The sequence below is a fragment of the Amblyraja radiata genome, chromosome 20 (assembly GCF_010909765.2).
Source record: "Amblyraja radiata isolate CabotCenter1 chromosome 20, sAmbRad1.1.pri, whole genome shotgun sequence".
Classification (NCBI taxonomy): Eukaryota; Metazoa; Chordata; class Chondrichthyes; order Rajiformes; family Rajidae; genus Amblyraja; species Amblyraja radiata.
In genome coordinates this window covers 26,899,243-27,126,820 of record NC_045975.1, presented here as the reverse complement: position 1 = coordinate 27,126,820, position 227,578 = coordinate 26,899,243, and the positions used below count along the sequence as shown (strand labels likewise).

At 41.7% G+C, this 227,578-nt stretch overlaps 2 protein-coding genes across 2 annotated transcripts; both read left to right on the top strand.

Annotated features, from left to right (window-relative positions):
* Positions 1-103,919: 103,919 nt before the first annotated feature.
* On the top strand, positions 103,920-107,360 carry LOC116984407 (receptor-type tyrosine-protein phosphatase eta-like). Its single transcript, XM_033038561.1, has 3 exons — positions 103,920-104,288; positions 104,763-105,032; positions 107,011-107,360. Exons 1-3 carry the CDS (start codon positions 103,979-103,981, stop codon positions 107,358-107,360), a joined length of 930 nt encoding a protein of 309 aa, XP_032894452.1. The 5' UTR covers positions 103,920-103,978.
* A 2,533-nt stretch (positions 107,361-109,893) lies between these two features.
* On the top strand, positions 109,894-226,206 carry LOC116984406. The gene is made up of 76 exons (XM_033038560.1): positions 109,894-110,149; positions 111,274-111,622; positions 111,789-111,798; positions 111,963-112,275; positions 113,411-113,668; positions 114,143-114,497; positions 114,630-114,691; positions 115,536-115,793; positions 116,268-116,537; positions 117,661-117,918; positions 118,393-118,662; positions 119,787-120,135; positions 120,302-120,311; positions 120,476-120,788; positions 121,924-122,272; positions 122,439-122,448; positions 122,612-122,924; positions 124,056-124,404; positions 124,571-124,580; positions 124,742-125,054; positions 126,190-126,538; positions 126,983-127,191; positions 128,328-128,585; positions 129,060-129,428; positions 130,465-130,722; positions 131,197-131,466; positions 132,600-132,857; positions 133,332-133,601; positions 134,737-135,085; positions 136,821-137,131; positions 137,606-137,974; positions 139,011-139,268; positions 139,743-140,012; positions 141,148-141,405; positions 141,498-141,535; positions 141,837-142,149; positions 143,282-143,630; positions 143,796-143,805; positions 143,970-144,282; positions 145,415-145,763; positions 145,930-145,939; positions 146,104-146,515; positions 147,552-147,809; positions 148,284-148,553; positions 149,687-149,944; positions 150,037-150,091; positions 150,375-150,688; positions 153,765-154,040; positions 154,726-154,998; positions 156,881-157,147; positions 160,952-161,221; positions 161,762-162,034; positions 165,728-165,997; positions 166,532-166,804; positions 169,533-169,802; positions 170,333-170,605; positions 173,130-173,396; positions 176,673-176,948; positions 181,953-182,225; positions 184,766-185,038; positions 186,653-186,913; positions 188,160-188,453; positions 191,020-191,166; positions 194,507-194,708; positions 195,086-195,204; positions 196,242-196,329; positions 197,212-197,262; positions 198,077-198,088; positions 198,988-199,069; positions 199,992-200,082; positions 202,653-202,726; positions 203,964-204,098; positions 206,246-206,365; positions 213,149-213,309; positions 214,705-214,840; positions 221,996-226,206. The coding sequence occupies exons 1-76, from the start codon at positions 109,909-109,911 to the stop codon at positions 222,149-222,151; spliced, it is 17,328 nt and encodes a 5,775-aa protein (XP_032894451.1). The 5' UTR covers positions 109,894-109,908; the 3' UTR covers positions 222,152-226,206.
* The last annotated feature ends 1,372 nt before the right edge of the window (positions 226,207-227,578 follow it).

Here is a 227,578-nt window from a genome sequence, read left to right as displayed (position 1 = left end):
TCAATAAGATATCCTCTCATCCTTCTAAATTCCAGAGTGTACAAGCACAGCCGCTCCATTCTCTCAGCATATGACAGTCCCACTATCACGGGAATTAACCTTGTGAACCTACGCTGCACTCCCTCAGCTCAAGAGCCCAAGCTTAATATTATCCAGGTCTTCTGAAGTTTGGTACAGGATATTTCATGTTTGGGTGCTATGTGAGGAATCCCTACAGTGTTGGCCTGAACCAATATATTCTCCGTGCTATTTGTTCTTGTTTTCAGATATAAACACCCAAGGAAAAATGATTGAGGCAGAGTGATTAACCATTGAGGGCATATCAATTATATTTGCTTTATTTAAATTTAAATTTGGAAACAAATATTTTAGCCATTTTATCCTGCAAATTATCAAGAGAAAATTATTTAAGTTTTGGCTTTGATATGTAGATGATAAAATGTTCCGATGGAGACTGCTTTGAAAGACAAAGAGTTTCAAATCCATAATTGCAATGCATTCACTGAGGGCAATGAGTTTATAAATTTCCAGTGAAGCCTCAGACATTCTCACTGCCAACCTTATAATAGACTTTCATTTAATTTTTAAACGCAAAATCATTGATGGATAAAGCCATGTTTGGGAATGTAAATCAAGGCCATTTCTCAGTGCCTACCTACAACAAACTCTTTATTTTCTACCAACTCCTTGTACTGTTTCTTTTCATTCCCATCTCTTCTCAATGTTTTCAAGGGACTGCCTTGTCCCTCATTGTGTCTTTGAGAGCTGTTGGAGCAGCACTCACCCAGGACAGCAGAGAATATTTAGCAGATTCCTGATTTGAGTCTTGGAGACAATGGAAAGATTTTAGGTGTCAGAAGACGAGTTCACCTACTGCAGGATATCTAGTCTCTGATCTGCTGTTATAGCCATGGTATTTAAGTGGCTGGTCCAGCTGAGTTCTAGCTTCATTTTCTGAGGAATTGCAAATGGAACTTTGTGCAATCATTAACACATCTGACCTTACGATGGAAGAAAGGTCTTTGATGGAGCATCTGAAGATGAAGATTGCCCCGAGGAACTCCTCTGAAAAGATTCTGGGGCTGGAATGATTATCTTATTTAATTTTCAGCAAAACTTTAGACTTTCTCACTACCAATCCTACAATAAACTGATTTCATGTTTAAGCACAAAAATCATTGATTGACAGCCATGTTTGCGATATCACTTTGCAATTGGTACCTTGATTTCCTCATCAACAGAATACAATCAATACAAGTTGGCAACAACGCTTCTTCCTTGATAATTATTAGCACAGGGTTAGCACATAGCACACTAGCATTGTCATTAGCACCTGGCTCAAGGCTATGTGTTCAGTATCGTGCTCTACTCACTCGATAACCATGGCTGTGTGGCAGTTGATGCATGTGATGTATACTGAGTTCCAAGTCCACCTTGTTGTTTGGCCCATAGCACATATTTAGAAATGTTTGTGCTGGTTCATCCCAGTGATGACATGGCAATGCCATTCAGGGCCATTTAAGATTCGGATGCCACTTACCAGCACTCAATAATGGAAAATCTGCAAAAGTTAAGCCCATACTTTTACTGTTTCTCAGTACAGTAGCTGGTGAAAGGAACAAGTTCTGGACCACTGTGATGTCACTAGCCCACCACTACAAACAGCTGAATATACCTTGCATGGTTATTGGTGTCTGAAATATGTGAATGCACCTTTTTGCTGTAATAATGAGTTTCAATTGATATTTCCAATAACTGCAGAAATCTCTTTTTTTTTTCTTTTTTTTCTTTTTTTATTATTTATTTATTTATTAGAAGTAGACATATTATAAAATGTAGTTACATATCATAGTAAAAAAAAAAAACTTTTCATATACATCAGTCATACATTATTAAAATTTTCCATTATCAATTACTTCTGCTTCTAGTATTTTTATTTTTTATAGAAAGCGAGAAAAAGAGAGGGTAGAAAGTTACAAATAAAAAAGAAAGCAAAAAAACAAAAAAAAAACAAGAAACAACACAACAGAAAAACAAGGGAGGTGGAATGGGTTACCTGTAATACATCAATGGAGATAGGTTCCTAGGTTATAAAGTATAGAGTATAGTTTTTCATCTGTTCCTGAGTTCAAGTTTCAGCTGGGTCCTCGTGCTGTGCCAATCTATCCCTTCAGATAGTTAATGAATGGAGCCCAAATTTTATGGAAAAGATCTTGTTTGTCCATTAAGACAAGTCTAATTCTTTCTAAGTATAGGGTCTCCGACATTTCCGTAATCCACATTTTAATTGTGGGGGTTGTAGGGCCTTTCCAAAATTTGAATATTAATTTTTTTCCGGTTATTATACTGTAATTGAGGAAGTTTATTTGGTTTGTTGTGAGTGTTAAGCTTTGTTCTGATATTCCAAGTATTATTAATTTTGTGTCTGGGTCCAGTTTTGTATTAATAACTTCTGAAGTTATTTCAAAAATATCTGTCCAGAAATGTTTAAGTTTTATACAGTTTGCAAACGTATGTGTTAAATTAGCCTCTAAATGTAGACATTTATCACAAATAGGAGAGATTTGTGGGAAGATTCTATTTAGTTTTATTTTAGAGAAGTGTAGTCTATGTAAGACCTTGAATTGTATTAAAGTATGTCTGGCATTTAATGAACATTGATGTATTTGTTGTAAACTTTCGTCCCACATATCTTTCGTGATAGGATGACCTATTTCATTTTCCCATTTGTATCTATATGGTTCGGTCGGTGGTACCTCGTTATTTAGTAGGGTGTTATAAATATAAGCTATTAGTTTTTCAGTATTAGGATGCTTGTTCAGACATTCATCAAGAATTTCTGATTCCCTATTCCTGTAAACTTGTGTATTAGATTTAACATAATCTCTAATTTGTAGATATCTGAAGAAATTATTTGAGTGCAGTCCATAATTCAGTTGTAACTCTTGAAATGAAAGAAAAGTACCTTCCCCATAAAGATGTCCTATATTTTTGATTCCATGATTTTTCCATTGTGTGAAACCTTTGTCCATAAAGGATGATTTGAACAAAGGATTATTTACAATGGGAAGGCAGAGTGGTATATTATTCAATTTTAAATCTTTTTTTATTTGTTTCCAAATTCGTATTCCACTATGGATTATGGGGTTTTCTTTATAGGTTTTTTTGTGCAGTTTTGTGGGGGCAAATATGATCGGTCCAATTTCAAAAGGTAGACGGTCTTCCTTTTCCATCATTAGCCAATCTGGTTGTTGGTCCATTTCTTCCAGCCAAAAATTCATGTTTTTAATATGGACTGCCCAAAAATAAAATAAGAAATTTGGCAAAGCCAGACCTCCATTTATCTTTGATTTACATAAATGTTTTTTACTTATTCTATGATTCTTATAATCCCAGACAAAACTTGTAACAATGGAGTCGACTTTTTTGAAAAAAGTTTTTGGGATATATATCGGAATTAATTGAAGTAGGTACAGCAGTTGCGGTAAAAAAAATCATTTTTATAGCATTAATTCTCCCAAGCATTGAAATGGGGAGTGTTTTCCAGTATTGAATATTCTTATGTAGTTTATTCAGTAAGGGTGGGAAATTTAGTTTAAATAAAGAGGTATATGTCTTAGTTACATAGATTCCTAAGTATTTAAATTTATCTTTAACTATTTTAAAAGGGGATTGTTGTATTGTATGTAAATTGAATTTTGTTATTGGCATGATTTCGCTTTTATTCCAATTGATTCTATATCCCGAAAACTGACCAAATTGAGTTATTAGATTTAATAGGTTTGGAATACTAGTTTCTAATTTTGTGATATATATTAGTATATCATCTGCATATAAGGAGATTTTATTCCTTGTGTCTCTAGTATTGTATCCAAATATTCCTGGATGGTTTCTAACGCTTTCTGCTAGGGGTTCGATTGCAAGAGCAAATAATAGTGGGGATAGTGAGCATCCTTGTCTACAGCCTCTAGAGAGATTAAATTTAGTTGATAACATTTTGTTTGTTAATATTCTAGCTGTTGGGTTAGAATATAACAATTTAACCCATGTACAGTACTTCTCTCCTAGTTGAAATTTTTCCATCACCGAAAATAAATATGGCCATTCTACCTGGTCAAATGCTTTTTCAGCATCTAACGAGATAATTGCTAGCTCTGCGTTAGGGATTCTATTGGAGTATATAATATTAAATAATCTTCTCAGATTAAAAAATGAATACCGTTTGGGGATAAACCCTGTTTGGTCAGGATGTATTAATTTACTGATCACTAAGCTCAATCTATTAGATAGAATCTTAGTTAATATTTTCTGATCAGCATTTAAGAGGGCTATAGCTCTGTATGAACCTGGGTCTTCAAGATCCTTGTCCGTTTTTGGTATAAGTATGATTGTTGATTCATTTAGAGTTTCTGGGAGTTTATGTTGAGTATAGGCGTATTTGTACATTGTCTGTAGGCGTGGGGAAAGCAAATCATAATTTTTTTTATAAAATTCCGAATTTAGACCATCGGGTCCTGCCGACTCCGTTTTTTAAGGACTTTATTGATTCTTCAATGTCTTTTATCGTAATTTCAGCCCCTAGCAATTCTCTCTCTTTCTGATCTAGACCCGCAAACTTACAATTCTGTAAAAATGTTTCCATTCCCGTTGATTGTTCTGTTATTTTAGATGAATACAATTTTTGGTAGTATTGTAGAAATCTATCATTAATATCTTTAGGCAGTGTTAATGTTTCTCCCTTATCTGTTCTAATTTTGTATATTGTTTTTTCCCCGTCCAATTTGCGAAGTTGACGCGCTAATAGTTTTTGTGGTTTGTCACCAAATTCAAAATTTAATTGTTTTGTATGTTGATAAAGTTTTATAACTTGGTCTGAATAAATCTTGTTTAATTTATATTTCAATACTGCAATTTTATTGTGTTTTATCGTGGATGGTGCTGCTGCATTTTCTGTGTCTAATTGCTTTATTTCCATTTCCAGTTTCTGTTGTTTGGCCCTATTCTCTTTATTAAAAAATGATTGGGAAGAAATTAATGCTCCTCGTACAAATGCTTTAAATGTCTCCCAAAGAAGGGAGGCAGAGATTTCAGGGCTATCGTTAGCCTCAAAAAACATTTTAATCTGTTTTACTAGATATTCATTACATGACTTATCTTTTAAGATTTGGGGATTAAATCTCCATTGTGACTGTGTCTCTGCCATTCCGTTTACTTTGATCATAAATGTTAATGGGGCGTGGTCTGAGATTATGATGTTATGATATTGTGAGTTATAGGTGAATGGGATAAGTTTTGAATCTACTAAAAAATAGTCTATCCTTGAGTAAGTTTTATGTACTGGTGAGTAAAATGAATATTCTCGGTCCGATGGATTTTCAATTCTCCAAACGTCCTTAATATTTGTGGTATTAATGTATGAATTTAAAAATTCACTTGATCGAGATTTTAGTTTTCTTTGAGTTGATGATCTATCCAAACAAGCATCCAATGTACAATTTAAATCTCCACCGATTATTAAGTTTTGTTGTGTACCTTCCGGGATATTGTTAAGAATTCTCTTAAAAAACAGAGGGCTATCAAAATTTGGTCCATACACATTGAGGAGAGTCACCTTTTTTAAGTATAACTCCCCTATTATTATAATATATCTGCCTTCAATGTCTTCTATCGTTGATATATGTTTAAAGGGTATACCTTTACGAATTAATATTGCAACACCTCTTGATTTATGTTAGAATGAAGAATGGTACGCTTTAGCAATCCATTTTGCTTTCAGTCTATGTTATGCTTCCTTTTTAAGATGTGTCTCCTGGAGAAATATTATATCTGTTTTCAATGATTTTAAATGTGCTAACACTTTGCCTCTCTTGATAGGTTCATTAATTCCCTTAACATTCCAACTACAGAATTTAATTCCCTCACCCCCAATTTTTATATTCATGTCTTGCATCTTGTGATTAAGTGGTAGAGCAGATGATTCAGCACACTCACCCCTACCTTATACTTGAACTTCAGGTAGATGAATTTTAGGTCACGTCTGTTTTCCATCCGAACGTATCTCCTTAAATAAAATATGCAATTCCATTCCAAATACAAAATATAATGTGATATAAGATAAAAAAAGGTGATAGCTAATAGGGTTAGTAAAGTGTGGAAAGTAAAAAAGAAAAGCAACTACAACTACAATTAGTGCAGTTAGTGATAGCCACCCTAATGTGGCTGAGCATCTATGGACTTCCGTAGCTTTTGGTTTATAAAAATACTAGCTCCGTGCTTTCCTTGAAAGGAAAGTTTCCAATTCGATGCATACAATTTGTGGGGGGGAAAGAAATATTGATTATATTCCATTAATGGTATAATTAGTAGTCTCAAATTGAAATATTAGTTTTGTATAATATAAACATTTATCTAAGAATAATCAAAAACGAAAACATCAGAGAGAGGGCCATCAAACATTTCTCATTATAAAATACCTGAATCATACTTTACTTATATTTCATACTTTTAATTAATTCTTAAATAATCTAAATAATCTTGTTATCATTAGTTAGTGTTAGTTAATATTCTTGATTATTAATAGTTGTTAGAGGTTAGAGGTTAGTACTAGAATGTTAGTATTATATATCCGTTGCAGGAAATATACCCAGTTCTTATTGCGAATTTTAGGCAACTCTTAAATATAATAGTTTAAAGTTTAGAGTTCCATATCTTCTCTGCGAGATAGCAGTGTCCGAGTAGGTGTTAAGAGTTGAATATTTTTCAATCTTTGATCTTGTCTTCGACTTTCTTGGCAAATTCAAATGCTTCCGTGTGCTTGTTGAAGAAGTATTCCTTCTTCTCGTAACTGACTCTCAGTGTTGCGGGGTATAACAGTCCATATCTCAGATTCTTTATGTTCTTCAGTATTCTTCTTGTTTCTGTGAACAACGCTCTTTTCTTAGCAACTTCCACGGGGTAATCTCTGAATACGCTAATCTTGTCTCCTTCATATACAAGATTTCTGCTTTTGCCAATTTTCCTCATCATGTCATCCAATACATGGTCATATTGGACCTTTACTATCATTATTCTTGGTCGGTCGCCCACCTTTGGGCGACCCACTCTGTGCGCTCGGGCAAGTAATGGCGCCTGATCCAGGTTCAAAATTGTTTTCAGTACTTCTGCAGCAAATTCACGGGGGTCACGAGTCCCCTCTCTGCCTTCCTGGATGCCCACGATTCTTAAGTTCTGACGCCTCTGTCGTCCCTCCAAGTCTGTACATTTTTCAGTTATTTGATACAATAACTTTGATAGGCGTTGGTTCTCAGTGATGAGTTGTTTTGTAGTTGCGGTGCTTGTCTCAGCAAGTTCCTCAAGTTCTTTTACAATCTTGTAGTGTTGGTCTAATGTCAGGAGAATAGGTTCAAGTTTAGACTCAAATCTGGATTCCATCTTATTCAGTTTTCCATTTACTTCTTCGGCGTTTTGAGTCATATTTCTTTCAATTTCTAATTTCCAGTCCTCAAGGACTTCGTGTACAATCTCTGTGACCTCTTCTTTAATTTGTTCTTGCATTTCTTTTTTTAAAGATGCTAGCTCCTTTTTAACCTCTTGAAAGTTCTGTCTGAGATTTTTAAGTTCCTCCTTAAGGAATGTTTTTAATTCTTCTTTTAATTCTTGCATCTCAGTCTTATACTTCTTCTTTGAGATGTCTTCTCGGGATGCTGTTAAACCTGAGGCCGAGGCTCCAGTTGGGCCTACCTCTTTAGACTTGCCGTTTTTTGCCTTGTGGGGGGGAGTATGTTGAGTCGACATACTGCCGGTGTCGCGCGCCTGATGACGTCACGGGCTTAGTACAAAACAATCGGTCCCGGTTTCTGCAGGTAGGATCTGTCTTTTCCTCCCGTTTTTTCGTTTTTTTCACGGAGCTAGTTGGCGCGAGTCTCTCCTACTCCATAGCGCCACCGGAAGGAGCTTTTTCACAACTCTCTGTGTGAAAAAGTGTTTCCTCATCTACGTTCTAAATGGCTTACCCGTTATTCTTAAACTATGGCCCCTGGTTCTGGACTCCTCCAACATCGAGAACATGTTTCCTGCCTCTAGCGTGTCCAAACCTTTATGTTTCAATAAGATATCCTCTCATCCTTCTAAATTCCAGAGTGTACAAGCCCAGCCGCTCCATTCTCTCAGCATATGACAGTCCCGCTATCACGGGAATTAACCTTGTGAACCTACGCTGCACTCCCTCAGCTCAAGAACCCAAGCTTAATATTATCCAGGTCTTCTGAAGTTTGGTACAGGATATTTCATGTTTGGGTGCTATGTGAGGAATCCCTACAGTGTTGGCCTGAACCAATATATTCTCCGTGCTATTTGTTCTTGTTTTCAGATATAAACACCCAAGGAAAAATGATTGAGGCAGAGTGATTAACCATTGAGGGCATATCAATTATATTTGCTTTATTTAAATTTAAATTTGGAAACAAATATTTTAGCCATTTTATCCTGCAAATTATCAAGAGAAAATTATTTAAGTTTTGGCTTTGATATGTAGATGATAAAATGTTCCGATGGAGACTGCTTTGAAAGACAAAGAGTTTCAAATCCATAATTGCAATGCATTCACTGAGGGCAATGAGTTTATAAATTTCCAGTGAAGCCTCAGACATTCTCACTGCCAACCTTATAATAGACTTTCATTTAATTTTTAAACGCAAAATCATTGATGGATAAAGCCATGTTTGGGAATGTAAATCAAGGCCATTTCTCAGTGCCTACCTACAACAAACTCTTTATTTTCTACCAACTCCTTGTACTGTTTCTTTTCATTCCCATCTCTTCTCAATGTTTTCAAGGGACTGCCTTGTCCCTCATTGTGTCTTTGAGAGCTGTTGGAGCAGCACTCACCCAGGACAGCAGAGAATATTTAGCAGATTCCTGATTTGAGTCTTGGAGACAATGGAAAGATTTTAGGTGTCAGAAGACGAGTTCACCTACTGCAGGATATCTAGTCTCTGATCTGCTGTTATAGCCATGGTATTTAAGTGGCTGGTCCAGCTGAGTTCTAGCTTCATTTTCTGAGGAATTGCAAATGGAACTTTGTGCAATCATTAACACATCTGACCTTACGATGGAAGAAAGGTCTTTGATGGAGCATCTGAAGATGAAGATTGCCCCGAGGAACTCCTCTGAAAAGATTCTGGGGCTGGAATGATTATCTTATTTAATTTTCAGCAAAACTTTAGACTTTCTCACTACCAATCCTACAATAAACTTTCATGTTTAAGCACAAAAATCATTGATTGACTTAGCCATGTTTGCGATATCACTTTGCAATTGGTACCTTGATTTCCTCATCAACAGAATACAATCAATACAAGTTGGCAACAACGCTTCTTCCTTGATAATTATTAGCACAGGGTTAGCACATAGCACACTAGCATTGTCATTAGCACCTGGCTCAAGGCTATGTGTTCAGTATCGTGCTCTACTCACTCGATAACCATGGCTGTGTGGCAGTTGATGCATGTGATGTATACTGAGTTCCAAATCCACCTTGTTGTTTGGCCCATAGCACATATTTAGAAATGTTTGTGCTGGTTCATCCCAGTGATGACATGGCAATGCCATTTAGGGCCATTTAAGATTCGGATGCCACTTACCAGCACTCAATAATGGAAAATCTGCAAAAGTTAAGCCCATACTTTTACTGTTTCTCAGTACAGTAGCTGGTGAAAGAAACAAGTTCTGGACCACTGTGATGTCACTAGCCCACCACTACAAACAGCTGAATATACCTTGCATGGTTATTGGTGTCTGAAATATGTGAATGCACCTTTTTGCTGTAATAATGAGTTTCAATTGATATTTCCAATAACTGCAGAAATCTCTGACTACCATCCTTTCAATGTACTATGATTCATCAGAAGCTTGTTCATTGATTCTATTTTTATCTTTCTCATGCGTCACTATAGGAATGAAATATGCTAATATGTTAGGCATGTCATTGTGCAAGAAAATACAGTAATTACACAGATACAACTTAACCTTGTGGAACAGAAGAATGAAGGCATTCATAACTTGTACACCAAGCATTCTCTTCTCACCTTCTTCATCTCCATCTCATGGGATAGAGTAGTGGCCAATGTCGATTTGAGCCTCATGATCCCTCTGTCATCTCAGCTACACCTTCTCCCACCTAGCTTCCTTTGAGGACTCGATTCGATCTCACAGTTTCAATATACTTATTCAAATGATGTTGTCTTCTACATTAGTACTTCTGCAACTCTTTCCATACTCCTTAACCAGGGCTGAAAACCATATCTGATTCATTTTTCATACTTCTGCTCTCATTCCCTCTCTCCCCACTCAGAACAAAGATTGGGATCTTCTTGTTTTGACTTCAACCATCAACTTCCAAATTCAAGAGTCAAGAGTGTTTAATTATCATAGTATCAAAATGGCACAATGAGATTCTTTCTTGTAGCATCAAAACAGGTTTGTAAACACAGTACTCACTAAATAACATAACAAAGACAAGCAAAAACAACTTCAATAAATAAATAACCCCAATATTGCACAAAACAAAGCAAAAGCCCAAAATCCCTAGTGCAACCAAGACAGTTTGTAGTCGGTTTTTGTAATGTTCAATTGCCCGATGGCTGTTGGGAAGAATGTGTTCCTGAATTGGCAGATCATGGTTTTCAGATTCCTATACCTTCTTCCCAAAGGCAGGAGTGAAATGAAAGTGTGGCCAGAGTGGTGTGGGTCCTTGATGCAGCCTTTTGAGGCATCACCTGCTATAGATCCTTTCAATGGTGGGGAGGTCAGTACCCATGATGGACCACTGTTTGCAATCTCCTTTGTTCCTCTGCATTTTAGTCGCCAAACCAAGCTGTGATGCAACCAGTCAACATACTAACATACATCTGTAAAAGATTAAAAGAGTATTCATCGACACACTGAATCTCCTCAATCTTCAAAGTAAGTAGAGACATTGATGGGTTTTCTTTATGATTACATCAATGTGTGGTTTCCAGGACATCTCCAGAGATATGCACACATAGGAACTTGTTGTCTCTCTCCACTACTGAGCTGTCGATGAAAACAGGTTTGTGTATTCTCCACCTTCCTCTTCTAAAGTCAACAATCAGCTTCTTGTATTTGCTAAAGCTCAAACCTTCAAAGGTCTTTTATTGTCACGTGTACCAATTAAGGTGCAGTGATATTCAATCCACAGCAGATTCCTTACATTCCTCACTGTGATGGAAGGCAATAAAGTCTAATCTTCCCTCTTTATTCTCCCGCAGCCGGGGCAGTCGAACCGTCCGCAGTCGGGGCGATCGAAGCTCCCGCAGCCAGCGATCGAAGAGCCCGCGCCGGGGCGATCAAAGCCCCCGTGTCGGGGCAATCAAAGCTTCTGCGGCCCGGAGCTCCCGAAGTCGGTCTCTAACCAGGGACTGCAATCTCCACAATGTTAAAGTCCGCAGGCTCCCGTGGTTGGAGCTACGAGGTCGATCCCTGGCAAAGGGATCACCAGCTCCACGATGTTAAGTCCGCAGGCTCCCGGGGTTGGAGCTCCCGAAGTTGGTCTCCAGCTGACGCCGCTAACTCCTCAATGTTAGGCCGCAATGCGGACGGAGATATGGTACAGAAAGAAAATTGCATCTCCGTCGAGGTAAGAGATTAAAAAAAGTTTCCCAACAACCCCCCCAGCCCCCACATAAAACAAGCTAAAGAATGCTAAATTGAATTGAATTGAATTGAATCCTTTATTTGTCATTCAGACCTTTCGGTCTGAACGAAATGTCGTTGCCTGCAGCCATGCATGTAATAATAAACAACACACAATAAACACAAATTAACATCCATCCAACATAAATTTGGCAAAGCAGCCTTAGCTGTAAAGGGCATTTGAACAGGTATATGGATAAGAAAGGTTTAGAGGAATATGTGCCTGTTGCAGGCAGGTGGGACTGGTGTAAATGGGACATTTTAGTTGACATGGACAAGTGGGCTAAAGGGTTTGTTTCCATGCTCTATTATTCTCTCACTCTCTCTAACTATATGACTATATATATGGAAGTACAAACACATCTAATATGGTTTGGAAGGAGACAATGTAATGGTGAAATGTTGTTGTTGTGCCCTGGGCAAAGATATGCCGAAAGCATCCAGAAGTTCTTTGAAGCGCCAGAGTTGTTATTCTTCCACAAGGAAGAGTTGCCATTCTGAGACATTGTGTGAAGTACATTTAGGTATACATCATATCAAGCAAGTTACCATAACTTTTGTCCAGTGATCTGGAACTGATAAGTATTACAGGAAACATAAGTGTTGTGTTAAGGGCCTGTCCCACTTGGGAGACCTCCACCGCGACCTCTGGTGAGTTTGCCAGCGACCCATAGTTGCGGCAAGGTCGCCACAAGGTCGTAGGAGGTCTTCGTCACTCTCCTTCATGCTCGAGAGTGGTCTCCGCATAGTCGAGGCTTCAGCTAGGTCGCGCCGTATTTTTCAAGATGTTAAAAATTGACCGCGACTAAAAATAGGTCGCCGTGGGAAAAATCGATAATTTTTTTGTCGTAGGTCTAGTCGAAGTCGGTCGTAGTAGGTCGTGATGCTAGTCGTAGGTACTCGAAGGTGGTCGAAGGTAAAAGCTCCGGGGTGAAAAAAAGGTCAGTAGAAAAAAAAGGTAATGTAAACAGCAGCATGTGATCTCTGTCACTCCAGAGCATGTTCATTCATAACTGGAGAGTTTTTTGGAGAGGAGACTTTTTAGAGATGGCACCAAAAAGGCTGCAGCGCAGGGGGGAGGGCACAACCCTAAAAAAAACCTGCCATGCAGGTGTTGCCCACCCAGGAGGAGGAGTGGCAGGAGGTGATGCCACAGGAGGTGATAGTGCAGGAGGAGGTAGCCCTGCATGAGAGACCCCTGGAGGAGGAGACCAGGGTGGTAGTATATGTCCCCACCACCACCCCATCCTTCACTGCCTCATTTGAAGGTAGCAAAGCAGCCTTTTCTCCTGTGTCTGACACAGCATCAGAGGCAGATGCCCCATTGGTGGTGAGGGAGGGCTGGAGCAAGGTTATGCCCTACACTTTCACCAGGCAGCAGGAGGGGGACCTTGAGGAATGGTCCCAGCAGAATGCCATCCTGTACGATAAGGAAAATGCTGGGTACATGGACAGGGACAAGAATGGCATGCTTGCCATCCACTGCCCCACATGTGTGCTTAAAGTTCCATCTTTTGTCAAAGCCCAGCGCCACTCATCCAGTCATCTGGTGTACTGGGATAGTCCATCACATCATCTCCATTCACCCATTGAGACCTCTTCTTGTGCTTCCTCTTCACCCTTGCTCTTAAAAGGGTTAGTACAAACAGCAGTAGTTGTATTTTTACTAACTTCCTCCAAACTAGTTCCTTCCTTGCTTGCATGGTTTAGAATGATTTAAACAAAAGCTGGGAGGCCTTTTTTAGTGAGAAAAAAATGCAGACATGACATCATTTTATCAGGTGTGGTCCTCTGAGGTCTAAGGGGGTCGTGCTCATTCACGGACCAATTTGCCAGAGACCATCCTCGAGTAAAAAGTACATGGTCGAAGCCAGTCTTCAACATAATCGAAGGAGGTAGAAACATAGAAACATAGAAAATAGGTGCAGGAGGAGGCCATTTGGCCCTTCAAGCCAGCACCGCCATTCATTGTGATCATGGCTGATCGTCCCCAATCAATAACCCGTGCCTGCCTTCTCCCCATATCCCTTGATTCAACTAGCCCCTAGAGCTCTATCTAACTTTCTCTTAAATCCATCCAGTGACCTGGCCTCCACTGCCCTCTGTGGCAGGGAATTCCACAAATTCACTACTCTTTGGGTGAAAACTTTTTTTCTCACCTCAGTTTTAAATGGCTTCCCCTTTATTCTAAGACTGTGGCCCCTGGTTCTGGACTCGCCCAACATTGGGAACATTTTTCCTGCATCTAGCTTGTCCAGTCCTTTTATAATTTTATATGTTTCGATAAGATATCCCCTCATCCTTCTAAACTCCAGTGAATACAAGCCTAGTCTTTTCAATCTTTCCTCATATTACAGTCCCGCCATCCCAGTGATCAATCTCGTGAACCTACGTTGCACTGCCTCAATCACAAGGATGTCCTTCCTCAAATTAGGAGACCAAAACTGAACACAATACTCCAGATGTGGTCTCACCAGAGCCCTATACAACTGCAGAAGAACCTCTTTACTCCTATACTGAAATCCTCTTGTTATGAAGGCCAACATTCCATTAGCTTTCTTCACTGCCTGCTGTACCTGCACGCCAAATTTCAGTAACCGGTGTACAAGGACGCCCAGGTCTCGCTGCACCTCCCCCTTGGCTAACCCTAACCCCATTGAGATAATAATCTGTCCCCTTGTTTTTGCTGCCAAAGTGGATAACCTCACATTTATCTATATCATACTGCATCTGCCACGCATCTGCCCACTCACTCAACCTGTCCAGGTCACCCTGCAACCTCCTAACATCCTCTTCACAGTTCACACTGCCACCCAGCTTTGTGTCATCCGCAAACTTGCTAGTGTTGCTCCTAATTCCCTCTTCCAAATCATTAATATATAGTAAACAGTTGCGGCCCCAACACAGAGCCTTGCGGCAGTCCACTCGCCACTGCCTGCCATTCTGAAAAGGACCCGTTCACTCCTACTCTTTGCTTCCGGTCTGCCAACCAATTTTCTATCCATGTTAACACCCTACCCCCAATACCATGTGCTCTAATTTTAGTCACCAGTCTCCCGTGCGGGACCTTATCAAAGATCTTTCTGAAAGTCTAGACACACTACATCCACTGGCTCCCCTTCATTCATTTTACTTGTCACATCCTCAAAAGGTCTTATTCATAGTCGAGGGAGGTCGGGAAGTCTTCAACATAGTCGTAGGAGATCGTACACATAGTTGGGGAAAGTCGTAGGAGGTCGTAGGTCACTTTTTTTTTAGTCGCTTAAGGTCGCCAGAGGTCGCAGTGGAGGTCTCCCAAGTGGGACAGGCCCTTTACTGATGGACATGTCTATCAGATGTTACTTAAATTGTCGAAACCAGAGCTTGAGGCTAATATGCAATCCAAACAAACTGATCACAAAGAACACAATAACACACTTCGAAATGAATTGACGTAAAATGACATTAGCAGTTTGCACTGGTAATGTTCCAGTGCAAACTGACCTGTGTCATTCAAAACAAACCGTCATGTAAAGATGAAAAAGTGAATACCATTTTGAAATAGATGATCCTGTGTTTGTTGCAGACATCTAATGAGGAGGTTTGTTATCAGGACGCATCCTTCATTGTGTGGTACCTCTGGGAGATAGTTGCATGATGACGTCATCTAGATCACATCGGACTTGATCCGTCAGTCATCAAGTTAACCAAATGAGGATATGCCTGAACCAGCTGCTATTGAAACTGATGGAGTGAATCTTCTTCTTCTTGTGTATGGTGTGCACAGCCTAAAGTTTAAAGACAACTTATTCGATTCGATCTTATTTGATTGTGCACGCCGGGTTGATTGCATTCGTCGAAACAGAGCGGACCACGTGAAGGTTGCAATCTTCCACCCCATGGAGTGAATGAAAACACATTTCAAAGTAAGATGTACCAACCTCAGTGATGTCCCCGTTGTATTAAGCTATGACATGCATGTGTGGAAACTGCTAGACAGATCGAATTTGTAAAAATGATAATGTTACTTGTAAAGATTTGTTGATGGATTGGTGATTGTTCTTTCTGAAGGTATCTTATCAACATATACTTGCACTCATGATGGGGGCAAGAGATGGGATCATCCTTGTTGGGAACTGCTATACTGTGAGTGTTATTTTCACTCAATGTTTACATGAACAGAATGGTGCCATTAAATAGACTGGTATCCGAGACAAACATAATGCTGGACCTGCCACAAGGAAGTGAAACTGCACCAATGTGTTACTTAGATCATTGCAAAAAGGGCCTGGTGCAGACTTATTCTTGAAAACATTTTAACTTTGGAATAGTACTTATCATATAAGGGAATAAATATGCTCTCTTATAGACCCTTACAACTGAGAGAACCCTTACTACTGAGAGAATGCTTGCAGAATTTTTGTGACATGGAAAATGGCAGATTTAATTGAAATTTGAATGAGCATTCGTGTTCATGGTTCAGCAGCTGAATAATGACATATATGAAAACTTGAGTTGGAAGATGCTAATTCTCACACTTACCACTACAACTTCTTTGTAATTCTCTATGAAATGGAGGGAGTCATTTTTAATGCAACGACATAACCTGCATGCTTAATGAGGATCATTTTCCCTGCATTGTGACCAACTGAAAGAACTGTGTAATTTCCCCATGTCTTCAGCCGACTGGTCTAACCAGTTTGCTGCCTTGCGCTTTGCTGAAACAATAACTTTTGCTTTCCTGGTACATGGAAATGTTACCAAGGTGAATACCCGAATCATAGTGTTGCAGAGCACAGAAACAGGCCCTTCAGCCGACCACATACACACTGACCATTGCACCCAACTGTACTCATCCGATTTAGGACTTTTATGCTTTGGCGATTCAAGCGCTTCAATAGATAGTTTTTAAATATGGTGAGAGAATTTCCCTCACCACTTCCTGAGACATTCCAGATTCCATACACTCTCTGTGTGAAACAATTCCTGTAAAAGGTCCTCTAAACTTCTGACCTCTTACCCAAGAAAATGCCTCACAAAAGTAATTGATTGGTGCTAGTTATTATGCTCTGTTCATGAACAATGTTTTAAAATGTTTTCAAGAAACTGCAATATTATGAAAAATTAGTATTTAAACAATCTCAAGGGGCTTTGCATTTATTTTGAAAGTGCAGTGAAGAGTCAAGAGAGTTTAATAGTCATATGTACCGGCAACGATATATCAAATTCTTACTTTCTGCAGCTTTCCAAGCCCGTAAATACAATAAGACAACCAATAAATATAAATAATCAAACCTAAAAAATTACCAGGAATACTCGGTAATTAGACCATCATAATGCTAAGTATGTATTCAACTAATACAAAGTCTATATTACGTCATAGATACAAAGGTAGGATTCTGCAGTGTTCAAGAGCCTGAGGGTTCCTGGAAAGAAGGTGTTTTTTTAACTTAGAAATTATGGTTCTCAAGCTCCTTACCTTCTTTCCAATGGTGGGTGCAAGATGAGAGCGTGGTCTGAGTGGTGCGTGTCTTTGATAATATTAACTGCCTATTTGAAGCAGTGCCTTCTGCAGAACCTTTTGATGGTGGTGAGGCCAAACATATGAAGGACATGGCAATATTTGCCATTTTCTGTAGATTCCTTCATCATTATGCGTGTTGCAACCAGTCAATGTGCGCTCTACCACACATCTGTAGAGGTCTGATCGTGTATTTGGCAATATACCGAATATCCTCAATATTCTAAGGAGGTAGAGGTGTTGATGAACTTTCTTTGTGATTGCATCATTGTGCTGGGCCCAGGCCAAATCCTCAGAGATATGCATGCCCAGGAACTTAATGTTTTTTACCCTCTCCACCGGTATCTCGCCAATGAAGACAGGTTCATGGATCCTTGGCTTTCCCTTCCTTGGTCTTGCTTACACTGAGAGCAAGATAGTTGTTTTGGCACCATTCAGTCAGTTTATCATTCTCCCTCCTGTACTCTGACTCATCGTTACCTGCTATTTGTCCAACCCTGGTGGTAACATTGGCAAATTTTAAGATGACGTTGGAACTATGGCTGGATACACCATCATGACCATAGCAAGAGAATAGAGCAGGGGACAAAGCACACGGCCTTAAGGTGCTCTTGTATTGATAGTATTTAAAGAGGAAATGTTGCCAATTCATACTGATTGTTGGCCTCAAATGAGAAAATTGAGGATCAAATTGCACGTTCAAGTAGAGACCCAGTTCCCTGAGTTTGATGATGTTTAGTTGGGATGATGGTGTTGAATGCCGAGTTGTAGTTGATGAACAACAGCCTGACTTATGTGTTCTTATTGTCCAAGTGGTCCAGTACAGAGTTGAGATCCAGCGAGATAGTATCCCCTCTTGATCGATTGTGGTAGTAGACAAATTGTAATGAGTCCAGGTCCTTATGAAACCAGGAATTGATATGTGTCATGACCAACCTCTCAAAGTACTTCATCACTGCGGACGTCCGTGCCACTGGTCAGTAGTCATTGAGGCATGTCGACTAACACTTCTTAGGCACTGCAATTATGGATGTCTTTTTAAAGCAATTATCATTCATCCATGGACAGTTTAAACTGTTTTATAACACTAACATTATTTAAAACATAATTTCCTTTTTAAACATCTCTAGTTCTTAAACATTTTTTAACATGCCTAGTCCTTAAGTTATTGCCGTTTCCTTCGTGTTATTTTCCAAACATATGAATTATAAGCAGGAGAAGGCGACTTAAACATTTTAGCCTGTCCCACTGTTTTTTTAATTTTTTTTTATTTTTTTTAATTTTTTTTTAATTAGAAGTACAATAAGTTACAGTAATACACACCACATATATCTTATTACATTTGTTGTACCCCTTCATTTTTTGAGCTTTAAGAAAGATAGAAATAAAAGAAGTAAGGAAAGTGAGAAAGAGTCGTGATAGTGCAGGAAAGTGTTGGGAAAAGAAAGCCCATTAGAAAGAGAGTTAGAGAAGAAAGTTAAGAAATAGACCCTAGAAAAGAAAGAAAGAGAAACAATCGCTCTATTATAAAAAAACTCTGCAAAAAAGGATATACCAACCATATTTTTCACACCCCCCGTTACCAGATCCTGGCACCATTTATTTTTTAAGCTTCCTGTCCCACTATTTAATGAGGTCCCAGATTGTGACTGCAAATCCATAATCCATAATCACACCTACCCTGATAACCATTCACCCCCTTGTTTATCAAGAATTGATCTATCTTACGACAAACCAGAAAACATTTCTGCTTCATCTCTTTTTGCGCAACTATGTGTTATTAAACTTGTTCTAGATCCTCCTACATGTCCACTCCATCAATTCCCCATAAATATTTCCTTATGGAAAAATCTTCACTGGTTTTCTCCTGCAAGCTCTGCACTGAAAGGCTTCCAGGTTGATTGGTTTCTACTCTTCCCAGAATCACTTTCTTCATATAAGCGCCCTACCCCAGGTTATTAATCATCTCCATGCCTTTGACATCTCTTGAGGAATTCCTATATCAATTGTTTTGATCTGTGATGAGGCAATTTTTTATTACTTCCTTGTATTGCTCTTTACCCATGTCCCTGATTCATTTTCATCCCTACTTCCTTCTATACAAATCCATGAGAGAAAGTTCTCCTAAAATCTGAACTATCTCCTAACCATTTTCTGTGATATATTTGCAACCACTTACCCGCTCAACCAGACTCTAATCTCCACTGATGCTCCAGTCTTCATTGTACACTATCATTCTCATTCTTGTTCTATCAAGGCTCTATCCCGTTTGTTTTAGGCTAAGGGATACTGACTTGAATGGGTATCATGCTAAGCCATTCACAGGTCTGAATGTACTTGCAGCCTTTGCAAGTACATGAGAACTTAAGAAATAGGAGCAATAGTAGATCAAGCAGCCCCTTGAGCCTGCTTCACCCCTAACTAAAACCATGGGCGATATAACGTGTGTCTTTGCTTCAGTATCTTTTCTGTTTCACATAATTCTCTGTCTGCATGAGACTTGGAGAAATTCATTGTCTCATGCTTCCTTGCTCCTTGAATTCCAAAGATTCAAAACCCTCTGTGAGGGTTCCCCTCGGTCATTTTTAAATGGGCAACGCCATATTCTGAAACTAATCCCTTGATCATGATTTCACACAACAGCAAACATCCACTCGGAATATAAAAGTCCCTCAAAATTTTGTATTTTATCCTTTTATTCTTCTAAAAATTCAATGAATATAGGCTTAAGCTGTTCAATGTTTCTTTGACAGCCATTCATCTAATACTCTTATTTCTCACTTTTCAGCGATCATCCTGAAAATGAAAAGATAAGTTCCAGGTTTTACTCTCCATCAGAAAATATCCTGTTAAACCCTTGACCCTTAGCTCCATCAGGTGAAAGATGCTCACTTTTATGACATTAAGACTGAGCCATTTGTTCAGCTGCCTCTACAGCTACTCTCCTTACCTTAGCCGACCAATCCAAATTTTAGAGATTCTCAAGATTTTGCTCTGAACTTGCAGGTTTCTCAAGTTTCTCTCCTCATCACTCTATGCACTCTTTTAGTGGACCATCCACCCATTTCCTTATCACACGACCTCTCCATCTTTCCAAATCATTGCTCCAACCAACTTTTCCTTCCTTTTCAAAAGTCCTCATAAACATTATAGTCTCCCATATCCAAGCCCATTTGTGTAAACTATTATCAGTTGACTATTCTGTCATGATACCAAAGTAGCCAGCACAGAAGGATGCCACTACAGTAATTGCTGCAGGATGCCTAAAGCTGGGATCTATATTTTCCCAATTATTTGATAATCAGAAAGGACATGTAATCAGATAAAAGAGGTGGAGTAATCTGCTTTGCTCCATGTCCAAGTTTGCATGTCCGCCCACACCATCTTCCTCCGTTGGCCAACTAGAGTAGGGAATCAGCTGAAGTAATGTTGCATCCCGAGTCTCTATATTGAAGACAATACATGACTACAATCGAGCCATTTACAGTCTATAGATACATGATAAGGGAATAACATTTAGTGCAAGGTAAAGCCAGCAAAATCCGATCAAGGATAGCCTGAGGGCACCAACAGGGTAGATAATATTCAGGACTGCTCTCTGGTTGTGGTAGGATGATTCAGTGTTGTCTGCCAACTAACCTCTCCTGCCTGGTGTCTGAAGAAGGGTAGCGATCCAAAACATTACCTATCCATTCACTCCACTCCATGCTGCCTGACCCGCTGAATTCCCCTGGCACTTTGTGTTTTGTTCAAGGTTCCAGCATCTGCAGTTCCTTGTGTCTTCATCAGTTTCCACGTCTTCACTGACATTTCCTCAGTTTGTGCCAACAGGTAGTGAATCCTGCCTAGCTCCTCAGATTTCAATACAGGACCTCCCCATTTTACAAACACCCAACTCATGTAAAGCCTGTATACTGAAACAAATGTTTAGGTGACCAGCAGGATGGATTTGCTGACTGCAGTGGGTCTGCAGGCATCTTTTGCTCTGTCAAAACACAGTTCATGGCTACATTTCTGGCTTGCAAACTATTTGCTTTGCAAACAGTTCACAAGAACGAAACTTTACTGTAACTTGGGGAGGACCTGTATGGCTAATTTCAATTATGTTTGATACGTGTTTCACTGAACCGTGGGGGCGCTGAGAGTCGGCTGCCCTGCCAGCAGCGTGTTCATTATTTCGGCGTTTTTTGTGTGTCTAATGTTAGTTTGGGTGTCTTTTGATGTGTCTTGTGTGGGGGGTGGTGGGGGTGGGGGGAATAAAAGGGGGGAACCGCTTTTGGTCGCCTCCTCGATGGAGAGGCGACTTTTTCCATGTTGCCTCCCTCGCGGCCTAACAGCATGGATTGGAGCGGTCTTTCCCGGAGTCGGGCCCGGAGCATCGGCAGCAGGTGCAGCGTGGACTTTCCATTGCGGAGCGGGGCGAACCCTTGTCGGGGATCGCCAGAGAGGAGTGCTCCGACCGCTGGCCCGATGATGTTGACATGGGGGGGGGGGGCTGCGGTCTGCAGAGCTTCTAGCCGCGGACGTGGCGTGGACTTACCATCCGGAGCCTGGGATCCCTCGCCGGGGATCGCGGGAGAAGAGCTCCGACCGCCGGTCTGCGGCCTATAAAATCCTGAAGCCACGGTCGCCGGTAGGAAAGTGCCGAGTCGGGACCTCCAAGTGTGTTTGCCCGTCCCAACGTCGGAGGTTTGAACATCCCGACAAGAGGGGCTGTACATCCGGCCGTCCGTAGTGGTGACTAAGAGGGGTTATGGTCCCGACCACTGGTGAACAAAGGAGGAGGACTGGCTGAACTTTGTTGCCTTCCACCACAGAGAATTGTGGTGGAAGGCAACAATTGGGTGTATTGTGTGTTCTTTTTAGGTGTATCACTGCTGGCAAATTCATTTCACTGCACCTTCGGGTGCATGTGATGAATAAAATTGACTTTGACTTTGAACAACCACATAACCTTTTTTGAGTTATCCCAGTGCCAAAAGTTAATGGGTAATGGACGGAGTTGAGAGAATGCATGCTGACTCATTCCTCACTGTGGGCATCAATGTCAACTAAACCAGCATGAGCTATTTGACATCTGTGGCAACCTCCATTGTTTTTACAGACCAACCTACAGCATCCTATCATCAGGAGTACTCCAGGAACCTCACCAAAATTAGCTGCTCATTCTTTCGGAATTCTCAAGAGAGTAAATTTCATACAAGCTTCAGGAACCTGATGGTGCTTGGGTCTTCGTAAGTGTAAACTCATCATCCCAATTCCAATCCTCAGTGGGGTCTTCCCCATTTATTTTCCTACATCCTTCAAATGTAAGTGTTTCTGGCAAGGCTGGCATTCATTGCTCCTTCACTAATAGATCATATGTAGGTGTGGTGGCTCTTGTGAACAGCTCTTTACGTGCTGAAGGCTCTCCCGTAACGTACCAGGGCCCCATCACCGACCTCTACCTCCGTTACATTGACGACTGCTTTGGGGCCACCTCCTGCACCTACACACAACTGACTGACTTCATCCACTTCACCACCAACTTCCATCCGGCACTCCAATACACCTGGACGATTTCCGACACTTCCCTACCATTCCTTGACCTCACCATCTCCATCGCAGAGGACAGACTCCTGACCGACATACATTACAAACCCACTGACTCACATGGCTATCTGGACTACACGTCTTCCCACCCTGCCCCCTGTAAAGACTCCATCCCCTACTCCCAATTCCTCCGCCTACGCCGCATCTTTTCCCAAGATGAGACATTCCATACCAGGGCATCGGAAATGTCCTCGTTCTTCAGGGAACGGGGATTCCCCTCCGCCACCATAGATGAGGCTCACACCAGGGTCTCATCCATACCCCGTAACACTGCTCTCTCTCCCCATCCCCGCACTCGCAACAAGGGCAGAGTCCCTCTGGTCCTCACCTTTCACCCCACCAGCCGGCAAATACAACACATAATCCTCCGCCATTTCCGCCACCTCCAACGTGACCCCACCACTCGCCACATCTTCCCATCTCCCCCCATGTCTGCCTTCCGCAAAGACCGCTCCCTCCGCAACTCCCTCGTCAATTCTTCCCTTCCCTCCCGCACCACCCCCTCCCCGGGCACTTTCCGTTGCAACCGCAAGAAATGCAACACCTGTCCCTTCACCTCCCCCCTCGACTCCATTCAAGGACCCAAGCAGTCGTTCCAGGTGCGACAAAGGTTCACCTGTATCTCCTCCAACCTCATCTACTGCATCCGCTGCTCTAGATGTCAGCTGATTTACATCGGGGAGACCAAGCGTAGGTTGGGCGATCATTTCGCCGAACACCTCCGCTCAGTCCGCAATAACCTACCTGAACTCCCGGTGGCTCAGCACTTCAACTCCCCCTCCCATTCCCAATCCGACCTCTCTGTCCTGGGTCTCCTCCATTGCCAGAGTGAGCAACAGCGGAAATTGGAGGAACAGCACCTCATATTCCGTCTGGGGACCTTGCGTCCGTATGGCATTAACATTGAATTCTCCCAATTTTGCTAGCCCTTGCTGTCTCCTCCCCTTCCTTAACCCTCTAGCTGTCTCCTCCCACCCTCCCCTCCGCCCGCCCTCGGGCTCCTCCTCCTCCTCCCCTTTTCCTTCTTTCTCCCCCCCCCACCCCCCATCAGTCTGAAGAAGGGTTTCGGCCCGAAACGTCGCCTATTTCCTTCGCTCCATAGATGCTGCTGCACCCGCTGAGTTTCCCCAGCAATTTTGTGTATCTCCCGTAACCTTGTTCACTTGGGACTTCCAGAAATTCACACAGGATGATAATAGAGAAAGATCTGTCGAAGGCAGGTTGACATTCAACCTGGGGAACTTGGAAATAGTGTTTCCTGCTTCTGCTGCAATGATGGAGCTTGTCTTTTATATAAATGCCGCCATAGAAGAGTGGATGAGGTACTGCAACTTATTCCTTAATGCTATGGTATGCCTGTAATAGAGAAGATCATGTTTAATCAGGGAGATACTGATTGAAGAAGTATGTGAAGAGATTTAAAAGCTTCGGATCTGATAATGAATGGTTCATTACTCTCCTGCGCCCAGCTGTGTACATATGGTTAATCAAGTCAAACTATAGAGTTGAGAATGATATAACCTTTTAATTGGTAACATATTTTTGGCCTTATTGGACTTCTGATGTTCTGTGACCAAGCCATCTTTTGCATATAATCAGGCTATTTGTCTTTTTAACAATTTGGATAGCAGATGGGACTTCTTGTAGTGGTTGTATTCAGCTCCTTGGCAGTACTTATTGCTGATCATCAAGCAGACTGGTACTGAGCTCCTTTGATCTTCTTGCAGTTGCATCCATTTGTGAGAGCAAAATATTTTCTACCAACCTCCTGATTTGTGCCACATAGAGGTTTTACTGAGTGAGAGCACCAGAATACATAGTCCTGTTTTAATACTCAGGATATTTACAGTGCTTATCTGCCATTACTTTCTCGTGCCCCCATTTAGCCCTCATGATTTCTTCCTTAACCTCCTCAATTCCCTATAGCTCTCCATGGATACACTTGATCCAAACTGCCTGCACTTTACCCATGTCTTCTTTATATTTCCCGACCAGAGATTCAATGTCTATCATCATCCAGGGTTCTTTACTCCTACCTGCCTTACCCTTCATTCTGTAAGGAACATGTATACCTTGAACTTACATTATTATACTTTTAAAGGCATCCCACTTTTCAGACGGCCTTTTGCCCACAAATAAACTTTGCCTCCAATGAACCTTTGCAGGTTCCTGTCTCATACCAACAATGTTGGCCTTGCCCAAATTTAGAACTTTAATTTGTGGACCATCCCTATCCTTACCCACACTATTTTACATCTAATAGAACCGCTGGCCTGAAAAAGCTCACGTACTGACTCCCTCCCTTAACCAGGTTTCTAAAATGGCCGTAACGTCTCAGTCGCACAAACCTATCCACACCTGAGTTCATCCACCTTATCTGTCAGGCCCCTTGCATTGAAATAAATGCAATTTAATACAATTGTCTTTCCTTGCTTCTTACCATGCTTCACCTGTCCTGTCTCCTGAATGTACTGTGATTGATGTCAACGTCGACTTCCAGCCTCTCGCCTACCTCGTTACTGCATTAGATCTCGTCCCCCTACTAATCTAGTTTAAACCAATTACAGTGAGTAGTACCTGCCAACCTGCCCACTAGAATATTGATCCCCTTTCAGTTCAAGTGCAACCCATCCATCTTCGCAAGATCACCTCTGCCCCAGAAGAGATCCCAGAAGTCCAAAAATTCAAGTCTAGTCAAGTCAAGAGACTTTATTGTCTTGTGTCCCAGATAGGACAATGAAATTCTTGCTTGCTGCAGCACAACAGAATATTGTAGGCATAAATACATAACAGACCAGTGTGTCCATATACCATAGAATATATATATACACACATAAATAAACAGATAAAGTGCAATAGGCTGTTATAGTTCAGAGTTTGTTTGAAGTTGTGTTTAATAGTCTGATGGCTGTGCAGAAGAAGCTGTTCCTGAACCTGGATGTTGCAGATTTCAGGCTCCTGTACCTTCTACCTGGTGGCAGCAGAGAGATGACTGTGTGGCCAGGATGGTGTGGGTCCTTGATGATGTTGGCAGCCTTTTTGAGGCAGCGACTGCGATAGATCCCCTAGATGGCAGGGAGCTCAGAGCTGATGATGGACTGGGCAGTGTTTACTACTTTTTATAGCCTTTTCCATTCCTGGATGCTCAAGTTACCGAACCAAGCCACGATGCAACCGGTCAGCGTGCTCTCTACTGTGCACCTATAGAAGTTCGAGAGAATCCTCCTTAACATACCGACTCTTCGTAATCTTCACAGGAAGTAGAGGCGCTGATGTGCTTTCTTTATAATTGCATCAGTGTTCTGGGACCAGGAGAGATCTTCGGAAACATGCACGCCCAGGAATTTGAAGTTTTTGACCCTTTTCACCATTAAATTATATAAACGGGGCTGTGGGTCCCCATCCTACCCTTCGAAAGTCCACAATCAGTTCCTTGGTTTTGCTGGTGTTGAGGGCCAGGTTATTGTGCTGGCACCGTTTAGTCAATTGGTCAATCTCACTTCTATACTGTGACTCATCCCCATCAATGATACGTCCCACAACAGTGGTGTCGTCGGCGAACTTGATGATGGAGCTCGCACTATGTCCGGCTACGCAGTTATGAGTATAGAGTGAGTACAGCAGGGGGCTAAGCAAGCAGCCTTGAGGTGCTCCCGTGATGATTGTTATCGAGGATGACACATTTCCACCAATACGGACAGACTGTGGTCTGAGAATGAGGAAGTCTAGGATCCAATTGCAGAGGGATGCGCAGAGACCCAGATCTGAGAACTTGGTAACCAGCTTGGAGGGGATGATGGTATTAAATGCCGAGCTGTAGTCAATGAATAACAGCCTGACATATGAGTTTTTGTTGTCCAAGTGGTCCAGAGTGGAGTGGAGAGCCAGTGAGATCGCATCCACCGTTGATCTGTTGTGGTGGTAAGCGAACTGCAGTGGGTCCAGGTTTGTATTGAGGTATGAGTTGAATTGCGCCATGATCAGCCTCTCAAGGCACTTCATCACCACAGACGATAGTGCCACTGGTCGATAGTCATTGAGGCACAACACCTTACTCTTCTTGGGCACCGGTATTTTTGATGCCCTTTTAAAGCAGGTGGGAACCTCAGACCTCAGAAGTGAGAGGTTGAAAATGTCCGTAAAAACTCCAGCCAGTTGGTCCGCACAGGTTTTTAAACAACGACCGGGTATACCATCAGGTCCAGGCGCTTTTTGAGGGTTCACCCCTCCTGAAGGATCTTCTGACGTTGGCCTCTGTGACTGTGACTGAAATACCGTCACGGCGAATGGGGGCTCAGGAAGGCACATCAGTGTTCTCCCTATCAAAGTGTGCGTAAAATGCTTTGAGCTCATCAGGGAGTGATGCTTCGCTGACATTTTAGCTGTCTCCTGATTTTGCCTTGCAGGAGGTGATTGCATACAAGCCCCGCCATAGTTGCCAAACATCCGTCTCATCCTCCAGCTTGGAGCAGATGTCCCTTTTGGCCTTTTTGATAGCCTTACCAAGGTCGTATCTTGTAGACTTCTGATCTCCAGACCTGAATGCCCGGGATCTGGTCTTCAGAAGAATGCAGATTTCATGGTTCATCCAAGGCTTCTGGTTAGAAAACACTCAGAAGATTTTTGTTGGGATGCAGTCCTCCACACATTTCTTTATGAAGAATGTAGCAACTGTGGCGTATTCATTCAGGTCCGTTGCCGAGTCCCTGATCCCTGCTCCAACCACACAGTCACACGTTTATCTATCCTATTCTCTGATTCTTACCCATGTGAGCGCATGGCACTGCGAGTAATTTGGAGATTACTAATCTTTTCCTACCTATCTCATTTGTGCCAATGTGCACAATGACTTCTGTCTGCTCATCCTCCTCCTTGACGATGTTCTCCTGGCGATTCATGCACTCTCCCTTTCTCTTTCACGGTGTCACTCATCTATTTTCTGCCTTTGTTCAAATTTGAAACTGAGTCGTAGTCTCACAGAACAGAAACAGGCCCTGCAGTCCAACTCAACAACACCTCATCATGGTCTTATGATCATGAGAACAAAAAGAAGTATTAGGAGTAGGCCACTCATTATTTTAAGTCTGCCCTGCCATTAAATATGATCTTAGCTGAAGTGCCCCAGGCCCCATTTCCTCTGCTGTGCCATCAGTTCCTTGTTTTTCAAATAACTACTGTCTGAGTAGTTAAATCTGGATAAAGCAAATTATAAAGGCATAGTGATATTTGGCTTTGATAGATTGGAAAATTCAATTAGAGAATATGGAAGTAGACCAACACTACCTGATTCTTAAAGAATTAGTATATGGTTCTCAACTAATTTGTATCCCTTTCAAGCAGAAACACACAACAGGAAACTGTTGTCCAACTATAGCCATCAGAATAATTTTGTTACTGTAAGATCAAAGCAAAAGGCTGTTAAGATTGCCAAAAAACCCCAATATGCCTGAGGATTGGGAAAAAATTCATGACTCCAAGGCTAAGGAAAATAAAAATACAATAAAGTAGTAAGCTGGCAGGAAACGTCGAAAGAGCTTGCAAGAGCTTCTGTTAATATATAAAAAGGAAAAGTTTGCCAACATTTAATGTGGGTCCCTTTCAGACAGAGACTTCAGACAGAAAGGGAGTAGAAGAAATTAAAAGCATTTTTTTCTTTGTCTTCATGGAAGTAGACAAAGAAAATCTTGCAGAAATAGTGGAGGATTACAAGTCTAGAGTAAAGATGGAATTCAAAGAAACTAGTATTATTCAAAATGTGATATTTGAGAAAGTAATGGGACTGAAAGGTGATAAATCCCTTTGACCTAATGATTCCATATTCCACTTTTTTCATCTTCCAAAATTTTACTTATGCCATATAGATTCCTATTGAATGGAAGGCAATAAATGTAACCTCTACAAATACAGGTTGGCAAGAGAACTAGGAACTGTAAAATAATTAGCCTGATATCAGTGTTTAGAAAATACAGAATGTGACATGCAGTGGATAAAGGAGAACTGAAGATGTACTATATTTAGATTCTGAAAAGCAATGAATAAGATGGCACATGTAAAGTTATTGAGTAGGAGCTTACGTACTGGTGAGGTGGAAAGGATTAGTTGGTGAATAGAAAACAAAAATCAGTAGTAAACTAGTCTTTATCTAGTTGGCAAGATGCACTTGGTAGGAACACTTGGTAGGAAGTGTCGGTTCCGACACTTCCCTACCATTTCTTGACCTCACTATCTCCATCGCAGGTGATAGACTTCTGACTGACATCCACTATAAACCCACTGACTCCCATGGCTATCTTGATTACTCTTTTTCCCACCCTACTTCCTGTAAGGACTCCATCCCCAACTCCCAATTCCTCCGTCGACACCGCATCTGCTCCCAGGATGAGGTGTTTCACACCAGGGCATCGGAAATGTCCTCATTCTTCAGGGAACGGGGGTTCCCCACCCCCACTATAGATGAGGCTCTCACCAGGGTCTCTTCCATACCCCGTAACACTGCACTCCCCATCCTCCCACTCGTAACAAGGGCAGAGTCCCCCTAGTCCTCACCTTTCACCCCACTAGCCGTCACATACAACAAATAGTCCTCCGTCATTTTCGCCACCTCCAACGTGACCCCACCACATCTTCCCATCACCCCCCCTGTCTGCTTTCCGCAAAGACCGCTCCCTCCGTAACTCCGTGGTCAATTCTTCCCTTCCCACCCGCACCACCCCCTCCCCGGGCACTTTCCCTTGCAACCGCAAGAGATGCTACACTTGTCGCTTCACCTCCCCCCTCGACTCCATTCAAGGACCCAAGCAGTCGTTCCAGGTGTGACAGAGGTTCACCTGCATCTCCTCCAACTTCATCTATTGCATCCGCTGCTCTAAATGTCAGCTTATCTACATCTGTGAGACCAAGCGTAGGCTTGGCGATCGTTTCGCCGAACACCTCCGCTCGGTCCGCCTTAACCAACCTGATCTCCCGGTGGCTAAGCACTTCAACTCCCCCTCCCATTCCGAATCCGACCTCTCTGTCCTGGGCCTCCTCCATTGCCAGAGTGAGCACCACCGGAAATTGGAGGAGCAGCACCTCATATTACGCTTGGGCAGTCTGCACCCTAGCGGCATAAACATTGAATTCTCCAATTTCCGGTAACCCTTGCTGTCTCCTCCCCCTCTCAGCTCTCCCTCAGCCCTCGGGCTCCTCCTCTTCCTTTTTCCTTTCTTCTCCCCACCCTTCTTCCCATCATGATATAATGTATCAGTCTGAAGAAGGGTTTTGGCCCGAAACATTGCCTATTTCCTTCGCTCCATAGATGCTGCTGCACCCGCTGAGTTTCTCCAGCATTTTTGTCTAACATAGAAAGGTACAGCATAGGAACAGGCCCTTCGGCCCACAATGTCTGTGCCAAACAAGTTAATCTCCTCTGCCTGCACATCATCTATATCCCTCAATACCCTGCTTATCCATATGTCTATTTAAAGGCCTCGTAAACACCACTATCATTTCTGCTTCCATCACCACTCCTGGCAGTACGTTCTAGGCACCCACCATTCTCTGCGCCCCTCATTCTGAGATGCTCCACACATTAAAACTTTCCCCTCTGACGTTAAAGCTGTACCCTCTAGTTTTTGACAAAGTCTCTTGTTTCTAAGTAAACAACCCCATCTTATATTCCTTAACAGTGCTATTATCTTCCAGCCCTGACATTATTCTTGTAAACGTTCAGTGTGCCCTTGTCAATCTAATCACATCTTTCCTCTTTTATGTTTTAAAGGTATAAAGTATCCAAATGATAGTCTAACCAATGCTATATGCAGTTGCAGCAAAACTTTCCTCCTCTTACGAACCATGTGGTTTTTTAACCACCTTGTTTACCTGTCCTGCTACCTATAAGAAACTGTGGATGTACACATGCATATCTGTTTAATCCTTCACACCACTCAACAACTTCCTGCTTTGTGTGTGTTCCCATCCTTTCTTTACACTTCTTCAAATACTTTACTTCACATTCCCAGGCACCAAATTACATTTTCTACCTTAGTTTAGTTTAGAGATACAGCGTGGAAACAGGCTCTTCGGCCCACCGAGTCCATACAGACCCGTGATCCCCGCACATTAACACTATCCTACACACACTAGGGACAATTTACACATACACCAAGCCAATTAACCTACATACCTGTACGTCTTTGGAGTGTGGGAGGAAGCCGAAGATCTTGGAGAAAACCCATGTGATCACGGGGAGAACGTACAAACTCCCTACAGGCAGCACCCATAGTCGGGATCGAACCCCGGTATCTGGCGCTGGAAGCTCTGTAAGGCAGCAACTCTATCGCTGCCTTACAGACTCTACCTACTTTTTTGCTCAAATTACCTGATCACTGTACCATTGAGGAGCAGGCATTGCTGGATTCCCTCAGGGGAAAAGAAAACTGGGAAAAACAGAAAACATTTAAAATATGTTTGTTATTTAAATTTATGCAGAATTCACAGCAAGCTGAAAATACGTTATTAACAATGATTCATCCATCACAGCTTTGACATTTTTCTTAACACACACCAAATTCAATCCATAAATCTGTTCATGTTTCACAAAAGAAATAATCCTTTGTTTCAAGGTGTGGAGGTTCTTTAATCAATGAGATCGTCAAAGACAATCCGGGAGCATAAAAGGAGTTTATCAGAACTAAAGGTTAGCCAATTAATCAGATCATTGCCAAGCATTAATATGGGACAAATTTATCAGTTTCAGTTTAAGATTGTAGTTTATCACAATTAATTAAGCAGCCATTGCCAGATTAGGTTTGAGACCAAATGTCCAAACAGTTATTAGAAGATTTTTCCCAATTTGGATCATTTTCTCTTGAATGCCAGAGGTTGAAGGGAGACCTGATAGAAGTACTGTGTATACAATTATGAGAGGCTTAGATAGGATAGACAGACAGACAGAACCTTTTTCACAGGAAGGAAATGTCAGAGATTAAAGGGCTATAGCTGTAAGGTGAGAGGGGCAAAGTTAAATGGAGACGAGTGGGGCAAGTTTTTCACACAGGGAGTGATGAGTGCCTGGAACATGGCGCCACGGGTGGTGGATGCAGATACAATATTCTTCTTTCGAGTCCATCTTGTTACAAATGATGACCTCGCTGTCATCGTCCGTCCTGAAAAGGACGCAAGCTTCCGGCGACAATCAGTGGAAGCCATCACTTGTTGCAAGAGATGATGGTGGTAGCAGAATTAACTCAGGATACTTCACAATTCTGTTCATTTCTTTGTTCTATGATTGAATTGTTGATGAGAAATTAAAGAAACATGTAATTTCAGATGCTCATTTTTAATGCTTACTAAACTAGACTAAGTGGGACCCGTTGGGTACCAGTCACCACAGGGCGTGTGAGCTGGGGGTGGGGGTGGGGTGGGAGGTGAGGTATGTATGTGGGCATGAGGGGTTTGAGAGGGGGGGAGGAGGGATGTGGGGGGGAGTGGTATCGCCGGCCGCTGGTCGCTTCGCTGGATGTTAATTTGTGTTTATTGTGTGTTGTTATTATTACATGTATGGCTGCAGGCAACGACATTTCGTTCAGACCGAAAGGTCTGAATGACAAATAAAGGATTCAATTCAAAATTGCTGGCCGCTTCGCTGGTCGTTATCCTCTGCCGGGATCAGAGTCACTGCTTTCCGTTTGGCGACATCGGTGCCATCTCCGACTCCATGCCGAGCTGGGCTGGGCCGGGTCGGGCTAGGTCGGGCCGTTTCCCGTCCCTCCGTCCGAAAACTATGTCCGGTTGGAGACCTCCAACCGGCCATCCAGAGCCTCCCACAGCTGCAGTAAAGACGCGATGGCACAGGAAAGGGCGGACCGTCCCATGGAGTGGCAGTAGAAGGGACCAATCCACGTGGTGCTGAATGGCAGGAGAGGCAACGGATCTGCGCACAAGCACGGTTTTTAAGATTTTTAAACCTCGATAACTCTTACCAGCTTCCAACAATCAGAAAGAAATGTGGTACAATCACAACATAGGAGAACAGCGAGTAAGCTGGCCAAAAATCGTAGCACTATCGCGTACCATTGAGAGAGAGAGAGAGAGAGAGAGAGAGAGAAGAGAGAGAGAGAGAGAAGAGAGAGCGAGAGAGGAGAGAGATAGAGAGAGAGAGATAGACTAGATAAGAAGATGGATAGCTCTCTCTCTCGCTTCTCGCTACTCTGAGCATCTCTCTCTCACTACTCTCTCTCGTCTCTCTCTCTCTCTCTCTTCGTTCTCCTCTCCTCTCGTTCTCTCTCTCTCTCTCTCCCTGTTGCTCTGCCTCTCTCTTGCTCTTTCTCTCTCCTTCTCTCTCTCCTCTCTGCTCTCTCTCTTCTACTCCTCTTCTTTCTGAGTTTGTTTTTTTCACATCATGATATAATGTAAAGGTCATTTGCTAGTTAATTATTAAGAGCACATTTAGAGTACTAATTCTCAGTTTTAATTTTCTACCATGGGTAGAATATTGATGCACATGTATCTCAATGACAGCAGACGCTGAAGATCCATTATTTATTTATGAAGCCACAGAACCAGTAGCGGAAGCAATGGATCCTTGGTCCAAAGCGTCTATCTAAGAAGAGGAGAATCCTTATGTGAGCAGACAAAACTCAGCATTGTTTACTTATTACAGAGAACTATCATTTAACACTTTAGTTTTTATTTCTTAAAATTATGGTGATTCAATCTACTTTTTAGTTCAGGACTTTTATGATGTAGTCGGTTAGACGCCATAGATTGAAAATCACTGTTGAACAGCATATTCCCCAACCTTCTCAGCCCTACTCTGTTACTGAAGAAGGGTTCCAAAACGCCGTCTGTACATTTCCCACCACAGATGCATGACCCACAGAGTTCCTCCGGCCTGTTGATTTTTTCCCACTGTCAACACTATGCTAAAACTATTCATAATTTTGAATTGGCCTACCATAAGAGTCCTTATACTTTTTAAAGAGAAAACCCCAACTAAAGGTTGCCACATAACTAAAATTCCTTATCTTTGAAACAATACTTCACAAAGGTGATTGGCCAGTTGAGCTTGTTTTGTTTTGAGAGGAAGGAATGTATATGAAGAATGTTGTCTAACATGAAAAATAAGGCCTATTGTGTGCACCCACCTTTGAGTTACTAGCTTTCCTGAGGTTGTTGAAAAGTTTAAGCTAATTTAATTCAATGATGCATACAACAAGATCTTTCAAATAAAACATTGGGGTTCAGTTCAATGTGAATTTCCATATATTTTGCTATTTCAATTCCTAAAGAACTTCTGCGATCTTCTGTCATGGAATGCAATAACTTTTGTTAAAATTAATCTAAATTGAAATAACTACTTAAGAAAAACACATATTCACTCAAAATAATAGGAATACTATTTTTTACCATTGTCTACTAGGTTATTGCCATTATTCCAATGACCAATGCATCCCACAAGAAACGGGATTGGCCGGCATTCAATATGGGCAGTCTAAAATCCACGTGTGGCACCGAGTTTATAAATGAATGAAAATTGAAACTTTTCATGGTTGATATTTATAGTCGACATGAAGATTTATTGCTGAAACCTTAAAATTTATTTTTCTAAGGAGGTCTTCAGTTCTATTTTTGGATTTTATTTAAAATTCAAGCCCCAAGGATAATTTGATTCACCATTAGAACAACCTCTATAACCATATTCTCGTATTCTTCAGAGTCCTTTATGTGTCATCTCCCATCCAACCCCAACTACCCTTTTAATTCTCAGCAATTTCACATTGGAGCCTACACATTCAAGTTTTTAACCTAGTTCAAGGAAGAATCTATCAAAGAGGCAAAATGTAACTGTGATGGCTCAGTAACATTGTGAGCCAGGCTGCAGCCTTTCACTCCAACCTCCAATCGAGCAGCATGATGGAAGTCCTCTCACTTGAAGTCCCCATATCCCTTGATTCTGATGGCCCTAAGAGCTATATTTTGTTGTTGTGTCCTTGGGCAAGGCACTTCACCCACCTTTGCCTGTGTGTGAATGTGTGTGAATGTGTGTGAGTGATTGGTGGTGGTCGGAGGGGCTGTAGGCGCAGATTGGCAGCCACGCTTCCGTCAGTCTGCCCCAGGGCAGCTGTGGCTACAGAAGTAGCTCACCACCACCGAGTGTGACTGAGGAGTGAATGAATAATGCGATGTAAAGCGCCTTGAGTATTGGAAAGGCGCTATATAAATCCCATCCATTATTATTATTATTATATCTAATTCTCTCTTGAATATACCCAGTGAATTGGCCTCCACTGCCTTCTGAGTCAGAAAATTCCACAGATTCACAACTGTTTTTGTTTTTTTATTATGAGGTATTGTGAGTACATTGATGATAAAAAAAATGAATTTAATCTATTTTAGAATAAGCCTGTAACGTAACAAAATGTGGAAAAAGTTGTCTGAATACTTTCTGAATGCACTGTAATTCCCTGTTTTCTCTCTCCCTCCTTTCTTAAAAAGTGGAGTTACATTAGCTACCCTCTGCAGGAACTGATCCAGAGTCCATGGAAACTACAGAGTTGATGTAAATCAACGGAAAATAGCAAATGGGCTAAATGTAGAATTAGCGTAAATGGGCAGTCGATGGTTGGCGCAGATAAGGTGTGCTGAATAGCTTACTTATAAAATCCTATGGCATGGAAGCAAGCCTTTTGGTACACTACATCCACACTTACCAGTGTGCATCCATCTTTATTAATCCTAGCACATGCCCAGACCATTCAACACACCTCTTCAGTGCTGTCAGCGACTCAACTTCAGTGTTATATGTCTTGATGTCTTATTCAGAGGCTTGAGCACCAAATCTAGGCAGGCCCTCGAGCGCTGGCTTACTGGTGTGCTGCAATGTTCAAGGTGCAACCTCCAACTTAAAATGTTACTTTGATCTATCGTTACTGCAATTTCTGATCAAACATTCTTTCCCACCTGGGTCCCAGATCACTGTCCAACATCACAAAAATGCATGGCAGAAAAAAATGTTGGAGAAACTCAGCGGGTGAGGCAGCATCTATGGAGCAAAGGAAATAGGCAATGTTTCGGTTCACGACCCTTCTTCAGACTGATGTGAGGGTGAGGGCGGGATGAAGAAAGGAAGAGGCGGAGACAGTGGGCTGAGGTAGAGCTGGGAAGGGGAGGAGAAAGCCGGGACTACCTGAAATTGGAGAAGTCAATGTTCATACCGCTGGGGTGTAAACTGCCCAAGCGAAATACGAGGTGCTGCTCCTCCAATTTACGGTGGGCCTCACTCTGGCCATGTAGGAGGCTCAGGACAGAAAGGTCGGATTCGGAATGGGAGGGGGAGGGGGAGTTGAAGTGCTGAGCCACCGGGAGATCAGGTTGGTTATTGCGAACTGAGCAGAGGTGTTGGGCGAAGCGATCGCCAAGCCTACTCTTGGTCTCACCGATGTAGAGCAGTTGACACCTAGAGCAGCGGATGCAATAGATGAGGTTGGAGGAGGTGCAGGTGAACCTCTGTCGCACCTGGAAAGACCGCTTGGGTCCTTGAATTGAGTCAAGGGGGGAGGTAAAGCGTCAAGTGTAGTATTTCCTTCGGTTGCAAGGGAAAGCGCCAGGAGAGGGGGTGGTTTAGGTGGGAAGGGACAAATTGATCAGGGAGTGACGGAGGGAGCGGTCTCTGCGGAAAGACGATGGGGGAGGAGGTAGGAAGATGTGGTCAGTGGTGTGATCCTGTTGGAGGTGGTGAAAATGTTGGAGGATTATTTGTTGTATGTGACGGCTGGTAGGGTGGAAGGTGAGGACAAGGGGGACTCTGCCCTTGTTACGAGTGGGGGGATGAGGAGTGAGAGCAGAGTTACGGGGTATAGAAGAGACCCTGGTGGGAGCCTCATCTATAGTAGAAGAGGGGAACCCCCATTCCCTGAAGAATGAGGACTTCTCTGGCACAGAAGGCAGTGGAGGCCAATTCACTGGATGTTTTCAAGAGAGTTAGATTTAGCTCTTAGGGCTAAAGGAATCAAGGGATATGGGGGGGAAAGCTGGAACAGGGTATTTGGATGATCAGCCATGATCATACTGAATGGCGGTGCTGGCTCGATGGGCCGAACGGCATCCTCCTGCACCTATTTTCTATGTTAGGCTTTTTTGGGTGAAGTTTCAGGTCAATGAAAAGCTTGGCTGTTTTGGCCAGTGCGTGGAGTTGGAGCAGGTCAGCTCTGCCCGCCCTGCCTCTCTGACTGACGTCTACGAGCGCGGCCCCACCTTCTCTTTGGACTAAACTTTCTTCCTTCTTCTGCCGCTGAGTGCAGGTCGGTGCTCAGACGCAACTCGGAGTGTGTTTATATGCCCTTCGTTTGAGTGATTATTTGAAACAAAATACGTTTGTTCTTTACCCCCTCCCGCTCAGAAAATAAGTTGACAAAAGTCGCCGCCGCCGCCGCGAATGAAGTTTCACGGAAGGCGAAAGGTGGATTGAAAGTTAGTTTTGTTTCCTGGATGAGATGGCATTGAGTCGGTGGAAGACTTCGGTGTTGCTGCTGAGCAGCGTCTTGCTTCAGGTGAGGATACGGTGAATTGAGAGCTGATTACTGACGGTAGAGAGCGGGGGGAGGAGGAGGAGGGGGTGGGTGGGGATGAGAGCTGGCCGACCTGCGGGGGACTGACTGCCCTGTGCACCTGTCGAGCTGTGGCTGACTCTCCTGCTCCAAGAAGCTGCGCTGCCGCTATGGACAGAGATAGCCCGGCTGAAGTATTTTCTGATCCAGTGTTGAGTCCTTCCTGGGCCCTAACGCTGAGGGATTGTTAAGTTCTTTCGGAATTATCTTGACGTTCATGTGTTACATAATTACAATTATGATTTAACCGAGTACACCCATGATTGCAAATTTCAAATTTACGAGTGGAACTAACCCAGTGATCCTACGTATCCGTGTTTGACCTGTTCCAGCAAAACATTAAAAATGAATAGATACATATGGAAGTTAACATCTACCAGGATTTAGCAGAATGTTTTTTTTACATTTTAGAAATGTAGTGTTTGCTTATGTAACATGTTTAAAATGAAAATATCTTTTGAAAACGTGATGTTTTCCACTGTTATTTCCACCATTCAGAAATAACATTGAACTAAGTCTATGGATGTTCGTCTCCCATATCTTGGCGTGAATTCCAGTCTAATTTTGAGGATCAGGTGTATTTGAGGGTAATTTTGAGGACAATGGACTGCAGATGTAGAATCTGAAGCAAGAAGTGAGCTGCTGGATGAACTCAGTGGGTTAAGCAACATCTGTGGAGGCAAAGGGATAATTAACATTTTCGGGTGAGTCCCTACATTATGACCCGGAATGTTGACTACCCCTATGCCACTCTTGATTGAAAGATGCAGTATGGAAACAGGCCCTTCGGCTCTCCAACCGAAGGCCGCGTGCCGACCAACAACCACCTGTTAACACAAGTTCTATGTTATTCCACTTTCGCATCCACTCCCTACACACCAGGGACAATTTACAGAGGTGAATTAACCTACAAATCTGTCTGTCTTTGGGATGTGGGAGGAAACCGAAGTAGCCAGAGGAAACCCACGCGTGTAAAACGTGTAAACTCCACACAGACAGCACCCGAGGTACGGATCGAACTTGGATGTCTGATGATGTGAGGCAGCAGCCCTACCAGCCGTGCCACTCCAAAACTGCTTAACCCGCTGAGTTCCTCCAGCAATCTTTTTTTGCTTTGAGGAATCTGCTGCTCCATTCTTCAGTAATATTGCTCCATCTGGCTTCTATTCCAGTCAACAAGCAGTGGGTAAAGTATCCGATTTACATTTTGTAACTTTCGGTAACTGTCATCCAACATCTATCTGTTCTGATGTCTGACGACACCATTGAGGGTCTAATAAAATATTCTGCTTGAAAGCATTTAATTTAGTCACTGATTTAATTAATGGAATTTTTTTTTTAAATTCCAGAAAAAAGTATGATATTGCCTTTATTCTATATCTTTATTCCTTATTAGACATTGCATTTCTTAAAATCTAATGGCTGTTCTCAATGTGAATGCATTCCAAAAGTAATTGAAATGTGGTCGTGATAGACTAACACCTTATCAGTTTCATGGGTAATGGTCCATAACACCATTATGATTAACTGCTTCTGAGCAGGGCTGCGAACCTCTCCATCCACCTTTGATTATTGTTGGATAAATGGACTAGAAATGATAACGTTTTACTTCCTTTTATAAGAATTAATCCAAACCAGACACAGACTGAAATAATGTCACATTGAATCAAAGCCCTGGATGGCAGTGAGGGAAATTCTACATTATCTATATTTAATTGACAATTTTGTTTTGTAAAATGAATTTCCTGTTATAGTTTTTTTTTAAATTGTAGTTTCGCATGACTGCAAAGTCTGGCCTAGTTTTTGCAGTGTTAGGCACTTCGTGGTTGTCTGGAGGGCCACTCTTCCCAATTAAAATTAACTTGCTGTCACAATCTAAAAATTTGCAAACAAGATATGAATTTCACAACTGGAAATATTAAGATTATTAGTTAAACCATGCCATTTATGTGCATTCCAGTTCAGTGGCACAAAAAGGCCAGAGGTTAGTCTGGTAATATGCAATATTCATATTGTATAGAGAGAGGCGGCACAGTGACGCAGCAGTGGAGTTGCTGCCTTACAGCGCTGGAGACCCGGGTTCGATCCTGACCACAGGTGCTGTCTGCACAGAGTTTGTACATTCACCCTCCGGTTTTCTCCCACACTCCAAAGATGTACAGTTTTGTAGGTTAATTGGTTTCTGTGAATAAAATTGTAAACATTTCCCATCGTGTGTAGGATGGTGCTAGTGTGTACAGGGTGATCGATGGTTGGCGTAAACTCAGTGGGCTGAAGGGCGTGTTTCCACGCTCTACCTCTAAAGTCTAAAGGGTGTAAAAGTGACTGGCTAAATTAACAGTAGAAAAGTTGCTATTCACTATTCATATCACAGTAGCCTATTCTGATTCCTTTTTATTTCTTGGGTTTCACTACTCATTCTGATGCCTTTTTTCCTGGTGTGAATTTAAGGTGTCATACTATCTTAATCCTAGAATCTGAAAGTTAAAGACCACTTTACGACTTGGTCTGCACAACAAAATTCTGTGACAAAATAAAAGAAGACATTGATAAACTTTCAGAATGGACTTGTATTGTATTTCATTTATTACATCAAGTATTTTGCTTGGAAGAACAACATACAAAGAAAAGATGTACAGTGGGATCTTAGGGTCCAAGACCAAAGCTCCCTGAAAATGATAACACAGTAGTTGGAGTGGTAAAGAAGACGTAAGATTGGGATAATGAGTGTAAGAGTCAGGAGGTCATGTTGTACCTTTACAGGACTTTGGTTAGGCCGCATTTGGAGTATCATATGCAGTTCTAGTCACCAGTTGCAGGAAGGAAGTGGAGGTTTGGGAGAGGGTGCAGAAGAGGTTTACCAGAATGTTTCCTGGATTAGATGGTATTAATATAAAACGAGGTTGAAGAAAATTGGTGTGTCAGAGGCTGAGGGGAGCCCTGATGGAAGGATATAACATTATGAGAGGCATAGATAGAGTAGAAAGTCAGAACCTGCTATGGTGGAAATGTCCAATGCTCGAGGACATTGCTTAAGTGTGAAAGAGACAATGTTTAAAGGAGTTGGGCAGGCAAGTATTTGTGGGTGCCTGGAATGTGCTGCCAAGGGTGGCGGTGGGGCAGAGATGATAGTGGCATTTAAGAGGTTTTTAGAGGCAGATGGATGTGGAGGGATATAGATCATCTGCAGGCAGAGGTTGACCTTTCATGCTCATCTCAAAGGCCTGTTCCTGACAGGCACTATTCTATGTTCTAACTAAGTGGTAGAAACGGTGTCTAGATTGGCAGAGAAGCAATGAAATCCAGAGGTGCATGTGCACCACGAAAAGTAGCAATGCAGTTTTATGAAGTAATTTTTAAAAAGGAAACCAAATCAGAGTTGTTTATTTCTGAGGAGATGGAACTGAAATGCAAGGCTGTTCTGTTAGACGTTGATTGGTTTAAAGAACTGTCTGCATTTCTGGTCTCATTTTGAAATATATGTAGGTGGGCTGATGAAGGTGCCAAAAATAATTGTACCGGAACTGAAAGGATATACTTGCAAGAAAAGGTTGAACAGTGGGACTCGTTCCTGTAGAAATGAGGCAGCAGAGAGATAATGTTAAAGGCCATTAAGACTGACAATTCTTGAACAACTGATAAGAAGACAATGTGAAGAAAATGTCCGCTTTTGTCCAAGTCGTAAATCGTAAGATTCATAAATGTAACTTATCCTTTGAGGGATCTTGTAATTGGTGGTAGGGAAGTAAAATATGTGACCATGAGGAATAGATAAGGTAAGTAGAAATAATTAGTGGGAAACTAGATAAATTCATAAGAGAGGAAGGATTAGAAGGGTTTCATGGAGAGGGTTAGGAAGATGTTAAAGTGGAGCGTAAACACCAGCACAAATGAGTTGGGCCAAATGGCCCGTGAATATGCCATGCTTAATCATTATGACCTAATTTAATGCATTATTATTCTTATACTTTTTAAACTCCTATATTGGCCAGTAATAGAGGTTTGGGTTAGCTTCTTTGGCATTACACAGTATTAATAAATTAGACGCCTTCATGATTTTCAAGTTTATTGAATTGTACTTGCAGGAGTTAATGGATATTCAACATGCTGAATTTTTGTTTAGCACGTTCTCCGGTCTCTCCATGTTCTAGAAGATAGTTAGGCAGCCTACCTGCGACAGCCATACATTAAATACCAACAAGTAAGTCTGGCCATGATCTAAGGCAAATTTTGTTCTATTTCTTTTGTCCTTTGCTGCCCTTAGAACTATTTGGGAAACATAAAGGAACACCTCTAAACAATACAATTATCACCTCAGAATCTTGCATTTAATAATATAATTTGGGTGCTGCTATTCTGTTCTTACTTGGGGGGGGGGGGGGGGGTGGTTTTGTCACAAAGTTTTGTCTGCTCACATAAGGATTCTCCTCTTCTTAGATAGACGCTTTGGACCAAGGATCCATTGCTTCCGCTACTGGTTCTGTGGTAACTTGAAGTATATCCTTTCAGTTCCGGTACCACTTTAACATTTAGCTTGATATTCTTTAATCACCACGTCTTATCAACTAGTTCTTATTTTATCTGACCTTGCTCTATCTGTTCAAGAGGAGAGTCTGATAATTATTTGACAACTTTCACAACTTTGGGATATCTCAACATGCTTTAAATCAAAGAAGTGGTACAGTTTTCAGATTGGGGAGTTCTGTCGAAATACCCCAGGCAAATTGCTGCAATATATTTTATAGATGGTACATATTGAAGTAATGGTGCGCTGATGGCAGAGGGTGTACAAGCTTATTGTGAAAGATTAGGTGCCAGTCCAACTTTAGAAAGGCTTTGTGGAGATGTGCCCCTGTCCCACTTAGGAAACCTGAACGGAAACCTCTGGAGACTTGCGCCTTACCCAAGGTTTCCGTGCGGTTCCCGGAGGTTTTTGGGTGGGGCGCGAAGTCTCCAGAGGTTTCCATTCAGGTTTCCTAAGTGGGACAGGGGCATAAGGATTCTTGGTCCAGGATTCCCAACCTCTGATTTGCTGTTGTAATCAAGGTTTTTGTGTGGGTTATCTGGTTGAGTTTCCTGCCAATAGCTTATTGACCCTCCCCAGACAGGAATATATGGATGTTAATTATATTTGGTTTGACTCTTCTTTCTGCAGAATGACACAGCCTGGCTCTAGTGTACAAAAAAACATTGTTAGCGTCTGTGTGTTACAAGTCGTGTTGCATGTAAGCACAAATTATTTCATAATCTGAGCAATTGTAAATGAAACTGAGCTGCATGCATTCCCATTCCTGACTTCACAATGGCAGAACATCATGGATAAAGGAGCTGTGTATGATTGGGCAGAGGGACACTTGTAGCAAAATGTTGGGAGAGTGAAGTTGTGAGCTGGGTCAGAAGGTTGGAAGTACAACACCTCAGTTTTATTTTCAAGTGGGAGTGATTTTGAAGGTTTGTCTTCCAGATATGGGAACACATTTGCAGAGAATATGGATGTTGGTTTTATAAAATAAGTAAATAACATTCATTAAGGATGTAATAATATATGCTTTAAGGGTGGCTCTCAAAAACCTAGTTTAAACTGCAAACTTAAGGTAGAGATGATGATTTCAACAACCCAATGGATTATTAAAAGATTGAGTTGGTGAACACAAATAGTAGGAGGTTGATTTTATGAGAAATATTCAGCTGTTTTTAATGTTTCTTTGTGTGTTATGTGTGGGGGGGGGGGGGGTAAGGGGGAAACCGTTTCGGCCGCCTCCTCCATGGAGAGGCGACTTTTTCCAGGTCGCCTCCCCCGTGGCCTAACAGCAAGGATCGGCGCGGACTTTCCCGGAGACGCGCCCGGGGCTTCAGCGGCGGGCGCAGCGTGGACTCTCGGCGTGGAGCGGGTGAGCCCTCGCTGGAGGGGAGCGCTCCGTTACGCTGGCCCGCGGCAGCCGGCAGCCTGAAGCCGCAGTCTGCAGAACTCCAGCTGGTGCGGCGTCTACAGCCCGGGATCCCTCGTGGAGGACCCGGGTGGAAGAAGAAGCTTTCACTGCCGGCCCGCGGCCGTCTTCTACCGCGGGTGCGGCATGGACTTACCATCTCCCCTGGAGGGGAGCTTCGACCGCCGGCCCTGCAGACTGCGGTGCTTCCGGCTGCGGCACGGCAGGTACTTTAAAACTTTGACCGCCGGCCTGCGGCCTACACCAACCTGAAGCCGCGGTCTCTGGTTGGGAAGAGCCGATCCTGGACTCACCTTGACTTTGACTTTGTCCCTTACCATCTGGATGCCCGCAGCAAAGGCTGTGGAGGGTGGAGGTCCCGACCACGGGGGGAAATGGAGGAGGACTGGCCAAGCTCTGTGCCTTCCACCACAGTGATGAATGCTGTGGTGGATGTTTGTGTACAATTTTTATTGTGGTTGTGTTCTTTATTACTGTACCGCTGCTGGCAACCCAAATACCACCGACCTTGGTTGTGTGGCAATTAAATTATAAATTATTTTTAAAAAATGATGTGAATCTACTTACAACACTGAGCCTGCTCAAAGTTATTTATTGCTGTTATTGATTGACCAGAATGTACTATTCATGACAAATGTGGATTGTTGTAATACTGTCCACTTTTACTTAGTCTGGCCAATCTATTTGACACGTTTCATGTTGTATGTTGTCCCAGCAAACCCACAGCTCTATAAAAATAGAACATGAAGGCAAAAGGAACTGTTGATGTTGAAATCTTGTACAAAACACAAAGTGCTGGAGGAACAGAATTTCTACTATAACATTTAAAATACATTTGGACAGGTACATAGATAGGAAGGTTCGGAGGAGTATTTGCAGATGGGACTAGTGTAGAGAGGGTATATTGGTCAGCATGGGCAAGTTAGTCCGGAAGGCCTATTTCCGTCTTGTATGACTTTATTATGACTCAGCTGGTGAGGCCATATCTGTGGAGGGAATGGACAGTCAATGTTTGGGCTGGGTCACTTTCTCAGACTCAGTATTTTGCTAAAAGAAGCATATTGGAAGCATTCAACAATTCAGGCAGCACCCGTGGAAGGAGCAAACATTTTTGATAATTTTTCTTTCCATAGAATCCTTCCAATCATTTCTATAGTTGTCTGATGCTTGCTGTCTATTTTGAATTTCGCAAACTGTTTTACAATGTGTCTGAACCCATGCGATAATGAAGTGGGAAAAGTTGTTTCACTGGCAGTTACCAGGTCCAGCCACCCTCACATGTCTGACGGATGCTTAAGCAGTCAAATGTAAGAAATGGCAGAAAGATCTTATTAAATGAGGAAGTCCCGATTTTTCTCGTGAATTTGTTGCAAGAATGGCGCGTTCTGTGTTGCCTAGATTTACTGACTTGATGTCTCCCTTCACAAATTGTCATTATAAATATATATATTTCTTGTCAAATTTTGATAACTCCTCCATAGTTGGTATCATTTATTTAAATCACAGAAGCTGCCACGGCCTTTGTGGGCCTGTTTATCTGGTTTTAGGACGGATTGTGCCACCTGTAACTGATCCTTTTGGAATAGAAAATGCAGCTGAGGTAACATGCCAGGCCAGTGTTAAAGGAACAAATATCATCACCAAGTTGTGGGGTAACTCCACGAGGTTAGGCAGCATCTCTGGTGAACATGGATTGGTAATATTACGTAGAAACAAAGAACTGCAGATGCTGGTTTATACCAAAGATAGACACAAAGTGCTGGCGTACCTGAGCGGGTTAGGCAGCGTCTCTGGAGGAAGAGGATGTGACGTTTCAGGTCAGGAGCCTTTCTCAGACTGAAAGTAGGGGGTGTTGAATTGTCTAATTTTAAGTTACTTCAAAGTACACTCTCCTCCCCTTCCCCGCTTGCCCCCTTCCTCCACACTAATGGTTTCACCAGTTCCACAGTCTCCACATTGTTTCGCTCTTGAGATTACACCTTCCCTGGCCTGCAATGGGCCAACCAAGACACTGCCATGCCTGAGGTCACTGGTGGCCAGCCCTGCTAGCAACTGGTTCTTGTCTCGCCTCCAGCTCTTCAACGTCCCCACCCCCTGCTGTCAGTCTGAACAAGGGTCCCGACCAGAAATGTCACCCATCTTTTTTTTCCCCAGAGATGCCACCTGACACACTGAGTTACTCCAGCACTTTGTGTCCATCTTTGGTAATATTTTGGGTTGAGATGCTTCTTCAGAAACAAAGCTTTGGTGTTTGGTTTTCTAACACTGGACCTGGCCCCGTGAGGTGACAATTGCCCAGGATACTGCTAATGATTTACGTCTGGCTAACAAAATCGAGAAAGAGATACAATGCAACAGGGTATTTTGTTAATCACAGAAGTACATCATTGAACACAAGTTTTGTGAGCAGCTTGCCAATGGTTGCGAGTTTGGCTCTGAGAGTACCCGTGTACTCAGAATAAACCTTTTGCCAACTTGAATCTATGCTGCCTGGAACAATGTGAGTAGATATGTCCAATTGGAGAGAGTGTATCAGCAGTTGCCATCAGGGCAACAGTAGTTCTGAAACTGATTTTGTAATAACTCGGTTGAATGAATGTTAAATATAGTAACCGATGACAGCATGTGCAGATATGTAGCTAATTTAAGAGTTTGTAAATCCAGTAATTTAAAAAAAAACTTCAACAATCTAAGTAGAGCTGGATAAAGAAAATAAGCTTTTAATACCAGCTAACAAAATAAAAACAGGTTATGCTGGAAATATTAATCGGTCTTTCAGTGGCTGAACTTTACATACTCTGGTTATAGTAAAAACTTTAAATTTATCATGTTCCCCATCTGCAACTCAATTTAAACCTTCAAATGCCTGAAAGGCTGGATTTGAAATGGCCTATTTACAAAACAACACGAGCCAAAGTATCTAGAAATAAATGGCAGATAAAACAAATGTGAATGGTTTAATAGTTTCATATATCTGTGAATCACAAATGAATGAATATGTATTGAATGATTTTTCTGTTTTCATCACAACTATCTGGCAGATGGTTTTGGTGGGGTATCTTATGTACTGTTACTCAGTAGTGGAAAATTGATTGATGGTATTAATAGATTGTTTAGGTTGTCACCTTTTATAAATATCATATGAACCACATGGGATTAGAGACGGTGAAAAGAGGAAGTGTGGAATACATTCAGCTGCGACCATTCTGGGTGTAAAACAAATGTCTACAAACAGCAAGGTCGGTTCTAATCACTACAAAAATATTTTAAGAAAAGGATGGATGGAACCCATTACCTCTATCTATTACTTTTAGCATATTTCAGCTTTTTCTCTCCTATCCCTTTCTCTCTCTCTCTCCATCCCTTTCTCTCTCTCTCTCTCCATCCCTTTCTCTCTCTCTCCTCCCCTTTCTCTCTCTCTCTCTCCTCCCCTTTCTCTCTCTCTCTCCATCCCTTTCTCTCTCTCTCCATCCCTTTCTCTCTCTCTCCTCCCCTTTCTCCCTCTCCTCCCCTTTCTCTCCCTCTCTCCTCCCCTTTCTCTCTCTCTCCTCCCCTTTCTCCCTCTCCTCCCCTTTCTCCCTCTCCTCCCCTTTCTCCCTCTCCTCCCCTTTCTCCCTCTCCTCCCCTTTCTCTCTCTTCTCCCCTTTCTCTCTCTTCTCCCCTTTCTCTCTCTTCTCCCCTTTCTCTCTCTTCTCCTTCTCCCCTTCTCTCTCTTCTCCCCTTTCTCTCTCTTCTCTCCTCCCATTTCTCTCTCTCTCCTCCCCTTTCTTGCTCTCTCCCCCCTCTCTCCCCCCCTCTCTCCCCCCTCTCTCTCTCCCCCCTATCTCACCCCCCCCTCTCTCCCCCCCCCCCCCTCCCCCCCCCCCCCCCCCCCCCCCCCCCCCCCCCCCCCCAATGAAGGTGAAGTCATTGCAATTGGATAATGTACTGATGACAAAATGGAATATAAAAGGATTTGGGGGGGGGGGGGGGGGGGGAAGAAACTATCTTTTCAATATTGCCACGTTAAGGGCAACACCTGCCAAGAATGTTGAATAGGAATAGAAAGGAATAGCAGATGCTGGTTTACATCAAAGCCAGACACAAAGCTAGAGTAACTCAGGAGGACAGGCAGCATCTCTGGATAGAAGGAAAGGGTAATGTTTTGGGTTGAGACCCTTCTTCAGTAGTCACAGAAACTACCCACCAGTTCAGGCAATAGCAATTAATAGGGAAAAATTAAGTGAATATCACATGTCATTTTAATTCTCCAAAACCTCCCACTCTGTCTTTGAACAATGTTTCAGTGAAGCACTTGGAGCATCTCACTTTCCAACTGGGAATGTTGCAGCCTTTGGCACTTCATGTTCAAATGAATAATTTTGTGTCATTTGTCTTTCTAGTTTGTTTCAGAAACATCCAGTCTTGGTTTATTTTTATTATGTGTACCGAGATACAGTGCAAACCCTTATTTAGTATACTATTCAGGAAGATTCATACCACGCATGAGTACGACATGTAGTGTAAAAGAGAAAGTAAAGTGCAGAGTACACAGCTGTAGAGAAAGTACAGATTTTAAAAAAGGACCACTAAGAAATATATTGGAAGATCAAGAGTGTGTCCTTGGCATACGAGAGATTTGTTCAAAAGTCTGATAGCAGAGGCAAATAAACTTTTCTTTAGTCTGGTGGTACATGGTTTAGCACCTTCTGCCTGATGGGATAGAGGAGAAGAGAGGATGTTTGGGGTGTCAGTGGTCCTGGATGGACATGTGATGGACTGGGCTGTGTCCACAACTCTCTGCAGTTCCTTGCAGTCTTAAGCAGAGCAATTGCCACACCTAGCTGTGATGCAACCTAATGGGATGCCTTCTCTGCTCCACCTGTAGAAATCAGCGAGTCATTGGGGATATGCCACAGATCCTTCATATTTTAAGGAATTGTTGTACTTTCGTTCCCATACAATCGATGTGATTGGAGCAGTGTCTCCCCCCCCCCCCCCCCCCCCCCCCCCCCACACACACACACACACTTCCTGAGCTCGATGACCAGCTCCTTCATTTCACTGATGTCAGGGAGAGGCTGACGTCATGACACCATGCACCTCGGCTCTCTATCTCCTTTCTGTACTCCATCTAGTTATTGTTTGAGATTGGCCCACTACAGTGATGTAATCTGCAAGTTCATAAATGAAGTTAGAGCAGAATTTAGCCATGCGGTGGTGAGTGTGAAGGAGGTATAGTAAGGGGCCGAGGATACAGCCTGGCTGCGCACCGATGTTGAGGATTATTGTGGAGGATGTTTTGTTGCCTTTCCTCACTTTGCAGTCAATGGGTCAGGAAGTCAAGGATCCAGTTGTAAAGCCGGGTGCTAAGTCCTCGGTCAAAGATGATGTTGAAATATACCAAATTCTCACAGGCTAACAGAGTATATAGAAAGTCAGAGCCATACAGCACAGATACAGTCCCTTCAGCACAACTCAACTATGCTGACTGGGACGTCCCATCTAACTTTGTCCCATTTGCTCGCATTTGGCCCAGATCCCTCTCAACATTCCATGTACCTGACCAAGTGTCTTTTAAAAGTTGTTATTGTAACTGCCTAAATGCCTCACATGGCAGCTCATTTCTGAGTGGAAAAAGTTGCTTCTCTGGTTCATCTGAAATCTTTCCCCTCTCACCTTAAATTGATGTCCTCTGGTTCTTGATTCCCCCTACCGTGGGTAAAATACCCTCAGCAATCACCCTCTCTAGTCCCCTCATGATTTTATACACCTCTATAAGATCTCCTCTTACCCTCCTGCACTCTACGTAATAAAGTCTGAGCTTGCCAAACTCTCCCTATAACTCAGATCCTCAAGTCCTGGCAACATCTTCGCAAATCTTCTCTGTGCTCTTTCCAACTTAATGACATCCTTCCTATCCTATAGCAGGGTGACCAAAACTGAACACAATTCTCCACCTCACCAATGTTTTGTTAAAATATAATATAACGCCCCGACTACTGTACTAAATACCCTGACTGATGAAGACCAATATACCAAAAGCCTTCTTTACTATTCTATCTGCCTGTGACGCTTCTTTCAGGAAATTGTGTACCTGTACACCTATATTCCTCATTTCTACAACACTCGCCCAGGCCCTACCATTGGTACCTGGTTCGGCTTCTGAAAATGCAACACCTCATACCTATCTGTATTTAACTCCATGCACCATTCTGTAGCCCACTTACCCAGCTGATCAAGATCCTGCTGTAATTTTTGTTAACCATCTTCACTGATATAAACCACAAGCAGCAATGGGCCCCAGCACCAATCCCTGAGACACAACTCCGTTCTCAGGCCTCCAGTCCAAAAAACAATGTTCCACCACCACCCTCTGTTTCTTTCCATGAAGTCAACTCTGTATCGAGGCAGCTAGCTCTCGCTGGATGCCATGCAATCTCATCTTCCAGTGCAGCCTACCATGCAGAACCTTATTAAAGGTAAATGTGGGAAAGGTGTTTCTCCGAATTGAAGGTTTAGACTCGGAGTCAGAGTTTCACAATAAGGATTCAGGCAGTCTGGGTAGAAATAGAAGTAACCAAGCATGTTCTTGAATTCTTATCCCAATGCAGACCAGATTCAAGAGAGACAGTGACCATAACAAGCCTCTTCTCAAACTTCTTTATTATAACATTGCATCTCACCTCCAACAAGATGCTGTTAGAGATAGTACACCATAGTTAGTGGCAGTGTATACCTTATTTTACTTTTGTCAGTCAACCTCAAAGAGGATTTCTATTTACAGCATTGTCATTTCTTTGACTTCCTCAATCAGCCATTCAGTAACCTCTGAGCCCTCTGCAGGTATAAAATATGATTGAAGTGGCCTGAATGAATTTCATGTGGGTTTCCTTCATGCTAGCAGACAAATCTTTTCATCTCATAGGCTGGATTTGAGCCCACATGTCGCAGTTAAATCTTACATACTGAAAGTAAACCATTTACTAATTCTTTGGGATGTTGATGTCCGTCTGATAGCCCCGGTAGAAATTCAATGGATGTATGGCCTGGTGTCTAGTGTTATGTCTTAAGACAGAGAAAGAAAGGCTTTTACTTATCATCTCTTTCACAGCTTTGCGATGTATCAATGCTCTTTACAGACAACATGGTGTTTTTGAAATGTGGTCACTCATGTAAGACAACCAAGTCTTGCAAGGCAACCTTGCGCACACGGCATTTTTTTAATGACTAATAATTATTTTCCGTGATGTTCTTCTTCTTCTTATCGAGTCCACACACAAGATTAGAAGTTGTTCAGCCAGAGGTGAACACACTTCTCAGCATCTGCATACAATGGTGTCTGTCTTGTGCTTCTTGTGCGTGGTGGTGGAAAGATTGGTGAAAACAGGGTCGCGTCGTGAACGCTCATTCCTTGACCCCTTCAGCGATGTTGATTAAGAGTTAAATATTGATTTGGACCCCAGGGATAATTCCCCTGCTCCTTGACAGAATGGCATGTGATATTTTAACACCATCTAAGAGAGTGGACAGAGCCTCAACCTAACCTTCCATCTGAAAGATTGATCGGATGTAATAATGTAATATAACTGGACATGGACAAAGAGCTTTATTAGTGCCTTAGTTGGCCAAAATAATGGTGATCTGAGCTGATGAAATTGTAAGAATGTTTATAAAATTGTGTGATATTCATAAGGGGAGCAAGGGTCTCCTGCAGCATTTAACAGTTGTATTATATTCAAGATGTGTCATAGATTAGTATCTCTCTTTAGTTTCATGAGCAGTGCAATAACTTAACTATTGTTATCCTTGGCTGTTTTTCCCTTAACCTCCTTTCCCCATTTCTTTCAATCATTTCATCCTGTTTTAGCCTCCACCATTTGTATCCTGTTAATGATTAATAACCCATTTTCTATCACTTCCTTTTATTTATTCCTGCTTTGCATCTACTTCATGCTTCTAACTCCGCTTCATTCTGTGTCTATTCTGAGAAAATATTTCCTTAAATCACCACGAAAAGCATTTTAACATTTTGGCTGCCTAGATTTTGGCTCTATATTAATCTAAATTAATGATTGATTTGCTTAATCATTTCTCACTTTCATCTCTGATTCCCTTCCTCTTGTTTAAAAACTCTTGTCCCTCAGGACTAAGCAAAACTTTCCCCTTCAAACTACTGTCAACACCCCTCAAATACAACCCGAATCAACTCCTCGGTGCTGCAGAGCTACTGGTTCATCTCTAACATCTGCTCCCTGCAACCCCACCCCCAACACCCCAAAGTGCCACCCAATGCACTATCATGCTCATCTTACTCCAATTTCCAATTCAATTGGGTATTCATCCTTCTCCCAGCTTAGCAAATTTCCAAGTGCACTCTGTGGAACTGTGATTGTATATTATACTTCATCCCCCACTGCATTTCGTTGTCTCTGTACTGTACACTGACAATGACAATTAAAGTTGAATCTGAATCTTTCTGCAGCTTTTGACACTCTCTAGCCAATCCTCTCTAAACAGTTCCCCCTGTCAACCTTATTGAACTGGTTGTTCATGTCTGGTTTGTTATTCATCTCTGCAATTGTATGCTGCATGCTGTAATAGTTTCATTTCCTTTTGCTACATTGTTACAGAGTAACCTTTCTGACTTCTACCTAAATGCTGCACCTTGGTTATAGAAACCACATCATTACATTCATACGCTGACAATGTCTTGCTCTGCCACCACTTCCTCTCTTTACTCCACTGTCTTTCATTTGTTGCTTGCTTCTATAAATGCAAATTATGGATTCGCATTAAAGCCTTCTGACGTTAAGATTTAGAATTCGGTTTTTTTTGGTCCTTGATGTATTCACTCACTTCATGCTGAAGCAGACTACTTGCAATTATGGTTTAATGTATAATCCAGAGATAAAAATCTTTCTGGTCCATCTAATTCCACCCACTGCTGACCCCAACTCTTTCTCAGCACATTTGCTGAAGCTTTCCCTCATGCCTTTTACCCTTGAGCTTGACTTGCAATGCTCTTCTGACCAACTTCACTGTCCAAAATTCTGCTGCCATGTTCTGTCTTAGAAAAAAAGATTTATTCACTCACCATGCCTATGTTTACTGGCCCATATTGAGTGCTGGCATTTAAAATTGCTCTGAGGGGCAGAATTCGCAAGGTCTTGTGTAAAAGAATCTCGAACAAAATACAAAGTGCTGGAAGAACTCAGGCAGTTCTCGCGTACAGTTTTGGTCTCCTAATCTGAGGGAGTGCAGAGAAGGTTCACCAGACTGATTCCTGGGATGTCAGTACTTTCATGTGAAGAAAGACTGGATAGACTTGGCTTGTACTCGCTAGAATTTAGAAGATTAAGGGGGGATCTTATAGAAACTTACAAAATTCTTAAGGGGTTGGACAGGTTAGATGCAGGAAGATTGTTCCCGAAGTTGGGGAAGTCCAGAAACACGGGGTCACAGTTTAAGGATAAAGGGGAAATCTTTTAGGACTGAGATGAGAAAAACATTTTTTACACAGAGAGTGGTGAATCTCTGGAATTCTCTGCCACAGAATGCAGTTGAGGCCAGTTCATTGGCTATATTTAAGAGGGAGTTAGATGTGGCCCTTGTGCCTAAAGGGATCACGTGGTATGGAGAGAAAGCAGGTGCAGGATACTGAGTTGGATGATCAGCCATGATCATATTGAATGACGGTGCAGGCTCGAAGGGCCGAATGGCCTATTCCTGCACCTATTTTCTCTGTTTCTATGTATTGAGATTCTCTCCATGGTGTAGTATCGATGGCACTGGGAGCTCCTGATATGGCTATTTTTCATCTGAGAGTTTAAACAATTGACTTCATCTTGTCCGCATGATACAGGAGTCTATAATTAAATATCTGCAAGCATCCAATAACTCAAATATTTCTTGTCCATAAGCAAGGCTAGCCAATCCCTCTTCTCTCCTCTCCCAGCAGGGAAAAGGTAAAGATGTGTGAAAATGCCCACCAACAGATTCAGGGAAAGTTTCTTCCCAGCTGTTATCAGGCAACTGAATCATCCTACCACACCAGAGAGCAGTGCTGAACTACCTCTGCAATGACCCTTGGACTATCCTTGATCAAACTTTGCAGGTTTTAACTTGCACTAAACATTATTCCCTTATCATGTATCTATTCACTGTAAATGCTTCGAATGTAATCATGAATTGTCTTTCTGCTGACAGGTTAGCACGCAACAAAGGCTTTTCACTGTACCTCGGTACACGTGACAATAAACTAAACTAACAGCCCATCTTGTAAGCCAAAACAATACCAGATTCCAGCAGCATGGTTCGAGTCGGGCCAGGACCTTGGTCCCAAAACTCTTCTGAAAGTTTTCACAACCTGTGAAGGCCAACATCCTGTTTTGCAAGATGTCAAACAAAGGTGATTTAAATGTGGCCAAATGCCTTGGAAAAAAGTCTGGCAAATATAACTGAAAGAAAATCTTTTTAAAAGAAGCTAGAAAAAAGTTTCTAACAACTGAATGGGAATCTACCTTTTCCCCACAGCCCTAGAATTGCACTTAAATCAGTACCCTTGGTGGGATCTCATATATTGGTCTCTGCAGCTGGACTTCAGGGAGAGTGTAGCTTCAGAGAGCACTAAAACATTCAGCAATCATTATCGTTCAGAAAGTTTGGAATATCTGCATTTGATTATGGATGCAACCCCAAGATCTCAGAAATTCAAACCCACTGGAATAATGCAGATCACATTGGACGTAGTCGCCTTTGTAGCTTATTTCCTGGAGATATTTAGAAGCAGTTGAAAAAACAAAGAAATGTATATTTATTTTAAAAATTGGATTAAGCTAAAGTAATTAACACTATTAATTAAAGTAAAATAACCAAAACCACTTGGATTCCAGAAATTCGCACAGACTATCGCCTGGCATCAAGCCAGAATTTCCATTTATTTTCCAACAAGAGATACTAATTCATAATCAAGATCTGTTATAAAGGCATAGAGTCATACAGCATGAAAACTGGCCTTTCAGCCGACCAATATGCACTATCTACACTAGTCCCACCTGCTTGCATTTGACCCATATCCATCTAAACATACCCTATCTACGTACCTGTCCACATGTTTCTTCAATATCGTGAGAATGTTTTTGTTATTACTTGCCTTTTTATATTATACCTTATTCAATAAATATATCCACCAGGAGAATTTGTCAGTGATAGCAGCCTCGTCAACGGTCTGTCTGTCTTTTTGTCTTTTTTGTTTTAAAAAGTATGTGTTAATGTTCTCTGGTTTGTTTTGTGTGGGGGCGGGGGAAACATTTTTTTTTCAATCTCTTGCCTTGCTGGAGATGCGATTGTTTTGCTGATCATATCTCTGGTCGCTCTGCGGCCTAACATCATGGAGCTGGCGGCCTTGCTCGAGTCTGACTTTGATTCCCACCGTGGGGCCGTGGACTAACAATCAGAGCCTGCGATCCCTTGCCTGTGATCGACGCTCCAACCACGGCCTGCGGATTCCAACATCGAGAAGCTCACAGTCTTGGATAGACTGATTTTGGGAAGCTCCAAAGTCGCAAATGGTTCAACCAGCCCCGACCCGGGGTCCGATTGCCCGGCGCGGGGAGCTGAGATCTCCCCGATGCGGGAGCTTGATCGTCCCGAAGCAGAGGGCCCGACCGCCAGCTACGGAACCCAAGATCGTCCTGTCAATGGAAGGCTCAAGGCCCCCGACCGCGGGAGAACAATAAAAGGGAAGAGATTGAACTTTTCTTTTCGCCTTCCATCACAGTGAGGAATGTGGAGGAGTCGCTGTAGTGGATGTTTACGTTACAATGTATTCTGCGTGTTTTGTTGCTTTTTATTGGTATGACCATGGCAAATCAAATTCCTTGTATGTTGCAAAACATACTTGGCTAATAAAGTATGATTATGATGATCAAAAGTTTGTTTTCATTACTAGCGCAGATCAACCTCCGGTCAAGCAAGTTTAGCTACAGACCCCACCCTTCGTTGACAGAAGTTTATAATCCTTGTTGTTAGCTCTCTACCTCATAACTTTGTGAACAAACCATCACATTCTAATCACATGGCTTCTGGTGAGGGCGAGAGCTCGACAAATAAATTATTTAAAGAAATATTGCTTCATTTTCATCTGTTTTAGGCCATGAGCTATTTAGTTCCTGATTTCTCAGAAATTAGCCTTGGGGGCATTGAGGACTGATTAAGATTTTCCTATAAAAGTAGTGGCCTGTGACCATGTAAGCCCAACAACGCTATGTACAGGACATGATGTGTCGGAATCAGAACAGAAAGCTTACACCCTCGAGCAAAGCTTGGGGAACTAAGCGATCATAGTTCATAAAATGAAAAGCAAGACCTCCCCAATGGAGTTTTTACGTTGTGTGACTCACAACAGTAAAGAGACGTTGCAGGATTTCACGTGTAAACTCAATTAACATTTAAAAGCTCTTACATTTGAAGCAAGGCCGACCAGTTTGCAGAGGCTTCTGCGGGCATTTAAGAACAGATTTAATCAGCTCTTGTGCACATCGATCTGACCCACTGCCCAGCCCCATGCAACCCTGTCTCGCAGCAACGAGCCACCAACAGTCCAGTGGTCCTTTGAGAACTGAGGGGGCAGTGAAGCATGACCAGGTCTCCAGACAAGGACCTACCCCCAGCATTTGTCACTTGTAATGTCCCTTTTTACTGTTTTTGAGTGTCCCTCATGGTCAGTGACATTCAGCAAATGCTGAACTTGATTTAATATGAAAATTAAACTAAAAGTTAATGCATGAAAAAAACATAGTAGTTATTTAAATTAAACATAGTGTTAATTAAATTAAAACATATCTAGTTTAGAGATTCATCGCAGAAACAGGTCTTTCTGCCCACCGAGTTCACGCCAACCAGTGATTCCCGTAAATAACACTATCCTACACATTAGGGACAATGTGTAATCATCACCAAAGCCGGTTAACCTACAAACCTGTAGATCTTTGGATTGTTGGAGGAAACCATAGCACACGGGGAAAATCCACGCGGTCACGGGGAGAAACCCGTATAGACAGCACCCATGGTCAGGATCAAACCCGGGTCTGCCACTGTGAGGCATCAGCTCTACCACTACACCTCCGCTTACTTTTCAATTAAGGTCAGTGGCCTCTTTCAACTAAATGTAAAACAGCAGAGCGGCCAGTTATGGTCAGTCAGGGGCGGAAATCCCCCTGACTATCCTCAGTCCCCCCCCCCCCCCATGTTTTGAGAGGTGGGGGACATCCCCCCCCAAGTTTTTGTAATCCAGGATTTTAAAACCCGGTAAAATCTCCGCTTTCCGCGAGACAGTGGGGGTGGGACTGCTGATCGAGGGCGCCGATTGGACGAGAGAGACGTCGGTCAGCAGGCAATGGGGGCGGGACATGATGATTCAGCAAGATCATTGTATGGGGGGGGGGGTGGGACTGAGGATAGAGTGCGGTTATTGGAGGAGGGAGACGTGCCAAAACACTGTCGGCACAGACCTGCGCCTCATCCGCAGCCAGGATCGATCCCGGCTCTCCGGCGCTGTCCCGTCCCCACGGGTGGCTAGAGACGTCGGGAGTCAGGCGGGAGCGGTGCCCCCAGGCCCGCAGACAAGCAGCGCAAAACCCAGCTCAACTCTGCCTGTCCCGCCAGGTTAACCTACAGCCCTGCCTGGACTTGCAGGAAATATGGCCAGCGCGGTGAAGCAGCGCTGATGTCCCATCAGTCCAGGCAGGGCTGTAGGTTAACCCGGCAAGACAGGTAGAGGTGAGCTGCATTTAGCGCTAGATTGAGTCTCCGAAGCCTCGCGCGAGTGTGAGTGTGCGCATGCGTGAGCAGCTGCCAAAAAATTGTGTCCCCCTTGTCCCCCTCCATATTTTGATAGCGATTTCCGTGCCTGTGAAGTCTTGTCACTCCTCAGCACATTAAGTTATGGAATGACGTTGGAATTGAAGCTGATGGGGATGTAAGTCTATTTGACATCCAGTCTGCAACAAAAATCTCGAATGCATTGACAAACACAGTGCGTTTGGCTGGCAGCTCACTCTGGAAGCTCCAGTTAGCCCGCACCGAGGTCTCGCCTAGTGTTGTCAACATGCAGTGGGTATATAAACAGAACTCAACCAAGGAGAAATTAGAAATGTTCACATAGCAACAGAAAATAATAGCAGGCAATAAATAATATGGGGATGAGGGAGTGGAGGTGATAGGTCCTTTTATGAATCGATACGATAGAAATTTATTTATGCCAGGAAATAAATTGATCACGAATGCCAGGATGCTGCTGACAGAATGCCTCTGTAACAGACTGGGAGCACAACTTGGGATCCACCACCTGAGATCAACAGGAAACTTTCAATAAATGTCGCTAATTAACTCAAACTTTGAAAGAAAAAGCTGTGGCAGATGTATCAGAATGCTGAAATAACAGAAATTCAACACGTATTCTGAAAATTACATAATCCTATCTATAGTCATGATGCCAATCTTAATGAAATTTGCCCTTTGGTAAACATTGAGTTCAACGAGGCAAATTATGTCAATACTGAGAATTTTAAACGGTGCGTGCAAGATAGTGCACCTCATGCTTACCACGTAAAGGGTTCAACAGGAAATGGCTTCCACACTATTCTCCAATCCTTATCAATCAACCTTTATTGTCATCTTGCAAGCAACAGTTGTACAGTGCAAAATGAAAACACGTTTCCCAGGGAATACTGGAGCATCGCACATGAAATTTAAAACATTTCACACATAATAACACTAAAAACAATCCAGTCCCTGATGGAGCAGTATAAATAGTTAAAAGTTAGTTAGTCAGGCTCGGTACAAAATGAAGCCTCTCTACGTAACCCCATTAATTTTAAAGTTATCAGCATTATTTAATACATAGTGAATTTTCAGGTACTCACAATTTGCTCCAATACTGAGCTCAAAATCACCTATCGACACATCATTTCAGCTATAATTTTGCAGCTATTCTTGTTCTTTGAGAAAAGTACTAGAAAAAATAAATACCACCCACCTACCACCAAGCCTTTCTTCATCTTTACTTTTCCTCGAAGTAGATTATTAAATGCAGAAACCAAAGAGCTGAAAGGCCAGTTTTCATGCTGTATGACTCTATGCCTTTATAACAGATCTTGATTATGAATTAGTATCTCTTGTTGGAAAATAAATGGTCGTAAGACCATTCTACAACACTCCCAAACTTGACCATCTCCATCACGCTGTCATATCCGTCACATGAGTATTTTATGCTCATAATTTGTAAAATAATACAACAATGAGCATAATTATGAATTGTAATTGATAATCTGCCTATTCATCCGAAGTTAATATTGTATTAGAGGAAGTTGGTGAAAAGTTATGTGACGGTTACCATTCTTGCTGAAAATCACCACTTTTTTCGTCAGTAAACAGTTACGAAGGTTTACAATCAATGCTTTAGACTGAAAAAGTATTTTTTGGTGGTTTATTTCAGGAAGATACTATAATTTGAAAGACTGTGACAAAAAATTTAATTTTATATTCATAAATCAGTTATAGTTTACAGTGTAGTTCATCATAAAAATGCTACGGATATGACTTAATGCAATGGGCAACCTGAAAAAAGAAGAGGAAAAAATAAATTAAATTCTCTAAAAGATTGCGCCAAACATATTTTTCCCATAGCAGATATGTTCATCTTTGTGAAACAACATTCAAAGTTGCAAAAATTTAAGTTTTATAATCGGGTTTCCAGAAACTTCAAAGTAGACACATACTGAAGAACCACCCTTGCCTGTCTCTGCTGAATCGGCACTATTCCATTTATGATTTGTTTTAATACTCCAATTGGTCTACAGTTTATTTGTCTCCCTCAACCCTAGCTCCTTTGGTTCCACATCATCATGTTTTTATACTGATAAGTAAATGCCCAGCAACAAGCGAACTACTGGAGGAGTTCGGGCCAGGCAGCATCTATGGAGGGCAATGGACAGACGATGTTTTGGATGGGCCCCTCTTCAAGACGTAAATGTGTACACTTGAAAATCAAAACTAATCTCTTCTGCTTGCACATGGTCTATGTCCCTCCATTTCCTATCTGATCATGTGCCTCTCTAAATGCTTCCGAAACATTACTATCATATATGCTTCCACCATTTCCTCTGGCCATGCATTCCAGGCACCTACTAATCTCCTAATCTACTAATCTGTGTAAAAAAAATACTTGCCTGGTCATTTTTTTAAAGAGAGAGATAGACAGAGAGAGCGAGGGAGACAAAGGGAGGGTGAAGAGGAGGTGGAGGGAGTGCTGGAGGATAGGGGTAGGAAGAGGGATGGCGAGGTAATGGAGAAATGGAGGAGGAAGAGGGAGGGGGGAGGGAGGGAGGGGTGAGCGGAGAAAGCAGAGGAGGGTGGGTGGGGGGAGGGAGGATATTGGAGGAAGGGACTAGAGGACTGAAGAGGGAGAGTGAGATGCATCACGTTGATCTTATATTTTACAAGTTATTTTAAACTTTAAAATCGTTTATTTTAAACATTTAAACATTAAAAACGTCAGCCACTCCTGCGCAGTTGGGGGCTATGGGTGAGTGGTGGAATATTGCATTGGGGGAACGGGGTTCAACGTGTCCCACTTGGTCGAAGTAATATTGTAAACTTCTGTTAGGTTACACCACAATCTCCAATGCTCTGAGAAAACCATCCAAGTTTGTCCAACCTCTGCTTGTGATCACGGAGATCATTGTGACCTTGCACTTCCAACAGTTTTCTAGTTTTATGTTCTTATGACGTATTTAGTGCAGATAAGAATCTAAATAATATTGCAGCTTGATTTAGATTGTCATATTTCTAAAACACAGCAGCTATGGTTTCAAAAATTCGTATTGAACTTGTATCTTTTTGGAATATGTTTTTTATTTATTCACATTTTATCACGACACATTTTAAATTTGAAAGTGGTAGCTGGTGAGAAGTTTCACTTTCTATGTTCCAAGCACAATTTTCATGCTCTGGAAAAAAAAGATGATAAAATGGGTAAAAGGTTTAATTTTTGTTGTAATACAATTTTGCTTGAATGATATCAAGATGTGCTTTCCAGAATGTTGGCTTCACTTCACGTACCCTTGCCATTGTGTATATGCACATCCTGCTCGGGGAAACAAATAAAAACAATACTTCATATAGTCCACTGATCTGTATTTCCAGTACTTTGCACTATTTAAGATTTTTAGCATCTACCTTTTTTCGATTTACTACGTAGGAAAGACCTGGGACAGATTGCCAAAAGTGCTCATGTGGGGTCATGTTTTCCAATAAGCGAGTTCGGGATTCCAACTGCGCATGCCCAGGTCATAGGTCACTAGCTATAAAACACACTTTGCAACGGTTGTGCTGCATTGTGTGCAGGCTTGCGTTTCGTCCATTGTCGGGGTCGGCTCTCCGTCGCTGCGGGTGCTGTTGGGCTGTCCCCGTCCCCTCCGCAGTGTCCCGTCCCTGTCTGGAGGTGTCCGGGTTGGCCCTGGGCTAGCGGGGCCCGACAGCTTGGCTCTGCCTATCTCGCCAGGTTGGCTCAGGCAGCCCGCTACCTCCACCCCCTCCCCTCAGTCCGACACCGAGATCCTGCTGATGATGGGCAACCGCCGGGCGACTCGGAGTCGCTGCTGCTGGAGTCGTCCTGGTCGGAGACAGAGTGTGGATGGGCTCCTGCAGGCCATGGATGGCCAGGCGCCCACTGGAGCTGCTGGTGATTGTGGTGCTGGCGGCAGCAGCAACCTCCTCCTCCTCTCTTGCCCAGCCCCAAGCCCAGAGTCCTGGCCAGCTCTAACTCCAGGTCGGGGCTGAAGGCCGCCCGCAGCGCGGCCCAATCTAGAGCCAGGACGGAGGAGGTTGAGCCCAGGCTGGCGTTCTGGCGCAGGCGAGGCCGGGGCCTCGCTCGTCGGGCTTGTGGTTGAAGTGGCAGCGGGTACCGTATGGGCAGAAGCCGGTGGTGTGCAAGGTACCGCTGTGCTTGGGGTAACGGCTGAGGCCGTGGGCGAACTGGCACGTCGCCATAACGGCCTATCGGGGAGCGGGTTCCTCTGGAGTTGGAGTGGGGTTGGGCTGGAGTTGGCGCTGGCTGTGGGTTCTGTGAGTCTGGGGCTGTTTGGGTTGGCGCTTCTCCGCGACGGGCCTGGGGGCTGGTGTCCCGTCGGTCCAGACATCTCGACTGGGGAAGGGACCGGGGACGGTCCGGTGGCGGTTCGGCAGTGCTTGCAGGTCTCCCCCTCCCCGGCCCGGTCTCTTCCCCCCCCCCCCCCCCAGCCAATCACGCGGTCTCCTGCCCCCGCCCGGTCTAACCCCCCCCCCCCCCCCCCACACCCGCCCGCAAGGTCTTGCGGAATTTATACGATTTTGATAGGTACAGTTGGATAGGTTTTGGAAAAAGCTATCAATTCAGAAACTGCTCTCTTTCTGTAAGTGAGGACTGCACAGAGCTGGTCGGGGGAGGCAGAGGAACAACTCCAGGACTGCTTGGAGTCTGTAGACTGGGTAATGTTCAAGGACTTGGCAACGGACCTGAATGAATACGCCACAATCGTTACAGACTTCACAAGGAAATGAGTGGAGGACTGCATCCCAACAAAAACCTTCCAAGTGATTCCTAACCAGAAGCCTTGGATGAACCATGAGATCCGCATTCTTCTGAAGACCAGATCCCGGGCATTCAGGTCTGGCGATTTAGAGGTTTATAAGAAGTCCAGTTAAGACCTTGGTAAGGCTATCAAAAAGGCCAAAAGGGACTTCTGCTCTAAGCTGGAGGATGAAATGGATGTTCGGCAACTGTGGCGGGGTTTGAATGCCATCACCTCCTACAAGGCAAAATCAGGAGACAGCTCAAATGACAGCGAAGCATCACTCCCTGACGAGCGCAATGTGTTCTACACACACTTTGAAAGGGAGAACACTGATGTGCCTTTCCGAGCCCCCATTTGCCGTGATGGTATTTCAGTCACAGTCGCAGAGGCCGACGTCAGAAGATCCTTCAGAGGGGTGAACCCTCGGAAAGTGCCAGAACCTGATGGTATACCCGGTCGTGTTCTCAAAACCTGTGCAGACCAACTGGCTGGAGTTTTTGCGGACATGTTCAACCTCTCACTTCAGAGGTCTGAGGTTCCCACCTGCTTTAAAAAAAGTACCTCAACGACTATTGACCAGTGGCACTAACGTCTGTGGTGATGAAGTGCTTTGAGAGGTTTATTATGGCATATATCAACTCCTACCTCGACTAGAACCTCAACCCATTGCAATTCGCTTACCCCCACAACAGGTCAACGGTGGATGAGATCTCACTGGCTCTCCACTCCGCTCTGGACCACTTGGACAACCACAATTCGTATGTCAGGCTGTTGTTCATAGACTACATCTCGGCATTTAATACCATCATCTCCTCCAAGCTGGTTACCGAGCTCACGGATCTGGGTCTATGCACATCCCTCAGCAATTGGATCCTCGACTTCCTCATCCACAGTTCGCCGACGACACCACTGTTGTGGGACAAATCACAGATGGTGATGAGTCAGGGTATAGAAGTGAGATTGACCGATTGACCAAATGGTGCCAGCACAACAACCTGGCTCTCAACACCAGCAAAACCATGGAACTGATTGTGGACTTTGGAAGGGGTAGGATAGGGACCCACACTCCCCTTTATATCAATGGTGGAAAGGGTCAAACATTCAAATTCCTGGACGTGCATATTTCCGAAGATCTTTCCTGGTCCCAGCACACTGATGCAATTGTAAAGAAGGCACATCAGCGTCTCTACTTCCTGAGAAGATTACGGAGAGTCGGTATCTCAAGGAGGACTCTCTCGAACTTCTACAGGTGCACAGTAGAGAGCATACTGGCTGGCTGCATCGTGGCTTGGTTCGGCAACTTGAAAGTCCAGGAGCGGAAAAGACTGCAGAAAGTTGTGGCCATTGCCCAGTCCATCACCGGCTCTGACCTCCCCACCATCGAAGGGATCTATCGCAGTCGCTGCCTCAAAAAGGCTGCAAACATCATCAAAGACCCACACCATCCTGGTCACACACTCATCTCTCTGTTGCCATCGGGAAGAAGGTACAGGAGCCTAAAATCTGTAACATCCAGGTTCAGGAACGGCTCTTCCCCACAGCCATCGGGCTATTAAACACAACATCAAATAAGCTCTGAACAATGAGTCTATTATTACTATTGCACTTTATCTGTTTATTTATTGTGTATATATGGTCTATGGTATATAGACACACTGAACTTTTATCTCCCGTTCTGTATTATGTTTACATATTCTGTTGTGCTGCAGCAAGTAAGAATTTCATTGTCCTATCTAGGGCACATGACAATAAAACTCTCTTGACTCTTGACTTGACTCTTGTAATTGGCTCTTTAATGCTGTGGCAGCTTACTAAGGCCAGCCTTCAACTTCCACAGTGAGATGTTTATATGAATTCCAACTTTGAATAAATAAGGACCATCTCCACGAAAAACTTGATTGGCTAGACTCATCCGGATTATTCATGATGTCAAGGTGTTCGTACCCTGTTGAATAATTTCTTCAAACAATTCTCCCATTGCTGTTTTTACTTATTTCCAGCCACCCTATGACTACAGCAGGCACAAACGGTGAGTCAATTTGTTGCCCAACACCTATGCCTTCCCCATTTTTCCAACTTTGCTCAATTGGCCTCAGTGGTTGTAGGGAAAATAGGACACGGTTCCTTTTACTGATCTTTCCATAGACGAATACTTAAAAAAGAAAACATTTGAACAGCGAGTTATGGTTTGATGCTCAATAACATTCAGATTCCAGTCTCACTTATCAAAAATCTGATCAGGTACCAGAGTTGGGTGATACCTGTCAAACTGAGCAAAAGCAGTTTTTGTCCGTCAGCTAAGAGGAAATGGAAACAAATTAGAACAAAGCCTCCTTTTAAGTGAACTGGGCCTGTGCATACCTTGCGTGACATGAACGTACCCTTTTGTTGCAGGAATGCAAAGCAGAGTTTTTAAATTCTAAATACTTCCTCATTCCTATCAGCACTGCTGTTCTTCCACATATGTTAATTTAATATTCCATAAAGTTAACGACACCAGAACTAAATCTTGTCTAACAAGAAGATACGAAGTAACATACAACATCATTGAATGCCCCCCTCAAAGCAATACAGACATGGACGGTGTATAATATAATATTTCTCCTCTGATCTCTCTCTCTGTACCCCTGTATATCCCTACCTCTGCATTGACCTTTCCAGTTGAGTAAAATCTTTGGGTTTTAACACAGCCCATCTTTGTCATTATCTTTTTTGATCTTATTTATGTATGATACAATGATACAATGAGGTTCAAATGAAATTTGGTTTCTGCAGTCATACACACAAGAAAAAGAACCAAGACACAACACAATTTACACAAACATCCATCATAGTGAATCTCCTCCTCACTGTGATGGAAGGCAAAGTCTTATCTCTCCACGGCACTCCTCATTCTCCTCCCGATGTCAGAGTCAAAGCCCCCGGCGGGCGATGGTAAGTAAGTCCCGCGGCCATTAAAGCCGCGCCGAGCGATGTAAGGCCCCGCTCCAGGTACTTTTCAACCCCGCAACTCGGGCGGGAGAAGTCGCCGTTGCGGAAGCCCCGAAAAGCGGTCTCCCACCAGGGACCCGCGGGCTCCCGGAGTAACTGTCCACCAGACCTGCGGTTGGAGCCTCCGAATCTCTGGGGTCGGGTCGCAGCCGCGCGCCACCACAGATCCTCCCGCTCCGAACTCGGCCAGCTCCACGATGGTAAGTAGTCCGCAGCTCCGCGACTGGAGCCCCAGGTCGTTCCGGTTGGAGGCCGCTCCACGGTGCTAGGCCCCAACGACAACGGAGACCCGACAGAGAAAAGGTCGGGTTCTCCGTGCAGGGGAAAGATTTTAAAAGTTTCCCCACCCACCGCCCCCACACACATACCCAGTTTAAAAAAACACTTTAAACTACATTCAAACGAGACAAAAAATAAAAAACGACAGACGGACTGCAGAGGCCGCTGCGACGTGAGTCGCGCCGCCCACCCAACGATGGTGTGAATTTTTCAACATGGAGGCAAATACGATAGTGACATGTAAATGCTTTTATATAGACACATACATATTCAGGGTATAGAGGATATGGATATGGATCACTGGCAGGCAGAGAAGATTAGTTTAACGTGTTCAGCAGACATTGTGGGTCAAAGGGCCTGGTCCGGTGCTGTGCTGTTTTATGTTCTATGATCCATTGTTGCCTGAAGCTGGTGGTAACACTTAATGTGATGCTGTTGGCTACATTGTGCTGTGTCCATAAACACTTCTTGAAATCCAATGCGAAGCATAGATCTGCTCAAATTTCCCTGCTATCAGACAGGCCACCCTCCGATTCAGGATATAGGAGGTTAAACCTGGTGCAAACAAGTGTGTGGTCCTGTAAAAAAGAATGGAAGAAGAGGGTTGCCAGGGGAACGGTAAATGTACCTTTACAGCACATCGGAAGCATTAATCTTCAATCTTAAACATTACATTTTTTTAGTATTTAAAAAAAATATTTGTAGCCTCTCCACAACCAGCCACTTGCACTTGAAGAGTAGTATTGAACTGGGAACTGCAGCCCTGGCGAGGCACCAAGGTGGAAGACATGGCAAGGTGCAAGAAAAGCTAAGTGTCAGTCTCAGGACTTGTGGTAGATCTGACCTAATGAATGAAGACATGCTACGTCTTTGACATGGTTATAACAAACTGGATAAAATAGTTCATGTGGCTGCAGGTAAGTCAGAAGGATCGATATGGCAGTCTTCCAATTATTCAATAAAAACGAGTTGGGTGTTTAAAAGCCAAAACAGGCTAAATTAAACAATTTAACATAACCAATTTTTGTCTGTGCCTTCTGTTCCTTCGTGCTCTGGGATGTGGATTATTTGCTTTATTTTACAGTTATATATACTAGATGCGATACAGATGTTCCATCAAACATTATTTCAAATGTTCCTTTAGAATGATTCTGGAATATTCTACCAACAACATTCCATTCCAGAGAGCAGTCCATTGCGTGATGCTGCCTACGCCTGGCATGGTTTATCATGCAGCAGTGATCTCTACACTGATATGCTTCTGAGATTACCCACAGTAGGCATCTCAAGGCATGGGAAAAATGCCACTAATGTTATCTCTGCAAAATCTTCAAAATTCTCTAGAATTGAGCTAACATCAGGTTTCTCTCCTGAGCCAGCATTGAGGCCCTAGTTACTCTGGGTCAGCTACATTGGACAGGCCACAGCGTTTGGGTGTGTGATTATAGACTTCCGTAGCACTGCTCTAAGCTCCATTGTTGAAGAGTTGACCAGGTGGACAGAGAAAAAAACTCAAGGATAGGGTTAAAACTTCTTTGAACAAGTGCAGGTCCCCATTTGACTTCTGAGGGCTCTGATCCTTGAGTGTCGAAGTGTGTCACACTGACCTGTTGTACAGGGCCCTAGTGAGACCACACCTGGAGTATTGTGTGCAGTTTTGGTTTCCAAATTTGAGGAAGGATATTCTTGCTATTGAGGGAGTGCAGCGTAGGATCACAAGGTTAATTCCCAGGATGGCGTGACTGTCATATGCTGAGAAAATGGAGCGGCTGGGCTTGTATACTCTGGAATTTAGGATGAGAGGGGATCTTATTGACACATCTACAATTATTAGGAGTTTGGACACGCTAGAGGCAGGAAACATGTTCCTGATGTTGGGGGAGTCCAGAACCAGGGGCCACAGTTTAAGAATAAGGGGTAAGCTGTTTAGAACTGAGATGAGGAAACACTTTTTCACACAGAGAGTGGTGAGTCTGTGGAATTCTCTGCCTCAGAGGGGGATGGAGGCCGGTTCTCTGGAAACTTTCAAGAGAGAGCTAGATAGGGCTCTTGAAGATAGCGGAGTCAGGGGTTATGGTGAGAAGGCAGGAACGGGGTACTGATTGTGGATGATTAGCCATGATCACATTGAATGGCGGTACTGGCTTGAAGGGCTATATGGCCTACTCCTGCACCTATTGTCTATTGTCTATTGACCTTTACATGTTTACGGATTTAGCCATATCACACTCTGTTTAAGAAAGGCTGCAAAGAAAAACCTGGGAACTGCAGACCAGTTAGTAAGTTTGTGGATGATGCTAAACTTGCTGGTATTGTGGACAGTGAAGAAGGTTATTCTAATTACAGGAAGGATATCATTCAACTAGAAAGGATACAAAAAAGATTTACAAGGATGTATGAAGAAGGCTCCTGAACCAGAGTCACCTATCTATGTTCTCCAGGGATGCTGCCTGACCAGCTGAGCTACTCCAGCACTTTTGTCTTTTTTTGCAAACCAGCATCTGTAGTTTTTTGTTCACATTTTACGAGCATGCTACTCCCTTTGGAGGTTTCGATTTACAAGAAGAGGCAGTTTAGGCTGGGTCTTGTCCCCTAAAGCATAGGAGGCTGAGGAGTGATCTAAAATCAAGAGGGATGCAGATAAGATGAATAGTCACAGTCTTTTCAGCAGGGAATCTAAAATTAGAGCATGGGGTTAAGGTGAAAGGGGAAAGATGTAAAAGGGAACTAAGAGGCAACTTTTTTACCTTAAGGATGGCATATACCTGGAATGTGCTGGCAGAGGAAATGATAGAGGCTGGTACAGTAATGATGTTTAAAAGACTTCGAAAGATACATGGGTAAGGAAAGGTTTGGAGGGATATAGGCCAGATCCAGGAAAATAGGACTTGCTCAGTGGCACAGACAAATTGAGTGGCACAGACAAATTGGGTGGCACAGACAAATTGGGCTGAAGAGCCTGTTTCCATGCTGCCTGTGTGTCTGTGACTCCGGGGCTTGCTCAGCAGTACCATTGAACTGATATCACTTGCGTCCACTCTTGCATGCTGACTGAGTTCATTTCAGGATTCACTGCGATCCCAATTGGGCTTCCGATCATTACTTTATTGTAGCTTCCTTGTGTTCTGCAGTGACACCTTCTTCCAGCACATGTTGCAACCAACGTCCCAGTGTGTCATTAATTCTTGCACCTTGAGAACCACACGCAAATAACAAATGATCTACACAAGCTATCCTGACCTTTCTGATGACCTTTAAGTAGTTCTTGGCTCCATACACTGTGATAACCTCTTCCTGATCTCATCTGATCTGACTGTCCATATGTGACTGGAATTCTCCACTGAAAAATACTTTCTTTTGATTCCAACTGGCAATGCCATCTTTGTCTACATTTCTTCTCCTCCACTCCCTATGTTTGATTGCAGCTGTTCAAACCTGGTTTCTCCAAATCTGTTTCTCCAGTCAACATATTTTGTGAGGATTTAAGCCTGTGTGTGTGTGTGTTTGTGTAGCTGTGCACAAATTTCTCGTATTATCTGGAATGGAACTGCGGCCCTTTGATGCTAAGGACTGCAGTTCCTTAGATGGTTCACAAAGATTGTCAATGATCCTTTGCTTGTGTTGAAGGATCCCACTGATTGAACCTCAAAACAATTGCAGTTGCTTTCTATTTATACGAGGGAGTTGTTTAGTCCCTTTGGTTCCATCCATTCAGAAATACCCTGAAATGCCATCTTTTAATTTAGTTTATTATTGTCGCGTGTACCGAGGTACAGTGAAAAACTCTTTTGTTGCGTACTATCCAGACAGCAAAACGGCTATACATGATTGCAATTAAGCTCCAGAGTGCCTTTTGCAATTTCTCTAGCTGTCACTTTAAATCAATCAGCATGATGAAAATCAACTTTTCAAAATATGCTGTGGCCTCTTTGCACAGGAACTTGGAAAAGTTATCTGCAGTAGCATTCTGTTTTAAAGTTTGATGCTCACTATCGTAATCAAACAGAGACTGACTGCCAATTTTGACACCATCAAAAATGGCTAGCTGGGAATTGTAGTCTGCAGCAAGACTAAAAGGCCATCCTTGTGTGTAAATAAGTAATGTCAAATATAATCGTTAATGTTGCCTTTTTGATCTGTGTATAATTATTTGTGCTTTTAGTCAATGCACAAGAAGCATATATGATTGGTTGGTTATGATCCCGATCCAATGAATGAATGTTTCTGGCTTCAACACGAAAAATTGGGGCATCATGGGAACGTTTCAAGCCCTTTGTATGGCATAGTGGGCCAAGGCTGGTCTTACACTCATAATACACTAATTGTCTGTAGTTTGCCGCTTTTGGTTCAATGGTACTTTATTATCACATGTACTGCTGTACAGTGGAATTCTATTTTTGCATACAGTTCAGTAAATTGTCACCAAACATAAATACAATCCCAGATTAAGTACAACGTGTATAGTCATAGCCCACTGAGACCATATAAAGGCTTTCCAGGTTTTGGCGTCATTAAGTGATGAGGATAATTTGTGCCATTCTCCACTATTATTATCCTTTGGGTGGAAGAGGCAGGTAGGATGCCACCATTAACCAGGACCTGGATCAATCACATTAATATTAGACAATAGACAATAGGTGCAGAAGTAGGCCATTCGGCCCTTCGAGCCAGCACCGCCATTCAATGTGATCATGGCTGATCATCCCCAATCAGTACCCCGTTCCTGCCTTTTCCCCATATCCCCTGACTCTGCTATCTTTAAGAGCCCTATCCAGCTCTCTCTTGAAAGCATCCAGAGAACCGGTCTCCACCACCCTCTGAGGCAGAGACTCACAACTCTCTGTGAGAAAAAGTGTTTCCTTGTCTCCGTTCTAAATGGCATACCCCTTATTCTTAAACTGTGGCCCCTGGTTCTGGACTCCCCCAACATCGGGAACATGTTTCCTGCCTCCGCCTAGTCCAAAACCCTTACAATCTTATATGTTTCAATAAGATACCCTCTCATCCTTCAAAACTCCAGAGTGTACAAGCCCAGCTGCTCCATTCTCTCAGCATATGACAGTCCCTCCATCCCGGGAATTAACCTTGTAAACCTACGCTCACCCCCTCAATAGCAAGAATGTCCTTCCTCAAATTAGGGGACCAAAACTGCACACAATACTCCAGGCGTGGTCTCACTAGGGCTCTGTACAACTGCAGAAGGACCTCTTTACTCCTATACTCGACTCCTCTTGTAAAGGCCAACATGCCATTCGCTTTCTTCACTGCCTGCTGTACCTGCATGCTTACTTTCATAGACTGATGAACAAGGACCCCCAGATCCCGTTGTACTTCCCCTTTTTCCAACTTGACGCCATTTAGATAGTAAATGTGGCAGCTTTTTGTTGTTGTACAATTTTATATTCATTTTCAAGAGCTGAGTATTGATGGCAAGCACAGCATGTATTGCTCATGTCTAACAGCCTGTGAGGAGGCCATGGACTGCTTATGTGAACAATTGCAGTCCTTCTGGAGAAAGTACTCCCACAGCAGCATCAGACATGGAGGTCCTGGATTTAGACCCACTGACAAATCCCTCTGATATTGTATGGCTCCTGTTTTGAATTGTTGTCCATTTCTATTGCCAAATCCATTTTTGTCAAATGAGTAATAGCTTGCAAGTTGAACCGGTCATGGTGAGATTTACATCATCCCAAAGGACAAAGGCAGATCTGCTAGTTGAATAGGTAACATTAAAAAAAATCCTAAACCCTGTTCTTTTCATCTTATCAGTACAATGGTCTTCGTATTCATCTTTTTGGTCGTAATGTGATGTCGCTGAAGTGTTTTTTTTAATCAGCTATTATTTGGAAGGACCATATCCGTGCTTGTTTAGCATAATTTTATATATTTGATGTATTATTAAAGAGATTCAACAAAGCTAAATTTAAATATGAAAATGCTCAAAGTGATAATTAATTATCTCAGGACTGAGCTTTTAGAATAAAAAAAACAGGGATACGGCTGAATTCACTGTGCTCTAAGACAATTATTTAGGCATTGCGAAAATAACAAGTCCTCTTCATAAAATCTCCTGCAAACCTGTCATGTATTCGCTCCCTTTCTGAATGATAACATTTCTTATTAATTTTGCCGAACTGAATAGACATTGTGAGCATCGACTTTGTCCTGTGAACACTTTTAGATTTAATATTGATGCTTTTGTATTAGAAGTTCCTTTTTAGATTGTAATAAATTCTGATGTGGTCTTCTCTATTTGAACTACTTCTCAATGAATTGAGGATCTCAGGATAATTGGAACAATGAACCCTGTTGAAGAATAGAGACGTCAAGGCACAGGGATGTTCTCTTATTCTATCAATTATAAAACAGCTTCTTGTTTTAAATGCGTGTGTTCTTTTTCTGGTTAGTGTGGTATGGAATAGATAACAATGTAAGGATCATTGTGCAGGAGCTGAGTCAGTTCCTCATGCTCTTGAGGTTTTTCCCAACACCAGTCTGTTGTGATAATGTGTGTGACATCTTGAATTCAAAGTATGAAGTGGATTAGTTTTGGGATAATCTTTATTGTATTTGTTTCAGCAAAAAAATTGCAAAACAGCAAATTTCTGTTTGGGATTATGATCCTCTTTATAGCTTTATTGTCTTCCGTTAATTTACAGACCCATAGTTGATAGAGAGGATTGTGTTCCTTTATTTAAAGGACAGATATATATTTGCAATAGGCAGCTCAGAGGGTCACTAAATTGAAGATTTCCTTGAATGAGGAACGATTAGGTAGGCTGAACCTAAACTCATGGAACTTTGATAAAATGCAGCGTGAACTTACTGAAATGTATACAATTCTGAGAGGTCTTTACGGAATAATGCTGAGAGAATGGTTTCTCTTGGGGAACAAGAAGGCGTAAGACATTGTCATTTAAGATTGCATCAAAAGCTTTGTGCATTTTAAATAGTTCTCTTGCCCCGGAGAGATGTGTAGGCCAACCCATCAAATACATAGACCATTTTTTGTGCCATACAGAAAGCCAGGCTATGTGGAGCAGATAAGAAAATGGAGTTGAAGCCAAGATCAGACATCCCACAATCGTTTTGAATGGCAAAACAAAATCGAGGGGGCTGTAGGGCTTTTATATTATGATCTTTTATGACCACTTGAATGTCCAGTATTGTCTCATTTCCAAGAATGATGTGCCAAAAGATGCTTTACTGCCTTGAATAGTTTTGAATAACTGCCTTGATTTGGTGCTCGTGTCTGGAGATGGTCCGGGACTCGGGATTTTCTGACCTGAGCACTAATTGTACACCTGAGCCAAAGTATTTTATACCTGGAATTCACATAATTTTAATCGCCCTGAATTTTATCCCTTTAATCCACCCTCTGATACTTACCTAGGTTTTCCCATTTATAGATCCATTGAGATTTTGGAAATCTGCTTTTTACAGGTCACATACAACATCCTTTCACTGCAACATTGACATTATTCACTGCACTTCATTACAGTTAGATTCTCCTGTATTAGTTAAAGTGGATTTTCTTGTCTGTATTTTTCATCGGTTTTGTCAGTGACCAAATGTATTTTGTTGTTCAATTGAAAGATAATTTGGTTCGAATGATCATTGGTATGAATGGTTGATCCTTTTCAATTAATGTTGATTGGTGTACCCTCAGCTGTGGTCTGTATTCCCATTCTGAATTGTCCTTCCTAAAAATGAGATGACTTGCCTTCATTTTTCATCTCAAATGAGGCGATAGACTTCAAAGAGAGGATAGAAATATTCCCAGTGCTGAAAAGCTTTATCTGTTTGCTCAGTATCTTGTTTCATTTTGGGTTGCCATTATTCCCATTTTTTTAATGAATTTAAATACATTAAAGGCACTTACTTGGCAGTACATCCTGTAGAACGATGCACCAACCCACTTGTTTTTGTAATTATCTTATTGTTGCTTACCATTTGAGGTTTATATATATATCTCAATTCTTTTGTCGCAACATATACCACCCAATAAGCTGTTTCCTATTTCATGTCCATTTTCCTCAGCTTTTATTATTCCAAATTTTCTCCACTCACTGTGACGATAAAGTGTGAGTTCATTCTGACCAGCTATCGTCCATTTTCTTTCTTAATTAGCTACTTTTTGCATGGAGGCCTAGCCAGTTTCGCAATAAACTTAGTTAGTGTTGTAATTTGGCAAAAAAGAGAGGAAATTATTAATATTTACACAAAACTTTTTTTTTACCCTTGTTGATTTTAAGCAAACATTACTTGAAATCTTGCAAAGTAAGAAAATATGGAATTTGTTCAGTTTATGCTGTTCACATGAAGTGTAAAAACTAAAAGTTACCATTCGCTCTGTCGGGTCCATGGCCCGTCCACAACATCCAAATACAAGCAAATATTTATGACATCTATTGCAGAAATTTGCATTTTCATCGTAACTTAAGGGTTTAGATTTTGTTGACTACACTAAAGGAAATAAAAATGTTCCTGTTTCCATGTTCCATACACCTATTATTTGCATATAACACTAACTTTCTAGTTCACTGAGGTGATTTAATGGCAGTTTTTGGGACATGATTTGTCTGTGGTAAGGAATAAAATACATTTGCCTCCTTAGAACTTCTCAAAATGCTCTTCTATATTCATTACTGCACTTTGAAATAACATCGGACTAGTCCAGTTATTCTGCACTATTGATTCCTTTTATTTTGAATCGTTTATAAGTGCTCCATTCGCCTTCAAGTGCAATGGTTGTCACGCTGGATCCAGTTTGTTAGGTGGACAAGCTTGGCATCCAACAGAAACTGAATGATCGATCAGTTAAACTACTTTTAATGTGATCTTGGAGCGAGTTGTGTTAGTCAGGAGAGGTTTTCTACACTTCATCAAATATTCCCGTGAAATCTTTCATCTCTCTTTCAAATCAAATTATTTCAAAATTATTTCTGAAAGGCAATATCTGCAACAGGTAATATCCCAACATACAGGCCTGAAATGCTAGCCATAATTTAATTCCTATGATCTCAAATTTCGATGCGTATGCTAAAATAATCTCAATTGGATGGATTTACTTTCACTTCCTTACTGCTAAACCATATTTACCTTGTTTACTTACAGCCAATTAACAATCATCATTTTTGGAGATGATCTGATGATTTATAAAACATATCATATACCCCCAATCCCCTTGCAGTATTTCTTCTGAGGTCATGCAAATGTAATGATCAGGCAAATGATCAAAATTTACCTATGACAATAGGTCACAGCTAATAATAAATTTAAATTTAAGGGACCCACATTCAAAACTTACTGGCCAATTTGCATGAGATTTGTTTGCTGTTTACATGCTGGAACTTCAAGAATTGTCCTTAAATTTGCTGGACTGCAAAGAGGAGAAAATTGTTATTGTTATTTATCTCTTTCTACGTATCAAATATTAAGTCAGGGATAGGATTGGATTTTTATGTTCTGAATGACATCTAGACTAACGCTTAAAGAATTGCTATTTGAGTGAGTTGTGAGAGGTTGGCAAATCATACTTCAATAAGAATAATCAATTGAAAGCTTAATTTTACTTGACCGTGTAGAATGGTTGAGCAGGTTTTTCCATCAAATACTTTAACATGCTGGAATATAAGTATTCTCATAAAATATTAGTTGACTATGGTCTCATGGCTACGTTGAAGAGCCAGCGTTTTTCAGCAGGACCTTCATATATTTATGTATAAATCAATTTTATAACATCAGAGCTGACCACAGCACAGATTTTGAGCATTCTGGCATTCCATATTCCCTTTGCAATTGCTCAGATGCAAATCCTTTTCATTTCTCCAGTTTCCTGCTTAATTAGAACTTCTTCACCATAGATTATAGCTCCCTACCTTTTTTTGAAAATTTCATTCCACTTGGCATGTTGTTAGGTAAACTCTGATCAACTGACATCATGTGCAAAGGATCAATGGTTGTGAAGCTCTGATCCACCATCACTACACAGTCAAACACAGTGGTTTCATGTCAACAAAATGGAAGCAGTGGTAAGGGAACAATAATAAAGGTTCCTGGACTATCTGGCAGTTCGATAGTTAATGAACCACATGATCAGCAAAATGAAATGCAAAGAACTGCAGAGGTTATTCAGCAAGTCAGCTTTTATGGATTTTTTTTTTAGTTTCTGACAAAGGGCAGCAAACTTTAAATGTTTAAGATGTTCTCTTTCCTCAGATGCTTGGGGAATTTCAAATAGTCGAGGGATTAGCTTTAAGATGAGAGAGGGAAAGTTTTTAAAGGGGATGTGTGAGGTAAGTTTTTACACAGTTAGTGGTAGGTGCAGGGGTGGTGGTGGAAGCAGATATGATAGTGACATCTAAGAAGCTTTTAGATCGACATGAATATGCAGAGAATGAAGGGGTGTAGATTTTTTTTAGTTTAATTTATTGTCACATGTACCGAGGTACAGTGAAAAGCTTTTGTTGTGTACTAACCAGACAACGGAGGGGTGTAAATATTGGGCAGAGGGGATTAGTTCAATTTGGCATCCTGTTCGGCACAGACATGTTTGGAGGACCTGTTATTGTGCAGTACTGTTCTATGTCTGACATGTTGCGAACACTCGCTGTGTTTATTTTTGGATCCAGATGTTATAGCTTCCAACCCTGATCCATCCTACGATAGTGCATTTGTCCTCATGGGTGTGAACATGCATTCACATGGAGGAAAACAAATGAGTCGTGATTGCTATCAAGCGACTCCAGTTGGAAAATGCACTATATGGTGATTAGGTGAGAGCAGAGCAAACCTCCACTCTAACATTTAGTTTGAGCTTAAAATGTAAAGGAACGTTTTGTGAAATCAGCATGTTAAAATTCCATGTTGGTTGTGTACTGGATAATAATCCAGAGATCGGGTTTAACAATCCAAAAACATCAATTAAAAATCCCTTTGATGTATACAGTTAAATACTTAAATTATATTGGAATAAAAATTCTGTCGTCAATGTTAGTGATTTTGCAAACCACGGAATTATTATAGCAGATATTTATGTTCATGTGTCCTCAAGAGAAGGAAATCTGCCACACTTTATGACCAAAGATCCACACCAATGCATAGTAACTGATATTGCCCCAAATGTGAAATGACCTGGTAAACCATTGTTCAGGAGCAATTAACATTTATGGATGGATAATAAATACCGACGGTGTTTCCTATGAGGTATCAAATAAGCTTGTACCATCTGGCAAAGAATTGGCAAAGGAGGAAAACTGATATTTTTCTAATGCGTTTTTTTTTTTTCTTCCCCTTTTAGAGCATCATCATTTCTGAATGTAAGTATTTTTTTATTATATTAGTAATATTTATTTATACCTTTTAGTCTATTGATTCCCGTATGTATGCAGCAAAATTTGAGTGGTGGAGGGGGGGGGGGAGAGGAGCTCAAACTGATAAACGGTCAAAACACATTGATAGAGGATTCTCTTTTCATAGGAAAAGAAATGCTCTTCATTTTCCTAATATTTCTGCATCTACCAATTGGTTCACTGTTCCCTTGACTAACTAAGCATCTTTATTTCCATTAAAATCAAGGACCTATAGCCCCATTAACTTTCCCTGGCAACGTCCTCCTCTCCACTATCTCCAGAATCACATAAAGCAGATATGCCAGACAGCTGGTGCACTCTTTCCCAGAAAACCCCACAGGAATCCTGAGGTCATTGACCAAAATCTCCTTAGTTGGCCAGGATTGCCCTAGAACACACAGTTAGCCCAAGATTTCTTTGTTGTTCTTGCTGTAGGTCATCTTGAACCTATGTTGGCTTTTTCAAAATCTTGAGAAACTCATGAGTATTCTGTCACTAAAGTTAGGACCAACCTTTATCTGTGTCTTCCCCTCGATAATTTTGTCAAACATTTGTGATTCCTTCCAGTTCACGCTCAGACTATTTAACTTCCTCTAATCTCTCCCTCTCCTTCTCTGCTTATCTTGTTCATGAGACACAACTTCTGCTCATTTAACCAATTTTCCTGTATACTGCTAACTTCCCTTTCTGATTCATGTGTTGGCTAATGTTCCCAAAGGTTCGCTCTCACCTTTGATATTGTCTGCCTCTTCAAACTCTTGTAATCAAATGCCTCCTCATAAATCAACCCATGGCCCATTCACCCCTGCAAACTGCTGCATTGCCTCCATCCTCCTCTGTTTTCTTATCTGTAAACATATAACATCCCAAATTAATTTTGATCTTTTTTTGGTACTCTTTGTTTTAATCAGTCCAGTTGTGCTTCTGCCTTGACACACAGCAAGGAAGCTTATTTGCAAAGTCCGTGATGACATTCTTAATGATTATGACAGTCATTTCTTATCCTCCTTCTGAAGAAAAAAGAAACTGCGAATGCTGGAATTGTGAGTGTAAAACAAATGGCTGGGGGAAGTCAGTGTTTCAGGGAGCATCTGTGGAGGGAAGTGGACAGATGATGTTTTGGGTCTTAACCCACTGAATTCCTCTAGCAATTTATTTTTTAACTCATCCTCCTTGTCATGGTGTGTCATGTTATCCTCCTCGACCACGTTTCAGTCTGAAAAAGGGTCCCAACCCAAAACGTCACCCATCCTTTTTCTCCAGAGATGCTGCTTGACCTGTTGAGTTACTCCAGTACTTTGTGTTGATCTATGTTATCCAGCTAAATGTGTCCATGTTAACTTGGATCCATTTTAATAAACTCATCTTCAGCTGAAATCCACATCTGCACCTTTGTTACCTTGACTGGTCCTGTTTACATCTGGCCAATCTCCCTTTGCAGTCTTTGTCTTTTTCCCAATTTGCAATTGCCCACCACCCCCTTGTGGCTGACCTACACTGGTTCCCAATTAAACCAAGGCTCCATTTCTTAGCACTTTCCAAATTCCTCCATTGTTTTCTTCCTCTCTGTCTCTGTGATCACTTTCCTCATTATTCTCCAGGATGCTGTGCTCTTCGTTCTGCTCTGTTGATCATCCTAGAGTTGCAATTTGTCTACAATTAGCAACCTTGCCTTCAGCTGCAAAACCACCAGTCAAGAATCCTCTTCGTTAATCTCCCTCATTTTCCACATTTGAGATGATTTTTAAATCCCTTTTCTTTTCACCAAGCTTTTGATTATCTGTCCAAATGTGTTGATATTTGATGAAGCACTCTGGTCTGCTGCAGTGATTCAGCAACTATTAAGGGGGTTAAGATGACCAGAATTAGCAATCAGTTCCAAAAGATGGTCAACCTGTTAATTATGGCCAAATTGTGCTAGATGTGAATTTGACCTATTGATCCTCAACGTTTCACAGTGAAGTATGGCCCAGAATTGCATAGATCTGCTATAAGTTTGGGACCAGCAATGGATGTTGGTGCATCTGTCACACAGTTGCAGAGCCCAAACCTGCTGGGATTCCTGGGACAGCAGCTCCTTTTCCCTTATCACAGTCCAACAATTGGAATGGGTGAGATTTATTTGAATAGAGTGACATTGCAAGGGGATGAAGGGGAAAAAGGCAAGATATTCCTTATACTTGTTTGTAATGTTATTAATTTTCATTATGTTTTAACATGTTTTAATCAATGTTCTTAACATTTTATTGTTTTTAATTATTGACATCATTTTAATAGTCTTTAAGTGTCTGAGTATTAGACATGTTTATAAACAATGAAAATGCCTCATTGAAAGGAGGTGAGGGTCTTGTATCAGGGTTTTTTTGAGACATGACCTTGGTAGTTCATTTGCAAGCTGCTGCTGAGGCTTCATGATGCCCTGACATTAGACTGCCATCTCGTCTGGTCTAGGTACGTGCCAGAGGCAGCAGGCCAAATCCAGCTTGACGGCCCATAATTTCTAGTTTTTAACCTTCCCTTTGCACGTTTGAAGATTCAATTGAAATACCTGCAGTTGCTGTCCCAAGGTGCTCCACAGAAAATAAAGACTTTCTGGGAGCACTCAGAGCCCACATGCCATGGTGCACCGATGAGCTGGGAGACGCCTTCCTGTAGAAGATTGTGCCCAGGTCCTTGCCTGTTTGCATTATTTCTACGATGCTATAGAAATGCAAGAAGTTTTTTTTAGTATTGTTTTTGTTGTTAAAATAACTCAGCCGCATTTAGAATAATAATAATAATAATGGATGGGATTTATATAGCGCCTTTCTAATACTCAAGGCGCTTTACATCGCATTATTCATTCACTCCTCAGTCACACTCGGTGGTGGTAAGCTACCTCTGTAGCCACAGCTGCCCTGGGGCAGACTGACGGAAGCGTGGCTGCCATTCTGCGCCTACGGCCCCTCCGACCACCACCAATCGCTCACACACATTCACACACATTCACACACAGGCAAAGGTGGGTGAAGTATCTTGCCCAAGGACACAATGACAGTATGCACTCCAAGCGGGATTCGAACTGGCTACCTTCCGGTTGCCAGCCGAACACTTAGCCCATTGTGCCATCTATCGAATAGATGTGAAGAAGGGTCCCGGCTTGAATCGTTGATCTATTCCCTTCCACAGATGCTGCCTGACCTGCTGAGTTCCTCCAGCAATTTGTTTTTTTGTTGGCTCAAGATTACCGCATCTGCAGTTTCTTGTGTCTATATGATAGGTATTCTTCAGATAATCTTCTCCTTGCAATCTCCCTCGTTTTTTGGTGACGTTATCAGAATTTGACACTTTTTAACTGGTGCTGGAAACAGCTTTGTGTTATGATATGTTCACAGCAACATGACCCGGGAATGGAACACTAGCACCACCTTGTGATCTCAAACAGAAATACTGCTTCCAGCACAGAACCTCTCATCCACAGTCTCCCAACAGATGATCTGAAAATCTTCAATGACATAATGCCTGTTAAAGCATGTTAAACCTCTAATCATAAGTCTTAAATCCATGTAATATTCAATACCATCACAATGTTGTTTTTTTTAAAGTGATAAATTCGCAGTTCTGTTGAAGCTTATGTCATCAATTGGAGTTAATAGATGTAACTAACACAAAGCAAGTGCATTATTTTTTATATGGCTGTTCACTTTCAAATGCACAGAACTCGTGGGGCATTAGCCTTGAATTAAACAGCAGCTAAATGTTGAGAGTCCTGAGCTCATCAGACATCACCAAGGCCTAAAATCCATTGATTTTAATTAAGAGTTCTATGTGATCCCTAAAGTTCACCATGCCAACAGATATTTTTTCTTATTCTGGTGTAATCAAAATTAAGACTACGTTTAAAAAAAAAAATAGGACTATTGATCAATCTTTGTTAATGTACTCACTAAAATGAAAAGAAATCAAATAGTTTTATTGTGGCTTTGAAGTGCTGCGTGTTGTTAGGAGGGCATGGCTGCTGCAATACAGTCACCAAGGCCCCCACCATCAACATCCTTGGGATCACCATTGAACAGAAACATGATGGAAAGGTTATATTCATATTTTGATTATGCCAATAACTCAGAGGCTTGATATCCCTTTGCTAAGAAATCCTGATGCCCCAAGGCCTTTTCACCATCTGCACGTCAAGAGAATTGTAGAAGAGTCAGCACGTGGCTAGTGGTTTCAATAACTCAAGCTCAACACCTTCCAAGACAAATTAGAGTAAAACAATAATCCAGTACCTTTGGGACTTTGGTAGTGCAAGACTTGCAGACTTTCTATTGGATGTTACTCCTATTAAAAGCTGAACACACATTTATTTCACTCTTTTGAAGTATGATAAATTTTCCCCCCAACCCGGTGAGATTAAATGAAGTACAAAATATGCAAGCACTCTGGATCCTGCCTCTGACCAAAATCTACTCCTGATCGTGAGTCTGACACACACTTGGCTTGCATTCTGGACCACCGGCCCAGATTATGGGCTAATGTGCCGGATGCTCGGAGTTTACTAGAGACAATTTGACTCTCTTCTGGTGAGTTTCAAATAACTGGAGACTCTGGACTTTGTGGATTGCTTCCCATATTTCAGAAGCGAGCAAGGGCAGACATTGAAGACACAATACACCATCTCATCCAATATGCCAACACAGATTTTTGGTGAAAAAAAATTTAAACCAATATCTCATACTCAATACCAAGCATCTTGAAAGGCATGATGTACTTCAAGCCTTTCTCATCAGGCATGTGGATGCATAATTTCTCATCTACTTATTTATGTTCTGCTTTCTTTTCTCCTGCACCATCACCCCTTTATTGTTATTTGATCTCTTACTTTCCACCCCTATGATTGACCTATTTAATCCCCCTCCTCTTAATCCTCCTGCCTGCTCCTCTCCCCTGAATATTAGAATAAAAGCAGCAAATGCAACTTTGCTGAAATACTGTACTCCAAATAAGCAGGTATCTTTTGTCATTTGTCACCAAGGTGTTGTGAGGACATGCAAGGGCTGTTGATCCTGAGCCACCAGCAATAAGTTGGAGATCAAGTTCCCATTTCATTCAACCCCTGTCTTGAGTGGGAATAGTTTATTTCAAAAGAATTGGAGGGAAGCCAAAATTAAAATGAGAGAGAAAGAGAGCGTCTGAGAAAAGATAAGCAACCTGCATAAATGAGAATCCGAAAGTGTTCCATGAATAAATAGCAAAAGAACAGTGCATGGATTTCAAGAGTTCAAGAGTTTTATTGTCATGTGTCCCTGATAGGACAATGACATTTTTGCTTTGCTTTAGCACACCAGAACATAGTAGGCACTAATACTGAACAGATCAGTGTGTCCATATACCATTGCATAAATATATACATACATGAATAATTAAACTGATAAAGTGCAAATAAACAGATTATTGGCTATTAATGTTCAGAGTTTTGTCCGAGCCGACTTTAATAGCCTGATGGCTGTGGGGAAGAAGCTGGTTCCTGAACCTGGTCGTTGCAATCTTCAGGCTCCTGTACCTTCTACCTAAAGGTAGTTGGGAGATGAGTGTGTAGCCAGGATGGTGAGGGTCCTTGATGATGCTGCCAGCCTTTTTGAGGCAGCAACTGTGATAGATCCCCTCGCTGGACGGGAGGTCGGACCCAATGATGGACTGGGCAGTGTTTACTACTTTTTGTAGTCTTTTCCGCACCAGGACGCTCATGTTTCCGAACCAAGCCACGATGCAACCAGTCAGCATGCTCTCTACTGTGCACCTGTAGAAGTTAGAGAGAGTCCTCCTTGAAATATCGACTCTCCGTAATCTTCTCAAGAAATAGAGGCGCTGATGTGCTTTCTTTATAATTGCATCACTGTTCTCGGACCAGGAAAGATCTTCAGAGATGTGCATGCCCAGGAATTTAAAGCTCTTGATCCTTTCCACCATCGACCCATTGATATAAACGGGACTGTGGGTCCCCATCCTCTCCCTTCCAAAGTCCACAATCAGTTCCTTGGTATTGCTGGTGTTGAGGGCCAGGTTATGTGCTGGCACCATTTGGTCGGTCGATCTCGCTTCTGTACTCTGACTCGTCCCCATCAGTTATATGTCCCACAATGGTGGTATCGTCAGCGAACTTGATGATGGAGTTTGCACTATGACCGGCTACGCAGTCATGAGTATAGAGTGAGTACAGCAGGGGGCTAAGCACGCAGCCTGGAGGTGCTCCCGTACTGATTGTTATCGAGGCTGACACATTTCCACCAATACGTACTGACTGTGGTCTGTGAATGAGGAAGTCGAGGATCCAATTGCAGAGAGAGTTTGGTAACCAGAGGGGATGATTGTATTAAATGCCGAGCTGTAATCAATGAATAACAGCCTGACATATGAGTTTTTGTTGTCCAAGTGGTCCAGAGCGGAGTGGAGAGCCAGCGAGATCGCATCCACTGTTGATCTGTTGTGGCGGTAAGCGAACTGCAGAGGGTCCAGGTTTTTGTCGAGGTAGGAGTTGATTTGCGCCATGATCAACCTCTCAAAGCACTTCATCACCACAGACGTTAGTGCCACTGGTCGATAGTCATTGAGACACGTCACCTTGCTCTTCTTGGGCACCAGTATAATTGATGCCCTTATAAAGCAGACGGGAACCTCAGAAGTGAGAGGTTGAAAATGTCCGTAAAAACTCCAGCCAGTTGGTCCGCACAGGTTTTTAAAACACGCCCGGGTATACCATCAGGTCCAGGCGCTTTTCGAGGGTTCACCCCTCTGAAGGATTTTCTGACGTCGGCCTCTGTGACTGTGACTGAAATACCATCACAGCGAATGGGGGCTTGAGAAGTCACATCAGTGTTCTCCCTGTGCGTAAAACGCATTGAGCTCGTCAGGGAGTGATGGTTCGCCAATATTCGAGCTGCCTCCTGATCTCGCCTTGTAGGAGGTGATTGCATTCAAGCCCTGCCACAGCTGACGAACATCTGTCTCATCTTCCAGTTTGGAGCAGAAGTCCCTTTTGGCCTTTTTGATGGCCTTACCAAGGTCGTATCTGGACTTCTTGTAGACCACTGTATCATCAGACATGAATGCCCGGTGTCTGGTCTTCAGAAGAGTGCGGATCTCAAAGTTCATCCAAAGCTCCTGATTGGGAAACACTTGGAAGGTTTTTGTAGGGATGCAGTCCTCCACACATTTCTTTATGAAGTCTGTAACGACTGTGGCGTATTCGTTCAGGTCCGTTGCCGACTCCCTGAACATTGCCCAGTCTACAGACTCCAAACAGTCCTGCAGTTGTTCCTCTGCCCCCCCCCCCCCCCCCCCCCCCCCCCCCCCACCGACCAGCTCTGTGCAGTCCTCACCTCGGGGGGGGGTGCGCACTTCAATTGCTGCCTGTAGGCAGGAAGAATCAGCCTACAGTATGGTCGGTATTTACCAAAGTGAGGGCGAGTGATAGAGGATAAGAAGGAACTGCAGATGCTGGAAAGTCAAAGGTAGACAATAGTGCTGGAGAAACTCAGCTGGTGATTGTGGTGTAGCAGTGATCGAGGGTGTTTGGTCCTCTGGTGCAGCAGGAGACACGTTGTTGGAAGTTTGGGAACGATTTCTTCAGGTTGGCTTTATTGAAGTCCCCAGCTATGGTGGTGAACGCCTCGGGGTAAGACGTCTGATGCTTGTTGACCAAGGCGTGCAACTCCTCCAGTGCCAGACGGACGATGGATGTGAATTCCCTTGGGAGATAGAAGGGGCGGCACTTCACCGCCAGATGTTCGAGGTGTGGAGAGCAGGAGTTGGACAGGACTGCCATGTCTGAGCACCACGCAGAGTTGACCATGAGGCAGATGCCCACTTCTCTCCCGTTCCCTGATGCCAGTGTACGATCCATACGGTGGATGGAGAACCCTTCAGGCTGGATCCATTTAGCACAAAAATGGGAGCTTGCACATTAATGCTAAAGGGCAGTGTTATGGTAGTAAATGCATACAAAGCACTTATCTTCACAAAGGAGGAGAGTGCTTCCAAATTAATAGTGAATGAGGAGCCGTCTGAGACACTGGATACATTAAGAATTGATAGCATGTCATCATGAATTATGGAATGCACATAAGGATTTTGAGGAAAGTACAAGAGGAAATTGCAGAGACACTAACCTTGATCATTCAATGCTCTTTGGATATGAGGCAAGTGCCACAGGACTGGAGAGTGGCAAATGTTAATCCCCATTGTTGGGAAAAGGGAGTAAGGTTAACTTTAGCAAATACAGACAAATCATTTTAACTTTGATGGTGGCAAAACTTTGGGAAACATTAGGAAAAGAGTAACAATCACCTGGAGGAACATGGATTAATGAAGTCAAGCCAGCATGGATTTGTTCCTGGTAAAACATCTTGATTGAATTTATCGATGAGTGTATTGCAGACGATATGTGGGCTTTTGATAAAGTGCTACATAATATGTGTATCTACAAAGTAGAAACACGTGACATAATAAAAGGACACTATGAATATTAAATTGACTAATGAGGGGCAGTGTTCTTTGGGCCATTGTTTTTCTTTCATCCATATTAAGGACCAGGAGTGCAGACCCAAACTTTTAAATTTGCAGATGATACAAAATGTGGTGGTATCAAGAAATCTAAGTGGGTGCGGTATCTGAGGATATGTGGAAATCATTTAGTGGCAGGTTGAGAATACGGCTAATACGACATCAGCAAATTTGCTCTGCCACTTTCAATTATTTCCCACTGTTCCGACACCCTTTTGGAATAATATCTATGATTCGGTATTGCCTCTTATCATTCTCCCCACCAAAATATATCAACTCACATTTCTCACATCAAACTTGTATCATGACCGCGTACTAGCCTTCACTCTACACTGACACACTGGCAATCTTTCATCTTCCTGCAAAACTGATACAGGGTCTGGACCTCAAACGCCAACTTACACCTTTTGCTTCCATGAATACTGCATGACCCATGAGTTCTTAAAGAAGTCTGTGGAGTAGTTTCCTACTTTATTTCTCAGCTATGTCAGTGGGAATGCCTCCATGAGGGAGATTAAATCATATCAAGGCAAAGTCATTTGGGTACGTAAAAATATAAGAAGGTAAAAGATTTGGTAAAAACTTATTTTTTTTATGTATGAGAAATACCGTTGACCGCATTGTGTTGAGTGTAGGCTATTTATGGAATGTCATGAAATTCCAACACTTATAATAGTTGGTCAATTGATTTATAGGTTAGGAAATATGTTGGAGCTGTTGCAGTAGCACTCACTACAATGCTTGGCTAATATTTTGATGGTTTTGTCATGTTGTTCGTTGTGAACTCATTGAGTTGTTTAGCATCACCATTTTTGAAGGGAATGTCGCAAGGGAATGTGCTCATTGCTCCGTTTTTCTGGTACATGGGATTTTGAGGTAAAACTTTGAGTGAAGGAAGCAGTTGATCAACGTATTGAATTGTCAATCAGTCACATGAAGTTGCCGATCTACATACACTCTATTGCATGAGATGTTGACTATAATCAGCCGAGCATGACTTCTGGTTTAAAAGACGGAATTGTCTGTTTTGCCAATCATGTTTGTCTGAAATTTATGTGTTAGTAAGGTGAACAATGGGATGAGGACATTTAGCAGAATAAAATGGGCTTGAAGCATTCACTTGCATGTTATGCTTTCAGTTAATGTGTAAAATATCCACTATGTTGTTTCACACAGGTGTTCCCAAGCCTGGAGAAATAGTGGTGTTGGACGTTACCAACAATTCCATCTCTCTGGAGTGGGGTCAGCCTTCAAATGTGTCCGACACTCAATACAAATTCAACATTACCTACAATTCTTCTGCCGAAGTAATGACCATAACAACAGAAATAAACTCCATTGTGTTAAACAGCTTAACTTCTGGAACCAATTACAATGTCAAGGTGGTGACGATCGATGTTAATAATACAGCAAGCGATCCTGTAGTTAAAAATATTTTTACAGGTAAGCAAACAGGTTGGTTTGAGTTTTCATTGAGCTGAAGATGTAATTTGCAACTAAGGCTGCAAAAGTTGGCAGAGGGAAAATAATATCTAACTTTTAATGCAAGCTCATTGGCATGAGCCTGAATGCATAATCTCCCTGGTTTATGTGGTCAGGATGGTGAAGAGGCCATTTGGTATACTTGTTTCATTGAGAAAAGGTAGTGACTACAAAAGTCAGGACATCATGTTAGTCATTGGTGAGACCACACGGAGTACTGTGTGCAGTTCTTGTCACCAAGCCATAGGAAGGAAGGAAATTAAGTTAGAAAGGTTGCAGAAGAGATTTGCCAGTATGCCACTGGGACTTGTGGGCTTGAGTTACAGGGAGAGGCTTGGTAGGCATGAACTGTGGAGCGTAGGATACTGTGGGGTGACCTAACAAGTCTACAAATTCATGAGGGTCATAGATAAAATTAATGCTCACCGAATTTTTCCCAGGGTAGAGGATTCGAAAACTGGAGGGCATAGGTTAGAGGAGAGAGATGTAAGAGGCACCTCGGGCATTGGTTTCACTCTGAGGGTAGTCTGGATCTTGTATGAGCTGTCACAGGAAGCTATGGAAGTAGGTGCAATTGCGACTTTCAAAATACATTTGGCAGGTGTATGGATAAGAACGGTTTAGAGGGATATGGGCCAAAATGCAGGCAAATGAGATGCCTTCGTGGGGATAGATGAGTTATGTTTCATGCAGAAGAGCTTTTTGACTCCCATTGCATCAGTACATTCAAGCAGGGAATTGTTGTGGTGAATTTTGTGTCTGGAATTATGTAAATGTGAATTCAAAGTGCCGGTCGGATAATAAAAAAGGCATAAAAGGGAAACAAATACTTCCCATATTAAATAGAGACTCCAAAAGGAGTATCTTGTTGCTTTCTATTTAAATTGATGTCTTCTGCAAAAATAGACACATCTTCAGTCGATTGCTGTTCATGTGTTTATGGGTGTTTATGCACCCCAGAGTCTGTGCATTATATGATGAGATCCCCCTTATGCCAAGCAGTGGAACCTGGGTTATTTCCAGTTTATCAGCTGTAACAGTGATTTCAGTATAAAGTTATGGGGACAAAATGTACATACTATTTACATTTAAAATATATATATTTATTTTGTTTCTGCCCTGTTAATACTGTTCAGATTGTACCCACTTTGTTGTAATTATGCAACGTTGATGTCGAAACTCCAGGTGTTTTTTTTTGTGCATTAAAACCTTGTTAGTTTGCTTGTGGATGTGGACGCAATCCATGTTTCATTGCTTTGAACTCACGTTAGTGTAATGATTGACTTTGTTGCAATTCCATTGTTAAATATTTGACACCATACATAATGGCTGAGTGGATAATGGAATACCTAGTGAAAAAGCGTACCTATCCAACCAACTATTCTGACAGCTACCTTGTGCAACATAAATTAATGTCAAGCTAAAATAATTATGACCTAGTTTGAACAGGAAATATTGATAATTCAGTTATTAGTTATATCAATGAATGACACATGTGACTTAGAATTGAACCATTTTTATATATAGATCAATTTTGAAAAACAGACCTCTGTGGTTGCAGTTTCATCATGATGTAGAAGAAAATATTTTGCTTATTTTTAATAATTTTTATGTGTGGTGTATTTAAAGTATGACTGTCATTCTGAAGCAAAATTAGATTGAGTTCCCATTGGCCACATTTTCAAAATGGCTTGATATTGTTTAGTAAGTTTTGATTTTTTTTTCATTTGTGACAAAAGCCCAAATTACTGCAATAAATAACTAATTCGCTAAAGAAAAAACCATCACAACATTTCACAATTGAAACATGTTGCACAATTTCTCTGTTTCCCATTTCTTTATAAAAGAACGAAGTTCAGGGACTGCAATGAATGATTCTCATAAGCCAATAAAAGCCTGGGTTCCTTGAGAATTAGAGCTCAGAATCTATCAACACTGAACCAAGTGGTTGAAAAATATAGAGAACAATAGTAACTGGAATGTGAAGGTGGGAGGAGTAAAATAGTTAACGTTTAAAGTGTTATTCAAGTAACAGCACATCATTATTGCACTTAGAGTGGGTAGGTGTTCGTGAATCTTGCCTACATCTTAATATGAGGTGTTTTTATAATATTTTGGACACAATAGAATGCCCATTCATTGAAGATTACTTCAGCGGTAACAATGTACATCATTCTTGAGCAAAGTAACTAAACATTCCACAAATGTAATCCCATTTACCAGTGTAGGGAAAGAGGATGGTTTCACAGATCTTTAGAAAGATGCAAATCAACTGCCAAAAGAGGGGTGAAAAATCTGTCAAGGCATCTGTATATGGTTGGTTACCCACTTTCACACAGGGTCTTTGGACATGATATAGTAATGCTTAATTTCTGATTCTTAGTAAGCTCATGATATTTCTTAATTTGGTACAAGAGTCAGGCTTATTTATAAACCTAAAATCAAAAGCAACCAATTGATGAGTAAAAGGTTATTAGATGTTTGAAGATTCCTCGTGTTATTTTATATATTGAAACCCTAAAGGAGTTATTTGGCCATGTGAGCATCTTGGAGTCCTACAGTATGGAAACAGGCTTGTTGGCCCGACCAGCTCATGCCGACCATGGTGGCCCATCCACGCTAGTCCCACATCCCCACGATTGGCCTGTATCCTGATAAATGTTTCCTATCCATGTACCTGTCCAAATGCCTTTTAAATGTTGTTTTGGTACCTGCCTCAACTATCTCCTCTGGCAGCTCATTCCATATGCCCACCACCCTCTGTGAAACAGTTGCCCCTCAGGTTCCTATTAAATCTTTCCCTTCTCACCTTAAACCTATGTCTTCTAGTTCTTGATTCCCCTACTCTGGGTAAAAACTGCATTCATCCTATATATTTCTCTCATGATCCTATACAGCTCGATAAGATAACCCCTTAGCCTCCTGTGCTCCAGAACTGACTCCAGTGCTCCTACATGTTCAACTTTGGTTGGTTGACTACTCAAGATAAGAATTCATTAATAATTGTGGCAAAGTGTCTACGATTGAAGTTGAAAGGATCTCCGGAGGGAAAATATTTACAATGGGGTTAATAAATTGATTGTTGTGATGGAAACAAGATTGCTAATGAAAATGAATTGGAATGATATGGACAGATGCAGCATCACTTGTCACAGTGCAATGAAACATGAGGCAGTAGGAGATTGCTATTACTCACATTATCGCAATAATAATTACAGCGCCAAACCCTGTGAGCAATGTAAAGGTTTCAAATCGCAGCACCACTTCAATTACCCTGAGGTGGAACCAACCATTCGGCAACAGGTCAGATTATACGTACAGGGTGGTATTGAGAGACAATCCCCTACCAAAGGTGACTGCTGATGAATTCATCGTTTTTATGAATCTGGAACCTGGAACTGAATACACATTCAGCGTGTTCACTCTGGTGGCAGAAAATACATCATCAGATCCGGTCAATATCTCCACTGCGACAGGTAAGAATAGTTTAATATGGACTCTGCTTCAATGGGAACTCTTTCCTGAGCAAGAATTTCCTTGAATGATCCTTTGTAAGACAACACACCTGTGAACAGAATCAAAACATCAAGTTGAATATTCTGTGCATTTTATTAAAATGTATTTCAAACATTCAATATTTGGGAATGAAATAGGGTGCAGGCCAGTTGAGATAATTTAAGTAGGGCAGCACAATGGCGTAGCTGGTAGAGCTACTGTCTCATCGCATCAGTAACCTGGGTTTGATGCTGACCTTGGGTGCTGTCCATGTGGAATTTGCATGTTCTCCCTGTAACTGCGTGGATTTCCTCCAGTTGCTTCGGTTTACTCCCACATCCCAAAGACGTGCGGGATTGCAAGTTAAATGGCCTCTGTAAATTACCCCCAGTATGAAGGGAGTGGATGTGAAAGTGGGATAAGATAAAACTCATGTGAATGGGTATTCATTGGATGGCATGGATTCGGTTGGCCAAAAAGCCTGTTTCCTGGCTGTATCTTTTCATCAAAATTGAATGGCCAGCTCCAAAGTGTTTTCAATGTGATAAGGAAATTATTATAATATAGAAAAATAACACAAATGAAATAAAAAATCTACTAGGCAATGGAAAGGAAAGTGGGTGCAACATCAGTTAATGCTGTTATTGATAGAGATGAGTCACAGTGAGGAATTTAAGAAACTATAAAGCATCACAGTGAACACTGCCATCTGTGGCCCTAAACTGTTATAGAACGTAGAACAGTTCAGCACAAGAAGAGGTCACTTCAGCCCACAATGTATGTGCTGAACATGATGCCAAGACTATCTCTTATCTATCTGCGCATAATCCATATGCCTCCATTCTGTGCATATCCATATGCCTATCCAAAAGCCTCTGAAATGCCACTATTGTATCTGCCTCACCCACCAACCTTGGCAAGTGCGTTACCCTCTATGTAAACAAAATAGTTGGCCCGCACATTGCCTTTAAACTTTGCTCCTCTCACATTACAGCTATGCCCTCCAGTATTTGACGTTTCCTGACTCTGTCTGACCTTTCTATGCCCCTCGTAATTTTATATGCTTCTATCAGGTTTCACCACCACTTCTGGTGTTCCAGAGGAAACAATCCAAGTCTGTCCAACCTCTCCTGTAGCTAATACCCTCTAATCCAGACCCCCCCCCCCCAAATCTAGGTAAATGTTACGATCATTCTCACCTGAGAAGCCTAGTATTTCTACTGTTGGTTGATGATGAGAACTATTGAAGAAAATAATGCATATCTTCAAAGTAGGAAATAGCCAAGTATCATTGGTATTACTACTTAGTGTAGGATTTATGTTTTAAGTAATAAAACAGTGTTTACTAGATAATTCAGTTAGCACTTCTATTTATTGCCTATTATGCTTATCATTATCTAATAATCTGTTTTTAACAGTTCCTTCCAAGCCAGGAGCCATTATAGTTACAGACGTAAGCAACAGTTCCATCTCATTGAGCTTAGGAAATCCTGCAAAGATGACCATCGACCAATATAACTTCAGCATCTCATATGGGATAGCAAGTGATCAAACGAAATCCTCAACAGAAAGTACAAATGTCACCACAATCCAAGATCTGCAATCCGGAACCAATTACACCATCTCTGTGACAACGGTTATTCCAGCTGGAGTGGAGAGTGAAGCTGTGGTTCTAAGTCAGTTTACAAGTAAGTGGATGCCATTTCCCTGGTGAGCTGTGGTGCAGCTCACACAGGAGAATGAAGTAAGAAAGGTTCTTCTTCTGCCTTTTGAGGTCATTGGATTAAAAAAAAGTATTTGGGCAACAATGTCATATATTGGATTGAAGATGTTCTACCGAGAGTTTAGTTGCAGCATTTGTTTTAAATAGACCTCTGTGCCTCAGAATTGTTGCTCTTTCACCTTGACTGTAGAGAGGTGTTTCTAATACTTTAACTCCAATTATCAGCATCACGTTGACGTTTGTAAGCCAGAACCATGTCATCTGGGTGGGCGTGGATACTCGTTGTCATCAAATCTGATGAAGAACATATTTTACTGAGCGTGATCCTGACGGTTGCTACAGATTCAAGATAATGGCAATTCTGACTTCAAATCAAAATGTTTCTAATGACTATAGTTGTGAGGAGACAAAGCCTGTTTATAATTGCTAATTGATGGACAAAAGTCAAGCAGGTCACATCAGTAGATCTTTCTCTTTAGTAAATTATGTAGCTTTTAGGGAGATAGAAAAGTATGCAGATACTAAATTCTTGAGCAAAACAAACTGCTGGAGGAACTCAGCAGTAAGGACTCTGTGGAGGGAATGGATTGAACAGTCCATACCCAAAATGTATGTCCATCCCCTCCACAAAAACTGTCCTGCTGAGTTCCTCCAGCACTTTGTTTTTTCCACCTTTTAAAGCTCAGGTTTCACATGAAGAATGGCTTGGCTTAAGTAAATGGGTCAACGGCATGCAACAGTTATTTTCATCCTGATCTGTTATTTGAATTGTTTACTTACATTCGAAGACGTGAGAGTTGCTACAAAGGCAAATATTTTCTACCTATCGCTGTATCCCCTATGTGCGGATATTCCAAATCCACCATCTTCTGCTTTCCTGGTGAAGGAATGTAGAGTTGGTAGGCATTGGGTTTCCAGATGAAGATGTTCCAAAGCTACATTGCTGTCGGCATTATTTTGGTTCATGTACACTTTGCAAATCCAGGCATTGGTTTCTTGGTGCAGAATATTATCCTCTTTTAAACTCGCCTCATAAAATTCTGTCTCTCTTACTCAATTGGCATGGTTAACAAATTCAAAGCTCACCATACCTTTCACTGCAGAAAGGAATTATTGGTAAATCTTGATGTCAGCTTCTTGCAAGGAGTTATCTGAACTGGTGAGGTCACTGAAAGGAAGGAAAGAAAGCTCCCTTCAAGACTGTGCATCAGTCAAAAGATACTTCTGAAACTCAGTTCAAAGGTTGTGCAGCAAAATATTCCCATGGGAGATACATTTTCCCAGATAAGGTTCACTTAAACATGAGAATTTGGAAGATTGTCATGACCCTGCATAGGCTTGATCCCCTGTTTGTTCTGGTGATGATGCTCCCAGTGCAGGAATTAATGTTGTGCTCAACATTAAATATGTTATTGTTCATAAAGACCATGTAATGGAAAAGTCCATCATATTTGATCTTCACAAGTGGTCATAGCTGAGCTGGTTGCTGATTAGATTACCTTTCTGGAGTTGTGAGAGTTAGTTGACTGGTAATGTTTGTCAAGTACCCTGATTAAGATTAAATACCACTGAGGAAATAAATGAGGGGAAGTTGAGACGCTGATTGAATGTGATGGCCATGTTTCATTGGGTCCCTTGAAGGTGGCATTAAAGTGCACAGAGCTGAGGCTGTACTCGACACTGACTTATCAATGGTGACGTGCATAGGTGCACCATCGTTTGTCAAAGATAATTAATCATTAGGCACCCTGTGATGAGTGTTATTCTCCAGCCATCATTGTCTAATTACTCCAATTGTAGGAGTGAATTGTTGCATGTGATTTGTTAATGCGCAAAAATGGGGTTTCCTAATTTATGAGTGGCATATACATGACATTCATTGAATCATGTGATTTGTGTAGTTATATAATTTACTATATCAATTTTTGTGCTTTCACCGACCATTGTTATCCAATTACTTGCCTCTCCAAGCCAGATATTATTACTATGATGGCCTTCAGTAACGGTTCCATCTTCTTAACCTTAGGGAGACCTGTGGACATGAGGGTCACCCAGTATAATTTAAACATCATGTACAAGACTGCCAGAAGTTCTGATGTTTCCTTGAGTGAAAGTACAGAATCTACCGCAATTCAAGATCTACCAGCTGGAACCAATTTCACCAACACTGTGACTGCTGTTGTTCTCTGTGGAGTGAATAGTGTGGATCTAAATCAGTTTTACAAGTATATGGAATGGAATTTCCTCCCCATCGACTAAGTTGCAGGCCATGTGTAAGAAGCAAATACTTTGAGTTATACAACCAATTAGTTATCTTGTTGATGCCATGGCTTTTGAACTACTTAAGAAGGCAACAGAGAATAGAGAGGATGTTTGCAAGTGGTTGGCCTGTTTCATTGCACCGTGTGAACGTGCTTTTAAATATGCAGGCAGTTTAGGGATGGGTTGGACACTACACTGAGAATAGAAGAGATTGGGATGACATAGATGACTCAACACTATTTGTAATGGATCATTAAATGCAGAGAATCATAAGGCAGTATAAGATCGTTGTTATTCTCAACATCTCATGAATAATTGCAAAACCAAATCCTGTCAACAATATAACAATTTTAAATCACACACTTCAGTTATTCTGAGCTGAGGGCGAACAGTTGCTTACTAAAAGACAGAATATACATATAAGGTGGCACTGAATGGAAATCCTCCAATAATGATGATTGGTGATTAATTCATTACAGTTACACAACTGAATCCTGGAATTGTACGCACATTCAGTGTGTTCATAATGGCGACAGATAATACATCAGTAGACCTTGTCAATGTCTCTTCTACTACAGTTAAGGACAGCTTAACTACGTTTTTAATAGGAGTTTCTCTTTGGTGAAGCCTGATGAATTAAGCTAAATCTGCTACCGGTAAATGGGCTGAGGTGCAGCCCACAAGTGAGAAACAAGTAAGAAAGGACCATGTTCCAGCTGATGAGAACGTTGGAATTAGGAAAGTACGAGACTAAGTGGGACCCGTTGGGTCCCTATCACACAGGAGGCTTGGTCCCCCAACGCAATATTCCACCACTCACCCATAGCCCCCAACTGCACAGGCGCAGCTCATTTCCGCTCATCCCTAGCACACTCTCCCCCTCCTCTTCACCCTCTTCTTTCCCCTCTCCTCCTCCCCTCCCCAATCCCTCCTTCATCTCCTCTCCCTCTCCTTTCCCCTACCCTCAGTCACTCCCTCCATAACTCCTCTCCCCTCCCTACTCCCCTCCTCTCCCTCTATCCCCTCTCCCCTCCCACTCTCCCTCCCCAGGATCTCGAGGTTGCCGCTCCTCTCCCTTCTTGCGTGATCCGGAGGAGCATCAGCCATCAGCGCGGATCCTCGGCTTGTCCTGGAATCATCAGCAGCTACGGCGGCGTGCGGGGGTGGAGGAAGAGCTCGGAGAAAAGACGGGGGAAGAGCCATGGGGAAGAGGGAGGTATCACGGGGGAGGGGGCAGGAGCCAGCGAGGGGGACCAGTGGGGAAGGGGCTGGAGCTGCGGAAAGTTGTGATAGCGGTGCGTTTGGGACCCGCAGCGGGCGCTGGACACTCTCCTCCGCTGGGATCAGATTCTCCGCTTTCCCTTTGGCGACATCTCCTGGTCCCTCCGAACATTGTGTCCAGTTGGAGACCTCCACTGGCCCCCCTCAGCTCCAGTAAAGATGCGATGGTGCCGGAAGGGGCGGACCGTCCCGCGGAGTGACAGGAGAAGAGACCAATCCGCGCTGCGCTGACTGGCAGGAGAGGAGATCGATCTGTGCATGCGCGGTTTTTAAGATTTTTAAACCTCGCTAACTTTTACAACAGACCACCGATCGGAACAAAACTTGGCTAACTCGCAGCACAGGAGAACGGTGAGTAAAGTGGCGAAAAATCGTAGTGCTATCGCGTGCCGATTTTGCGCAAATAGAAAGACCACGCAAACTGGAAGAGCACAAGATCAGTTTTAGTTATGTATAGATAGATAGATCTGGGAGTCATGTCAGATATTTGTTCCGTATCTCCAGAACAAATCATCTGAAGGTAGGTGTTCTGCAAGGAGTTTTGTTAGTTGCAACTTTTGGTATTAAAGGGTGGTGTATTTCTCTCCCTCACCCTGAATTGGTGTTCTTATTGCTTGAGAAGCTGAATAGCACAGTGGAATAATTAGCAAAGGTCACACTGTTGCTGAAAAGTTCAATGTTGTGGGAATGCAGCTTAATTGATGGTAGGATTTGGCCTTTTTGGATTTTATTAAGTGGCTGAGCATTATTCTGAGTGACATTGAAATAATTATCAGCATCTTATCAACACCTGCAAACCAAAACCTTGTCAACTCTAACATTGGATACCACTAAGGCCATCTCATATAATCTCATCTAGAACAAACTTGATGGTCATGAGACGGACAACAACTACAGACGGGAGATGAGGGCAATTCCACCTTCCAATCAAAATATCTGTAATGTTTTCATTGACTGCAGTTGTGAGGAGATGGAATGCACAATTCATAGCAGAGCACCTGCTATTTTGCAGTTTCACGTGAGAATGTTTTCTCTCAAGACAATCCTAATCTATTTGCTGATCTGGATGCCATTCATTTCAGTGTGAAAATGTTAGTTACATTTGATGTGAGCACCTTGCAAGACATTATCTGTTCAAGTTAAAAGGAAGGAAAACTCCTTCATGAATTTGCATTTGCCAAAATCACCTTTTAAACTATGTGGCTGCAGCTCCATGGTTCATGTGATTGCTGTGAGTGGCTATTCTTGAATTAGTTGACCAACCAGACATTTTGTTGACTTTGATTACTTGTTGAGTGCTTTCGATACAACGATTAAATGGTACTGAGGAAATACAGCAAAAGGTCAGCAGAGAGGGTGAGTTGGTTGCCGTGTTTTATTCAAAGTTACATTAAATATGCACAGAGTTTATGGATGGAATGGGCACTGCCTTGCTTCTGGAAAGTGATTGGAAAGATGTGGATTGATACAACACTAGCAGTCAGAAATCAGCTCCAAAGACACATGATTTATTATGTGATTGCTGTAATTCTCTATCTCATTAATAATTGCAGAGCCAAACCCTGTGAACACTCTAGCCATCTTAGATCGCAACACCACTTCAGTTACTCTGAGCTGGAACCAACCTTTCGACCACAAGCCTGAGTATACTTATAAGGTGGCACTGGATGGAAAACGCATCACATTTGTGAATGGTAATGACTTCATTACCGTGACGCACCTGAATCCTGGAACCAAATACATGTTCAGTGTGTTCACATTGTTGGCCGATTATACATCAGATCCGGTCAATGTCTTTTCTACTACAGGTGAGAAGTGCTTCATTGACCAGGACATTTGGGTAGAACTATAGTTCGACCCATCTTGCATGTATCCATGTCAGGGAAGACCTGTGAACAAATTGAAACAGTTAGGTTCGGGATTTGTGCTTAGTAATGACATTAGTCTTTTGGCACTAAGATTGGAATGTTGTCACATCACATTTATTTTATAAGGAAGAACGGCTTCTATGGTTCATGCTTCTCATTCATCTATGGGTGAAGTGGAAATTGTTATGATTATGAAGAGTTAGCAGAAATCAATTATTCCATCTAAAATAAAGTGGAAACATGTCTGTGAAGCTTCGGGTAGCATCATTCTTGATAGAATGGTGGAATGGTGCTGACCTGATAGTAGTTAGAAGGATACTGAAGGACGCAAATTTGTAGTTCCATTTGTCCCCTTTGCTTCACAGCATTGTGCATGGTTAGAGAGTATTGCAGGTTGCAGACAATGAACTGCTGAGAATTGTGAAGGGATATGCCTCGTGACTTTGAATATAGAAACATCATACTGAATTATAAGGTGGGAGGAGGTGTGTAATGGGCCTGTCCCACTTAGGCGGTTTTTTTCTGCGACTGTCATAGTCGTAGCAGGTCGCCAAAAAAACAGCGACTGGACCCGCCTACGACAATGTCTACAACAACCTTTGTCCTAGTCGACGGCAAGCTACCGACAACCTGCGACCCATTAGGACGACCACACCTACGACAACCTGCGTCCACCCACGACAAGTTTCGACAAGGTAAGATAATTCAGTCGCCAGTACCTGTCGCTGGTTGACATAGGTTGACGTAGGTAGTCGCCAATGGAATTCACCGAAGTCAGCACCGGCGACAACCTTTGTCATTCTGGCAACAATCTACATCATCCTGGCGACAGCACCTACGTCAGGCTACGATCGTTGGCGTCAAGCCCCCAGGTGCCGACTGTGGCCGAAAAGTTTTGAACATTTCAAAATCCAGCGGCGACCAGAAAAAAGATACCACTCTTTGGGCGACTGAGGAGACCATATAGGCGACATCCCAGCGACCATGTGTCAACAGCCTAGTCGCCTAAAAATCGTCTAGGTGGGACAGGGGCATTATATATATATACACAATGTTGACTGAAGCAGGCAATTTGTATAGATGCTTAAATTATTGTATCAATTTTTGTGCTTTAACTGAACGTTATTATTTCATTACTTCCCTCTGACAGTTCCTTCCAAGCCAGGAACCATTAGTGTGATGGCCATAAGCAACAATTCCATTTCCTTGAGTTTAGGGAGACCTGTGGACATGAGCGTCACCCAGTACAATTTCAGTATTACGTACAGGACAGGCAACAGTTCCGATGTTTCTTTCAGCGAAAGTACAAATTCCACCACAATCCAAGATCTTCAGTCTGGAACCAATTATACCATCTTTGTGACGACTGTTCAAGGTGGAGTGAAGAGTGAAGCCGTGGTTCTAAACCAGTTTACACGTAAGTGGGATGCAAATTCCCTTGTGAGCTGAGGTGAAGCACAAATGGCAGAAGCAAGTAAGAAAGAACCCTGTTCCAGTTTGAGTGGTCATTGGATTTTCAAAGGATTTTGGAGACGGTGTCAGATATTTGGTTGAAGGTGTTCTGCAGAGAGTTTAATTAATTGAAATGTTTCTTATTAATGGGTAGTTGGTTTGGCTGCCTCAATTCAAATTGTTGCTCTCGCACCTTGGCACCAGAGATGTGCTTGTACTAATGTTACAAGACTTCTGGTGATCAACACAGTCGAATATTGCCAGGAGTCATATTCTTGGCAAAGAGTTGCACCAACATTGCTTGTGTTAATGTTGATCATTATGGCATTTTATGAATTGGATAAACATTACTTTAGTTGTGATTGAACCAATAATTAGATCTTGTCAACACATGCAAAATATAACAATGCATCTTTGGCAAGGTTAAAAACTGGTCACAACATGTTATTAAAAGCCATCTGGGGAAAACATTCCTATCACAAGGCTGACGTACTACAGCACGGTGATGGGGGAAAGTCCTTGCTCGCATCAAAATGTTTGTACTGACTGTAGTTGTGTGGCGATGGAAAGCTGGAGCATGCTTCTTGTTCAGGCAACCACTTGTTGGAACTGAAGAGGCAAACAACTCCTGTAAGTAGATCCTGTTCTTCTTTGCATGAGTGCAATTTTCAAGCATCAGGTTTGGCATGAAAGATGGCATGGTTGAAGCAGATGGGATGAAAGTACGCGACAGCTATCCTCATCATTGCCCATTGTACAGGATTGTTTATTTTTCAAAATAGGAACCTTTGGCAGTGTGAAGATCTACTGCCCATTTGTCCTGGCCTTTGAGAAGGTGAAACTGAGGCAAACATTGATGCTGGGTGTGGAATTTCCAGATTGTTCTCACAAAGCCACCTGGCTGTCTCTGTTTTGTTGCATGTGAACATCGCTAGCACAGGTATTGGTCCCTGTGTGTGTGTGTGTGAAGTTGTCTGCTTTCAAACATTCTTTTCACACTCTCTGCCTTGTGAGAAATTGAGAAACCTTAATCTAGTTGTCCTCGATGGCTGCAGGGTGGAAGTGTTGATCCAAACCTGAGGGTTGGATTGTTGAAAGGAAGAAACTCTTCCTGAATGAATTTACATTTGGTGCAAAGCACATTTCAAACTCAATTTAAGGCGGTACTGTGAAAGGAAATGGGCGATTACTGATGGAAATGACTTTCATCTGGAAAAATTCCACTGGCAAATGAGAACCTGGAAGATTGCTAAAACTCTACATGGGCTTGCTAAAACTCTACATGGTTACCGGCCTACTGATGGCATTGGAGTCCAGATGTGCTGGATGTATTGCCATCTCTACCCTGAAGATCTTGTTTGCATGCTGTAACGTCCTGGAAATGTGCATCAATTATGGCAGGTGACTGCAACTCTGCTGGTTGTTTAGTTGTTCAGGTTGTTGCTGTGTGTGGCCATTTTGGAATTAATTGCTATGTCTTGTTGACTACCATGGCTTGTCGGGTGCCTTTGATGATAATGATTAAGTAATACTGAGGAAAGAAGGCAAAAGGGAAGCTGAGAGGATTATTTGAATGTGGTTGCCGCATTTTGGATTTCTTGAAGATGACATTAAATATACATGGAGATTTGGAATGGAATGGTCATTGCCTTGCTCCTGGAAATGGATTGGAAAGATATGGATTGATGCAACATCAGTTATCAGAGAACAACTGTTTTGTCACAAATCATTGTGAGATTGATATTATTTGCAACATCTCATTAATGATTGCAGAGCCAAACCCTGTGAACGCAATAACTGTCTTAAATCGCAACACAACTTCAGTTACTCTAAGTTGGGATCAGCCATTGAACCACAAGCCAGAGAATATCTATATGGTGGCACTGAATGGAAATCTCTCCACTATTTTGACTGGTAATGAATTTATAACTGTTACACAACTGAATCCTGGAACCAGATACATGTTCAGTGTGTTCACACTGACGGCAGATAATACATCAGCAGATCCGGTCAATGTCTCTTCTACTACAGGTGAGAATGACTTGTTGTGGTATCTGCTTCTATGTGCATGCTATTTTGGTAGAATTGTAGCTAGACCCATCTTACATGATCCCATGTGGGGAAAACCCATGAACAGACTAAAACCATCAGGTTCAGGATTTGTGCTCTGTGATGAAATTAGTCTTTTGGTACTGAGAATGTTGTTACACATTTTGATTACAAGGAAGAATATTCCTGGGATTCCTATTTTTCACCCATCTAAGGGTGATGAATAAATGTGAGGAATTAACAGAAATCAATGGTACCAATTATATGGTGGAAATGGATGCCTGTGAAGCTTCAGTTAGTATTTTTCTTGATAAAGATGTGGAATGGTCCGGTGATTCATAGTGAATGATGTACATTTATAGCTCTATTTCACTTATTTGCATCACGGTCTCATGCATGGTTGGAGTGCATTGCAAGTTGCACCTGAATATTGAGAGTTGTGGGAAGAGAGTGTCTCCATGTAACTTTGAACATGGAAAAAGCAGAGAAAACTGAAGTGGGAGGTGGTGTTCAATAACGTTCAAGACCAACATGTAAAATATTGATTGAACTATGACATTCGCACAGACATTTCATTTGCTGTCTTAGTGTTTTTTGTTGCAGTCATCAACCATCATTGTCCATTTATTTGCCTCTGACAGTTCCTTCCAAACCAGGATCTGTTACCGTGACGGCCTTAAGCAACAGCACCATCTCCTTGAGCTTAGGCAGACCTGTGGACATGAGGGTCACCCAATACAATTTCAGCATCACGTACAGGTCTGCCAGCAGTTTTAATGTTTCCTTGACCAGAAGTACAGATTCCACCATAATCCAAGATCTTCAGGCTGGAACAAATTACATCATTAATGTGACAACTGTTGTTCATGATGGAGTGAAGAGTGAAGCTGTTGTTCTAAATCAGTTTACAAGTAAGTGTAACGCAATTCTCCTTGCGTATTGGATTGCTGCCTGCATGGGAGAAGCAAGGAAGAAAGGACCATGTTTCAGTTCATGATTTAGGAAAATATTTGGGAGGAAGTGTCGGATGTTTGATTGAAGGTGTTCTGCTGATGGGGTTTTTTTGTGAGTTACAACTCTTGTTATTAATGGACACCTGGTTACTTTTGCACAGAATGTTTGCTCTCCAAGTTTCTCATTTATGACTTTGGAGTTATTGTGATCAAAGCAAGGGAATGATGACATTGTCGGTGCAGGGTTAAATGTTGTTGGCATTGATTGTTGCCGGGGAGTTTTTGGTTGTTGCAATATGTCAGCATTGATCATTTATGATGTTATGAACTTTTAGCATATTACTTTGGGTGAGAGTGATCAAAATTACAGATATTTGTCATGTATGTGCATTTGGAGGCTCTGAAGCACCATGTCATGAAATCCTATCAGGAATAGCCATTAAGATCACCAGTCTGATAATGGCTACAGCTTCAAGATGAGGACCAGTCCATCTCCAATTCGAAAGTTTCCTCAGAATTGCTGTTTTGAGAAGACGGAATGTTCGATCCTGCCTCTCGTTCAAGGCATGAACTTGTTGATGCATGGTACACTGGAAAAGCATGTCGGTAAATCTTTTTGGATCATGAATGCAATCTTTAGAGCTCAGATTTCTCATGAGATATCGCATTGCATAAGTATATGAGAGAAGAGAGTGCAGCAGCCATGCAAACTTTGCTTATTTGAATCATTTATTCACTTTTCAGGATGTGAGCACCAGTGAAAATGTGAGCAGTTACTACCCATGCTAAAGTAACTGGTGCTAGGGTGCACAATGCTGTTGGCTATGGAATTTCCTGACAAAGATGTTACAACGACTGTGTATGATTTGTTGCACTTGCCCAATGCAAACATTGGAACTGGTTTCTTTGGGATTAATATTGTCCTTTAAACACCGCTCTATAGAGTCTGCTGTGAGACCGAAAGGCCAAGTGCTAGTTAGCTTCAGTGAACACACCACATATTTCACTGCAAACTAGAAGTATCAAGAAAACTTGGCTTAAGCTTGTTTCCAGGATTTATTTGTGATTTGTGAAAAGTGATTGGAATGATATGGATATTTGCAGTGTTCAAAGCAATGGAATGATGAGCAAGAATGACATTGCTTGTGCGGAGTTAAATGTTGTTGGCGTAGATTGTTGGTGTGCAGTTTTTGGATGTTGCATTATGACAGCATTGATCATTTCTAATGTTATGAAGTTGTAGAGTATTACTTTGGATAGTGATTACATTTACAGATATTTGCCATGTATATGCAAGCTTATTTACAGCTCTGTAGCACTTTTCCGGGAAAGCCATGGATCAATTGCAGAGAAACATTGGCAGCCTACGATTGATGATATTCTCAACATCTCATTAATAAGACTCGTAGCACCACATAATTTAATCTAATCTGGAAAATACTCTAATATCAACATTGCATACAGTTTGTAGTTGAGGGCAAGTCCATATTTAAATCAAAATTATTTTTTACCATTTGTGGTTGTGAGGAGACGCAACGAATGCACGTGCTTTTCATCTGAGAGGCTGTTTGAGAGTGGTGTCATATTTCATGTTTCATTGGCTAAAGGAAAGTATTTGGGAACAAATGTCAGATATTCTGTTGAAGGTGTTCTGCAAAGAGCCTATTTAGATGCAACTTTTGGTGTTGATGGGCAACTTCTTTCTGTGCCACAGTTTGCATTGCTGTTCTTAAATTTCACACCAGAAAGAGATCTTTCTGCTTTTAATTGGTCTTGTTGTGACCAACACAGTGGAATAATTGGAAGAAGTGCATCGATAAATGAGGACTTTGTTGATTGTCAAGAACCCTGCATGGATATTGTTCGCGGCTTGTTGGTGGTGTCCAGGTGTGCAAGAATTAATATCTGCGCTATGTTTAAGATCTTGTACAGAACAGATATTGAAAATGTGCATCAATTACTGGAAAGTCATGTTGTGATTGCCCTGCCAGTTGTTTCATAGTTCAGGCTACTGCTGTGAGTGGCCCTTCTGGAACAGTCAAGAGTTAGTTCTCCAATATCCTTTCTTGCTATTTGCATGGCTTTTCAAGCACCTTTGATGGTTCTGACTAACAGGTCATCAGGAAAGAAAACAGAAATGAATCTGAGAGGCTGTTTGAGAGTGGTGTCATATTTCATTGTGTCTCTTGAAGCAACATTAAATATACAGACAATTTAGGGATGTACTAGGAACATCCAAATAATGGAAATCTAATTGAAAAAAGTGCAGATGGCTGCAGCAGCAGTTGTGACATCATCAGATGACGTGAAGCATGAAGCAGAATGAGATTGGTGTTATCCTCAACATCTCATTAATAATTGCAGAACCGAATCCTGTGAACAATGCCATTGCTTCAAGTCGCAACACCACTTCAGTTACTCTGAGTTGGGACAAACCGCTTGACTCCAAGCCTGAGTATACCTATAAGGTGACACTGAGTGGACATCTCCCAATTATGATAACTGGTACTGAATTCGTTACTGTGGCACAACTAAATCCTGGAACTGGATACACATTCAGTGTGTTCACACTGGCGGCAGATAATACATCAGCAGATCCAGTCTATGTCTCTTCTACTACAGGTAAAGACACCAATTGTTTTAATAGGAGTTTCTCTCTGACCAAGGTAGACTGCTTAATCTGCAGCAAATCATATAATCATGTCTTCATATAGTAGAAGACAAATTAGCTAGTTGTGGACTCAACAATGTGGTAAAGGAAGGAGCTCAGTCAGCAATTCTTGATAGATGTATATTGAGGTGCTGACCAGATTATTGCTCCGTGGACACTTAACGGTGGCTGTGTGGTCTTGATTTGTCTTTCTTGATTGCCTACCCAGTGTACTGACAGTAGGTTTCGTATTCTCACTGCCTAATAGCATGGGAGTGAAATGTTGCATGTGATTCCTGAACTTGGAAAAAGCCAACAAATGTTTATGGGTTATCCTGCAACATTTATGAATGAAATATGTATGACATTTATTGTGCCGATATTTACTTTATATCATTTTTAGTGCGTTCTCCAACCATCATTATCCAATTACTTGCTTCTCACAGTTCCTTCCAAGCCTGGAGCCATTGCCGTGATGGCCTTAAGCAACATTTCCATCTCCTTGAGCTTAGGGAGACCCGTGGACATGGGGGACACCCAGTACAACTTCAGCATCATATACGGGTCTGCCAGCAGTTCTGATGTTTCCTTCAATGAAATTACAAATTCCACCAAAATCCAAGATCTGCAGTCTGGAACCAATTACACCATTTCTGTGACCACTGTTGTTCAAGGTGGAGTGAAGAGTGAAGCTGTGGTTCTAAATCAGTTTACAAGTAAGTGTGAAGCATTTTCCCGTGTGTGCAATGGTGCAGACCACCGTCCAGAAGCAAGAAAAAAAGAATCTTGTCCCAGCTTCAGTTCATTGGATTTGGGATAATATTTGGGAGATAGAGTTTGTTTTAATTGTGATCTGCAGAAAGATTAATTAGTAGTGGTTTTGTTAATAATGGAGAGGTTATTTCTTTGCCATGGAATTGTAATTATTATTAGATGTTTCACTGTTGTTCACGGTGGAGTGAAGAGTGAAGCTGTGCTTCTAAATCAGTTTACAAGTAAGGATGCAATTTCCTTGTGAATTAAGATGTAGCCCACAATCGGAAAACAAGTAAATAAGACTAGGTTCCAACTTCAGATCGTTGGCTAAAGGAAAGTATTTGGGAGCTAATGTCGGATTTTCTGTTGAAGGTGTTCTGCAAAGAGCCTATTTAGATGCAGCTTTGTTGTTGATGGGCAACTTCTTTCTGTGCCACAGTTTGCATTGCTGTTCTTAAATTTCACACCAGAAAGAGATCTTTCTTCTTTTAATCGGTCTTGTTGTGACCAACACAGTGGAATAATTGGAAGAATACAAAATACAATACAATACAATGCAATTTTATTTGTCATTTGAACCTCATTGAGGTTCAAATGAAATGTTGTTTCTGCAGTCATACACACAATAAAAAGACCCAAGACACAACACAATTTACACACACATCCATCACAGTGCATCTCCTCCTCGCTGTGATGGAAGGCAAAGACTTATCCCTCCCCTGCACTCCCCAATTCCCCTCCCGATGTCAGAGTCAAAGCCCCCGGCGGTCATTGGTAATTGTCCCGCGGACATTAACGGCGCGCCGGGTGGTGCAAGGCCGCGCTCCGGGTTTTGTTGTTGGAGCCCCCGGCGTGCGCTAGCAAAGTCCCGCAGCCATTCCAAGCCGCGCGGGGCAGTGATGTAAGGCCCCGCTCCAGGTACTCATCGACCCCGCGACTCGGGCGGGAGAAGTCGCCGTTGCGGAAGCCCCGAAAAGCGGTCTCCCAGCAGGGACCCGCGGGCTCCCGGTATTACTATCCACCAGACTTGTGGAAAGCCTTCGAATCTCCGGGGGTCCGGTCGTAGCAACGCGCCACCACCGCTCCTCCCGCTCCGAACTCGGACAGCTCAACGATGGTGAGTAGGTCCGCAGCTCCGCGACTGGAGCCCTAGGTCGTTCCTGCTGGAGGCCGCTCCACGTTGCTCAGCCCCAACGACAACTGAGACCCGACAAGGAAAAGGTCGGGTTCACCGTGCAGGGGAAAGATTTTAAAAGTTTCCCCACACACACATACCCCGTCAAAAAAAAATAAAAACTACATTGAAACAAGACAGAAAATAATAAAAAGACAGACGGACTGCAGAGGCCGCTGCGACGTGAGTCACGTCGCCCACCGGTAGTGCATCGATAAATGAGGACTTTGTTGATTGTCAAGAACCCTGCATGGATTTTGTTCACGGCTTGTTGGTGGTGTCCAGGTGTGCAAGAATTAATATCTGCGCTATGTTTAAGATCTTGTACAGAACAGATATTGAAAATGTGCATCAATTACTGGAAAGTCATAAGTGGTGATTGCTCTGCCAGTTGTTTCGTAGTTCAGGCTACTGCTGTGAGTGGCCCTTCTGGAACAGTCAAGAGTTAGTTGTCCAATATGCGTTCTTGCTATTTGCATGGCTTTTCAAGCACCTTTGATGGTTATGACTAACAAGTCATCAGGAAAGAAAGCAGAAATGAATCTGAGAGGCTGTTTGAGAGTGGTGTCATATTTCATTGTGTCTCTTGAAGCGACATTAAATATACAGACAATTTAGGGATTTACTAGGAACATCCAAATGATGGGAATCTAATTGAGAAAAGTGCAGATGGCTGCAGCAGCAGTTGTGACATCATCAGATGACGTGAAGCATGAAGCAGAATGCGATTGGTGTTATCCTCAACATCTCATTAATAATTGCAGAACCGAATCCTGTGAACAATGCCATTGCTTCAAGTCGCAACACCACTTCAGTTACTCTGAGTTGGGACAAACCGCTTGACTCCAAGCCTGAGTATACCTATAAGGTGACACTGAGTGGACATCTCCCAATTATGATAACTGGTAATGAATTCGTTACTGTGGCACAACTAACTCCTGGAACTGGATACACATTCAGTGTGTTCACACTGGCAGCAGATAATACATCAGCAGACCCAGTCAATGTCTCTTCTACTACAGGTAAAGACACCAATTGTTTTAATAGGAGCTTCTCTCTGACCAAGGTAGACTGCTTAATCTGCAGCAAATCATATAATCATGTCTTTAAATAGTAGAAGACAAATTAGCTAGTTGTGGACTCAACAAGGTGGTAAAGGAAGGAGCTCAGTCAGCAATTCTTGATAGATGTATATTGAGGTGCTGACCAGATTATTGCTCCGTGGACACTGAACGGTGGCTTTGTGGTCTTGATTTGTCTTTCTTGATTGCCTACCCAGTGTACTGACAGTAGGTTTCATATTCTCACTGCTTAATAGCATGGGAGTGAAATGTTGCATGTGATTCCTGAACTTGGAAAAAGCCAACAAATGTTTATGGGTTATCCTGCAACATTTATGAATGAAATATGTATGACATTTATTGTGCCGATATTTACTTTATATAATTTTTAGTGCGTTCTCCAACCATCATTATCCAATTACTTGCTTCTCACAGTTCCTTCAAAGCCTGGAGCCATTACCGTGATGGCCGTAAGCAACATTTCCATCTCCTTGAGCTTAGGGAGACCTGTGGGCATGGGGGTCACCCAGTACAACTTCAGCATCATGTACAGGACTGCCAGCAGTTCTGATGTTTCCTTCAATGAAATTACAAATTCCACCAAAATCCAAGATCTGCAGTCTGGGACCAATTACACCATTTCTGTGACCACTGTTGTTCAAGGTGGAATGAAGAGTGAAGCTGTGGTTCTAAATCAGTTTACAAGTAAGTGTGAAGCATTTTCCCTTGTGTGCAATGGTGCAGACCACCGTCCAGAAGCAAGAAAAAAAGAATCTCGTTCCAGCTTGAGGTCATTGGATTTGGGATAATATTTGGGAGATAGAGTTTGTTTTGATTGAGATCTGCAGAAAGATTAATTAGTAGTGGTTTTGTTATTAATGGAGTGCTTATTTCTTTGCCATGGAATTGTAATTATTATTAGGTGTTTCACTGTTGTTCACGGTGGAGTGAAGAGTGAAGCTGTGCTTCTAAATCAGTTTACAAGTAAGGGGGATGCAATTTCCTTGTGAATTAAGATGCAGCCCACAATCGGAAAACAAGTAAATGAGTCTAGGTTCCAACTTGAGAACGTTGGCTAAAGGTAAGTATTAGGGAGCTAATGTCGGATATTCTGTTGAAGGTGATCTGCAAAGAGCCTATTTAGATGCAACTTTTGTTGTTGATGGGCAACTTCTTTCTGTGCCACAGTTTGCATTGCTGTTCTTAAATTTCACACCAGAAAGAGATCTTTCTTCTTTTGATTGGACTTGTTGTGACCAACACAGTGGAATAATTGGAAGAAGTGCATCGATTAATGAGGACTTTGTTGATTGTCAAGAACCCTGCATGGATTTTGTTCACGGCTTGTTGGTGGTGTCCAGGTGTGCAAGAATTAATATCTGCGCTATGTTTAAGATCTTGTACAGAACAGATATTGAAAATGTGCATCAATTACTGGAAAGTCATAAGTGGTGATTGCTCTGCCAGTTGTTTTGTAGTTCAGGCTACTGCTGTGAGTGGCCCTTCTGGAACAGTCAAGAGTTAGTTGTCCAATATGCTTTCTTGCTATTTGCATGTCTTTTCAAGCACCTTTGATGGTTATGACTAACAAGTCATCAGGAAAGAAAGCAGAAATGAATCTGAGAGGCTGTTTGAGAGTGGTTTCATATTTCATTGTGTCTCTTGAAGCGACATTAAATATACAGACAATTTAGGGATGTACTAGGAACATCCAAATGATGGAAATCTAATTGAAAAAAGTGCAGATGGCTGCAGCAGCAGTTGTGACATCATCAGATGACGTGAAGCATGAAGCAGAATGAGATTGGTGATATCCTCAACATCTCATTAATAATTGCAGAACCGAATCCTGTGAACAATGCCATTGCTTCAAGTCGCAACACCACTTCAGTTACTCTGAGTTGGGACAAACCGCTTGACTCCAAGCCTGAGTATACCTATAAGGTGACACTGAGTGGACATCTCCCAATTATGATAACTGGTACTGAATTCGTTACTGTGGCACAACTAAATCCTGGAACTGGATACACATTCAGTGTGTTCACACTGGCGGCAGATAATACATCAGCAGATCCAGTCTATGTCTCTTCTACTACAGGTAAAGACACCAATTGTTTTAATAGGAGTTTCTCTCTGACCAAGGTAGACTGCTTAATCTGCAGCAAATCATATAATCATGTCTTCATATAGTAGAAGACAAATTAGCTAGTTGTGGACTCAACAATGTGGTAAAGGAAGGAGCTCAGTCAGCAATTCTTGATAGATGTATATTGAGGTGCTGACCAGATTATTGCTCCGTGGACACTGAACGGTGGCTTTGTGGTCTTGATTTGTCTTTCTTGATTGCCTACCCAGTGTACTGACAGTAGGTTTCATATTCTCACTGCTTAATAGCATGGGAGTGAAATGTTGCATGTGATTCCTGAACTTGGAAAAAGCCAACAAATATTTAAGGGTTATCTTGCAACATTTATGAATAAAATATGTATGTCACTTATTGTGCCGATATTTACTTTATATAATTTTTAGTGCGTTCTCCAACCATCATTATCCAATTACTTGCTTCTCACAGTTCCTTCAAAGCCTGGAGCCATTACCGTGATGGCCGTAAGCAACATTTCCATCTCCTTGAGCTTAGGGAGACCCGTGGACATGGGGGTCACCCAGTACAACTTCAGCATCATGTACAGGACTGCCAGCAGTTCTGATGTTTCCTTCAATGAAATTACAAATTCCACCAAAATCCAAGATCTGCAGTCTGGGACCAATTACACCATTTCTGTGACCACTGTTGTTCAAGGTGGAATGAAGAGTGAAGCTGTGGTTCTAAATCAGTTTACAAGTAAGTGTGAAGCATTTTCCCTTGTGTGCAATGGTGCAGACCACCGTCCAGAAGCAAGAAAAAAAGAATCTCGTTCCAGCTTGAGGTCATTGGATTTGGGATAATATTTGGGAGATAGAGTTTGTTTTGATTGAGATCTGCAGAAAGATTAATTAGTAGTGGTTTTGTTATTAATGGAGTGCTTATTTCTTTGCTATGGAATTGTAATTATTATTAGGTGTTTCACTGTTGTTCACGGTGGAGTGAAGAGTGAAGCTGTGCTTCTAAATCAGTTTACAAGTAAGGGGGATGCAATTTCCTTGTGAATTAAGATGCAGCCCACAATCGGAAAATAAGTAAATGAGTCTAGGTTCCAACTTGAGAACTTTGGCTAAAGGTAAGTATTAGGGAGCTAATGTCGGATATTCTGTTGAAGGTGTTCTGCAAAGAGCCTATTTAGATGCAACTTTTGTTGTTGATGGGCAACTTCTTTCTGTGCCACAGTTTGCATTGCTGTTCTTAAATTTCACACCAGAAAGAGATCTTTCTTCTTTTGATTGGACTTGTTGTGACCAACACAGTAGAATAATTGGAAGAAGTGCATCGATAAATGAGGACTTTGTTGATTGTCAAGAACCCTGCATGGATTTTGTTCACGGCTTGTTGGTGGTGTCCAGGTGTGCAAGAATTAATATCTGCGCTATGTTTAAGATCTTGTACAGAACAGATATTGAAAATGTGCATCAATTACTGGAAAGATTGCTCTGCCAGTTGTTTCGTAGTTCAGGCTACTGCTGTGAGTGGCCCTTCTGGAACAGTCAAGAGTTAGTTGTCCAATATGCTTTCTTGCTATTTGCATGTCTTTTCAAGCACCTTTGATGGTTATGACTAACAAGTCATCAGGAAAGAAAGCAGAAATGAATCTGAGAGGCTGTTTGAGAGTGGTGTCATATTTCATTGTGTCTCTTGAAGCGACATTAAATATACAGACAATTTAGGGATGTACTAGGAACATCCAAATGATGGAAATCTAATTGAAAAAAGTGCAGATGGCTGCAGCAGCAGTTGTGACATCATCAGATGACGTGAAGCATGAAGCAGAATGAGATTGGTGATTATCCTCAACATCTCATTAATAATTGCAGAACCGAATCCTGTGAACAATGCCATTGCTTCAAGTCGCAACACCACTTCAGTTACTCTGAGTTGGGACAAACCGCTTGACTCCAAGCCTGAGTATACCTATAAGGTGACACTGAGTGGACATCTCCCAATTATGATAACTGGTACTGAATTCGTTACTGTGGCACAACTAAATCCTGGAACTGGATACACATTCAGTGTGTTCACACTGGCGGCAGATAATACATCAGCAGATCCAGTCTATGTCTCTTCTACTACAGGTAAAGACACCAATTGTTTTAATAGGAGTTTCTCTCTGACCAAGGTAGACTGCTTAATCTGCAGCAAATCATATAATCATGTCTTCATATAGTAGAATACAAATTAGCTAGTTGTGGACTCAACAATGTGGTAAAGGAAGGAGCTCAGTCAGCAATTCTTGATAGATGTATATTGAGGTGCTGACCAGATTATTGCTCCGTGGACACTGAACGGTGGCTTTGTGGTCTTGATTTGTCTTTCTTGATTGCCTACCCAGTGTACTGACAGTAGGTTTCATATTCTCACTGCTTAATAGCATGGGAGTGAAATGTTGCATGTGATTCCTGAACTTGGAAAAAGCCAACAAATATTTAAGGGTTATCTTGCAACATTTATGAATAAAATATGTATGTCACTTATTGTGCCGATATTTACTTTATATAATTTTTAGTGCGTTCTCCAACCATCATTATCCAATTACTTGCTTCTGACAGTTCCTTCAAAGCCTGGAGCCATTACCGTGATGGCCGTAAGCAACATTTCCATCTCCTTGAGCTTAGGGAGACCCGTGGACATGGGGGTCACCCAGTACAACTTCAGCATCATGTACAGGACTGCCAGCAGTTCTGATGTTTCCTTCAATGAAATTACAAATTCCACCAAAATCCAAGATCTGCAGTCTGGGACCAATTACACCATTTCTGTGACCACTGTTGTTCAAGGTGGAATGAAGAGTGAAGCTGTGGTTCTAAATCAGTTTACAAGTAAGTGTGAAGCATTTTCCCTTGTGTGCAATGGTGCAGACCACCGTCCAGAAGCAAGAAAAAAAGAATCTCGTTCCAGCTTGAGGTCATTGGATTTGGGATAATATTTGGGAGATAGAGTTTGTTTTGATTGAGATCTGCAGAAAGATTAATTAGTAGTGGTTTTGTTATTAATGGAGTGCTTATTTCTTTGCCATGGAATTGTAATTATTATTAGGTGTTTCACTGTTGTTCACGGTGGAGTGAAGAGTGAAGCTGTGCTTCTAAATCAGTTTACAAGTAAGGGGGATGCAATTTCCTTGTGAATTAAGATGCAGCCCACAATCGGAAAACAAGTAAATGAGTCTAGGTTCCAACTTGAGAACGTTGGCTCAAGGTAAGTATTAGGGAGCTAATGTCGGATATTCTGTTGAAGGTGATCTGCAAAGAGCCTATTTAGATGCAACTTTTGTTGTTGATGGGCAACTTCTTTCTGTGCCACAGTTTGCATTGCTGTTCTTAAATTTCACACCAGAAAGAGATCTTTCTTCTTTTGATTGGACTTGTTGTGACCAACACAGTGGAATAATTGGAAGAAGTGCATCGATAAATGAGGACTTTGTTGATTGTCAAGAACCCTGCATGGATTTTGTTCACGGCTTGTTGGTGGTGTCCAGGTGTGCAAGAATTAATATCTGCGCTATGTTTAAGATCTTGTACAGAACAGATATTGAAAATGTGCATCAATTACTGGAAAGTCATAAGTGGTGATTGCTCTGCCAGTTGTTTTGTAGTTCAGGCTACTGCTGTGAGTGGCCCTTCTGGAACAGTCAAGAGTTAGTTGTCCAATATGCTTTCTTGCTATTTGCATGTCTTTTCAAGCACCTTTGATGGTTATGACTAACAAGTCATCAGGAAAGAAAGCAGAAATGAATCTGAGAGGCTGTTTGAGAGTGGTTTCATATTTCATTGTGTCTCTTGAAGCGACATTAAATATACAGACAATTTAGGGATGTACTAGGAACATCCAAATGATGGAAATCTAATTGAAAAAAGTGCAGATGGCTGCAGCAGCAGTTGTGACATCATCAGATGACGTGAAGCATGAAGCAGAATGAGATTGGTGTTATCCTCAACATCTCATTAATAATTGCAGAACCGAATCCTGTGAACAATGCCATTGCTTCAAGTCGCAACACCACTTCAGTTACTCTGAGTTGGGACAAACCGCTTGACTCCAAGCCTGAGTATACCTATAAGGTGACACTGAGTGGACATCTCCCAATTATGATAACTGGTACTGAATTCGTTACTGTGGCACAACTAAATCCTGGAACTGGATACACATTCAGTGTGTTCACACTGGCGGCAGATAATACATCAGCAGATCCAGTCTATGTCTCTTCTACTACAGGTAAAGACACCAATTGTTTTAATAGGAGTTTCTCTCTGACCAAGGTAGACTGCTTAATCTGCAGCAAATCATATAATCATGTCTTCATATAGTAGAAGACAAATTAGCTAGTTGTGGACTCAACAATGTGGTAAAGGAAGGAGCTCAGTCAGCAATTCTTGATAGATGTATATTGAGGTGCTGACCAGATTATTGCTCCGTGGACACTGAACGGTGGCTTTGTGGTCTTGATTTGTCTTTCTTGATTGCCTACCCAGTGTACTGACAGTAGGTTTCATATTCTCACTGCTTAATAGCATGGGAGTGAAATGTTGCATGTGATTCCTGAACTTGGAAAAAGCCAACAAATATTTAAGGGTTATCTTGCAACATTTATGAATAAAATATGTATGTCACTTATTGTGCCGATATTTACTTTATATAATTTTTAGTGCGTTCTCCAACCATCATTATCCAATTACTTGCTTCTCACAGTTCCTTCAAAGCCTGGAGCCATTACCGTGATGGCCGTAAGCAACATTTCCATCTCCTTGAGCTTAGGGAGACCCGTGGACATGGGGGTCACCCAGTACAACTTCAGCATCATGTACAGGACTGCCAGCAGTTCTGATGTTTCCTTCAATGAAATTACAAATTCCACCAAAATCCAAGATCTGCAGTCTGGGACCAATTACACCATTTCTGTGACCACTGTTGTTCAAGGTGGAATGAAGAGTGAAGCTGTGGTTCTAAATCAGTTTACAAGTAAGTGTGAAGCATTTTCTCTTGTGTGCAATGGTGCAGACCACCGTCCAGAAGCAAGAAAAAAAGAATCTCGTTCCAGCTTGAGGTCATTGGATTTGGGATAATATTTGGGAGATAGAGTTTGTTTTGATTGAGATCTGCAGAAAGATTAATTAGTAGTGGTTTTGTTATTAATGGAGTGCTTATTTCTTTGCCATGGAATTGTAATTATTATTAGGTGTTTCACTGTTGTTCACGGTGGAGTGAAGAGTGAAGCTGTGCTTCTAAATCAGTTTACAAGTAAGGGGGATGCAATTTCCTTGTGAATTAAGATGCAGCCCACAATCGGAAAACAAGTAAATGAGTCTAGGTTCCAACTTGAGAACTTTGGCTAAAGGTAAGTATTAGGGAGCTAATGTCGGATATTCTGTTGAAGGTGATCTGCAAAGAGCCTATTTAGATGCAACTTTTGTTGTTGATGGGCAACTTCTTTCTGTGCCACAGTTTGCATTGCTGTTCTTAAATTTCACACCAGAAAGAGATCTTTCTTCTTTTGATTGGACTTGTTGTGACCAACACAGTAGAATAATTGGAAGAAGTGCATCGATAAATGAGGACTTTGTTGATTGTCAAGAACCCTGCATGGATTTTGTTCACGGCTTGTTGGTGGTGTCCAGGTGTGCAAGAATTAATATCTGCGCTATGTTTAAGATCTTGTACAGAACAGATATTGAAAATGTGCATCAATTACTGGAAAGATTGCTCTGCCAGTTGTTTCGTAGTTCAGGCTACTGCTGTGAGTGGCCCTTCTGGAACAGTCAAGAGTTAGTTGTCCAATATGCTTTCTTGCTATTTGCATGTCTTTTCAAGCACCTTTGATGGTTATGACTAACAAGTCATCAGGAAAGAAAGCAGAAATGAATCTGAGAGGCTGTTTGAGAGTGGTTTCATATTTCATTGTGTCTCTTGAAGCGACATTAAATATACAGACAATTTAGGGATGTACTAGGAACATCCAAATGATTGAAATCTAATTGAAAAAAGTGCAGATGGCTGCAGCAGCAGTTGTGACATCATCAGATGACGTGAAGCATGAAGCAGAATGAGATTGGTGTTATCCTCAACATCTCATTAATAATTGCAGAACCGAATCCTGTGAACAATGCCATTGCTTCAAGTCGCAACACCACTTCAGTTACTCTAAGTTGGGACAAACCGCTTGACTCCAAGCCTGAGTATACCTATAAGGTGACACTGAGTGGACATCTCCCAATTATGATAACTGGTACTGAATTCGTTACTGTGGCACAACTAAATCCTGGAACTGGATACACATTCAGTGTGTTCACACTGGCGGCAGATAATACATCAGCAGATCCAGTCTATGTCTCTTCTACTACAGGTAAAGACACCAATTGTTTTAATAGGAGTTTCTCTCTGACCAAGGTAGACTGCTTAATCTGCAGCAAATCATATAATCATGTCTTCATATAGTAGAAGACAAATTAGCTAGTTGTGGACTCAACAATGTGGTAAAGGAAGGAGCTCAGTCAGCAATTCTTGATAGATGTATATTGAGGTGCTGACCAGATTATTGCTCCGTGGACACTGAACGGTGGCTTTGTGGTCTTGATTTGTCTTTCTTGATTGCCTACCCAGTGTACTGACAGTAGGTTTCATATTCTCACTGCTTAATAGCATGGGAGTGAAATGTTGCATGTGATTCCTGAACTTGGAAAAAGCCAACAAATATTTAAGGGTTATCTTGCAACATTTATGAATAAAATATGTATGTCACTTATTGTGCCGATATTTACTTTATATAATTTTTAGTGCGTTCTCCAACCATCATTATCCAATTACTTGCTTCTCACAGTTCCTTCAAAGCCTGGAGCCATTACCGTGATGGCCGTAAGCAACATTTCCATCTCCTTGAGCTTAGGGAGACCCGTGGACATGGGGGTCACCCAGTACAACTTCAGCATCATGTACAGGACTGCCAGCAGTTCTGATGTTTCCTTCAATGAAATTACAAATTCCACCAAAATCCAAGATCTGCAGTCTGGGACCAATTACACCATTTCTGTGACCACTGTTGTTCAAGGTGGAATGAAGAGTGAAGCTGTGGTTCTAAATCAGTTTACAAGTAAGTGTGAAGCATTTTCCCTTGTGTGCAATGGTGCAGACCACCGTCCAGAAGCAAGAAAAAAAGAATCTCGTTCCAGCTTGAGGTCATTGGATTTGGGATAATATTTGGGAGATAGAGTTTGTTTTGATTGAGATCTGCAGAAAGATTAATTAGTAGTGGTTTTGTTATTAATGGAGTGCTTATTTCTTTGCCATGGAATTGTAATTATTATTAGGTGTTTCACTGTTGTTCACGGTGGAGTGAAGAGTGAAGCTGTGCTTCTAAATCAGTTTACAAGTAAGGGGGATGCAATTTCCTTGTGAATTAAGATGCAGCCCACAATCGGAAAACAAGTAAATGAGTCTAGGTTCCAACTTGAGAACTTTGGCTAAAGGTAAGTATTAGGGAGCTAATGTCGAATATTCTGTTGAAGGTGATCTGCAAAGAGCCTATTTAGATGCAACTTTTGTTGTTGATGGGCAACTTCTTTCTGTGCCACAGTTTGCATTGCTGTTCTTAAATTTCACACCAGAAAGAGATCTTTCTTCTTTTGATTGGACTTGTTGTGACCAACACAGTAGAATAATTGGAAGAAGTGCATCGATAAATGAGGACTTTGTTGATTGTCAAGAACCCTGCATGGATTTTGTTCACGGCTTGTTGGTGGTGTCCAGGTGTGCAAGAATTAATATCTGCGCTATGTTTAAGATCTTGTACAGAACAGATATTGAAAATGTGCATCAATTACTGGAAAGATTGCTCTGCCAGTTGTTTCGTAGTTCAGGCTACTGCTGTGAGTGGCCCTTCTGGAACAGTCAAGAGTTAGTTGTCCAATATGCTTTCTTGCTATTTGCATGTCTTTTCAAGCACCTTTGATGGTTATGACTAACAAGTCATCAGGAAAGAAAGCAGAAATGAATCTGAGAGGCTGTTTGAGAGTGGTTTCATATTTCATTGTGTCTCTTGAAGCGACATTAAATATACAGACAATTTAGGGATGTACTAGGAACATCCAAATGATGGAAATCTAATTGAAAAAAGTGCAGATGGCTGCAGCAGCAGTTGTGACATCATCAGATGACGTGAAGCATGAAGCAGAATGAGATTGGTGTTATCCTCAACATCTCATTAATAATTGCAGAACCGAATCCTGTGAACAATGCCATTGCTTCAAGTCGCAACACCACTTCAGTTACTCTGAGTTGGGACAAACCGCTTGACTCCAAGCCTGAGTATACCTATAAGGTGACACTGAGTGGACATCTCCCAATTATGATAACTGGTACTGAATTCGTTACTGTGGCACAGCTAAATCCTGGAACTGGATACACATTCAGTGTGTTCACACTGGCGGCAGATAATACATCAGCAGATCCAGTCTATGTCTCTTCTACTACAGGTAAAGACACCAATTGTTTTAATAGGAGTTTCTCTCTGACCAAGGTAGACTACTTAATCTGCAGCAAATCATATAATCATGTCTTCATATAGTAGAAGACAAATTAGCTAATTGTGGACTCAACAATGTGGTAAAGGAAGCAGCTCAGTCAGCAATTCTTGATAGATGTATATTGAGGTGCTGACCAGATTATTGCTCCGTGGACACTGAACGGTGGCTTTGTGGTCTTGATTTGTCTTTCTTGATTGCCTACCCAGTGTACTGACAGTAGGTTTCATATTCTCACTGCTTAATAGCATGGGAGTGAAATGTTGCATGTGATTCCTGAACTTGGAAAAAGCCAACAAATATTTAAGGGTTATCTTGCAACATTTATGAATAAAATATGTATGTCACTTATTGTGCCGATATTTACTTTATATAATTTTTAGTGCGTTCTCCAACCATCATTATCCAATTACTTGCTTCTCACAGTTCCTTCAAAGCCTGGAGCCATTACCGTGATGGCCGTAAGCAACATTTCCATCTCCTTGAGCTTAGGGAGACCCGTGGACATGGGGGTCACCCAGTACAACTTCAGCATCATGTACAGGACTGCCAGCAGTTCTGATGTTTCCTTCAATGAAATTACAAATTCCACCAAAATCCAAGATCTGCAGTCTGGGACCAATTACACCATTTCTGTGACCACTGTTGTTCAAGGTGGAATGAAGAGTGAAGCTGTGGTTCTAAATCAGTTTACAAGTAAGTGTGAAGCATTTTCCCTTGTGTGCAATGGTGCAGACCACCGTCCAGAAGCAAGAAAAAAGGAATCTCGTTCCAGCTTGAGGTCATTGGATTTGGGATAATATTTGGGAGATAGAGTTTGTTTTGATTGAGATCTGCAGAAAGATTAATTAGTAGTGGTTTTGTTATTAATGGAGTGCTTATTTCTTTGCCATGGAATTGTAATTATTATTAGGTGTTTCACTGTTGTTCACGGTGGAGTGAAGAGTGAAGCTGTGCTTCTAAATCAGTTTACAAGTAAGGGGGATGCAATTTCCTTGTGAATTAAGATGCAGCCCACAATCGGAAAACAAGTAAATGAGTCTAGGTTCCAACTTGAGAACGTTGGCTAAAGGTAAGTATTAGGGAGCTAATGTCGGATATTCTGTTGAAGGTGTTCTGCAAAGAGCCTATTTAGATGCAACTTTTGTTGTTGATGGGCAACTTCTTTCTGTGCCACAGTTTGCATTGCTGTTCTTAAATTTCACAACCAGAAAGAGATCTTTCTTCTTTTGATTGGACTTGTTGTGACCAACACAGTAGAATAATTGGAAGAAGTGCATCGATAAATGAGGACTTTGTTGATTGTCAAGAACCCTGCATGGATTTTGTTCACGGCTTGTTGGTGGTGTCCAGGTGTGCAAGAATTAATATCTGCGCTATGTTTAAGATCTTGTACAGAACAGATATTGAAAATGTGCATCAATTACTGGAAAGATTGCTCTGCCAGTTGTTTCGTAGTTCAGGCTACTGCTGTGAGTGGCCCTTCTGGAACAGTCAAGAGTTAGTTGTCCAATATGCTTTCTTGCTATTTGCATGTCTTTTCAAGCACCTTTGATGGTTATGACTAACAAGTCATCAGGAAAGAAAGCAGAAATGAATCTGAGAGGCTGTTTGAGAGTGGTGTCATATTTCATTGTGTCTCTTGAAGCGACATTAAATATACAGACAATTTAGGGATGTACTAGGAACATCCAAATGATGGAAATCTAATTGAAAAAAGTGCAGATGGCTGCAGCAGCAGTTGTGACATCATCAGATGACGTGAAGCATGAAGCAGAATGAGATTGGTGTTATCCTCAACATCTCATTAATAATTGCAGAACCGAATCCTGTGAACAATGCCATTGCTTCAAGTCGCAACACCACTTCAGTTACTCTGAGTTGGGACAAACCGCTTGACTCCAAGCCTGAGTATACCTATAAGGTGACACTGAGTGGACATCTCCCAATTATGATAACTGGTACTGAATTCGTTACTGTGGCACAACTAAATCCTGGAACTGGATACACATTCAGTGTGTTCACACTGGCGGCAGATAATACATCAGCAGATCCAGTCTATGTCTCTTCTACTACAGGTAAAGACACCAATTGTTTTAATAGGAGTTTCTCTCTGACCAAGGTAGACTGCTTAATCTGCAGCAAATCATATAATCATGTCTTCATATAGTAGAAGACAAATTAGCTAGTTGTGGACTCAACAATGTGGTAAAGGAAGGAGCTCAGTCAGCAATTCTTGATAGATGTATATTGAGGTGCTGACCAGATTATTGCTCCGTGGACACTGAACGGTGGCTTTGTGGTCTTGATTTGTCTTTCTTGATTGCCTACCCAGTGTACTGACAGTAGGTTTCATATTCTCACTGCTTAATAGCATGGGAGTGAAATGTTGCATGTGATTCCTGAACTTGGAAAAAGCCAACAAATATTTAAGGGTTATCTTGCAACATTTATGAATAAAATATGTATGTCACTTATTGTGCCGATATTTACTTTATATAATTTTTAGTGCGTTCTCCAACCATCATTATCCAATTACTTGCTTCTCACAGTTCCTTCAAAGCCTGGAGCCATTACCGTGATGGCCGTAAGCAACATTTCCATCTCCTTGAGCTTAGGGAGACCCGTGGACATGGGGGTCACCCAGTACAACTTCAGCATCATGTACAGGACTGCCAGCAGTTCTGATGTTTCCTTCAATGAAATTACAAATTCCACCAAAATCCAAGATCTGCAGTCTGGGACCAATTACACCATTTCTGTGACCACTGTTGTTCAAGGTGGAATGAAGAGTGAAGCTGTGGTTCTAAATCAGTTTACAAGTAAGTGTGAAGCATTTTCCCTTGTGTGCAATGGTGCAGACCACCGTCCAGAAGCAAGAAAAAAAGAATCTCGTTCCAGCTTGAGGTCATTGGATTTGGGATAATATTTGGGAGATAGAGTTTGTTTTGATTGAGATCTGCAGAAAGATTAATTAGTAGTGGTTTTGTTATTAATGGAGTGCTTATTTCTTTGCCATGGAATTGTAATTATTATTAGGTGTTTCACTGTTGTTCACGGTGGAGTGAAGAGTGAAGCTGTGCTTCTAAATCAGTTTACAAGTAAGGGGGATGCAATTTCCTTGTGAATTAAGATGCAGCCCACAATCGGAAAACAAGTAAATGAGTCTAGGTTCCAACTTGAGAACTTTGGCTAAAGGTAAGTATTAGGGAGCTAATGTCGGATATTCTGTTGAAGGTGTTCTGCAAAGAGCCTATTTAGATGCAACTTTTGTTGTTGATGGGCAACTTCTTTCTGTGCCACAGTTTGCATTGCTGTTCTTAAATTTCACACCAGAAAGAGATCTTTCTTCTTTTGATTGGACTTGTTGTGACCAACACAGTGGAATAATTGGAAGAAGTGCATCGATAAATGAGGACTTTGTTGATTGTCAAGAACCCTGCATGGATTTTGTTCACGGCTTGTTGGTGGTGTCCAGGTGTGCAAGAATTAATATCTGCGCTATGTTTAAGATCTTGTACAGAACAGATATTGAAAATGTGCATCAATTACTGGAAAGTCATAAGTGGTGATTGCTCTGCCAGTTGTTTCGTAGTTCAGGCTACTGCTGTGAGTGGCCCTTCTGGAACAGTCAAGAGTTAGTTGTCCAATATGCTTTCTTGCTATTTGCATGTCTTTTCAAGCACCTTTGATGGTTATGACTAACAAGTCATCAGGAAAGAAAGCAGAAATGAATCTGAGAGGCTGTTTGAGAGTGGTTTCATATTTCATTGTGTCTCTTGAAGCGACATTAAATATACAGACAATTTAGGGATGTACTAGGAACATCCAAATGATGGAAATCTAATTGAAAAAAGTGCAGATGGCTGCAGCAGCAGTTGTGACATCATCAGATGACGTGAAGCATGAAGCAGAATGAGATTGGTGTTATCCTCAACATCTCATTAATAATTGCAGAACCGAATCCTGTGAACAATGCCATTGCTTCAAGTCGCAACACCACTTCAGTTACTCTGAGTTGGGACAAACCGCTTGACTCCAAGCCTGAGTATACCTATAAGGTGACACTGAGTGGACATCTCCCAATTATGATAACTGGTACTGAATTCGTTACTGTGGCACAACTAAATCCTGGAACTGGATACACATTCAGTGTGTTCACACTGGCGGCAGATAATACATCAGCAGATCCAGTCTATGTCTCTTCTACTACAGGTAAAGACACCAATTGTTTTAATAGGAGTTTCTCTCTGACCAAGGTAGACTGCTTAATCTGCAGCAAATCATATAATCATGTCTTCATATAGTAGAAGACAAATTAGCTAGTTGTGGACTCAACAATGTGGTAAAGGAAGGAGCTCAGTCAGCAATTCTTGATAGATGTATATTGAGGTGCTGACCAGATTATTGCTCCGTGGACACTGAACGGTGGCTTTGTGGTCTTGATTTGTCTTTCTTGATTGCCTACCCAGTGTACTGACAGTAGGTTTCATATTCTCACTGCTTAATAGCATGGGAGTGAAATGTTGCATGTGATTCCTGAACTTGGAAAAAGCCAACAAATATTTAGGGTTATCTTGCAACATTTATGAATAAAATATGTATGTCACTTATTGTGCCGATATTTACTTTATATAATTTTTAGTGCGTTCTCCAACCATCATTATCCAATTACTTGCTTCTGACAGTTCCTTCAAAGCCTGGAGCCATTACCGTGATGGCCGTAAGCAACATTTCCATCTCCTTGAGCTTAGGGAGACCCGTGGACATGGGGGTCACCCAGTACAACTTCAGCATCATGTACAGGACTGCCAGCAGTTCTGATGTTTCCTTCAATGAAATTACAAATTCCACCAAAATCCAAGATCTGCAGTCTGGGACCAATTACACCATTTCTGTGACCACTGTTGTTCAAGGTGGAATGAAGAGTGAAGCTGTGGTTCTAAATCAGTTTACAAGTAAGTGTGAAGCATTTTCCCTTGTGTGCAATGGTGCAGACCACCGTCCAGAAGCAAGAAAAAAAGAATCTCGTTCCAGCTTGAGGTCATTGGATTTGGGATAATATTTGGGAGATAGAGTTTGTTTTAATTGTGATCTGCAGAAAGATTAATTAGTAGTGGTTTTATTAATAATGGAGAGGTTATTTCTTTGCCATGGAATTGTAATTATTATTAGATGTTTCACTGTTGTTCACGGTGGAGTGAAGAGTGAAGCTGTGCTTCTAAATCAGTTTACAAGTAAGGATGCAATTTCCTTGTGAATTAAGATGTAGCCCACAATCGGAAAACAAGTAAATAAGACTAGGTTCCAACTTCAGATCGTTGGCTAAAGGAAAGTATTTGGGAGCTAATGTCGGATTTTCTGTTGAAGGTGTTCTGCAAAGAGCCTATTTAGATGCAGCTTTGTTGTTGATGGGCAACTTCTTTCTGTGCCACAGTTTGCATTGCTGTTCTTAAATTTCACACCAGAAAGAGATCTTTCTTCTTTTAATCGGTCTTGTTGTGACCAACACAGTGGAATAATTGGAAGAAGTGCATCGATAAATGAGGACTTTGTTGATTGTCAAGAACCCTGCATGGATTTTGTTCACGGCTTGTTGGTGGTGTCCAGGTGTGCAAGAATTAATATCTGCGCTATGTTTAAGATCTTGTACAGAACAGATATTGAAAATGTGCATCAATTACTGGAAAGTCATAAGTGGTGATTGCTCTGCCAGTTGTTTCGTAGTTCAGGCTACTGCTGTGAGTGGCCCTTCTGGAACAGTCAAGAGTTAGTTGTCCAATATGCTTTCTTGCTATTTGCATGTCTTTTCAAGCACCTTTGATGGTTATGACTAACAAGTCATCAGGAAAGAAAGCAGAAATGAATCTGAGAGGCTGTTTGAGAGTGGTGTCATATTTCATTGTGTCTCTTGAAGCGACATTAAATATACAGACAATTTAGGGATGTACTAGGAACATCCAAATGATGGAAATCTAATTGAAAAAAGTGCAGATGGCTGCAGCAGCAGTTGTGACATCATCAGATGACGTGAAGCATGAAGCAGAATGAGATTGGTGATATCCTCAACATCTCATTAATAATTGCAGAACCGAATCCTGTGAACAATGCCATTGCTTCAAGTCGCAACACCACTTCAGTTACTCTGAGTTGGGACAAACCGCTTGACTCCAAGCCTGAGTATACCTATAAGGTGACACTGAGTGGACATCTCCCAATTATGATAACTGGTACTGAATTCGTTACTGTGGCACAACTAAATCCTGGAACTGGATACACATTCAGTGTGTTCACACTGGCGGCAGATAATACATCAGCAGATCCAGTCTATGTCTCTTCTACTACAGGTAAAGACACCAATTGTTTTAATAGGAGTTTCTCTCTGACCAAGGTAGACTGCTTAATCTGCAGCAAATCATATAATCATGTCTTCATATAGTAGAAGACAAATTAGCTAGTTGTGGACTCAACAATGTGGTAAAGGAAGGAGCTCAGTCAGCAATTCTTGATAGATGTATATTGAGGTGCTGACCAGATTATTGCTCCGTGGACACTGAACGGTGGCTTTGTGGTCTTGATTTGTCTTTCTTGATTGCCTACCCAGTGTACTGACAGTAGGTTTCATATTCTCACTGCTTAATAGCATGGGAGTGAAATGTTGCATGTGATTCCTGAACTTGGAAAAAGCCAACAAATATTGGGTTATCTTGCAACATTTATGAATAAAATATGTATGTCACTTATTGTGCCGATATTTACTTTATATAATTTTTAGTGCGTTCTCCAACCATCATTATCCAATTACTTGCTTCTGACAGTTCCTTCAAAGCCTGGAGCCATTACCGTGATGGCCGTAAGCAACATTTCCATCTCCTTGAGCTTAGGGAGACCCGTGGACATGGGGGTCACCCAGTACAACTTCAGCATCATATACGGGTCTGCCAGCAGTTCTGATGTTTCCTTCAATGAAATTACAAATTCCACCAAAATCCAAGATCTGCAGTCTGGAACCAATTACACCATTTCTGTGACCACTGTTGTTCAAGGTGGAGTGAAGAGTGAAGCTGTGGTTCTAAATCAGTTTACAAGTAAGTGTGAAGCATTTTCCCGTGTGTGCAATGGTGCAGACCACCGTCCAGAAGCAAGAAAAAAAGAATCTTGTTCCAGCTTCAGATCATTGGATTTGGGATAATATTTGGGAGATAGAGTTTGTTTTGATTGTGATCTGCAGAAAGATTAATTAGTAGTGGTTTTGTTATTAATGGAGAGGTTATTTCTTTGCCATGGAATTGTAATTATTATTAGGTGTTTCACTGTTGTTCACGGTGGAGTGAAGAGTGAAGCTGTGCTTCTAAATCAGTTTACAAGTAAGGGGGATGCAATTTCCTTGTGAATTAAGATGCAGCCCACAATCGGAAAACAAGTAAATGAGTCTAGGTTCCAACTTGAGAACGTTGGCTAAAGGTAAGTATTAGGGAGCTAATGTCGGATATTCTGTTGAAGGTGTTCTGCAAAGAGCCTATTTAGATGCAACTTTTGTTGTTGATGGGCAACTTCTTTCTGTGCCACAGTTTGCATTGCTGTTCTTAAATTTCACACCAGAAAGAGATCTTTCTTCTTTTGATTGGACTTGTTGTGACCAACACAGTGGAAGAATTGGAAGAAGTGCATCGATAAATGAGGACTTTGTTGATTGTCAAGAACCCTGCATGGATTTTGTTCACGGCTTGTTGGTGGTGTCCAGGTGTGCAAGAATTAATATCTGCGCTATGTTTAAGATCTTGTACAGAACAGATATTGAAAATGTGCATCAATTACTGGAAAGTCATAAGTGGTGATTGCTCTGCCAGTTGTTTCGTAGTTCAGGCTACTGCTGTGAGTGGCCCTTCTGGAACAGTCAAGAGTCAGTTGTCCAATATGCTTTCGTGCTATTTGCATGTCTTTTCAAGCACCTTTGATGGTTATGACTAACAAGTCATCAGGAAAGAAAGCAGAAATGAATCTGAGAGGCTGTTTGAGAGTGGTGTCATATTTCATTGTGTCTCTTGAAGCGACATTAAATATACAGACAATTTAGGGATGTACTAGGAACATCCAAATGATGGAAATCTAATTGAAAAAAGTGCAGATGGCTGCAGCAGCAGTTGTGACATCATCAGATGACGTGAAGCATGAAGCAGAATGAGATTGGTGTTATCCTCAACATCTCATTAATAATTGCAGAACCGAATCCTGTGAACAATGCCATTGCTTCAAGTCGCAACACCACTTCAGTTACTCTGAGTTGGGACAAACCGCTTGACTCCAAGCCTGAGTATACCTATAAGGTGACACTGAGTGGACATCTCCCAATTATGATAACTGGTACTGAATTCGTTACTGTGGCACAACTAAATCCTGGAACTGGATACACATTCAGTGTGTTCACACTGGCGGCAGATAATACATCAGCAGATCCAGTCTATGTCTCTTCTACTACAGGTAAAGACACCAATTGTTTTAATAGGAGTTTCTCTCTGACCAAGGTAGACTGCTTAATCTGCAGCAAATCATATAATCATGTCTTCATATAGTAGAAGACAAATTAGCTAGTTGTGGACTCAACAATGTGGTAAAGGAAGCAGCTCAGTCAGCAATTCTTGATAGATGTATATTGAGGTGCTGACCAGATTATTGCTCCGTGGACACTGAACGGTGGCTTTGTGGTCTTGATTTGTCTTTCTTGATTGCCTACCCAGTGTACTGACAGTAGGTTTCATATTCTCACTGCCTAATAGCATGGGAGTGAAATGTTGCATGTGATTCCTGAACTTGGAAAAAGCCAACAAATGTTTATGGGTTATCCTGTAACATTTATGAATGAAATATGTATGACATTTATTGTGCCGATATTTACTTGATATCATTTTTAGTGTGTTCTCCAACCATCATTATCCAATTACTTGCTTCTGACAGTTCCTTCAAAGCCTGGAGCCATTACCGTGATGGCCGTAAGCAACATTTCCATCTCCTTGAGCTTAGGGAGACCCGTGGACATGGGGGTCACCCAGTACAACTTCAGCATCATGTACGGGACTGCCAGCCGTTCTGATGTTTCCTTCATTGAAATTACAAATTCCACCAAAATCCAAGATCTGCAGTCTGGAACCAATTACACCATTTCTGTGACCACTGTTGTTCAAGGTGGAGTGAAGAGTGAAGCTGTGGTTCTAAATCAGTTTACAAGTAAGTGTGAAGCATTTTCCCTTGTGTGCAATGGTGCAGACCACCGTCCAGAAGCAAGAAAAAAAGAATCTCGTTCCAGCTTCAGATCATTGGATTTGGGATAATATTTGGGAGATAGAGTTTGTTTTGATTGTGATCTGCAGAAAGATTAATTAGTAGTGGTTTTGTTATTAATGGAGAGGTTATTTCTTTGCCATGGAATTGTAATTATTATTAGGTGTTTCACTGTTGTTCACGGTGGAGTGAAGAGTGAAGCTGTGCTTCTAAATCAGTTTACAAGTAAGGGGGATGCAATTTCCTTGTGAATTAAGATGCAGCCCACAATCGGAAAACAAGTAAATGAGTCTAGGTTCCAACTTGAGATCGTTGGCTAAAGGTAAGTATTTAGGGAGCTAATGTCGGATATTCTGTTGAAGGTGTTCTGCAAAGAGCCTATTTAGATGCAACTTTTGTTGTTGATGGGCAACTTCTTTCTGTGCCACAGTTTGCATTGCTGTTCTTAAATTTCACACCAGAAAGAGATCTTTCTTCTTTTGATTGGTCTTGTTGTGACCAACACAGTGGAATAATTGGAAGAAGTGCATCGATAAATGAGGACTTTGTTGATTGTCAAGAACCCTGCATGGATTTTGTTCACGGCTTGTTGGTGGTGTCCAGGTGTGCAAGAATTAATGTCTGCGCTATGTTTAAGATCTTGTACAGAACAGATATTGAAAATGTGCATCAATTACTGGAAAGTCATAAGTGGTGATTGCTCTGCCAGTTGTTTCGTAGTTCAGGCTACTGCTGTGAGTGGCCCTTCTGGAACAGTCAAGAGTTAGTTGTCCAATATGCTTTCTTGCTATTTGCATGTCTTTTCAAGCACCTTTGATGGTTATGACTAACAAGTCATCAGGAAAGAAAGCAGAAATGAATCTGAGAGGCTGTTTGAGAGTGGTGTCATATTTCATTGTGTCTCTTGAAGCGACATTAAATATACAGACAATTTAGGGATGTACTAGGAACATCCAAATGATGGAAATCTAATTGAAAAAAGTGCAGATGGCTGCAGCAGCAGTTGTGACATCATCAGATGACGTGAAGCATGAAGCAGAATGAGATTGGTGATATCCTCAACATCTCATTAATAATTGCAGAACCGAATCCTGTGAACAATGCCATTGCTTCAAGTCGCAACACCACTTCAGTTACTCTGAGTTGGGACAAACCGCTCGACTCCAAGCCTGAGTATACCTATAAGGTGACACTGAGTGGACATCTCCCAATTATGATAACTGGTACTGAATTCGTTACTGTGGCACAACTAAATCCTGGAACTGGATACACATTCAGTGTGTTCACACTGGCGGCAGATAATACATCAGCAGATCCAGTCTATGTCTCTTCTACTACAGGTAAAGACACCAATTGTTTTAATAGGAGTTTCTCTCTGACCAAGGTAGACTGCTTAATCTGCAGCAAATCATATAATCATGTCTTCATATAGTAGAAGACAAATTAGCTAGTTGTGGACTCAACAATGTGGTAAAGGAAGCAGCTCAGTCAGCAATTCTTGATAGATGTATATTGAGGTGCTGACCAGATTATTGCTCCGTGGACACTGAACGGTGGCTGTGTGGTCTTGATTTGTCTTTCTTGATTGCCTACCCAGTGTACTGACAGTAGGTTTCATATTCTCACTGCCTAATAGCATGGGAGTGAAATGTTGCATGTGATTCCTGAACTTGGAAAAAGCCAACAAATGTTTATGGGTTATCCTGTAACATTTATGAATGAAATATGTATGACATTTATTGTGCCGATATTTACTTTATATCATTTTTAGTGTGTTCTCCAACCATCATTATCCAATTACTTGCTTCTCACAGTTCCTTCCAAGCCTGGAGCCATTGCCGTGATGGCCTTAAGCAACATTTCCATCTCCTTGAGCTTAGGGAGACCCGTGGACATGGGGGTCACCCAGTACAACTTCAGCATCATGTACGGGACTGCCAGCCGTTCTGATGTTTCCTTCATTGAAATTACAAATTCCACCAAAATCCAAGATCTGCAGTCTGGAACCAATTACACCATTTCTGTGACCACTGTTGTTCAAGGTGGAGTGAAGAGTGAAGCTGTGGTTCTAAATCAGTTTACAAGTAAGTGTGAAGCATTTTCCCTTGTGTGCAATGGTGCAGACCACCGTCCAGAAGCAAGAAAAAAAGAATCTCGTTCCAGCTTCAGATCATTGGATTTGGGATAATATTTGGGAGATAGAGTTTGTTTTGATTGTGATCTGCAGAAAGATTAATTAGTAGTGGTTTTGTTATTAATGGAGAGGTTATTTCTTTGCCATGGAATTGTAATTATTATTAGGTGTTTCACTGTTGTTCACGGTGGAGTGAAGAGTGAAGCTGTGCTTCTAAATCAGTTTACAAGTAAGGGGGATGCAATTTCCTTGTGAATTAAGATGCAGCCCACAATCGGAAAACAAGTAAATGAGTCTAGGTTCCAACTTGAGATCGTTGGCTAAAGGTAAGTATTTGGGAGCTAATGTCGGATATTCTGTTGAAGGTGTTCTGCAAAGAGCCTATTTAGATGCAACTTTTGTTGTTGATGGGCAACTTCTTTCGGTGCCACAGTTTGCATTGCTGTTCTTAAATTTCACACCAGAAAGAGATCTTTCTTCTTTTGATTGGTCTTGTTGTGACCAACACAGTGGAATAATTGGAAGAAGTGCATCGATAAATGAGGACTTTGTTGATTGTCAAGAACCCTGCATGGATTTTGTTCACGGCTTGTTGGTGGTGTCCAGGTGTGCAAGAATTAATGTCTGCGCTATGTTTAAGATCTTGTACAGAACAGATATTGAAAATGTGCATCAATTACTGGAAAGTCATAAGTGGTGATTGCTCTGCCAGTTGTTTCGTAGTTCAGGCTACTGCTGTGAGTGGCCCTTCTGGAACAGTCAAGAGTTAGTTGTCCAATATGCTTTCTTGCTATTTGCATGTCTTTTCAAGCACCTTTGATGGTTATGACTAACAAGTCATCAGGAAAGAAAGCAGAAATGAATCTGAGAGGCTGTTTGAGAGTGGTGTCATATTTCATTGTGTCTCTTGAAGCGACATTAAATATACAGACAATTTAGGGATGTACTAGGAACATCCAAATGATGGAAATCTAATTGAAAAAAGTGCAGATGGCTGCAGCAGCAGTTGTGACATCATCAGATGACGTGAAGCATGAAGCAGAATGAGATTGGTGTTATCCTCAACATCTCATTAATAATTGCAGAACCGAATCCTGTGAACAATGCCATTGCTTCAAGTCGCAACACCACTTCAGTTACTCTGAGTTGGGACAAACCGCTCGACTCCAAGCCTGAGTATACCTATAAGGTGACACTGAGTGGACATCTCCCAATTATGATAACTGGTACTGAATTCGTTACTGTGGCACAACTAAATCCTGGAACTGGATACACATTCAGTGTGTTCACACTGGCGGCAGATAATACATCAGCAGATCCAGTCTATGTCTCTTCTACTACAGGTAAAGACACCAATTGTTTTAATAGGAGTTTCTCTCTGACCAAGGTAGACTGCTTAATCTGCAGCAAATCATATAATCATGTCTTCATATAGTAGAAGACAAATTAGCTAGTTGTGGACTCAACAATGTGGTAAAGGAAGCAGCTCAGTCAGCAATTCTTGATAGATGTATATTGAGGTGCTGACCAGATTATTGCTCCGTGGACACTAAACAGTGGCTGTGTGGTCTTGATTTCTCTTTCTTGATTGCCTACCCAGTGTACTGACAGTAGGTTTCATATTCTCACTGCCTAATAGCATGGGAGTGAAATGTTGCATGTGATTCCTGAACTTGGAAAAAGCCAACAAATATTTAAGGGTTATCCTGCAACATTTATGAATAAAATATGTATGTCACTTATTGTGCCGATATTTACTTTATATCATTTTTAGTGCGTTCTCCAACTATCATTATCCAATTACTATCTTCTGACAGTTCCTTCAAAGCCTGGAGCCATTACCGTGATGGCCGTAAGCAACATTTCCATCTCCTTGAGCTTAGGGAGACCTGTGGACATGGGGGTCACCCAGTACAACTTCAGCATCATGTACGGGACTGCCAGCCGTTCTGATGTTTCCTTCAATGAAATTACAAATTCCACCAAAATCCAAGATCTGCAGTCTGGAACCAATTACACCATTTCTGTGACCACTGTTGTTCAAGGTGGATTGAAGAGTGAAGCTGTGGTTCTAAATCAGTTTACAAGTAAGTGTGAAGCATTTTCCCTTGTGTGCAATGGTGCAGACCACCGTCCAGAAGCAAGAAAAAAAGAATCTCGTTCCAGCTTCAGATCATTGGATTTGGGATAATATTTGGGAGATAGAGTTTGTTTTGATTGTGATCTGCAGAAAGATTAATTAGTAGTGGTTTTGTTATTAATGGAGAGGTTATTTCTTTGCCATGGAATTGTAATTATTATTAGGTGTTTCACTGTTGTTCACGGGAGTGAAGAGTGAAGCTGTGCTTCTAAATCAGTTTACAAGTAAGGGGGATGCAATTTCCTTGTGAATTAAGATGCAGCCCACAATCGGAAAACAAGTAAATAAGACTAGGTTCCAACTTGAGATCGTTGGCTAAAGGTAAGTATTTGGGAGCTAATGTCGGATATTCTGTTGAAGGTGTTCTGCAAAGAGCCTATTTAGATGCAACTTTTGTTGTTGATGGGCAACTTCTTTCTGTGCCACAGTTTGCATTGCTGTTCTTAAATTTCACACCAGAAAGAGATCTTTCTTCTTTTGATTGGACTTGTTGTGACCAACACAGTGGAATAATTGGAAGAAGTGCATCGATAAATGAGGACTTTGTTGATTGTCAAGAACCCTGCATGGATTTTGTTCACGGCTTGTTGGTGGTGTCCAGGTGTGCAAGAATTAATATCTGCGCTATGTTTAAGATCTTGTACAGAACAGATATTGAAAATGTGCATCAATTACTGGAAAGTCATAAGTGGTGATTGCTCTGCCAGTTGTTTCGTAGTTCAGGCTACTGCTGTGAGTGGCCCTTCTGGAACAGTCAAGAGTTAGTTGTCCAATATGCTTTCTTGCTATTTGCATGTCTTTTCAAGCACCTTTGATGGTTATGACTAACAAGTCATCAGGAAAGAAAGCAGAAATGAATCTGAGAGGCTGTTTGAGAGTGGTGTCATATTTCATTGTGTCTCTTGAAGCGACATTAAATATACAGACAATTTAGGGATGTACTAGGAACATCCAAATGATGGAAATCTAATTGAAAAAAGTGCAGATGGCTGCAGCAGCAGTTGTGACATCATCAGATGACGTGAAGCATGAAGCAGAATGAGATTGGTGTTATCCTCAACATCTCATTAATAATTGCAGAACCGAATCCTGTGAACAATGCCATTGCTTCAAGTCGCAACACCACTTCAGTTACTCTGAGTTGGGACAAACCGCTTGACTCCAAGCCTGAGTATACCTATAAGGTGACACTGAGTGGACATCTCCCAATTATGATAACTGGTACTGAATTCGTTACTGTGGCACAACTAAATCCTGGAACTGGATACACATTCAGTGTGTTCACACTGGCGGCAGATAATACATCAGCAGATCCAGTCTATGTCTCTTCTACTACAGGTAAAGACACCAATTGTTTTAATAGGAGTTTCTCTCTGACCAAGGTAGACTGCTTAATCTGCAGCAAATCATATAATCATGTCTTCATATAGTAGAAGACAAATTAGCTAGTTGTGGACTCAACAATGTGGTAAAGGAAGCAGCTCAGTCAGCAATTCTTGATAGATGTATATTGAGGTGCTGACCAGATTATTGCTCCGTGGACATTGAACGGTGGCTTTGTGGTCTTGATTTGTCTTTCTTGATTGCCTACCCAGTGTACTGACAGTAGGTTTCATATTCTCACTGCTTAATAGCATGGGAGTGAAATGTTGCATGTGATTCCTGAACTTGGAAAAAGCCAACAAATATTTAAGGGTTATCCTGCAACATTTATGAATAAAATATGTATGTCACTTATTGTGCCGATATTTACTTTATATCATTTTTAGTGCGTTCTCCAACCATCATTATCCAATTACTTGCTTCTCACAGTTCCTTCAAAGCCTGGAGCCATTACCGTGATGGCCGTAAGCAACATTTCCATCTCCTTGAGCTTAGGGAGACCTGTGGACATGGGGGTCACCCAGTACAACTTCAGCATCATGTACGGGACTGCCAGCCGTTCTGATGTTTCCTTCAATGAAATTACAAATTCCACCAAAATCCAAGATCTGCAGTCTGGAACCAATTACACCATTTCTGTGACCACTGTTGTTCAAGGTGGAGTGAAGAGTGAAGCTGTGGTTCTAAATCAGTTTACAAGTAAGTGTGAAGCATTTTCCCTTGTGTGCAATGGTGCAGACCACCGTCCAGAAGCAAGAAAAAAAGAATCTCGTTCCAGCTTCAGATCATTGGATTTGGGATAATATTTGGGAGATAGAGTTTGTTTTGATTGTGATCTGCAGAAAGATTAATTAGTAGTGGTTTTGTTATTAATGGAGAGGTTATTTCTTTGCCATGGAATTGTAATTATTATTAGGTGTTTCACTGTTGTTCACGGTGGAGTGAAGAGTGAAGCTGTGCTTCTAAATCAGTTTACAAGTAAGGGGGATGCAATTTCCTTGTGAATTAAGATGCACCCCACAATCGGAAAACAAGTAAATGAGTCTAGGTTCCAACTTGAGATCGTTGGCTAAAGGTAAGTATTTGGGAGCTAATGTCGGATATTCTGTTGAAGGTGTTCTGCAAAGAGCCTATTTAGATGCAACTTTTGTTGTTGATGGGCAACTTCTTTCTGTGCCACAGTTTGCATTGCTGTTCTTAAATTTCACACCAGAAAGAGATCTTTCTTCTTTTGATTGGTCTTGTTGTGACCAACACAGTGGAATAATTGGAAGAAGTGCATCGATAAATGAGGACTTTGTTGATTGTCAAGAACCCTGCATGGATTTTGTTCACGGCTTGTTGGTGGTGTCCAGGTGTGCAAGAATTAATGTCTGCGCTATGTTTAAGATCTTGTACAGAACAGATATTGAAAATGTGCATCAATTACTGGAAAGTCAAAGGTGGTGATTGCTCTGCCAGTTGTTTCGTAGTTCAGGCTACTGCTGTGAGTGGCCCTTCTGGAACAGTCAAGAGTTAGTTGTCCAATATGCTTTCTTGCTATTTGCATGTCTTTTCAAGCACCTTTGATGGTTATGACTAACAAGTCATCAGGAAAGAAAGCAGAAATGAATCTGAGAGGCTGTTTGAGAGTGGTGTCATATTTCATTGTGTCTCTTGAAGCGACATTAAATATACAGACAATTTAGGGATGTACTAGGAACATCCAAATGATGGAAATCTAATTGAAAAAAGTGCAGATGGCTGCAGCAGCAGTTGTGACATCATCAGATGACGTGAAGCATGAAGCAGAATGAGATTGGTGTTATCCTCAACATCTCATTAATAATTGCAGAACCGAATCCTGTGAACAATGCCATTGCTTCAAGTCGCAACACCACTTCAGTTACTCTGAGTTGGGACAAACCGCTTGACTCCAAGCCTGAGTATACCTATAAGGTGACACTGAGTGGACATCTCCCAATTATGATAACTGGTACTGAATTCGTTACTGTGGCACAACTAAATCCTGGAACTGGATACACATTCAGTGTGTTCACACTGGCGGCAGATAATACATCAGCAGATCCAGTCTATGTCTCTTCTACTACAGGTAAAGACACCAATTGTTTTAATAGGAGTTTCTCTCTGACCAAGGTAGACTGCTTAATCTGCAGCAAATCATATAATCATGTCTTCATATAGTAGAAGACAAATTAGCTAGTTGTGGACTCAACAATGTGGTAAAGGAAGCAGCTCAGTCAGCAATTCTTGATAGATGTATTTTGAGGTGCTGACCAGATTATTGCTCCGTGGACATTGAACGGTGGCTTTGTGGTCTTGATTTGTCTTTTTTGATTGCCTACCCAGTGTACTGACAGTAGGTTTCATATTCTCACTGCCTAATAGCATGGGAGTGAAATGTTGCATGTGATTCCTGAACTTGGAAAAAGCCAACAAATGTTTATGGGTTATCCTGCAACATTTATGAATAAAATATGTATGTCACTTATTGTGCCGATATTTACTTTATATCATTTTTAGTGCGTTCTCCAACTATCATTATCCAATTACTTGCTTCTGACAGTTCCTTCAAAGCCTGGAGCCATTACCGTGATGGCCGTAAGCAACATTTCCATCTCCTTGAGCTTAGGGAGACCCGTGGACATGGGGGTCACCCAGTACAACTTCAGCATCATGTACGGGACTGCCAGCCGTTCTGATGTTTCCTTCAATGAAATTACAAATTCCACCAAAATCCAAGATCTGCAGTCTGGAACCAATTACACCATTTCTGTGACCACTGTTGTTCAAGGTGGATTGAAGAGTGAAGCTGTGGTTCTAAATCAGTTTACAAGTAAGTGTGAAGCATTTTCCCTTGTGTGCAATGGTGCAGACCACCGTCCAGAAGCAAGAAAAAAAGAATCTCGTTCCAGCTTCAGATCATTGGATTTGGGATAATATTTGGGAGATAGAGTTTGTTTTGATTGTGATCTGCAGAAAGATTAATTAGTAGTGGTTTTGTTATTAATGGAGAGGTTATTTCTTTGCCATGGAATTGTAATTATTATTAGGTGTTTCACTGTTGTTCACGGTGGAGTGAAGAGTGAAGCTGTGCTTCTAAATCAGTTTACAAGTAAGGGGGATGCAATTTCCTTGTGAATTAAGATGCAGCCCACAATCGGAAAACAAGTAAATGAGTCTAGGTTCCAACTTGAGATCGTTGGCTAAAGGAAAGTATTTGGGAGCTAATGTCGGATATTCTGTTGAAGGTGTTCTGCAAAGAGCCTATTTAGATGCAACTTTTGTTGTTGATGGGCAACTTCTTTCTGTGCCACAGTTTGCATTGCTGTTCTTAAATTTCACACCAGAAAGAGATCTTTCTTCTTTTGATTGGACTTGTTGTGACCAACACAGTGGAATAATTGGAAGAAGTGCATCGATAAATGAGGACTTTGTTGATTGTCAAGAACCCTGCATGGATTTTGTTCACGGCTTGTTGGTGGTGTCCAGGTGTGCAAGAATTAATGTCTGCGCTATGTTTAAGATCTTGTACAGAACAGATATTGAAAATGTGCATCAATTACTGGAAAGTCATAAGTGGTGATTGCTCTGCCAGTTGTTTCGTAGTTCAGGCTACTGCTGTGAGTGGCCCTTCTGGAACAGTCAAGAGTTAGTTGTCCAATATGCTTTCTTGCTATTTGCATGTCTTTTCAAGCACCTTTGATGGTTATGACTAACAAGTCATCAGGAAAGAAAGCAGAAATGAATCTGAGAGGCTGTTTGAGAGTGGTGTCATATTTCATTGTGTCTCTTGAAGCGACATTAAATATACAGACAATTTAGGGATGTACTAGGAACATCCAAATGATGGAAATCTAATTGAAAAAAGTGCAGATGGCTGCAGCAGCAGTTGTGACATCATCAGATGACGTGAAGCATGAAGCAGAATGAGATTGGTGTTATCCTCAACATCTCATTAATAATTGCAGAACCGAATCCTGTGAACAATGCCATTGCTTCAAGTCGCAACACCACTTCAGTTACTCTGAGTTGGGACAAACCGCTTGACTCCAAGCCTGAGTATACCTATAAGGTGACACTGAGTGGACATCTCCCAATTATGATAACTGGTACTGAATTCGTTACTGTGGCACAACTAAATCCTGGAACTGGATACACATTCAGTGTGTTCACACTGGCGGCAGATAATACATCAGCAGATCCAGTCTATGTCTCTTCTACTACAGGTAAAGACACCAATTGTTTTAATAGGAGTTTCTCTCTGACCAAGGTAGACTGCTTAATCTGCAGCAAATCATATAATCATGTCTTCATATAGTAGAAGACAAATTAGCTAGTTGTGGACTCAACAATGTGGTAAAGGAAGCAGCTCAGTCAGCAATTCTTGATAGATGTATTTTGAGGTGCTGACCAGATTATTGCTCCGTGGACATTGAACGGTGGCTTTGTGGTCTTGATTTGTCTTTCTTGATTGCCTACCCAGTGTACTGACAGTAGGTTTCATATTCTCACTGCCTAATAGCATGGGAGTGAAATGTTGCATGTGATTCCTGAACTTGGAAAAAGCCAACAAATGTTTATGGGTTATCCTGTAACATTTATGAATGAAATATGTATGACATTTATTGTGCCGATATTTACTTTATATCATTTTTAGTGTGTTCTCCAACCATCATTATCCAATTACTTGCTTCTCACAGTTCCTTCCAAGCCTGGAGCCATTGCCGTGATGGCCTTAAGCAACATTTCCATCTCCTTGAGCTTAGGGAGACCTGTGGACATGGGGGTCACCCAGTACAACTTCAGCATCATGTACGGGACTGCCAGCCATTCTGATGTTTCCTTCAATGAAATTACAAATTCCACCAAAATCCAAGATCTGCAGTCTGGAACCAATTACACCATTTCTGTGACCACTGTTGTTCAAGGTGGATTGAAGAGTGAAGCTGTGGTTCTAAATCAGTTTACAAGTAAGTGTGAAGCATTTTCCCTTGTGTGCAATGGTGCAGACCACCGTCCAGAAGCAAGAAAAAAAGAATCTCGTTCCAGCTTCAGATCATTGGATTTGGGATAATATTTGGGAGATAGAGTTTGTTTTGATTGTGATCTGCAGAAAGATTAATTAGTAGTGGTTTTGTTATTAATGGAGAGGTTATTTCTTTGCCATGGAATTGTAATTATTATTAGGTGTTTCACTGTTGTTCACGGTGGAGTGAAGAGTGAAGCTGTGCTTCTAAATCAATTTACAAGTAAGGGGGATGCAATTTCCTTGTGAATTAAGATGCAGCCCACAATCGGAAAACAAGTAAATGAGTCTAGGTTCCAACTTGAGATCGTTGGCTAAAGGTAAGTATTTAGGAGCTAATGTCGGATATTCTGTTGAAGGTGTTCTGCAAAGAGCCTATTTAGATGCAACTTTTGTTGTTGATGGGCAACTTCTTTCTGTGCCACAGTTTGCATTGCTGTTCTTAAATTTCACACCAGAAAGAGATCTTTCTTCTTTTGATTGGTCTTGTTGTGACCAACACAGTGGAATAATTGGAAGAAGTGCATCGATAAATGAGGACTTTGTTGATTGTCAAGAACCCTGCATGGATTTTGTTCACGGCTTGTTGGTGGTGTCCAGGTGTGCAAGAATTAATGTCTGCGCTATGTTTAAGATCTTGTACAGAACAGATATTGAAAATGTGCATCAATTACTGGAAAGTCATAAGTGGTGATTGCTCTGCCAGTTGTTTCGTAGTTCAGGCTACTGCTGTGAGTGGCCCTTCTGGAACAGTCAAGAGTTAGTTGTCCAATATGCTTTCTTGCTATTTGCATGTCTTTTCAAGCACCTTTGATGGTTATGACTAACAAGTCATCAGGAAAGAAAGCAGAAATGAATCTGAGAGGCTGTTTGAGAGTGGTGTCATATTTCATTGTGTCTCTTGAAGCGACATTAAATATACAGACAATTTAGGGATGTACTAGGAACATCCAAATGATGGAAATCTAATTGAAAAAAGTGCAGATGGCTGCAGCAGCAGTTGTGACATCATCAGATGACGTGAAGCATGAAGCAGAATGAGATTGGTGTTATCCTCAACATCTCATTAATAATTGCAGAACCGAATCCTGTGAACAATGCCATTGCTTCAAGTCGCAACACCACTTCAGTTACTCTGAGTTGGGACAAACCGCTCGACTCCAAGCCTGAGTATACCTATAAGGTGACACTGAGTGGACATCTCCCAATTATGATAACTGGTACTGAATTCGTTACTGTGGCACAACTAAATCCTGGAACTGGATACACATTCAGTGTGTTCACACTGGCGGCAGATAATACATCAGCAGATCCAGTCTATGTCTCTTCTACTACAGGTAAAGACACCAATTGTTTTAATAGGAGTTTCTCTCTGACCAAGGTAGACTGCTTAATCTGCAGCAAATCATATAATCATGTCTTCATATAGTAGAAGACAAATTAGCTAGTTGTGGACTCAACAATGTGGTAAAGGAAGCAGCTCAGTCAGCAATTCTTGATAGATGTATTTTGAGGTGCTGACCAGATTATTGCTCCGTGGACATTGAACGGTGGCTTTGTGGTCTTGATTTGTCTTTCTTGATTGCCTACCCAGTGTACTGACAGTAGGTTTCATATTCTCACTGCCTAATAGCATGGGAGTGAAATGTTGCATGTGATTCCTGAACTTGGAAAAAGCCAACAAATATTTAAGGGTTATCCTGCAACATTTATGAATAAAATATGTATGTCACTTATTGTGCCGATATTTACTTTATATCATTTTTAGTGCGTTCTCCAACTATCATTATCTAATTACTTGCTTCTGACAGTTCCTTCAAAGCCTGGAGCCATTACCGTGATGGCCGTAAGCAACATTTCCATCTCCTTGAGCTTAGGGAGACCCGTGGACATGGGGGTCACCCAGTACAACTTCAGCATCATGTACGGGACTGCCAGCCGTTCTGATGTTTCCTTCAATGAAATTACAAATTCCACCAAAATCCAAGATCTGCAGTCTGGAACCAATTACACCATTTCTGTGACCACTGTTGTTCAAGGTGGATTGAAGAGTGAAGCTGTGGTTCTAAATCAGTTTACAAGTAAGTGTGAAGCATTTTCCCTTGTGTGCAATGGTGCAGACCACCGTCCAGAAGCAAGAAAAAAAGAATCTCGTTCCAGCTTCAGATCATTGGATTTGGGATAATATTTGGGAGATAGAGTTTGTTTTGATTGTGATCTGCAGAAAGATTAATTAGTAGTGGTTTTGTTATTAATGGAGAGGTTATTTCTTTGCCATGGAATTGTAATTATTATTAGGTGTTTCACTGTTGTTCACGGTGGAGTGAAGAGTGAAGCTGTGCTTCTAAATCAGTTTACAAGTAAGGGGGATGCAATTTCCTTGTGAATTAAGATGCAGCCCACAATCGGAAAACAAGTAAATGAGTCTAGGTTCCAACTTGAGATCGTTGGCTAAAGGTAAGTATTTGGGAGCTAATGTCGGATATTCTGTTGAAGGTGTTCTGCAAAGAGCCTATTTAGATGCAACTTTTGTTGTTGATGGGCAACTTCTTTCTGTGCCACAGTTTGCATTGCTGTTCTTAAATTTCACACCAGAAAGAGATCTTTCTTCTTTTGATTGGTCTTGTTGTGACCAACACAGTGGAATAATTGGAAGAAGTGCATCGATAAATGAGGACTTTGTTGATTGTCAAGAACCCTGCATGGATTTTGTTCACGGCTTGTTGGTGGTGTCCAGGTGTGCAAGAATTAATGTCTGCGCTATGTTTAAGATCTTGTACAGAACAGATATTGAAAATGTGCATCAATTACTGGAAAGTCATAAGTGGTGATTGCTCTGCCAGTTGTTTCGTAGTTCAGGCTACTGCTGTGAGTGGCCCTTCTGGAACAGTCAAGAGTTAGTTGTCCAATATGCTTTCTTGCTATTTGCATGTCTTTTCAAGCACCTTTGATGGTTATGACTAACAAGTCATCAGGAAAGAAAGCAGAAATGAATCTGAGAGGCTGTTTGAGAGTGGTGTCATATTTCATTGTGTCTCTTGAAGCGACATTAAATATACAGACAATTTAGGGATGTACTAGGAACATCCAAATGATGGAAATCTAATTGAAAAAAGTGCAGATGGCTGCAGCAGCAGTTGTGACATCATCAGATGACGTGAAGCATGAAGCAGAATGAGATTGGTGTTATCCTCAACATCTCATTAATAATTGCAGAACCGAATCCTGTGAACAATGCCATTGCTTCAAGTCGCAACACCACTTCAGTTACTCTGAGTTGGGACAAACCGCTCGACTCCAAGCCTGAGTATACCTATAAGGTGACACTGAGTGGACATCTCCCAATTATGATAACTGGTACTGAATTCGTTACTGTGGCACAACTAAATCCTGGAACTGGATACACATTCGGTGTGTTCACACTGGCGGCAGATAATACATCAGCAGATCCAGTCTATGTCTCTTCTACTACAGGTAAAGACACCAATTGTTTTAATAGGAGTTTCTCTCTGACCAAGGTAGACTGCTTAATCTGCAGCAAATCATATAATCATGTCTTCATATAGTAGAAGACAAATTAGCTAGTTGTGGACTCAACAATGTGGTAAAGGAAGCAGCTCAGTCAGCAATTCTTGATAGATGTATTTTGAGGTGCTGACCAGATTATTGCTCCGTGGACATTGAACGGTGGCTTTGTGGTCTTGATTTGTCTTTTTTGATTGCCTACCCAGTGTACTGACAGTAGGTTTCATATTCTCACTGCCTAATAGCATGGGAGTGAAATGTTGCATGTGATTCCTGAACTTGGAAAAAGCCAACAAATATTTAAGGGTTATCCTGCAACATTTATGAATAAAATATGTATGTCACTTATTGTGCCGATATTTACTTTATATCATTTTTAGTGCGTTCTCCAACTATCATTATCCAATTACTTGCTTCTGACAGTTCCTTCAAAGCCTGGAGCCATTACCGTGATGGCCGTAAGCAACATTTCCATCTCCTTGAGCTTAGGGAGACCCGTGGACATGGGGGTCACCCAGTACAACTTCAGCATCATGTACGGGACTGCCAGCCGTTCTGATGTTTCCTTCAATGAAATTACAAATTCCACCAAAATCCAAGATCTGCAGTCTGGAACCAATTACACCATTTCTGTGACCACTGTTGTTCAAGGTGGATTGAAGAGTGAAGCTGTGGTTCTAAATCAGTTTACAAGTAAGTGTGAAGCATTTTCCCTTGTGTGCAATGGTGCAGACCACCGTCCAGAAGCAAGAAAAAAAGAATCTCGTTCCAGCTTCAGATCATTGGATTTGGGATAATATTTGGGAGATAGAGTTTGTTTTGATTGTGATCTGCAGAAAGATTAATTAGTAGTGGTTTTGTTATTAATGGAGAGGTTATTTCTTTGCCATGGAATTGTAATTATTATTAGGTGTTTCACTGTTGTTCACGGAGTGAAGAGTGAAGCTGTGCTTCTAAATCAGTTTACAAGTAAGGGGGATGCAATTTCCTTGTGAATTAAGATGCAGCCCACAATCGGAAAACAAGTAAATGAGTCTAGGTTCCAACTTGAGATCGTTGGCTAAAGGTAAGTATTTGGGAGCTAATGTCGGATATTCTGTTGAAGGTGTTCTGCAAAGAGCCTATTTAGATGCAACTTTTGTTGTTGATGGGCAACTTCTTTCTGTGCCACAGTTTGCATTGCTGTTCTTAAATTTCACACCAGAAAGAGATCTTTCTTCTTTTGATTGGTCTTGTTGTGACCAACACAGTGGAATAATTGGAAGAAGTGCATCGATAAATGAGGACTTTGTTGATTGTCAAGAACCCTGCATGGATTTTGTTCACGGCTTGTTGGTGGTGTCCAGGTGTGCAAGAATTAATGTCTGCGCTATGTTTAAGATCTTGTACAGAACAGATATTGAAAATGTGCAACAATTACTGGACAGTCATAAGTGGTGATTGCTCTGCCAGTTGTTTCGTAGTTCAGGCTACTGCTGTGAGTGGCCCTTCTGGAACAGTCAAGAGTTAGTTGTCCAATGTGCTTTCTTGCTATTTGCATGTCTTTTCAAGCACCTTTGATGGTTATGACTAACAAGTCATCAGGAAAGAAAGCAGAAATGAATCTGAGAGGCTGTTTGAGAGTGGTGTCATATTTCATTGTGTCTCTTGAAGCGACATTAAATACACAGACAATTTAGGGATGTACTAGGAACATCCAAATGATGGAAATCTAATTGAAAAAAGTGCAGATGGCTGCAGCAGCAGTTGTGACATCATCAGATGACGTGAAGCATGAAGCAGAATGAGATTGGTGTTATCCTCAACATCTCATTAATAATTGCAGAACCGAATCCTGTGAACAATGCCATTGCTTCAAGTCGCAACACCACTTCAGTTACTCTGAGTTGGGACAAACCGCTTGACTCCAAGCCTGAGTATACCTATAAGGTGACACTGAGTGGACATCTCCCAATTATGATAACTGGTACTGAATTCGTTACTGTGGCACAACTAAATCCTGGAACTGGATACACATTCAGTGTGTTCACACTGGCGGCAGATAATACATCAGCAGATCCAGTCTATGTCTCTTCTACTACAGGTAAAGACACCAATTGTTTTAATAGGAGTTTCTCTCTGACCAAGGTAGACTGCTTAATCTGCAGCAAATCATATAATCATGTCTTCATATAGTAGAAGACAAATTAGCTAGTTGTGGACTCAACAATGTGGTAAAGGAAGCAGCTCAGTCAGCAATTCTTGATAGATGTATTTGAGGTGCTGACCAGATTATTGCTCCGTGGACATTGAACGGTGGCTTTGTGGTCTTGATTTGTCTTTCTTGATTGCCTACCCAGTGTACTGACAGTAGGTTTCATATTCTCACTGCCTAATAGCATGGGAGTGAAATGTTGCATGTGATTCCTGAACTTGGAAAAAGCCAACAAATATTTAAGGGTTATCCTGCAACATTTATGAATAAAATATGTATGTCACTTATTGTGCCGATATTTACTTTATATCATTTTTAGTGCGTTCTCCAACTATCATTATCCAATTACTTGCTTCTGACAGTTCCTTCAAAGCCTGGAGCCATTACCGTGATGGCCGTAAGCAACATTTCCATCTCCTTGAGCTTAGGGAGACCCGTGGACATGGGGGTCACCCAGTACAACTTCAGCATCATGTACGGGACTGCCAGCCGTTCTGATGTTTCCTTTAATGAAATTACAAATTCCACCAAAATCCAAGATCTGCAGTCTGGAACCAATTACACCATTTCTGTGACCACTGTTGTTCAAGGTGGATTGAAGAGTGAAGCTGTGGTTCTAAATCAGTTTACAAGTAAGTGTGAAGCATTTTCCCTTGTGTGCAATGGTGCAGACCACCGTCCAGAAGCAAGAAAAAAAGAATCTCGTTCCAGCTTCAGATCATTGGATTTGGGATAATATTTGGGAGATAGAGTTTGTTTTGATTGTGATCTGCAGAAAGATTAATTAGTAGTGGTTTTGTTATTAATGGAGAGGTTATTTCTTTGCCATGGAATTGTAATTATTATTAGGTGTTTCACTGTTGTTCACGGAGTGAAGAGTGAAGCTGTGCTTCTAAATCAGTTTACAAGTAAGGGGGATGCAATTTCCTTGTGAATTAAGATGCAGCCCACAATCGGAAAACAAGTAAATGAGTCTAGGTTCCAACTTGAGATCGTTGGCTAAAGGTAAGTATTTGGGAGCTAATGTCGGATATTCTGTTGAAGGTGTTCTGCAAAGAGCCTATTTAGATGCAACTTTTGTTGTTGATGGGCAACTTCTTTCTGTGCCACAGTTTGCATTGCTGTTCTTAAATTTCACACCAGAAAGAGATCTTTCTTCTTTTGATTGGTCTTGTTGTGACCAACACAGTGGAATAATTGGAAGAAGTGCATCGATAAATGAGGACTTTGTTGATTGTCAAGAACCCTGCATGGATTTTGTTCACGGCTTGTTGGTGGTGTCCAGGTGTGCAAGAATTAATGTCTGCGCTATGTTTAAGATCTTGTACAGAACAGATATTGAAAATGTGCAACAATTACTGGACAGTCATAAGTGGTGATTGCTCTGCCAGTTGTTTCGTAGTTCAGGCTACTGCTGTGAGTGGCCCTTCTGGAACAGTCAAGAGTTAGTTGTCCAATGTGCTTTCTTGCTATTTGCATGTCTTTTCAAGCACCTTTGATGGTTATGACTAACAAGTCATCAGGAAAGAAAGCAGAAATGAATCTGAGAGGCTGTTTGAGAGTGGTGTCATATTTCATTGTGTCTCTTGAAGCGACATTAAATACACAGACAATTTAGGGATGTACTAGGAACATCCAAATGATGGAAATCTAATTGAAAAAAGTGCAGATGGCTGCAGCAGCAGTTGTGACATCATCAGATGACGTGAAGCATGAAGCAGAATGAGATTGGTGTTATCCTCAACATCTCATTAATAATTGCAGAACCGAATCCTGTGAACAATGCCATTGCTTCAAGTCGCAACACCACTTCAGTTACTCTGAGTTGGGACAAACCGCTTGACTCCAAGCCTGAGTATACCTATAAGGTGACACTGAGTGGACATCTCCCAATTATGATAACTGGTACTGAATTCGTTACTGTGGCACAACTAAATCCTGGAACTGGATACACATTCAGTGTGTTCACACTGGCGGCAGATAATACATCAGCAGATCCAGTCTATGTCTCTTCTACTACAGGTAAAGACACCAATTGTTTTAATAGGAGTTTCTCTCTGACCAAGGTAGACTGCTTAATCTGCAGCAAATCATATAATCATGTCTTCATATAGTAGAAGACAAATTAGCTAGTTGTGGACTCAACAATGTGGTAAAGGAAGCAGCTCAGTCAGCAATTCTTGATAGATGTATTTTGAGGTGCTGACCAGATTATTGCTCCGTGGACACTAAACGGTGGCTGTGTGGTCTTGATTTGTCTTTCTTGATTGCCTACCCAGTGTACTGACAGTAGGTTTCATATTCTCACTGCCTAATAGCATGGGAGTGAAATGTTGCATGTGATTCCTGAACTTGGAAAAAGCCAACAAATATTTAAGGGTTATCCTGCAACATTTATGAATAAAATATGTATGTCACTTATTGTGCCGATATTTACTTTATATCATTTTTAGTGCGTTCTCCAACTATCATTATCCAATTACTTGCTTCTGACAGTTCCTTCAAAGCCTGGAGCCATTACCGTGATGGCCGTAAGCAACATTTCCATCTCCTTGAGCTTAGGGAGACCCGTGGACATGGGGGTCACCCAGTACAACTTCAGCATCATGTACGGGACTGCCAGCCGTTCTGATGTTTCCTTCAATGAAATTACAAATTCCACCAAAATCCAAGATCTGCAGTCTGGAACCAATTACACCATTTCTGTGACCACTGTTGTTCAAGGTGGATTGAAGAGTGAAGCTGTGGTTCTAAATCAGTTTACAAGTAAGTGTGAAGCATTTTCCCTTGTGTGCAATGGTGCAGACCACCGTCCAGAAGCAAGAAAAAAAGAATCTCGTTCCAGCTTCAGATCATTGGATTTGGGATAATATTTGGGAGATAGAGTTTGTTTTGATTGTGATCTGCAGAAAGATTAATTAGTAGTGGTTTTGTTATTAATGGAGAGGTTATTTCTTTGCCATGGAATTGTAATTATTATTAGGTGTTTCACTGTTGTTCACGGTGGAGTGAAGAGTGAAGCTGTGCTTCTAAATCAGTTTACAAGTAAGGGGGATGCAATTTCCTTGTGAATTAAGATGCAGCCCACAATCGGAAAACAAGTAAATAAGACTAGGTTCCAACTTGAGATCGTTGGCTAAAGGAAAGTATTTGGGAGCTAATGTCGGATATTCTGTTGAAGGTGTTCTGCAAAGAGCCTATTTAGATGCAACTTTTGTTGTTGATGGGCAACTTCTTTCTGTGCCACAGTTTGCATTGCTGTTCTTAAATTTCACACCAGAAAGAGATCTTTCTTCTTTTGATTGGACTTGTTGTGACCAACACAGTGGAATAATTGGAAGAAGTGCATCGATAAATGAGGACTTTGTTGATTGTCAAGAACCCTGCATGGATTTTGTTCACGGCTTGTTGGTGGTGTCCAGGTGTGCAAGAATTAATATCTGCGCTATGTTTAAGATCTTGTACAGAACAGATATTGAAAATGTGCATCAATTACTGGAAAGTCATAAGTGGTGATTGCTCTGCCAGTTGTTTCGTAGTTCAGGCTACTGCTGTGAGTCGCCCTTCTGGAACAGTCAAGAGTTAGTTGTCCAATATGCTTTCTTGCTATTTGCATGTCTTTTCAAGCACCTTTGATGGTTATGACTAACAAGTCATCAGGAAAGAAAGCAGAAATGAATCTGAGAGGCTGTTTGAGAGTGGTGTCATATTTCATTGTGTCTCTTGAAGCGACATTAAATATACAGACAATTTAGGGATGTACTAGGAACATCCAAATGATGGAAATCTAATTGAAAAAAGTGCAGATGGCTGCAGAAGCAGTTGTGACATCATCAGATGACGTGAAGCATGAAGCAGAATGAGATTGGTGTTATCCTCAACATCTCATTAATAATTGCAGAACCGAATCCTGTGAACAATGCCATTGCTTCAAGTCGCAACACCACTTCAGTTACTCTGAGTTGGGAAAAACCGCTCGACTCCAAGCCTGAGTATACCTATAAGGTGACACTGAGTGGACATCTCCCAATTATGATAACTGGTACTGAATTCGTTACTGTGGCACAACTAAATCCTGGAACTGGATACACATTCAGTGTGTTCACACTGGCGGCAGATAATACATCAGCAGATCCAGTCTATGTCTCTTCTACTACAGGTAAAGACACCAATTGTTTTAATAGGAGTTTCTCTCTGACCAAGGTAGACTGCTTAATCTGCAGCAAATCATATAATCATGTCTTCATATAGTAGAAGACAAATTAGCTAGTTGTGGACTCAACAATGTGGTAAAGGAAGCAGCTCAGTCAGCAATTCTTGATAGATGTATTTTGAGGTGCTGACCAGATTATTGCTCCGTGGACATTGAACGGTGGCTTTGTGGTCTTGATTTGTCTTTCTTGATTGCCTACCCAGTGTACTGACAGTAGGTTTCATATTCTCACTGCCTAATAGCATGGGAGTGAAATGTTGCATGTGATTCCTGAACTTGGAAAAAGCCAACAAATGTTTATGGGTTATCCTGTAACATTTATGAATGAAATATGTATGACATTTATTGTGCCGATATTTACTTTATATCATTTTTAGTGCGTTCTCCAACTATCATTATCCAATTACTTGCTTCTGACAGTTCCTTCAAAGCCTGGAGCCATTACCGTGATGGCCGTAAGCAACATTTCCATCTCCTTGAGCTTAGGGAGACCCGTGGACATGGGGGTCACCCAGTACAACTTCAGCATCATGTACGGGACTGCCAGCCGTTCTGATGTTTCCTTCAATGAAATTACAAATTCCACCAAAATCCAAGATCTGCAGTCTGGAACCAATTACACCATTTCTGTGACCACTGTTGTTCAAGGTGGATTGAAGAGTGAAGCTGTGGTTCTAAATCAGTTTACAAGTAAGTGTGAAGCATTTTCCCTTGTGTGCAATGGTGCAGACCACCGTCCAGAAGCAAGAAAAAAAGAATCTCGTTCCAGCTTCAGATCATTGGATTTGGGATAATATTTGGGAGATAGAGTTTGTTTTGATTGTGATCTGCAGAAAGATTAATTAGTAGTGGTTTTGTTATTAATGGAGAGGTTATTTCTTTGCCATGGAATTGTAATTATTATTAGGTGTTTCACTGTTGTTCACGGGAGTGAAGAGTGAAGCTGTGCTTCTAAATCAGTTTACAAGTAAGGGGGATGCAATTTCCTTGTGAATTAAGATGCAGCCCACAATCGGAAAACAAGTAAATTAGTCTAGGTTCCAACTTGAGATCGTTGGCTAAAGGTAAGTATTTGGGAGCTAATGTCGGATATTCTGTTGAAGGTGTTCTGCAAAGAGCCTATTTAGATGCAACTTTTGTTGTTGATGGGCAACTTCTTTCTGTGCCACAGTTTGCATTGCTGTTCTTAAATTTCACACCAGAAAGAGATCTTTCTTCTTTTGATTGGTCTTGTTGTGACCAACACAGTGGAATAATTGGAAGAAGTGCATCGATAAATGAGGACTTTGTTGATTGTCAAGAACCCTGCATGGATTTTGTTCACGGCTTGTTGGTGGTGTCCAGGTGTGCAAGAATTAATGTCTGCGCTATGTTTAAGATCTTGTACAGAACAGATATTGAAAATGTGCAACAATTACTGGACAGTCATAAGTGGTGATTGCTCTGCCAGTTGTTTCGTAGTTCAGGCTACTGCTGTGAGTGGCCCTTCTGGAGCAGTCAAGAGTTAGTTGTCCAATGTGCTTTCTTGCTATTTGCATGTCTTTTCAAGCACCTTTGATGGTTATGACTAACAAGTCATCAGGAAAGAAAGCAGAAATGAATCTGAGAGGCTGTTTGAGAGTGGTGTCATATTTCATTGTGTCTCTTGAAGCGACATTAAATACACAGACAATTTAGGGATGTACTAGGAACATCCAAATGATGGAAATCTAATTGAAAAAAGTGCAGATGGCTGCAGCAGCAGTTGTGACATCATCAGATGACGTGAAGCATGAAGCAGAATGAGATTGGTGTTATCCTCAACATCTCATTAATAATTGCAGAACCGAATCCTGTGAACAATGCCATTGCTTCAAGTCGCAACACCACTTCAGTTACTCTGAGTTGGGACAAACCGCTCGACTCCAAGCCTGAGTATACCTATAAGGTGACACTGAGTGGACATCTCCCAATTATGATAACTGGTACTGAATTCGTTACTGTGGCACAACTAAATCCTGGAACTGGATACACATTCAGTGTGTTCACACTGGCGGCAGATAATACATCAGCAGATCCAGTCTATGTCTCTTCTACTACAGGTAAAGACACCAATTGTTTTAATAGGAGTTTCTCTCTGACCAAGGTAGACTGCTTAATCTGCAGCAAATCATATAATCATGTCTTCATATAGTAGAAGACAAATTAGCTAGTTGTGGACTCAACAATGTGGTAAAGGAAGCAGCTCAGTCAGCAATTCTTGATAGATGTATTTGAGGTGCTGACCAGATTATTGCTCCGTGGACACTAAACGGTGGCTGTGTGGTCTTGATTTGTCTTTCTTGATTGCCTACCCAGTGTACTGACAGTAGGTTTCATATTCTCACTGCCTAATAGCATGGGAGTGAAATGTTGCATGTGATTCCTGAACTTGGAAAAAGCCAACAAATATTTAAGGGTTATCCTGCAACATTTATGAATAAAATATGTATGTCACTTATTGTGCCGATATTTACTTTATATCATTTTTAGTGCGTTCTCCAACCTATCATTATCCAATTACTTGCTTCTGACAGTTCCTTCAAAGCCTGGAGCCATTACCGTGATGGCCGTAAGCAACATTTCCATCTCCTTGAGCTTAGGGAGACCCGTGGACATGGGGGTCACCCAGTACAACTTCAGCATCATGTACGGGACTGCCAGCCGTTCTGATGTTTCCTTCAATGAAATTACAAATTCCACCAAAATCCAAGATCTGCAGTCTGGAACCAATTACACCATTTCTGTGACCACTGTTGTTCAAGGTGGATTGAAGAGTGAAGCTGTGGTTCTAAATCAGTTTACAAGTAAGTGTGAAGCATTTTCCCTTGTGTGCAATGGTGCAGACCACCGTCCAGAAGCAAGAAAAAAAGAATCTCGTTCCAGCTTCAGATCATTGGATTTGGGATAATATTTGGGAGATAGAGTTTGTTTTGATTGTGATCTGCAGAAAGATTAATTAGTAGTGGTTTTGTTATTAATGGAGAGGGTATTTCTTTGCCATGGAATTGTAATTATTATTAGGTGTTTCTATTATTTTAACTGATCTTGTTCTGACTATCACATTTGTGCCCAAAAATTGAACATTGTAGGAATATAAATGGTACAATGAATGTTTTGCTTTGTCATTTTATGATTTTGTGAAGTGGTTGATCATTACTCTGTGGGATTGAAACAATTACTGGCATCTATCAAAGCTTGACAACCAGACCTGAGTGCAATCAGTGACATTTGAAACTGCTTGCACGTCATTTACTCTGATTTGGAACAGACTTTTTGATCAACAGTCAGACCTTGAGTAGAATTTCGATTTGATGACCAGGTATCCTCAAATACTAACTTTTCTACTGATTGTCGATGTCAGGAAATGGAATGCTTGATCTTAAGGGGCTGTCCCATTTGGGCGACCTAATCGGCGATTTAAGAAGAGTGTCTTCGACCTTGAAGCTCGAGGGCACTCGCCTGGAAAGCCTCGAGCTGGATCGATCGTCTGCGTTGAAACCGCGAGCTGGATCGACCGACCACGCACACGCACACACACACACACACACGCACACGCACACGCACACACACACACACACAGCGGGGGCCAGGGAAAATGCTGGGAGCGCTGTCTGAAATTCACACCCGCAATGAAGAGGAAGGTAAAACGGCTGCACAGTAACGGTAAGTCCTTTAGAGAGCGCGATGGGAGAGAAGGAGTAGAGACACTTTTAAGAAGTATAATAAAGTCTAGCGGGCATTTTACCTACCGGTAGGTTTTCCTCTTTTGCTGAAAACTCCAAGGAGCCAATCAAAATGCCTGGTCAGCAAAGGAGATAGCCTACAGCTGCCCTCGACTGCCTGTAACTAAATAGCGATCCCACTCCACTGCACTACGAGTTCAAAAGAACCATGCCGATCAAATTTTACTCCCGGAAAATTTTTCAACATGCTGAAAAGTTTTCCACGACCTAGCTGAGGCCATGAGTATTCGGGAATTTCCCTCGAGCATGAAGGAGAGTTCCAGCGACCTCATAGGACCTCCTAGGACCACGTGTCGACCATGCTGCGAGTTTGAAGGTCGAAGACACTTTTCTAAACTGGCAGATTAGGTCACCCAAGTGGTACAGCCCCTTTACTGCTCACCCACTGTATCTACTTTATGACATGAAAAGACAAATAGGTCTCATAAATAGATATTTCTCCAGTGGCTTGTTCACATTGGAGTGAAGTGTGAAACTGGTGATCTGAATCAGATTTCAAGTATGTGGGATGCAATTTGTATTGTGGACTTGGTTGAGCCCATATGTGATAATCACGCTATAGAGGACTATGGTCCCATTTGTGAGGTCATTGGAAAACTATTTGCTGGTTACTGTTTCAGATATTTGGGTGCAGGTTTCTGCAGAGTTGGGGGTAACTGCAACTTTTGTTTCCTTTGTTAGGATTGTTGCTCTTTGAAAGACACTTCTCATTTTGTCAATTTGTTTTGTCATGGCCAATACACTGGTAAATGTCATGACCAATACACTGGTAAACCTGTCAGGGGCCATATTCTTGCTCTATCATTGAGCCTAGATGGAATAGAACCCAGCAGCATACTATATGTCAGGGTTAATCATTATTTTGTAATTATGACATTTTTAAGCATTGCTGTGGATGAGGTGGATTTGTTTATTGGCATTTCATCAGCACTTGCAAGTCAGCACTATGTGGCTTCAGTGAGGTTTGTATCTCGTAAGACCGTGTCATTAAATCTTGCCTTGAGTAGACTTTCCAATCACAAGCCTGAAAGAAGTTGTAGCAGCAAGATGAGCAATAATCCATCTATAAATCAAAAGATTTCTTATGACAGTGGTTGACAGAGGTTTCAACCCTGATATTCAAAAGTAACTTCATCTTTAAATATGTACCTTCTCCTGATGGAATGAAAGGAAGGACCGTCACTGCATTAATTTCACTAGCAGAGCACTAGTTGATTCCAACAACAGATATTTCATACAAATATGCAATTCTTATCAATTTAGGTTTGATGAAGATTTTGTACGGCTTTGGTAGATGAGTAATATTGTGCAAAATCTTTATTTCATCCTTTCTACAGGATGAGTTGATTGTTGGCTGGGGGAATAATTTATTAGCTAATTCAAAGGATTGAAACTTGCATCTATGGTTGCAACTTTCTGCAAAATCGCTGCCATACCATAAGGCTATAGGAAATTAAGAGGTGGACTAATAAGTTATAATTCAAATAAATAATAATATATGACAGAATCCAGAATTGCATTTGTAGTGAGCTAATTGCTTTACCATTACCATATTTACCATACTATTGCAATTACACCTCTTTGCATTTGAAATTCTAATGGGTTATTTCACAGTGAGATGCCTGATATGAATATTTATCTGTAAACAAAGAATCGTCATAAAATTCAACAAACTACAATGATGTGGTGGCAATTTCCTGTCTATCTCTGTCAGTGAACCATTGCTATTCATTCCAATTATTTTGCCAAAAATGGAATCATTGGATTTGCATTCAATTGTCCATTTCCTTTAAAGAATACCCTAGTCTTTTTGGAAATGCCGTGTGCGCTATCTGGCAGTGTAAAATTGCAATGACTTGGTTGTAAGAGACAGTTCATCTTTTTTATACTTTCTCAAATCAATTGGCAAGTTTGCCAATGAACTATCCTGCTCCCCCCTGCTACCTCCTTACTCTTCCCTTTCACTTTTAATCAATAGTTCTTCTAATAAAACGTACAATTCAATACATTGTAATTTGACCCTTGTGTTCTTATGTGATTGAATGTAAGGTTCACCCATTCTTTTAATACAAATCCTTTCCTCTTTGTTCAGTGTTCATCTTTCACTGACAAAATGTTTTGTGTCCTTTCCTAATAGAGCCTAATGAAGTGCAGAATGTGACTGTGGTGACTGTCACCACCAACTTCATAATCCTGCAATGGATGAAGCCAGTGGATCATAAAGAAGGATATCGGTACATGATACTGACCGAGGGAAACCCACCCCCGATCGATAATTATGGAAATATTACTGTAGAATTTGAGAATGCTACCATAAAAAATCTGACATCTGGAACCGAATACAGTTTTTCCATTACGACATTTGTCGCAGATGGAACTCGAGCAAATCCAGTAAAAAGCTTGAGCTACACAAGTAAGTCTTGCTCTTATACAGTAGCAAAAATACTTTAAAAACAATTTTTGCTGTTTATTGCTATGCTCTGCATGAGAACATTATTGTCTAAGTTTAATATCACAATAGAGCTTTCCACATTTTGATTTGATGAGAGAGATTATATTGAAATTAAATATATAATTTTTCCTGTACTTTTTTTATAAAGTGCAATGTGATCAATTTTGTCAATAGAGACAAATGGAGAAAGGGAGAGAGGGAGGGAAGGAGATAGGGAGGGAAAGGGGGGCAAGAAAAGAGGGAGGGAGAGGGGGCAGGTTGACAGTCGTTAGCGTCTCAATCCCAGATTCACCTCCTCAGCTGAGCTCCGAGCTCCTCACCAGGAATCTTGCATCATGTTAATCTCTACATTTCTTTTCTGTCTGATGAGGGAATGGGAATGTATTTACTTCTGAGAGGACTCCTCGTCTGGACAAGCCAGAACTGAGCCTTGGGCAGCTTCCCAGAGGAGTAGAAATTGCAATTTGTATTCTTCTCAGCAGGCACAAACTTAATCTTCTTATTTTCAGAACCTGTACAGCTGAGATATTTCTGTGTTTTAATTCTGTAAATAACATTACTCACCATGCTTCGACAGTACCTACCTGCAAAATAAGTGTTGAGTCTCAATCCTCCTGGAAGACTTAAAACTTTTTTAATTCCACAGAACCTGTACAGATACCAGAAGCAAACATCAACGTGAGTAGCAATGGGACAGTGGACACATTGTTAGTCTCCTGGATTAAACCTTCTGGCAACGTGGAGATGTACTTCATCGTTGTTGAAGACGTGAAAATGTCATCAAAGATAATCGAGAGTACTAATATCACGTCTACAGTAAAATTCCCTGGTCTTCGACCTGGCCAGGTGTACAACGTGTCGGTGATTACAAACAGCGGTCCTTTCAATGTAACCTCTGAAAACGTGCAGGGTATAACAGGTATGTGAAATGTGCGAAGAATAATTTCGATTGAATTTGTGTTACTTCTCAGAAATGCCAAATGTTGACAAGTTTCTGAACTACCACTTAAATTTAGAAGTTAAATCACTTCATTTGGGAAATTTGATGTATTTCGCTGGTTGACTACGATCCAATATATTTGGAGGGGAGGGTGGTCGCCCAAATGGAAGGAATAGAATATGAATAAATTTATGAACAATTAAATATAATTTAAAATTTGTGAAACGTACGTGAGAGTCAACTTGTGCGGATTCCTCATCTCAAGTATGTTGTGTTTATTGTTGTTTGCACAAGAACATTGAGGTACAGCATCTGCTTAATACATCTCGTACCGGCCTTTGAACAATAACCTTGGTCATTGCATTGAAATGACCAATGGGGTCTGTGATCCACTGAAATGCTGTAACAGTTAGAAAAACAATTACAAATCTGTCCCATAAGTACTTTGTTTTACATAAATTTCTTTAGAATCATAAAACTACAAAATTACACAGCTTGCGTATCTAAACAGTATGAAATCCATTGATATATTATTTGATATTGCTATTTTTCGATTATAAATCATTATGCCAACTGTTTGCTTGTGAGCATTAACATTTCAAGGTGATAGACAAGTGACGTTTCAGGCAGGGACCCTTCACTTCTTGATAATTTTGAAGGTACTTATGGTTTACTCTCTGAAGGAAATAAGGTTAAATGCTGAAAATATTCGACAGGTTGGACAGTATCTGTGGAGTGATAGTTTATCAAAACTAGGAAAGCAATAAGATAAAATTTAGAAGAAGGATTTCCTTATGTTGGGAAGTGTGGTGAAATGGGAGCCAATCAACTCTGGCCTGATGGGGTGATCGACGAGAACCTTTGTGAAATCACTTTTTTATTCAAACCAAATAGCCAGAAAGCATGGCAGGTCAAAAATGATGGGAAAAGCCAAACCCAAGAGTGATGTGCATTTCCAGTATTGCCTGTAAACTTCTCCTTTTCATAGCAAGAGGATTTGAGTACAGGAGCATGGAGGTCCTCCTGTAGTTGTGCATGGCCCTGGTGAGACCACACCCCGAGTATTGTGTGCAGTTTTGGTCTCCTAATTTGAGGTAGGACATTCTTGCTGTTGAGGGAGTGCATCGTAGGTTCACCAGGTTAATTCCCGGGATGGCCGGACTGACATATGATGAAAGAATGGATCGACTGGGTTTTATTCACTGGAATTTAGGATGATAGGATATCTTATAGAAACAGATAAAATTCTTAAGGAATTGGACAGGCTAGATGCAGGAAAAATGTTCCCAATGTTGGTGGAGTCCAGAACCAGGCGTCCCAGTTTAAGAATAAGGGGAACTGGGATGAGGAAAAACATTTCCGCCCAGAGTGTTGTGAATCTGTGAAATTCCCTGCTACAGAAGGCAGTGGTGGCCAATTGACTGGATGTTTTATAGAGAGAGTTAGATATAGCTCTTTGGGCTAATGGAATCAAGGGATATGGGGGAAAGCAGGAACGGGGTACTGATTTTGGATGATCAACCATGATCATATTGAATGGTGGTGCTGGCTCAAAGGGCCGAATGGCATACTCCTGCATCTATTTTCTATGTTTTTACTATCTTCCAAAATAAAAACAATCCATATTCAAAAAGCTCTTTTAACATCAATATTAATCTTAATTTTTTTCTAAGGCATAACTGATGTGGACAATGGCATGTCAGAACTAACATGGTCAATAGGATGTTGTAACTAATATGGACAATAGCATGTCATAACTAGTATGGAAAATAGCATGTCATAACTAATATGGACAAACACAATTTGGGAATTAGCTCTGGTATAGGAGGGACTAATTTTCTGAAAATGTTATGCCACTCAGATCCCAACCCTCCAGGACTGATCACAGTGACCAACATCAGCAACAGTTTCATCTCGCTGATGTGGGATGCACCTTTGGATATGGATGACGGAAGTTATACCTTCAAAATAACTTACAAAAATGGTTCTGCTGAAATGTTTATGACAGTAAATTCCAGATCAGCAATAATTCCAAACCTTGTTTCTGGAACCAACTATACCATTTGTGTGGCCACTATTGGACCGGGGAAATTGCTGAGTGAAAGTGTATCGACATTTCAATTCACCAGTAAGTAAAATATCTATTCTCAATTCCAGTGTGTAGTTTATAAACAAATACCTTACTTTTATTCTTGTCCTTTTGTATATCTGCCGCACCTGTTCGTCTTCTAATATTGCAGGAAAAATCCATGTGGAGTGCCTTGACCAATATATTTTGACTACTTTATGTGAAATATTCAAACCTCACAATTTTTATACATGAATGAAATTGTTAATGTTTATTAGCAATCTATAACTAAATCTCTGTTATCTTCCGGTTTACACGTTTTTTCTATTTGCACAAAAACGGTACGCGATAGCGCTGCAATTATTAGCCAGCTCACTCACCGTTCTCCTGTGCTGCGAGTGCACCAAGTTTCGTTCCGATCGGTGATATAATGTAAAAGTTAGCGAGGTTTAAAAATCTTAAAAACCATGGGTGCGCAGATCGATCTCCTCTCCTGCCAGTCAGCGCCGCGCGGATTAGTCTCTTCTCCTGTCACTCCCCGGGACGGTTCGCCCCTTCCTGTGATAATTGCTCGTTTCTAAGCTTCCCACAGTCTAGTTTCAGTAAAAACACTGAATCAAGCACTTGAAACAATCACATTTTATTTTACCAAAAACGCGTCACAGATCACACACTGTACCTCTCCCACCGCGTGTTCGATCCTCGTGTCTGCCTGTTCAAGCCCTCTAGGCCTCGCTCAGACAGAGGCACTCCAGAAGTTGACGCAGTCCCAAGTGCTCTTCCAGAAGATCGACGCTGAGCCTCGTGATCGCGGACTTTTATATGTCCCAGGACCTCGAGGGGCCGAACCACATGGGGGTGGTCTCTCAATAATCCAATTACAGATATCGATTAACCCCATACATAACAGGCATTTCCCTAACCCAATGATACAACAGTTCATACAATGTATAAGAAAGAAACCTCTCGAAGGAAACTAACAAGAACAAACATTGAAACATGTGCCCTGGAAATCAAACAACTTCTCCAAGGCTCAACAGTTCGGCCAATCATCAATTAACAGGATGACCGTCTTGCAACATTATGTATGTTTTACAATGCTTTTGCAGTGGCACAATAGAAATGATGCATTTAAGGTCAGTTTGCAAAATCACTATATATGTTATCAATTTAAGAGAAACCTGGAGAACACCTGGACCCATTACCATCCTGCATATCAGTCTGAGTCTAGATAGGCTGGCGCCAATCAAAGCCTGTAAAGTTCAGCTGACAAAGCTTAAGCAATTCTGACAAGTACATGGGATCCTCCATTTTATGGTGTCTTTAATTTAGCCAATATTAACATTTGCGCCATCGCGTCTTTATTGGAGCTGAGGGACGCTCTGGATGGCCTGCGGAAGTCTCGAATCTACAACATTTTCGGAGGGACCGGAAGCGGCCCAGCCCGGTGTGGCGCGGAGTCGGAGATGTCGCCGATGTCGCCAAACGGAAAGGGGAGACTCTGATCCCGGTGGGGGAGAACAACCAGCAACCAGCGCCCGCTGTGAGTCCCCATCGCGCAGCCAGCTCCAGCCCCTTCGCCCTCCAGGTCCTCCTCGCTGGCTCCTGCCCCCTCTTCCCCGTGATACCCCCCTATCCTCCATGGCTCTTCCCCGTCTTTTCTAAGAGCTCTCTCCCCCCTCCCCCCCCCCCCCGCCCACACACCCCCCTCCCACGCAACCCCACCTCCCACCCCATAAACCCCCACCCCACCCCCCCGCCCACATTCCCCCTTCCCCTGCACCCCCCGCCCACACACCCCCCCCGCCCACACACACACACACCCCCCCGCCCACACACACTATCGGAGCCGATCCTTTGCCTGGGATCGACTCTCCAACCACGGCCTGCGGACTTTAACATCAAGGAGTTTGCAGTCTCTGGTAGAGACCGTTAATGTCGGGAGCTCCAACGACGCAGAAGGTTCGACCAATCCCGACCCAGGGTCTGATCACTCGGCGCGGGGTAGCTGAGATCCCCCCCCCCGGATGCGGAAGCTTGATCGCCCCCACACGAGTGCTGAAACGCCGCAGGCAACGGGAGTCAAGATCATCCCGTCAATGGAAGGCTCGAGGCCCCTGACCGCAGGAGGACAAAGAAGGAAAGAGATTGAACTTTTTTTCGCCTTCCAGCACAGTGAGGAATGTGGAGGAGTCATTGTGGTGGATGTTTATGTTAAAATGTATTGTGTGTTCTGTTACTTTCTATTGATATAACTGTATGGCAAATGAAATTCCTCGTATGTTGCAAAACATACTTGGCTAATAAAGTATGATTATGATTATTTTAATTTTGATAAATCATGCAATCGATGAGATGGCACCAAAGAAACTTGTGAATTTGGATTTTCAGAAACCTTTCGATAAGGTTTCACATAGGATCTTGGTCACTCTGATTAGAGCACGTGGAATTGGTACACAGACATGGTTCATGATCAAATATGATCGGAAAGAAAGGTTTTTAAGGTTGGCAGGCTGTTACTGGTAGTGTACTGCATGAATAAGTGTTTGGACCCATGGTTATATACAAACTCTACCAACAATTTGACTGAGGGGACCAAATGTTGATTATTCTAAACTAGGTAAGTTTATGAGTAGGGGTGAGAGGTGAAGAGGATTCAAGAGGTTATAGCGAGTCTGTTTGAGGACATGGTAGATGTATTATAATGTGAGAAAAATATGAAGTGATTTACTTTGTTGCTCAAAAGGAAATGCAGGATTTTGTTTTAAATGATGAGAGATTGTTTTAAATGATGAGATGTTGATGGCCTTTGTATTCAAAATACAAAAAGCAATATACCGATGCAGCAATCAATATGGAAAGGAAATGCAATGCTGTGCTTTATGAGAGGATTTATTCATTGTCATGCAGCACAGAAACAGGCCGTTCGCCCCATCTCGTCCGTGCCAACTAAGATGTGAGTCAGTGGCTCTACCAGTTGCGCTACTGTGCCAGGGCAGCACAGTTGCACGGCTGGTCAAGCTGCTTTCTCACAACATCAGAGAACCGGGTTTGATCCTGACCTTGAGACTGTCTGTGTGGACTTTGCACATTCTCCCTGTGACTGTGGGTTTCTTGCAGGTGCTCCCGTTTCCTTTCACATCCCAAAAATGTGCAGGCTTGTAGATTAATTGACCTCTAAATTACCCCTGTTGTGTTGGAAGTAGATGAGAAATTGGGATAGTGTGATTGGGTGATCAACGATAGCAAGGATTCAGTGGGCTAAAGGACCTATTTCTATACTGTTTCTCAAACTATAACCTGAGACTAAGCTCATCCAATTTGGCCCATATCCCACTAAAACTTCTTTCCATGTACCTGTCCAAGTGCCTTTAAATGCTGTAAGAGTACCTGCCTTAATACCTCCTCTGGCAGCTCAGCCAATATACCCAATACCCTCTGAGTGGAAAAAGTTGCTACTCTGGTTTGAATTAAATCTCGTCTCTCTCACCTTAGAATTTCACCAATAAATTACACACATTTTGAAGAGCCTTTCAAAAAGCATTAGATGTTACAGAATAACATTTAAAACCTTGATCAATAGTGTAGACACATTTCCAGGCCTGCTTATCTTAGCAAGGATTGATAACATGGATCCGTCAAGGAAATGTGCAGTCCCTTAAATTGTTCACACAGAACAAAGAGTACAAAAACGCCACAGAAGTTCTGCGGAGAAAATGCAAATGTAATGAACATTTGGCACCATCTGTTTTACATTAACCATAATATCTGAGCCATTGTAGGTTTCTAAAGTATATTTATTGTCAGTAATAGGTTTGCCTGGAGCATTTCATCAATAAAGTTGTTTTTCTTTATCCCCTACAGAACCAAATATGGTGAGCAACATACAAATTGTTAAGGTTGATACCACCTCTGTAACTTTGAATTGGACACAACCAATAGAATATAAAGATACCTATTCATATCTGGTATTGACGAAAGAAAGTTTGAAACCTGCCAACACTCAAAATGTAACTGTAAATATTGAAAATGCGACTCTGACAGACCTGACCCCTGGAATCAACTACACCTTCACAATTATAACACAGGTAGCCAACATCCAGGCGGATGGCGTAGAGATATCCAGCTACACGCGTAAGTTGTGCAGACTATGACTTCTCTTTATAGTAAATTATAGGAAAAAATTAATTTACAGTGATGAAAACACCAACAAACTGGAAGCTGGTTTGCTGAACACCACCACTCTACGGAGAGTATGTCATTTTAATTTGCTGTGCTATTCCTGCTGTGCCTTTGGCTGCTTGCACTATTTCAGTGGTGAATGTAAGCTTGATGTATACCAGCTCATCTTTAAACTTGACTTGAAATGTTCTTTCCACAGATACAGCTTAAACTGCTGATCCGCGATCCCGCCCCCCCCCCCCCCCCCCCCCCGCACCCTTTTTTTTGTTTTTAGCTTAACATTTGAGTATGTGCAGAATTTAGTTTAGTAGTCTTTCTAATACATTCTTATCAGTTGCAACCCCATTCAAGATTTACTCCTCAGCTGAGATGTTTCTGTGTTTTTATTTGGTGAATAATATTACTTGCCTCACATGGAACCGTACGTTCCTGCCAAATAAGTGTTGAGTCTCAATCCTCCTGGAAGACTTCAAAAAGTTTTTAATTCCTCAGAACCTGAACAGATACCAGAAGCAAACATCACTGTGAGTAACAATGGAACAGTGGACACGTTGTTAGTCTCCTGGAATAAACCAGCTGGCAACGTAGAGATGTACTTCGTTGTTGTTGAAGACGTGATAAATTTGGAAAAGAAAATCGAGAGTACCAATGTCACGTCTACGGTAGAATTCCCTGGTCTTCGACCTGGCCGGGTGTACAATGTCTCAGTGATTACAAACAGCGGACCGTTTAATGTAACCTCTGGGAATGTGCAGGGCATAACAGGTATGTGGAATATGGGAAGAATAATTTCAATTGAATTTGTGTTACACATCAGAAATTGCATATGTTGAACACTATCTTAAGCATCCTTTGCCAGGTTTAGGAAGTTAAATCACTGTGAATGACAAATCTGTTGCATTTAACTAGCACTGATTATTTGATCCAGATTTTGTTTTATGGGTTGGTGGGGAAGAGTTTTGCCCAATAAGAAAGAGTAGAAAATTATAATTTTTTGACATACTACTTTAGGTTGTCCCAAAGCAGTTGATAATCAACAAAGAAATGTAGTTTACTGAATAATCAAACTATCAATTATGAACACTGTCCCATTCTCACTAAGTGCTGATTATTAATGAGGTTTCTCCTGCCAGTCAGCGCCGCGCGGATTAGTCTCTTCTCCTGTCACTCCCCGGGACGGTTCGCCCCTTCCTGTGATAATTGCTCGTTTCTAAGCTTCCCCCCAGTCTAGTTTCAGTAAAAACACTGAATCAAGCACTTGAAACAATCACATTTTATTTTACCAAAAACGCGTCACAGATCACACACTGTACCTCTCCCACCGCGTGTTCGATCCTCGTGTCTGCCTGTTCAAGCCCTCTAGGCCTCGCTCAGACAGAGGCACTCCAGAAGTTGACGCAGTCCCAAGTGCTCTTCCAGAAGATCGACGCTGAGGCTCGTGATCGCGGACTTTTATATGTCCCGGGACCTCGAGGGGCCGAACCACATGGGGGTGGTCTCTCAATAATCCAATTACAGATATCGATTAACCCCATACATAACAGGCATTTCCCTAACCCAATGATACAACAGTTCATACAATGTATAAGAAAGAAACCTCTCGAAGGAAACTAACAAGAACAAACATTGAAACATGTGCCCTGGAAATCAAACAACTTCTCCAAGGCTCAACAGTTCGGCCAATCATCAATTAACAGGATGACCGTCTTGCAACATTATGTATGTTTTACAATGCTTTTGCAGTGGCACAATAGAAATGATGCATTTAAGGTCAGTTTGCAAAATCACTATATATGTTATCAATTTAAGAGAAACCTGGAGAACACCTGGACCCATTACCATCCTGCATATCAGTCTGAGCCTAGACAGGCTGGCGCCAATCAAAGCCTGTAAAGTTCAGCTGACAAAGCTTAAGCAATTCTGACAAGTACATGGGATCCTCCATTTTATGGTGTCTTTAATTTAGCCAATATTAATATTTGCGCCATCGCGTCTTTATTGGAGCTGAGGGACGCTCTGGATGGCCTGCGGAGGTCTCGAATCTACAACATTTTCGGAGAGACTGGAAGCGGCCCAGCCCGGTGTGGCGCGGAGTCGGAGATGTCGCCGATGTCGCCAAACGGAAAGAGGAGACTCTGATCCCGGTGGGGGAGAACAACCAGCAACCAGCGCCCGCTGTGAGTCCCCATCGCGCCACCAGCTCCAGCCCCTTCGCCCTCCAGGTCCTCCTCGCTGGCTCCTGCCCCCTCTTCCCCGTGATACCCCCCTATCCTCCATGGCTCTTCCCCGTCTTTTCTAAGAGCTCTCTCCCCCCTCCCCGCCCACACACCCCCCTCGCACGCAACCCCACCTCCCCCCCCATAAACCCCCCCCGCCCACATCCCCCCTTCCACTGCACCCCCCGACCACACACACACACACCCCCCGCCCACACACACTATCGGAACCGATCCTTTGCCTGGGATCGACTCTCCAACCACGGCCTGCGGACTTTAACATCAAGGAGTTTGCAGTCTCTGGTAGAGACCGTTGATGTCGGGAGCTCCAACGACGCAGAAGGTTCGACCAATCCCGACCCAGGGTCTGATCACTCGGCGCGGGGTAGCTGAGATCCCCCCCCTCCCCCGGATGCGGAAGCTTGATCGCCCCCACAAGAGGGTTGAAACGCCGCAGTCTACGGGAGTCAAGATCATCCCGTCAATGGAAGGCTCGAGGCCCCTGACCGCAGGAGGACAAAGAAGGAAAGAGATTGAACTTTTTTTCGCCTTCCAGCACAGTGAGGAACGTGGAGGAGTCATTGTGGTGGATGTTTATGTTAAAATGTATTGTGTGTTCTGTTACTTTCTATTGATATAACTGTATGGCAAATGAAATTCCTCGTATGGTGCAAAACATACTTGGCTAATAAAGTATGATTATGATTATTTTAATTTTGATAAATCATGCAATCGATGAGATGGCACCAAAGAAACTAGTGAATTTGGATTTTCAGAAACCTTTCGATAAGGTTTCACATAGGATCTTGGTCACTCTGATTAGAGCACGTGGAATTGGTACACAGACATGGTTCATGATCAAATATGATCAGAAAGAAAGGTTTTTCAGGTTGGCAGGCTGTTACTGGTAGTGTACTGCATGAATAAGTGTTTGGACCCATGGTTATTTACAAACTCTATCAACAATTTGACTGAGGGGACCAAATGTTGATTATTCTAAACTAGGTAAGTTTATGAGTAGGGGTGAGAGGTGAAGAGGATTCAAGAGGTTATAGCGAGTCTGTTTGAGGACATGGTAGATGTATTATAATGTGAGAAAAATATGAAGTGATTTACTTTGTTGCTCAAAAGGAAATGCAGGATTTTGTTTTAAATGATGAGAGATTGTTTTAAATGATGAGATGTTGATGGTCTTTGTATTCAAAATACAAAAAGCAATATACCGATGCAGCAATCAATATGGAAAGGAAATGCAATGCTGGGCTTTATGAGAGGATTTATTCATTGTCATGCAGAACAGAAACAGGCCGTTCGCCCCATCTCGTCCGTGCCAACTAAGATGTGAGTCAGTGGCTCTACCAGTTGCGCTACTGTGCCAGGGCAGCACAGTTGCACGGCTGGTCAAGCTGCTTTCTCACAACATCAGAGATCCGGGTTTGATCCTGACCTTGAGACTGTCTGTGTGGACTTTGCACATTCTCCCTGTGACTGTGGGTTTCTTGCAGGTGCTCCCGTTTCCTTTCACATCCCAAAAATGTGCAGGCTTGTAGATTAATTGACCTCTAAATTACCCCTGTTGTGTTGGAAGTAGATGAGAAATTGGGATAGTGTGATTGGGTGATCAACGATAGCAAGGATTCAGTGGGCTAAAGGACCTATTTCTATACTGTTTCTCAAACTATAACCTGAGACTAAGCTCATCCAATTTGGCCCATATCCCACTAAAACTTATTTCCATGTACCTGTCCAAGTGCCTTTAAATGCTGTAAGAGTACCTGCCTTAATACCTCCTCTGGCAGCTCAGCCAATATACCCTCTGAGTGGAAAAAGTTGCTACTCTGGTTTGAATTAAATCTCGTCTCTCTCACCTTAGAATTTCACCAATAAATTACACACGTTTTGAAGAGCCTTTCAAAAAGCATTAGATGTTACAGAATAACATTTAAAACCTTGATCAATAGTGTAGACACATTTCCAGGCCTGCTTATCTTAGCAAGGATTGATAACATGGATCCGTCAAGGAAATGTGCAGTCCCTTAAATTGTTCACACAGAACAAAGAGTACAAAAACGCCACAGAAGTTCTGCGGAGAAATTGCAAATGTAATGAACATTTGGCACCATCTGTTTTATATTAACCATAATATCTGAGCCATTGTAGGTTTCTAAAGTATATTTATTGTCAGTAATAGGTTTGCCTGGAGCATTTCATCAATAAAGTTGTTTTTCTTTATCCCCTACAGAACCAAATATGGTGAGCAACATACAAATTGTTAAGGTTGATACCACCTCTGTAACTTTGAATTGGACACAACCAATAGAATATAAAGATACCTATTCATATCTGGTATTGACGAAAGAAAGTTTGAAACCTGCCAACACTCAAAATGTAACTGTAAATATTGAAAATGCGACTCTGACAGACCTGACCCCTGGAATCAACTACACCTTCACAATTATAACACAGGTAGCCAACATCCAGGCGGATGGCGTAGAGATATCCAGCTACACGCGTAAGTTGTGCAGACTATGGCTTCTCTTTATAGTAAATTATAGGAAAAAATTAATTTACAGTGATGAAAACACCCACAAACTGGAAGCTGGTTTGCTGAACACCACCACTCTATGGAGAGTATCTGTCATTTTAATTTGCTGTGCTATTCCTGCTGTGCCTTTGGCTGCTTGCACTATTTCAGTGGTGAATGTAAGCTTGATGTATACCAGCTCATCTTTAAACTTGACTTGAAATGTTCTTTCCACAGATACAGCTTAAACTGCTGATCCGCGATCCCGCCCCCCCCCCCCCCCCCCACCTTTTTTTTGATTTTGCTTAACATTTGAGTATGTGCAGAATTTAGTTTAGTAGTCTTTCTAATACATTCTTATCAGTTGCAACCCCATTCAAGATTTACTCCTCAGCTGAGATGTTTCTGTGTTTTTATTTGGTGAATAATATTACTTGCCTCACATGGAACCGTACGTTCCTGCCAAATAAGTGTTGAGTCTCAATCCTCCTGGAAGACTTAAAAACGTTTTTAATTCCTCAGAACCTGAACAGATACCAGAAGCAAACATCACCGTGAGTAACAATGGAACAGTGGACACGTTGTTAGTCTCCTGGAATGAACCAGCTGGCAACGTAGAGATGTACTTCGTTGTTGTTGAAGACGTGATAAATTTGGAAAAGAAAATCGAGAGTACCAATGTCACGTCTACGGTAGAATTCCCTGGTCTTCGACCTGGCCGGGTGTACAATGTCTCAGTGATTACAAACAGTGGACCGTTTAATGTAACCTCTGGGAATGTGCAGGGCATAACAGGTATGTGGAATATGGGAAGAATAATTTCAAATGAATTTGTGTTACACATCAGAAATTGCATATGTTGAACACTATCTTAAGCATCTTTTGCCAGGTTTAGGAAGTTAAATCACTGTGAATGACAAATTTAATCTGTTGCATTTCACTAGCACTGATTATTTGATCCAGATTTTGTTTTATGGGTTGGTGGGGAAGAGTTTTGCCCAAGAAGAAAGAGTTGAAAATTATAATTTTTTGACATACTACTTTAGGTTGTCCCAAAGCAGTTGATAATCAACAAAGAAATGTAGTTTACTGAATAATCAAACTATCAATTATGAACACTGTCCCATTCTCACTAAGTGCTGATTATTAATGAGGTTTCTCCTGCCAGTCAGCGCCGCGCGGATTAGTCTCTTCTCCTGTCACTCCCCGGGACGGTTCGCCCCTTCCTGTGATAATTGCTCGTTTCTAAGCTTCCCCCCAGTCTAGTTTCAGTAAAAACACTGAATCAAGCACTTGAAACAATCACATTTTATTTTACCAAAAACGCGTCACAGATCACACACTGTACCTCTCCCACCGCGTGTTCGATCCTCGTGTGTGCCTGTTCAAGCCCTCTAGGCCTCGCTCAGACAGAGGCACTCCAGAAGTTGACGCAGTCCCAAGTGCTCTTCCAGAAGATCGACGCTGAGCCTCGTGATCGCGGACTTTTATATGTCCCAGGACCTCGAGGGGCCGAACCACATGGGGGTGGTCTCTCAATAATCCAATTACAGATATCGATTAACCCCATACATAACAGGCATTTCCCTAACCCAATGATACAACAGTTCATACAATGTATAAGAAAGAAACCTCTCGAAGGAAACTAACAAGAACAAACATTGAAACATGTGCCCTGGAAATCAAACAACTTCTCCAAGGCTCAACAGTTCGGCCAATCATCAATTAACAGGATGACCGTCTTGCAACATTATGTATGTTTTACAATGCTTTTGCAGTGGCACAATAGAAATGATGCATTTAAGGTCAGTTTGCAAAATCACTATATATGTTATCAATTTAAGAGAAACCTGGAGAACACCTGGACCCATTACCATCCTGCATATCAGTCTGAGCCTAGACAGGCTGGCGCCAATCAAAGCCTGTAAAGTTCAGCTGACAAAGCTTAAGCAATTCTGACAAGTACATGGGATCCTCCATTTTATGGTGTCTTTAATTTAGCCAATATTAACATTTGCGCCATCGCGTCTTTATTGGAGCTGAGGGACGCTCTGGATGGCCTGCGGAGGTCTCGAATCTACAAAATTTTCGGAGGGACTGGAAGCGGCCCAGCCCGGTGTGGCGCGGAGTCGGAGATGTCGCCGATGTCGCCAAACGGAAAGAGGAGATTCTGATCCCGGTGGGGGAGAACAACCAGCAACCAGCGCCCGCTGTGAGTCCCCATCGCGCCGCCAGCTCCAGCCCCTTCGCCCTCCAGGTCCTCCTCGCTGGCTCCTGCCCCCTCTTCCCCGTGATACCCCCCTATCCTCCATGGCTCTTCCCCGTCTTTTCTAAGAGCTCTCTCCCCCCTCCCCCCCCGCCCACACACCCCCCTCCCACGCAACCCCACCTCCCCTCCCATAAACCCCCCCCCCCCCCCCCCCTGCCCACACACACTATCGGAGCCGATCCTTTGCCTGGGATCGACTCTCCAACCACGGCCTGCGGACTTTAACATCAAGGAGTTTGCAGTCTCTGGTAGAGACCGTTGATGTCGGGAGCTCCAACGACACAGAAGGTTCGATCAATCCCGACCCAGGGTCTGATCACTCGGCGCGGGGTAGCTGAGATCCCCCCCCCCCGGATGCGGAAGCTTGATCCCCCCCACACGAGGGCTGAAACGCCGTAGGCTACTGGAGTCAAGATCATCCCGTCAATGGAAGACTCGAGGCCCCTGACCGCAGGAGGACAAAGAAGGAAAGAGATTGAACTTTTTTTCGCCTTCCAGCACAGTGAGGAATGTGGAGGAGTCATTGTGGTGGATGTTTATGTTAAAATGTATTGTGTGTTCTGTTACTTTCTATTGATATAACTGTATGGCAAATGAAATTCCTCGTATGTTGCAAATACTTGTGATCAACGATAGCAAGGATTCAGTGGGCTAAAGGACCTATTTCTATACTGTTTCTCAAACTATAACCTGAGACTAAGCTCATCCAATTTGGCCCATATCCCACTAAAACTTCTTTCCATGTGCCTGTCCAAGTGCCTTTAAATGCTGTAAGAGTACCTGCCTTAATACCTCCTCTGGCAGCTCAGCCAATATACCCAATACCCTCTGAGTGGAAAAAGTTGCTACTCTGGTTTGAATTAAATCTCGTCTCTCTCACCTTAGAATTTCACCAATAAAGTACACACATTTTGAAGAGCCTTTCAAAAAGCATTAGATGTTACAGAATAACATTTAAAACCTTGATCAATAGTGTAGACACATTTCCAGGCCTGCTTATCTTAGCAAGGATTGATAACATGGATCCGTCAAGGAAATGTGCAGTCCCTTAAATTGTTCACACAGAACAAAGAGTACAAAAACGCCACAGAAGTTCTGCGTGGGAAATGCAAATGTAATGAACATTTGGCACCATCTGTTTTACATTAACCATAATATCTGAGCCATTGTAGGTTTCTAAAGTATATTTATTGTCAGTAATAGGTTTGCCTGGAGCATTTCATCAATAAAGTTGTTTTTCTTTATCCCCTACAGAACCAAATATGGTGAGCAACATACAAATTGTTAAGGTTGATACCACCTCTGTAACTTTGAATTGGACACAACCAATAGAATATAAAGATACCTATTCATATCTGGTATTGACGAAAGAAAGTTTGAAACCTGCCAACACTCAAAATTTAACTGTAAATATTGAAAATGCGACTCTGACAGACCTGACACCTGGAATCAACTACACCTTCACAATTATAACACAGGTAGCCAACATCCAGGCGGATGGCGTAGAGATATCCAGCTACACGCGTAAGTTGTGCAGACTATGGCTTCTCTTTATAGTAAATTATAGGAAAAAATTAATTTACAGTGATGAAAACACCCACAAACTGGAAGCTGGTTTGCTGAACACCACCACTCTATGGAGAGTATCTGTCATTTTAATTTGCTGTGCTATTCCTGCTGTGCCTTTGGCTGCTTGCACTATTTCAGTGGTGAATGTAAGCTTGATGTATACCAGCTCATCTTTAAACTTGACTTGAAATGTTCTTTCCACAGATACAGCTTAAACTGCTGATCCGCGATCCCGCCCCCCCCCCCCACCCTTTTTTTTGTTTTTAGCTTAACATTTGAGTATGTGCAGAATTTAGTTTAGTAGTCTTTCTAATACATTCTTATCAGTTGCAACCCCATTCAAGATTTACTCCTCAGCTGAGATGTTTCTGTGTTTTTATTTGGTGAATAATATTACTTGCCTCACATGGAACCGTACGTTCCTGCCAAATAAGTGTTGAGTCTCAATCCTCCTGGAAGACTTAAAAACGTTTTTAATTCCTCAGAACCTGAACAGATACCAGAAGCAAACATCACTGTGAGTAACAATGGAACAGTGGACACGTTGTTAGTCTCCTGGAATGAACCAGCTGGCAACGTAGAGATGTACTTCGTTGTTGTTGAAGACGTGATAAATTTGGAAAAGAAAATCGAGAGTACCAATGTCACGTCTACGGTAGAATTCCCTGGTCTTCGACCTGGCCGGGTGTACAATGTCTCAGTTATTGCAAACAGCGGACCGTTTAATGTAACCTCTGGGAATGTGCAGGGCATAACAGGTATGTGGAATATGGGAAGAATAATTTCAATTGAATTTGTGTTACACATCAGAAATTGCATATGTTGAACACTTTCTTAAGCATCCTTTGCCAGGTTTAGGAAGTTAAATCACTGTGAATGACAAATTTAATCTGTTGCATTTCACTAGCACTGATTATTTGATCCAGATTTTGTTTTGTGGGTTGGTGGGGAAGAGTTTTGCCCAAGAAGAAAGAGTAGAAAATTATAATTTTTTGACATACTACTTTAGGTTGTCCCAAAGCAGTTGATAATCAACAAAGAAATGTAGTTTACTGAATAATCAAACTATCAATTATGAACACTGTCCCATTCTCACTAAGTGCTGATTATTAATGAGGTTTCTCACTTATGTGTCGACACATCCTTGTGATTGGATGCGCGTTGATTCATTTGATTGTAATTGATCACAATGCTAAGCATGCACTGCGGGTTGCCTTGAAAATTGGTATGATGCTACTGAACCTTGTTTTATTTCAGTCTAAACAAATAAAACAAATGCAGATAAAGAGCGCGATGTAAACCTGTGCATTTAAAATGAGACCATTCATTGCAATTCACCTTTCCATCACATCCACCCTCATAAAGGGTGGCACTGTGGCGCAGTGATAGAGTTGCTGCCTTACAGTGCTTTCAGGGCCAGAGATGTGGCTTTGATCCCAACTACAGGTGCTGTCTGTACGGAGTTTGTACATTCTCCCCGTGACCACAAGGGTTTTCTGCGAGATATTCGGTTTCTTCCCGCACTCCAAAGACGTACAGGTTTGTAGGTTAATTGGCTTGGCATAAGTGTAAATTGGCCCGAGTGTGTGTAGGACAGTGTTAATGTGTGGGGATTGCTAGTCGGTAAGGCTTGGTGGGCCGAAGGGCCTGTTTCCGTGCTTTATCTGCAAACTAAAGTAAACTATAAAATGTTTGTTTTCCTGATTTTGATATTCTGATTCCAGGCCTTTGCCTTGGCCACCTTTAACTGTGCTTCAAGTTGAAGGTGCATTTTTCTAAAAACAATTTGTGAGAAAGTATTGGAGGATATTCTGAGGGATGGGTTATGCAGGCATTTGCATGGGCAAGGGCTGATTTGGGATAGTCAGCATGGTTTTGTACGTGGGAGGTCGTGTCTCACAAATCTGATTCATTTTTTTGAAGACGTGACCAAAAAGGTTGATGAGGGCAAAGCTGTAGATGTTGTGTACATGGACCAGTAAGGCGTTAATCAAGGTTCCGCATGATAGGCTGCTCTGGAAGGTTAGATCGCATGGAATCCAAAGAGAGATAGCTGAATGGATAGCAAATTGGCTCCATGGAAGGAAGCAGAGGGTGATGGTGGAAGGTTGCTTCTCAGACTGGAGGCCTGTGACTAGTGGTGTGCCTCAGGGTTCAGTGCTGGGCCCGTTACTGTTTGTCATCTACATCAATGATTTGGATGAGAACATAGGTGGCAAGATTAGCAAGTTTGTTGATGATGCAAAAATTAGTGGTTTTGTAGATCGTGAAAATGGTTGTGAACGATTGCAGCAGGATCTGGATCAATTGGCCAGGTGGGCGGAGGAATGGTTGATGGAATTTAACGCAGAGAAATGTGAGGTGTTGCATTTTGAGAATTCGAACAAGGGCAGGATCTACACAGTAAATAGGAGGCCCTTTAGGTAGTGTTGTAAAGCAGAAGGATCTAGGACAGGGATCGGCAACCTACGGCCCCCTGGCCGAATGCGGCCTCAGGCGTATTTTTTCCCCCGTAATTACCCAGCCCGCAAGCTTCCGTCGTCTCTGGTACCGCCTGGGTCCGAGGCCGCGGTGCCCAGGCGCGGTGACGCAAGGAGGCCTGCGCTAGTGGACGCGATGGCGGAGCCACCAAGTGCCGATGAGTGTCAAGCTCTGGCTGTACCGCATCCTGCGCAAAGCCGCCGGCACGGCCGCGCACCTTCCGTGTCTGGGCTTCACTGTCGGGATTGGGGTTGTCAATAGGCCGGGGACGAGTGAGTGTGAGTATTTGAGCCACCACCTTCAGGACAGAGCCAAGCCAATGGTCCGTAGGTATGCCGTGTTCATGAGCGCCAGTAACTAGGGGCCAGTGCTCCATGTGGAGTCCTCGAAGAGGCGGGATCTGTGTGAACACGTGATTTGATGCCTGCCATCCGGGACGGGATGGGGGCGGGATCCATGTGTACACGTGATAGATGTGGCCCGCCATCCGCTCACAGACACGCGTCCTGGCCCCTATGCATAACCAGGTTGCCGACCCCTGATCTAGGAGTACAGGTGCATGGCTCCTTGAAGGTCGAGTCGCAGGTAGATAAGGTGGTTATCAGCCAGAGTATTGAGTATAGAAGTTGGGAGGTCATGTTGCAGTTGTATAAGATATTTGTGAGACCACATTTAAATTGATGCATGATGAATTGATTCATATTGGAATCAGCGTTTCCAAATAAGAAATACTAAACCCTTCAAAAATCTGCATATATTAGTACCGATTGAAACCACTGTGTACTTTCTTTCCCCTTTCAGTTCCAAACCCTCCTGGTGCTATCAGTGTGTTGAACTTCAATACCAGTTCTATCTCATTAAACTGGGGAGCACCTGCTGATATGGATGACGGATGTTGTTCCTTCAACATAACCTACACCAATGGTTCTACTACAGAGACTGTAAATGCACCTACAAACGCCACCACAATTCAAAACCTAATTTCTGGGACGGAATACACAATTTATGTGGCTACTGTTGGACCTGGACAACTGCTGAGTCTAAATCAGTCGATCAAGCACTTTACCAGTAAGTGTAATAAGGACAGTGAAAATGAAAATGTTCATGTTATCAAAGTGAATCTTAATGCAAGAGCACGTTGCAAGGTGTAGTTCTCTTTCAGCAAGTCCTTTGCCATTTCCTTACAGTGGAAAATATTGTACTTGCGTGAGTATTGAACTTGGATATACATGAAAGTACATCATGCATCAATTTTCTCATCAGTTAATTGTCTCTTCAGATCATTTTTTTAAATAATGTGTTACCAATGACTGTCTAATGAGATGGGTCTAATTTACAAATCTATATTTGAGCCAAAGCTGTATTGAGATTAAATAACCATATGAGGGATTCTGAAGTCAGTCTTTAGTCCATTCACAAACTGCTTGAGAAACTCAGCAGTTCAAACAACATATGTGGAAGCGAAGGCTTAGTCATCATTGCAGAGTAATTCACATCATAAGGAATCGACCCAAAACATCGTCTGGTTTTGACAGATGCGTCTTGACCCACTGAGTTCCTCCAATATTTTGTTTTATGCACCAGATTCCAACATCTGCAGTCTCACTTGTGTCTTCATTCAATTCATGTCAAGTGATTTCATCTAACAACTGAGCACTTGAGATCCAGCAAAAACTCTGGACCTTGCCTTATTCCCCTTATAATGCTGAGGAATTGTGACTGTGCTGCTATTTCCTCCTTTAGCCACAGCAATGCCTCCGTTTACTCTGGTATTTTATTTAATTCACATGTTTAATCAATAATGTTTTATTGTTAATGTTTTATGTATCATTCCTAACTGTCACAGTATGTCATGTTGTCACTTGAGGGCAGAGCACCAAGGCAAATTCCTTGTATGTGAATACTTGGCCAATAAACTTATTCATCATTCATTTCCATGCCGATCTTGAGGATGACCTTTGATTCTGTACCCTTTTTACAAGCACTTTGCTACCTTGACATTCAACACGATAAGTACAAATCAATAAGCGTATGGAGAGAGCATAGTGATAATTCCACCCCCACATAGTCAGTGGGAATTAGGGGAGCAGATGTGTACAGAGATTACAGATATCTGGAAGAATAATAGGGAATCATTAGTGGGAGATTTTTTAACTTCCATTATATTGACTTGTCACCTGCAGTGCAAAGGGCTTAAATATGGTGGTATTTGTTAACTGTCCAAAAAGGTTTCTTCATTAATATACAGAGGGCACAGCAATGCCATCTTCTGTCTGATTCTCTACATCGGGGAATATTGTGGAGCAACTAAGCAGTATCAGTCGGGGAGCAGTTTGGCTTGTAGGAAGTAGCGTGGCCTTGAACTGTTTACAAATGACCAAAATGGAAATCGAGTCCATCTTGGTAGGAAGCTAGGGAAGAAATTGTACTTGCAGAGATATGTGCGTCATCTTTAGATGAAGTTCTGGAAGGTGGCTTGGGTCAGCTAGGTAAGTGGGTCAAGGATTGGCAAATGGTGATCAATTCTGATAAGTACAAGGTGTTGGGAAATCGATTAGGACTTTCACAATGAATGCTTTGGCCCTGCAAAATGTCGTGGAACAGTGGAAATGAGGAGTCTAAGTGTTCTCAGAGATAGACAAGATGGTCACGAGGAGTTTGGCATGCAGGCCTTCATCTGTCAGGGCATGGCGTAAGGAGTTGAAATGTCACATTGTATAAGACATTAGTGAGGCCACACTTACAGTATTGGGCACTATTTTGGTTACCCTTCTTTATGAAAAATGTGATTAAGCTGGAAAGAGTGCAAAAAAGATTGACAAGAATGTTGCTAGGGTGGAAGGAAGAGGTTGGACAGGCTAAGACTTTAGTCCTTGGAGGAATGATCTTATGTGGGTATGCAAGATCATGAGGTGCATAGGTAAGATTAATGCACATAGTCGTCTTCCCAGGTAAGAGGTATCAAAAACTAGAGGGTATTGATTTAAGGTGAGATGGGAAAGATTTAAAAGGTACCTCAGAGGCAACTTCTTACACAGACGCTGTTGTGTTTCTGGAACGAGCTGCCAGAGAGAGTGGTTGAAGCAAATACAATAAAAACAATTAAAAGATTTTAAATTAGGAAAGATTGAGGGAGATATGGGCCAAATTTGGCCAAATGAGACCAGCTTAGATGGCTATCCTGGTTGGCATGGAAAGCTGGGCCATAGGACCTTTTACTATATTATTACTATATGACTTTAAGTCAAGGTGTGCCTGTCATGTTTAAGTCTGATGCTATGTTTGTTTGTTTTTTCTATGTTTATCATGCTGGTTTGAGTCAACCACATGCCTTATCATATCTAATAAGCATGTTGCTCTATATCAGGAATTGCCTATCGTCGAGGTGAATGACAATGCAGAATTCCTTCCCTGTGGGGGCATTATTCTATTTTACAGGAAAATTGTAATGTTTCATTGTCATAATAAATGATACTGGCTTTTTATTCCAGATTTATTTCACAAACTTAATTGAAGTAACATGCACATTGGGAATTAAATTCTGCTTTCCAAATTATCAGTCCATCCATCTGGACTATCAATCTAGTAACATAACCACTCTGCTGTTATATCTGAACTAGCAAAACAAACCATGCAATTCTATTAAAACTAGTACAGAAAGTTGAGCTCATGATCATGGGCAACTGGGAATATATATCAAATACTACCAGCATTATGATATACTCATGATGAATAGTTTTGATGAATATTAATGAACAATTGACTTGTGCCGGCTCCTGCAAATGAGCTTTCTTGGTTCTTGAACTGTGTTGATGTTTATCCTTTAAAGTTGTACTTGCAGTTCAAGTTTCATTGCATTGTTCTAACAACTTGGGTCGGCAAATAAATAATTCTGGTGGGTTTTTAACAAGTGAAATTCCTTTTGTGTTCTCTTGATTTCTCCTTTTGTCAATTTTTGGTTTTTATAGGCAGTTTATTTGATGAATGGGATATCTAAGGCTGTTACACAAGCATAATGATGGGCACAGATAACTTAATTTCCCATTGCCTAAAATATAACAATAACATGATTTTACCGCTGGCATTTTGTCTCTCATGTTGACCTGCTGGTTGTAATCACTGAACAAACTGCACTTTTCTTTTGTTGTTTTTTAAAAATCAGTCTATCATTTGGATTACAAAGAGTACTTATTGGGTCGCTAATATCTGTACAGAGATATGTTTGCATTAACTCTAACTTGATTTAGTTCTATTTTTGAAAGTTCATCCAATAGGTCTTTGGGTTTGCTATGTCCATACTAAATGTTACCCAGAAAATATATTTTTCATTGTTTTTATCAACAGAGCCAAACCCCATTCGGAACTTGCGAATACTGATATTTAGTACAAGCAGCATTACCCTAAAATGGACAGGACCACAGGAATATAAAGAAGAATACACATATAGAGTGGTGACAGAGGGAAGCCCAGCACCCACAAATGGCAATGGAAATAAAACCACAAATGATAACAATGTGACTGTGGAGGGACTGACATCTGGAACCAACTACAGCTTTTCTGTTACCACACTTGCCGAGGATGGTACTCCAGCAGAATCTGTCGATATAGCCGACTACACAGGTAATCCTCTGGCATTTGAGAATCAAATTAACTGCATAGAATTGGCATTTAATGTTCAAATTAAGAAGTTTGTTCTCATTTAACATTAAACCACTCAATGTAGGGTTCCGGTATTCATTTCTCAGTCTTTCAGTCTTTCTCTCAGTCTGGGGATGATCAGCCATAATCACATTGAATGGCGGTGCTGGCTCGAAGAGCCAAATGGCCTACTCCTGCACCTGTTGTCTATTGTCTTTCAGTTTGTAATTCAACAGTGGTTAAAACTGTTATTAACAACATGGAACAATACAGCACAGGACCAGACCCTTCATCCCAACATGTCTAAGACACTCATGATGTCATCTAATTAATCCCATCTACCTACATATGGTCCATCTATTACTTACTTGTTCATGTGGCTGTCTAAATGCTTCTTAAATGTTACCATCTTATCTGCTTTCACCACTGCCAGCACGTTCCAGGCATCTATTTTTCTCTGTGTAAACAAATAACTTGCCCCACACTTTCCCCTCTCATGAAAAAGTTGAATGTTTTAAAATAAGAACATTCAGGTGGATAAATCCCAGGACCTCTTGAAATGTACCCCAGAATACTGTAGGAAGCAAGGTAGGAAATTGTTATGGCTTTGTTTGAGATCTTCGTATCATTAAATCATAAAAGATAGGAGCTGAATTAGGCCATTTAGCCCATCAAGCCTACTTCGCCATTCAATCATGGCCATGAGTTAATGGCGGAATAGGCTTGATGATCTCTCCCTCCTAACCCCATTCTCCCGCCTTCTCCCAGAACCCCGACTAATCAAAAATCTATCTATCTCTGCCTTAAATATATCGACTGACTTTGCCTCCACAGCCTTCTGTGGCAAAGAATTCCACAGATTCTCCAACCTCTGACTAAATAAATTCGTCCTCATCTCCTTCCTAAAAGAACGTCATTTAATTCTGAGGCTATGACCTCTAGTCCTAGACTCTCCCACCAGTGGAAGCATCCTCTCCACACCCATCCTCTCCACATCCACTCTATCCAAACCTTTCACTATCTGTACGTTTTAATGAGATCCCCCCTCATTCTTCTAAACTCCAGCGAGTACAGGCCCAGTGCTGTCAAATGCTCATCATATGTTAACTTACTCATTCCTGGGAGCATTCTTGTATACCTCCTCTGGACCCTCTCCAGAGCCAGCATATCCTTCCTCAGATATGGTGACCAAAATTGCTCACAATATTCCAAATGCTACCTGACCAGCACCTTATAGAGTCTCAGCATTACATCCCTGTAATGCTGATAAACGGACTTTGCCCCCTGCCAAAGTATCGCGCACCAACCACCAACCTGGACACACTGCAGCAGAGCCACTGTCGTGCCGCTGCCGATCGGAACGCCTGTTGATGTTTAGTAGAGAGTGCTAAAGAGAGTACGAGTGTTTAATTTGTTCATGATATATGTATTTTTATTTCTATTTATTTTTTACTGCACACTGAATGGACACTGGTTGAGCAACGTTTTTTTGTTTCCTCTGGGTATGTGAGTACTCAGGAAAATGACAATAAAGATATACTATACAATACTATTTCTATATACCAGCCCTCTAGAAATAAATGATAGCATTGTGTTTGCTTTCTTTACTACAGATTCGACTTGCAGATTAACTTTTTGGGATTCCTACATCTGCACTCCCTAGTTTCTTTGCACCTCCGATTTCTGGAATCCCTCCCCGTTTACAAAATAATCTACTCTCTAGCCTCTCTAGCCAGTGTTGTTCCTTTGTTCAAGAAGCGTAACATGGGTATTCCATGTTATGACAGATTGAGTCTTGCATCAGGATAGGAAAATGATTGAAAGAAGATTATCCACATTTGGAAAAATAATGTATATGCCTCTCATAATTTTATATACTTCTATCATGTCGCTCCTCAACCTCTGATATTCCATAGAAAACAATTCAAATTTGTCTGATCTATCCTGCAATTTGGGCAACATCTCGGTGAACCACTTCTGCACTCTCTCCAAACCTTCCACATCTTTCCGACTAAATGGCAACCCGAATTACAACTCTCCAAATGTGGCCTAATCAAAGTTTTATACAGCTGCAACATGACTTGCCAACGTTCATACTACATGCCCTGACCATTGAAAGCAAAGATGCCTTGCACCTACTTTACCATCCTATACACTTATGTTGCCGCTTTCAAGAAGCTATGAACTTGCACCCAAAATCCCCCTCTATATTAATGCTCCAAAGGGGGCCGGCTATTTACTGTATACTTTTCTCTTGCATTTGATCTCCCAAAATCTATCACCTCACACTTGTCTGGATTAAACTCCATCTGCCATTTCTCCGCCAATCAATTTACAATCATGCCGTATCCTGTAACAACCTTTCTCGCTATCCACAATTCCACTAATTTTCATGTTGAATGCAGTTTCTAATCAGACTACCTACATTTTCATCCGTTATTTATGTTAGAAACAAGGGAGGTCCCAGCTGTGATCCTTACAGAACACCACGGTGACAGACCTCCCATCAAAATAATACGCACCACACCTACTTCTATGAGCAAGCTGTGGACGACCCTCATCCATCTATCAAAAACATTCAAATCAAATTTGTGAGACCTCCCCAGTGCAAAGCTGACTATCCTCAATAATCCAAGCATTTCCAAATGCAAGTAAATCCTGTCCATTAGACTCCTCTCCAATAGCTTTTCTACAACCCATTTTAGGATCACTAGATTATAATTTTCTGAATAATCCCTATTGCCATTCTTAAACAAAGGATCTACATTAGCTATTTTTTGAGACCTCTCCTGTGGCCTGTCTTTGTTGACACCCCAGCTTACCTCTCTTAATACCCTGTAAATTGATTCTATCAGGCTCTGGGGACAAATCAACTTGATTATTTTTCTAAAGACATCCAACATCACCTCCTCCTCCTTGATATCATTATGCCCTTTAATATCAATATATCCTTCCCTGATCTCACTCATTATCCACGCCCTTCTCCTTGGTGAATACTGCAGCAAAGTACTCATTTAGCACCACACCCATTTTCTCTGGCACCATGCGTAAATTCCCTTCTTTCAACTTGAGTGGACTTACGCTTTTGCTAGCTCACCCTCTTGCTCCCAATATACGTATAAAATGCCTTTGATTCTCCTTAATCCTACATGCTCCCTTTAGCTCTCCTAATTCCTTGTTTAAATTATTTCCTGCTTCCTTTATATTCCGCAGGTGTCTTATCTGATTTCAACTTCCTAAACCTTACATATGTTCACTTTTCCGTTTTGCCTAAACTTACCTATGGTTCCAGAACTCTGCCTTGATTCTTTTTCATCTTCTCGGGAACATGCTAGTCCTGAATTCTTACCAGCTGACATTTATAAGACTGATTTGCTGTGTCTTTGAGGGACAGACAAGAAAAGGTTGCTGCATCTAAGTTTTCTTTGGTAGACTTTGCTGTAGAATGTGTGGAGACAGCAGATGAGAGTAGTCAGGATTGACATGTGTTTGGAATACAAGATAAGCTAATAAATAGCAGCATGAGCAACTATATAATAAAAAATAAAATGGGTGCAACAGTGGTGCAGCAGTAGAGTTGCTGTCTTACGGCACAAGTTACTTGGGTTCCATCCTGACTATGGATGCTACCTGTATAGTTTATACGTTCTCCCTGTGACCACATGGGTTTTCACCGGGTGCTTCCGTTTTCTCCCACACTCCTAAGACATACAGGTTTGTAGGTTAATTGGCATCCATAAAATCATCCCTACATGTGTAGGATAGAACTACTGTATAGGTGATCGCTAGTGTGGACTCTGTGGGCCAAAGGACATTTTTCCACACTATATCTCTGGAGTCATAGTGATACAATGGGGAAACAAGCCCTTCGGCCCAAGTTGCCCACACCGGCCAACATGTCCCAGCTACACTAGTTGCTTGCGTTTGGTCTATATCCCTTCAAACCTGCCCTAAATTAAATGAAACTGTGATATAGCTACACACAATATGTGTATAATCAGTACACATGCGCATGAATGAGGTATTACTGAAGTATCTTTGAATAACTATATCTCAATATGTTTTATTGGCATCAGATAGTATTATTGCTCTACAATGTATAGCATTCACAATCAATCACAAAAAGTTCATATCTCCATAATTGCCTTTTGAATTTACGTGTGGCAAAGATACAATCCAAGGAGAGAATTCCCAACCTGGACATGATATAAATTAAATCATTGGTGCAGGCTTATGAAAAGGGACTGTGAACCATATGAGTTCATCATTTAGCATCAGTTTAATAGTCTTTAAGGTGTAGAATTGTCTGAACTGCATTTGAAGCTCCAGTTGATGATACTGTGCATGGTATAACCTGTGATTTCCAGCCCATGGGGAAGAATGGAAAATGGTTTAAGTAGTTGCTCATGGCACTGCCATCCATCCCAAGTATCAGGTGAAAAAGACTTGACAAATGCACATAGCTGTAGCAGCTAACATTGAAGTATTTGTGTTCAATATGAAAAAGGATGGGATCTACATTCTTTACAGTGGAAAGTCTGCAGAAACTCCTAAATTTCCTATATGTAAAGACATGGGTTGGCTTCCATTGCTTTATTTCCTTTTTCGAAGCAAGGTTTAATGATATATAAACTTTAAATAATGTATCGTGTAACACTGAGATCCTGTAAGATATATCTTAAATTCATCAGCTCAAAGTAGTGTTAAGAAGTGTAATTTAGGAAATTATGGACTAGTAGATTAACAGCATTATGGGCTGGAATTAACATTTCAATCAAGACCTCATTGGAGCTGAAAATGTTTCAATTTGTAAAAGATGTTAATCAATGCTGAAAATTGGAAGATTGGAAAAAAAGAACAAAAGGTGGGGTAGGGTGGTTGCAAAATTTCTTGTTCTATTTCCAAATCCTATTCACTGTGTATAATTGTAATATTATCTTGTTAACTCTTATTATAATGCACTTATCTTGCTTTATTTTTGCACAGAACCTGTGAAAATACCATCTGAAAACATCTCTCTGAGCAATGAGAACAGAACTGATACATTAAAAGTTTCCTGGATCCTCCCACCAGGAGGCGTTGAAAATTTCACAGTTGAAATAAAAGATAGAGGAGGATACCACAAAGCAAACACTGTGGGACATTCAGTAACCGAACTGGTATTCAGTGACCTACGGCCTGGAAGGTTGTACATTGTAACAGTGGCAACAATTAGTGGGCCTCATCAGATAACCTCAGATAATGTTTCTGAAGCCACATGTAAGTACAATATATTACAAATAGCTTTAGTATCTGAATGTTTTTTAAATGATAAATGGAATATAGTACAGAAATAGTTTCCCCTGGTCTTGACCTGTTAAATCTCACCCTCGGCAATATCAGCACACGTATAACCACAATTTTCCTAATTCAATCTCATAATTAGACAAGATCAGTTTTTTGACCATGTTTACATTTCACATGACAATGCTGCCCCTCCACTGTCCAGTTTCTGAAGGTTTCACAGATCTCTCCTGTAATAAACAGAGACCTACTGTTATTAGCTTACTATTGTTTGATGCACTGGGCCTGTACTGGCTGGAGTTTGGAAGAATGAGGGGGGACCTCATTGAAACATACAGAATAATGAAAGGCTTGGATAGAGTGGATGTGGAGAGGATGTTATGTTTCCACTAGTGGGAGAGTCCAGGACTAGAGGTCATAGCCTCAGAATTAAAGGACGTCCTTTTAGGAAGGAGATGAGGAGGCATTTATTTAGTCAGGGGTGGTGAATCTGTGGAATTCTTTGCCACAGAAGGCTGTGGAGGCCGTCAGTGGATATATTTAAGGCCGAGATAGATAGATTCTTGATTAGTCAGGGGTTCTGGGAGAAGGCGGGAGAATGGGGTAGAGAGGGAGAGATAGATCAGCCATGATTGAATGGTGGAGTAAACTTGATGGGCCGAATGGCCTAATTCTGCCCCTATCACTTATGATCTTATGATCTAAAATGTTTTGGTTTGTTTAAAGAAAAAGCATAGACACTTTGGATTGCCTGTCCAAAGTTGCAAATGCTAATTCTACTTTGTCACGAGTTGTAATTTCATTTAATCAAGTGAAGCTTTCAAGTTTATTTTATGAACAGCTGCTTGTCAAAATCTCACTTGATTAAATGAAATCACAACCAGTGACAAAATAGAACCAGCATTGAAACATCAGTCTGAAGAAGGGTTTCGGCCCGAAACGTTGCCTATTTCCTTCAGTCTGAAGAAGGGTTTCGGCCCGAAACGTTGCCTATTTCCTTCGTTCCATAGATGCTGCTGCACCCGCTGAGTTTCTCCAGCTTTTTTGTGTACCTTTGAAACTTTGTCCTTTGGAATCCATGATTCATTTCCTCATGATTTCTCGGAGATATTCAACTGTGATATCCCATTTGGCCCTTTAACATTAAGAAAAAATCAACCCCCTAGACTATATGCCAGAAAGCAGAACTGTAGCCATGTCCATCCAGAAACCACTTTGGCTGCTGGGTCTGTACATGATTGCATGCTTCTATCAGGAGCTGCCTGAAGGGTGGCCCTAAAATCATGATCCTGTCATTCTGCCTGGCTTCTCTTTAAATTGTTGTGCTCTTCTAACTTTCAGTGGAGTGTTTGGCTTTTCAGTTGATTCATGACCTTTTCCAAGACCCTCATCTGCATCCTCATTAAACATACCTATTGTAAATGTTGTCTTCCATTGGAGTTACGTTCTGTGTTTTTGGTTGTTATTACACAAATCAACTTTGGATCTAAAGATGTCCAATCCACACCCCACAACCTAAACTATTAAGGTTGTGGTCACCAGCAGCCTCATTCCAGTCGAGCCTTTCCTTTTGTCATCAGACTCGTGCAAGGTTATTGCAGATGTGTAGGCTGTTCAGTTACTCAATTCACTGTGTTATCGGAGGATAGGGGAAGCAGAGGTGATGTAATTGAAACGCACTCCCTGTTTATAGTGAGGGGCAAAGTTTCAGAATGGGGTGTCACCCTTTTAAAACCGAGACAAAGATAAATTTATCTTCAAGGGACTATAGTGGAGTTCTCTACCACAGAGAACTCGAGATATATTCAAGGCAGAGATTGACAGATATTTAAATCGCATTAAAATTATAATAATCTGGTACTTTCAAATCAATGGTGATAACAGACTGACATATTACTTGGACTAATGGATATTTTTCCCGTAGTACATCACCCAACACGTTTAAAATCAAAAGATCATAAGTGATAGGAGCAGAATTAGGCCATTCGGCCCATCATGTCTACTCCGCCATTCAATCATGGCTGATCTATCTCTCCCTCCTAACCCCATTCTCATGCCTTCTCCCCTTAACCTCTGACACCCATAATTTTAATCCAATTTTTAAATGCAGCATGTATAATATATATTCCAGCGAAAGCAGGCATGTTTAAAGAGAGCACAGCAAATGGAATTTATCAACAATGGATCATGGGGAAGGAGTGGGAAATGGTAACACGATTTTAATGAATGAGATTGCAGGCCCGTGGAGCTGAATGGTCTATTACTACTTCATTTCCTGCCGTCTTACATATTCTAAAATTTGTATTTTCGGCTCATGGCAAAGTCCCTTTTCACACTAAATGTGGGTGGAATATTTAATCTTTCTTACCACAGGGTCATAGACACAAAATTAAAGGACGTTCCTTTAGAACAAGAGCAATAGTTTATGGGGAATTCTGCCCATGATATAGTGAAACTCTGTCTGACTTATATTCATTTACCAGTACAAAATTTACCACTATTTATTTCTTTCACAGTACCTTCACCACCCGGAAGCATAGTAGTGACCGATGTCACTAATTCATCCCTTCAGTTTAGATGGGATAGACCAGAAAACATGGATATAGGAGAATACACATTTATTGTTAGTTACCAAACGGCTCGAGCACCAAACAGTAAACATTTTGATGAAGAGGACAATAACTCTACTATATCTAACCTTGCCTCTGGAACCAAGTACACCATAACTGTTCTTACCACTATTCCTCAGAATCTGAGCAGCACCATTATGAGAAAATCCATCTACACAAGTAAGTGCCGACATTATTCTCATGCGAGGCTGGAACTTTTTGTTTTGTCTGTTTACATGAAGGAAAACTTTTTAAATTAATTTTGCCTCCCCAATAGATTTGGTTAGAGTGACTGGATTTGATAAATGGGTTCAAGTAATTGTAATGATAGAGGCTAATTTTTGGATAACAGTAAATTAAACCTTTAATCCCGTTTGTTATTATGTTGATGTTCACAAAGATCAGCGTTTCCCTCATTTGCACAACAAATGAGGGAGGAGTTAGAAATGGTTCAAGTAAATTTGAGGGCGGGGCAGAAGTTGGTGGCGGATTTTATCAAATTGAATACCGCACCTGTACGTAGTCATTGATGTAGTCGTTGATGCAACGTAGTCGTTGATGGAGCAACAAAGGAGATGGAGAGTGGCATCGGAGTAGGTTTGGAATAAAGACTGCTCCTCATAGCCAACAAAAAGTCAGGCACAGCTCAGGCCCGAACAAGTATCCATAGCTACCCCTTTGATTTGTGCAAACGTGAGAAATCAAAAGAGAAGTTGTGCAAGGTAGGCATGAATGCTGGTTAGAAAGAAACGGGGAGCCCTTGGACCTTCCTGATGGGGAATGTAAATATAAAGGGACGTTGTCGATGGTGAAAATCATGCAGTGGGAGACATGGATTGGAATTTATTAAGATGGAAAATAACAGGCGAGGTGTCCCAGATGTAGATGGGAAATGTCTAGATAAGGTGGAACAAGATAGAATTGAGGTGTGAGGTGATACATTTGGTGGGGCAAGAACAGGTGGAAACAATGGGCCTACCTGGCCAGTTCTCCTTGTGGATGGTGTGTAGGAAATAGAAACGGGCAGAATGGGGTTGCAGAACTATTGGGTTGGAGGCTGCGGAAGGAAGATCTCCTGAAGTGATGTACCTGAAATGAAGTCTACCATCTGCATTGGTATGCGAGACAGTGGCCTGCTGTTCATTGGCTGAGTTTGTGGTCTTGGGATGGGTATGAGGAGGTGTCTGACAGCTGCCGACGAACCTTTGCAAGGTAGAGTTCCGTCCACCAGACCACAACTGCAACAGTCTGATGACGAGGTTCGGTCTGTCGTGGATTTGTTCACTTGTCTTTGGCTTTGATTTTGCAAAAATGTCCTTGTTTCCTAAATAGCAGTTGAGTAATTTTATTTTGATTCTGGGAGTAGTGTTTCTCACTCCGGAAAAAATCTTGTTGGACCCCTTTTGTTTTTCGTCCTACATAAATGAATGTGAGTTGTCATAGATTATCTTGAAATAAATAAAATTCAAATAATATTGAGCATTTTAATATCCCAATTAATTGTATCATTTCATAGATTTGTCCTAAAATTTTCCACAGTAATATATTCTTAGCTGATCACCAGTGCCTAACTTTGAGAATGCTGTCAGGGATATTCTCCTCTCACAGATAGAAAAGAAAACTCAACTTCCAAATTGCAACCACCTGGGAACCCATTGGCAGAACATTAAGAGCAGCATTATTGACCAATACTATGAGGCTGACAACTGGGTCACTTTCTTCAACTGAGTGAAGCAAAAGTAGACGAGCGAGCAAAAAAATTGTAATGATCTTAACATGAACTTTTATTTCCAGAACCAAATCCTGTCAAGAACATTCGTGTTTCCAAAACAAACAGCATCTCAATAAATCTCATCTGGGATCGGCCAGTTGGGTACCAGCGTGAGTACAATTACACAGTGCAAACACATGGAAATACATCTTCCGCTCAAGTGGTCAGTGATGAAAACCTACTTGTTGATGGCCTGAACTCGGGAGATAACTTCACATTCACCATCATCACCCTGGCAGCAGATGGCACCCAAAGCAATCCCGTCAATTTGTCCCAGTGCACAGGTGAGTTTTAAAGCCTCGGTTACAGTCAAATCTGATTAATCTGACACCCTCGGGTGGTGCCGGACTGGCAGATGTTCCCATCTTTTGAATGGATTTCCAATTAAAACTCCAATGTAATTTTCAATTGAACCCAGTAAGGTTCAAGAAAGCACAGAAACGGGGGCGCTAGTGAGTTTCAAGGAAGTGTGAGAAACAGAACTAGGCATGTTTAAATGGAGTGAGGGAATTAGCGTGCTCATGGGATCTGGGGACAAGGTTCGTGAAAAAGAGCATACGAAGCAACATCTGGAAAGCTAAGTACCAATCCATTGGGATTTCTGATCTATGGAACAGTAGCTTGTCAGTCCCTAATTGTGGTTTCATCAGTTCGTCAGATTAGTCTTCTAATTATCTAATGCTATGTTAGGATGGCAATGTACAGAGGAGGCCAATTAGTCTGTTGTGCTGGATATTTGAAAGAATTACCTCACGTCCCTGCCACTGCTTATATGTACTGGAGGAAACTGGAGACAATGGTTTATGAACTGAGGAGAGGAAAAATAAATCAGAACTCATTGTTGACCTAGCAATAAAGTCCAGTATTTGTTTTGCTTTATTCCATCACCAAACATTGTCATAATAGCTTCAGTTTAATTTCCAACCAGGCATGGATGTTGTGACTGTGGATTAAGGAGGTGCAAATCATGCCCATAGGATCCCACTGAAAACCATTACCCAGGAAAATACCTTGTTGTCTTGGCTAATTGGTCATCTATTTATATAAATGAATGTTCACTTTTTATTTTTACTAATTCAATAACCTAAATTGATACTAGAAGTCTGTAGACAAAACACCAAATAAACAGCTTCTGGTGAAAATCTTTTTTTTCCCCTTTCTTACGCACTTTCATTGAAGGTAAACTCAGACCCAAGCAGATGCTGCTACTAATCTTGGAGTCTCTAGGCCAGAGAAAATAAAAAAACAATTGTGTTTGCCAACATTGATCGTCCAGCCACAATTCAATGTTTCCTTGTGGTTGAACTGATTGCCAAGTCTTATTAGTTTGGTTGATGCATACAGATCTAGGCAATTAACTGAAAAGGAGTTAAAAACTTAGCTGGTACTTAAGCAAATAATTTCTTCCGAAGAGGAAAAGAAGAATGTCAGAGGGCGGGAGTTGGATCATGATTTTATTTTCCCAAGTCATGAATTCAGTAGGACAAGATTTTCTTTATTGTACCAATGCAAGTTTTTGTTTCCCTGTAGATGCGGCTGCAATTAGTTCTTCTTCTCTGAGCTGTGAAGGAGTGAACCGCAGGCCTGTGCTTAATCTGACGTGGATATGTCCAAGTGGACTGAACACCGGCTTTACACTCCAAGCAAAACAGAGCTCTGACGTTGTAATAAATGGAAGCAGTGCAGCGTGTATTTCAAATAAAGAGCATCAATACAACCTGAGCAATGTTGAATTCTTCACAACCTATATTGTCAGCATCACCACCATGTCATGTGGTTTGCCAAGTACACCAGTCAGTATAAACTGTACATCTGACATTACTGGTAAGTGAATTCTCTCACTATGTCCGTGTGGTTCAAAAATATTATGGTCAGAAGTCTTCCCTGATTCATACAGAATATGCATTCATTTGTTATTTTCTTTTTAAACCAATTTCGGTCATATTTTGTTGAAAAGCAAGATAGCAGGTGCTAGAAATTTGAAATGATATTGGTAAGTGCTGGAAATATTCAACAGATCAGCCAGTACCTGTGAGGAATATTCATGTTTTGGGACAAAGACCCATCTTCAGAATAAGGAGCAAATATATTTTAATACGGGTCCTTCCTGGACCAAGTGACCTAAAAACATTGTACATTGCAGGTCTTTTAAATACCTCTCCTTAGCTATTTTTTTCCTGCATCTCTTGATATTTATCCTTTCACATGACATTGTTTCTTTGTGAAGATCTCAGTAATTATTCAATAATATAGCCACACTCTCTACATGCAAAGGCTTCCTCTTTGGACTGTAATGCAATCTATATTTTCCTTTACAATCCTTTCATTTTATCCAATAACAACATGTGTCATTTATTTCCTCTGTCACTTCTGGGCAATTAAGGCACTCTTTTTAAATCTGTGTTATTTTATGAATGGAACACTTATGATGCCTCCTTTTCTTACTGTTACATTGTAACGTTGGTTTCTGTAGTCATTCAGGATGCTCTGCTTTTGTACTACCTGTATTTCATTTTCCTTTGAATGAATTTGTCAATGATGGGTACCTATTTCTTATTTACTGCTAATATGCCATTTTTTGTTCCCAGTGGACCTGTATCAAATCCCATTTATAGTCCCTTAAATTAACTTTTTTGATTATTGTTGCATTTTGATTATTTTGACTTGTTTTTTTACTTCACTCCTATCTGACTTTTCCACTGTTTGGATATTCCTTCGTTCTCATGGTTATATGTCTCCCTGACCAAGCACTTTTGTGGGGGTTTTTTGGCGGGTATTTTTCCTTGTTCCCTTCTTACTAAATGCCTAATTCTGTAAATCCACATCTCTTTATAAATGAAAGAACAAAGTATGAATGCAGCAACAAAAGGGAAAACATCAAATAAATAATTAGGGGAGAAATATTGCCTTGGCTCTTGTTGAACACTCCATTGACTCCATCTGCACTTCACGCGACCTTGGCAAGGCCACCAGCATAATCAGGAACCAGTCTCGCCCTCTCCTCCCATCAGGCAAGAGGTACAGGTTTGAAAACGCATATCTCCAGATTCAGGGACAGTTTATTACCAGTTGTTATCGGGGAACTGAACTGTCCTCTCAACAGCTAGAGTGCAATCCTGGCCTCCCATCTATCTCATTGGAGACCTTTGAACTATCTTCAATTGAACCTTATCTTGCAATAAATGTTGTACTCTTTATCCTTTATCTGTACAATGTGGACGGTTTGATTGTAATCATGTATAGTGTTTGACTGAATAGCATGCAACAAAAGCTTTTCATGCATATCTTGGTACATTTGACAATAATAAACTAAACTAACTAGGATGTTAAATACCTATTCAAGCCCAGACATCAGCAGACATAGAACAATACACGCAGGAATAGGACCTTCAGTCCACAATGTTTGTGTTGAACATGATGCCACGACCAACTCTTATCTGCCTGCACATGGTCCATATCCCTCCATTCCCTGCATATCATGTGCCTATCCAAAAGGCTCTTAAATGCCACTATCGCATCTGCCTCAACTGCTAGCTGGCAGTGCATTCTAGGCGCATTCCTATCTATGCGCCTCACAATTTTATATGCCTCTATTGAGGTCTCCCCTCAACCTCCAGCATTCAAGAGAAAACAATCCAAGTCTGCCCAACCTATCTTTGTAGCTAAAATTCAGAGGCAATTATGTAAAAGTTGCAAGTGTTTTTAAGGCTGAAACTTTGCATGCCGTGTTCATGGCCAGAACATTGATCACCAAACTTGGCATTCTTTATGTGGTAGAACGATGTTGAATTCAGGAAGATCAAAGCAACATTTTGCCAGGGCTTTGGCAGGTGAAGGTAACCAACCCAGCTGAAGGGTAGGTCAGATGATCAGAGGGTATAATGAATAATCTCACAGCTTCCAATGATAAATCTGAAATATTGACTTCAAATTGGCTGCCTGACTGAAGCCTTGTCTCTCATTTGAGATTCTCTCTAAGATGCACTAATAGAGTTGTATAAAAGTATTTATTCCACATCCATCTGACTTGAAGGTAAAGTAAAGTGTATCTTCAATAACCAAATGCAATGAATCCATCTTCAATAAATAGGAGCAAGAAAGAAAGGCAACGGAAACTTAACCCACAGGGTAAAGTGCTTTGAAGTTAGCTGTCAGGAAAAGTAATTGATATTAAAACATATTTTGGGATGCTTTTACTGAAGTGAAAATAAAGGAAGGATATGGAGAACAAAGAATAATGAGTTCAATCCATTAATAAGAAGCAATGTTTTTCGTTTGTAAGTTCTAAAAAGTTTATATATCTAAAATCCCTCCTATTGTTAATAATGTACTGTACTCAATGCATTCAGTGTAATGCTGTGTTATTTGACAATATCCAATTCATTTACAGTTCCTCCGCGACCTCTTAATAAATTAGAATTATCAAATCTTGATATATCCCACAATTCAGTGCGGTTCAATATCAGAAGGGATGCATTTAATTCTACCAGCGGTCCAATTTTGATAATTGCAGTGATTGTTACAAAAGGTGAAAATGGTAAGTACTTAGTTTTTAATCATTATCATCCTTTTCCTGAGTAGATTAATAATCACTCAGTGATCATCTTGGCAAATGATTTGCAGCACATGTTGCACCAGAAGGCAAAAATATCCCTGGCCCAGAATTTATTTTATTTTTATCTTAGACTGGCTACCAAACCTCAGCAAGTGATTAGTTTGTAAAATAGATCGCCAAAGGTTTAGAGAATACCCTGATTGTGCCTGAACAGTACAGGGACCAGGAAGTTTGGAGCAAAACCTGACCAAACTTTTGACAGATATGCTGGTCCTTTCCAGCTGAAGGGTAAATTGTATTTTTATTGTATCTTGGGTGCCATTGCTACATTCTTCAGGGGTGAAAATTGACATAAATGCAGATGGTTCAGGTTGTGGGGTCAATAAGTAGTTGAACATTGCAGATACCATTGATTGGTCTGTTGAAGTAATGGATCAAATAGTATTTGCCGACTTTACTGAACACTTTGAAAAGGACCCGTAGGCTCATAATTATTCATAATGCAATTACTTAGAAATAAACTGTGATTGATGTAACTACATATCATAGAATTGTACATCAGAGAAATGGGTACTTCGGGCCACTCCGTCCACGCCAAATTAACACAAATCCCATTTGGCCGCATTAGGTCCGTATCTCTCTATGCTTCTCCAATCCAAGCAGCTGTCCATATCTCTTTGAAGTATTGTAATTGTATCTACCTCCACCACCTCCTCTGACAACTCATTTCAGATATTCACCATCTCTGAAAAACATATCCCTCATAACTCCTTTTAAAGTTATACCCTCTTTCCTTAAATGCATGCCCTCTAGTTCTAGACTCCCCTGCACGTGAGAAATGATTCTGACTCTCTATCTTATTTAAAGTCCATGCCGCACCCACGGTAGAAGTTGGCCGCGGGCCGGCAGTGATGGCTTCTTCTTCCCCCGGGTCCCCCACGAGGGATGCCGGGCTGTAGACGCCGCACCAGCTGGAGCTCTGCAGACTTCAGGCTGCCGGCTGCCCCAGGCCAGCGAAACGGAGCGCTCCCCTCCAGCGAGCCCCAGCGAGGGTCGCCCGCTCCACGCCGAGAGTCCACGCTGCGCCCGCCGCTGGAGCCCCGGGCGTGTCTCCGGGAAAGGCCGCGTCGATCCTTGATGTTAGGCCACGGGGGAGGCTACCTGGAAAAAGTCGCCACTTCATGGAGGAGGCGACCGAAGCGGTTTCCCCCTCACCCCCCCACACCACCCCCCACACAAAACACACGAAGAAACACAAAATACACACTTTAAAACATACTAAAAAATAAAAAAAAGCTGGAAAAACTGACGCGCTGCTGACATGGCTGCACACAGAGGAGCGCCCCCTTCAGGGCTGATCATCCAAAAGCAGTACCCCCGTTCCTGCTTTCACCCCATATCCCTTGATTCCATTAGCCCTAAGAGCTATATCTATATCTTGAAAACATCCAGTGAATTGCCCTCCACGTCCTTCTGTGGCAGAGAATTTCACAGATTCACAACTCTCTGGGTGAAATTTGTTTTTCCTCATCTCAGTCCGAAATGGCCTACCCCTTAAGGGCCTGTCCCATGTGGCGATTTTTTTCAGCGACTGCCGGCGTCATTGACTGACGTATCAGGGGCGACAAAAAAAATGTTGCGACACTTGAGGAAACACCGTGCGTCAATATGTCATCACGACGCGTCACTCCGCATCACACCGTGACTTTTTCGGTGACCTGATACGTCAGTCAATGATGCCGACAGTCGCTGAAAAATTCGGCAAGTGAGACAGGCCCTTTATTCTTAAACTGTGACCCCTGGTTCTGGACTCCCCCAACATCGGGAACATTTTTCCTGCATCTTGCCTGTCCAATCCAACGTGACACAATCCCTTAAGAATTATGTATAAGATCCCCTTAAATTCCAGTGAATATAAGCCCAGCCGATCCATTCTGGGCAGGCTAGTACGTCATTCCTTGGAGTGAAGATGGGTGAACGGTGATCCTATGAAGCATAACATCAAGAGGGAAAAAGATAGGATGAATACACAAACTCTTTTCCTAGTGGTGGAAATCAAGAAATAGGGGGCATAGGTTTAAGGTGAGTGGGGAACGATTTAATTGGATCCTGAGGGGCAGCTTTTTCACACCAAGAGTAATGGGTATGTGGAATGAGTTGCGGCTGCCACAATAACAACATTTAAAAAGTTTAGACAGATACATGGGTAGGAGAGGCAAAGAGGGTTATGGGCTGCACACGGATGAGTACATGGCAACAGCTTTTTTTTTTTTTTTTTTTTTAAATCAAAAATATTTATTCACATATTAAAATAGTATTGACAATACAATAAAACAAAACACCACCATAATACAAGACGAGCTAAACAATTATATTGCAATCCTTGTCAAGGATACATTCAACCCCCCTCAGTGCCCAGCGGTCCCGGAACTCCCTCAGGGTGCCCGTAGACAGGGCGTATTCCCTTTCCATCCGCACCCGGGCACGGACGTATCCCCGGAAAAGGGGCAGGCAGCCGGCTCGGGTAGAGCCCTCCACCGTCTGGCGCCGTGACTCGCGGATGGCCAGCTTGGCCAGGCCCAGGAGCAACCCAACCAGCACATCTTCAGCCCTACCCTCTCCCCTACGCACAGGGTGTCCAAAGATGAGGATGGTGGGTGAAAAATGCAGCCAGAAGGCAAGGAGCAGCCCCTTTAGGTATTGAAACAGTGGCTGCAGCCTCACGCACTCCATGTACACGTGGTACACAGACTCTTCCAGCCCGCAAAAGTGGCAGGCGGCTGGCGAGTCTGTGAACCGCGAGAGAAACAGGTTGCAGGGAACACCTCGGTGCAATACCCTCCACCCCAGGTCCCCAATATGGCAACAGCTTGGATGTGTGACCTCTTAGTTGGCGTGGATATGTTGGGCCAAAGTGCCTATTTCCATGCTGTATGATTCTGTGACTCTCTCAACTGTATGTTTGAATTTCCAATTGTGATTGCAGTTGCTAGTTTGGTTGTGAAAAAGGTCCAAAATAAATCATTTCTATTTAGAACCAAAAGATAAAATAACTTGTGGATCATCACTCTTGAGTAATTGTAACTATGAAAATATTAAGCTAAGCATGTTCATGTTTTGCAATAATGACATTGTATGCCTCTTGATTGCAGAGGCAAGGAAAAAAAACTCTATTGAAGCATTTAGAATGTTTGGTTCGTTAAATAATGTTGATGTGAAGGGAATTGTATAGGTGATGAATGAAAGGAATCAAATTGATAGATGTGGTGTTCTTAGCTCAGTCCATGCTTTATGTCCTTAAGATTGTTATTTTGTTTTGCAGAAAATGCTCCTAAAGACAACGATCTGGCAACAGCATATAGCAGTGGTATATTAACCTATGTGACACTAGTGATAGACTTGCGAACTGCTCCTCAAAATACCAGACTAGATGCTCAGACAGATCCCATCTCCATCAATGTAGGAAATAATAGTAAAAGTATGGGCTATGTAAACCAGGAACTAACTCCTTTGACTGGTTATCGGTAAGTTCTGTGATGATCATGCATCTTAAGTGGCTTTACGAAAAGAACTGTTCTATATGATATGCGATGCGATGATCATTTATGAACCATGAAATTCTTCATTCTTCTTTCAATCTATCCGGTCTTGGAATATTTAAATAATTTAGGCGGCTTCATGTGACAAATGATGCCTGTTGTGTAAACTCGTTGTTATTGTGACCCCCTCGCAATGTGTCTCTCGTTGTCCTGAAAGTTGTTAGCCCAGTTCCATTCCAAATGCAACAAAAATATTCTTCTGAAGCTATTGAATTTGAACTGTGCAGAATTCTAGTAAACAATCTTCAATCTCCAGGTGACAGTGTTTTCTCTCATACCCTTTACTCTGTGCTTTATTTCAGACTTAGTTTGGCTGGATTTACAGAAGTACAATATAATAAGGAGAACAAAATTGATCCAAACAAATCCTTATATTCAAGATATGCTTATTCGGAGATGATTACAATGAAGCAAAATCCAGGTTTATATGAATTAAGATTTATTTCCTGCATTGTTGAAGATTTTACTGAAGTTATTTGACCTTGCATTTCCTTTTTTCTGTTGCAAGCCTCTTGGCATTCCCTTACTCCCGTCCCCAGTATTACTCATCTCAAGAGCCAACATTTGCTGCTTCGGATCCTAGGTTTGGAGGAAAATCAGTTGTTGCAATCAAGTGACTTATTTTAAATTTTCACTTCAACATCCATCTCCTCAGGTTCTTCCATTGGAGATTGTCAAGTGGACTCAAAGTATTTTAAAGATTCATTAATTTGAACTGCATAAACTTAATTGTTCAATGATTCTACATCTAGCAACATGAGATAGTTTTCACCAAATTAGTCTGGGTTAAGTTTTAACCAATGTTTCAAGGAAAAGGAGTCCCACTGAATAAACAATGTCTGGTAATAATTGACAATGCATTTCCCTTCTTGAAATTACGCACAGATCCAACTCGAACCCTTGGTTCCAGACATTTTCAGGATTATCCGTTTTGCTGGTCCACCAGAGGTCACTGCCTTCGAGAGGAGTTGAATGGTCTGCCTAGGCCGTCAAGGGGTTGAGATACCAGCTCACAAAGTCAGCCTGGGATCTGACGACTCCAGCTGGGCCAGTGTTCCAGAGCCACGGCCACAGGGGGAAAATTCAACCCGCCGATCGGCCGCAGAAGTCCTAATGAAGTTGAGATCAGCTGCCTCATCCGGCCTGGGCACCACATTTTTGGAGGGACGTATAGGGAGGTTTTCAAGTGCACTGTCGTGATTCTGTCTGGATTAAAGGAGGTGAAGGGCCACGAGTTGTCAGAAAATCGGTGGTGGACTTGTAATTTGAAAGAAGGAACTTGATTGAATTAATTCATTTTTATTTCTATTATATTACTAACATGCACACAAAATCAGACAACCCAAATTCTACCATTCTTGTCACAGTTGTTACCGGCAATTGTAATTCGAGCAGAGTTTTTTCTAACTTTTAGATACGGTGCCATTAAGTCTCGGGGCTTTGACTTGTCTATTGCAGGTGTCATTATTGGAGCTGTGGTTGGAACTATCCTGGGTGCACTTGTTATACTTTTCCTGGCAATACTGCTTATTTGGTGGAAGAAACGGTAAGCTATGTTCTTGATTGTAAATGGAGTGGGAGGGGTATATTCAATCTTATCCTCAATACATTATTTGTGCTAGGAGTGATGAGTGTGCAGCAAGCCTCCTGCAGAATTTGCAGCTAGTCGAATTAAGCCATTCAAATACAAGTTAATTGGATTGTAAAGAAAAAAGTGTGTGGGGGCGGGAACACTCAATATGATAGCATGACATTTTAACTAACATAAACTAGTTGATATTGATAGGCAATATCTCGAAGGCAAGAAGAGCATAAAGGGCCTGTCACACGAGCATGCGACTGCATGCGGCAAGCGCAACCTAACGTGGTCGCTTGAGCCGTACGGCCTCGCGGGGCCGGTCCCACTTCGATCACCGGAGCCGTATGGAGTTGTACGGAGCTGGTCCCGACATCGCGCGGGGCTCCGAAAAACTGACAGTGTTCAAAAATTCCGCGCGGCAACAGCCTGCCGGCCCGCAGCCGCATTGAGGTCGTGCGCACCGTCTCGACGCCGTACGCACCGTCTCGACGCCATACGCAGCGTCTTGACGCCGTACGCCTAGCGCAAACTTCCCGCGGACTTCGCTCGAACTTCACATCAACTCGTACGGGATCACTCGACCTCCGCGCGGCCCCCGTTTCCAGTTTCGTCGTGCTCGCCGCATGCAGTCGCATGCTGGTGGGACAGGCCCTGTACGGGGATCACTCTACATCCGCGCAGCCCCCGCTTCCGGTTTGGTCGCGCTTGCCGCATGCAGTCGCATGCTCGTGGGACAGGCCCTTTAGGCAACACTGTGGAAACTGGACATACTAATGGAATAACCATAAACTTTGACTAACCAGTTGTGATATTACCAGTAATCAACCTACTTTTCCTGTCTGTTCACAGAACAAAGTCGAACAACAAGAATTTAACCCAACTTCCAATCCCAAATATGAGGTACTTTTATTGGGTACACAAACCAAGGGCTGGGGTCATGCATGTAGAACAACTTTGAAATCGAAAAGAAAATGCCTGAGGTTGATGTACATCTGGACGTAATGTTTAACTTGAGTTCCATGGTCTTTTAATATGTAAGACAATGATGAAGGTTCCATAGTTTTAATTTTCAGCGAATATAATGAGTTAGAACGAGACATGATGTGGCAATTAATCAAATCCAACAGCAGTGCAGTGAAATAAACCATGTGTGGAATTTTTTGTGGTGACAAGAAATGAAAGTTAAGGGAGGAAAGTGCATAATTGCACTGATTGCACAAAGTTAAGATTTAAGTGTAGAAACATTACATATATTGGCTGATGAACAAGAGAGGACTTGTGTAGGGAGCAGTTTATAGGCCTCCCGATAATAGAGGGAATCTGCAGAATGTATGAACCCAATGATTGGATTAACCTTGCAAAATCAAAGTTCTTTTAATGAGAGGCTCCAAATGCCATATTGATTGACAATGCAACTCAAACAAAACAATTATTTTTTTGCCCACAATCAAGAATCAGCAAATTCTTGGACATAGCATCAGTAAGTTCTGGAGCTGCTTGGTTGTTAAAATGCAGCATTGTAGCAATGAGAATGGTCAGGGTAATCAGGTAAAGTGGAGAGCAATACTCGGAGATTAGGGCATTCTCTTGCCCACCAATTTCCTGGCATGCAAACTTTAAAGTATTTCTGGTATTGGAATATATTAGTCAACAATTAACTCTCTCCCCCCCTCCCTCCTCCCCCCCTCCTGCCCCCCTCTCTCTTTTTCAACAGGGTAGCAAGAAAGTAAGTATGAGCCTTAATTTTCTAACTTGGCAACTTGCATTCAATTGTGCTGTCATATTATTTAAACACACCTGTGAGCTGTAATCATTTGGCAAAAATGGACCATAGAACCATTTTGAAAGTGTTAGGTTGGAGAGGGTCATTGATGGGGAAAAGGGAGAAGATACAGGCCAGGTTATAATTGCTTTGTAAAAATTCATAACCACGCATAAAATGTGGCATTTGACTGAAGGAAACATCGAAGACCACTCTACAGGTTAACCCATGATACATCCATTCGAGTACTGGAAATTCATGTTTGCAGAATTTATAACTCGATGGGCGGGGGGGGGGGGGGCGAAATATTAATGAATAAACGTTTTTCGATTTGCGTTTCTTGACAAAAAATTATAATGCAGCCTGTTTTATAGGGATATTGATATAGGAGTTTTCTTCATTGTGTCAAAACATGGTGTTCTGGAAACCACACAGTCTCACATGGAGACGATGTGGAAAACATACAAGTAGTGGTAAAATAGGATTGTTAAATCTCGGCACCAGACGAGTACATTGATTGTTCATTCTCTCACTTGGTTTCAGTGTAAATGGGGGTATTTACGGAAACCTGGATTAATCTGACCTGAAAGTATTTAGTGGTATAAGAAAAGGAAGCTTTGCTTCACAAATGATCTGTTTGTTACTGATGGTAATGAAGTGGTGGGACCTTTTACATTGCATCTAACTTGTGCTGAATCTAACCTCAGATAAAGGATACTGATAGTTATGTTTTGTTTCCTGGCAATGCTTTTATTTAACCTGGAGGACTAAAACTTAATAAAATTATTGACATATCCAACATTTTAAACACATGAATTCTCAGCCCTGAGGAGTGATTTGTTATACATTGGTATTTCTTACAGTGCCATCAATGTGGATTACTTTGAAGGATATTTCAGCAAGCAACATGCTGACTCTGATTGCGGATTTGCTGAAGAGTATGAGGTGCGTTACAAATCCATCCATGTGTTTCTCTTCATTCTGATTTGGTGCATTCTTTCCTCATCTAGGTTAAGTGATCTTTATGGCAAAATCAAGTTTCTCTTTGTTTTCATCAAAATGCGTGTTTTGGCACCCCTGTATTTACAGTTGTACTATCTAATATCCCACTTCCATAATATGTAACCTACCTGGTAGCTTCTGCCACCACAGTTTACTTATTGCCAGAAGAATTCACAAGTCCATCTCCTCCAATTTTTTATTGGATGAAGGGACTGACAGCCATGGATGGCACAGTCATTTTAAGGGGTCTAAGGTGGAGATCCAGAGGTAGCGATGTGTTTGCTTGATCATTGTTTCTACTGTTTTGCGAATCATACTTTCCAAACATGAGCAAATAAACACTTTGTTAACAAGTTGGGGGATCGGGTTGTGATATTTCAAGAATCACTAGTTAGGAGTGGTTCTTGAAGACTGGAACATTTCAAATATCACCCCACTGTACAAGAAGGGAGCAAAGCAGAAGAGTGGAAACTATAGGCCAGTTAGCCTGACATTGGTAAGATTTTAGAGTCAACTAGACTAAGTGGGACCCGTTGGGAGGCCTGATCCCCCAACGCAACCCATTCCCCAACCCATTCCCCCTCTCCCCCATGGCTCGTCCCCCGTCTTTTTACCGAGCTCACTCCCCCCCTGTGGAGGCCAAACCAGTGGATATTCTTAAGGCAGAGATAGACAAATTCTTGATTAGAAAGGTGTCAAGGGTTAAAAGATGAAGGCAGGAAAATGGGATTAGGAAGCAGAGATCAGCCATGATTGAATGGCAGTGCAGACTCGAAGGGCAGATGGCCTAATTCTACTGCTATAACCTATGAACTTGTGATAAAGGCATGTTAAACTAACACACTCGTATGTCGTTCCTTTTCAGGAACTAAAGACAGTCGGAACATTGCAGTCAACACAAGTCTCCCAGCAACCTTTGAACAAGCCTAAGAATCGTTACAATAATGTTTTGCCTTGTAAGTGATCTTGAGTGTGCACCTGAACACATTTCTCTCTGTTCAACTTTTTCTCACTCAGCCAGAAATATTTTCCTTACCTACTTTGCGTTTCCTTATGTGTCAATCATTCTTTTTCCACACTATGCTCTTTGTGTTTTTGCTCACATTACTCAATACCACCCTTCTGTCCATGCTGTAAACAGGATCATTAAACCACAGATAGATTAATGATGACAATGCTTGAAGCCATTGCCCCTTTTGGAATGGAGTCTGGGTAACTCTGCTCCCTGCTGTTTGCTGTAAAAGGGATGATGGAATACCTCTTATTGCTTTGTTTTTGGTTTTGTTAGGTTGAGACAGCCCTTCCAAATCTTCCAACAGCTCGTTCTCCTGCTTTCACCATCATAAAACCTTCTGAGTGGAATTACCATGCCCTTTGCAAGAGCTGTTGATTTTGAAAGAGAACCCTACCATCAAAATAGAACATGCCCCTGTCTGTTACTGCTCGTTCATTTTGGTATCACCTGCAGCAGGGTAAAAACTGATTGAAGGGTTGCCACTCAGATGCAATTCATGTCCCTTCCAATTTTGGGAACACTTAAAGCTGCACATCAAGTATTGCCATATTACCATATACATTGAATCCCCAATATCAGCCAAGAGCAGATAGACACAAAAAGCTGTCGGAACTCAGGGGGACAGGCAGCATCTCTGGAGAGAAGGAATGGGTGACGTTTCAGGTCGAGACCCTTCTTCAGATGGAAGAGGTGTCTCGACCCGAAACGTCACCCATTCTTTCTCTCCAGAGATGCTGCCTATTCCGCTGAATTACTCCAGCTTTTTGTGTGTATCTTCAGTTTAAACCAGCATCTGCAATTCCTTCCTACACATCTGCTAAGAGCAATTGTACTTGGGAAATATGATTGAGCTAGACTAAGTGGGACCTGTTGGTTCCCCCAATGCAATATTCCACCTCTCCACCAATTCCAATATTGGTGGCCAGTGGGGGGGCTTTCTGGAGCGCTAGTATGGGAGTTGTGGGCTGAAGGGACTGGTTTCTACAGGGCTAGTATGGATATTGTGGGCCGAATAGATTCTTGGGCTGGTGGCTCAGCCACTCAAGCCTGTTGTTCTGGCAGCTCACTCACTCACGGCTGGTGGGCTGGCAGTTGACTCACGACTATTCCTTGAAATTCCATTTCAAACAGGGTGAAAGGCCACCAAACTCAAGTGCAGTTTCTTACCACTTCAAGCAGGGTGCAAGGCCACTAAAGACAGCGAGTCGTGACCTCTCCCTCCTCCATCTTACAGAGACTGAGCCACGCCCACACTATATTATAGTCCTCCTCCCCCCCCTCCGACAAGAAGAGGAGTGGCCTTCATGGCATGATTGACAGGAGAGAGAATCTCAACATTTATAAACACTAATAACTCTTTTATTTTTATCGAATGGGTCGACTGGGCTTATATTCACTGGAATTTAGAATTTAGTAGGCCATTTAGGACTGAGATGAGGAAAAACTTCTTCAGCCAGAGAGTTGTGAATCTGGAATTCTCTGCCACAGAAGGCAGTGGAGGCCAATTCACAAGGTATATGGGGTAAAAGCAGGAACAGGGTACTGATTTTAGATGATTAGCCATGATCATATTGAATGGCGGTGATGGATCGGCCTACTCCTGCATCTATTTTTCTATGAAAGACATGGAAGATTGAGATGGAGAGAGAGAGAGAGGGACACGCTCTGATGCTAGATCAAAGGGATATCATTGAGAATTGTTGGGCTATGAATACAAAGCTAAATGGAAGCTAAGTTTCTTTTTAACTATTTTGGTTTAGTTTAACGTATTCAATTGTGTGTTTTGCATTATCTAAGTTAAAAAAAATAACTTTCAGTGAATTACAAACTTTGAATGAAGGTTGGGCTTTCTTAGTATAGAGGGAAGCTTTGTCACTGCTCAGACCAACCTGATGGGGTACAAGAAACATAATTACCAATAACTTTTGTTATCTAAGGTTTTTGTGCGATTACACCTGCACTACAATATTGTCCTTGATGTTTATGGATGGATGTTAATTGCATTATCCACAGTTCAGAGACTTACCAGACTAATGCTTGGAATGGCTATGTTATCTTATGAGGAAAGGTTGGGCAAGCTTGGCTTGTAAGCAAGTGTAGAAGCATGGAGAGGGGCTGAATTGAATTGTATAATATGCTGAAGGGTGGATGGTGAGAGGATGTTTCCTCTTTTGGCTAGAACAAGAAAACACTGCTTAAAAAATAGGTTAAAACATTTCTCTGAGGATCCTAAGTCTTTGAAACTCTGAAAGTAGTGGAAGAAAAGTCGATGAATAGTCTGAATATTTTAAGGAGAGAAGAACAGATTCTTGACAAACAAAATGGAAAACTGCAGGTGGCAATTCCTACAGCCATATGCATTGCGAAATAATATCTGAGATGGCTTGATCATGCTATAGTGTCTGAGCATATGCCAATACCATTAATAAATCTGAGGAGCTATATATCTGTGCTGTCTATCCTTTGATGTTTTATCACACGTAATATATTTATCTTTCTATTTGTTTCTAGATGATAACAGTCGAGTTAAACTCTCTGTCACTTCAGATCCATCCAGTGATTTCATCAATGCTAATTTCATGCCTGTGAGTTACATTAATTCATTCTATATAGAATTGGATGTACATGGCCTGTGATAAGTTCATAATTCACGGATGATTTGAGATCAGAGGATGTAAGATCTGGAAAAGTAACATAATGGTGAGCAAACTGGTTGGAAATTCAGGAAAAAAGCCTACGGTGAAGGTAATAATTCACATTTGGAGAAAAAGATTCACGGGACTATTTATATTTGATTTGAACTCAAGATATTACCATAATTTTCCAAGGACACCAAATTGGAATATATTCAGCAGGGCTGTGACCTAAGGTGTTCATAGACAAGAAATAATTATTTAATCCGAAATGAATTTCAATATATATTTATGTTTGGTGCTTTTTGTGATGAATGTATGGAAGTCACTTACTTATTCGGAACAGAATCCAAATGGAATAGAGGTGCAAGGGGAACAAATGAAAGTAGCAGTGCAGGTTAACCAATTCATAAAGTATAACAAAGCATTGGAACATCATTTAGGAAAGGTTGAAGTTCAGAAGCAGAGATATGACCTGCTAAACTATAGGAAGGAATAGGAATACTTTATTGTCACCTGTGACTAGGCACAGTGAGATTCTTTGCTTGCGTACACAATGTATACAAATAGCAGCCAACGACGGCGCTAACAAAGTTACAAAGCACGCCGGCTCCCCCTTTTGTTCCCCCCTCTCCCCAACAGTCCCCCCACGCCAGGTCCCCATTGTCCTTTGTTTCCCCCCCCCCCCCATTGTCCATTGCTCTCCTCCCCCACCTCCCTCACGGCGGTCCCCCCACGCCGGATCCTCCATTGTTCATCCCCTCGGCCCCCACAGCAGTCCACCATGCTCTCATCGACCACCATCGCCACCGCCGCGACGCTTCACCACCACCGAGACCCCATCGACGCGAGGCTTCACCGCTGCCACCGCCAAGGCCTCACCGCTACCACGCTCGATTTCACGCCTCCGTGGTTGCGACCCGGGCCCCAGCCGTGGACCCGGACTCCGGCCCACGAGGCACTGGCCGGGCCCCGACCCGGGCTTCTATGCAGCGATTATGTGGGTCTGGACACAGCTACAGAAAGTCATTCGTGGTGGTTGATACCAATTGGTCAGCCAACATCAGGAAGTTGAACTTTCTGTTCCCTCCTGGATTTTTATCATGAGTTCCTGGATAATACCTTTCATGTTTTATTACAGATTGTTTAAAATTATAATAATTTAATCTGATGAACTATTTCCTCTTAGGGATACCACTCGAGGAAAGAGTTCATTGCTGCACAAGGGCCATTGATGAATACAGTGAGCGATTTCTGGAGAATGATTTGGGAAAAACGTGTACCAGCTGTTATCATGCTTACCAAGTGTGTAGAGCAAGGAAGGGTATGAGAATCATTTTCATTTTTACGGATGTTTGAAAAACTTCCCAATTTGTTGCAGATGTAATCCTAGCCTGTCCCAAATTAAGGGCCTGTCCCACTTAGGCAATTGTCCAGCGGATTGCCGGTGGCTGTCAAGTCAGAGTGAAACACACACACACACACACACACACACACACACACACACACACACACACACACACACACACACCCCCCCCCGCAAAGGCGGGGGCCGCGAACATGACAGTCGCCGGCAGTCGGCTGAAAAATCGCCTGTGGGACTGGCTCTTAACTAAAACTGCCCACGACTACCTCGACTACACATAACTACATGACGACCCCACTACAACTGCACCTACAACAACAGGATTGTCGATTTTCTCCATGGGGACCAATTTTTGGTCGCAGAAAATGTTTTAACGTGTTGAAAAATTTGCGGCGACCATACTGAGGACACGGCTAGTTCCCAGAATGCGGGAAATCCTCGCTACCATTAAGGAGACTTGCCAGAGACCACCAGCGAACATATGGTGACCATGTGGTGATCATGAGGTGACTGCAGAGTCTCCTGCACTCGCCTAAATAGTCGCCTAAGTGAGACAGACCCTTTATTCAGTATGAGCAGGTGGGATTAGTGTAGTCGACATGGCCAAGTTGGGCTGAAGGCTCTGTTTCCATGCTGTATGATTCTCTGACTGAGCTGGATGTTAATATTGTACAGCAGGGTCTACACTCTCAATTAGAGGTAGAATGAACCTGAATAAGATGACACCCATCTTGAATGCTGCATTTGGACAGGAGCCTCTTGCTATTATGGCCATGTAGTTTTACATTTGCATTAGTGTTAGTAATTCAGAACTTCAAATAATATCAATTTTAATGGAAACAAATTTCAAAGGCAGTGTGAACGTCACTACATCATCTGTTTAACACATGCAACAGAGGAGGAATTTTCACCCCAGGTCTTGTAATTAAACAATGAGAGTCATTTTTACTGTAAACAAACAGGAATAACTCGCCCATTCCCTTGAATCTGATTATCAGATTGGTACGTTGGCAAGAATTGCATCAACAATATAGCCTTCTGTAAGAACCTCTTCCCTACCAGTTGCTGCCGCACTCTGGCGTACTAATTGTCCTTCATCCCATTCTAACTTAAAGATAATGTGGGAACTCATGAAGGAGAATTCAGCTGCTCATGTGAAACAAACACAAGCTTCCCAGACACAAAGAAGACCATTCTTGTATTAATGCATTGCATGTGAGGCAAGGAAAAAGGCCCTTTGTGAGCCAATCTTGATCGTGTCAGTGAGAGCCAATAGATCTGTTAAATATGGGAAGATTACAGAAGATTTGTAGGTTAATTGGCTTCTGTGAATTGTTCCTAGGGTGTAGGATGCAAAAATGGGATAACATAAAACAAGTGTGCGGGTCATCAATGGTCAGTGTGGGCTTGGTGGGTCGAAGGGCTTGTTTCCTTGCTACATATCTTTAAAAAAAACTATTGCTGCCTCAAAGGAGTCTCTGTATGTTAAGTTTAATTAACGGAGAAGGAATTGTCAGTCTCCTCGTTTAGAAGAGTACTGCCACCTTGGAGAAGGAACTCCTCTGTTCATCTTGATAAGTGCAGTTTATTATTCTGCAGTGGTCAGGAAGGATATCCTGATGAGAAGTTTCAATGGGCTCTGGGGTGAAAGATTAAGGAGCATTAAGGATTTCCTGAACAATCTGTTTAATTACTGAGACTTTTATATTTTTACCCTTTGACTTCCAAAGTGTTTGGATATCCTGTGTTGCCTTTAATAGAGTGACTAGGACTTGGTTATTCCCATCAGTGGACCCTGACAATAAATCCATTGCAACAATATGAGGATGTGATAATATTTAAGAATGAATTTATGAGTCAAATGACATCATTTTTATTATGCGTTTACATTTTTGTATGTTAAAAACAGCTCAACATCCCTGCTTCTGGGCATGTTTCTCATCTGAAGCTGTTACCTGGTCTGCCATCTATTTAACTGTAAAATGTATAACATGATACTGGTATCTTTGAATTGACATTCTGCTTCTCTATGAAATAAATCAATACTTGAAGTTGTGACTCCTTCAGTCAATTTTGATTGTAATATTCTCTCTGTCACCTTCTAGGCAAAATGTGAGCAGTACTGGCCAACTGAACGTCCACTCATTTTTGAAGACAAGATTGTTACTCTGACATCAGAAGTCATTTATCAAGATTGGACCATCAGGGACTTCTCACTGGTAAAGGCAAGTCATCTATGGCATCATAAACTTAAAAAAAATATCAAGGAATTTGGTTCAGGTTTATAATTGTCGTGTGTACTGAGGTGGGGTGAAAAACTTTGTTTTATATGCTACTGGACCAAGTGCAGACACATTGGGTCTGCTCCCCCAACGCACCCGTTCCCTACCTGTAGCCACCACGGGAGGCATGGTCCTCCAACTCAAGCCGTCCCCGAACATAAGTTTCCAGCACTCTCTGAGCAGTGGGCTTTAAAAAAAATTCCAATTGCACTTGCCCTGCATGTTGCAATAGCAATTCGCCCTCCCCCTCCTGTGAGGTGAAATGTTCATAGTGTTCCTGTGTCGTCACTGCTAGAGGGGGAAATGTGAATCGGAATATGTAAAAGTCTTGTGAAAGTTGGCATTTTTAAAACCTTAATCGCGAATAAAGTCAAATATAGCATGAAGTCTTCAGTGAAGCTGATCACTGCTAGCCGAGCCATTGTGATGTCATCAGTTGAAGCTGTTTGTTTTAATTTCATAGTCTTTTGATTTTTTAGTCTTATGAGTCAAGAATAGGTCAAGAAATAAAGAAAAATGTTCAGTGAAGGTGATCTCTGTCTCTAGGGTAAAAATGTCAATCGGAATATGTAAAAATGTAATCGTAGTACCGCGTAGTGTTTTTGCGAAGATGTAAAGCCAACCACATATACACACACATATACACATGTACAAGTTCAGAGTTTTATTATATACTAGACCAAGTGGGACCCGTTGAGTCCCGTCCTCTCAATGCGCGGTTGCGGGGGGAAGGGGGTGGGGGGGTGGAAGCCTGCGGCCTGTAGCATCACACACACACACACACACTAACTAATGTCCCCCTTTGATATTATATTAATATTATTCTTTCGCTCCTTTTACCCCATCCCCTGCCCTTTCCACTCACGCATAGCCCCCAACTGTTCAGGCATGGCTAGAAATGGAGAGGGAGGGGAGAGAGAGAGGGCAGACAGAGAAAGAGGCAGAAGGCAGAGACAGGGAGAGGGAAGCGGGCGGACGTTGACTCGAGGGAGGCCGCAGGCGGGCGGGCGTCGACCCGAGGACCCCATTTCGTCAGCTTCATGTATTGTGCACATGGAAGAGACACTTTACATGCTGCTTGCATCTATTCATCCAAGTGTGCTCTTAATGAAATCTCATATCTTTGCGAGGGAGGGATGGAATGAATGTGACCACCGGCTAAAGCAAAGACATAGTTAGGACAGGGAAATAATCCCACCACTTAATTAACCAGGTTCCCAAATGTAAGAACTATTTATACATATAACATTTTTGTTTTTAAATCAATGTAACTCTTTTTTGATTTTTAATGCCGAGTTATAACCCCGTCCTGTGGGAAAGGCTTTTCGTGTCGAGACCCTTCAGAATCAGTCTTCAGGTCTGAAGAAGGGTCTCGACCCGAAACGTCACCCATTCCTTCCCTCCAGAGATGCTGCCTGTTCCGCTGAGTTACTCCAGCTTTTTGTGTCCATCTTCGGTCAACACAGTTTACAAATTATCTGGTGTTTTGTGCATGGGAGCTTGTGTGCGTTACGCAGGCAACCAGACGGTAATAAATGAAACGTGCTTGTTGTTGTAAAGGGGGGTTGGGGGTGGGAGGAGATCAAATTGTTCGTTGCCATGCACACTTGTCATCGGCCTGCCAGGGAATTTGTGCCCCCCCCAAGAGTGTTGTAAAAACAAGCCTGAAGGCTTTGTGTCTCAATGCAAGGAGCATTCGTAATAAGGTGGATGAGTTGAATGTGCAGATAGCTATTAATTATTATGATATAGTTGGGATCATGGAGACATGGCTCCAGGGTGACCAAGGCTGGGAGCTGAATATCCAGGGATATTCAATATTCAGAAGGGATAGAGAGAAAGGAAAAGGAGGTGGGGTAGCGTTGCTGATTAGAGAGGAGATTAACGCAATGGAAAGGAAGGACATTAGTTTGGAGGATGTGGAATCGGTATGGGTAGAGCTGCGAAACACTAAGGGGCAGAAAACGCTGGTGGGTGTTGTGTACAGGCCACCTAACAGTAGTAGTGAAGTTGGAGATGGTATCAAACAGGAAATTATAAATGCATGCGACAAATGCAAAACCGTTATAATGGGTGACTTCAATCTACATATAGATTGGGTGAATCAAATTGGCAGGGGTGCTGAGGAAGAGGATTTCTTGGAATGTATGCGGGATAGTTTTCTAAACCAACATGTAGAGGAACCAACGAGAGAGCAGGCTATTTTAGACTGGGTATTGAGTAATGAGGAAGGGTTAGTTAGCAGTATTGTTGTACGTGCCCCCTTGGGCAAGAGTGACCATAATATGGTTGAGTTCTTCATTAGGATGGAGAGTGACATTGTTAATTCAGAAACAATGGTTCTGAACTTAAAGAAAGGTAACTTTGAGGGTATGAGACGTGAATTGGCCAAGATTGACTGGCAATTAATTCTAAAAGGGTTGACGGTGGATATGCAATGGAAGACATTTAAAGACTGCATGGATGAACTACAAAAATTGTTCATCCCAGTTTGGCAAAAGAATAAATCAGGGAAGGTAGTACATCCGTGGATAACAAGGGAAATCAGGGATAGTATCAAAGCGAAGGATGATGCGTACAAATTAGCCAGAAAAAGCAGCATACTGGGAGAAATTCAGAGACCAGCAGAGGAGGACAAAGGGCTTAATTAGGAAAGGAAAAATAGATTATGAAAGAAAACTGGCAGGGAACATAAAAACTGACTGCAAAAGTTTTTATAGATATGTGAAAAGAAAGAGATTAGTTAAAACAAATGTAGGTCCCTTGCTGTCAGAAACAGGTGAGTTGATCATGGGGAACAAGGATATGGTGGACCAATTGAATAACTACTTTGGTTCCGTCTTCACTAAGGAAGACATAAATAATCTGCCGGAAATAGCAGGGGACCGCGGGTCAAAGGAGTTGGAGGAATTGAGTGAAATCCAGGTTAGCCGGGAAGTGGTGTTGGGTAAATTGAATGGATTAAAGGCCGATAAATCCCCAGGGCCAGATAGGCTTCATCCCAGAGTACTTAAGGAAGTAGCTCCAGAAATAGTGGATGCATTAGTAATAATCTTTCAAAACTCTTTAGATTCTGGAGTAGTTCCTGAGGATTGGCGGGTAGCAAACGTAACCCCACTTTTTAAGAAGGGAGGGAGAGAGAAAACGGGGAATTACAGACCAGTTAGTCTAACATCGGTAGTGGGGAAACTGCTAGAGTCAGTTATTAAAGATGGGATAGCAGCACATTTGGAAAGTGGTGAAATCATTGGACAAAGTCAGCATGGATTTACAAAAGGTAAATCATGTCTGACGAATCTTATAGAATTTTTCGAGGATGTAACTAGTAGCGTGGATAGGGGAGAACCAGTGGAGGTGGTGTATCTGGACTTCCAGAAGGCTTTCGACAAGGTCCCACATAAGAGATTAGTATACAAACTTAAAGCACACGGCATTGGGGGTTCAGTATTGATGTGGATAGAGAACTGGCTGGCAAACAGGAAGCAAAGAGTAGGAGTAAACGGGTCCTTTTCACAATGGCAGGCAGTGACGAGTGGGGTACTGCAAGGCTCAGTGCTGGGACCCCAGCTATTTACAATATATATTAATGATCTGGATGAGGGAATTGAAGGCAATATCTCCAAGTTTGCAGATGACACTAAGCTGGGGGGCAGTGTTAGCTGTGAGGAGGATGCTAGGAGACTGCAAGGTGACTTGGATAGGCTGGGTGAGTGGGCAAATGTTTGGCAGATGCAGTATAATGTGGATAAATGTGAGGTTATCCATTTTGGTGGCAAAAACAGGAAAGCAGACTATTATCTAAATGGTGGCTGACTAGGAAAAGGGGAGATGCAGCGAGACCTGGGTGTCATGGTACACCAGTCATTGAAAGTAGGCATGCAGGTGCAGCAGGCAGTGAAGAAAGTGAATGGTATGTTAGCTTTCATAGCAAAAGGATTTGAGTATAGGAGCAGGGAGGTTCTACTGCAGTTGTACAGGGTCTTGGTGAGACCACACCTGGAGTATTGCGTACAGTTTTGGTCTCCAAATCTGAGGAAGGACATTATTGCCATAGAGGGAGTGCAGAGAAGGTTCACCAGACTGATTCCTGGGATGTCAGGACTGTCTTATGAAGAAAGACTGGATAGACTTGGTTTATAATCTCTAGAATTTGGGAGATTGAGAGGGGATCTTATAGAAACTTATAAAATTCTTAAGGGGTTGGACAGGCTAGATGCAGGAAGATTGCTCCCGATGTTGGGGAAATCCAGGACAAGGGGTCACAGCTTAAGGATAAGGGGGAAATCCTTTAAAACCGAGATGAGAAGAACTTTTTTCACACAGAGAGTGGTGAATCTCTGGAACTCTCTGCCACAGAGGGTAGTCGAGGCCAGTTCATTGGCTATATTTAAGAGGGAGTTAGATGTGGCCCTTGTGGCTAAGGGGATCAGAGGGTATGGAGAGAAGGCAGGTACGGGATACTGAGTTGGATGATCAGCCATGATCATATTGAATGGCGGTGCAGGCTAGAAGGGCTGAATGGCCTACTCCTGCACCTAATTTCTATGTTTCTATGTTTTAAAAGGGATTTACTATGCCCCGAGCCGTTTGTCCCGGCGGCCGGGGTGGGGATGAATCACCCAGTGTGGGTGTCAGGGTCCGGGGGTCGAGGGGGGGGGAATCACCCTGGAATGGGGGTTGGGGTCCGATGGCGGTGCATCGCGGTCAGTGACTCTGGGTGGGCGGAGGGACCAGCCTGTCCCACACCTCTGCTCCACCCGACCCACAGCCCGTCACAGTGCGGCCTCACGGGGGAGACGAGGCAGAGGGCGGCCGTGGGCGTGGGAGGGTGGGGGTAACCCGAGGGATGCGCTCCTTCGGCCGCTTACAACTTGGTGCTCGGGTTCAGAGTGCACAGTTTGCTATGGCTTGTGTGTGAAAATGACCCCCACCCTCCCGTCTTCACCGACCAGTGATGTGATGGATGCGGGTGGTTGGACCAATCGCTGACAAGTCCCCTCCCCCCCCTCCCCCCCCCCCCCGGCGCATCATGTCCGTTATTTGATTTTTCTGTTGATCGGCCATTCAGTTAGTTGGCTTGTAGGCCACGCAGCCTTTCGTTTAGGTGGCGTTTCGGCAGAGCGGCCATTCGGTGAGTTTGCGTTTAGGCGACGCAGCCTTTTGGTTAGTTGGCTTTTAGGCGTCCCGCCCTTTCGGTTATTTGACGTTTCGGCTACGTACGCTTTCGGTTATTTGGCGTTTCGGCTTAGTTTCCATTCGGTTATTTGGCTTCCATTTCTTTGTTTCGGCTTCTCGTCCTTCGACGCCACATCCGCACACGGCAGAATATAGTTCGCAGGGGATAGTTGAGACATATGCCATTGTTCAGATTCTGACAGCCAGCCATGAAGTGTAAAATAGATGCACAACAAAGCTGAGAATGTTAAAACTGCTGTTATTGGCCAGAACTTACCAGTAACCAAAGTTACTGAAACTCCAATAACACTTGCTGCAGCAAAAGCAAAAATGTTTTCTTGCCCAGAGCATTCTTTTGGGAAATTGTACTTTCAACTCCATCGCTATTTCCAGTGGCTTGGACAATCTAGATGACTCCAATAGTTGTCTGAACATTGTTGGGAAAATCCTGATGTCATTTTAAAATGTATTACTGTATATACAACAACAGTGCTTCAACAAGGCCAAAGTTTGCTGAATATATTAGTCTAATATGCCACAAATCCGGACTGGGTGCTATATTCATCTTCTAATCAGAAATCCTGTTCTTTGTCAGCCTAAGGCCATTCTTTTGGAATGATCAATGCTGGCCCCGCTAATGAGAAAATTGCTTATTTTAGCTGTTGATACTCGTGTATCAGAGAAGACCTTTTTTCCCTTGAGCAGGAATGGTTATGAAGAGTATAACTAGGCAAGAATAGTAATTCTACCCGTTCACCAGCCTTGATCTTTTCTGTCTCGGCTGTTAGGTCAGTTCTCACCATTTTGGTTCTCCTTATTCAATGCTCATAGGTATGTGGAACAATGAACATAGGTGATCTGTGTGGGGTGAATGGTAATTAATGTTGTGCTCTGTTGCCTTTGGTGAAATTGCTGTCTTGTGAACCAAAGAGCTGTATAGAAGTGTCCTGAGATTTTTACACTGTTTGCAAATAAATGTGATGTGGGTAGTATGTCTCATGGATTAAATGTACAGTAAATGTACAGTACATTTTGGTTTAGTTTAGGTTATTGTCACATGTCAGTTTAGTTTATTGTCAGAGCAGAAAGACAATACATAATTATAAACGAGCCATCCACAGTGTACAGATACATGATAAAGGGAATAACATGTCAACGATTAGTGCAAGGTAAAGTCCGATCACAGAAGTCAGAGGATCTCCAATCAGGTCTTAGCTCGGGTCTCCTCTCTAGTTGTTGGTAGGATGGTTATGTTGCCTCACTTTTGTTGTACTTGACCTCCTAAATCATTCACAGAATTAAAGAAAGTTACCGATGAGCTGGGAACACTAGACCAGTGAATATAATAACAAAAGATGAACGATAAAACCTTACAATAGACAGTGGTTACAAATATACATTTATCATGGCTTTACCATTGGCATCTGAGATACAATTTCAAAGCATCGTGCTGTAAAATGTCCAAAACATCCAAGGTCACTTGACTATTAATTGCTTGGCTTCACCTATTCAGCCTCTTTGACAATATATTTGTTTCTTCCCTTGCTTCAGGATAAATCTGGAGAGAAAAACCATGTCAAGCAATTCCACTTTACAGGCTGGCCTGACCATGGCGTTCCGAGCACTACCGGGATCCTCATCAAGTTCAGGAACCTAGTGCGGGATTACATCAATCAGCACCCAGTGAGTGGGCCTACTGTCGTGCACTGCAGGTGATTCTATTTCACTAATTTTTGAGGACTGCCTGATATCTTATTTATCTATCCAAAGTGCAGTATTTAAGTAGCTCTCAGGGTGAGCTGGGAGCTGGTCATACCAATGCCCGTGTAACAATGAATGGTTAAAATGAAGCAACATCATTTAAAATTCTTGCTTTGAAGCACACCCATGTCATCTCCAGATAGTTACCAGGTAATGCTGCCGAAGAGCTATCAAGGCCTCCAAGATAAGTTTTCAATACCAGTGAAGCTTCTGAACGCTTTTGAGGCACCTAGAGAGTATCTGAAATTCTGCCCCCTTTGCACCCTGTTGATAAGGTTTTGCAGCAGCACCTTTCATTTGTTCTACTTTTTGGTAATCTGTTCAGCACCAGTGGTGATGTGAGGGTGGGAGGGGTGCTTGCCTCCCCAATCTTTATTTTCCTCTGCTATGTTCCAGTTAAAATGGACGAATAGTTTGCTGGAACATTCAGTAAAACTGAGATAAAATCCTATTATCATCTGCTGAATGGGTTTGCCACATATTCCGCAGATTTTCGTTGTAATGTAAGGGATATAAAGACGCATGTAACAGGGTCAGAAGGGATGAGGTGCATGGAGTCACAGGAAGTCTGAGCTGGCGATGGAGGGAGGCAAACTAAGGCACTGGAGAATAAATAATTTACTTAGATGGTACTGTTACCATTGGTTTTCTGCTAAATTATTTAATGTGGTTCCATGTTCAGTTTTTTTCTTTCTATTTGAAAAACTGAACATTCCATTTCCCAAATTCAGTATTAAGTACCCCCAGATAAAGTTGATAGATCAATTTAAAATCTAGCATTCCCCTTGACAGCATAATATCCCCTGAATTATGTTGTTACCATTAATAAGTTGCAATTAATAATACCTTAGCAGTTGAAAAGCATTTAAAGATGCATCAGTGTGATTTTTGATTATCTATTTCCCACATCAGCTGAGTTCATGTTTGGATTAGTTTATGGTTGCTTCATAAACTAGGGTGCAATGAAATTTCTTGTTGGCATGAGGCCCATCAAATAAACAATATAGATACAACAATAATGCAAACAACAAATGTCAAACAGTGGAATGGTGCAAAGATTGTATTTTTGAACCTGCTGTGTGAAATTATGAATCAATGTTAAATAATTGTCATGCATATGTTGTGGGCCCAGGTTTGAGGTAATAAAGGTTGTTCAAATCACATTCACCCTTATATATGTTGTTCTTCAGTATAAGAATGACAGTATTTCAACATGCTCTAACGATTAAAGGCTGACATTTAACATTTCTAGTAACAAATATTGAGAGTGGGGGGTGAAGTTTCACAAGGGTGCTTAAATGTCCTTCATGCTTGCAACATGACCAACAATCTTTTTTTTTACAAAGTGCTGGAGTTGGTCGAACAGGAACATTCATTTCCATCGATAATATGATTCAGCAGATAGACAACAACAGAAAGGTCGATATCTGGGGTACAGTTTATCAGCTCAGAATGAACCGACCACTGATGGTGCAAACTGAGGTAAGGCACTTTGCTGCAGCAAATAGATGTCGATCCGCAAAAAAAGATTCATTACCATTTGGTAACTTACATGGATAACAACAAAAGAACTATACAGTTGCTTTTATTCACTGGCAGTTTTCCATATGCTGGAAGTGAATGAGATTCCAAAATTTGGCACAAAACAACCTTTGCATCTCTCAAAGTACTGTGGAACTTCAATTTACAGATGTTTTAGTTATGAATTTTCAATGTAAACTAGTGAATCTTTGGTTTATGAATAATTTTTTCTGCTATAAACAAGAGCATGTGTTCAGAGAGTTGCTGTACCAGAGGACCCACAATATAATTTGCCCATTCTTTTTGATTTCTGCAATTTTGAAATATTTTCCAGGAATGCATCCCTTTAGCAAATCAAGGAATTGTTGCATTGGCAATCCAGTCTATAAAGCAGCCATTACAATTGTGCTTGCTTTCCTTTTTTTATGTTAAGAGTTAGACAACACATTGGTAGAGAGTTGGATAGCTGACAAGAATAGTTTCAATGGGGGCACTAGCAATGGTTACACTATTACTGTCGGATATAAGAGTGGGGATAGGTCTCTGATGGAAGCAAGATTCTTACGATTCAATAATAATATATTTGGAATTGTATATCATTATAATTATCTGAGATAATACTCCAATCGACTGAGTTTTATGAGATTTTTAATACATATAAATTGTCACTATTTATTTGTCTATTTGGTGCCTACCTTTTGCTGAGCAGATGATCATTATCCTTAATCTCAACTGATCTCTACCCCTTTACTTTTCAGCCTCAGCTAATAGACAAATGTCCTGATTTATTGGGCTCATTTATCTACCTTTTCCCTACCAACATTACAGGTCACATTTCTTATCAGCCTTAATTGCATAGTCAGATCGTCATACCTCATGAAAACAAGCCATTCGGCCCACCATATCCTCTCCGACTAGTGTTCATCCTTCTGTATTAATTCAATTTTCCAGCACATGGAGTACAGCCTTCCATGGCTGGGCTCTTTAAGTGCATATCTAAACAATTCTTAAATGCTGTCAGCAACGCTGCTTCCAAAGCTCTCTCCTGTCGTATATTTCCAGCACTCCTTACTCTGCATCCCAGGGTACTTAAGGAGGTGACTCTAGAAATCGTGGACGCATTGGTGATCATTTTCCAATGTTCTATAGATTCTTGATCTGTTCCTGTGAATTGGAGGGTAGCTAATGTTATCCGACTTTTAGAAAGGAGGGAGAGAGAAAACAGGGAATTATAGACCAGTTAGCCTGACATCAGTGGTGGGGAAGTTGCTGGAGTCGATTATTAAAGATGTCATAGCGGCGCAAGTGGATAGCAGTAACAGGATCGATACAAGTCAGCATGTATTTACGAAGGGGAAAGCTTGATGAATTTTTTGACGATGTAACAAGTAAAATGGACAAGGGAGAGCCAGTGGATGTAGTGCAGCTGGACTTTCAGAAAGCTTTTGATCAGATCGCACATAGGAGATTAGTGGGCAAAATTAGGGCACATGGTATTGGAGGTAGAGTGCGACATGGATAGAAAATTGGTTGGCAGACAGGAAACAAAGAGCAGGGATTAACGAGTCCCTTTCAGAATGGCAGGTGGTGACGAGTGGGGTGCCGCAAGGCTCGGTTCTGGGATCGCAGCTATTTACAATATACCTTAATGATTTAGATGAAGGAATTAAAAGTAACGTTAGCAAATTTTCAGATGACACAAAGCTGGATGGCAGTGTGAACTGTGAATGGAGGGTGACGTGGACAGGTTGGGTGAGTGGGCAGATGCATGGCAGATGCAGTATAATGAGGATAAATGTGAGGTTATCCACTTTAGTGGCAAGAACAGGAAGGCAGATTATTATCTGAATGGTGTCAGGTTAGGAAAAGGGGAAGTACAACAAGACCTGGGTGTCCTTGTACATCAATCTCTGAAAGTAAGCAGGGTACACACAATTGCTGGGGAAACTCAGCGGGTGCAGCAGCATCTATGGAGCGAAGGAAATAGGCAATGCAGGTACAGCAAGATCTGAAAGTAAGCATGCAGGTACAGCAAGCAGTAAAGAAAGCTAATGGCATGTTGGCCTTCATAACGAGAGGAGTTGAGTATAGGAGCAAAGAGGTCCTTCTGCAGTTGTACAGGGCCCTGGTGAGACCACACCTGGAGTATTGTGTGCAGTTTTGGTCTCCTAATTTGAGGAAGGACATTTTTGCTATTGCTGGAGTGCAGCGTAGGTTTACAAGGTTAACTCCCGCGACGATGGGACTGTCATATGATGAAAGAATGGAGCAACTGGGCTTGAATTCACTGGAAGGATGAGAGGATATCTTATAGAAACATATAATATTATTGAGGGATTCGACACGCTAGATGCAGGAAACATGTTCCCGATGTTGGGGGAAGTCCAGAACCAGGGGCCACAGTTTAAGAATAAGGGATGGGCCATTTAGAACTGAGATGAGGAAAAAAAATTCACCCAGAGAGTTGTGAATTTGTGGAATTCTCTACCTCAGAAGGTAGTGGAGGCTGATTCACTAGATGCATTCATAAGAGAGTTATATGGAGCTCTTATGGCTAGCAGAATAAAGGGATATGGGGAGAAATAAAGGGATATGGGCAGGAACGGGGTACTGATTGTGGATGATCAGCCATGATCACACTGAATGACGGTGCTGGCTCAAAGGGCCGAATATCCTACTCATGCACCTATTGTCTATGTATCTATGCATCTATGTATCTCTGGGTGGAAAAGACCTCCCTCTGATCCTCTGAATCTTTTACCCTTTATTCTAACTTTATGTCTAGCTCTATTCACCTCAAAGAGGAAAAGACTCAATCAGTTTATTTATACCCTTCAATTTTATATATATCAATCTCCTCTGAGCCTCCTCCAGGGAAAACAGACCTTGTCTCTCCTGTCTCTCCTTGTAACTTAAATGCTCAATTTCCAGCAATATTCTGACACATCTCCTCTTGACCCTCTCTAGCATTATGATATATTTTCTTCAGTATGGCAACCATGCATGCATAATCTAGCTATGTCTCATCAATGTTTTCTAAAGTTGGAGCATAACATCCCGCTTCTTTGGCATTCAATGCCCAATTAATGAAGGACTTTCCCATATGCTGCTTTAACCACTTTATCGTCCTTCTGTCCTGCAATTCTCTCTGGAACTTTGCCATTCGTGGTGTAAATCCTCGCCGCAATAGACTCACCTCACATTTATCTGTTGTAAACTCCATCTGCCATTTCTCAACCTATTTCACCAACATATTCATATCACCCTGTAGCCTATAACACCACCCACATTGTTAACAACTCAAATCAAGCTTAGTGTCTTCTGTGAACTTACTGATCATGTGCTCGACCTCCACATTAAATTATACATATACATTACAAACAGCAAGGGTCCCAGCACTGGACCCCGTGGAATACCATTAGTCAGTCATCCAATCACAAAACCAACCTTCTACCATCAACCTTGCCAGCTTGCAAGTCTAACATCAACAATAAAGTCATGAACATGTACAGCGTGATGTCTAGCATTTTGGAGCAGTCTCCTTTGTGGGACCTTGTCAACGACCTTACTGAAGTCCATGTAAACCACATGTACTGCAAAGCCCTCGTCAATACATGTTATCTACTCCACAAAATCAGTTGGATTAGTCAGACTAGATCTGCCCTCAACAAAGCCAAGCTGGCAATTTCTGAATAGCTTCTGCCTTTCCAAGTAATCATTAATCCATTCCCTCAGAATTTCTTCCAATTATTTCCCAATTATAGGAAGAATGTCATTAAGTTTTAAAGGGTGCAAACGAGATTCACCAGGAAGTTATCTGAGGTTGCGGGCATGAGTTACGGGGAAAGATTGGATAGGCTGGGAATTTTTTCTTTGGAGCGCAGAAGTCTGTGGGATGACTTTATCGAGGTGTACAAGATCATGAGGGACGGCAATAAATTGAATGTTCAGTCTTTTCTCAATAGAAGATTCCAAAACTAATTGACGTAGGAGGTGAGAGATTTAAGGAGAACCTCAGGCAACTTTTTCCACACGGAGGGTGGTTCGTATTAGGAATCTGCCAGAGGAAGTTATAGAAGTCGACGTGAATACAACTTTCAAAAGATATTTGGACAGATATGTGGATAGGACGTGTTAAGACGTGTTAAGGACGTGGGCCAAATGCAGGCAAATGGGACTAGGTCAGCATGGGCAAGGTGGTTGAAGAGTCTGTTTCCACACTGTACATGTCCATGACCTTACTATTGATGTTAAACTTGCAAGACTGTAATTATCAGACTTTTTCCTCCTCCCTTCTTAACAAGGGGACTACATTTGCTGTCCTCCAGTTATCAGAACTAATAGAACAGTGGTCACTGTCCAAAAGGCACTTATATGAACACTTCATCCGCTTGTTCCTCCCAATTTCCTAAGACTAGATTTCCCTTTCCCATGTAGGGCCCTCTACATATTGCCTGAGGAAACTTTCCTGAACACATTTGACAAATTCTGCCCCATCTAACCCTTTTTGTACTATGACATTCCCAGTCAATATTGGGAAAGTTAAAATCTCCTAATATGACAATTTATTAGTCCTGCAGCTGTCTGCAATCTCCTGGCATATTTGCACTTCTAATTTCTGTTGACCACTTTGGGGCCTTTAGTACACTCCCAACAAGGTGACCATTCCTTTCTTATTTCTCAGCACCGCCCATATAGCCTCACTGGCCGAACTATGGAATCTGTGGAATTCTGTGCCACAGAAAGTAGTTGAGGCCAGTTCATTGGCTATATTTAAGAGGGAGTTAGATGTAGCCCTTGTGGCTAAAGGGATCAGGGGGTATGGAGAGAAGGCAGGTACAGGATACTGAGTTGGATGATCAGCCATGATCTATTGAATGGCGGTGCAGGCTCGAAGGGCCTAATGGCCTACTCCTGCACCTATTTTCTGTTTTCTATGTTTCTATCAGTACTGAGATCTCTGACCATTGCTGTGACATCCTCCTTAATCAATAAAGCAAAGTCTCTTCCTCTTTAACCCCCTCCCCTGTCTCTCTTGAAGCATCTGTATCCTGGAACATTAAGCTGCCAGTCCTGTCCCTCTATTAACCAGATTTATGTAATGGCTACAACATCCCAGTTACAAATACCTATCCTTACCCTGAGTTCATCTACCTTACCTGTCGCATTAAAATAAGTACAATTCACAATAACAGTCCTTCCTCGTTCCCTACCCTTCTCCTGCCTATTCTGTCCACTAAACCTACTTTCATCACCATCCGTACCGCCTTACAGCCTTTCATCTGCATTGATCCTGCATCGGATCACACCCCGTTGCCAATCTAGTTTAAACCCACCCGTGCAGCACTCGCGAAACTGCCTGCTGGGATATTGGTTTCCCTCCAGTTAAGGTGCAATCCATCCCTCTTTTACAGGTCAACTCTGCCCCAGAAGAGATACTAATGATTTAGAAAACTGAATCCCTGCCCCTTGCACCATCTCCTCAGCTGTAGATTCAGCTCCCCTCTCTTCCTGTTCCTACCCTCACTAGTACGTGGTACTGGAAGCAACCCAGAGATCACTTCCCTGGAGGTCCTGCTTTTTTAGCCTTTTACCTAACTCCCTATACTAATTTTTGCAGTACCTCATTCCTTTTCCTACCTGTGTCATTTGTGCCAACATGCACAAGGCTTACTTCCCCCTTGAGCTGCATCCCCTCCCCCTTGTGAGTGTCATGCAGCCACTCCGAGGCATCCTGGACCCTGGCTCCAGGGAGGCAACACACCATCCTGGCTCCATGTACAGATTGTCCCTGTATCCTGAATGGGCCCTTCACTTTCGCTGGTTATTCAACTATCCTTAATATATTTACAAAACATCTTCGGTTATATCTTAATCCTGTCTGCCTTTTATTTAACTTCCACAGATTACCTAAAGGGCCTGTCCCACTTACGTGTCCTTGGCATGCAAATTACGCGACCTCATGGTCGCGTTGAGGAGCACGGGCATCGTATGGCCACGCGGGGCCAGTCCCACTTAGATGCGCGGAGGGGTATGTAGTTGTGCGCGACATCGCGCGGGGCTCCGAAATTTTTGTAGTGAACGAAATCTTCGCACGCCAATGGCCTGTCGCGGAACTGACGGCCAAAGTGGGACAGGCCCAAGACCCTGGTGCGATCCAACGTCTCACCTTCAACAGCAGCAGAAGCAGGCAAACAATCGCCGAACTCGGCCTGGGGCTCACGGCCGTTGCGGTCCGGATTCGCCCCCACTCCTACTCCCAGAGCTGGGCCAAGAAAATTGAAGATAGACACAAAATGCAGGAGTAACTCAGCGGGACCGGCAGCATCTCTGGAGAGGAGCAATGGGTGACGTTTCGGGTCAAGACCCTTCTTTTCACACTGAAGAAGAGTCTCGACACGAAACATCACCCATTGCTTCTCTCCAGAGATGTTGCCGGTCCCGCTGAGTTACTCCAACTTTGGGTCCATCTTCAAAAGACGTCACACGCTCCAGACGGCTGTGCATACGCATGTAATCGTGCCCGACCTTCGCGGGACCATCGCGGCTCAACGCGACCACGAGGTCGTGTAATTTGCGTGCCAAGGACACGTAAGTGGGTCAAGCCCTTTATACTCAATATTGTCAATCAACTCAACACTCCAGTCAAACAGATATTTTTCATATACAAGTATTTAAAGTAACAGGAGTTCCAAAAAAGATCCCTATGAAGTGGATATCCAAAGTAGTCTCATATCCTCCTGCCATTGGCCCCTTGTATCCTTCCTCCCATGACCCGTGTAGGAATTCTCCAACTCCTTTGCAATGAATGAGGACATGCTCCCTGAACTCCCCCCCCCCCCCCCCCCCCCCATCCTTGTATAATGATTTAATTTGAAAGGGAAATTTCATAAGTTTGCTCATGTTAACTGCTACATCTAAAACCTCTACTCTTAGTCCTTTACTTACAGCATTGAGACAGAATTAGTAATCACTGTCATACTGAAGAAAGAAAGTGGGAGTAATGCAGCACTAAATTAGTGATGGGTTTGTTTGTCGAGTAATTCAAGCAAGGAAGTTGCAATTCTGAGCTGTCCTCGTAGACCCGTGTCACTAACTTCCCTTTTCTCTCACCAGTCTCAGTATGTTTTCCTGAACCAGTGCGCCATGGAGTATATCAAATCAAGCAATCAGCACTCCGAAGAGGCAATCTACGAAAACGCACCTGCCCTCATCTATGAGAATACGTCTGCCATCCGAGCTGCCCAAGCAAGCAATGGCCACCTACTTTAATGGAAATGACCCTGGAGCCTCCTTTTTAAATTTAACTCCACCTTTTTTTAATTTAATTTTGTAAATTGTAAATGGACTTTATTTTTTAGAAAGATTGTATATTCATTTGGTAAGATACATTTAGAAGTTCCTTTTATTGCTGAATTACTATTTTTTCAAACACATATCTATTCTGGTACAATAGCTGGGCAGTGCTCAGCCACTGCAGGAAATCTTTGCCAATTGTTCCTGAACTTCAGGAATGCCTTCAAATCTTTGAGAATCCCTGCATAATTCATTGCAAATTGTGAGTCCTTTTGAGCTTTCTTCACTGATGATTCCTCATTTGAGTTCATTCTCTCGTTTCATGACAAATGTGACCTATTCAAGGTAATGCCAATTGGTGTGTGAAGCAGTCATTGTTTTCAACAATGTTGCCAAGGTATCCAACCTTCCCATATTTCTGTCAGCTATATAAACTTGTATTTAAAATCGCTGAACAGAAATATTTGAGGCTTAACTACTCATGACATCATATTCATAAAGAAACACTTGTAAATATTGCCAGAATCCGGCACAAACTTGTTTCCAGAAATGATTCATAAAATCTGATACTTTAATAAGAATCATAAAAAAATCTGAAATTATAAATAAAGTATTATGTAGGGTTATTGCTTTCTTCAAGCTCATCCCACAGATTAATTAAGAACCATTTATGTAGTATTGTTGCATAAAGTGAAGCTGGTTCATTCAGCAAAACCACCTTTGCATGAATGTTTAATTCTGCTGGTTTCAGGTTCCAGAGAGAAATGATATTTAGCCTCTATGGTAGTGCTGAAATTAATATACAATCAGCTTACAGGATGTTAACCAAAACCGGGCTTCTCAAACAGTGACTATAAAGTATGTCCTGTCAGAGAAGGCACTGCGTATAGATGTACTGAGCCTATAACAGACAAAACAGTGAAAAAAGTTGGCTTAAAGTGGGGAGAAATTATCTTCCATGTGAGTGTACTCACTATACTGAATGACAAATTGGATATCAAGTTCTTTATGGAATTAAATGTTTAAGGCGATGCATAATCAAAGTTTTTTTTTCTGTAATATTGTCATTGCCATAAGCAGTGACGCATATCCTAATCTAGCCGAGGTTCTGTAAAGAATCTCTCTTGAATTGGTCAATCTTAAGAAATGCAGAGGTGTGGTTCTGTCTCTGAGTTGCACTGAGGAACAAAGGGAAGTCTCTCTCGGTGATGGCAGTCCGTCACTCCGAGACGGATACGCATTCAATATCTGTTCCATACCTAGTTATTTTAAAGCTCGTGTTTAAATCTGATTTGATCTAATATTTGTAGTGGAAAGTTAATTAAATCTCTCTTGGTATAAGTAAATTTTATATCCTTTTGCTAAATATTTGTAACCAGATTTGGAAGCTTATTTACTTTCAAACTACTTTAAATACAACCATAATATATTTGCTGGACTTAATCCTGAATAACCAGGAGAGGAAGTCAGTGCACTCCAGCCAAGTATTTTCCAATGAACTTGTTTTGAATTCAAGACCATCATTGTAACTGGTGTATTGATTCATTCTCTTATTAGAAACTGCATCGATTGGAGCAGGATTGTTACGTGGTTTTATATGGTGATCACGTCTTTGTGAAACACTACCTGAGGATTCAGTTTTGCTGTAACCATGCGCACCAGGGTTTCCTTAAGTCTGGCAGGGAATCCCATGTTCAGCAGAAACAGCACATCATGTCTGTCAAATAGATTTTCATTTCTCGTCTCTCATAGGGAGTGTCACTGACGAAACTTGTCATGATTAGTATAGATGAGCTGTTTGATTTTTCTCTGGGGGGGGCAAAATAATTGAGAAACCCAAGTCCAAACAAGAAAGTTTTTAGCATAAAGTAAAGATCCACAACACTGCACCAAGTTCAAACTCAAAAAAATGCAAACACAATCAATGTATGCATTTGGATATTAAAACATTGATGACAAACCATTTTTACATTAGGTGATAAGGGAATGTGGTGATTGTATTACTATATACTTTTGGAGCTGACTTAATTTCCATTAAAACTGTTAAAACCATGTACACTCAGAAGTGAATTTTTAATATTTGATTTATAACTGCGAAGGAATTAGTTATTAAGGATCACAGGGTCATTATTTTTATATTATGCCATATGTGAAGGGGGATAGTAGGATGGGGAGGCCAGTTATATCTGGCCAAAGGTACAATAGCTGTTCACTCTCAGGGACTCCAAGGCTCCCCCTCTCCATGTGAAAATTGGGCCAAATCCAATACAGGGATCTCGTCATGATGGCCAAAAAAATCCTTCTGAAGAATATTTTTTAGCTAGACATATCTAACTATATAATTTAACATTTATTATTCCTCCTTGTCGAATGCTTTGGAGAACTACAACTTATTGATTTTTATAAGCACTTTAGCTGGTGAATGTTTAGTGTGTGCAGGCATCTGATTTAAATCAATCGCCACCTTGTGATGCATGAACGGGTATCCATGGCATGCTTAACAGAGCTGATTTTGTGCATCCATGTGTCATGTCTGTTTTGTACTCTCCTCCACCATTTCTCCCTTTCCCATTTGGACATTTTGTAATGCAGGTTCTATGCAGATACAATTCTTTTCAGTGTGTATCTTCTAAACTGATCAGTGAATATTATCATTATTTTAAAGAATGTTTTTACCTCGTCTAACTCTTGTATTTGTTGTGGTCCCTAATGTCAGCTACTGACGAGAAATTACTGAACACAATGTCAGACCTCGAAGTTGTTACTTGGGTCACAGGAGTATAATGGCTATCCTATTCTGTGGCATTTTGTTTTCATCTAAATCATTCTCCTGAAGAAAGTTAACAGCAAAGCTGTAGGCACTTTCCATGCTTGGAAATCACATCCTAACGGCCATTCCATCTGACTGAGTCCAGGTAGAAGTTATACTTGAACGGTTTTTGTTTTGAGTTTATTTATATTTCATATTCACGTGCGATTTGTTTCCGAAGAAAGTCACCCGTGCATCCCCACATGCCCGCCCTGACCTCCACCCTCAGCACCAGCCCAGCTACGAGGAGACCTGAACTGTTTTTGTCTGCAATCTGTTAACATATGTTAGTCTAGGCCCTTCCAATTATGTATGGCTGTGTGCTGGCCTAAGTGAAGCACAATGATCTCTTGGTAATTTTTACGTAGTTTTGCAATTCTGGACCTGTAGCCCCCAGCAGAGATTGAAGCTACCATGGGCGCTCTTTTGTCATCTATTTTCAGTGCCACTGTTTCAGTCCTTCCTGAGCTTCTGGAGAGTTTAAGATACAGCTAATTCCTCTACCTTAAAGCTTGAGGAATGGCAAATGCATCAAAGGTCCCCATTCACTCTACTGAAGTACACCTTCTGTCAGCTGATAGCATTGTCATTTGGTGAGGATAGAATTAAAATGCACCGTGCTTGACGAGCCTTTCGTGGGGAAGTAACAGAGTGAAAAGAACATGAAGTATTTTCTGACGTGATATGTTTCCATCTCCATTACAACTCAACAGAACAGCGGCGCTCTTCTGATTTTTGCTGTCGTTTTAAATGTAGAAAAACCTGTCTGCCTTTGGCACAAAGTTTTACAAGGGTAGAAGTGATCAGGGGTATAGGGATAGAGCACAGTGTTGAATAAGAACTATGAGTATTAACACTGCAGGGAGGTAGAAATAAGGAAGCAAGAAACTGTAAGCAATAGCACTTTCTATCAATTGTTTAACTAGAAGGATCAAATTTAAATTAGATATGTGTATGTATATAAGGATGTATATCAGATAATATGTAGCACTGTGTTGTTGAATTGCACTGGATGCATCTGGAGGAAATCAATTTATCCTGTCTGTTCACTGACTCACTGAGATGTAATTTTATCAGATGTAGAGTAATATTTTTCATTGTGATTATCCGATACGCCTCCAATGTCATTTTGATCTTGCTATGTTACAATGATGTAAAAATCCTGTTTTATAAGTGACATAATGAATAATTTTGCTATTAAAATGATCTTTTTATTCTGTGACTTTGTGTTTAGAAATATGATCAAGAATTGAATGACCACGGAAGTAGCAGAAATGAATGAATGAATGCCAGATATTTACACAATCAAAAATGCAAATAGACAATTTTAAGGCAACCTTCCAGCTGATTTAAGCACTCCCTCATCAGGTACAGCATGATTATAAAGCAGCTTCAAGGGGCTGTCCCACTTTCACGAGGTAATTTACGAATTCTCCTGAGTTTTCCCCTTGATGCAAACTTGCAGAATGTTTGTTTCTTGGTGTCTTGGTCCTCCAAAATATTCCAAATGGAATTTAAACTGGAGGTGGTGGAGGGAAGATTTAACGAGTCCATAGGAGGTCGTAGGAGTTCGTAGATATATCGTAGCAGCTCGTAATGCTAGCCGTAGGTACTTGTGGCATCAGGTAAGTCGGGACGTTTTTTCCAGCCCGATACAAAATATCCACGAGTAAAAAAATGGTTGGGATGAAAGAAATTGCAACTTTTTACTCGTAAGGAGGGCAACGAAATAGTCGGGAGAATTTGTAGACACACTCGTAGGAGTTCGTGGACACAGACGTGGAAGGTCGTAGGAGTTCGTAGATTGCCACGATCTTGATTTTTTTTTTTTGGTCCTTTAAACTCGGCAGAGGTTTTGAATTAAGTCGTGAAAGTGGGACAGGCCCTTCACTGTTTCTCCAACACTTCCCCAAGTTAAAGAACAATCAGTTGGTTTCAACACCACCCGATTGTAAGTGAAAACTTTTCCAGAGCCTCATTTCTCAGCAAACGTCAGAACTCTTGGCAGTATTAGAAAATGTTGGGTATATGCAGCTATTTGGGAGGAGATAATTGCTTATCTTGCATTATAGACAACTTGCATCTAATCTAACAACAGCAAGAGATACCAATAAATATCTACAGTGAAATAAAGTGCCTTGAGAGACTTTGTCTAATTGTCATCAAACTTTGACACCAGTCAGAACAGGTGTCGAAAGGGAAAATCATGCTTAACAAACCTACTGCAGTTTTTGAGGACGTAACTGGTAGAATAGATAAAAGGGATCAGTGGATGTGATGCATTTAGACTCGCCAAAGATTTCTTTTAAGGTCCCACACAAAAGGTTAGGGTGTAAAAGAAAGATTCCAAGGGGAGTAAGGGGCGACCGTGTCTGACAAGGGAAATCAGGGACAGGGTTAAAATAAAAGAGAAGAAGTACAGCATAGCAAAGATGAACGGGAAGCAAGAGGATTGGGTAATGTTTAAAGAGCAACAGAAGATAACTAAAAAGGCAATACAGGGAGAAAAGATGAGGTGCAAAGGTAAGCTAGCCAAGAATATAAAGTAAAAGCTTCTTTAGGTATGTGAAGAGGAAAAAATTAATTAAGACCAA

What these genes read in the sequence shown, in the direction of transcription:
- LOC116984407 (XM_033038561.1), top strand. Translation starts at nt 103,979, where the DNA reads ATGAAGCAGAATGAGATTGGTGTTATCCTCAACATCTCATTAATAATT. An exon ending in CTATGTCTCTTCTACTACAG is followed by an intron (nt 104,289 to 104,762) that starts GTAAAGACACCA and finishes TGCTTCTCACAG; the next exon opens with TTCCTTCCAAGCCTGGAGCC. An exon ending in GGTTCTAAATCAGTTTACAA is followed by an intron (nt 105,033 to 107,010) that starts GTAAGTGTGAAG and finishes TAATAATTGCAG; the next exon opens with AACCGAATCCTGTGAACAAT.
- LOC116984406 (XM_033038560.1), top strand. Translation starts at nt 109,909, where the DNA reads ATGGCCGTAAGCAACATTTCCATCTCCTTGAGCTTAGGGAGACCCGTG. An exon ending in CTATGTCTCTTCTACTACAG is followed by an intron (nt 117,919 to 118,392) that starts GTAAAGACACCA and finishes TGCTTCTCACAG; the next exon opens with TTCCTTCAAAGCCTGGAGCC. An exon ending in GGTTCTAAATCAGTTTACAA is followed by an intron (nt 140,013 to 141,147) that starts GTAAGTGTGAAG and finishes TAATAATTGCAG; the next exon opens with AACCGAATCCTGTGAACAAT.